Source organism: Diabrotica undecimpunctata, chromosome 2 (assembly GCF_040954645.1).
Source record: "Diabrotica undecimpunctata isolate CICGRU chromosome 2, icDiaUnde3, whole genome shotgun sequence".
In the NCBI taxonomy this organism is placed as follows: Eukaryota; Metazoa; Arthropoda; class Insecta; order Coleoptera; family Chrysomelidae; genus Diabrotica; species Diabrotica undecimpunctata.
The window spans coordinates 132206925-132461957 of NC_092804.1; the positions used below are offsets into that span (position 1 = coordinate 132206925).

General features: G+C 33.0%; 6 protein-coding genes across 12 annotated transcripts in view; 3 read left to right on the forward strand and 3 right to left on the reverse strand.

The window, feature by feature from the left end:
- Positions 1-22262: 22262 nt before the first annotated feature.
- On the reverse strand, positions 22263-28391 carry RpL10 (ribosomal protein L10). Its single transcript, XM_072523510.1, has 4 exons — positions 28263-28391; positions 28101-28129; positions 27732-28037; positions 22263-22645 (listed from the first exon to the last, which is right to left on the reverse strand). Exons 2-4 carry the CDS (start codon positions 28121-28123, stop codon positions 22318-22320), a joined length of 657 nt encoding a protein of 218 aa, XP_072379611.1. The 5' UTR covers positions 28124-28129; positions 28263-28391; the 3' UTR covers positions 22263-22317.
- A 649-nt stretch (positions 28392-29040) lies between these two features.
- Positions 29041-65768, forward strand: pea (ATP-dependent RNA helicase pea). Its single transcript, XM_072523511.1, has 12 exons — positions 29041-29240; positions 29329-30101; positions 33190-33351; positions 33554-33734; positions 35504-35710; positions 37636-37905; positions 38698-39057; positions 41527-41937; positions 49736-49977; positions 51787-52080; positions 57017-57522; positions 65440-65768. The coding sequence occupies exons 1-12, from the start codon at positions 29147-29149 to the stop codon at positions 65660-65662; spliced, it is 3723 nt and encodes a 1240-aa protein (XP_072379612.1). The 5' UTR covers positions 29041-29146; the 3' UTR covers positions 65663-65768.
- Positions 65769-70710: 4942 nt separating this feature from the next.
- LOC140434898 (acylamino-acid-releasing enzyme-like) lies at positions 70711-160844 on the reverse strand. Of its 2 annotated transcripts, none has more exons than XM_072523512.1 (12): positions 160750-160844; positions 107912-108148; positions 105579-105730; positions 97842-97993; positions 97357-97624; positions 97131-97276; positions 87870-88044; positions 84796-85044; positions 82033-82170; positions 78756-79056; positions 74769-74978; positions 70711-70902 (listed from the first exon to the last, which is right to left on the reverse strand). In XM_072523512.1, exons 2-12 carry the CDS (start codon positions 108124-108126, stop codon positions 70794-70796), a joined length of 2115 nt encoding a protein of 704 aa, XP_072379613.1. In that variant the 5' UTR covers positions 108127-108148; positions 160750-160844; the 3' UTR covers positions 70711-70793. The 2 variants fall into 2 exon arrangements, with proteins under 2 accessions (XP_072379613.1, XP_072379614.1); XM_072523513.1 differs by lacking the exon at positions 160750-160844 and adding an exon at positions 138976-138992.
- On the forward strand, positions 108884-243315 carry LOC140434899 (leucine-rich repeat flightless-interacting protein 2). 6 transcript variants are annotated; one of them, XM_072523518.1, is made up of 8 exons: positions 108884-109218; positions 133756-133871; positions 200357-200596; positions 203371-203480; positions 207121-207410; positions 212944-213105; positions 221325-221509; positions 233882-243315. In XM_072523518.1, exons 2-8 carry the CDS (start codon positions 133773-133775, stop codon positions 233990-233992), a joined length of 1197 nt encoding a protein of 398 aa, XP_072379619.1. In that variant the 5' UTR covers positions 108884-109218; positions 133756-133772; the 3' UTR covers positions 233993-243315. The 6 variants fall into 6 exon arrangements, with proteins under 6 accessions (XP_072379619.1, XP_072379620.1, XP_072379616.1 ...); XM_072523515.1 differs by lacking the exons at positions 108884-109218; positions 133756-133871 and adding exons at positions 168274-168458; positions 177856-178203; XM_072523516.1 differs by lacking the exons at positions 108884-109218; positions 133756-133871 and adding exons at positions 168274-168458; positions 177888-178203.
- Positions 243316-250105: 6790 nt separating this feature from the next.
- On the reverse strand, positions 250106-251766 carry Prp31 (pre-mRNA processing factor 31). Its single transcript, XM_072521456.1, has one exon. It carries the CDS (start codon positions 251672-251674, stop codon positions 250184-250186), a length of 1491 nt encoding a protein of 496 aa, XP_072377557.1. The 5' UTR covers positions 251675-251766; the 3' UTR covers positions 250106-250183.
- Positions 251767-252020: 254 nt separating this feature from the next.
- The window catches only part of GTPBP1 (GTP-binding protein 1), a 43798-nt gene continuing 40785 nt past the window's right edge, over positions 252021-255033 (forward strand). The window contains 3 exon segments of the mRNA XM_072523520.1: positions 252021-252128; positions 253236-253514; positions 253517-253539. Of these exon segments, the coding sequence (XP_072379621.1) occupies positions 253364-253514; positions 253517-253539 (174 nt within the window). The 5' untranslated portion in view covers positions 252021-252128; positions 253236-253363.

Below are 255033 nucleotides of genomic sequence, written 5' to 3' on the forward strand. Positions count from 1 at the left end.
TCAACATGAGATCAAAGATGACCGGCGACCAAGCTTTAATGAATTTATGTCAAATTTCGCAAAGAGAAAGAGTGCTAGATTCGGCGTGACCACAGAAGTTCAGCAAGATCTTTTTAGTGTTCCGCATAACGTCTCTCTAGCCCACTGTGTTGCCCAAGATCTTGAGATGACTAAAGGAATCCCATCCGTATTTTATAAGAAATTCGGTCGTTTGGACGAGTTAAAAAACCAGCAGCTTAAAGTTGGAAGAGTACTGAGATTAGAAGATGGTTCTCGATCTTTGCTGTATATGGTGACCAGGAAGTCGTATACAGACAGGGCAAGCTACGAGGATATATGGCGTGCTCTAACTAATTTGAAGAAAATTGTGTGCAATTACGACAATTTACGACAAGAATTTGGCCTTACCCAAGATAGGCCATGCACTAGATAATCTGGACTGGAAGATTGTCAGAAGCATGCTTGAAGTGATCTTCCGAGACACCGGCGTACGAATTACTGTGTGTTGCATTAACCCGATGAGATCTTATCCTTCAAAGTCAGTAGACTGTTGTTTCTTTCTAAAGGGTTCATGCAGAGCTGGAGAGTCCTGTAGATTTCGCCATCCTGTGCCTACCTATAGAGTTGCTGATCGGGACGATCAGATTTAAGAGGGGAGCTGTGTTATGAACATACTTTTGGCATGGCCCAGGTAACGGTTGCATTGCATCTCTAATACTCTTCGAGAACATCCGCGATGTATCGAGTGCGAGAGAGAATAACCGGTCACGTAGGCGAATTAGAGGTGGGACAACGCCAGAATATTCTAGAACATAGTAACTTTGTTATATATATGTAACGTTTTTAGGAGTGAGTTTAGTTGATAAGAGAGTACCGAACTGTAAACTATAAATAAATATACTTATATAAATTCGAACCACTCGTTTTATTTAATCTCGCTACAATATACTGGTTAGTAGAAAATGGAATAAAAAGCTAACTACTAATGACAACTATATTTATAAATTTTTGTTAAACACAGTTTAAATAATTTACCTACATCTAAAAGAAAAGCTGAAATAACAGTAGTGGTGGGAGTGTAAAGGTAAGATAGGGCCTAATAGCCACGAACAAATAAAAATACCACCACTACTATGCCAAGTAACAAGAGTATTAGTAAAAACAATAATCTAAAGTCCGGGAGAAAAGCGAAATAACTTAACACTAAAGGTTAGTATTAGAATACAAAGTAAACCTAGACTTCTTCTTTATGTGCCGTCTTTTACCGAAGGTTGGCGACCATCAAACAATAGGTTTCTCTGTTTTGTGCCACATGTATTATGTTCGCAGCTTCTGGTATTTGAAACCATTCTCTCAAGTTTCTCAGCCAGGATTTCTTTTTTCTGCCCAAACCTCTTCTACCTTCAATGTTGCCTTCCACGATAAGCTGTAGCAAACTATACTTATCATTACGGAACACATGGCCCAGGTATGACGCTTTCCTCCTTTTAACAGTTGTTAACAATTCCACCTCTTTACCCATTCGTCTTAATACCTCTGTGTTGGTCACTCTGTCTGTCCAAAGTATTCTCAGTATGCGTCGATACAGCCACATTTCTAGAGCCGCTAACTTCTTTATAGTTGCTGCTGTTAACGTCCACCCTCAACTCCGTAAAGTAGCATAGAGAATACCTAGCATTTCGTGGCGCGCTATCGGAGGTTAAAGCTTAGGTGGCGGTTGCTCAAGAGCTTTCTCATTTTGATGAATTTGGATCTTGCTATTTCAATTCGGATCTTAATCTCTACGTCTGGGTCCCACTTATCATTTACTGTATATACCAGATATTTAAATCGGTGTACTCTTTCAATACGTTCGGCTTCAATATTCAGGTCGATATGTTGAATGTTCTTTTTACTGATCACCATAAATTTAGTTTTCTTTCTATTGATCTTCAGTCCAAATTGGTTGCCAGTTGTATTTACTCTATTTAGCATCATGTGTAAATCTTCGATGTTATCGGCCAGTATAACAGTATCATCTGCATATCGAAAATTACTTATTGGTACGCCATTAATCTTGATGCCCTCGTTGTACTCTTTCAATGCCTCTAGAAATATTTGTTCCGTGTACAGGTTGAAAAGCAGTGGCGAAAGAATACAGCCATGTCTAACCCCTCTCGAAATGGTTACGTTTTCACTCACCATATTTCCATTCTTCATGTGGGCTATTTGATTCCAATATAGATTTGTTATAAAAAAAATAGACTAGATAAGGTATTAAAGGTAAGAAAAGAATAACCATGGTTACAATAAGTGAATACATTACCTAGCAGACACAAAGGGGTGAGGTACTCACCGATAGGACTAATATGTGTCCGAATAGCAACTAAATACCAATTAATATAATCAAGATATTTATATAAAATATGTAATAGAATGAGTCGGGTCAGAGACTCTTTATAAAAACCTGTTTAAAAAAAACCGCATTAAATTTTCCCCTCCCTTATTGAACACCCCATATAAACTTTAATTATCCCTTCCCTATTTATAAAAAAACTAGTAAGTATACTTGATTACATGCATATAAGCAGTTTACACTGATTGTAAATCAAAACAAATATCAATAATTTAGAGATATAAAACGATTTACAGGTATTTATATGCAAAAGCTTATCTGTTCCAACAACTGGTTCCACAGAAAACTGGGCCATATAGGGTTTGACTCTCTCGGCTCTACAAAAACCAACGACGATGGAAGGCTGATTGGAATAAGCCAAGCTGATTTCTCCAAGTGTTGCTCTTCAAATAATGTGCAACTATATGGGTATATGGCTATATGGGTGGATGGGTGGCGAATCTACAAAATAACATCAAGAAAATTCCAATTGTTTCTAAGAATGGTTATAACAGTACATATTTCACATCGGATCGTTCGATAAATGGTCTACGCAGCTAGGACTTTTTACCGTATTGGAAAAAACGAAAAAGAAAAACTAATGAGGAACGATACATGTTACAATAAAAATGAAGGCCATATGAAATTAGGACATAAAAACGTTGATTCTATTTTGTTTCTTAAAAAATGAACAACGATATATATGGACATTAAAGAACTGATTTTATAAAATTAATAATTGAGATTGCTTACCTGAGACTAGTGCGCAGCTTTAGGACTTTAGAGCGATTGTCATTATGGCGTGGTTTGATATCTAATTTATTATTATTTAAGTTTTTTGCTTAAGTTGAGTTGCTTTAATATTTATTGATAGTATTAACTAAAATTTCGACAAATGTAAAAGACGCTCACTTCTCAAATCGGTCTTAAATTCGCCACCAGAGATGTGCAAAGCTGTTAAGCACTATCGAGTCTTAACCCCAACTGACAACCAAAACCAAGATTTCGCTTTTAGCTTAGCCACAGTTGACACCACAGCGACCTCTTAAGGAGATTTTTAAGGGAGCAGCGTGGTAACTGCTACAGAGTGTCCTATCGACAAAATTCAAAATGCGTTTTAAAGGTGAATAGTGCAACTTTCGTACTCAATTTTTGTATTTTGCCGCAAATGCAGTCAGTTTCTATAAATCTGTTTAATAAATAAACTTTGCGCGATTTTTGCCATTTTTTATGATTCTCGTGAAATCAATATAATTTATTACTTTCATTGACCAGTCGTAGTGAAATTTCCATTGCTCGAGACCAGTTTTCAAAACCTATAACATGGAAATTCGATTTGAATTTTTGGTTTGTAATGTGAAAGTTTAAATTCAGCGTTTTTAAGCATATTTCAAATGCCTCACATTTGTTGCCAAAACTCAAAACTAAAATTTCATGCTATAGGTTTTGAAACTAGCTAGTTATGGAAACTCGATAGTGGCCGGTCGATGAAAGGGATACATTGTATTGATCTCATGAGAATCATAAAAAATGATAATAATCGCGTCACGTTTATTTATTTAACACCTTAGCTACATTTTTTATTTGAAACATTTTTTTCTATGGCGTACAGATTCTTGATAAATCAATTTTTTTTCCGTTTTACCGTAGAAAGCCTGGGGGTAAAAGTGGTAAACTTTTTTGCATCCTTTTTGGGGTCCCAAAATTAATGTTCTCGGCAAAATTCAGCTTGTTCATACGAGTTTTAGAGGTTCAGTGGCATTTTCGTCTCTGACGACTGAAGTACTTCGTCTGTACCTTTTTTGACATATTTTTCCGCCTTAATGTTACTTTTCCAATCGTATCAGTTTTTTAATGTTAGTTCTCGGGCTAGTTTACAGCCCTCCTTATTTTCTCATATCTGCGGACTTTCTAGCGCTCTCAATAACCGCTTTTCCTCCATTCCGACTAAGTGTCCGTAAATTTTAGGCATTGTGTTTTTACTTCGTTTATAATTCTTTTCGTCTTTTCGGGCCAGATAATGTTTTATTTGTTAGTCTCTAAATTTGTGTCGTTTGTATATTCTACATTTTATTCGCTATGCGTTCATTTTCATAGGGTTCAATTTTTTTTGTCGTTTTTTATTCATTTCAAAGTTTTAGCTTTAGAAGAAGGGCAGCTATACCATTTGACCACGTGCGCTCCCAATAAAATGTCTTGAAAAAAAAGCATACAATAAAATTAAGGTAAGATGGGGCAAGTGCATTATCGGGGCAAGTGCAGAACATTATCATAAAAACCTATCACTTTTGAAATATGGGCTGCCATCTATTATTTGGTATCTTTAATACCCGTGACAACAGTCTTTAACAACAGCGAGCTGCTTTATTACGTTTCACTGATGTTATAGGTACGGTAGTGTCACTTGTGTTTTGCAACTTCTCGAGCAAGGTCACTGATAAAAATTAATCCATTTATATCTACCGAATCTGTGAACATCTTTATATTATTTTTGGTAGGTAAGTATCTTAGGCACAATAGTTTATGATAAACATAATATATTTTTTAAATATTTACTTTTTGACAGTTTTTATTGTTGTACCGCTCTTGCCCCACGTATTTTTAAAGTCGGGGCTAGTGCGGATAAAATTGTGGGGTAAGAGCGGCACATATTACGCACTTGCCCCAAATCTAACACAGTTTTTCTTTATGCTTTTAGTTCCACCATGGTGAGAAATTACATTCGCAGAAGTAGCAGGGGCAAAGGATATACGAAAGAGAGTTTAAAAATTGCACTGTCGGCAATTAAATCTGAGCAAATGACTTTATACCGAGCTACTAAAGTGTACACAATTCCAAGAAGTACTCTCCATGATCACCTTAAAGGTAGGAGAGGACAAAAAAGTTCCAGCTATGGAAGAACTCAGGACATTCCTCAACAGGAAGAAGAAAAACTAGCAAATGGCCTTCGTACTATGGAAAAATGGGGTTTTGGCCTTTCTAGAAAAGAAGTGTTGCAGGTTGTAGCTGACTTCGTCAAAGAGAATAACATTAAGACACAGTTTAAAGATGGTAAATCAGGAGAAGATTGGTTTCTTAATTTCAAGCGTAGACATAACCTCTCTATTAAAAAACCCCAGAGTGTTGAATTTGCTAGAAAAAAAAAACCTTGACCCATTCCTGATCTACAACTATTTTGATTTACTTGAAAACGTTATAGAAGAACTTGGTTTACAAGAACGCCCGTCGCAAATTTGGAACTTGGATGAAAGCAGTTTTTGCACAGATCCGTCAAAAACAAAAATTGTCGGACAAAGAGGAGCTCCATCCACAAGAACTATTAGTGGGCCTGGCAAACAAAATACAACTGTTCTTATGTGCTGCAGCGCAAGTGGCAAAAAAGCACCTTCGCTTATTGTCTTCAAAGGTAAACATGTTTGGGACCAGTGGACTGCTCCGCGTGGCACGGAGTTTTTAGATACTACCTACGCTGCCACTCCTAAAGGGTGGATGGAGACAACTGTATTGTTACGATAAAAATCCTGGCCTAAAAATAACCGTATTATATTATGACTAATGCTGTTCTGTTTTAGAATATACGAGACCTTTCGAATAGCTGGCATAAACTCCAAGTAATAAAAAAACTGGTTCCATTCGAATCTTCCGGAATTAGGCCTGTCCATTCGAGGCGAAACCAGGTCAATTGAGGTCAAAATCCATGGGATTCTAGAGCAGCTGTTTTCGTATAAATATGGAGGAACTTTTATTTTAAAAAACAGTTAGTTAATACTCAAGACTCGCGCTCGCGAATTTGTAACGTACGGATATATATAAATTTGTCAGATAAGTTAATATAAATAAAGAAATAAATTAAATCCGTAAGTGTTATAAATATTGAACCTTTTAATAAATTCACAACAAATGGTGTCAGAAGTGGGATCGAACATAAATTAGACTTATAATAATAATACAAGTGAATATAAAATAAATTGTGAAAATGGCTACGATTTATGAGCTGACAGTGACTAATTTAAGAAGACATCTTGAAGACAGAGAATTATCTTCCACCGGAAAAAAGGCTGAGTTAGTCCAACGACTAAAGAACGCTTTGCTAGAAGAAGGACTAGACCCAGAGACTTATATATTTGAAGACAAACATGATGCTGTCATCTCGTCGATTTCGAAATTGGAGAACAAAGTATCCGGCGACATCGCTTCTTTAGAAAGCAAAGTTTCTAACGAGATTTCTTCTCTGGAAAGCAAAGTCTCTGCTAACATCTCTTCGGAAATCTCTAAAGTCACTTCTGAGATGTCTGCCCTGGACGATAGAATATCTTCGTTAAAAAACCAAGTTGCTGCCGATATGTTGGCCTTCGAAGAAAAGATATGGAAAGAGATGGAAAAGAAGATGGAGGAAACCGGGACAGCAGAGAGAGGAAACAATCCAATTACAGTGGAGATAAAAGAAGACGAGACGAAATGTAAGTTGGAGACACGGCCGAAATTTGAAGGAAGTGGAGGTTCTATTCATGTTAAAGTCCCAACTTTCGACGGAAAATCATCATGGAACAACTACATGAAACAGTTCGAATCAGCCGCAAGAGCAAATGGATGGTCTGAAAAAGAAAAGGCTGTAAACCTGACTATCGCTCTTCGAGGAGATGCCTTAGATGTGCTTCAGACCATAGCCGTAGAGGAGACCGATGATTTCGAACAACTGAAGAAGAGGTTAAATATGCGATATGGCCACGAACATTTGGAGCATGTATATCAGTCACAGCTTAAAAATCGTAGACAGAAGAAAGATGAGGCTCTTCAAGAATATGAGGTAGATATTGCCAGATTAGTACGATATGCTTATCCAACAGCTCCCGAAGACATGATGGAAAAATTGGCCGTTCAAACGTTTATTGATGGTCTTCGTGATCATGAAATGCAGAGAACACTGCGATTAGCTCGTCACAAGACGCTGGTTGATGTCCTATCCGCCGCCCTCGAATATGAGTCAGCTACGCAGGCCTCTGGCGGTTACAGTAAAGTTAGGACTGTAAAAGAGGAAGGAGATGAAGATAAACTTGACCAGCTCGTTAATATGATGAAAATTATTACATGCAAGAAAACGAAGACCATAAAATCAAGAAACTCACGATCAGGAAAACCAGAACGAGTTGGCTTTAGGGGAGCAGCTTCGACCCGGAACTTTTCCAAAGACCCTCTTATACTAATAGCTTCTTTGAAATGTCGTGAAGATAGTGTATATGTAGATGGAGAAATAAATGGTAAAAGACATACGTTGTTGGTGGATACCGGAGCGACCAGAACCATTATACGTCCAACAGTTATAAACAGCCGAAAGAAACTGTTACCAACGAGGTTGCGACTTCGGACCGCTACAGGTGAAAATGCCAACATTCATGGAGAAATCCAGGTACAATTGGGAATTGGAGCAGAAAAGTTTGTCCATACTGTTATAGTTGCTGACATCGAAGAGGATGTTATATTAGGAATGGACGTAATGAATATGCATGGATTCCAATTGGATTTTAAGAATAAGGTAATCAAAGTTGGCAACGAGGAGGTATTTCTCCATCCACATAATGACAACACTGTGCAAGCAGCCATTAAAGAAGATACAGTCGTGCCTGCGAGAAGCGAAACGATCATAGTAGCGCGGCTACAGGGAATTGTGGACGAAGGGAGACCTGTTATGATGGAGCCTTGGAACCACGACGATGAGGTTGGCCGTGGAATCATAATTGGAAAGGAATTGGTGACTTCGGCTAAAGAAATTCCTGTGAGACTTATCAATGTCAACGACTACCCAGTGACCATCAAGAAAGAGACAAAGGTAGGAACTTGTGTACCTGTGACATCCATAATCCGTCAGGCGACAACATCTGATAATTCCAACGACAAATTCGACCAAATGGTTGCAGTTGCAGGACAGTCTCTAAATCAGATGGAGAAAAGGAAATTAAGGGAATTTCTTCGGCAGTATCGTGATATTTTCGTACCGAAAGGAGGAAAGACGGGAAGAACTACCGTTGTTAAGCATAAAATTGATACTGGTAATGCTAAGCCAATTCGTCAAACAGCTCGACGATTACCACAGGCGAAGAGAGCGGAAGCTGAAACGATTGTTCAGGAAATGAAGAAAGACGGGGTGATAGAACCTTCTACGAGTCCATGGGTCTCTCCGGTGGTCCTGGTTAAGAAGAAAGACGGAACGACGAGGTTCTGTGTGGATTACCGTTTGCTGAACAACGTTACCAAGAAAGATAGTTATCCTCTGCCTCGGATCGATGACACATTGGACACATTGGCTGGAAGTAAATTGTTTTCTACTTTAGATTTAAAGTCTGGATACTGGCAGGTAGAAATGGACCCAGTCGATAAAGAAAAGACAGCCTTCACCACAGGATCTGGATTGTGGCAATTCAACGTTATGCCATTTGGACTTTGTAATGCTCCTGCGACATTTGAGAGGCTTATGGAAAATGTGTTGAGAGGGTTATCTTGGAAAACATGCCTGGTTTATTTAGATGACATAATCGTCTTGGGGGAGACATTCGAAGATCATTTGAGGAATTTAGAAAACGTTTTTAATCGACTTAAAGCTGCCCAATTGATGCTAAACCCCAAGAAGTGCCAGCTATTTCAAGGTAAAGTCAATTATCTGGGTCATATAGTCAGTAAAGAAGGAGTGGCCGTGGATAAGGGAAAAATCGATTCCATTAAGGAATGGCCAAAACCAACTGACAAACATCAAGTGAGAAGTTTTCTTGGACTATGTACTTACTACCGGAGGTTTATTAAGAAGTTTGCAGATATCGCTAAGCCATTAACGCGACTTACAGAGGAAGCAAGAGAATACCGCTGGGATATAGACTGCCAAAATGCCTTTGAGACCTTGAAAAAGCATTTAATAACAGCACCAATTTTAGGGTATCCACTGCCAGAAGGAGAGTTCATCTTAGATACAGATGCAAGTAATGTGGGAATTGGAGGAGTGCTGTCTCAGATTCAAGGAGGACAGGAACGAGTCCTCGGATATTTTAGTAAAGTTCTTTCAAAACCTGAGCGGAATTATTGCGTCACGAGAAGAGAACTTCTGGCAGTAGTGAAATCAGTAGAGCACTTCTATCAATACCTCTATGGAAGAAAGTTTCTAATCCGAACCGACCATGCCGCCCTTAAGTGGTTGATGCAGTTTAAGAATCCAGAGGGTCAGATAGCCAGGTGGATCGAACGACTCCAAGAATACGATTTTAAGATTGAGCACCGGGCCGGAGTTAGCCACAGAAACGCTGATTCTCTTTCCAGAAGGCCATGCTCAGCAGAGTGTTCCCACTGCAACAAAACGGAATCCAAGGAAGCAGCAGTGCTAAGAACGACGATTGTCAACGACGACTGGACGCCTACTAAGATCAGGGAAGAACAAGAGAGAGATCCAGTTATACAGAAAATCCGAAAATGGAAAGAGGAAAACCGTCGACCACCTTGGCAGGAAATATCAAACCTATGCTCAGTAGTTAAGACGTATTGGGCCCAGTGGGACTCATTTATCATCGAAGATGGCTTGCTTAAACGAGTCCTGGAAAATGATGACGGTTCAGAGAAGAGAAGACAGTTGGTGATCCCAAAGAGCGGAATAGCCGAAGTACTTCGTCAGTTACACGACAGTCCATCGGGAGGGCATTTTGGTGTAAGGAAAACCCTTCAGCGAATTCGGGAACGGTTTTATTGGATGAACAGTTCCGACGACGTAAAAGACTGGTGTAAGAAATGTACTATTTGTGCTACGAGTAACGGGCCTCACCGGAAAAGGAGAGCTCCTATGAGACAATATAATGTTGGAAGCCCGTTTGAAAGAATAGCTTTGGACATCGCTGGGCCATTTCCAGAAAGTGAAAATGGAGGCAAGTACATGTTGGTAGTAATGGATTACTTTACTAAGTGGGTCGAGATTTACGCACTTCCAGACCAGAAGGCCGCCACCGTTGCAGATAAGTTGATCCAAGAATATATCAGCCGATTTGGAGTGCCTTTGGAGATCCATAGTGACCAAGGCAGGAACTTCGAAAGCGATCTATTCCAAGGAATATGTGATAGACTAGGCATGAAGAAAACAAGAACTACCGCGTATCATCCGCAATCGGATGGTATGGTAGAACGAATGAATAGGACAGTTGGCAAGTATTTGACAAAGATGGTGTCCGATCATCAGCGAGACTGGGACCAATACCTTCCGTTCTTCACAATGGCCTACAGATCTGCTGTTAACGAATCAACAGGCCAGACACCAGCGAAAGTCCTATTCGGACGCGAAATGCGACTACCTTGTGATCTAGAGTTTGGGTGTCGACCTGGAGAAGATGTAGCAGGTGAAGATTATGTGATCGAATTACGAAGAAGAATGGACGATGTACATGAGTTGGTCCGTTCCCACCTTCAGATCGCTAGCGACCGAATGAAGAAACGGTACGATACACAAGCCGAAAAGGGTTGCTTTAAGAAGAACGACAAAGTATGGCTGTATAATCCCAAGAAGCGAAAAGGTTGTTCTCCCAAATTGCAGCAGTTTTGGGAAGGTCCATACCTCATTATGGAGAAGATCAACGATGTCATCTACCGAATAAGCAAGATTCCGAAGGGAAAGCCGATGATAGTACACCATAACCGGCTGGCGTCTTTCGAAGGTGACCACGACGTAGATGAAGAAGTGGAAGTAAACCAAGTCCACGATGTGTCTGACCTCACGTTTGAGGAATTCATGGGTGCCTATGGAGGTACCGGTAAAGCGAGACATGGTGTTACCACTGAAGAAAAGCAAGATCTACTAGCGCTCCCCGATGACTACTCGCTGGCCCTCACCATCCCGGCCAGTATCAAAGACGCACCAGGGTTGGCATCCGTCTTTCGAAGGAAGTTTGGTCGAGTTGCAGAACTTCAATGCCAGGTGCCAGCTCCCGGTAAAACCTTGAAACTCCAAGATGCATCACGTTACCTTTTCTACCTGGTAACAAAAGACACTGCCCGTGACCAACCTACCTACCGAGATGTATGGGAAGCCTTACTTCAATTGAGAGAGCACGTACTAGAGTCCGACGTGCAAAAGTTAGCCATGCCAAAGTTGGAGTGCCGCCAATTAGATTGGAGGGTTATCCGAAATATGGTGGAGGAGATCTTCAAAGACACCGAAGTCCAGGTGTTAGTCTGTTGCAATCCGCATAGTTACTGGTGCGGAGAGAAAACCGTCCCTTGTCATTTTTATACAACTGGAAGTTGTAAAAGAGGGTCCAGTTGCCGATACCAGCATACAGTTCCGGTTCCAGTCCCGACAAGGTTCCAGGAGGAACCATCTTTTAAGAGGGGGGCAATGTTACGATAAAAATCCTGGCCTAAAAATAACCGTATTATATTATGACTAATGCTGTTCTGTTTTAGAATATACGAGACCTTTCGAATAGCTGGCATAAACTCCAAGTAATAAAAAAACTGGTTCCATTCGAATCTTCCGGAATTAGGCCTGTCCATTCGAGGCGAAACCAGGTCAATTGAGGTCAAAATCCATGGGATTCTAGAGCAGCTGTTTTCGTATAAATATGGAGGAACTTTTATTTTAAAAAACAGTTAGTTAATACTCAAGACTCGCGCTCGCGAATTTGTAACGTACGGATATATATAAATTTGTCAGATAAGTTAATATAAATAAAGAAATAAATTAAATCCGTAAGTGTTATAAATATTGAACCTTTTAATAAATTCACAACAGTATTTAGAAACTATTTTGAAAACAGTTTTTTAAAGTTTATTGGTTTAGAACGACCGGTATTAGTAATTTACGACGGACACGCGAGTCATCTTGGAGCAGATGTCATAAATATAGCTGTTGAAAACCATATTACGATACTTAAGCTCCCTCCTCACACCAGTCATGTACTCCAGCCCTTAGATTTGTGTGTATTTAAATCACTGAAGACCCGTTGGGATGCTAAACTTGTTGAATGGCAGAGAAGAAATGTGGGGGCCGCTGTAACAAAAAGTATGTTTTCCAAGATGATAGGAGAAATATGGCAGGAAACCAGGCCCGAAATATTAGTGAGTGGTTTCATTAAAGCAGGAATAGTTCCGCTGAATAGGAATATTATTCAGCAAGATTTATTTGACCCAGTGGCTCTCCAACGTTGGCAAAAAACCCGTAACGTGGCTAGGTTTGATGGTCCTGACTTAACTTTGCCTAGTACATCAGCAAAAAATAATGAAAATCCAATCACAGTCGAAGCACAGTTAACTTCTAGCTCGACAGATATACAAACATTTCAAGAAACTGAGAAGATTCTGGATGTTTCATTCGAAGAGTTGTTATTGAGGTCAACCAAACGTGAAAACAATTTTAATTCGAAGAAAAGAAAACGCGTGTGCTTGGGTGCAGAGGTGATAACAAGAGCCGATGTTGAAAAAATTTTAAGTTCAAATACAACAAAAAAATATAAACCAGAAAAAAAAATTAAAAAGATTTACAAAAAAAAATTGCTGAAAGCAGTTCCGAAAATGATAATAGTTCTTGGTACAGTGATTCAAGCGAAAACAGAATTGTTGAATTTGACGAGCTAAGCAAAAGTGATTTGGAAGAGTTTGATGAAAAAAACCCTACTGACAAACTTACATTTACCAAAATACAAATTGGGGATTTTGTATTAGTAAATTTTCCTGGAAAAAAGAAAATGTTCAAATATGTTTGTTTGGTGAAACAACTGATCAATGGTGATGAAGCCGAAGTAACAGGCTTGAAAAGGCTCACAAATAAGTGCCATTTTATTTTAAAACCCAACGATGTCTGCACTATTCTACTGTGGGACATAGAAACAAAACTACCTGTTCCAAAAATATCAATAACTGCTGATTACGAAAAGTATATTTTTGAGACTGCACCTGAAGTGTTTGAAGCATAGCATAAGTATTTTTTCCAATTATTATTATTTTTTGTTACTGTTAACAGGATTTATTCATTCTGGTACGTTTAGTTTATGTTTTTATTTTAAATAAATATTTTTCAGTCAAAATATCTGAAATTGTTTTGACTCTCTCCTAAAAAATATTTCGTAGCATTTTTTTCTTAATATTTTATTAAAGTTAAGCATAAAGAATAAAAATTACATATATGTAGGATTTCTGCACTAGCCCCGTATGGAACACTTATTATTATTAGCAAAAATAATGGCACATTCTGCTCTTACCCCGGATCAGTGGGGCAAGTGCGTAACATGTACTTGCGAAAAAAAAATGTATAGGCAAATTTGGTAGGTAATCTATTTTTGTTATCTAAATAGTTTTAATTGGTCGGTTAATAATCACAATTATACGACAGAAGTTTAAAAAAATCTTAATGTGAAAGAGGCAATTTTTGTAGTTAAATGAATATTAACTATGAATTTTTTAGTTCGCACTTGCCCCATCTTACCTTATGTTTAACTTTTAAATCTCTAACATTTTACAAACCATTTTTGAAGTTATACTTCTATACGCGCGCTCCACGTTGGAAATTTGTATGGGAGTGAATCTGTGAAATCATTACATATGTAAGATAATGAGTAAGAGAGAGACAGAAGATATATTTTCTCTCTTTTCCTCTCTCGAATATAAAATTGTTCCTTTTGTATATATAATTTAATATTATATATATTGTATAAAGATATATATATACATATAATATTATATATATAATAAAATATTTATTAATATTATTATTTATGTGATATGTTTTGTATTATTTATTAAATGGTCATAATTATATTAGTCTTTTGTATTTCAAAATAATAATCTCAATAAATCACTGTATGATCCAGAACTGTCAATTTTGAAATACATTTGTGTCATGTCCTCGGTAGTATAGTAGTCAGTATCCCCGCCTGTCACGCGGGAGACCGGGGTTCGATTCCCAGTCGGGGAGGACTTTTTTATTAATATTATTACATGGTAAATGTATAATGGTAAAACATATATGCGTCAGTAGAAAAGTTATGTATATTATTGTCATTTTTAAATACTTATGAATATTGCATTTTAATTTGTATTATATTATTATATTAATAACAAAATAAACAATGAATTTTACTGTAGATTATGTGTAAAAAAATTTTTGCATTCAACTCCTTTCATACATGTATGAAAATAAAAATATACATTTTCATCAAAATATTGATTCAATCCTTCATTTACTTATTACAGGTCAAAAGTTGTTTATTAATTGTTAGTAAGTTGTTATTAATTCTGTTTCTTTTTCTGCTATGTCTTACCAATAGCTTTACATATGTAATGATTGTGCAGATTGACTCCCAAATACATTTGTAACGGCGAATGCGTGTATAGAAGTGTAACTTCCACCGGCAGTCCCACTGGACTGCCACACCCGTTTTTTTTATAATAATTAAACTTATCCATGAAAATTTTGTAATAAATCAGTAAAATCAGTCAATTTGACTTCTGTATAAAACGTTCAAAGCTCATTGCAACATGGTATCTTGCAATTCATTGAAGTCCATCAAATACATTTACCAATATGTACTATAGTATATTTGAAAAATAAGCTGGAATTAATTCTCAGAATACTCATCTTCGAACCTCGAAATACATAGGCGTGCACATCTAACTAAAACGTAATCTTAAAAGAAAAGTTTGCGTTAAATTTATTAGGATATTTAGAACAAAGAAATTAATCCAATCCAATACTGATTTAAAATAAAAAGATACACATAAAAAGAATAAAAATTCTATTAATTGTGAAACATACAGTTAATATAAAATAATAAAATAAGTACAATAAATTATACTGAAACGTAAAATACATACACAAAAACTGTAAGTTTTTATACACTCCTATTAATAATTAATAATATTCTTAATACTAATAATATTGGAAATAAGAATGAAAATTGTATTAACAATAAAAAAATAAATAAATAAAAAATAACCAATGAAGTTGACGGTAATTAGTTCAAATGTAAAATAAACTTCTGAGCTACAGCTTAAAGTTAAGCTTAATCCTAGTATTATTGGAGTTTGTCGTTTTATAGTAAATTTTTAATTATATTCTGTGATTATTAAAATATAATGGACGAACAACCAAGTTGTTCCAAGAGAAGACAGCAAAATGTTAACGTCAGAAGAGAAGGTAGTGATACGATATGAAGGAATTGAATTGCATATTGCAGAAAAATGGCATCAAATATTAGCCAAGCGGTCGATATTTGTAGCAGTTTAACAAAAGTATCCATTAGCTGTATTTATTATGTGCCTAAAAATACATCGGAAAATAAAAAGCAAGTAAAACGTAAAACTAGAAGTAGAAAAAACATTGTTTTGGATGACGAGACAAGACATTTTATTTTCGGAGTAAAATTCCAACACTGAAAAAATTTCTCAATGTCTCGAAAACAATTACTTTTTACCCAAGATATCTCATAGAGTATTAATCAGAACTATGCGCGAAATGAGCTTTCGATAGTATGTAAAAACAGAAAAAGTGATTTATTAGAAGAAAAAAAGAAATTATTGTGTGGAGACGAAAATATTTTAAAGAAATACGCACACTTCGCAGCATTGAACGGAAAACATATTATTTTGATGAAACCTGGATTAACGAAGGTCATACAGTTGGAAAAGATTGGCAAGATTTAAATGTCAAAGGTAAACGCGAAGCATTTGTATAAGGCTGCTTTACAGGATTAAAAGCTCCATCAGGAAAGGGACGACGTTTAATCATTATCCATATAGGAAGTGATACAGGGTTCCTTGATGATGGTTTGCTTCAATATGAGTCAAGAAAAACAGGAGATTATCATGAAGAAATGACTTCCGAAGTATTTGAGCGCTGCTTTAAGAGAATCTTAACAAAATTAGAACCTGGTTAGGTCACGTCATTAGACGTTTTACCGTAACTTCCGCGATAGCCGGGTAGCATCAATAAGCTTTCTGCAAATTTATTTGTTTTTTTATAGCTTTTTGTAACAATAAAACACTGAAAACTTTGTTTTCGAAACTTCCACAAAATTTATTATAAAATCTTATCACTACAGCTGTTTCGGCAGGGTACCTTTCTCAAGTGATCTATTTTTGGTATGCATTTACACATTATAGTCTTTAACGAAATAGTTTGAGGAGGGGAGAACTGTTTGTCTCAAGTTGGTTAAAGACTATAAAGTGGTTTCGTTAAAGACTATAAAGTGTAAATGCATACCAAAAATAGATCACTTGAGTGAGAAAGGCACTCTACCGAAACAGCTGTAGTGATAAGATATAATAAATTTTGTGGAAGTTTTCCTAACAGAAGTATTCAGTGTTTTTATTGTTATATAAAATGAATTTCCATCAAGTAACGATCGAATTCATCAATTATAGCTTTTTGCTTATGGCATTCTGTATTTTTAGGAGAATGTAGGGAATAAGCCACAAAATATATTCAAATGTTTAATTTACTGACATTTCGATCTCTATAAAGAGACCGTTTTCAAATATATAAATGATAGATATATTTATTTTTTATAGCTTTTTGCTTGTGGAATTCTGTATTTTTAGGGAGAATTTTGAAAATAAGCCACAGTATATCTATTTACATGGTTAATTTACTGACGTTTCGATCTCTATTCCAGAGACCGTTTTTAAAGTTAGAAAAAAAAAAGAAAATAAATAATATAAGATTATATAAATACCTAATATTATATAAATATATAATAATAAACAAATAAAATAAATGTAACTATCGTGTATATCTTTGAAAACGGTATTTGGATATAGAGATCGAAACGTCAGCAAAAACCTGTAAATAAATTTATATTCTGGCCTATATCGAACAAATAATATTTAAAAAATATAATATAATTAACGTTGAAATAAAAGTGAGTGTAGGCCACTGGATTTTCATACGTCTTTCCCCACTTCTCTGCTTTCAAACGATGAAATCACTCTTCCAAATAGTGGAATTATAGTATAATTCAATCGGATTTAGCTCGCAATGATACTATAGTTTTGTCTTTCCAAACTCTCTCTACGGTATGCCCTTCATTAACCCACGTTTCGTCTAAATAATAAATGTTCTTATTTTCTGTCCTCATTTTTTTTTTATTTTTCTGAGGTAGTCTCGTCTCTAACACACAATTTCTTCGGAATCGATAAGCATTGACTGTCTGCAAACTTTTTCATACTTAAAGTTTAACTCATGCAAAACTTTTCAAAGTTTGTCCCTACTTATTGTGGGTAAATCGGGATCATCGGTAATGGCTTGTAAAACTTTATCTAAAGTTGGTATTTGTTTGTTAAAAAAAATGAGTGGACCATTCTACGAATTGCATTTTTGAAAAATTCATCCACATTCAATTTCGACAATTTTGATCTTCCTGTTTTCGGTTTGGGTGGGGTTATACCAGCTGATTTTTTCTCTTTTAAAATGTTATATACAGTTGATTTTGAATATCCCATTACTTTAGACGAAATTTCAACTATACTATCAACAGTATTGGAAGGATTGTGTTGCTTAAAATAATTGTAGACATTGAGGATAACACTCTTTTCATTAAGTGATATAAATGATTCAACTTTAATTTTTTAACTGGTGTATAATCACACGTCAATTCCATATTCTACAAACTCACTATTCACTCTTGCAAAAAACAACTGTGTCAGATCTCTTCACTCGCTTATAATCAACTGAACAAAAATATTTTGATATTAATGAATGACTATTTAAAGACAATTAACCATTTTATTAATCATTGGTTTTCCAAACAAAATCGAAATTTATACTATTTAAAATAGCGTCCACATTTATCGGAAACCATCTTTCGCTAATCGACTTTTTCTATCTAAACTATCAAAATACCATTAACTAAATACCTATTTATTTTAAGAGTCTCTTTATTTCTTGTTATTTAATGGGTCATTATCATATCGACAAAAATATCCATAAATAAGGTTACTAAAATAAACAGATTTATTTAAATATAATATGCTTTGAAAATGGTTTAAATATCTAATAAACCGAAACAAATAATGTAATTCCCTTGAAGTACGTCTATGACCAGCTGAATAATCCCTAGCCTACTGTTCTAACAATAGCAGGTAACTAAATTTTACGATAGTCCATGTGACGTGGAAAAATTTCTAAATAGTCAAACCCAACGTAAAATAAGCTAAAATATTGACGTTGTACGAAAAGTACACGTACTACAATATGCTTAACAATTTAGTTTTTTTTCTGAGAATTTACTCCAGCTTATTTTTCAAATATGCTATAGTAACAAAATGCAGCGATATGAAGTAGGTACTATCAAGTTAGCCGATATGTGTCATCCCACTGTTGTACATTTGGAGAACGATCAAAGCGTTGATTTCACTCTCAAATGTTGCTCAACGTGCTGAAATACCCCCAGAGACAACATTAACTAGTTTCTCTTCCATTTGTTAATCAAGTCATTTGTACGAACGTTTCTGTCTTTTTTTGGTCTCTACTCTGAGATGCCTGATTATTACACTTGAAATGCTTCTTCGAATAAATTTCAACGCAAAAAGTTAGACAAAGTGGTTCCTGATCATAAAGATTTGCATTCTACTGATGCTATTTTATAGTCGCATTTATACAGGTCATCCGAGGAGTGACGAATTCTTCTACTTGCGGTTAGTGAGTATTAATGGGCCATCAGTAGTGTGCCATCATTTCGTGCTATATCTCAACATCTCAATTTGTTTTAAAACGATGATCATTGATATCAGATACGCACATTATTTTCGATCATTATTTCGGCATATTGTTCTGAAGCTATTTTCTTGTGGCAGCTTAAAGTAATTATTATTTTAATGGGAATAAGCCACAATTGAAGTTTAAAATAAGTTTATTGACGTTTCAATTTCCACTTCGGAAATCGTTCTCAAAATACAAAATTAAACAAATTTTGGTCATAAGGTCATATTGAGAATACATCATTTTCATATCCGCACCGTACCTACTGTGGGTTTTAAATTTGGTTTAGAAATAATCTTTCTTTCAAAATCTTCCATAAATATATTGGCGAATAATGGAGATAAACTAGAGCCCAAAATTTTGTTTATAGAATTCATTAATTAGTTGAAAATATGTATTATCAAACATAATGTCAATAACTCCATTATAACTAATAGGTATTTATGTAGTCTTGCTCTAGTTGCCAATGTATCATCATTGTCTAATTTTGTTTTGATTGTATAAGTCTTATCTAATGGCACATTTGTAAATAAACTATTTATGTCAAAATCTACTAAAATATTAGTTGAATTATAAATTCAATATACCTGTTCGATAATTTATTTAAAAAATGTTGTTTCTTATAAATGTATCATTTTTAATTGCAAGTGGTTGTACATTTAATAAAAATTTTGACAGTTCACTATAAGGAGAATCCATGGTACTATAAATACTTAGGTTCGAGTGGTGTACTCGCTTTAAATTTTAGTTCGCGGATAAGCCACATTAAGATAACAGGAATATAGCGACAATGCGCTGTCCTGAGTTTTGAATTCGGTTAGGAAACCATGTTGGGGTTCTATTACCCAGGATCCCCACATGAAGAGCATTTGGCTGATAGTTGTGCCCCTATCGCGCATCAGAGTGCTATAGGGGGAAAGGGATGGTCTGGAGCATTGGAGCGCGGTAGAGTGACTCCTGTTTTACTCGAGTTAATACACCTCGCTCCAATGAATTGTTACACCCGAACGTAATTCTTACAGGTGAACATGTCTCACAGACTGGGTTTAATTAAATTGCTTGTTTGCTTGCTTGTACTCTTACGCTTGCTTTATGAACTTTCGGTACTCAATAAAAATGAGGTGTAATTAACCTTCTTTGATAATTTGTTAAATAATCTTTAAACTTGAATTAAATTCTATATATTCTGTTTTCCAAAGGCTTCGTTGGATCCTTTTTACTTTTGTATAAGGTCTGTTTGTTATTGGGTCTTTAAAAGTCAATAACATGTCGAGGATACATCATTTATGTTTTTAAATAACATACATATAAAATCAGAGTCTGATGGTTATTGAGAGTAAACTAAATGTAAGACCAAATATTTACCAAGGTCGGGATAGTCTTGAGGTTTTTTTCTTCGTGATTTACTATGAAATCACTATCAGGGGAATTTTACTGTCATCGTTACATCTTTTTAAATACGAAAATCACACACTATGATTTTTCCTGACGGATATTCTCTAGTTAAAGTTGATTTCATGTAATCGAATGAACTATCTTACAATAAAGTCGCCCCAGGAACGCAAATCAGCACTATTGGCAATATCATTTTAAACTCGTTTACTGTTATGTCTGAATTTTCAATATAACTGAGTCAGATAAATTTGTTTGATTCATTTTGTTTTGTATTTTGAGAACGATTTCTGAAGTAAAAATCGAAACTTCAAGAATAAACTTATTTTAAATTTAAGTTTTAGTAATTGCATTAAGATGCCACAAGAAAATAGTTTCAGAACAGATTAACAGTTGTAATTTTCAATAATTTCTTCTCATGGACGTATAAATAAGGATGTCTTTATTTATACGTCAATGTTTCTTCTGCACTTGAATCACTAGTCATCAATATGATCTAAATCAGTCATATTTTTCACAAACTCATTACCGCTTAAGAACCTACTTTGTTGGCCTTTTTGTACCATAAAATGGCGAAAATTATATCAATCGATTTAAGTGGGATAAAAAACGGGATGTGGCACTCGGTGAGTGCCAGATTAAATTTATTTTATTAAGAAACACGTATGGGACTGCATTTACTACTCCGCAGTGTATGGTCTGCGATCTTTCGTTATACTTTTATTTTTTTTTTCACACCTCTGTACGATCCATTGGACTGATCAATCCATTCCGTCCGTAGCCCACGATAAGAAAGCTATGCTTCCAAAAACCGTAACAAATTTTACTTACATAACCAGCTACGCTGCTGTATGGAATACGGCATTTGAACAACTCTCATTTCAACACCTAATATCCAACTAACACAACACTTAAGAGACAATGTGACCAAAGCTTTTAGCATTTCTATGATAGATGCCCAAGTATATCTAACTGGACAGTGGCAAGTACGAAAGAATATTAGTAAAACTTCAAAATGTGGTATAGTAACAGTATGTTCATAAATAGCTACATATGGCACAAAAACATGTATCATGACAGAAAAAATAAACCTTCGAAAGAAAGTAATTGTTACTCTTCAACAACAATGGTGTGTGGAGAATAAGGTTCAACCATGATCAATATTACAAAGAACCTACTATAGATACAAGATTGCACTGGGCAGGTTATCTTATGGAAACAACACTTATTGTTAGAGAGATGTTACGGGGAGATAACTGGAGGAGAGTAGCTGAAGAGACATGCTTGGAAGAGGCTTAATTTGGGCTGTATCCAACAAAAACATCTTAATTAAAATTACCTTTCAATGGATCTTTGCAGTTTTTTTTGTTTCCCAGACATTAGTTCAAAGCAAATAAACCAAAAAGTAAGATGTCCTTTTCAGTAATAATATAGAACACTAAATAAACTATGAACACCAATGACCTTGCAGAGTGTATGGGAGCACAGCCCACAGCACAATCTTGTGTTGCAACTGTTTGTGATTTGCTGACTGAGCATTGTCTAAGTGTCCTGTTAAATCAACAAATCTGCTAATGATGACATTAACAGCTGCTGCTACATTCTCAGTTGATATATGGTGTTTATTTGGTTGTACTTTATTGACACACTATTACTGTGATGTGCATGTCAGGATTAAGAACTTCCCCTCCACTTTACTTATTTACATAATTAATTTATCACTTCCCAGAAACATTACGGCACATTTAGAAAATTTGTAGGAATAAAAATGTAAACAAAAACTAAAAGATAAATTGATAAATTTATTTCAAATAAATTTATATATGAAAAAATAAACTTAAGCATAGATGTCGTCTTGAACCTTCTTCCATGCTGCTAAAGGTCCATGCTCTGGCCTGTATTGAACATTGCAACCATCAGGAGCTAATCTACCTTGTTGTTTTAAATTTTCATATTGTTCACGTTCATACTTGGTGAATCCCCATTTCTTTGATACATAGATCTTTTGACGACCTGGGAACTTGAACTTGGCACGACGGAGAGCTTCAATAACTGCAGCCTTGAAACGATCACTAGAGCGTACACTCATAATAGGTTGACCAATACGCACACGAGCAACTGTACCCTGGGGCTTGCCAAAAGCTCCTCTCATTCCAGTCTGGAGTCTAAAAGGAAAAATATTTTTAATTCTTAACAACTTTTAAGTAACAATTTAAATTTAGAAAGTATTTATGTAAAAGTATATTTACATGTGCCAATAAATATTCTATTCTTATTAGTAAAATTTATTATTATATCTGCAATGTTAACATGAATTAAACTGTGTGTCATTAAATCCATTGTGTCTTTTATCATGTACTTGTTCATAGTAACAAATTCATTGTAAACAAAATTTGGAAACTGATACAGGAAAAGTTTACCTTTAATTGTAAAGGTTTAAAAAAATTGTTTGATATTATCAAAATCATGTTCATCTTTTAATGTATAAATTATTACAGATACAGCTACATATATAGATGACACAGCAATACAGTATGCATACTTAACTACATTAATGATATGAATTATTTTTGCACATCATCTGAAACTTGCCATGTCATTGCTGTGAGTATTTACTTCTATTGAATTTCTGGTACTCAAGAATTCATAACTGAAACAATCTTAATGCTTCCAACAAGGAAGCCTAAAAATTTGAATTTATACTTTTTGGTAATTAAATTTCATGTGTGAAATTTTTGACTAGTATAAATTTAACTTAAAATCAAAAGTTAATTGAGATTTAAACAAGAGTAGCACATACAATTTATACTATAACAGAATACTAACACTAATGGCATTAAAAACATTTTAGGCATTTTGCATCGAGTAGAAAGTACATTTTGATGCACAGGAAGTTTTTACTATGTAATAAACTACAAAACTTAATATTGAAAATTCATTATAGAAAAACTTTTATCTGAACTGTTAAAAATGTATGATTATAAAAAAGCTTAAATAATAATAAAACAGTGGTTAAATTGATTTTTGGGGCAATGAACATAACCTTGTGTCACAGTGTTGCCATATTTTTTTGTATAAAGTATAGGAGTTTTTAAAATTAAAGATCCTTATATTAAATATAAGAAATTATAATGTTTTGTTATGAGAAGCCACAATTTTTGAATTCATATTAAAAAGCATTCATAAAATAGTATTTTTTACTTTAAATGTAGCTAAATATTGTAAATTATTCTGTAATTTAATATATTTGTCAATTATTTTGTAAACTGATATATTTGGCAATGAAGCCAGAAATCTCAAAACAGGAATTGCTAGATTGCTACAGATGCTTAAACTTCACTTTATTCTGTAGTTTCTAAACTATTAATTTTTACCTTAGGCATAATTTTAATGGTTTTTATTATACAGTAGTCTCTATAACGATTCACTATATAACGATTCCCTATATAACGATAATTCCTCTACAACAATGAAAATAATTAACTCATAAGAACAATCTATTAATTCTTTCTCTATACCGATATCGTTCTCTCTTTATAGTGATAACTTTTTAGCGTTCAATAGTTGATGGCAAATGTGTTATTGTGTTTAAACTTCAGACTACCTGAGTTACGAGTGGCAAGGTCATTGTCCAGCGGTTGTTTTGTGCTTAAGGAATGCAGCCACCCATGTTCGGGCGGCGTACCTAACTGTTATCACACAAATGTTGTCATCTATTGACGACTTTTCATTTCCAGTTTGAGTTGTGTCTTAGTGTGTCAACAGTCAACATGTTTTCGAAAAAGCGTAAAGTGCTCTCGGTGGAGGAAAAGTTATCGATAACTCGAGCAATAGAGAAAGGTGAAAAGCAATCGGATGTCGTTCGCCGGACGGGGCTGTCTCAGTCAACTGTGGCTACGATATGGAAGGACAGAAAAAGTAGCTTAAAGTGGAGATGGAGGGCGGTAGCAGGAAGAAGTTGCGGAGACCTCAGCACCAAGATTTAGATCGCGCTATGCTTCAGTGGTTTAAGCAGCAGCATATGAACCATATTGAACTTTCTGGACCTGTGGTCAGGACAAAAGCTGAGTTTTTTCTTTCAGGACAAACTGAACTTGGAATTGAGAATTTCAAGGCCGCATTGCGCATCAAGAATTGAGAGTTGGCCGAGCAAGTGGAAGCTGCGGCACAAGATCAACTACGGACAAATCATCGGAGAGGCTCGCGATGTTAACAAAAACGTACCGGATGATTGGCTGGAAAACGTGTGGCCTGAGCTGAAGGCATGATATGCGTCAGACGACATTTTCAATGCGGATGAGACTGGATTGTTTTTTAAAATGATACCAAACAACTTTAAAATTTAAATTGAAAAATTATGTTGCTGGAAAGCTCTCTAAGGAACGCATTACAGTTTTAGTGGCCGCTAACATGACAGGTTAGGTGAAGCAAAAATTGTTAGTGATAGGGAAGTCGAAAAACCCGCGTTGCTTTAAAAACAGAAAAAATCTACCAGTGACCTATAAAGCAAACAAGAGTGCGTGGATGACCTCGGAAATTTTTGAAGAAGGAATAAGAAAGTGTGATACCGAGCTTAAAGGGAAAAAAATTCTTTTGCTGGTAGACAATTGTCCTGCTCATCCTGTATTGCGCAACCTTCAAAACATTGAACTCCTAATTATTAGTAAATCCTGGGACAAGGTGACGAGCAATACAATAAAACATTCCTTCAAACACACAGGATGGCTGGAAGATCAAGGATTGACTGATGATTAAGATGACCTGCCATTAGATGTTTGTGCCAGACAGTTTGAACTTACTATCACCTAAGGACCGGAAGAGCTAACAGATTTTGAAGAAGTTGATGAAAATGTAGCTACAACATCTGGACTTTCTGACAAGAACATCCTGCAAGCAGTTTGTGTAGAAGAAGAAAACAGTGACTCAGAAGTGGAAGCAGAGCCAGAACCAGCTCTGACCCCTCAGCAGGCATTGGATGCAGCAAAAGTACTGCATCATTTCTTCATCCACCAGAAAGACGATATGAGTGCTGTGGAAAGGGAAAAGAAAACAGACCAAGGTGACAGATTTTTTTGGTAATGTAGGCTAAATATATTTTACAGTAGCATATTATTTTTTTTATTGTACAGTACACCTGTTTTAATTGTACAGTCATTTTTTATACTGTATTGCTTATATTATTCGTTAATAAATCTATGTGGAATACAATGTTAATTCATTTATATTCGTTTTGATAATTTTTTTAAATTAAAATAGGTTATTTAGTACAGTATTATTAATATTACAGTAGTGAATTTTGTCTCTATCTGTATAACGATCGATCTCTCCTTATAACGATGAAACTTCCTGGTCCCTTGCATATCGTTATAAGGATATGCAAGAGGACTGTATAAGTATTTTTTAAATGTAAGATATAATTTTATTTTATAATATTTTTAGGTATAACTTTATGCTTTTAATTGTATAATGTATTTTTCACATTTTTGTTTGTTTTAAATTTTCATTTCATATAATTATATTAAGTGCTCTTGCCCATAAATTTATATGTGAGAGTATGAAATAATTGAGTATGTGGCAACACTGACGTATGTTAACCCTTTCGATACTGTTGCCGTAAAAGTACGATTTTCATTTGCAGCTTTGATGAGCGAGCGCCGTACTATTACGCAAATTAATCTCCATCGTTCAGGTTCTGTCACCATACATTTTTAAGTATTTACATCTTTGGAGAGCTATAATCGTAATAGTACATTCTACATTGTCCATCTTGCTTACTAGTATCGTCCATGTACGTTACGATCCGCAAATATACCATACTGATGCCGTATATACACGGCAGCACATCACTCACCCTAGTGCCGTATTTTCTGAATACCGTTTTTTTGAAGTTTTACGAAAAACAATTCCACTACTTCGATAAAACGAATATAAACAAACTGCCAACAAACTAAAAACGATTCAACCACTTCAATATAAAGAATATAAACTACTGAGTGACTGTCTCGGTCTCGAAGTGCAAAATTTTCCCGGCGACGTATATGAGCAACGCACAACTGATACTTGGCGCATAGCGAAAGGGTTAAGCTTACATTTAGTGTCAAATATATCTATAGGTTATGTTCATTTCCAGAAAAACCAATTTAACCAAAACAGTTTTAATTATAAATTATAATAAAACATTTGCTGCGGAAGCTGCCATATGGTGTCTTTCTTATCTCTCAGTATGTGCTCATATTGTTTATGCTATCAAAAATTCATATTGCATAGAACACGGTTATGAAATAAAGTTCTGCAGCGAGAGTGTTAAATATAGGTATCTAGCATTTTTATCTATTAAATATCATTTTTAATTTTGGTCTCAACAAAGTAATCAACTTCAATATAATAAAGATTGGCTCGTCTGTTGACTAGCTAGTCTAGGTAAAAGTTAGTTGTAACCATAGCTGGTTCTATGTATTAAATTGCAGAATGGAACATACCCTACTCTACCTATCACATACATATGTCTTGGTTGAACATGGAGATCAATTTTATGAAGTTCTGGGGTATTTATTCTTGGGAGTAGAAATGTTATGAAATACTACCTAATTTATTGGTTTTAAAAGAAAATTAAAGAATTATGGGCTATACTACTTCACCTTTATCTTAAAAAAATTGTGTTGAAACATTGATGAGGTTAAAGATGTTACATTTATCTTAATGGTGAGACCAAATAAGGACCCATACTATAGATATGAACAGAAATGAAAGTTATATAAAATTCAAATTAGAGAAATACTATGACAATGCCTTGAACATACTTGAATAAAGCAAATATTTTGAAGTATGATGATACTACACCGGTAAAATTCGGAAAGAAAGTTAACAGACTTGAGTGACAGTCCAATGTCACACTTAGATATCTGATTAAAAATATTTAAACTTTTAAATAAATTAAAACTATTGAAATTATTATTATTTCTAAAAATGCACACTCATGATGATGATTCATATACTGGTATCTAAGTTATCAAAAATAAATATTCAAGGTAAACACAGAATTAAAAACAAAGTATTCAATACAATATGACCAAATGACTATTTTGACAATATGCTTTCCACACTTCGTAAAATTTCTTAAACTGAAATTTACTACTATATAAAATTACCAATCAAATGATAAACCCTTTCATAATATAATGCTTTTACTTTCTTCCATAAAAATAATTTTCTAATTCCATAACACAACGCAATGATAGAAAAAGAACTTACCTATCAGCTCCAGCACATGACAACATCTTATTGATTCTGATAACATGGAAAGGATGGAGTCTCATACGAATGTGGAATTGATCTTTACCACAGTTCTTTACCAAATATTTGTTACAACAGATACGTCCTGCTTCTAATGCTTCAGAACTTAGCTGTTCATATTCATCGGAAACTAAATGTACGCATAGAGGAAAATCTTCTACGGAAGCCTTCTTCTTACCCAAATCGAAAATACGAATTTTTGGATCTGGGACACCTCTACAGAAACGAGATTTGGGGTAGGGTTTGTTTTTACAATAACGGTAGCTGAAAAGAAATCATGTATGAAAACATTTAATATACTTACATTAGAAACCTTATTGTACTTACCACCTCGCAGGTCGTCTACCCATTTTGGCCTGAAAATAGAAAATAAATATGTAGATTAACAAACTAACATATATATGTTATGATTTATTCACTATTTGTTTTATATTAATGTATCACCACAACTAAAAATGTAAGATTATTAAAATATATTAAGAAACAAACCTTTACGTATTTTACACGGCCTACAAAGGATTGTGAAGAACAGTTTCACCAACTTTTAAAATAAATATAACAATGACAAATGACACAATGACAGTCACATTTCTTCTTAAAAATGGGTCATATATTTATAATTGTTAAGCCACCTTTCAATACAATCTCTACAATCAAAATCGTAAATAGAAATTGATTTCGACGGAATATAAAATGAAAATTTAATGAAATTTTAATTGAGGCTTGAGAATTAAGAGGTAGAGGCACAGGATAAATAACAATCAGAATGCCCACTCTCAGTATGGTCAGCACGCGATCGCCATATTTTAAACGGAAACATAGACTCGGATTTATAAATTTGTGACAAGCTACGACAGCACTGTAAATTTAAATTTTTAGAGATTAATAATTTAGTAAATTTAAAATAATTTATTATATTCTTTAACTAAAAGTACGAATAAAATAGTGCATATTATTATGTCTATGGTTGCCGTAAATAAATTAAACCGGGGTAATTTTTCTATGCACACAAAATAAAATTTCACTGAACAGCACTCGTTCCGGTTAAAACATGGCTGATTGCGCGAACAAGATGCGTGTACTTATCACTTATCTCTCGACTTATCTTGACATTCTTGACAAGCAAGAGTGGGCATTTGGATTGTTTATTTATTCTTTACTCATACCAATGACGTAATACGTCATCGGCTCACACCATACAGCCACATACAGCTTGTGCTATGAAAGCTGTGATCCATCGAGTTATGCTGTGATCTTAATTTGACATCATTTTGACATTATTTTGACATTATATTACAGCTACATTCACCTGATTCACAATTTTATAATAATAAATTATAAATATTTTAATTTAATATAAAATATCACAAAAAATGGATGAACTACAGAAATTGGAATATCTTTCCTTGGTTTCGAAGGTTTGTACTGAGTTAGAAAACCATCTCGGTATGAATGATAAAGATTTGGGTAAGGTTTTTAATAGGTTATATTGATTGTATATAGTATTTTGATTTTTAAAAAAGTTATATATACTGTATTGTTTTATTTATTTCAGCTGAATTTATTATTCATCTTTCCGAGAAGAATGGTACATTTGAATCTTTCAAAAAGGCACTCATAGAAAATGGAGCTGAGTTCTCAGATTCTTTCATCTCAAATTTGCTACGAATTATTCAACATATGAAACCAAAGAAAAATAAAACGAAAGTTGAAGCTGATGTATATCAAAAAGAAACTCTGGCTACCAAATTTCCTGGTTTAGCTTTACCAAATGAAAAACAAAAACCTTTGTTTATAGATGAAGAAGCACCTGTTGGAGAAAATGAAGATGATGACATTGTAGCTGACCTAATGAAACAGTTTGAAGCGGATGCTCCCTCAAACAATCAAAAGCAAACAACAACTAAATCTGGAAGTGCAAGTCCTATAGAAAGAAAACGATCAGATAGGTCAAGAAGTAGGTCTGGATCTAGACCAAGAAAAAGACGGAAATCTAAATCAAGGGACAGGGACTCTAGAAAGGACAAAAGGCGAAGTAGATCCAGAGACCAGAAGAAAAACAGAAGAGATAGAAGTGGTTCTAGAAGCAAAAGAAATAAGGAAAGAAGTAGGTCTAGGAATCGGAGAAGCAGATCAAGAGATAGAAGAAGTAGATCGAGAGACAGGAGAAACAGATCTAAGGATAGAAAATACAAAAACTATTCTAGAGATAAAGATAGAAGAGAAAGAAGCAATTCACGAGGCATAAAACGGGAAAGAAGTACTGAAAAGAAGTTCAAAAGTGAAAAAGATAATCCTGAATTTGAAGAGGATCCTACCCCAGGAAAGGTAAGTGCACAAATTAAAAAAAAATTAACATATTCTTAATTTATTCAATCTGTTTAGTGTAGGAAACAAACCTAAAACATGTACAGGATAAGAGACTCTAGGTTATATATTTACAATGTAAAACAATCCTTAGAATTGTGACTTACAACCATTAGGTTGTTCAATTTCTGCTCTCAATATTTTAATATAAAACATAAACAGTTGTCTTGATGGGGTCTTAATTTCACTGTCAGTCAAGCTTGGTATAGGAGTAACCTTGCCTAGCAAGTACATTTCTCCTAATAGTTAGAGAAGAACATATGTCTGATGACAAAAATAATATCAAAAAAGGAAAAAATTGAATTGTTAATTAAAAGTCAAATTCAATATGTTATTTATTTATTTAATACACAGGATAACCCCGTTAACAGTTTAAATTACAATATACAATATCACAGTTAGGATTCAAAACTTGAAATTACTTATACATAATATAAAATAAATATTAAAAAGTTTAAAAAAAATGAGACTAAAAATCTTACATACTAAAAAAAAAACAGTATAACAAGAACAAAATTCAACAATCTCAATATACATATCACAAAGCAAGAGATCTTTTTAACTGAGTGAAAGTTATATTGAAAATATAAAAATTGCTATCATTTAGTAGCCCGATGTATCTATCCAATGGGTTGTGAATACCATAGGTTGTTCTGTGGAAAGGAATATTGAAAACATTGTGGTACCTTAGAGCTTGATGGGGAACATTAAAGTTAATCTGGCTTAACAGGTTTGGACAATCAATAAATCCATGTATGATCTTATATATAAATATAGCTCCTGACATGTCACGACGGTTCTTAAATGAGGGTAAAGATAATTGTTGTTCGATACAGAAATAATCATGATTTTCAATAGTAGTGTGGATGTGGTAACCACATTATCTCAAAAATTTATGCTGGACTCTTTTTATGGTATCAATATTGTTCTGAAAATAGGGTGACCAAATAACTGAACAGTATTCCAAAATAGTTCTAACTAAGCAACAGTACACTAATCTTGTTGAATTAATGTGGAGAAATACTTGCAATTCCTAGTAACGAAACCAAGAAGTTTAGATGCCTTTATTGAAATAGAGTTTATGTGGTCACAGAAAGTAAGCTTCTCATCAAAAATAACACCCAAATCCCGAATAGAAGAGACATAATTCAGTGACTGATTATTAATAGTATAGCCATAGCCTGTTCCAATTCTATTGACTTTACGAGAGAAACTTATAAAACAACATTTTTTTACATTTAAGTGGAGTTTGTTCTAATTGCACCAATTTTGTAGTCTGTCTAAGTCATCTTGTAGCAAGGCTTGATCTTTTAAACTGTCTATAACTTTCCAAAAGTTCAAGTCATCTGCCAACATTAGACATTTGCTATTTACGAAACACGAAGCGATGTCGTTAACGAAGATATTAAAAAGAAGTGGAGAAGTGTGGCCTCCTTGAGGAACTCCAGATGTTACTGTGATACTGTCAGATAGATGACAACCTATCTTGACTCTTTGACTTCTCCCAGATATAGAGTTTTTAATCCATTGAACAAACCTGCCATGAAAGCCTACATTAATTAATTTGCCCAAAAGTATTTGGTTATCTTCACGATCAAATGCTTTGGAAAAATCTGTGTATATTGCATCTACCTGTTTACGGCCTTCCATATGAGATAATATATCAGATTGATAGCAAACCAAATTTGTTGCAGTGGATTTTTTGCTATGAAGACCATGTTGTGATTGAGATACTAAGCCTTTACATAACCAAGAAAGTTGCTTTGCTATAAGACTGTCGAAGAGCTTAGGGATTGCAGATTGAATACAAAAGCTACGATAATTTTCAATATTGTCTTTCTGACCATTTTTAAATATAGGAACAACATAACTTTCTTTCCATGAAGAAGGAAACAGAGAGGTTTCCAGAGATCTATTAAACAATATAACAAATGGTATTACAAGGGTACAGACACACTTTTTTAATAAAAAATTAGGTACACCATCTGGACCAGCAGTAAGCTTATTGGGCAGCTCGTTTATGCCATTAAAAATATCAGTGATGGTAATCTTAGAAGGACAAATATTTGTACTAAAGTTGCTATTTAATGGATGGATAGGTATGTAAAGGTTGTTGTTATTTGGTGAATACACAGTTTGGAAGAAGTTCATAAATAAATTAGCTGATGTCTTGACCATTTGTTGCAGATTGGAGTTGATAAAATAAGGAGTTAGGTAGGTTATGACTAGACCGCTTATCATTGATGTACTTCCAAAATGATTTTGGATCATTTCTTAGGCCAGTATCTATACCTTTAATATAGTTGCTGAAGCAAATTTCAGACAGTTGTTTACATTCAGATCTTAGGTGGGATAATCGAATATAGTTATCATCAGTATGATTATTAACATAAATATAGTGAGCATATTTTTTCTCCAGAGTCAGTCTTCTAATATCAGCAAAGAACCACTTGGGAAAAGTTGAAGTTCTATATTTCTTCAATGGCACAAAGTAAGCAATTCCTATAGAGAGTAGTTCATAGAATAATTTTGTAGCAACTTTAACATCATTAACCATACATACCTGCCAATCTATGGAAGCAAGGAAGTTGTTAAGCACAATGTAATCACCATTCCGAAAATCATAAAACAACTCATCATAAACCAACTTATTTCTATTTGTTTCTTTAACATTGAGGTTTAAGCAACATTCATAACCCACATGATGGATGCTAGGATCTACAAGGGGATCACTTGCTTCTAAGATATTTAGCTCCCTAACATTAGAAAAAACTAAATCCAAAAATACATTTACAATTATTGGGAATATTATTATGTTGATGACATGATTCTTATATATGATTTTGACCAGCAAAAACTTGTGTATTTTTGTTAGGCAAAACAAAAATCTCTGTGGTCAGGAAGATAATCTCTGTGCTGTTTTCATAATTGAAGATCTGTCATTCAGGCAAACATTTAAAAAAATTCATAAAAAACAAGCCTGTTTTTTAACAATTTTATTTCTTTTTAACTTGTAATGATCCATATACTGTTTTTTTTATTTTAACAGATATATAATGGAAAAGTATCAAATATTGTACCTTTTGGATGCTTTGTCCAGCTGGAGGGACTTAAAAGAAGGTGGGAAGGCTTGGTTCATATTTCACAGCTTAGAGCAGAAGGCAGAGTTACTAATGTATCTGAAGTAACATCTAGAGGAGCTAGAGTAAAGGTAATTGATTTAACACATTTAACCAACACAATGTGTTGGTTAACAACAAATTATAACACATTTATAAATTATGTAAAGACTCAAAACAATTAGGTATTTACAATATATATACCATATCACATTCAATGTGTTAATTAATTATTGGTTTAATTCATATTTTTAAATATTTGGATATTTCAAATAGTACTTTTTATATTTTCAGGTCAAAGTATTGACAGTAACAGGCCAGAAGGTATCATTATCTATGAAAGATGTCTGTCAAATTACTGGTAAAGACCTTAACCCACATTCCCATGCTCCAACTGAAAGAGAAGATAGGGATAGAAATCCTGACAGGCCTGTAAACAGCAGTACATCTGTGTTAAGACTTCCAGTAAACATAGGTAAATATATCTTCATTTTCTTTTATAGTAATAACTCTTACTACTACAGCATTGTCTTCAAAGAATATTGTTACATTGTAGGAGATATTTTGAACATCATTATATTATTGTGCTTCAAATTTTTGTAAATGCCACCTTCTAATATACATTTTGTGGAACAATTCCCACAGTTTTTTTTATTTTTCTAATTTTAATGCATCTTGTTCTAACTTTTTATTATTTTTATCCAATGTGTTTGTATATTTTTTTTTCACCTAGATTATTTTTGAGCTTGTATTAACAGACAAAAATTGAAAAGAATACTAATCCATAAACTATTTAGGTTTATCTTAGTAAGAATATCCATAGATACACAAATCTAAACTTAGGTAGATTAGGTTAGACACTTATTTCTTGGTAAACTTAAATTAATATAGTCATCATTTATGCTCACGATATCACTGGGTTATATATCTTCACATATCTTTATAATTGAGGGCAGTTGTGTCATTCCAAGTAAAATACTCTATATGTATGTGAATAATCATTTAGCTGTGGGCTCCATTTTATGAACTAAAAATACTAATTAAATTTGAGTTTAAGTATTCACTAAAATACTTAATATAATTATTTTGGACTAAAGGTTTGAAATATATATATATATATATATATATATATATATATATATATATATATATATATATATATATATATATATATATATATATATATATATATATATATATATATATATATATATATCGACTGTTGACAGGTGCTATATCGTTGAAGTAGTATACCATGTAAGTGTACCACATATTTATCTGGTCCCCCTTTGTACGATCACATATTTTACATATCTATCATCCAATTTGTACAATGAAGTGTTCACAACAGTTTTTAGCTTATTACACATTTTCCATTTATTCATGATACCCATTCTAGAATTCTGGATTCCTATACCACCTTGTACAAGCTCAGTCTAAAAAGTGTTTGCCATTTGCACTATAATACCTCATAGTGATGCAAATTGTGGTCAACTGTTTCAGGTTTTATGCTGCAGATTAAGTCTACATGAATTAGCCCCATTGGTATGCAGGTGTCACTTGACTGGCGCCTATCCAATAAGGAAGCCTGTTATAATTCTGAGCTGATTCCTTCTTATTTTTCGAAGTGCTTCAGCATTATTGGTCCATAACTCTGTTACTTACACGCTGTTATGCCCAGTATTAGCTTACGCCAGAGCTTTATTTACTGGCATAAAGGTTATCTGTTCAGGGACCTTTCTACATCCAAGCCACATAATCTGTTTTCGCCACATCACCACTGAGGTGCAGTTGATGTTTGTGCAGTGACAAAATGTGTAAAGAACATTATTTTTAAAGTTGTAGTAATATTTTGACATGCCCTTTTCCGTGATAATAATACTTGTTTCATAAAAATTACAATAGTGTTAGGGATATATAGCATCCCTAATTCTGAACTGCGTTGGTTGCAAATTCATTAGGAATTATTTAAATTAACGTGGCACTAGAATTAATTGGTTGCCAGTAAGACTTTCTATAGTTTATTTTGAGATAATTTGCCATTGGCTTTCTTTTGAGATTCAATGGACTTAGTGTTATTTGTTCTCTGAGGTGACAAGATAACCATTAATTGATTGTCCCTCTTTAAAATCAGCATATACTTTAGTTTCTGTATTGATTTATTCATATTAAAATATTGGTCATTAGTTATAGAGGTAGTTTTTTTTCGTTCAATATTCTAATCCTCTTTTATTTTGTTAATAGATGAAGGAGAAGAAGACTCCCGGAAAAGAGTAACAAGAATTTCAAGTCCCGAGAGATGGGAAATAAAACAGATGATTTCATCAGGATGTATTGCTAAGAGTGAGTTGCCTGACTTTGATGAAGAAACTGGATTGTTACCCAAGGATGAAGATGGAGAGGCCGATATTGAAATTGAATTGGTTGAAGATGAAGCTCCATTTTTGCAAGGTATGCTATATAATAATTTACAACTTGTACATCTATGACCTTTTTATACAATTGCTGAAGGAAACTTACATTTAAGAAATATTAATCATGTCAAATATTTATTATGCACAAGTAAACTGACAGTATGGAGTATTGAAGTAACCAACAGAGAATTAAGCTCGAACCAACTTGTTTTAGTTTGCAGAATACTAGAAATTTATACCTCTGTGCAGTTTGAGTAATTCGTAACAATAAAGCAACCATCTAGATCGTTAGGTACCAATTGTATAAGTCACCTCAGTCGTGTGACTATAAAATTACACTTAAGATGCCAATTTTATTGTTAGGGGTTCGACTAGCTCTCCCTCAGGTGTAGATATGTCTTATCTTAACGCAAATTGTACAATGAGAAATTTTTAAGGGTCAAATAAAAAAAATAAATATTAACTAATAATATTTATTAAATATAAAAAAAGCAAATCTTGTGTAAGTTAAAACAATAAAATAAATGTAAAAATATACTTAAGGCTAATACAGAGATACTGTCACTTCTGGAGGAGAGCTGGTTATAGCTTCACATGGAAATAAATGTAGCAGCAGCATTGGTGTTGACTAAAGTGGTAGTAGCATTGATGTTGGCATGCAGTTGGGGTGAACACCACATGGGTAGTCCCACCAAAAAGGAAAACAAGACAAAGACCAATAATAAATAAAAATACAACAAAAAATCTTGTGTTAGTTAAAAGCCTAAAGTTAAATGTCTTATCTTGCCATGAGGTTCTAAAAATTAATAATTATAAAAAAATAGCAATGAAAAGGACAATATCATTTACACAAATATATATGAATTTAATTATTAAAACAAATTTAAAGTAGAAAAATGAATTAACCGAAAGATTCTATCTACATATACTTTTATTAAAACAATTGAAAAATTCGATTTTTTTAAAAATTGTTTGGAGGAACCTGACCTTAAGAAAAAACAATTTATTAAGAAATATTAAAATAAAACTACAGGAAAGAACATACAAAAAAATTAAAAACTTAATTTTTCATTATAACAGAATATTTAGCTGATAGAAAAGTTGAGCGAAAACTATTTCTGGAAGAAACATAGTAAAACAAACAAATGAATAAAATCAAAAGAAATTGGAATAAAATAATTATTATTTTATTGTATTGCAAGAAAAATATCAAAAATGTGATGGTTATAACGTTACAAAATTTACACTAAGATTATGGTATATACCAAGTTTCAAGACTATGTTCGCTCTTTTGTTGGCCACCTTTGACATGTTGACTCAAATTCAATAGGGATCTTACTTGGTCCAAGAGGGCTAAGTTTCAAAACTCTAGGAGCCTTCCTTCAACAGTTTTCGCAAAGATAGACAGACATCCAACGACACTGTCGGGTCCTTAATAAACTGTTACAAATAAACCATAAAACAATTTGAAATATATGTATAAATAAAGGGAAGGTTTCGACATCATAAATAAAACAGTGGTTGATCAGGTCTCGTCTCTACTAGGTGTATTAAAATCAACCGGATCTCAATCAACAATCTGAGATATGCCAATGATACAGTTGTAATAGCAGCAACACTTATGCAACACAGCAGATATGTAAGCTTTTTAACACTTTAGTAAAAGTGAAGTGCATGAACTGTCACTGGTAGGGTAATGCATATTTTTATAGGCCTGAATAAATAAAATGAATTAAAAATGGTCCAAATATATTTACCGAAATTAAACTTAATATTCTGGACAGTTGAGTGTATAATTGAAACTATTAAAGTTAAAATTTTCTCCAACTTTTTATATTATATTTGGTTTTTATATCTAATATAATATTTTTATTTGTATTTTTTTAATGTTTTCTTTTAGAATGTTTGAATTACTGATATGAACAGTGTCATATATTTAATACAATTTATTATTTTTCATAGGTCACGGTAGAGCCTTACATGATCTTAGTCCTGTAAGAATAGTCAAAAATCCAGACGGGTCATTAGCCCAAGCTGCCATGATGCAATCCGCTTTGGCTAAAGAAAGACGGGAACAGAAAATGATTCAGCGGGAACAGGAGGTCGATTCCCAGCCTTCCGGTAAGAATAAGAGTTGGATAGATCCTCTTCCAGAGGACGAATCAAGAATGATGGGCAGAGGAATAGGCTTACAAGTTCAAGATTTACCAGAATGGAAAAAACATGTAATAGGTATATTATTTAAAATTTTATTTTCATTGTTCTAAATGTCAAAATTGTCTGCGGTATTAATTAGACAAAAACAACGTAAACAAAATAATTGAGTTTACTAGTAACGGTTGTTTAGTTTATTATATTTTACAAATAAATAATCAATTACGAAGTAAATCTTTTTCGTCTTCAATCTCTTTGTCCGTTCTATTAAGTAAGATAAGCTATATCTTCTTTAAGTGTTCATATTTTTATATGACAAAACTTGTCAAATTATTGGTATCCTTTTATTGTCCATTATTATCAGATGTATTAACCATTTCAGTCTTATTATTTCCGTTCACTCTATTACTGTTTCTTTAGACGTAAATGTCTAAAGTTCGTTTTTTTTTTAAATGCAGATTTTGTTTAAATTTTAAACATCTACTGCTAGAATTATTCATTATGAATTGTAAAATACAAACACAAATTTTATGTGACTCAAAACAAATATTTTTGTTGCAGCATAAATCCTAGTCTTTTAGTTCGTTCTATCATGTACGATATAAATAATATTGTAGATTGTAGAGAATATGTTCGACTAAATGGATATGCGATCTTTTTCATTGGTTTATTCTATTGTAAGTTTCTGTAGTGTCTTCGATGTGGTAGAAGAATCTCATGAAAAATAATGACAAAATGATACTCTTTATATATATATATATATATATATATATATATATATATATATATATATATATATATATATATATATATATATATATATATATAACGTTTATAACATCTAAATGTAAACACTTAATTTTGTTTAAGGTGGCAAAAAATCATCATTCGGTAAAAAGACCAACTTAACAATAATAGAGCAACGTCAATCCTTACCAATATATAAGCTCAAAGAGGAATTACGAAAAGCCGTAACCGACAATCAAATTCTTATAGTTATTGGTGAAACTGGTTCAGGAAAAACAACACAAATAACACAGTACTTAGCTGAAGCTGGATTTACATCGAGAGGAAAGATTGGTTGTACTCAACCAAGAAGAGTGGCAGCCATGTCTGTAGCTAAAAGAGTTGCTGAAGAATTCGGATGTCGTTTGGGACAAGAGGTTGGTTACACCATTCGTTTCGAAGATTGTACTAGTCCCGAAACTATGATAAAATACATGACAGATGGTAAGTTTGTGTTCTTACATTCTTATGCCCTTTTAGATGTTAATTTAGGTTTTCAAATTTGATTTTTTCACAAGCTGTAGCGAATTTGTTACAATTATTACGGTATTAGGTAAACAAAGGATTTTAAAGGATATATTAATTTAGAATTATATACTAATAATATCCAAACAATCGAAAAACTCCTTTTCCCTAGCTAGAGAAAGTATTGTTGTGAATTTATTAATTGTTATGTCTTTATTTAATTTATAATTTATTATTTTGTTCTTATTTTAATTTATTAAAAAGCACGATAATTTATATCAACAATTTATTTGATTAATAATTACATAATTTATGTATCCGAACACTACAATTGAATCGCGACCGCGAATCTTCAAAACTAACTGTCCCTTCCAAATAAAATGTCCTGTTATATACGCCAGTACCGTTAAGCTAGAAACATCGACAGCCCTCTCGACTAGCGGCGAAATTATAACGGCAAACTGGTTTTTTCATCGACTCGTCTTCAGAAGTTTCGAACTGTTGTTTTTATAACAAAGGGTGTTGTCAGGTAGGCATTACCTAGAAAATAATCAATGAATAAGCATATTAGTGATAAACATGTTTACCGTTCTGAGTCATACGACACGTCACCATCTACCGTAGCAGTATGCATTAGAGCGTTATCGATCCACTAGACCCGTACAAACTGAGTTGTTACAGGACTTCAGAATTCTGGACTGGGTATGATGAATAAATGGAAGATGTTTAATAAGCCAGCTAGCTGAAGTACGACCGGTTTACAACAGACGGCTATTGACAGCAAAAAAAAACTGTTGACATCTTTTGTTTATCCAATGTTCTTTTTTGCCTTTCGTTTAGTCTGCCTAATTGTTTTTTCATCAATTCTAATATTTTTAATGTTACAGATTCTTTAATTGTAAAAAGAAGAATATTCATGTATAATGGAATTGTATATTCATTAATTTTCGTTGAAACTTTCCATTTATAAAAACTTCTAGCCAAAGTCAAAATTTGACTTTTTTAAACTGCCTTCTCCTGAATGGAAAATTTGATCAACATAACACATAAATAATTTGATATAAGGTTGAATGCTCGAATAAATGAACTTTGAAAAATAAAGGCAGCTATCGAGCACAGTTTTATTAAATAATGTCCAAGTACTTTCGCTCCCTAGAGCATCTTCAAGATGCCGACCAGAATGTAGATTCGACCATTTAAATTATTTTAAACTGTTTGTCCTTGTTTAGTGTAGTGTTATGTTCAACTTTATGTTTAGTTTTATGTGTATGACATTCTGCAATTATTGGATAGCCCAAAATTGACGAAATGCCCCTGAAGATGCTCTAGGGAGCGAAAGTATTTGGGCAAGATCTAATTAATAAAACTGTGCTCGATATCTGCCTTTATTTTTCAAAGTACATAAATAATTACTAAAATTACTAGACATTTAGGACTGAGTTATATTGAACATGAGTATATAAGAAGTAGTTTTCGAAATTTTGTTCATTGTTGTTGTTTATATGTGTCAAATGTCTGAAACTTTACTATTAATATTTTTCGAGATTTTATATATATTCAGGGATTCTACAGTATTGACTGACTTCCCTCGCTCAACCGTTTCCATCTCTCTCTGTTGTTCCATTCTCCATCATTTAGGCCTCTCTTACTCAATGCGTCGTCTACTTCGTTCCTCCAGGATTTTCGGGGTCGTCCTCTTTTCCTCCTTCCTATGAGGCTCCATTCGGCTATTCTCTTTATACATCTGCTGTCGCTAGTTCTTCGTACATGTCCATACCACTTTAGTCTTTTTTGTTCTATATCTGTTAGTATATCTGTTTCTATTGATGTTCTTTGCTTTATTTCGTCATTACTTCTCCTATCCATTCTTGTTACTCTGCAGCATCTTCGCAGGCATTCCATCTCTGTTGCTACTATCTTACTGCTGTTTTTCTTGTTTATGATCCAATTTTCAGCCCCATATGTCATAGTACTTCGCACTAATGTTTTATAAATCTGTGTTTTTATCTTCATATTTAGGTGTCTATCCCACCATACTGAGTTAAGTTGTCGATTGCTGTTCTTGTTTGTCCTAATCTTTGTGTAATTTCTTCCTCTGTTGTTGCCTTTTTCGTGATTATAAACCCCGAGTATTTGAATTTATCCTTTCCTTTGATTGTTACGTTGTCATCAATCTGTAGATCTTCTATGTCTTCTTCACTTGTAGATAGGTACTCTGTTTTCGCGAGGTTAATATCTAGGCCAGCCTTGGTATATTCTTCTTGTAGTTTCTTCATCGTGTAGCTGAGGTCGTCTGCAAAGCTTAACGTATATAGGTATTTGTTCCGTACCGGTGCTCCCATGCCTTCGCATTTTCTTTTCCATGTAGTCAAGGCTTTCTCTAAGTATATTTTGAATTTCGAGAAGTTTAAAATGTTTAATTTTGATTTAATGTGATTTTATTTTTAGGTATGTTATTAAGGGAATGTCTCATGGATCTGGACCTCAAACAATACTCAGTAATAATGTTGGATGAAGCTCATGAACGAACTATCCATACAGATGTTCTCTTTGGATTATTAAAACAAGCAGTCATGAAACGAGAAGAACTGAAACTGATAGTAACCTCAGCTACTTTAGATGCTGTTAAATTTTCACAGTATTTCTTTAAAGCACCCATATTTACTATTCCCGGTAGGACTTTCCCCGTTGAGGTTTTATATACAAAAGAGCCAGAAACTGATTATTTAGATGCTAGTTTGATAACGGTGATGCAAATACATTTGAGAGAACCTCCAGGAGATATTTTACTTTTTTTGACTGGTCAGGAGGAAATTGACACTGCTTGTGAAATTTTGTATGAGAGAATGAAATCTTTAGGTAAGTATGTTATTAATAATGGTAAATTTTTTATTATTATTAAATGTATATCAATGTTTATTTTATCACCAATAATATTCTTTCGAGAGGCATCGAGCGGATTAATTTTAACCTCACACCAGACTTTGGTCTGCTGACTCTTTCAAAGTATCACTTTTTTTAACTTTACCCAAGTTATACCAAACTTCTAAGATCTTTGTAGTCTACAATCAACGAAACGTTGGGGCGGCCGTAGCTCAGCGGCCAACATACTAACTAGTCTTCTAAGCCAAAGCGCACGAGTTCGATTCTCGGCACAAACAACGGCATTTTCATTTCTAAAAATAACGAGCCGTCCCCGTGCTTCGGCCATACGATATTATCCAGATTTAGCCATACGGCTCACACTTCCTCTAAGGGGAAAATTCACTCATCCCAGATACCTAGGGTATCAAGAGAATTGTGCTCTGGTGGGACTCTTCCCGTGTTATCGAGCCCTAGGGACTTGGTATGTTAGAGTATCTCTCAAAAATTTTCGTACACATCTGGACGTCGCGAGGAGTACAGCTTATTACGATATTATTATTATTATTAACGAAAACTTAATGTATAAGCTGCAATAAACGTTAGCCGTCAATGTTTAACGTACAACCAACGTTTCCGTTTTTTTACGCTCTTTTCATGAATATTGAGTTCGTCTTACATGTTATATGCTTCTGTTTTATCATGTATAATTTTGGCATATAAATCGGATATATACAACAGGAAACTTATTCCTGTACGCGTAATTCTTTTTTCTAATACCGCCATTGTTGGGTGGAGTTTTGTCATCCCTTTTAACTAAAATACCTAAACTCCTTTCTGTTTATCATGATTAGAGAATGGAATGTATGCAAAGTGCATCATCATCATTCTGAGCATATTCTATGGATTATGGTGCAGCCTCCCTTATATATTCTTTTTCATTTCTTTCCACGATTTTCTAATATTCGCTTTTCTGCGCCATGTACTGGCTTGTTTCCTTATGTCATAGTTACATCTTAAATTTGGACGTCTTCTTGGTCTCTTGACGCCTCTTGGAGACCACAGTGCAATTCCAGTGGACCATCTATTGTCAGTTCTTTTCGCTAAATGTCCCGCCCACTGCAATTTTAAAGATTCAATTATGTGGATTACATCAGTGACTTTGATTTTCTGTCTGATCCATTCTATTCTTTTTCGATCTCTCGTTGTCGTACCATCGCTCCATTGACCTTTGAGTGACTTTGAGTTTCGCTATTAGCTTTTTTTATAGTAGCAAAATTTCGCAGCCATATGTCATGATTGGTAGTATTCACAAATATGCTGATCTAATGCTTTTTTCTTCAGGTGAAGTGGCATCCTAGATGTGAATATAATTGCATTTTTACCAAAAGATGCCCATGCCAGTTTCATTCTTCTGTTGATTTCTGGGAGTAAGGAGCCAGATTTATGTATTAATTACCCCAGGTATACATACTCGTCTACTGCCTCAAGTGCAGTGTTGTTTATTATTACATCTTGGACATCCACTAGCTCGTTGTACGTGGTTTTCTTTTTGTCAAGTTCATTTTTAGGCCAACTTCATTACTAGCTGCATTTAAGTAGGTTTCTAAGTTCTTGCAGTTCTGCAGGATTATTAGCAATCAGAACGATGTCGTCTGCAAATCTTAGATGGCTGAGATATATTTTCTAGAGTTGCAGTGAAGAGCTTTGGTGATATTGCGTCTCCTTGTCGGACGCGTCTGGTAGTGGGAGTGTTCTCATAAATTTTTACCTTAATTTTTTGTTTGTCAATGCCTTGGTTGGTCAAAGCTTCTATTACTGCATTGGGATATATAGAATCGAAAGCCTTCTCGAAATCTATGAAGGTTGATGCTAGCGGTATTTCATATTCTTTAGCTCTACTCATTAGTTCTCGAAGCGTATGGATATGATCCAGGGCACTGAAAGCACTTCTGAAGCCGGCTTGCTCTCTTGGCTCTGCAGCATCTAATGCATTTGTTAATCACTTTTTGATGATCTTTGTAAATATCTTGTTACTAGACTGGTAGCAGACTTATAGGTCTGAAGTTTTTGATATCGTCTTTGCTACCTTCCTTATGAGTGAGAATTTTGTTAACTGTATTCCAGTGGTCAGATTTTCCAGGTTTTTTTGCCAGCGTATTTAAGCAGTTCCACTGTGATGCCATATATTGCAGCTGCTTTACCGCTTTTCATTTTTGTAATTGTCGATTCCACTTCTTCCGGAAGGACTTGTTATGATATATATTTTTGGTTACTGATTGCTCCTTTAAGTGTTTCATTTGCTTTGTATAGTTCACTGTAGAATTTAGTCACGAGTTGTATTATTTCATTTCCGTCTTTAATTCTGGTGTTTTCTTTGTTAGGGCAACGATTTGCTTCTTCCCAAGGATTAATACTTTTCTTGTTTTATTATAGTTTTTTCTGTTTTCGATTGCATTTTCTATTAATCTTTCATTGTATTTTCTTATGTCTGCCTCAATACTTTTCCTTATTGTCTTAAAAAGTTATGTGTATTGTATTCTCTGTATGTTGCTAACGTCAAAATCGTTTATAACGAACTTCATGGGACTGGTGGTTTTTGTACGTTGTAGCCAGTGTTCTCTGTAAGCGGTTCTATCAGTTATAATGAACAGGTTGATATAAACGATATTACACTGGTAGGAACAGTTAGTTCGTTGTACCTAAGTTTATGACGCAAAAATGTGTTACTTTATCTATACTTATAATATGTTATAATAACATATACATATCATTTAACATATGTGTTTATTGTACTTACGTAAATCTAAATATTTACATACATATATGTATAATATGTATTGAAATAAGTATAAGTAGTCAATAAAGTACATATACTCATAATATAACGGTTTCTCAAAGTCTTTGTATTATAAAATTGTAGACATACATATACTATTTATTTTTAAAAAGACAAAGAAAAATACATACATTTATGTATTAAAAAATATGTAAATACATTTTACCTGAATATTTAATGAAAAAAGTCTGTAATTTTTATTTGTCGCCTTCCTTGAACTTCTGAAAAAAACATTTTTTCAATTGATGTGGAAACAATTGATAATGATTCTTTCACACTCTGGGAAGTTTCAGCAGTCTGAATAAATGCTCTTATGGTGGAACAAGCAGCATACGCTCCAGCAACAGTAGGAATTTTTCCGAAATCTTCCAATTCTTCATCAGCCTCATCAGTACTTTGTTTGTCACTAGTTTGGTGACTCAGTACGATGTCAATATCTGACAGTTCTTCGCTCGTACTTATTTCGTCATCCACTCGTACATAGTCATCTGCAGAGCAGTCAGAACTGGGAAGGGAATCGGCATCTTGCAAATGCGTTTGTGCAATATCGTTGTATGCGATTCCTGATGGTTTTAAGTCGTTAGTTAGGCCGGAAAAAGGAAAACAGTTGATGATCGTTTCCTTCCGCACAGATTCCCATGTCTTTGATATCATTAGTATAGCGTCAAGAATACTGACTTTCGTATCGTCGTTATTCTCTCTCTTTTCGATGATTTTGTACACCAATTCTTTCCGAAAGCATGCTTTAAGACTTCTTATAACTCCTTGGTCCAAGGGCTGCAGTGCGGACGTACAATTTGGAGGCAGAAAAACGAGTTTAATTTGTTTTAACCTGTCAACTAGGGGGTGGAACGGGCAGTTGTCGAAAATTAAAATTATGTGTTTCTTTTGTTGTAAAAGTTCACTGTCCCATTTTATTAAAGTCTTTTCAAAAATAGCCGACGTCATCCAGGCTTTTTTTATTGAAATCGTAATCAATAGGGAGAGTTTTCACGTTTTTAAAACAGCGCGGCATTTTACTTTTTCCTATCACCAAAAGCTTCCTTTTTATGGAACCGGACATATTAGCTGCAACAAGAAGTGTAACTCGCTCTTTTGAGAGTTTACCACTGGAACATTTCTCCCCTTTAAACTTTAACGTGTGATCAGGTGTCAGTCTAAAAAATAACCCCATCTCGTCAGCATTAAAAATTTCATCATCGCTATAGCCGGACCTGAGTGTAGGCCGCACATTTTCAACCCAGTCATTTGTATTTGATCTGTCAACAACTGCTGACTCACCTGAAATTTTTCTATGGTCAATATTGTGGCAAGCTCGGAAACGTTGAACCCAGGAAGCATTACAAAATTCTTCTTCAAAATCACAGCGAACGCGTCAGCCTTTACCTGAAGCATCGGCCCACTCACGGGTACATTGTTTGCGCGTTGTTGTTTGAACCAATCGAGCAAAGCACTTTCAATATCACTGTGATTTGATGACCGAACGCGTTTTCCTTTTTCACACTTATTAAATTGCACAATAATTTTCTCCCGCCGTTTCATCATTCCAGCAATTGTTGAGCGTGACGTTTTAAATTCCCGGACAATCGAACTCGCGGAATCACCGGAATCGACTCGGCAAATTATTCCAAACTGATCCTCAATAGTAAATTGTTTCCGTGACATGTTTTCTATGAAGGCTAGACACAACTGAATTCAAATTCAGAAACTTTTGGCTTGGGCCAAATGGTGTAATATAAACAAAATTTTGTAATACAATGGACCCGTTTTGGAGGTCTAAATGTCTAAAGGACAAATAATCAAGTGTAGATGCAGAAATACAACACTACAATGTCCATTTTTATAACTTTACAGCATAGCACCTTTAAACTTATTCATTAAGATGTGGAAACAATATTATATTGAACATTATATCTACTGTCATTTACATCATGCGTTGGTTATAATTATTTATTATTTATTTATTATACAGTGTGTAAAAATGTCATAATTGAAAAAAATGGATGTTGTATCATCTGAGGTACAGATATGTACTTGAAATTGTACGCTGTAACCAATATTTTAACTGCTAGTGTTCCAAGAAATACGTTTGCTCTAACCGATTTGTTCATTATAAGCAATATAAATGCGTTTTTTGTATGTCATTTTATGGGACTTACTATTTTGTTTGTTATATCCGATTGTACGTTATAGCCGGTGTCGTTGTAAACGATTTTGACTATACTTACTTTCATTTCCTTTCTTTGTGTTAGGATTATTTTGGTTTTATCAGACAGTTTACTATGTTCATTTTGTTCTTGCGTGCCTCCGATTTCTTTGAGACTATCAAGGATGATTTACAATAATTGAGAACTGTCGATTTGGCCATTTAATCTTACATTAATTGTCTTCTGGTAGTGATCTGAGTTTTCTTTTAGATTGCTAATATTTATACCTTACTGTTGGTTTTGTTCTTTCTAGTTTCACAAATTTATTTATGTTCGTATTTTGAGAATGGTTTCCGAAGTGGAAATTGAAACGTCAATAAACTTATTTTAAACTTCAGTTGTGGCTTATACCCATTAAAATAGTAATTATTCTAGTTTCAGATCTAAGTCGCTGTATGTTTGAAATTTATTTATTACACTGACATCTTTTATTGTAGCAATCTTGTTGGTTAGAATAAAGCCAATTTCGTTGTTAGTGATTCCATTTGGTTTCCAAGTCCATTTTCGGTTCGATTTTTTTTAAAGAATCTATTTGCAATAGGCATGTTTTGGTAATGCTTAAGTGATAAGATAATAAGTGCATATAGATGCGTATATTGCATATTTTTGCTTATTTCAAACAATATTGCATATTTAAACAAAGTTTAAAATTTTTCTCTCTTTGTTGGAATTTTATAACTTGGATATGAACGAGTTCATTATCTATCGCTTATTATCTATCTGGACATTACTACCTGAATGCAATAATATAGGTTTTCCAAAAAAAATATTTTATTAGCATAGTAAGTCGTTGGTAGTTACCTGCTTTTAAGGATCTAATTATTTTGTCAGTTTCCGGTAAACATTTGTTTAAAGTCAACGTTGTATCGTGTTTAGAGTTTTTGAAGTGTTTGGTATATATTAAATTTACATATGTCTATCGTTGAAAAAAGTGCTTGGGTAAACTGTTTTTCCTAGTTAAAGCTAAGTGGAGACAAAGTATTTTACAAGGCTTGTTCCAAAATCGTAAGTTACATCTATTTTTACATTTCATTTCCTTAATGAGGAACTGTTAAACAAAAGCGTCGTGTCCCACAAAAGAATTTTTCAGAAACGTGTTTTTATTGGAAAAATTCATTTTTATTTATATAAAGACTGACATCAAGCATCAAAATACAAAAATTCATCAAATTGTAGGGAATTTCTTTTTACCGTTTTAACATTTTTTTCTTCTACATATTCTCTGTGAGAAGTTTTAAGTCACTAACATTTAAACACTGCGATTCATAAGTTAAAGCTAAACAAGATTGCATTAGGACCCGTTCAGCAGTGGATTCATAGACCCCTTCAAAATGTTCAAGATCAATATGAATCAAAAAAAGAAAAATGTAACTTCGTTATTCCTAACGAGGCAACACTAAGAAAGGGCAATGTGAATGTATTGTATGCCGGAGTAATTGAGAAGTTTCTTTAATCGATAACCACTTTTACGTAATTTTATTGTCGATGAAAGTACAGATTCGTGTGGTCCATATTTGGTGCATCTTATAATTGGCGCCTTAAAAGAGGATAAACGAGGAAAACCTTAGTTAATAGCTGCAAAACAACCGGACAAAACGAATAATATGACTGTAGGCCGTTTCATTCGGCAAACACTCCTCTGCTTTAATATTGTATCCAAGCATGGTATACGTCACTTGTCTTCTACCTGACATAAACAAAGTAGCAGAAGTTCTTAGAAGCGAATTTGATTAGTCAATAAATTAATTTCACACTTTAGAAAAGTATTTTTGAAAGCACCTTTACGTGTGAAAATCTATATAGAAAAATTACCAGGTGTGAGCTTGCATGCAGAGCCCGTAATTACAAGATGGAGAACATGGATTAAAGCAGCAATTTTCTACGCAAATCATTTTAATGCCATAAAAGATATTTTGTTAGATACTCATAATGACTCACAGTGTGACTGAAAGTCAAGAACTTTTAAGTAACGTACAAATTGCTAAAGAACTTAGGTTCATAAAAGTTAATTTTGGTTTTTTTTATAAATTAGGGATTCGGTTAATCTTGTCAACACTTTTTCTGCTCATTGCCAAAAAAATTACGGATATACAGGAATTCAAATTAGCAAATGTATTAGAAAAAAAATGAGGGTTTCGATTGTTTGAGGAAAGTTGTACGTTTTAACGGCAACTTTTCTGAAGATCTTACGACTTGGCAAATTAGTTTACTTTCTAAATTAAAATATATATCGTCTATATATCTCTATAACGTCAGTAGATGTAGAACGAACTTTTTCTGTTAAACATATTTTTAGTAATAGAAGGCAAAAGATTTTAGTTGAAGATTTTGAAAAATATTTAATTATAAATTCATACTGGACAAATATAATATGTTTTAGATTTTTAATTATAATATCAGTTTTTGTGTCATTTCATTTGTTTTTATGTGAAAAATATATATGTATTAAACATAAATGTTTGTATTTAACATTAATTACTATTTAAATGGGAATAAGCCACAATTAAAGGTAAAAATACGTTTATTGACGTTTCAATTTCCACTTCGGAAATCGTTCTCAAAATACAAACATTAGTAAATTAAACAAATTTTGTTTTATTTTTGAGTATTTTTAATATGCATTTTCATATTTACGCAAATTTAGAGAAAATAGCGGCATATTTGTAGTAAAAGTAATGCATATAATGCGCATATTTTGGTAATGTTGTGTTACATATTATCCGCCGTCTAATCATGATTGTATTTTTAGGTCCGGATGTACCTGAACTTATAATTCTTCCTGTGTATTCCGCGTTGCCTTCAGAGATGCAGACAAGAATCTTCGAACCAGCGCCACCTGGGAGCAGAAAAGTTGTGATCGCTACAAATATAGCAGAAACCTCGTTGACGATAGATGGTATCTACTACGTAGTCGATCCAGGCTTCGTAAAACAAAAAGTCTACAACTCCAAAACTGGAATGGATTCGTTGGTAGTTACGCCGATTTCACAGGTAATTTTAAATCAGATTTGGTTATACTTTTTTGATAGGATAGGATTTAGACTTTATAGATCCTTTTAAGCGTGTAACTAAATCTTCGCTACACTTACATTGATCGTTCAGAAAGTAAAGAACGTGTTGGAATAAATATTAAAAACAAAAGATATCAACACAAAATTTTATTTGCAAGGTCACAGTACCTTAGGCTATTTCTCAGTGTAGTTGCCTTCGTTGTCAAGGCATGTATTATATCTTGGGAATCAGTTTTTCGATGCCGGTGTTGTAGTCCTCTTCGAGCTCTTCGTTGTTTCCAAACTCCTTTCTACCCAAGAATTACTTCGGTTTCGGGAGCAGGTGATAATCGAAAGGCGCCAGGTCTGGGCTGAAGAGAAGGCGCTCGAAGCTTTCCCGTTGTAGACGTTGAAGTTCTTGCTGAGTTCTTGCCGATGTATGGGGCCGAACATTGTCGTGAATTAGAAACACCTTCGTCGACATGCCACGTCGTTTATTCTATATTGCACGTTTCAGTCGTTGAAGGCTTTAGCTATAGACTTCTGAATTTATTGTTTCTCCCCTAGGCATAAACTCTACACGAAATAAACCCTTACATTTAAAAACCGAATCACGCTGCGTACATTTGGCGGGATTTTTAGTGGGCGCCGCCATTTCAAAATGTTTTATAATAAAGACGACAAGACCTGGCACAATAAAACGAAACGACTACTAGAAACAACAGAGATGGAAAAACTCTGACGAATATCAGGGAAAAGTCTGTTGGATAGGGAGAGAAGCGAAAACATAAGAAGAGCATGCAATATAGAAGACATAAATGGATGGGTGACAAAACGGAAACAGGAGTGGAACGCATTAGTAGAATGGCAGAGGATATGATAGTACGAAAAGCATGAGATAAGTCATCAAATGGACGAAGAAGTATTGACAGACCAAGAAAAAGATGGTGCGATAATTTAAACAATCTAGGAGGCTAATATTGAAGAAGAAACAGACGTTAAAGCCTACATACAAGAAGGAAGAAGGAGAGGAAGAGAATACACATGTAAAATTTCATAAAAATCGGCATAGCCATTTAGAAAAAATGTGTAGAGTGACCACCCTTACCCCTTAGGGTTATGAAAAATAGATAACCTATTGGACAGCCATTTCGGAGAAGGAAGGTTTCACATGGCAACAACATGCGGTGTTCCCAAGCAGTTACCTATCCAAGTTGTAACCGCAAACGACACTGCTTGACTTCGGTGATCGAACGATAACCGGTATATTCAGTGTGATATGGCTACAATACTAATCTAATAATCTATCTTAAATTTGATTTAAAGTGAGAGAAAAACTGTTTTTGAAGTCTTTCCGCGCATTTTGTCTTTTACACAAACCTTCTCCTGATAATAACAAACACAACAAAAAAGGAATTGTCTAATTTGGTGCAGTCGTTCTGAAGTGATGTCTGAACAAAAAATTCGGCGATTCATTTTTATTAATGTAGATATTCCAACCGAAATAGTATTGACTTATGTCGAATATATTAATGGTAACATAAGAGAAACAAAAGGGAAATAGTACATAAAGAAAAAAGTTTCTTATAGAGGTAGTATTTTTTGAAGAGGCTTTTTTTTCAATTGTTGAAACTTTTGTGTTTAAAAAACAAGTTAGTATATAATCGGATCTTCAATAAGGACACCTATACAAAGAGAGTTTTTGTAGTTGCATTTTATTTCTCGTGATTATGTTGTTATAATGTTGTGTTGAATATCAAAATAGTGTATATTATTTATAATATACAATTTATGTTGCTTTAAATTATAGGCTCAAGCAAAACAACGGGCAGGTCGTGCTGGTAGAACTGGGCCTGGTAAATGTTACAGACTATATACAGAGAGAGCATACAGGGATGAAATGCTTCCGACACCTGTACCTGAAATTCAACGAACCAACCTTGCAACAACAGTGCTACAGCTTAAAACGATGGGTATCAACGACCTGCTTCATTTCGATTTCATGGACGCTCCACCGGTTGAGTCGTTAATTATGGCTTTGGAACAGTTACATTCTTTGTCAGCGCTTGATGATGAAGGATTACTAACACGGTTAGGAAGAAGGGTAAGTACTAATCTTCTTCTTTATGTGCATTGTCCGGTCTCCCTGACGTTGACACTGCGTATATATGTTCAGTTTCGATTGTTTTTCAGCATGATCATTGTTTTCTATCAACTTCCCTTCGCCCTTCTATCTTATCCTTTATTAGTTGTAAGATTCGATACTGCTTACCCTCGATTAATGTTACCTAGTTATGAAATAGATAAATTTTATGGTTTTTAAGATTTCCTGAATAACGTTACTCCTTTGTAAGTTTTCTTCGTTAGATGTGTATACCTGATATTGATCATTTTTATGTTTATGTCATAAGCAAAAAGCTTTTTTAAAGGGTTGCATGGGTTTAGAGGTTGCATGTCTTCATCACTATCTTTACTCTATCAATAGCTGCTCTGAAGTGTTCAATTGAACTGCATATAAACCTGTCCCTTAAATTTTTTAACCATGACACTCTACTTTTTCCGATACTCCTTCTTCCCCTTCCTCCTATTTTTCCATGTATTATCAATATATCGCTGTCCCTTCATTACGTGTCCCAGATATTGTATTTTTCTTATTTTTATTGTATTTATTATTTTGTATTCTTTGCCCATTTTTCGCAATCTTTTCGTGTTCGTTTTCTTCTGTGTCCATGCTATTCTAAGCATCCTTCTGTAACACCACATTTCAAATAACTGTAGCTTATTTCTGTGTCCTTGGTTCAGTGTCTAGCTTTTAAGTCCACATTGTAATATCAAAAACACGTAACATTTCAGAGCTCTTACTCTTAGTCCTAATCTAATGTATTTATTGCAGAGAACTGTTTTCAATTTTACAATCGCATTTCTTGCTATTTCTATCCTGGCCTTTATTTCTGTTGAATATTATTGATCATTATTTTCTAAAATCATCCAGGTTCTCAGGTATTTGTATTTTTCAACCCTTTCTATCGATATATCTTCGTTGTACATCCGATATGTTTGTTTGTATATTTGTGTTCTTTGTTATTATCATGTATTTAGTATTTTTTTTATCCATTTTTATCCACTTTCAGATAATAATGCTTCTTACAAAATGGATTCACTACATACATTGAATAGTAATGGAGACATAATACATTCCTACCTAACTCCTCTCCTGATTCCAATTTCTTAACTGGGTTCGTAATCTATTACAATTTGTGCTCTTTGATAGCAGTAATGGTTTGTTATTATTCTTAAGTCCTTTTTGTCTATGTTTTTGTCTTTCAAATTTGGTCCATTTTTTATGTTTTACTTTGTCAAATTCTTGTTCAAAATCAACGTAATAAACTTGCACATCCACATTCATATCCATGCATCTTTGAGATATCACATTAAAAGCAAATAACGCCTCTCTGGTTCCTAGTTCGTTTTTGAATCCAAACTAACTGTCATCTATTCCTTCTTCCAGTTTTTTATTTATACGATCATGTATTATTTTGAAAAATAATTTGAGAACATGGCTTATTAGGGATTAAATTTCCTTAAAGCAATTTCTAACACTATTGACATTTTCTTTCTTAAGCGCCTTCAATAGTAAGGCGTTTAAGATTATAAATAATGTTCTTTCTTCTGAAATATAGATGTGTCTATCCTGTGGCTTTTCTTTTTTCTATTTATATGGGAATAAGCCACAATTAAAGGTTAAAGTACTTTTATTGACGTTTCAATTTCCACTTCGGAAATCGTTCTCAAAATACAAACATTAGTAAATTAAACTATTTTTGTTTTTTTGTTACTTAGTGAAAAATTCTTCTAATAATTTAATTTTATCTGACTCATCTACATTATACATTTTAAAGTAGACGACTTTAAAATGATATTGCCACTATTGTTGAGTTGCGCTCCTGGGACGACTTTACTTATAAGATATTTTATTCGATTATATGAAATCAACTTTAACTTGAGAATATCCGTCAGAAAAGATCATAGCATGTAATTCGTCTTTAAAAAGACAAATACATGCCATGATGACAGTAAAATTTTCCTGTTAGTGATTCCATAGTAAATTATGAGGGAAAAACCAGGAAAAAAAACCTCATAATACTATCCCGACATGGTAAGTATTTGGTCGTGCATTTTTTCCCCGAATCCATCAATTTGGATCTCATCCACAAGAGGGTTTAGGAAGGATTCTTTTAAACACTTAAGAGTTTCTAAATCGCTTGTTGACTAATATGTAGTCAATCTGGTTTATCGGGTTTGTGCTTTTGTCTTCCGGTGCTCTTCACCTATATAGCCTTCTCGTTGGCAATTTATACCAGGTATTAGTTACAACCATGTCGCATTCCAAAACAGAAATCAAAACGTATTTCTCCGCGATCATTTTTTTCTTCAAGGCCAGCTCTCCCACCAAACCTTGTCTCTTTCCTTTTTCTATTTTCGCGTGGAAGTCTTCTAAAATAAATGTTTAATTTTTCTGAACATCATTTATTAGCGGTGCTCCGAATAGATGGAGAATATACAGATCAGGTCAAAATCATAAGGGGAGTGAGACAGGTGTGCATAATTTCACCACTGATATTCAATCTGTACTCGGAGCACATTTTTGAAGAGGCTCTAAAAAATATTGATGAAGGCATCTCAATAAATGGGGTGAAGGTCAATTACCTGAGGTATGCATATGATACAATAGTGTTTTCCACTACCATAGAAGGGCTGCAATACTTAATGAACAAAATAAAGGAAACAAGTAGAATAAATGGACTGGATATAAACACCAGCAAAACCAAGCTAATGATCATCAGCAAGGAAAACATAACTGAAGCAAATCTGTATGTGAACCAAATGAGAATTGAACGTGTTTCACTGTACAACTACTTAGGAACTATAATCAATGAGTCGTGACACAATACCCAAGAGATTAAATGTCGTATCGGAAAGGCAAAAAGTGCATTCTTGACTATGAGCTCTGTGTTCAAGAGCCATGACCTCACCCTAGAAACAAAAATAAGGCTCCTTAAATGTTACGTGTACTCAATGCTTCTGTACGGAGTAGAAACGTGGACATTGAAGGCGGAAACTCTATCAAAACTTCAGGCTTTTGAGCTATGGATATACAGAAGGATCCTGAAGATACCATTGACAGACAAAGTCACCAATGAAGAAGTACTGCGGAGGATGAACACAACCGCGGATTTGGTCAACATCGTGAAGGACCGTAAGCTGCAGTACTTGGGACATATGAGAAATCAAGACAGATACGAGCTACTCCAATGCATTTTGCAAGGTAAAATTGAAGGAAAAAGGGCTTCAGGACGAAGAGGAGTATCCTGGCTTGCTAACCTGAGAGCATGGTATAGAAAAACCTCTACACAGCTATTCCGTATAGCAACCAACAAAGTCATCATAGCCAGAATGATCGCCAACGTTCGGAACGGACAGGCACCCTAAGAAGAAGAAGTCATTTATTATGTTAGTTAGCTGTCCATAAAATACCTCTACTTCCTTGTCTTCCTTTTTTGCAAGATATTATATTTGTGGGCTGCATTTAATTTGGAGAAGTAGAAATATGTTGGAAATAGGAACAAAGTTTGAAACATACATGGTTATGAATATTCCAAGTCCATTTCTGTGGTTGTTGTCATTACGATCACTGCCAGAATAACATAGTGTTCCACTATTTCAATCACATATTCTTGATCCGGGTCATCTCAATTTATTAATGCCCACGAGTCTATTTTCAGCCCTTCAGTTTTCTTTTCCACGTTATCGAGTTTACCTGCGGCAAAAAGGCTCTTAGCGTTTCAGGTACCAATGTTAATATATAATTTCAAAACTATTCTGAGTCAGAAGATTGTTAACAGTCCTTGTCTATCGAAGAGCTGACAGTGACTAGGAACTTATTTTTGTTCGTTACTCGTCAGTGATATTTTTGGGAAGTGTTAAGTGCTGTTTTCCGTTGCCTTCGGTATCGCAGTATAACAGCCAGTTAAATAAGTATGTGACTCCCACCTGTGACTTTCTGGAAACAAACATTTTATACATGTAGTATAAAATCTTCCAGAGCCGTCACCCAATATTGTCCTATGGATCATATGTCTTCTTGCTTCTTATCCGCCTTCATCATCGCTGTGTATTCTTTTTAAAATTCTTTATGTTGTATCTATGGTTTTCTTCTTAGTATGTAGCCTATAATCTGCGTTGTATGAATTTTAAATTGCATTAAATTAAATTTTGGTGTGCAATTTTTATTCTTGTGCAACCTAAATGGCGAATGGGAAGGTCATGTGGTCGATAAACCCGGTCCATTTGTATTACATGTCTATGGTTTAGAGCAATGAACATAACCTATAATGTGTATTTGACACTCCATGTAAGCTTAATATATTGACAGTGTTGCCATTTCGACAATTTTTTCTTACTCTTACATCTAAAATTCAAAATCGGGCAAGAGCCCATAACATATGAATTAAAAATCGAAAATAAACAACATATCAGTTTAGGCACATCACCGTAAAAATTGCATAAATTTGCATTTAAAGAGATACATATATAATAAAAAGCATTAAAATTATATAAAAATTGAATAGTTTAGAAACACCAAAAAAGGAAACAGTTTTAAAAAGTAAACAGTAAAATATCAGTATAAATATAATGGATAAAAGTTTCATAAAATTGTTAAAAAAAAAGAAGTTAAATTTTTTTATCATTATCTATATGAGAATAAGCCATAATCCCTAACAATATTATTTAGTTTAACGTTTAGTTAATGTAAAAAAAAAATAATAATTTATGAATGCTGTTTTATATAAAGGCAAAAATTGCAGCTTCCCATAACAAAAAGCATTGAAAGCTTAATTTCGTTAAATTCTATATTTAAATCTTAAACATACGTATACATTATCCAAAAAAATATGGCAACACTGTTACGGTAGGTTATGTTCATTGCCTTAAACTAATTGTTAACTCAAAGATAATAGTTTTTAATATTTATCTTGCAGATGGCAGAATTTCCCTTGGAACCAAATCTTTCAAAGATGTTGATAATGTCAGTTGCCCTACAATGCTCAGACGAAATTCTTACAATAGTCAGTATGTTATCGGTCCAAAATGTATTTTACCGGCCAAAGGATAAACAAGCATTGGCAGACCAGAAAAAAGCAAAATTCAATCAACCCGAAGGTGACCACTTGACGCTTTTGGCAGTATATAATAGTTGGAAAAACAATAAATTTTCTAATGCTTGGTGTTACGAGAACTTTGTACAAATCCGGACATTAAAGAGGGCGCAAGATGTGAGAAAACAACTGTTAGGAATCATGGACAGGCATAAATTGGACGTAGTATCCGCTGAAAGGAACACTGTTAGAGTACAGAAGGCCATTTGCTCTGGATTTTTCAGGAACGCTGGAAAAAAGGATCCTCAGGAAGGTTATAGAGCTCTAGTAGACAGTCAGGTTGTTTACATACATCCTTCAAGTGCCTTATTTAATAGGCAACCAGAATGGTAAGAAAAAAAAATCGATTATTTAATTTACTTATAGAAAGCTGTAATTAATACTTAATAATGGTAATTTGTTTCCGCAGTTTATAAGCCGTGGTATAGAATTGTTTATTCCTGATCTTTCGTCTGCAATTGCGCAGACATTATTAAAGGCGATGCATCAGAGGACGAACCTCCTGTCGCGTATTGGTAATCTTTCTCAGTTGTCTTATTTATAACATTTTTCCCCGGGAAAACCCTGCTGGTTCGTCAAAATAGTCTTCTGTCACACTTTTGACGAATATTTACGCTACGGTTTGTCGTACTCTTTTTAAAGAATAGAATAGCAAATGAAGAAATACCAGAAGTTCTTCTGTGGAATCAGAAGTATGCAATAATTATTGAAAGCATATTAAGAAGAAAGTTAATAGCATTATAGCGAACCAGACACAGGTCTGGTTAAGTAAAGATACACGTATAGCGTGTGAAAGTACGGTATGCAAAAAATCTGATAAGAACTACCTGCCCCAAGGAGGGTAAATATAATATTAAATATAACACTGGCTTTGGTAAGACAATGCAAAATAAAACACACTAGAAATTTGTATGTTCTATAAAGAAGAAAATGTAACGTACAGTGTATAAATTACTGGACACGAAATAGAAAAAAAGAATGGAATAACCACATAAGCAGAATCGGGGAGACCAGTGTCGTCGAAATAGCAAGAGATAAGTCACCATTCGGCAGAAGAAGTATCAGATGGCCGCACAAAAGATGGAGTGACAACCTTCCATAGAGATATCAATTCGCCAATGAACGAGCAGAATTGCTTATAAAGATAAAAAAAAAGATGTCTCTTATTTTTTTTTTTTGTTCTGTCTAGTAAAAAATTTCGCACACCATGTTCAGATTTTAGGATCATATATTCGTTAACAATGCACCTTAACTTAATGCTAAAGCTGACCACTTGAGATTTTCGCAATTGCCTTTTTATTCTCTTTAAGGTACGTCACAATGTTAAAATTTATCGTCACTATTTCAAAACAAATCTTCAACTCATGATTATGTACTGTAAACTTTCTATTTTAATATCTAGTTAAAATTTCCATAGAAAGCAGTAACATTTTTCGCAACTGTACTTAAATGAATCCATGTCATAGTCGTCGGTTAATTTTTGTTATTAATTATTAATTAATGTCTCTGTTCAGAGAATTAAATTTCGGGAAAATTAAAAATATTAGAATATGCTGTACGTGCTGCCATCTACTCAAAGAATAAACGTTAGTTTATTTGAATGTCACTCATTTTAACTGCGGCGTGAACATACCCCCATAAACATGAGAACGATGATTTCCCGGTCGTAGGAATACTCAAAATTTAATTACACAATTTAGACAACTCTGGGAAAACCGAAGAAATTTATGAATGGTGACTTCAGAACTATTTAAATTAATAACGTCCAAAAGTTCGTAATATATTTTTCAGTGGAATATAATGGATTTATTATAATCACTGAGTATGTATTTAATAAAAAGTAATCATATTAATCAAATTAAAAATAACAGTAGTTTTCTTAAACTGAAAAAAATACATGGTGTCATAAAGATATACACTTTTGTATAATTTGTAAATATGTAATTGTACTATGTAAATATGTAGTAATTTGTAAATATTAAAATGAAACAATTTTCACTAAAACAACTTAAACGGCTGTAGAAATCATACAGTGCTTGTCTAGGCATTTGAAGGCTTTTGTCGAGCTCTTGAACTATATTAAAAAAGTCTGAATTATACCTAATAATTTGATAGTCTTCAGATTGTATGGAATAAGCTCGAACAGGTTAATTTATTTTTCCACTTTCCTCTTAAAAATATTATTAGAAACAAGAAAGAGTTATTCTTTCATTGGGAATCAGTTTAAAAAGAATTCCTGAATTCAATAATCTTTATTATAAAACATCACGAGAGAATCGAAGAAAAATCTAGGAACATACTGAATGACACAAGAACTTTCAAATGACACATCACGTGCCATATATTGTTATCTAACAGATGTCAATACAAACAAATGGGAACGATCAGAGAGAAGACTCCAGAGGCGGATTCTGTCTCCGCGCCAAATTCTCATCCAGAAGTTGTTCCGAGAGGAACAGATTCTGAGCCAGGTATCAAACAACACCTACCTGAAACTTAACAAAAGAGGATAAATGGAGCGTTAAAATGACCGCTGGGACATGGTCCACAGCAAAGCCACATAAATCCAAACGAGTCGCTAAAAAACCAAGGAACTTCATCAGTTGGCGCTACAGCCCTTCGTGAGCCTTGGCCTGCTTCAAAACATTCTTCCATCCTTCCCTATCGGGTGTCTGTCTTCTCCAGCCCCTCACTCCAATCTCCCTCAGATCTTCCTGTACATCGTCCAGATATCTGAGTTTAGGTCGCCCCCTTCTTCTTCTTCCGACCGGCCTGTTTAGCATAGTTATTTTAGTGGGATCACTCTCATCCATCCGCATAACGTGGCCCACCCACCTTAGGCGGTTTATTCTGATGGTCTTTACAATATCTGCACCACCAAAAAGTCTATAGAGTTCAAAGTTATATCGCCTTCTCCACAGACCCTGTTCGTTTACTCCGCCATATATGGTCCTCAATACTTTTCTTTCAAAGACTCGCAGTAACTCTTCATCTCGGGTCGTCATTGCCCATGTTTCCGATCCGTATGTGAGCACTGGGCGTATTATTGTTTTATAAAGTTTGCACTTTGTTGCTATTGACATACTTCTCGCTCTTAGTTGAGGGCCCAGGCCAAAATAACAGCGGTTAGCCACGCATATTCTTTTTTTTATCTCGTTGGATGTGTTATTTTTGTAGTCTACCAGTGATCCTAAGTAGCAGAATTCTTCTACCATTTCTATCGTTTCGTGTTGCACCTCTAAGTTATTTTGTTGAATTCTTGATATGGCCGGCATATATTTAGTTTTCTGGATGTTAATCAGAAGTCCGATGTTTTCTGCGGCATTTTTGATACGTGTGAAAGCCTCCACTGCTTCATTTTGGGTTCTTCCAATTATGACGATATCATCAGCGTATGCCATTATTTGTATACTACGGGTATATATCGTACCTTTTAAGTTTATTCCCGAATCTCTCATAACTTTTTCTAACGCTAGGTTGAACAGCGTGCATGATAGCGCATCTCCCTGGCGCAGTCCTCTGTTGGTTTTAAATGGTTTTGAAACATCCCCTTGTACGCGCACTTTACATTCGACTTTCATCATTGTCATTTTAATTAATTCTACCAATCCTTTTGGTATTCCTAATTCGTATGGTATCGTACGCTGCCTTAAAGTCTACGAAGATGTAATGGCGGTCTATGTCGTACTCCGTCGTTTTTTCTAATATTTGTCTGATGGATGACATGTGATCAATGGTAGATTTATTTTTCAAGAAGCCTCTTTGGTAGGATCCTATTATATTGTCAGTATACCGTGCCAGTCGTTCGTTAAGTATCAGGGACACAATTTTATATGCTGTATTAAGAAGGGAAATCCCTCTAAAGTTGGAACATTCAAGAACGTTTCCTTTTTTGTGTATGGGGCATATAATTCCAGTATTCCAATCTTCTGGTAACGCGCGTTCTTGCCATACCTGTATTAGTAGTTTGTGAAGGAGGGTTATAAATGTTTGACCGCCACATTTAAATATTTCTGCGGGTAGGTTGTCTGCTCTGGGTGACTTGTTTCTGGCTAGAGACTGAATTGCTTTGTTTATTTCTTCCAAAGTTGGTAGTTCAGTATCCTCCTGTTCTATTTCTATATCATATCTACCTTCAGCTCTACTTTCTCCATTAAGTAGCGTACTAAAATGTTCCTGCCATCTTTCTAGTACTTCCACTCTCTCGTTTAAAAAAATTCCGTTAAGGGCCTTGACTTGGTTCGCTTGTGGCTTGAAAACTTTTCTTTTTGTGTTAACCTGTTTGTAAAATTTTCTGTATTCGTGTTCTCTATTAAGGTTTTCCATTTCTTCGAACTCTTTATTGATTTGTTGTCGCTTTTTCTGTTTGTGTTTTTGTTTTTCCTCTCGTCTCTTTACTCGATATTCTTCAACATTGCTCCTAGTCCTTCTGTTGATCATTTTCAGATACGCGTCGTTTTTCTCTTTCGTTACTCGTTGGCATTCCTCATCAAACCAGTTGTTTCGCTGTCCCTTGGGTACTTCACCCAGCACTTCTTATGCGGTCTCTTTGAGCGTGGTTTTCATAAACTCCCAATTTGTGTTAAGTTCAGTGGGATATACCTCACTTCTGGGATGTTCTGATATTTTACGATCTAAGCATATTTGGAAGTTTCTTTCGACTTCAGTACACTTTAATTTATCAACATTATATTTGATTATTTTTGGTTTAGTTTTATCGTTCCTGGCGTTTGATATACGTGCTCTGATACGTCCAGCTATGAGATAGTGATCGGAGTCAATATTTGCACCTCTATAATTTCTGCAGTCTAGTATATCTGATCCATGTCTTAAATCAATCAGTACGTGGTCTATCTGATTTTGGGTCTGATGATCTGGCGATGTCCACGTCACTTTATGTATACGTTTATGTTGAAAGTATGTACTACTGATCGTCATGTTCAGAGATGCTGCGAGATTTACAAGTCTCGTCCCATTATCATTACATTCTTTGTGTATGCTGTAAGGTCCTATGGTTGGTCTGTACATCTCCTCTTGTCCTACCTTGGCATTCATGTCTCCGATAATCAACTTAGCGTCATTATTGGGACACTGTCTATATGTTTGTTCTAGTTTCTCATAGAATTCTTCTTTTTCTGTGTCTGTTTTATCCTCAGTGAGGGCATGTGCGTTTATAAGACTGTAGTTAAAGAATGTTCCACGTATTCTTAGAACACATATTCTATGATCTATAGCGTCAAAACCTATTATTAGGTTATTAACTCTTTTGCTAACTACAAAGCCTACCCCAAAGATATGTTGAGTTTGATGGCAGCTATAATATATGGTATTCAGATTCTTCTGGAGAGTACCGGTCCCTTTCCATCGCATCTCCTGTATAGCTGTTATGTTCATATTATATTTGTTAAGAGTGTCTAAGAGACATCTCATCGCTCCTGTAGAGTACAATGTTCTCACGTTCCATGATCCAAATCGAATATCCTTTTTTCGTTTGCGAGATTGTCTACATAAGGTCCGTCCGGTTTTTGTTTTTTCAGCTTTCGTAACAATTCTTTTTTTTCCAGGGTATGGTTGTTAGCCCTACGCCCAACCCCCAGACTTGGAGGACCAGAGACTCTTCTGTTAGGGTTACCATACCTTAGTCTGTTTTGGTTCGCGGGTGGTATTTTATTTCCCACCTACCCGCCGATCCTGGGACCGGTTAGGGCATTCCCCTATCCACCACCTGGGGACGCGTCCGATGGGAGACAGATACTCCACACGGAACCAAGGAACTTAACGAGCTCATATAGCAATATTACAAAAGTATTTAGAATGGCGATGACACACAGACACCATTCTGATACTCAACTAGATCAGGCTCAAGCAGACTTGAACATCAACAAACTGGAATAAGCAGTGGATGAGGCTCCTATCGAAAGTCAGAATCAACTTCTGCATTTCCATAAAACATCAGGGCAGGGACCCTGTGGATTAAAACTGTCCTAGAGTATACAAAAAAAAATGGACTAGTGTGGTGGTGAGGATTACGGTAGGCCTGTGGGAGGGAGCAGACTTAAATGTAATCGATCCCATTGATATGCTCAAGCGCCCCATGGTCCTCACCGTCCTCCACCACGCTGATCCAAAGGAATTATCAGGACCCGTCTAAGAAAACAAAATAAAGACCTGAACACGAAAGACTGGTTGTTGAAAAATAGGAAAATCGGAGAGGGTGCACAAATTCTAGTTCGCACGATCGAAAAGATCTCTTACAAAGCTTGGGGCTGCTCATTTCAAGGTGTACTACAGACTTGGAAAGGTATCCTTCAAAACCATCAGAGGCTTCGATGGCTCCAAAGTGCTGCAGGCAAACCTCCTGCATAGTAAGGCAGCATCGACAGAAGATACTGCTGCTGTGAAGGTTCGATGTATCTTTGCGAATCTTTGTTCCAACATACCTCCCATATGATGATCCCGAACAACCACCATCAGGTGAGTTGGAACAGTTAGTGAAGATTGTAATACTGCGCACCATCTCACCTGGAGCAGTGCAAACACTAATGAAAGAAGTAAGTCATTAATACAGTTTGTTATGAAACACGATTACGACATACTAAAGGTAGAAAACAAACCAACTTTCGTAATATAACAACGAAAGGAGGTCATTGATAAACAGTGGCCACGACATATGGGACTAGAATTGTTAAAAATGGCACGTGTCATATTATGCTGTCTTGTTCAGACCATTGACACATCTCTTTTTAAATAATAGTTAATGAGCATATCAAGTAAACTTATTGCAACCCTCGTAAAACCAACTGCGAAGCATATCAAGTAGACCTGTAATATTGTTTAGGCAGCTTAATGGATTTCCTTCGAAACAGATCTTATTGCATAGCAGGCTGAGGCTAGTTTCTTACTTAACAAATCGATATGAAGGGACCATTTAAGGTCTATAAAAATACCAAAAAATTTTACAGAATCAACTATACTGATCTGGCTGTTATTAAGGAGCAAGGGTGAAGAGCTCCTTTATAGGATAATGCTAGTGTCTTATACACGTTAAAAGAGAGTAAATTAGAGTTGGACCAGGTTTTTATTTTAAGTAGATCAGAAGTTATAATTGCATGAAGAGTTGCAATATTAGAGTTCCTCCAGGTAATACTGGTATCATCAGCAAAAAGAAAAATTTTTCCATCGATTTTTAAGTTGATGTCATTTATAAAAATAAGGAAAAGTAGAGAGAGGAGTCAGTACTGAACCTTGTGGTACTCCAAATTCAATGCTTTTGTGACTAGAGCCAATATCATTTGCTCTAACTAGTTGGTTCGTATTCCTCAGGTAAGATTGGAACCTATTCAAAGAAATACCTCAAATTCCGTAGAAATTTAGTTTTTTTTATCAAGCATATCAAGTAAACTTATTGCAACTCTCGTAAAACCAACTGCGAAGCATATCAAGTAGACCTGGAATATAGTTTAGGCAGAGTTAAGGCATACACTGGACCTACTAGGCACGGCCACTGAATAACTTCAAGAGGCACTTTAAACGCCACTGCACTATCTCGTACAGAGGATGGAGTACGTTCTGGAAAACCAAGAGGTGATGTTGGATACATTTCTCGATATAGAGTCAAATGAGGAAACGGAGTCGCACAATATTCTGCGGACGTAGTGACTGATAAAAGATCGTTTAAATACGATATTAGTTTCCATTTAACCCCAATTACAATGATTGTACAAAATGGCGGCCGTCTGCCATTTTAAACTAGTTACTAAAACATAAAATCAATATACAGGTACCTTAGTTTAGATATTCAAAATTTTATTATTTTAAGTGTATTGGTTCAAAAAATAGGGGGAGGACTTTAGACTCGCACTGTGTGAGCCTTTGAGCAGCTAAGAAAAAATTATACAATTATACAACAATAAGATATTATGTTTATATGGATTAAGCGACAATTGATTGTTACTGTTCGACGTTTCGATTTTCGCTACGGAAAACCTTTCAAAAAGATTATTTCAAAAAATAGTGAGGTGCGTTTTTTATAACCGAAAGTTGTTTAGGGTTAACATTCGGTTATATTTTTTTTAATAATCTTTTTTAAAACGATTTCTGGAGTTTCCAAACGTCAAACGGCAGTTAAAAATGTAATTTTCATTACAATCAATTGTGGCTGAATCCCATGTAAATAATATTAAACTAGACACGCCACAAAAAAAAAATCTCACAAACTTTTTATGCAATAATTATTTTATTTTTAGGGTAATTTACCACGAATTGGTCCAAACAACTAAAGAGTACATGAGAGAAGTTACAACTATAGATCCAAAATGGTTGGTCGAGTTTGCTCCTGCCTTCTTTAAATTCTCCGATCCTACAAAACTTAGTAAATTCAAGAAGAACCAGAGGTTAGAACCATTGTATAATAAATATGAAGAGCCGAATGCTTGGAGGATATCGCGAGTAAGAAGGAGAAGAAATTAAATATAGGTCATTGTTTTTTTTATCGTGTAAATATATAATTATATTTAATTTGTACAGAAAAAATCTTTAACTTTGTATATATAAAATATAGGGGTTTAAAGTAAAAGCATGTTTTTCTTCTATGCTGTGTAATTGTGGATCCGTCGAATTAATAATTTGAAACGGAATAATTTCGGTGTTTATATTATTAAAGTAAGTAATATTTTAAAATTGTTTACAAAATCAGATGTATAAGTGCTTGTACTTCTAATTTTATATTGTTAACCGAATTTTCAATATTTTGCCAAAATTAAAATTTTATAAAATATAGTAATTTACTTATACATATTCATATATGTAAATATTAAAATGTATAAGAACTTTTTTAGAAGTAGTGGTCTAGGATCGTGACAGACTTGTAGCAAAATATGCATCTTTATTTCAATTAAAAACATCAAAACACTGAAAATATCCCTAAATGCCTAAATATATATCCCGAAAATGTGTTGTTAAAAATCATCAGTTCGAAATATCAGTTAACTACTTCAGAATACCGATTATTAGAATATATATGTGGACTTTGTTCTTAAACTCCCTATTCTGTTTAAATTGCTATCTCTTAGCACCTATTCTAGACGCATATTAAGCATGGTTGTATAAAGATGGTCTCCTTGCTTTAAATCTTGTTTGGTTTCGAAACTACCTGGCAGTTTTCCGTTGTATTTGATCATTATGATTACATTACTGACTGTCATTTTAACTAGGTTAATTATTTTGCTTGACATTTTTAACTTTTTTAATAAATTCAGTAATTTTTGTCGATTTACTGAGTCATATGCTCTTTTGAAATCTAAGAAGACAGCGTGAATAGGAATATTATACTCATAGCACATTCTCTCGGTTTCCCTCAATGTAAAAATATCTGTGACTGATACCTGACAGGTACTTTAGTTGCTTGTACCTAAACGTACTGTAATTTCTTAGTTATTCGTTAAGAAACTCTTCCATTGAATAATATGGTCTTTCAGATAGATAGGCTTTTTTCAATTTACGGAACTTAGGAAAGAAGTTGTAGATTTAAGTTGCAAAGGGAGATAGTTGTATAATTTTTCTGCCGAATATAATATAGATTTCTTTACTAACTCAGTGGACGGGATCGGTAAATACACATTAAAGCTTGACTTTCTGGTGGAGTAGTCATGATTAGGTCTTGCTGGAAAAACATGTAGGTGTTTACGAATTAAGCAAACAGTTTCTAGAATATATAAAGAGGGAAGAGTTAAAATCCGGTGATTTTTGAAGTAGCTTCTGCAATGTGTTATTCTACTGAGGCCAAAAAGGTACCGTTGCTCTTTTTTGTAATTTAAAAATAACATCAGATTGGGGAGCTGTACTAGAACCCCAAAAAGAAAGGAAATATCGAAGATGAGGCTCGAATAAAGAAAAATATGTTATTTTGGAAGATGCTAAATTGATTTCCTTCGAAACAGATCTTATTGCATATCAGGCTAAGGCTAGTTTCTTACTTAACAAATTTTACAGAATCAACGATACTGATCTGGCTGTTATTAAGAAGCAAGAGTTGAAGAGCTCCTTTATAGGATAATGCTAGTGTCTTATCCACGTTAAAAGAGAGTAAATTGGAGTCGGACCAGATTTTTATTTTAAGTAGATCAGAAGTTATAATTGCATGAAGAGTTGCAATATTAGAGTTCCTCCAGGTATTACTGGTATCATCAGCAAAAAGAAAAATGTTTCCATCGATTTTTAAGTTAGTGATGTCATTTATAAAGATAAGGAAAAGTAGAGGACCCAATACTGAACCTTGTGGTATTCCACCTACAATGCTTTTGTGACTAGAGTCATTATCATTTTCTCTAAGTAGTTGTTTCCTATTCAAAGAAATCCCTCGAATTCTGTAGAAACTTAGTTTTTTTATCAAAATGTCGTGATTTAAACAATCAAAAGCTTTGGCATAGTCACAAAAACAGTGGCAGTATAAAGATTATTGTTTAGTGCTTGATAGACCTCATGTAGTACAGAAAATATAGCATCGCTGGTACATTTATTAGATAAGAAGCCGAACTAACTTTGTGATAAAATGCTGTTTTCAACGAGAAAGGACATAAGTCTCTCAATAATTTTGGATAGGACCGGTAGTAAGGCAATAGGTCTATAGTTGCAGATATTAGATTTTCCACCACCCTTATGAAGAGGAACAATAATGGCCGTCTTTATGCACTCTGGAAATATACCTTTTTCAAAGGAATCGTTAATTAGTGAGACCAGGACTTCCAACACATTTTTTGGGAGATTTACGAAAATTTTTATGGATAGTCCATCGGTACTACAGGAAGATTTGCCTTTAATACTACTGATTATTTGGATCAGTCCAGATTTATCAACTGGTCTTACAAAGAATGAATTCGAGATCTTTTTTTGAATTGGGAAATAGGATCTTGTTGTGGCAAAATAGTTGATGTTATATTTTTACTCACATTAACGAAGTATTCATTTAGATTTTCAGGATTTAGAAGAGAAAATGTTTGAGCAGTGTTAGTTTTATTTCGAAGATCGTTTATTATGGACCAATATCTTTTGCAACATTTTTATAGCGTTTGTTTCTTTATTCCTGTATTTTCCATCAACTGCCCTTTAATGAAAATTGCATTTGTTGTTGATCTGCCATGTATACAGCTAAACTGATTATCAAATATTTCGGTTTCTTCCCGTATTCGTCTATCAACTATTCTCTCCCATATTTTCATGGTGTGACTAAGTAGTTTCATGGCCCTGTAGTTTATAGATTATTGTACCTATCCCTTGCTTTTCTAAAGAGGTACTAATTTACTGCTTCTCCATTCGCCAGGTATTTGTTCAACTTTCATAATTCTATTAAATAAACCTGTTAACCAACTTGTTCTCGTCTCTCCTACTGTTCTCCACACTTCCCCATGATCTGGTCCAACTGCTTTTCCTTTCTTTATTTTCTGAAGTGCTTGAACTACTTTCTCGTTTGTTATTTTGATCACCATTGCTGTTATTGTCTCCGTTAACTCAACTGGTTGTTTGTCAAATTCTTCATTTAAGAAACTGTCATAGTACTTTTTCCATCTCTTTTTGGAAGGAGCATACACACACAACATTCAATACTTCTTTATCAAGTACACATTTTACTGACATTATCCTATCACCCGTTTTTAAAACTTCGACTACGTTATTTTAATATCCATTATCAGCAATTATACCAACTCCATTTCTAGTGTTACTTTTCCATACATACCTTTGTCCTTTTCACCTAGTCTCTTGAATGCAAGGAATTTGTACTCTCCTTGTTTTAAGCACGTCCACTAATTCCACAATCTTATCTGTAAGACTTCCAAGATCCGTCCGGAAATCCGAACTGAAGCTCATCATTTAAGTATAATTTTTATTCTTTCTTTTCAACCTGTGTATGCATAACTATATAAAAAGTTGATAAATTAGATTTTGAAAATTATAGATCCATTAGCTTACTAAACCATCTTTACAAACTTTGTATTCCAATACAGGCAAATATATTCGAAACAAAACTCGATTTCTACGTCGTATTTCGATCAGGCCACAGAAAAAATATCCATCTGCAGTGTCTCTAGTCTAATAGTTGATCGAATCTAATAGAATTCTGGTCCTTATATTTTTCTTGACTTCTTAAAAGCATTTGGTATAGTGAAAATAGTCGCTATCTTAAAAGCACCAGCAGAATAGAACACAAGTATGTAAATATTATTCGGAGAATACAAAAAAATGCAATAACAACGGTAAACGTTTATTACACGACTGAAAAGATAAAAATTGGCAAATGTATGCGGCAGGGAAATTCTTTTTTGTCAAAACTATTTATAAATTAATCACCTGAATGTATTAAATCATCTATTTCCGCGTTTAATGTCTTTAATATTATCATTAGTGCCACTGTTTCTCTGTCCATTCCAACACAGTCTGCTACATCGATATTATAAGTTAATTATTATCCTTCTTATAATTCGTTTGCTCAGCTTTTGAATATTTTGACAGATTCATTGTCGGAAACATACAACATAAAAATTCCTACCTCTCACTAATAATAGCTAAAATAAACTTGAACATGAATAATGGGGGTGTATATTCATTAATTTTGAGAAATATTGTGAAAATAAACATTTAAACTTGTAATTGATGCAATTTTATTTTCTTAATAAACTGCATGTGAATCAATCTGTCTTTTTTAGTTACAATTAATATTGGCTATGAACACATGTGCTTGGTATAGCAGCCACTATACTGGTTTCAGCCACTTCTAGTTAGTTAAAATTGAACCAACGTAGTAAAAAATAATTACTAAATTTGCTAGACAGTTCGGACTACTATCAGTGAACCGTGCATATCTGATATCTCCTATTATCTTTGTATCTTTTTTTTTGTCTCCGTCACGATGCCTTTTTTAATGTAAAGTGGATAAGAGAGTGTATTATTTTGAACATGACTTATTTTACAACCTGTTATCAGGTATGTTGGTAGTACAGCCGTTCCCTTCTAATTACAAATAGTGACCAGGTGTGATGAATTACACATTAATTACACATGAAACAATCTGTTTACACATCATTGGAAATAAACCAATCAACTATTCGTATTTTATGTTTGAACAATTCACATGTTTTCATACAATATGTAGCTCTTCGGGATGTTGGTTATAGTGACTCGAGTACTTTATGTACCCGCTTGAACGTTAAACCACTCCATCAAGACCCTTATGCAGCTTATCGTTCGGGCAGTCAAGAACTCTCGGATTCTTCGGCTGGTAGTGATTTGGTGTTACCGCGCGCCGAGTCTCTGTTAGAACGTTCTAGCGGACAGTGAAGTGCAGACTTGTATTTAACGTATTCCTCTATATTCGAATAAGAAGTAATATTCCTCTATATTCGAGGAATGCCTTCTAATTTCTATCGCTTCATAAATTTTTGTAGAATAGAAATAGGGATTTTTTTGGAGGGCAAATACAAGACAATTTCTGATTCTAGGTTTCCTAAATAATCAACACAATAAAGGACAATTTTATGCATAAAATTTATTCTTAAAATAGTAAAACACACTTTTAGAAAAAAATCAAATATATGAAATTGATATAGTCTTAATCCTCAATGCCCAAATGCTTTTCAATCCAAATCATGGAATTTATTAGGTTATCAAATTCATTTGGGACACTTCCCAGTGGATGATTGTCTTCGTATAAATTCATTCTGTAAAAAACACATTACATAAGAAGCAGCTTAGTAATCAAAATAAGTAAGTATGCATGAAGTAAGATTTATAAGAAAACAATATATAATTAAAAAAAGAAAAACGTAAAACCAGTATTGTACACTGGATATATCAATGTAAAAAACAGGATACTGAAACCATCCAAAGACAAAAACTGCCGATACCTATTGAGATTTTATGTTAACATTTTTTAAAACCAATAAATTTTTATTCCATTTTGCATAGTGAAATGTAGTAGAGTAATTAAACTCAGATAAGTTTAAAAATAAATTTTGGCTTTTCCTTTTTATTTTAATTTTCTTTTTTCATATGTTTTCCATCTCATCTGTTACACCATAGTAAACACTTTTTCTCTTTTAAATTTCTAGGTTTTAGATGAGAAAAAACATTTTATTAAAAACATATTTGTATATATTCGCGTTCCTTTTGTTTAGTTACTTATATTCTTCGAAAAACAAAAAAAATATGACCTACTAGTGACTTCGGCAGTGTAGAATAATATGTTTAGGAGCGCAGGAAGAGTTAACAGAAAATGTTAAGGAGCACATAACAAGAACGACCTATGCAGTTTCTTTTGATAGGAACCATAACCCTCTAGGGTATGGTGAGACTGTTGCTATAACGATGCAGCTTTCTATTTCACCCCATGTTGTGCTACATTGATGCTATTTTCGATTAAACTAGCTGGCCTACCAATTTAATAGATTTTCTTTTATTATAAGTTTTATCTTGGTATTACTGTGTACTGCGATGTTCCTGGAGAATATTGCAAATGCGTAGTATTTTTACCAAATATGCTGCGTATTTTAAAGAAGAAGTAACGGTATGTCTTGTTTGTCCATATTTCCATTCACCTTCTCGTGATAGAGTATGCTCGATCGTGGTCGTTAATTCTGTACGATGAGCAAGGACGAGTCAACTCAAGATATAAGATGACACCCAGGTTTCATTAACCTTCTGAAGATAAAGCTCAGCAAAATCTGAATAAGATCCAGCGAGCAGCAAGTAAAAATTTAAATACCTGACCAAGTAAGGCCTCGACTGAAAAGAGCTTGACAGCAAGTGCTAAAACCTATGCCAAAGGCATCCAAAACAACAAACATAGATGTTGTTATATTTCCCTCTGCACATGGGCGGTCAAACCACCTCCTCAGGTCCGTTAACCATGAATTATGACGTCATCCTACTGACATTTACCCTCTATTATGAGTCAAAGTAGATCGTATTTTTCACCTCTTAAGACATGATCCAAGTACTGCATTTTTCTTTATTGGATGGTGTTTATTAGTTCTTTTTGTTTACTTAAGTGCTGGAAAACCTCGTCGTTGGTGATCTTTTGTATTCATACACACTGGCAGCTTCACCACTCATTTTTCCGCCGACAATACCGTGTTTTCAGTTACTGTTTTGTGTTCAGTTGGGTTTGTTTTGTGCTTTCGCATCTCATGAATGATTTCTTACATTATAAATTCTTTTTTTCTGTCATTTTTCGTGAATGCGATGTCTTCTTTTGAATTTTGGTTATTTTTGTTTTTAAAGCTTTTCACCTTTTTTCAATATCTTAATTTATTACTAGGTTTGCTATCGTTTTTATTACTTTCTCGACTTATCTGTTTCTATTGGATTTTTAGTTAAGCAATAACTATTTTTCTGAGAATTTTTGACTTTTCAGAAACTTGTTAGAGTCTAAAATCCATTACGATTGGATTGTGGTCACTAGAAATGTCTGCACCAGGATAGGTTTTTATTGATTTTATATATTTCTTAAAATGCAGGTCGAGTAACTGAAGTCAGTTTGATTCTAACGGAAAATTCCAGCAGGGTATACCCAACAGATCTTTCAGGATACAGTGTGAAAGATGGGGGCCAAACAACTCCTTTATGTACAATTTACAATGTCCATATTTTGTTACGATTAATTCGCTTTCTTCCGCATTTTACAATGTTCGGGTCTAGATTGCATTTTTTATGTATTGCATTGATTGCATTTACAAGAAATATGTAGCATTTTATTCAATTTTGTTGATTTTATTGTCTGTAATTACAACGTAGCGAGGGTAGCAGGTGGATACTTCTCTGCAATCCCGGCAGAGGATAGATCTACTTCAGAAATAGTACACCTGCCCATGCGAGCTCATGGATTTCCCCAGCTTCCCGTCCCCGAGGAAATCATGTCTAAATCCAAAGCATTCCCATCTCCAACCTTTCCTCCTTCCACATACAAACCAACTCGCCAACACGCACTAACCAAGCGTAGCGTTTAGATGGCTTAAAACCCCAAAAGTTATTTTTCATGAAAGCTGAAACTACTGAACGGTCCTCAGCCTAAAGCGGCTCCAACACCCCCAACCAAAATCGCGGTTGGAGCAGAGCGTGCTAAGAATCCCGGACTTGACCAAAATTTTTGCCGAATGCATCTACCAAGGAAAACCCCTTTCTCAATGGAGCAATGCAGTAATTATTTTATTACACAAGAAAGGAGACATAACAGATCTAAAAAACCATCGTTCTATCAGTTTTCTATCACACATATATAAACTTTTCACAAAAATTATCAAAAAAGACTGGAAGATTTTCTATCAGCCTAGAGAACAAACTGAATTTAGATCAAGATACAGCACTAACGACCACTTACTAGTGATAAAGAAGCTAATAGAGAAGTCTACAGAATACAACAAACCATTGGCACTGATATTCGTGCCTCCATTGAATACGAAACCAATAAACTATTCCAGACTAGTAGCTGATGATAATTTTTTAAACATGGTGGTAAATGAAACAAATTTGTATGCTGTACAACCTTTTTTGTCTGAAGGTGGTGGTAAGGAAAATTCTAAAATTTCTAGGTGGAAACCGCTTTCTTTACAAGAATTTTTGGTGTTTTTAGGTTTAGTTTTTTATACATTAACTGTCCGTATTTCAAAATTGGTGGATTACTGGAAAAAAGATCTATTGTTTAATATAAAATGTTTCTCGCAGTACATGAACAAAAATCGATTTCTTCTGATTTCGAGGTGCCTACAGTTCGCCCCTAATCCCGTGAGACCTAATAAAGTTCCTACAGGTCGGTTATATAAAAAAACGTCATAAATTTGGAATCAAGCTGTATATGATCACTGAACGTACGAGTATTGTTCAAGGTGTACTGGTATATGCAGAGGCTTCAGATACAATCATAGGAGGGAAAGGTCATGCTACCAAGGTAGTTCTCGAAATTGCCAATAGATTCTTGGATTCAGGGCATGCTCTCTATATGGACAACTTTTACAACAGTTATTTATTGGCAGAACATCTTTTAAGAAGGCATACTTTTGCACAGGTACCTTATGCGCAGGTAGATCAGGAAATCCCCTAGATGTTATCGATGCTCAATTAAGAAAAGGGGAAACTAAAGCACAGTATTGCAATGGAATAATAATTGATAAATGGCATGACAAAGACATGTCTTGTATATATCTAGTAAGTTTCCAAATAATCTGATCAGATATAATAGCCTCATATCCGAGTCACTTAGCACACGTGGTAAAAATATAACTAATGTGCTTATGAATCGGATCCGAGTCATTTTTAAAATGAATTAAATTAAATTATATAAATCATTTTTAATATAATCCTTTTTTAATCAATATTTCATTTCCGAATCAATATTTTCAAAACATCTTGGTTAGCATAGGGCCGCATTTCATGAAAACGCGTTGCGCAGTCAAAGAGCATACAAAAATTTTAAAGCAAATATATTAACAGAACTTATGGCGGGTCAGAAATTAGCAGAGGAAAAATTGATATAGCTTTAACTAATTAATAGATTACGATCATTTTACTAATACTAATGCTTAATACTTACTTTGCAATAACACCATTCGCCTTAAGTCGCAAATAGTACTCTAGACCTTGTTGCGGTGGTACTCTCAAATCTTTTGAACCAATTTGAAGTAAAGTGGGAGCTTTTACTTTGTGAGTATGAACGATAGGAGAAACTTGACGCATAAAAGTAAGTGCATCGTTATCAATCTCTCCCTTTTGAGTATACTCCTTTCCTGCTTCAACGAAACACCTAAAAATAAAGAAAAATTATCGTATATATTTAACTTTTTGCAATGGTAAGTACGAAAAGCTACTAGAAATCTAAAAATATTGAGAACATCTAAATATTAAAAATATCAATGTGATGATTGATAGTTGATTGATATTAATTGTAGTAGTATCAATCAATAGTATTGATAGATTTCTAGATGTTATCTCCGGCGCTGGAACTCGATCCCCGGCCTTCTGTGCGGTAGTCACACACTCTAACGCCTGAGCTATCCGACCCTTGCTATTAAATTTATACTCTGAATATATTTTTCGTGAAGCATTGGAAGATGAGTCAGCTGAATAGCGATAAATGGAGTTCTTGTAAACAACAGAAAATTGGCTTACTTCGGCCACATCATACGTAATAATAAATATCGACTTCTACAGTTGATTCTAAAAGGCAAGATTGAGGGTAAGAGAAGCCCCAGACGTAGACGTATTTCCTGGCTGGCCAATCTTAGGAAGTGGACTGGTTTACGTCAACTAATCTATTTAGAGCTGCTGTGAATAGAGTAAGTGTCAATGTGGTCGCCAACATCTCTAGAAGATAGGTACATTTAGAAGAAGTAAACAACATCAGAGATGCTAAAGTATTTATAGTTAGTATGACGCACGGTTTACATATCAATATCAGGAAAACCAAAATGATGGTCGTTTCATAAAAAGTTGACAACGATTGTGGACAATTAGAGTTTAATAGACAGGTCATTGTGAGGGTTTCTCGGTACAAATAACGTGGAACTATTGTCAAGGAGACTAACCCACATTCAAAAGAAATTTGTTCACGCATTGAATAAGCTCGAACTGTGTTTTTCAAAATGAAAAAAAAAACTGTTGACAGCACCGTATCTTTCTATGACTCTACGAATCGGAATGGTTAGGTGTTATGTGTTTCCCATACTCCTATACGGTGTGGAAAGTAGAAAAGATAAGTAACTCCTTAAAAAGATAGAGGCCTTTGAAATATAGGTCTACAGACCATTCTCAGAGTGTCCTGATAGAGCCCATGCAGTGCTGGAAAGACTAAATATTGAACCTGAAATTATATTTACTATAAAGATCTAGATTAGAAAAAGAACTAAATGAGATGGAAAGAAAGTTTTACCCTAATATTTTGGTGGCTCAGGCATGTTAACCTGCTTTTAACCTGATGATGGAATTATCATTCCGAAAACGTTTGTTATTTTAATGTATCCCTTCTAAGGGTTTTTTAAATATACGTACTTACAAAGAATTAAACCTCTTTTTTGTGATACATGGTATACAGCCAGCTGCAGGAATTTATTTTCCTTGTGGATTTAGAAAAAAGAATAGCGGTTGGTACCGAAGTACATCTAGCGTTCATCGACCTAGAAATAGGCGTATGATATAGTTCCAATACTTAAATTGTGGCAAGCTTTACAACAACTCGGTATTAGTCCATACCTTTTAGGAATAATCACAGAAGTATACAGAGATAACACTACTTACCTAAAAATCGGAAATAGACTATCAGAGCCAATAAAAGTAACTAAAGGACTAAGACAAGGATTCAGTATGTCACCCTTACTATTTAATTTATATATTGAGACAGCCCTCCAAAATTGGAAAAAACCACCGCCAGGGAATGGGAAATGACGTACTGTTCTCCCTGAACTTTGCGGATGACCAAGTCGTCCTAGCTCAACATTCTTATGATCTAGAATTTATGATAAAGCGTCTATACATAGAATATGTAAAATATTATCATTCCGAAAACGTTTGTTATTTTAATGTATCCCTTCTAAGGGTTTTTTAAATATACGTACTTACAAAGAATTAAACCTCTTTTTTGTGATACATGGTATACAGCCAGCTGCAGGAATTTATTTTCCTTGTGGATTTAGAAAAAAGAATAGCGGTTGGTACCGAAGTACATCTAGCGTTCATCGACCTAGAAATAGGCGTATGATATAGTTCCAATACTTAAATTGTGGCAAGCTTTACAACAACTCGGTATTAGTCCATACCTTTTAGGAATAATCACAGAAGTATACAGAGATAACACTACTTACCTAAAAATCGGAAATAGACTATCAGAGCCAATAAAAGTAACTAAAGGACTAAGACAAGGATTCAGTATGTCACCCTTACTATTTAATTTATATATTGAGACAGCCCTCCAAAATTGGAAAAAACCACTGCCAGGGAATGGGAAATGACGTACTGTTCTCCCTGAACTTTGCGGATGACCAAGTCGTCCTAGCTCAACATTCTTATGATCTAGAATTTATGATAAAGCGTCTATACATAGAATATGTAAAATAGGGGTTACAAGTCAGCATGAAGAAAACAGAATATTTAGTTATCAATTCAGATGCAAGGTTTGAAGTGTTGATAGACGAGAACGAGGAAATCAAACAAGTGGAAAAATTTCAATATTTAGGTGCATTCATTGATAAGAACGGCTTGGGAGAAACCGAAATTAAACACCGAATTAATCAGGGACGTAAAATTGTAAAATGTCTGAACTCCTTATGGTGGGATCGCAACATTTCCAAAAGGAACAAAAAAAGAATAGGGCAAACCATGGTTGAATCAGTTCTTTGTTATGGCTCTGAAGTATGAACAATTAATGCAGACCTGAAGAAAAGATTTTTGGCAGTTGAAATGGATTATTTGAGAAGTGCTAGAACATCAAGGCTGGAAAGGAAGACCAACAAATCTATAAGAAATAACATGAATGCTACAGAAACGGTCATTGACAAAATAGAAAGAAGATGTTTAAAATGGTTTGGACACCTATTGAGAATGCCTGACGAACGTTGGCCCCAAAAACTTCACAGGTGGAAGCCCCTTGTAAGAAGAAAAAGAGGTAGACCTCAACGCTCATGGAATGAAGGAATTGGAAGAGCGATGTAATTGAGAGGTTTGGAGTAGGAGCATGCCTTGGACCTCGAGGATTGGCGGAGGAGAACGGGAATACGGCGATAGCCGACTCCAAAATGTATTGTATTTACAAGTTGGATCCTGTAATATATATATATATATATATATATATATATATATATATATATATATACAACAAAAGAAAACTTCAGTTCCTTCGCCACGTCTCTAGAGGCACAAAATATGAGTTCCTACAGCTCATAATGATGTAGTCGAAATCCAAGATTTGGACTACAAAATCTGCAAATACCTGCCTCTTTGTAAACAGTTCTTTTCGGCATTCCCACGCTAGCATAGAGACTACTTGTCTTAGGGGTCTCCAGAGAGCCCCTATATCCTATTTATTAACTTAATGACATCTATAAGCAATTACAAAAATAAGCCAATAGACTAATATGCGCAGGACATGTGATACGCAGTAATGACAATCGCCTTGAGAATCGCCATGTATTTGGGAAAGACCAGACGGAAGAAGATTTGTAGCACGGCCTAGTAAAAGGTGGAAAGATATAGTCCAAGAAGATCTGGAGAAAATGGTAATAAGACAATGGGAAATAGTTGCACAGGACCGACAAACATGGAAGCTAATAGTAAACGCGGCAAAAACTCATGAAGAGTTGTAACGCCATTGATGATGAATTAAAAAAATTATCGGAAAATTTGCATGATTATTAGCAGAAATTATATATAGCGATCCTGTAGGAGACTTAAGTAAAATAAACAAAACTGCTGTACAGTACTTTGATTCCGCAAACACAAAAATGTCAATATATTATTGACAGCTGATCAATTGATTAAAAAGTTTATGCTGCTTGCATTTTGTTTTAATCACCAAAATATGTCTATTTACCAGTCAGGTATGTCTGAAGTAATACTCATAGCAGCAACATCTATCACCGGATTTCTTGCAACAACAACCTTATATTTATCAGGATACTGTCCACTAAGGTGGGCAACTAAAAATCCACCGTGCGAACCACCAGCCAATGCTAACTGTTTAGGATTCAACCAAGGGTATCGGGCTAGTGCTTCGTCGGTGGCTTGGATACAGTCTTTAACGTCGGCTGTTCCAACTTTACCTGGTAGAAAATCAACACTTTTTTGTCCAGAACCCAACGAACCTCTGAAATTGATTAACAGCACTGCAAAACCTGAAATTAAAAAAAGTTTTACATAAACTATGGAATAATATTATATAACATATACATCTCGTTTCAAATTACGAAATTAATGTGTTTGTGATAACCCGTGTCTATTTGGCGGTATATTACTACAAAATGAATATATATATATATATATATATATATATATATATATATATATATATATATATATATATATATATATATATATATATATATATTTAAAAAAAAAACACTGAAAACTTTTTTTTTCAACACTTCCACACAATTTATTTTTAATTATTATCACTACAGCTGTTTCTAAAGTGATCTATTTTTGATATGTTTACACTTTATAGTCTTTAATTAAATAAGTTGAGAAGGGGAGAACTGTTTGCCTTAGGTTATTCATTCAGAATTATGTCTGTATTTTTTAATTTGTTGATTTCCATAGATTCTAATAAAGATAGCTTAAGGCCTTTATTTTGAATGTGAAGAATTTGAAATTCGTCATTAAAAGAATGATTATGGTCTAGAAGGTGAAGTGCGTACATAGAGTCTGTTTTTCTACTATTGAAAGCCCTTTTATGTTCTGCTATACATTTAATAAAAGTTCTAGCAGTTTGACCAATGTTAGTTTTTAGGCAGTCGCCACATTTAAGTTTGTATACACCATTTGAGCTATGTTTTAACTATTGTCATTTGAAGCAAATCGATGCATATAAAAAAAATTCAGAAGTTTTTTACTATTTTTACCGTCATATCCTGGACTATAATCTATGATTCAGTATCATTAAAAGTCTTATTTTCGGCAGCCATAACTCTTTTTATGTAATGTTTTTATGTTTTTTGTACATTGAACAATCTCTTGATATTGTGGCATGAATTAAGTAGTATTACATTGAGCAAAAGAATGATTTTGCGAACAACTAGATTTGCCTTTGCATTGAGATATATTGTAACCGTAACGTACACATTTTGTACGTTGTACAACTGGATGGATGTATGGTTCTACAATTCTAATGGGGTAAAGACCACCGAGGTTTTTATCGGTATGTTCTAAAAATACTTGATATGGACCTTAATCGGTTGATAGATATTTATTTTCAAAATCATATTTATTTTTATTAGAGGATATTGTATCCATTTAACTAGAATTCATCTGATTATCATTAATATTACTATAAATCGAAGGCGTTCCATGGATACCTGCTATGGTTTATCAAAAAACCGGTCTTTAATAGAAAACTTTTCCCATCAACCAGTACAAATGAGTAAGTAACTGTCGGTACGCACTACACTAGGGACACGCTAGCTGCGTCGCTCTCGAGTGCAGAAACAAAACACAGTATCTACCAAAAAAAACCGCCAAAAATTAATATTCAAAAGAGATTCAAAAAAACTAAAACAACTTTAACAGTTATTTTAACGTTTTTGATATTTTTCTAAAGCTATTTTCTTGTGGCATGTTAAAGTAATTACTATTCAAATGGGAATAAGCCACAATTAAAGGTTAAAGTAAGTTTATTGACGTTTCAATTTCCACTTCGGAAATCGTTCTCAAAATACAAAAAAAAAATGTTTGTATTTTGAGAACGATTTCCGAAGTGGAAATTGAAATGTCAATAAACTTACTTTAACCTTTAATTGTGGCTTATTCCCATTTAAATAGTTTTTGATATTTATATTATACGTAAAAAAACACTAATTGCTGGAACCAAAAACTGAGAGTTATTGAAAGAACTGTTAAAAATAGAGGTCGGGACGAATTATTTGAATAATTGCCAAATCCTAACAATTAAAATAGTGCATAGGGTCTTGTTAATAATACTCCAGTCGTCAGAGACGAAAACGAAAAATTTACCACGAATCTGTACACCGTAGAAAAAATGTTTTAAATAAAAAATGTAGCTGAAATAATTTTGAACAAAGGTGCATAAAATCTGAGTTTATTTGCGGCAAAATACAAAAACTGCATACGAAAGCTGAACTCTTTACCTTTAAAACGCATTTTGATTTTTGTCAATAGATTACTTAAATCAAGAGATATCGAATTTTTACCGTCGAGCTGATACAAATTTCTACTTACATCGATTTCGCGCAAGTATAAACGGTTCGCTATTCCCAGTCCGAACTGTCTAGTGAATTTAGTAATTATTTTTTTGGGAAGTTAGTTACTTTTTGATAGACTAGAAGTGGCTGGAAATTACTATTCAACCAAGCACACGTACTCATAGCCAATATTAATAGTAAACAAACTAAACAGTAAATAAAACAGAACTTTACGAATTACCGACAATCAATATTCATTTATTTGCACCATATAATAAATAGTTATGTTAAATTATAACAACTGAAATATATTTTTTAAATATATACTACTCAAAATTTTATGGGTTTAGTATACACTACCACTATTTATAATAATTCTTCTTTTTTCAATGAAAGAAGTCTGTAAAGTTTATTTAAGCTGTTAATACTGTGAGCTAGGAACTTTTGTGTTGTAGGTTTCCAGCTATGAATCTGTCAAAATATGCCAGCATTGAGCGAATGGACATTAACTGACATGCAAAATCGACGGTCGCTTCAAGCGTTGTGTCGAAGAGAACGGTTCATTCTACACAAAAAATGCTTATAAACATTTTTGTAAAACATTATCTCAGCTACACTTTTTATTTAAAACATTTTTTCTACGGTGAACAGATTCTTGATAAATCTTTATTTGAAATCAAAAAATTGATTTTTTTTGTTTTTGCCCCCTGCCGGGGGGGGGGGGGGGTTTAGGGGGAAGCCCGAGAGTAAAAGTGGTAAACTTTTTTGCATCTTTTTGGGGTACCAAAATTAATATTCTCTGCAAAATTCAGCTTGTTCGTATGAATTTTAGGGGTCAACTCTCTGACTACTGGACTAGTATTGTGAGTAAAATCACAAAGTACATAACGAGTAAAGTAGTGTCATATTTTATATTTTCTATGATTGTTGATATTACACAATCAAAATACTTACCGTGTAGCAAGTACATAGTTTCTTCCAAAAACAAGTAGTTTCCAAAGACAGAATGAGGACCTCCGTGAGGCCAAACTATCAGGGGGACAGAATGATTGCTACCACTTTTGGGGCCGATATAAATAGCATTGAAATCTTCTGGAAAGTAAAATATCTGTTAATATTATAGAGTTACCGTAATATATATATATATATATATATATATATATATATATATATATATATATATACATATGTCCATATATACATATGTGTACAAAATCATAATTTAGGTGTAGATTTTACACCTAAATGCCGATCATTTGCATTTGAGCTATTTTGCAAATTGATAAACAAATTGATTTGAAAAAATGATAAACAAATAAGTTTGGTTATGTATATGGTATTATTATATGTACAAATATATCCCAACAACTACGAAGAGGGCAGAGACTGGAGTCACTGGAGACAAAAAGAAGAACCAACTGGTGGAAGAAGAGGCACCGCGTTTAAAAACTTGTAAGTTGCAAATGAAATAAACAATGAAAAGAAAAGGTAGAGAGAGATAAAGAAATTTACACCTTTGCATGTAAAACATACTTCTCTACAGAGAATACTTTGCATACTTCTCTACAGAGGAGCTGATGGAGAGGGGGAAATTGTAAAGATGATCATAGGGGAAAAGCACCATCTTCGAAAGACAAGATCTTCGAAATACTTATAATAAAGACGAGACTAGAGAAAGAAGTTACATAGAAGAGGGGCTTTTTTGAATGCCAACATGGGTTTAGGAAACGGAAATCAATAGAAGCAGTCAGTAGGATCACGGAAATAACTGCCACATGTAAGAGCAGATGGTTGGTGATATTCTTTATAGACATAAAAATGCCTTCAACTGCGCGAACTGGGGAATAATAACTGGAATATTGGAGAAAATGGAAGTATCCTCATACCTATGAAACATAGTGAAAGAATACTTCGCCAGTAGACAGATTAACATAGTGAAGAGAGATATTGCGGAGACATCGGCAGGGGTACCATGGGACTCGATCCTAGGATCGTTGGTCTGAAATATCCTCTACAATGATATACTACAGGAAAATTTAGAAGAAGGGGCACAAGCTATATGTAGATGACCTGGTCGTTCTAGTAGAGCACGATAAAAATATACTTATAATGAACACAGCCAATGCTACACTGGAAAGGGTGAAAACGTGGCTGGAAAACCGAGAGCTGACACTCGCTAAGCAAAAAACGGAAGCTCTGGTACTGAAAGAACCTAGAGACAGAGATCACATCTCCTTCACCCTCGAGGGAGAAAGAATAATGTCGGCTAAAAAAGTTAAATATTTAGGAGGAGAAAACAAGGCCAAACAGAGAGCAATAATATGGGCAATAATTATGTGAAATATAGGAGAACCAGGTAAGTGAAAAATAAGGACTCTGATAAAAGTGGTATCCTCCACAATTCTATATGTGAGACCGGTGTGGCATAAAGTAACGAACAAACAACTTTTAGAGAAATAAAAGCCCTATTAAGGATCGTATGCACCTACAAAGACGTGAACGACTTCGACTGTAGTCTTACAAGTTGTAGCTGGAGTATCACCAATACACCTGTAGGTAAAAGAGAGAGTCAAAACATACGGGAAGAGTAATCAAGAGAAGACTAAAGAAAGAACAGAAACCATCACAAAATAGCAGGAAGGGTGGGTAACCGAGCGGAGGGCTGCATGGACAAGGACTCTGATCCCGGTCATGGAGGAGTAGGTGGAATGCAAATATAAAAGTACAAACTACTTCTTTAAGCAATTCTTTACGGAACACGGGTGATTTAGAGCATATCTTGAGAGGATAGGCAAGGCAATAGATGGTAGCTTTGTGAACTGAGGAATAAGCGACACAGTAAAACACTGTGTGTTCGAATGCAATAAGTTAAATGACGAAAGAGCGGAGCTATATGCAAGAGTAGGTATCTTAGGAGCACACAATTTTATGACCGTACTGAGAAGTAGGGAAAATGAGTTTAAGGAAATGCTGCGTAAAAAGAGAAGAGATTTTAGAAAGAGATAAACAACAAGGCTAAACATAAGTAACATAAGCAACAGAGAGAAAAGAAAAGAGAAGCGAAAGGGTGGCAGAATGGTCTGGAAAGACGTGCTACGCGAGTAAGCCGAGAGTGGTTTTAGTTGAAAGGTAGGGTACCATGGATGCACCGGGGGCCAGATACCCAAAAAAAAATTGCAAGTGGCTAAAATCCCAAACCGCGATTTTTTTATTCTATAATCTTAATCATGTTTTTTTTTATGGCTCTATAGTCTATACAAATAAGAAAAAAAATTAAACAGGTATATATTATTACGCACTAGTCTTAATTACGACATTCACTTGTGTCCGTAGCTCATGCCCGAAATTTTCTATATTTTGTGTAATATGACCTTACACAAAATACATTCTCTTTTACGTACATTCGTATATAATATGCAACTTTATTATTATATTAATAGTCTAATAGAGCCTACTCTGTTACTAGGTTTATATTTAAAAAATAAATTTCGTTATAAACCTCATATAAATAAAAGGTAAACTCAATATTATATTAAATGTGCAAGAAACTCAAAATTATTTATGTATAACATAAATATTTATTAAAACATTATTGCTAGATAAAAAGACCAATATGTATTTAAAAAGACGTGAACGAGATGTTGGCATTACATAAAAACTGTCATTATATAAACATTACTAACAGAGTATATTTAGCATAAAAAGTTGAATACTTACTAAAATCACCTTCTGGAGCTTTAAGATCCAAATATTCATACTTCGAGTTTTCTAGACCGGGTATGGTTTCGCTAGTTGTGAGTTCCTCCCAGACAATACCAGCGTCTTGGTTTGGTCCAGGCAATTTACCCAGTACGATTTTATCGGGCTTTAGAAAATGTCTGCAGACAGCAAGAACTGTATCTTCATGAACGTCCAGAACTCTTAAACTGCCATCATTATATTCCAGTTGTGTTAATGAGCCAGTATCTATAACAAAAAAAATTAACATAAATTTAAATCTTGAATATGCGAGTCCATTTCAATTTAGGTAAAGAGAAAGAAAATTTTCAAAAATATATCTCCGCAATAAATATACAACTTTTAATAATACAGCATCACACTTATTTTTCAACAAACAATTACATAAATAATTCTATTTTTATCCTGGTTGTTAATATTACTCTTCCCCTCAGGAACTTTCCCAATAGTTGTCAATTAGTGCAGTAAAGCCGATGATCACTAGTCTACAGCCGACCATAACGGAACTTTAACTATGTTTTCTCAAACATTTAATAATAATCCTTGTATTGGCAAGTAAAATTTCTTTAATTAAAATGATACCATTAAAACAACTGCACACATATAATATTGGCATAATTTCTATATATTTTGTACCAGACAGCACCCTAATACGGGTTATTGTAATAATAAATAAATTTTGTCATACAGTAATACCTCGACTTACGCTACCCCGACTTACGCGAATTAAGAGTTACACGATTTTTTACATCATTATACATGTTTTGACTTTTCGCACGAAATCAGCACATTTATTTTGTATTTAAACGTCGTCTACACTCTCGATCGAAGTTCTTCGAACGAAGTGTCGAAGTGAAGTTAATCGAGGCGAGGTGACTCTACATACTCGTTGAATTGTCGAAAAAACTCAGTCGGTGTCGGTAGGCAGGCTTTATTGCACTAGTAATGATATCGAGTAAAGTGAAGTCGAGTAATGTAGTATGACACTTCGTATTCGAACTTCGGGCCCTTTGACTCGAACGCGAAGAACCGGCACAGAACGGAAGTAAAACGAGGCGAAGCGAATTCGCATGAAGTACCTGTCTACACTAGTATTCGCTGAATTTCGATGAACTTCGCCAGTAGTATAGTGGCCGCTTTAGGTATTTCTTATCTACAGTTTTGTCTACGGAGTGGGTGTTTGTTACTTTTATAGCGAGATTTTTATTTTATATCTACTGAAGACTTGAAAGAGCAATGATGTCATCCAAACGAAGTAAAACTGATCCTTCTGTAGCAAATAAGAAAAGAAAAACGTTATCTTTGGAATGTAAACTTAACGTAATTACAGATTTTGAATCAAAAATGAAATTCTGTGAACTATCAAAGAAGTTTGATCTATCGTAATCAACGGTCAGAACAATTATAAAGGGCAAGGAAAAAATTCTCGAAGCTGTGAAAAGTGCACAATCTTTAAATTCCACCATCGTACCTATTTGTCCTACTGATCAGAATACAGTGTGCCTCCCAAGCTAAGCTAATTTTTGAGAGATTGAAAGAGGATGCTGGAGAAATCGTTAAGGATGAACAGTTTAAAGCTAGTAACTGTTGGTTCAGCCGATTCAAAAGTCGCTGTAATTGGCAAAGCATTGCAGAAGGCGGAGAAGCGGCAAGTGCTGATAAAGAGGCCGCGTCTTGTTATCCACAGAAATTAAAAGCCATAATAGATGAATGTGGCTACACCAAACAAACCATATTCAATGTAGATGAGACTGGCCTGTTTTGGAAGAAGATGCCTCAGAGAACTTTCATCGCACGTGAAGAGAAAACCTTTCCAGGTTTTAAGGCTGCCAAAGATCGATTGACAGTGATGGCGGGATCAAATGCAGCTGGTGATTGCAATTAAAACCACTCTTAGTTTATCGCTCAGAAAATCCAAGAGCACTAAAAAATAAATCTAAATCTGGCTTACCTGTAATTTGGACGTCTAATCGTAAAGCTTGGGCGAAGCTTCCCTTTTTGAGAATTGGTTTGGTCATCGTTTCATACCCGAAGTCGAACGTTATTGTCAATCTGCAGGTCATCCTCCTACAACTTTAACTAGTTTTGACCCACGTGTGAAAGTTGAATTTTTGCCACATAATACAACCAGTTTACTTCAGCCGATGGATCAAGGAGCCATTACAATATTCAAGGCTTATTACACCAGACGATCATTTGCACATCTCCATGAAGTTATAAGAAAAAACCAAAAGCTCTCTGTTAAAGACTTTTGGAAACAATTCAACGTGTAAGATACAGTGACAATCATTGGACAATCTTGGAATGAAGTTTCACAAAAAACGTTGAATGGCGTCTGGAAAAAACTGTGTACTTTTTTTTCATCACTGAGACTGAAATGGAATTGATGCCAGAGCATGATGAAGTTAGTAATGTTATTAAAGAAGTTGTTGATATCGCACAGCAAATAAATTTAGAAGTTGATAGTGATGACGTTGAAGAACTGTTGAATTCCCACAATCAGGAGCTGACAATAGATGACCTCATAGAAATGCACGAGGAAGAACAAGACATTGAAGAGCTTGAGTGTTTGGATCCAGTTCAATCTGAGGATCAAATGACGATTGGAAAGTTTACTGAAGGCCTCAGTTTAATTGAAAAGGGATTAAAAATTTTAGAAAATATAGACCACAACGAATAGCGCATTTCTTTTACCAAGCAAGGGATTGGCCTAAGATTAAAATTATTAGCCTGCTATGAAGAAATTTTGCGGGAGAAAAAAAATCTTCGTCAAACTACTTTGTTAGATTTTATAAAGCCTTCTATATCAAAATAAATTGAATTTCCAATTTTATATTTGTATATCCTAAGATTTTAATATTATATAATAATTTTTTATGTAAATTGCTATTTTTTCTAATCTTCCGGTCCCAATTAAAATAATTTATATAAATACATATACGAAATTATTATACCCCGAATTAAGCGAATTCGACTTATCGCTCGGTCCCACCTATCGCGTAAGTTGGGGGGTATTACTGTATTTGCATTAGATAAAATAAGCGTATACTTACTAATATTTACAACATAGGAATTGATTGTATACTTTTGGTTAGTATTAACTATTAGTCGGTCATTACTCGCCCATGGTCTTCTAAAAAATCCTGTGTTGTATAAACCGTAAAACGATTTACCACCTTCTATCTTTTTTTCGGTGTCCACAATATCAATTACGACCTTACTGACTGTCTAAAAAATATTTAATACGTTAAAAAATAATTATAAAAAAATTTTTCTTTATGTACACTATTATATATTCAATTATGTCATACAATAATACCATAATTAGGGCTAAACGTAGACCATAAGTGTAGCTTCGATAAAGCCCCACTCCATTTGTACTGGAGAATTCGAATATTTTTGATCTATAAGTACTAAGGCACTATGTCGAGATGATTTTTAGAAGGACTTCGCCAAAGTTAAAGAGTTAGTACTAGACTAGTTGATACCTAGGACCCATAGAGAGGCCTTGTCTCAGGGTCAGCAACCCTTGGAAGTCCTGCGTTACCATGCAGTAAATCTGTTTAAAACTTCAACATCATTTGAATCTATCAACAAATATGTAATAATTAACAGATTTAATATCATTTAAAGCAGGGATCCTCACTAGGATTTCTTTGAGAGCCTAATAGTTTGAATGAAATTTTCCTCAGGGCCGCAAGTACAAGTGGTGGTATGAAATAACTTTAAAACTATATGACTATAACATAAGTTTATTACAAGTTACGTAAAAACAACATAATTATAAATTTTATGGACTGTTTTGCATGTAAAAAGTAGGAAAATGTCTTTTACTTGACTCCAGGAATGTCACGTCTTGAATTTGTTAATTCTTTAAAGTCGACGGGCGAAATCTTTCACAGCTCTCTAGAATGGCATCTATGTTAGCAGGTTGGGAAGAAACGGAAATGCTCAAAATGTTTTCAACGTTCTCACTAGTTAGCCTAGATCTGTACTTGTTTTTTATGAACTTCAGCTTACTGAATGCAGATTCACAGACATACAAAAATATACAAAATTTTCTGAGCACAGTCAATTAAGTTAGGAAATTTGTCATTTTCAACTACTTCCCAAAACTTATAGTGAGCTTTTTCCTTCTTTTTTTCTTCAAACTATCATTCTGAAGATCAATTAACTTATTTTGCATTTGCTGTTGTTATTGCCCATGGATTTTCCACCAAGCGAAATGGTTCTTGGAACTTCCTGAAGTCATTAAACCTCACAGACATTTCATCCTTTAGGTCTGCTAACAGCTTCAGTAGCTCAGAAATCTATTGACTTTCATCTTGATTTTCATCAAACAGTGCTTTAACGGAAGGACTGCTGGAATAATCTTCATTTGACAATTCTTCAATATACATATTCAGCTTCTGCTCCAGTGAAAACACAATACTTATCATTTTCGTTACAATGTGATTGTAGTCTCCTTGCAATTGGGTCAATGTTTCATTCATAATACTCATTGTATCAGTGAGAAACGATACTTTAAGCCACCAACTAAAATTATGAATATCAGGAAACTCTTTATTCTTTGTAGCCAAAAACAGAGTAACCTCATGTCGAATGATGAAGAAACGTTCCAAAACTTTACCCTTACTCAGCCATCTCACTTCTGTGTGGTAAAGAATGTCCCCATATTGCGACATAAGTTCTTTCAAAAATTCTTGAAACTCTCTGTGGTTTAGTTCATTTGATCTTATGACATTCACAATCTTTATAAGTGTTTTCATAAAACATCTGAAATTTTCACCAAATTTAGCAGTTCAGCTTTCTTGATGAATGATACAATGGAAACTCAATAAATTATCATTTCCCAAGTATTTTTTCAACAGTTGAACAAACCCTATATTTCGCCCCAACATTGATGGGCAACCAACAGTACACACAGAAAAAACCTTTTTCAAATCAATGCTATGCTCGTTAAAAAAATTTACTATTGTGCTCAAATAATCAATATCTCGAGTTTGTCCAGTCATAGGAATCATGCCCAAAAAATCTTCTTTAAGAACACAATCCTTCGATACATACTTTACGAACAATAACAGTTGAGAAATTGCCGTTATGTCAGTGGATGAGTCGAGCGCAAGACTAAAATTATTATTACTAATACTAAAATCTGTGACCGTCTCATGCACGTTGAATCAGACAGCTGAAGTTTTGAAAGTTCATCTAATATTTGAGGGGTATAGTTTCAAAGTGTACAATCTCCATGTTTCCTAAATTTTCAGTAATCTTTTAAAACGGATAACCTATTTCATATGAACAATTAAACTAATTTTTCTTTTCTATTACATTTATATGACAACTACGAGTTAATATACAAATGTTTTCTTTAAACTATTCAAAAATAACTAAGTAATTCTAGAAAAATATTTGGACATTGTACATTATGAAAATAACTAATGGAGTTTGTCCACATTGAAAATAACTTACGAACATCATTTATTAAACTTATTTATTTTATTGAGATAATACACATTTAATTATTCAAAAATAGTTAATTAAATGGAAAATCCATCATCTTCTTCGACGTTCTCACACAACGTTTCATCGTCGACAGTTCCATTTTCTGGTGCTGCATTGTCTTCTCGATTGTCTTCGATGATGATGAATTTGTAAAAACTTAAACGGGAATCACTTTTCCAGTCTTCTCCAAAATGACAACATAATAAATTATTAACATCAACCTTTTTGTTGTTATTGACCACGACATTATGTTTCGGAATTTTGGCAGGTTTCATTCTTTCAATGTTCTTAGTTTTTTTTTGTTATTGATTTTCCCACACCAACATCCGTCTTATAAGCTAACTCACCGCGGACTAACACTGTGCCTTGAGAGCTTTTAGTTAAAATAATCCATTTCATTTTTGAGAAAGCAAAATGCCATTGTCCTGGGGCCTTAATGTGCTTGCTTGTTTCATTTTTCCAGTCATATATTTCGACTAATTCTCCAACCCAACCAACAGTACTATACTTTGAAAATATCTCCAGATATTCGTGTGGTTTTAAAACTATCTCCTTTTTTTAATATCCTTTTCGATATTCCCAAAAACCCGGTCTGGAGGCATGAAAGAATGTCCTCTCACTGGGAATATTACTTCAATTTTTCTTATTTTATCTTGTCTAGAAAACCAAAAACAACACATAGATATGAGTGTCGTGTTTTTGTTTTGGCCTCCGCATCCATCACACATGAGCCTGATAGTATGAATATCGTCTCCAAAATTAGCCGATCCAAGAATATAATAAATGCAGGAGGCAACCTCGTTCGAACCCTTCTTGTACTCGTTTTCGGTCCAACAGAAAGAAGTGACATTAGATGGATTTAAATTACTTTTGGAAGTTCCTCTGACAACGGTAAAATTGTGCATATAAAATTGACGTAAATAATACGCCTGTTGATCCGGAATCTTAGGCAAAACTTGATTTTTCTGACAGTCAAAAGAAAACGTTTCTACACCCTCATCCCGTTCTTTTAAAAGGGTATAAAATGCTTTGGACTTCAACGTATGTACCCTTTTTTGGATGATTAAGTTGGCTTTCATGTCGTTATCATGGCACGCTTTAATTTTCTCAGTCAATTGTAAGCATGTCGAACATGCATCGGTTCTAGGAGAACCAAAACCAAGGTTATATTGTGTATTAAAAATTTTCCTGAAATAGCTTTCTTTTACTGGAAGGTTTTCATTTTCTTTTAAGTACATTTTCCACATCGACTTTATATTCAAAGAAGAATCCAGATATAACCGTTGGCTTTGTCCCCGGCAATAATGAGATTCAATTACGTGGAATTTGTTAATAAAATCCATAACAGCACTTTTTTTCAACATGTACTTTTCCAGCTTTCTATCGCCACCTCGATTTTCCATTGCAGGAAGGGAAGTTCTATAGAAATTTTTTGTAACTGTATCAATTCGTCTCCTTGTTATACCCAAAACTTCCATGAAAGCTTTCTTACACATAGCCAACATTTTGTTTTCGTTAGTCAGAATATAAAATCGTGTTTGAAATGTTTTTGCAACATGTTGCGAATTTTTTGGGCGTTTACGCTGTATTGGAACTGTTTTGCAATATTTCAACAGAAAATTATCTTGAAATGTTTTCTCCTTAGTCGCATAAAATTTAGAGTGGAAACGTATTATTTCGTTCATTTGTAGTAACGTACATTGAAAAGCACCACTTTTGTGTCCACATTTCGGATAAATTGGGAGCGAATGTGAACTATACCTAAAATAAAAGCCATGTTTATACAAAGATATACAAAATCCTTTGATGCAACTTACCTCAATTTTTTTTTGCTGAATTCTTTTCCATGATGTGGTAATACGTTGTCTTTTTCGTGCTTTATTACTAGCTACAGGAGTAACATTTACCTCCATTACACGATTTATTATTTTAAGAATTCGAAAAAATATGATACTACTTTAATAAACAAACTGTGCTGCTTCACAAATCACATGCAACTAACACTAACATAAACATATAATGTAAAAACACAACGTTTTTAGCGCGAGATTTGTTGATAAGTCCGAACAGGATATTGCACGCTTTGAAATATTCGCCACTATAAACAAGAAAAACCCATTGGAGATTGTACTTTTTGATTTTAAATATTGGATAGGAGATTGTACGGTTCGAAAATTAAATGTCACTGGAGATTGTACGTTTTGAATTAAAGTCTAATTTTCTTCCCTCAAAATTTATTGGAGAATGACTATTTTGAAAAGAGTTTTTTTATTTTTTCGATTCAGGACTAGAAACTCAACGTAATGCGACATCTAACTCATTTTTTTCTGAAATATGGAGATTGTACACTTTGAAACTATACCCCTCATTTGTTCATTATTAGCAAATTGTGAGAACAAAGTTTTGCAAACTGTGATAACACATTCTATTACAATTTCTGCATCAGAAAACGACTTCATCTTTTTTGTTAACATTTCCGGCCAGTGCCACTGTGGTGGGGTAAAGATGACTAATAAGAAATGCGGTACAATGCATAGCGCCGCTCTACACTACACCGTAATATGATTAAATACATAAATAGAAACATAATTTTGTTTTACTGCCTAGCAGTCTGAGGGCCGCGAATAATCGCTCCAAGGGCCGCATGCGGCCCACGGACCGCGTAGTGAGTATGGCTGATTTAAAGGGTTTTTACCCACATATTTAGTGGCTTCACTCATGTATACCTGGCAACTGCACTAGTCCGAAAACAAGATGTAGCCGAAAGGGTCTTTTTAGAATATATTGTCATGGTAAGTAAAATTTAATTTTAAAATACAATATCTAAATTGATGAACTTACACATAACTTTGTTTATCTCAGAACTTACTTCCGTGGCTCAGTATCAATTATGTTGTATTTGTAAGTATGAGGACAAAAAGGAATAAAAATATACACAAACAATACCATATGTACCTTTTATCAATATATTATATCATGGAAATTCAAATATACCAGCTGTATAAAAAATAGATTTACAAAAAAAAACAAGATCATATCAGATAATTATCAGTATAAATAACAACAGATCATATGATCCTAATGTTCTCTCCGGTCCTATAAATTTGTATAAAAAAACTGTCTATTCAATTCTATATCCAAAAACAAAACTTCGCTCCGAATCTCTGGGCCTATCTTTTGTTTTCAATTAAACAAACTAAACTTTATGCTGTTTCTCCACACCTCCTGATTTCGTTTACTCTCGTAAGAAACACATATGCGGCCTCACCTCAAATAATTCTTACATTAAAAGAAAGACTTACAAATTGTGGTTTTGAAGATCTCTTCTTACACTGTCACGGCTTTCTGCTGCCACAAACAACTTCACAAACCTTCTTTTCTGATTCACCACTTTATCTCGCAACGTCCACACCTTTTTTCTTATCACAGGAAACAGCTTTTCCTCTTGCAGTTCTATCGTAGACTCCTCGTTTTTCCTTTGAACAAAAAAAAACTAACTTCCCTTTCCTCTTACTTCTCCAATCCCTCTCTCGATCTCTCGAACCAATTAAATCACTCAAAACAAAAATATGTTTACATCTCCTCTCTTTCTCTCGTCAAACTTTCCTTGACTTACCATACTGTCTTTTATTAGAATCCACTATCAAATTCCTTTGTCAACAAAACCCTAACGACCGTTAATTGTTTTTTGAATTGAGTACATAGCTTTCATTTCTACACAATTTACATTACCTGGTAAAAACCGAAGTTCATTTTATATTATACAAATCCTTACTTTCTAAATCTTAGTTACATAACGAAATATACAAATAGTTCTTGGTAACCGAATATTGGGGAAACGAAAACGACCTTTCATTGTCCCGTTTGTTTGCACAAGTTTTTATACACTTTTAAACTTTTCATTGTTTGATAACGCACTTTACCTACATTAATTACATATTCTTAATCTAAAGAAACAGATGCCTGCATATTCCAATTTCTTTAAGATATGAGATTCATAATAATATATACCTTTTATAAAGGTTTTTAAAGAAATGTATATATATATATATATATATATATATATATATATATATACATATATATATATATATATATATATATATATATATATATATATATATATATATATATATATAGGAATTTCATAATTATTAAAATAGTTTAAACTGTGACCAACAGTTGGTCTGTGTGGTTTTAACTGACAAGAACCACGTGTTCAAGTCGAGCAAATAAACATGTTGCTCTTTAAGTATTAAAATCTTTATCCATTATCGACCTAGGGTCGCATTAGAATTAAAATCTAAATATGTAAAACCATATATTGATGTCTCCGATACAATTTTAGTGTTAGCTTCAAGTACCAAAAGAAGGCAGTGAGGATGATCTGAGCTAGATCGAAAACGTTATGCATCTGTAAATTTTGGACGACACTTTTAACAAGTTTTATATTAAATGTTTTTGTACCAAGATACAAATTTGAAGTTTTTTGCTTCTGTGTAAGTTTAAAAAAAATACTTACAGAAATTTCCTGGGCAATACACACAACAAGGTTCTTAAACTATTTGAATTGGACGTCGTTTAAAAGAATCCTCTTGCTGGATAGAAAGAAAGGCTTTTCTTTCTTAAAAAATATGAAAGAGTAAAAATCTTTTTAAAGGAAATAATTCTACAACTCCTGGTTTAGAGAGAAACATTACATATTTATTATTACTTCACATAAACGGTTATTACAAATAATATTAACAAAAAGTATCAACAAACCTTACATTGGGGCTATTTGTAACGATTTACAACAAGCTCCAGACGTTGGGGACACTTATAGGAATTTAAATTATTATTAAAAATGAAAACTATCTAAATTTTCAACAGACCTTGATTGAGGTTAACCTTCAAACAAAACAAATTTCAAAATTATCGTTATGTACCAAATGTTAGAAAAGGATAATACTGTCGGTCATATGTCGAAATGAAATATCAAACCTTTTTAAAATATTAAATATTAAAATTAGTTGTATTTAAAAGAAGACTAATATGACAATTAGCTAATCCATAAAACTTATAATTTTATTTATTTATATTTTTTGTCATAGTTATTGTAATTTCTGTTATAGTTTGTCATGAAAGCAAATTTTTTATTAATGAAAAATTGTTTATTTTTACTTTGAATAATTTTAATAAAAAGTTTTGGGATTGGAATTGAATCAAAACACTTCAAATAAACAATTGTGTCCCACACAAACTGGAATTGGTCTGGAGTGACCATGGAACACAAATGGATAATTCTTGAGAAGTTGGACACTGATTCGTACTTCGGATTACCCTGGATGACAACAAACTGCAATCTTCAAAACTCGGCCACTCAATTTCTTCTTTAAACCATGTGGACCTCTCAAATGGTTGGAAACGCCGTCTTACAAATCTCCCACATAGGGCACAACACAATCAATCACAGCTATCTCTTCACAAATCCAAATCTCTCTCCTCACTGGTTTTTCACTGACTGCTCACTAATTTCCGATAACAAAAAACCAATAACGGATAACGAATTTGAAGAAAATCCGGACTAAACAACGAAACCAACTGCCTTGGCAGCGGGCTCATCGTAGAGTGACATCACTCGCCCATTCCGGTATAAAAAAAAAGCATAAACGGAAAGATTCCTGTTTATTTGACGCGCATCACAATATCAGTATCCTAAAGCGGCATCACGATCAAAAGAAATACCCATCTGTGTTATATAAACAAACTAGAAATATTTATATTATCAATCTCAGCGACGCAAAAAGATTGAGAATATTTTTCGGTTTTTCATACATACGAGGCGAAATAGAAATCCTACAATGTTGATACTTTCCTGGCGCCTAAACATTATTTAGAGCAATTCCCTTATTTCATTACACTCCGTCACATCAATTTATCTGTTTTCTATCTTCTTTCCACATTTATTCTCTTTTTACTGTCTTTGAAGGGCATGCAAATTGATGATCAAATCCTTCCTTGTCAATTGGTGATTATCCGGCATATTCGGCTAGCCAATATCATATTTTGTTACTTTCACACAATCTTGTTACACTCTTCTTCTTATTTTTATGTAGGCATAACTCTGTCTGTTTTTCAATGTGCCTCCAGTAAGTTAACATTCCATCATTTTCGTGGTCTTTCTACTGATCGTCTTCCTATGGGGAACACCTTGCATCTACGACGTATATCTGTATTTCTAGCTCTACTGCATAGTGTCTTACCATCAATTTCTCACCTCTGCTGTTTCTAACATCCTTTTTGTCCTCTCTGTATCAGGTCGTGTTTCTGCCGCATATGTCATTATTGGTCTGATGACTGTTTTGTAAATTCTGCCTTTCATTTCTTTCTCGATATTTTTATTTCTCCATATTGTTTTATTTAGGCAGCCTGCGGCTCTGTTTGCTGATCTTCCACTTCAGTTTCGAGCTTTCTCTGACCTTCCATCTCCAACTTACATCTTAGTAAATTTGCTGTTATAACCATGCATTTTGTCTTTACATTGTGGTCTGTTACATTAGTGCATCAAAGTACTTTTAATATTTGCTATATTGGAGCACCGGCCCATTCCAATTCAATTCTATTTCATTCTGTTACAGCCTCCATAACATACTTGTTTAGTTATTTTTATTTCACAATGATTCGTTGTTTGCGAGTGAGTACAGGAAAAAATAAAACTGGCATATTGTAGTACACGTATTTACATCATTAGTGCATCAGCGGAATATAGGATAGAATATAGATGAACAGAAATACATAATAATTACAAATACAACTTGTAAACTTACATTTTCACTCAAAGGAACGCTAGCCTTAACTAATTCCATCGCACTGGCGTGAGCTCCACCCGAGTTTCGTTGAAGCCATAAAACATAGTCGCCCTTTGGAGAAAATATTGGAGATTTCACAGCTTTTCCGGGGAGGTTTAAACTAACTAAAATAAAATATCATATATTTATATATTTATAAAGTACACGCTGGATATTACATTTATCAAATAACAAATTCACTCACCGAAATTACCATTAAAATCCAAAGAGAAGATGGTACTAGGCCTATTAGCGCAGAACATAATTCCTAATTTCCTTGGCTCTAACTGATACGCAACTCCAATAATATAAGATCCATCTGGAGAGTACTTTGGTTGACCAACAAAAAGGTCGTTCGGAATACCGTTTAGTATCTCTACCGAATCATTTTCCACATCATACTCCGCAATTATGGACACCTTTTTACCTACTAGTTGTTCTCCCCAATCTTGGATAAATAGATTTTCTTCGCCCTTGCAAATAAAAATAAATCAGTATATTATACATAATACAAGTTGCTGATAATGTGCTTCCAGAAATGTACATTCTAAATACAGGCTCGGAAATCAAAAAAAATTTACATGTGGATTTGTGACCAAAATTTTACACGAGTTAATCTGCAAGACGAAATTGTTAAATAAGTAACTTCTTTTTACCCTTAAACTATACATATAACATTATCTAACTTACTTTTGGCTTTTCCTCCCCACTTCCATTGCCTGATTCATTGTTAGTTGTAGCTCCTTTTCGTTTATAAAATGGTTCAGATTTAACTTTCTTTTTTTCGGCAACATATAAAACCTTTTTTTCATCAGGTGACCACTCAAACGACGCAAATTCTCCTAAAAATATAATATTAAATGCAATTGTTATTTCATTTTAAAGGGTTCAAATCAAATTAAAGTTCAAGGCAAGGGATATGGTGGTGGCCGACGTAGCTCAGTGGCTATAGTACTGGCTTACCCAACGGGATGGCCTGGATTCGGTCCCCTTCTTCTTCTTGTGGTGCCTCTACCCGTTACGGATGTTGGCTACTAGCATGGCAATTCTAACTTTATTGACCGCAGCTCGAAATAGTCCTGAAGTGGTGGACTTCGGTCCCCGGCATCAGAAATTTTCCAATTTCTAATTTAACTGATTCGCTGTCTGATACATTTCTAATTTAACTGATATATTGTCGGAGCTTGGAGCTTTTGTGTTCTTCACTTTGTTAATTGTTATTCTTTAATACTGTTCAATCTCATGCTTTGTCTGAAACTTCTAATCTGTTTGTTAAACACTTTTTATCACTTATCACTATACCAAAACAGTAATATAACTCTACCACCTCATTTTTTTTGTAATGATCAAATAAATTTGTCTAATTATAATACGATATTTTCAAAGTTTATGAATATTTGACCAATTCAAACTCAGAAAAATGCCTAAATCCTAACGTTAGTCCTCTCATCTTATTCAAAACATTTTAAAATTTTGTGCTAGCGAGCCCATTGTATTATATATTCGAGGAATCTTCATCAGTCATCAGGAGAATTTTCAAATTATTTGAAACCATTTTTTAAAACTAGTTATAAACATTGATGTAAAGAACTATCGACGTACATCAATTTTAAGCACAATTCCTATATCATTCGAAAGGATATTAACTGAATGCCTTTCTTGGGTTCTTGGAACTTCGGCAGATCAGATATACATAAGATGATACCAATGCCCGATTGACCTCTTATTTGGACCTTGTAAACTCAGGGCTCTTGTATCAAAGCTACATCGAACTTTCTCATTGCAATAGAAAGTTCTGTCGAAGCTGCCTTAATACGCTAGTAGAACTCTGAATGAGCAGGCATCAATGCTTTGTAAGAGACCTCGTCGGTGGAGAAGAAAGACTATAATATATATAGGACTAAATCAGTTTTCCATCTTGAGGCCTTGATTTTGTTTTCTTAGACGGTCCTGATAATAACTTTATCAGTTTCTTTCTTGAAAAAGCGAGTGACGACCATAGTGCTCTTTGGCATGTTATTGGGATTGACTAAATTTAAGTCTGCTTCCTCCGACAGGCCCTCCATAGTCATCACCAACTCAGTTGTCCATTTTTTTTTGTATACTAGTTAGCAAGTTTATCCACAGTTGCAGAAGTTGATTCTGACTTGCGATAACAACCTCATCTACTGCTTGTTTCAGTTTGTTGATGATCAGGTCTACTTGAGTTTGATCTAGTTGAATATCAGGATGGTGCCAGACAACAAACTTCCAGAAAACAGATGTAAAATTACAGTAAGTTTATAGAAAAAACCAATGGAAAATTACAAGTTTCTACAAAGGGCGATGAGAAATTCAACGAAATTATGCAATGAACAAATTAAGTGTGGCGAGATATTAATAAAAATATCTACATTATTTTGTATGGGATTTTATATTTCAATTAAATATATTTTAAGAAGTAATTGTACAACAACAAAAAATTGTAAATAAATAGTATATATAAAATGAACCGAGCATTTTATTTAAAACCATTACCAAAAAAGGTAAAGCCTAAATGTCATAAGTAATAGCTCAGAGAAATAAGTTTTTTTAGTGACACTGATCCGGCCAGGCAAACGACCGTTGTGTTGAGTATTATGGACCTCTATAACAAGAACCTATATGTTTCCTGCAGTCGATTTTTTGGAATTAATTAGTTATTAACAATTAAGGTCAAAAATGGAAAATTTTCGCTTTTTTCGTCTATCAGCAAAAAGTGAAGCATTTGAAACAAATTTGAGAGTAAGATACTTATGACGAAGCTTTGAAAACCTTCAAAATGGCGTTTTTTAAATGTTCGTATCCTTTTTTGTGGGTTTGGAAGTTGCAAAATAATTAAGGTTTTTTATAAATGTTAATAACTTTTTAAAAAATAAACTTATAACCTTCATATTACATGGAATATTGAGTCTTGTAGTGCTTAAGTATGATCAAAATTTCAAATCGATCGGTCAAATAGTTTAAAGGCTATTTAATTTGTTTATCCCAAATTAATTTTTTTATATATTATTATATTTATATTATATTATATTTTATATATTATTATTTAATATAAGAAAAATAATTTTAAATAGGTATCACAAAATAATTTTTCAAAATCATGCCGATTTTTTGCTTATAAACAATTAGAATAACTTTTAAATCCTTGCCTGCAAGAAAATTATATATTTTTTAGAAATTTAAAATAAAAAAAGTTGTCCTTGGATAATTTGGTACGAAATTAGTCCCTTTTTTTAATTGATAGCAGCTTTGTTTATAACATTTAAGAGATCTTATTCGACATCGTCATTTTAAAGAACATACTTTAAAGTTTTAATGTGCAAAATTCGGAAAATATTGTCTTTTAATGGAATCTTTCACAAAGCTGCAAAATCAGCCAACAAGGAGTTGTTTACTGCGTCTCTGGTTTTTGTTTATGGATTTCGACTTTTTTTGCATTTTATTTTGGCGTACATTACGAATATGTATTATTTAAATAATTAAATTGAAAAAATATATCATCTAATTTGTTTAAACACTTTTTTTAGTTTTTTATTTTATTTTAGTAATATTTAAGTTAAGAGTATAATATTATAATTTTTATTGTAAAACATGTTAATAACTTTTTAAAAAATAAACTTATAACCTTCATATTACATGGAATGTTGAGTCTTGTAGTGCTTAAGTATGATCAAAATTTCAAATCGATCGGTCAAATAGTTTAAAGGCTATTTAATTTGTTTATCCCAAATTAATTTTTTTTGCAACAATATAAGAAAAATAATTTTAAATAGGTATCACAAAATAATTTTTCAAAATCATGCCGATTTTTTGCTTATAAACAATTAGAATAACTTTTAAATCCTTGCCTGCAAGAAAATTATATATTTTTTAGAAATTTAAAATAAAAAAAGTTGTCCTTGGATAATTTGGTACGAAATTAGTCCCTTTTTTTAATTGATAGCAGCTTTGTTTATAACATTTAAGAGATCTTATTCGACATCGTCATTTTAAAGAACATACTTTAAAGTTTTAATGTGCAAAATTCGGAAAATATTGCCTTTTAATGGAATCTTTCACAAAGCTGCAAAATCAGCCAACAAGGAGTTGTTTACTGCGTCTCTGGTTTTTGTTTATGGATTTCGACTTTTTTTGCATTTTATTTTGGCGTACATTACGAATATGTATTATTTAAATAATTAAATTGAAAAAATATATCATCTAATTTGTTTAAACACTTTTTTTAGTTTTTTATTTTATTTTAGTAATATTTAAGTTAAGAGTATAATATTATAATTTTTATTGTAAAACATAAACATTTATAATAAATACATACTTGTTCAATAAACGACGTAAATAATTTATTTATAATAGATTTTATGAAAAAATCAAATTATCCTATTCAATTATTTCTACGTATTGCTTAAAAATAAAAAATCAAATAAAAATTTGAGTTTTTTCATGGAAACCTATTTATTTATTTACAATTTTTAAACAAATTATAGAAAAATGTTTTTTTGTTTCAAAATTACTTTTTTTAATAGTAATTTGAGCTATTCTAAGACGAAAGTTATTCTTGTGTTTTTTTTTTGTAAAATACACGTAAAATGAAAATAAAAAATAAAAAATGCCGAAAAAAGCCGATTTTGTCATTTTTCGAGGCCATTTTTCAATAGGTTGAACATTGCAAGCTTAAGTCCATTAGTTTCAAAATGCGCAAGTCGATTTTGATTTTATATGACATATATCAGTTTAAAATGTCCTTAAATGAATGGATATACCGTTGCGGTTCGGGATATATAGACTTGACGAACGTCTAAACTTTAACGTTCGAAACACATTGTTTATTTTTTACCCACAAGCTGAATTTTATTTGAATTGAAAGAATACGTTGTTACAACATTACAGAAAAAAGTTCACCCAAAGTTTACCACGGGAAGCTGTTTATTTATAACAATTTTTCAACAAATAAAAAATTTCATTTTTATTTGAAACCAATTGATTCTTTTAAAATATAGTATCTACACTTATTAAAAAATATAAAACAATAATATATAACATAAAACATGACAACAAAACAACTATCTAACTATTGGTGCTTTTAATACGGTCCATTAATTTGCTTTTAAACATTTGTATAGATGAACAACTTTTAACTGTTTGAGGAAGCTTATTAAAAAGATCAAAACCCTTAAACAACAAAGAGTTTCTTGAAGCCGTCCTTTTTGTTTTCACAATGTGTAAATTGCACTTACCTCGAGTAGGGTAATTGTGAATATCACAATTCCGTATAATAAACTCACAAAAGTAAGCAGGGGCCAAATTATTTAGAATTTTATAAATGAACAACATTGTAAGGTAAAAGATCCTTTGTTGAAATAAAACCCACTGCAGCATGCTAAGCATTGTTGCTATAGATCTGTTTCCACCAATAATGATTCTCATTCCACGATTTTGTAATTTTTGCAACTGGGCCGATTGATTTAAATTGAAGAGAAAAATAACTGACGAGCAAAAATCGAAGTGAGCAAAAATTGAATAATCGCATTAAAAACTGTAATTTTAGTTGCAGTTGACAAATTTTTAGATATTCTTGAAAAAAAGTATAATTTTTTAGAAATCTTTTTTAATAGGTAATTAAAATGGTCATTAAAAGACAATAAATTATCCAATTTAAAACCAAGGTACTTATTGTTGTAATGATTTCTATTTTGCCATTGTCAATTTGAAGATTAATAGTATTAATATCAATATTTGAGTATTTGTATTTCGTTGTTATTATCATAGCCTTTGTCTTTAACACATTTAACTTTAGTTTGTTGATCTTTAAATATTTATTAACAGACTGCAATGCTGAGTTCATTTTAGATACAGCATTTTCTAAGTTTGAATCAAAACATGCAAGTAGGGTGTCATCTGCATACAAATTAAAGAAATCACATTTAACAAACAAGTTTATCATTTAAATACAATATAAATAAAAGGGGTCCTAAGACACTACCTTGAGGTACCCCAATATTAACACTAATTTCAGAAGAAGTAATATCATCAATCCTCACTTGTTGCTTTCTATTCAATAAGTAATCTTTAAACCATTCAAGAACATTTCCTCCAATACCATAATTCTAATTTAGTGAGAAGTATATTACGATCAATAGTTTCAAACGCTCTTTTTAAATCAAGGAATACTACTACTACATAATTATTATTGTCCAATTCAGACCTGAATTTACAAAGTGAAAGTTGCAGTGCAGTTTCACATGAATACTTTTTACGAAAACCTGACTGAGTATTCATTAAGATTTAATTTTTATCAATGTGATCCATGACTTGATCATATACTACCAATTCTAATAATTTCTCAATGGGCGGAAGTATATTTATACGTCTAAATTCATCCGCCTTAATAGTATTATTAACTTTTGGTATTGGAACAACTGTACTGATTTTTAATAAATCTGGAATTTTTGATGATCTAAGAGAAGTATTTATAAAATTTAAGATAACGTGACCACAAGTTACAAAAAACTCTTTTACTATTTTGGAGTTTAGTATTTCATTAATGTTACTTCTATTATCTAACGACTTAACCATGACTGACAAGTCGCTCAGTCACAGTAACCGAAATTCATGTATACTAGGATACAAATTCTGATTATCATAACTCCATAGTTCTTCAGAGTCGATAGTTTAATAGATTTAGATAATAAATTAAGTATCTACAAAGTTTATTAAAGAAGTATATATTAATCATAAGTATTTATGTTTTACAATAAAAAAGACCTCAAATATTACTAAACAAAATCAAAAACTGAAAAAAATTGTTTAAACAAATTAGATGGTTTATTTAACAATTTAATGATTTAAATAATACATATTCGTAATGTACACAAAAAGTACATACAAATTAAAAAAAAAATCAACGTCGATATCCATAAACAAGAACCAGAGATACAGTTAACAGCTCCTTCCCCCACCCCCGCTCACCCGAGTTTCAAAGCAGACCGATTTTGAGGACTTCATTTTGAAGCTAAGTGGACAATCTTTTTCGAATTTTGCACATTTAAACTTTAAGTACGTTCTTTCAAATGACGTTAATACGATCTCTTAATTGTTATAAAAAAAAGCTGCTGTCATTAAAAAAAAAAAGGAATAACTTTGTCCCTAATTGTCCTAAACCCTATTCATTCTACAAAGTCCCAATCGTCAATAGAACCACGTGTAAGCCAAACAGGGTCGTACTGATGTACGACCTATGTATCATATAATTTTTAAAAATATTTACTTTTGAAACTGTTAGTGTAAGAATTTCTTGAAATTTAATCATTATATCACAATTAAACTAAACTCTAAAAATAACACGACCAGTAAATAACTTAACAATAACTATAACATAAATATAACACAATATATTAACTTAAAAATCAACACCATACAATTTGAATTTAAACTGATGGAAAGTTAGGATCTGTAACATGAGAATCTGTCTCGCTTACGGTAATAAATTATATTTTATAGCCTCTTGACGAATGAGACGGCGAATATCAACACGTGCCCATGTTTACTGATGGGAATTTGGTAAACGAATAAACTTTAGGACAACTTTTTCTTTTTTTAACTTTGTAGAAAAATGCAGGCTTTCCAAGTATGAAAAATAATTTTTCCTTCAGGTAATAGTTAAAAAGTTATTGTAATTGTTTCTAAGCAAAAAATTGATGTTATTGCAATATTTAAAATCCTTTTTCCTCATTTTTTTTTAAATAATGTTGATAGAATAATCCTTCTTCTCTGATAAAATATTCTTAGAATTACTATAACTATCATTTTCTGACTTATATTGTTGCAAAAAAATTTAATTTGGGATAAACAAATAAAATAACTTTTTAACACTTTGACCAATCGCTTTGAAATTTTGGTCATATTTTAAGCATTACAAGACGCAACATTCCATGTAATATGAAGATTGTAAGTTTATTTTTAAAACAGTTAGTAACATTTATAAAAAACCGATATTTCTGACTTATTTTGCAACTTTCTATGCAAAAAATATGGATAAAAACATTTAAAACATGCCATTTTGAAGATTTGTATATAACTTATAAGTTTATTAGTCTCAAATTTGTTTCAAATGCTTCACTTTTTGCTAATGGCAAAAAAAGTGAAAGTTTGCCGTTTTTGACCTTAATTGGTTAATAACTAATCTAAAATCCAAAAAATCGACTGCAGTAAACATATAGGTTTTTGTTACAGAGGTCTATATTACTCCACACAACTGTTGTTTGCCTGGCCAGTTAAGTGTCACAAACAGGGTACTTTTTTTTGCTTATTTCCCTGGCCTATAATTAATGATTTCTACTAAAATATGCGAATCTAAGAGGGATATAATCATAGAATGTGCCTAAGACTTTAATATATGTAATACTATACCGTCAGCATATACGGATCCATGAGCATCCAAAGTATTTAAATCTACAGATCTAATCAGGTTGTGTCCTTGCCATATTTCTAAAAATTGCTTGCTATCATAGTCTCGAAGAACAGCCCTAAATTTTTCAGATTTTGATAGTCTTGAAATGATTCTGAAATATAAAAGTAATTTTATTCAAACTTATTTATTAAAATTCATTTTTTACTTACGACTATTGAATGAGAACTATACCAAAAAAATATATGACCAGAAAAAAATTTTGTTTTGTCAATACAGTATTTTGTCAATACAGTAAAACCCTCTGGATGCCGGAATTCTTATTTGAGAAAGTTTTATACTTAATAAACAGATACCAAAGATAGAGAAACAGAATTGTAGAGAAATATCCAGCAATATAAATATTTATAAAGGAATCGCACAGGACTAATATATGTTATTTAATTTGTACTTGGGACCACTATTCAAAAATGCTCTAGAAGGAAACAGTGACAGCATGAAAGTAGTTGGTGTCCAGATATTCATTATCAGCTATGCTGACGATAGTCTACTTATTCTATGTGTTCAGTGGTCTTATTACTACTACTTATTACTCATACAGTGGTCTAAAAACATTTTTAATTAATTTTGAAAAACCTGTAAATTCTGAATGAAAATAAATGTAAAGAAGACCAAAATTATGCACAAAGAAAACCAACAATACCATTATAATAATAAATAACATAAACTTGCTCTAATACATTTTTTATAAATAAAGATAATTATAACAATGTATGCATGTTATGTTAAAATCTTACAACTTAATATGTTTACAACTGCCGGAACGAACCATGGAAGGTGGGAGAAATCCTGTTTGTGTAAAGTTTAGGTGGGTTTACAACACACAAAGTATTCAAAAAAAAAGAAATAGAAACTTTTGCTTGCAGTTTTGCATAGGATGGATTAAGGGGTCAACAATATACCTATGGGTATTAAAATGCCGTTTGGGTTGTTGTAGATATATTAAAATCAGTTTATGAAGAGGCAAATTCAAATAATTGTAATATTCCAAGAACAAACAGTGATTACATTTTGCTGTGAACATCAAACAAATTTTATTTAAATGGGGTTCTTGTAACTAGGAGCAAAAGTGGATAACAAAATACATTCTGAGAAAAAAAGAGATAAAATTTTATTGCAAATAATAAATTAATATTAAAATAATTTTTGATAATAGACCAATAAATTAATAATAATTTTATAAACTAAATTAATTATTTTATTTGAACTTAGAAAAAACAAATAATAATTTAGCGTTAATGCAAGATCTCAAAATAAACATAACTACACCCATCTATGAAATTAGTCAGAATCAAAATCAGTCTTTTTTTTTCAGTTTCAGAACTAGAATCTTCACCTAAATTTATAATAAGATTTTCGGTTACTTCTTCAATGAAAGGTTCTGCTTTCAAGAATTTTTTCTCCCACTTTTTTGCAACACAGCGTTTTTGCCAATCTGTTGTGCTAAATGAATCAAAAAGAGTTCACATAATTGTTGAACATTCTCAATATAAAAAGACAAATTTCTTTGTCCCATGTATTGCCTCAGTGATGCCCAAACTAATTTGATGGGATTCAAATCTGGATGGTATGGAGGTAATCATAAGATACTGTGGCCATGTTGAGTCAAAATTACATCTATCTCAAATGTTTTAAATTTTGGCTCATTTAGTATAAATAATGTACAAATCAGGTTTTAACATATTACTGTCAAAATCAATATTCTTAGACCTAACCATTCTATCATAATTGGTTTTCTACTGTAGAATTCAGTGATTTATCTTTTTGAATATTGTGATAAGACACATTGTCAATAACCACAACCAACTGTGGAGGTAGCTTAGAAATTAATTTTTGTTCCAACCATTTTTCGTAAATCATAAATTTCATTTTGTGATGGTACTCTCCAGTATTTGAATTTGATTTAAAAATCAATTGAGCGTTGGAAATGAGGTCCTTCTAGCTAGTACTTCATCGGAATTGTCGTTCCAACAAGTAGCAAAGATGAAAATCTTTTTTAGTTCCTATCCGTATATCATGAGAAAGAGCTAATATCTGTCATTACAGATGTATTACCATTCTCACTGATTGTGTCAATTGTTAAACATTTACAGGTTAACATAATAATTTCTTAATTTAAGAACTTTTGAAAACAATTTCCGGATTAGCAATCGATCGTCAAAACAAATGTAAAATTTAATTATCATTACAATCAATTGTGGTTTGACCTTAATCCCATATAAATACAATATTTAACTTAAATATGCCACAACAAAACAGTTTCACAAATACTTACTCTGTTCCAACATCAATTGGCATAGATTCAGCAGTCTTTTTGAAATTCGTAGTAAAGAATTCTTTTGTGAATTCAGTGCTTTTACCTTTCTCCAGATTTCTTTGGCTCCACTGAGTACTTATTATTCCATTTGATCTGATTGTACCTCCAACAACTGCGGGAATTCGTGATATCGACTTATAGGTCTTTACGAACTTATCTATTTTCAAAGACATTTTAAACAATTGTTAAATATACCTACAAAATAAACAAAAAACGAATATATTTCTATTTTTTTATATAAGTGAGGTTAAGTAAATATCAACAATAATGACATTTCACTTCTTTTTCAAGAAGAAGCCCCCCACTACTTATAGATAAAAAAAAGGAAAATTAATTTCGCACCACAATAACATAAGGATTTGATGTTTCATAAACCCAGTAACGAAAGCCCATTTAAAATAAAGACGGCCAGGGATGTTTAAATTACAAAAATATTATTATATTAGAATAAAAAGTAATAGTTTCATTTCTGTGAAATGTGTGTCTGGATATATAAAGGATTTTAAAAACATTTGTTAGCAGCATACATGTACAATAGAAATTAAAAACCGAATTAAAAAAAAATTAACTACTTTAATTTGCTTGGCTAACGTAGAAAACATTTTTAAATATATTCTTTGGGAACATTTTATTTTATTTTTGAAGGTATATTTAAGTCACCTAATTAAGAATTCAAAAAATCATCGAAAGACTATTATTCTTAGAATTAAAAAAATAAGTTATTAAATCCACCAAATTCGCAAAATCATTCATTAAATTAAATGAAGTGGCTAATATTTTTCAAATATGACGTCATGCGCATGAAAGACGTCAGGTATTTTTATCACACATCACACTTGTATCACACTGTATATTTTATTGTGCTGTTCATGAAGCTGAATTCTGACATTCTTCCTGTCAGTTCAACTTAGGGATTTTCGCAATATTGGCAGTTCTGATTTCTAATTCGCGAACTAAAAAAGTAGTGTCGTCATGATGTTACACATGTCGATATTTTTGCATATTATTGTAGTTTTTTCAATAGAAAGTTTAACTAAGAAGCATTTAATAAAGTAAATTTAAATAATAAAGTGTCAAAACTACGTGATTATTCATCTTAACAGAGAATTAGTGGCCATATATAAACTTTGTTACACCCCTGAGTCTACAGAGATCCTGTAACAACGATTGATTTAGTTGACTCGTAAATAAATAGCCCTGTTTTGGATATAAGTAGATAATGCAAAGCAGAACAGAGGATATCAGATGAAAATTGTAAAATTAAAGTGAGTACAAAGTGGTTTTTAGTTGGCTAGAAGCCAAAGGAATATCACACCCACTTATTCTTTTACACACCTGCTAATATATTCGGTTACCAATTTGTTTACTAAATTTTAATACTCCTTATGTAAATACACTTAAACTATGACCTCAGTCTAGTAACATTTCAATTACTGCAATAAATTAACTCATCCAATGCCAATTTTATCCATTGACTATTTTTTTTACTTCCTGATTATCAAGTAGGTACCGTTTTTATTAGATAATACCCATAATTGATGTTCAATTAAAGTTTTGAAAGTAAATTTGAAATTGTTTTTCACCTTATTTGCCAATTGCAGCTTTTTGTTGCATAATATTTGTATTAAAAGATATATACAATATTAATTAATATAAGATTAAGGAGGTTTGTAAGCTACATTTCCTCAGTTTTGTATTTACCAACTTAGTTATGAGTTTTACAATTTTACAATATAATTTGTTGAGAGAAGATCAAATGGAAATACAAAATCCTGATTTACAAAATGTCTTACAAGATTTTAAGGTTTTATTATTGTCCAAATAAATAAAGTCTGTTATAAAGCTACTTGCTGTCTAGTTCTGTATACTTTTGAGGTTTATGTTATTTCTATACAAAGAAGTTGAAATCTAGATCTATTACAATTATTATAAATCGGTATAATAATGGAACTTATAATTCAGTAATGACCCAAATGAATGTTAGCAAAAATTACCCTGTGAATTGGATTATATGACCATAAAGTTCAAATATCAAGTATAGTGACAACATAAACACCACAAAAATATCCTTGCATGTTAGGAACAATGGGAGAACTATAATTAGAAAAGTCAATAGACATATAAAAGATGATAAAAGTGGAACAGACTACTATTCTGGACTTTTGAGATTGTTTGAATTTTTTTTTGAAAAAAATTCTCATAGTATACCACCTATGAAGAGGGGATTTAATAGAACCCAGTATTTTATTTGACATTTAGAAACCTCAGATCAAGAGCATAAAAAATATGTTAGCTTATAAAGCCTTTTTTGATATAATTTAAAAGAAATGGCATTGATAACTAGTTTGAGGTATTATTGTAGTAATGATTACATGGATCAAGATTCCTATTATTTAGTAATACTTAAAATCATGCTTTTATTTTAATGAAACTTTATTTTGGTACAAGATAGAGCAATAATAAAAAGGAACAATATCTTTAACTGTTTAAATGGAACATTGGTACTAGTGTAGTAAGACAGAACAATATATACAGAGATGAAATTTATATCAATGAATTCTGCTTCACTTACTGCTGTTATGGAATACTATGCGTTTATTTCTTCTCCGGACTAACTCTTTGTTTTGGAATTAAACAGAATATATTGACATGTATAAATTTATTATATTAGAGGATGAAAATTACACTCTGCTTGTTATTTCTTAAAACTATGAATATATAAGTTCTGTTATCTACAATTATTTAACGATGTTTCTGGATGGATTTGAGTACAAGAGATTGGACTCAAATATTAATATTAAAATAGCAAATACGGATAGCTTATCGAACAAAGAAATAAGAGAAATAAATTATTATTATTCCATAGATACGAAGTATTAGGTGAATAAACTAGCGAAACTTATTTATTCTAAATAGGAAAATATTTATGAAGAGTATTGATTCTGATTTCTAACAGCAAATAATTATTAGTGATTATACATGAGAACTTTTCATAATTGTAAATAACATATACCAGGTGACTAAAAACTATATAGAAATACATAGATACTTTAATTATCTTACATGTGAGTAGGTAGGTACATTACACCTCCTTTTGTAAGAATGAAAATAATTGTAAAATGAATTTTCATTTAAATGGTATAAAACATTTGTATACATTATTATTTTATTTTAACACATTTAAATAGTTTCTTTTAGTCTCGATAGTCTTTCACTTCGTCTTATCGGTGTAGTCTCTGTGAAACTAGTCTCTTCACACTTTTTGGATTCACTATAATTATTGTCTTTATTATGTTTACAATCTATACTTAAATCTGTCTCATGTACATGTTTTCGTTTACTTTGACATATATTTAGTGTTAAACAATTTGTAATTTGTTGACAACTATGTGACGGATTTCTACGAAATCGTCGGTAAAAATATTTAATTATCCTGTATAAAATATAAAGTAACATACATTTTATCAAAAATAAGATTGCATAAGTGAAATAAGAACTATTTTTTATTGTGTCTGAAAAATTAATATTTGTTTCTGAGGTCATTTTCTCTAAATTATCTAGTTTATGGCTTGCTAAATTTAATGCATCTCGATCGAGATTATTTAATTGTAAGGGAACAAGGTGTAATTTGGATTCATTATTTATCTTAATATCATCACAACAGACTTCTGGAAGGGATAAATCTGGAATGATAGACTGAAAATTACTTTCTTTTGGATTTGAGACAGATATCAAAATAGTTGATCCGGTGTAAGTTTTGCAATTATTCGAAGTAGAAAAAATACCTGTGTTTGAAAGAACAATAGATATTGGCGTACTAGTCTGACAGCTTAAAGTTAAATCTGTTGGTTTGGGTAAAACATATATCCAAGAATTTGGTTTGTTTAATTTATGCCAAATTTCATATTCTGTTTGAATTATACGAGTATCGCAACTAGATGGTATGTTTGTTATTGAAGTTAACAATTCAGTTTCACAAATTGGATTAGTGTGTGTAAATCGGAAAGTATCAGGATTTTTGCAAATAAGTTTTTCTTCATCTAATGAATAACAGTCTTCTAATGTATCAATAGTAACATAAATGTTTCTATTTTCTGAAAGAACAAGATATTTGACAGATGGAAGAATAAAGGTAAGTCTCTTTAATGTTGGATGAATTATAGGAAGAGATATTAGTTTAAAAAGAGAATAAGGAGTATTACTAACCAAAGGTATACTAACCGTAATTAAAATCTTGTTATCAAAATATATATATTTAAGTAAAATGATATCGAAATATTTATGAGCATAATCGATAGTCAATGGAAATGGATAAGTCGATGTACTAGGTAAATGCGTTACCGTTTTAGATAATTCTTGAATTAGTTGCTCAGGTGTTATAACAGAAGGATGAAGGTTATTATTTCTTGCAAATAGAATAACGTTTATTAAAGTAGAATATTCTTGTTGTAATTCTGTTATAAAGAAAGTTAGTAAGGTAAAATGTTCTTCAATTTTTTGTTTTAAATCTAAATTAAAATATTTATTATTCATTTTATCTGTGTAATTGGTAATTGATTCAAAATTTTTATCAAAAATCACTTTGTTTCGGTCTAGATTTGTAATAGAGTTATTAAAATTTGCAATCGTGGCTTTTACTACATGAATTTGTTGTTTTAGTAAATCAAGAAGATGATTTTCGTTACTTTCAGCTTTGTTAATAGCATTATTGAAATTTTCAGCATCATCACTGTCTAAGGTACCGAATAAGGTCCTGAAAACAGATCCAATTGCATTAAATAGAGCGCGTTTTGGTCTAAAATGTTCATGCAGAATTATGTTTTTTAAAGTTTGTTCATCTTGAAAGAGTCTAGGTATGATTTGTCCTAAGAGTTTTAGTGAAGTATCGCATAATCGTAATTCAATAAGAACTGGTTTGTTTTGACACAGTCTTAATGTTTTTTGATAGGTGAGATCTACAAAATTTAATTTGTCTGTAAAAGGTTGTAAAGGAATATGACTTAATATGTTCCAATGAGTTTCAATAAATTGAACATTTTTTATGTGTTCGTAATAGATTCCAGGTGATTTGTTGATAGGAGTATTGGTATATTTCTTGTGAATTTGTTCACTATTTGTCAGCCATATTATTGCATACCTGAAACAAAAGCATGTTTCAATCTATTCATGTGAACTTTTATTGGTTTTTTATTTACTAAAATTGTGCAATTGACAGGAGAATTTATCTCTAGAATTTTATAAGGTCCATTATAATTTTGTGTAAGTTTTTTGGTTTGACCCTTCTTTGTTTGCTCATTTTGGAGATATACTAATTGTCCTTCTAAGAAAACGGTGTCATTAATCTTTTGGTCATAATATTTTTTACTGACTACTTTAGATTCTAATAGATTCGTTTTTGCTAACTCATGAGATTTTCTAAGCTTAAGTGTTAAATTATCTAAATAATCTTCATATGTATATTTGAGTTCTACTGGTCGTATTATACTGCTAGGTAGATTAGGTGTATATCCAAATATTAGTTCATATGGTGTGAATTTGGTTGAAGTATGATTAGTTGTATTATATGAAAACATAGCAAAATCTAGCCATTCGTCCCAATCGGATTGATCAGCTTTAATATAATGTTTAAGGTAGTCTGCTAAAGTAGCGTGACTCCTTTCTAATGCAGCATTTGATTCTGGATGATAAGCAGTACAATTTATATGTCTGATTTTAAAAAGCTTGGCGATTTGAGAAAATAATTTGGAAGTAAAATCTCGGCCTTGATCAGTAACTATTATATCGGGTTTTCCAAACTTGCAAATAAATCCACGAACCAGATTTTCAGCGATAGTCTTGGTTTCATGATTCGGAATTGCATAAGCTTGAGAAAATTTTGTTAAGTCATCTTGTAATGTTAATATGAACTTATTACCTGACTCGGTTAAAGGTAAAGGACCTACTATATCTAAAAATATTTTTTCTAATGGATTTGAGCTTGTTGTTGTTATCTCCATGGGCTTTACGAATTTTTTTCTAACGAGTTTATTTTTCTGACAAGATTCACAGGTTTTTATAAAGTTTTTAATATCATTTTTCATATTATTCCATTTGAAATGTTTTTTTATACGATTGTATGTCCGATGAAAACCAGAGTGTCCAGCCGTAGGACTAGTGTGATTCTCTTGTAATATTGTAGTTATTTCCTCAGGTTCAGGATTTGTTAGTATATCATGATAAATGATAATAGATATATCAGTTTTTCTAAAAATAAATCTAATCATAGATCTAATTTTTCCCCAACTTAATTTATCGTAGCTAAAAGTTATTCTGGGTAGGCAAATTTTTAATATTTTATCGTTTAATAACCAGTCTCTTAATTTTATTAGGGAATTAAATATATCTTCATAAGAGGTATTGTCCCAATAATTATTTTTTATAAATATGTAATAAAAGTTTTTATTTTGATCAGAAATATATATAATGTCATTTAGTCTTGGATTTTTGGCTTTCAATTTTTCTATATGACTGAATTGTTTATTTATTTGTTTCTGAACGATCTCATTAAAATTTAAATCTACGGAAACAAACAATGCTAAATTTTGTGAAAATGATGTAATCTTTTCATTTGTTTCTTTTATATTATCATTTGTTATTAATATAGTTTCGGATTTAGATAAGAACTGTGAATAAGTGTCATTATTTTCTTTACTCATTTTGTTTATTTGTAAGGTGATTGTTGCCGGGTTTTTGTTTTCTTCGCAAATATTTGTTTCAGATATGGTTAAAGGAGGACGACTTAAACAATCAGCATTTTGATTTAATTTACCTGGTTTATAAATAATTTCATAGCTATATTCTTCTAATGCTAATCTCCACCTAACGAGTCTTGATCCGGGATCTTTTACATTAAATAGCCATGTGAGTGGTTTATGATCCGTATAAATGAAAAATTTATTTCCGTACAAATATGGTCTAAAGTGTTTAACACTCCATACAATTGCAAGTAATTCTTTTTCTGTTGTGCTATAGTTTGATTCCGCTTTGTTCAAGGTACGACTAGCATAAGCAATAGGTAAATCATCTGGTACTTTACCTTGAGAAAGTATGGACCCTATTGCATAATTACTAGCATCCGTTGTTAAGACAAAGGGTTTGGTAAAATCTGGATACTGAAGTATTGGTTCTGAACAAAGTATTGATTTCAGGTTCTCAAATGACTGTTGTTGAATGCTTGTCCAATTAAATTCAACATTTTTCCTCAGCAGTTTTGTTAAAGGTTGTGTTAAAGCACTGAAATTTTTTATAAAGCGTCTATAATAACCAGTGAGACCCAAAAAGCTCTTAATATCTTTTTGTGTTCTGGGTATAGGAAAATCTGTAACAGCACATACCTTTTTTTCGTCCGGTTTGACACCAAATTCAGTTATTAAATGTCCTAAATACATTACTTCGCGACGAAAAAATTCGCACTTATCTGGTTGTATTTTTAAGTTGAATGTAGACAATTTTTCGAATACTTCTTTTAATCTTTTATTATGATTTTCTAATGTATCGGCATGAATGACTATATCGTCGAGATAGACAAAACATCTGTAATTTTGTATTCCTGAGAGGACAGTATTCATTAGCCTTTGAAAAATACTGGGAGCATTTTTTAATCCAAATGGCATTCGTGAATATTGATAATGTCCAGACGGAGTTGAGAAAGCAGTCTTTGGAGAATCCTCAGGATCCATTTTGATCTGGTGAAATCCTGATGTTAAATCTATTGTTGAAAAATATTTTGAATGACCCAATTGGTCTAATATATCGACTATATTCGGAAGTGGAAATGAATCTCCTATAGTAATATCATTTAGTCGTCGATAGTCTATAACAATTCGCCATTTCTTCTTTGCTGAAGCATCGGCCTTTTTTGGCACAACCCAAAGGGGCGAATTCCATGGCGAAGTTGATTCTTCGATAATACCTTGATCTAGCATACCTTTTATTTGAGTTTCGACTTCATGTTTGTGTACTTCAGGATACCTGTATGATTTAGTGCTAATAGGTACATTAGAATTTAAAGGAATTTTGCAAGTTATGGCATTTGTACTGGTAAGTTGATCTCCTTCCAGATAAAAGATATGATTGTACTCCTTGCAAATAGAAATTAAAGATGATTTTTCTTCACTATTTAAATGATCTGTTCTCAAGGCATTTTTTAATTTAGCAATTCTGTTAGAATTCGTATTATCTTTATAAGAAGACATTTTTCGTATATTTGCATTGTTTTGTAAATTTGGAATTTTTTCTATTGCTACTTGAATATCGTTTAATTCAACATCCGTTTCAGTAGTGTTTACGATTGAGGTTAAAAAGAAATCATTTTTTACTTTAACAACACTAGGACATAAAAATACACCTTTAAAGATTTCGCGTTCGGGACATAATCCTTCGCTTAATTCATTATTTATTACTTTAATTTGAACAATTGTTTCAGTTCTTGCGGATAGAATAGTTTTATTACTTCTTGAGTTAGAATTAGAGTTTTGATTTAGTATAAGATCGTCTGAACAGGATTTTTCTTCTGAACAGGATTTTGATTTATGATTTCGTGAAGAGTTACAAGTTTTATTTGTGCATATCTCAGTGGATTTTACACATTTTGGACTTGAATTTTCTTTGGATTTAGAGTTAGATTTAGATTGAATTGGATTGGATAGTAGTTCTTCACTACTTAAGGTTATTTGGATATCATTGGTTTCTAAATAAGAATGATCCTCTATGGATTTAGCATCATAAGGAAATATTTCATCGATATTAGAACTTGTCTCGATATTTTGATCTCTCAGAAATTCGTCATTGTCATTGTTTAATGGAGATTTTATATATTCGATTGAAATAGAACAATTTTTAAAGTTTAATTTATTTTCTTTATAATCAATTTGGCATTTATTTATTTCAAAAAAATCGCTACCTAATATACCGTCGAAATGAAGAGGAAAATCGTCTTCTACGACATAGAAAACATGAGTTTGGACAAAATCTTTTATCTTGAAATTTACGTTACAACTACATATAGTTTTATTTGGATTTAAGACATTTTTATCAATGCCTCGTAGAGTAATAGACTTAGAATAAATTTTTGGAATGTTTAGTATTTTTGAATATTTAATTAAAGAAATATCTGCGCCTGTATCGATTAGAAACTTGCAAGAGGATGGATTAGAATTATTTACTAAGGGTAAATCTACATAGGAAGTGACTGAGAAGTTGATGGTTGTGATACGGCCTGAACTGAACGAACTCCTCGAGAATCGACCGTTGGTTGTCGAGGATTCTGGAAGTTTAAAGAATTTGTTGGATTTTTGTTTTTATTGTTAAATTCGCGTTTTCTACATTCTTCTATAACGTGACCTGGTTTTTTGCAGTATCTGCAAAAACGTTGGGAAGTGTTGGTATTTTCTTTTCTTAAGTTTGGAGGAAAATCAGAATTGGAATTTGAATTTGAAGGTTTATAATTTTGATTTTGAGAATTTGACCTTTGAAGATTTGAATTAGGATATTTTGGGTTTTGAAAACTAGAATTTTGAAGATGTCTAACATTTCTATCTGAATTGTTTTTATATCGACAGTTATTTGAGGAATGGTTATTTCGTTTGCAAATATTACAGAATGGTCTGAAAATTTCTTGTCTTGATAACTGTTCTTGTTCTTCGGCAATTGCTATAGCAACAGCTCTTTCTAAGGAATCTGGATTTCGGGCTTTGATTAAAATAGAGAGGTCTTTGTTTAATCCTCTAATAAAGACATTTAGTGCTTGAGTTTTTAAGAGTTTAGTACATGCATTTCTTGCATCTGGAGATAAGTCTGGATCAAGTGTATTTATTAATTTTATATAGCAATTTTCAACTTTATTTGCAAATGACATTACATTTTCACTGGGCATCTGACGTAAGGAATGTAATTCCAATTGCCACTGACCTTCAGTTCGGCGTTCAGAATAAGCATCTAATAAGAAGTCTTTTAAATCTTTCCATTCGTCAAATGTTCTGTTTCTAGTTATGGCCCTAGCTTTATCGGTTAATTTAGTTTCTATAATGGCTAATAAGATGGGTTTGGATTGCGGATTTACTAAATTGTATGCTTTATCACAATTGTCTATGAATTCGTATAATTTTGATTTTGTACCATCAAATCGAATGAGAAGTTTTTCAGCTATTTCAATTGATACTGACATTTTATTTGAATTAGAAGTAGAAGAATTTGAAAGAGAATTTGAGTCGGGAGAAGGTATTTGTTCGTCAAATAAGTTACTTATATCAGGATATAAAGTAGACATACGTTTACAAGATTTTTAAAATATGAGACAGAATTTAAGATAGAATGTACTTACAAGTAGAATATTGTTGTTGGTCGCATAGTCTATTATTCCACGGGTTCACCTCTACTTCCGATGGAACTACAATTGGGTTATGACTGGAACTGGATTTCGAACTGGATGTACTGGACCCCAATGTAATTAGTTGTAGTGGCGATTTTTCCACACTGACAGTTTTTTTTTGAATGATTCCTCGAAGGAAACAAGTCAATTCAAAAATTCCTCAGCTCTCCTTCTATCAGCAATCAGAGGAACTCTGCTACTAATATCCCACGTTCTGACACCAAATTTTGTTATGGAATACTATGCGTTTATTTCTTCTCCGGACTAACTCTTTGTTTTGGAATTAAACAGAATATATTGACATGTATAAATTTATTATATTAGAGGATGAAAATTACACTCTGCTTGTTATTTCTTAAAACTATGAATATATAAGTTCTGTTATCTACAATTATTTAACGATGTTTCTGGATGGATTTGAGTACAAGAGATTGGACTCAAATATTAATATTAAAATAGCAAATACGGATAGCTTATCGAACAAAGAAATAAGAGAAATAAATTATTATTATTCCATAGATACGAAGTATTAGGTGAATAAACTAGCGAAACTTATTTATTCTAAATAGGAAAATATTTATGAAGAGTATTGATTCTGATTTCTAACAGCAAATAATTATTAGTGATTATACATGAGAACTTTTCATAATTGTAAATAACATATACCAGGTGACTAAAAACTATATAGAAATACATAGATACTTTAATTATCTTACATGTGAGTAGGTAGGTACATTACACTGCTAATATAAAAAATATAAACTCGTAAACTACAATCAGAAACATACATAGATTAGTAAATCAGAAATAAAGAAAGCACTTACAGAAATGACGAAAAATAAATCACTGTAAAAAGATGTCAGTTGAAATTATTAAAAATGGGACTTTACAAATTAAAAATCATTTGATTAGATCATATTATGTATATACATAATTTTGAATTTATTTGAAATATATATTGTTATGCAACCACAAGGGCTTACCTATAAAAAGGGATGTTTGACAAGAGATATACTTTTGTCCAAACTAAGTACTGTAAGATATTTTGAAGGTAACACAGTTAACCCCTTAACGTACACATTAATTTTGAAGTTATGGTCAAAAAATGATCGAATTTTTTTTTTAGTAAAAATGTTTTGTTTTGGTTATAATTGAATAAAAAAATATTTTCAATGGCGTAAAACCTTTATTTTTCGTGGGGGGAGGGGGGGGATGGGAATCCGTTGAAATTTAAAAATTTTGTTCAGACGAAATACTTTGAATAGGTAAATAGTAGTATGATTTATATGAACAATACAAATATTCCAACACATTTTATTGACACACACAATATTGTATTTTAGATGAATTATAATGAAATTTAGTAAAACAAAAAATATACACATTACTCTAACCTACCGAATGTTATATGCAAAATTTACTTACCAAACAATATAATAATATGTTGAAAATAAGGCACAAATTAGTTCAAATGCAAAAAACAATAAATATCGACTTCAGACGACTTTACACCGGCAAGACAGAAGGCTTGTATCAAAACAAAAGTTCGACAATAATATTGGTTATAAATGATGACTATTGCAAATTGCAAGTTATGAGATAATAAATATATTTTAAAGTAACTCAATACTGACTGAGTCATCTATTTTATAATAGAAAAATAATTTAGATATAGTTATGTCTATTTATACAAATATCCGTTTGCAAGGCTTGAAAAATTTTATGGATAAAATTTAACCGGCGCCCGTGTCCTAGACGAGCGCATACAAAATTACCAGTAAGGCGCGCCCGTGTGTGAGACGGGCACGTACGTTAAGGGGTTAAGTTGAATTCACTAATATTTACAGATAATACTTAAACTACCTAAGATATGCAAATTTAACATAAGAATATCAAACATGAAGAAGAAGAGCTAATATGGACATAATTAAGAAAATTCAAACAGCAATAGAAAGACAATGATCTACATAATATTTTCAGATAGAAGGAAGAATATCTGGATAAAAACATTACAAAAGTTACAGATTCTAATAGCTAAATAGCAAAATTAAAGTGGAAATTCTCCAGCAATACTGTTAGACAATTAGAGGAAATATAGAATAAAATTACTGTAGATTGGAGGTTATGCACATATAAGTGAAAAGAGGGTGACCCCAGGAGAAGGGTACCTAATAATGTCGTAAGAGTGGTTGAGATGGCTAAGAATGGTTTAAGATGGATGCACATGGCTCTAGATAGAGAAAAATGATGGAGCATCAGGGAGGCTCATGTCCAATTTTGGATGTCAAAAGTTTAATAGATTAAAATAGGTGTGAGTAGGTTTTAAAAAATATGGTAAAATGTTTTGTGGCTTTGATCTTGACCTAGATAGGCTGATGATATAAAATAGAAAGAATTAGGCGGGTATACATAGAATACATACATATATATATATATATATATATATATATATATATATATATATATATATATATATATATATATATATATATATATATATATATATATATATATATATATATATATATATATATATATATATATATATATATATATATATATATATATATATATATATAGTACATACATACAGTATAGAAGTACATAGAGTAGAAATATATGGAGAAAAGTAAAAGTGTTATGTTGATGATGGTCATTTGGAGAACAAGAAAAAGTAATAATTTAAGTGGAAAAAAGAATCAGGTCAGGCTAAATCCTTTTTTGATTATATAATCAAAGACATAAAAAATTAAGCATTTAGAAATAGGAAACCGAAATATAAATTCATAAATGAATTTAAACAAATAATTAATTAGTAGTGAATAGGAAAAATTAAAGACAAACATTAAATCCAAGGTTGAGCTAGTGAGTATGTATAAAGCTAGTACCACATAAAATTATTTAAACAAAGAACTAATCTGTGAATATGACAATAACCTGGCAATTAGATATATATTGCAGAAATAGGCTTTAAAATGATAAGGAAAATTAGCTCTATATTTTTTCAATACTAAATATTATCAACAGAATAGTATCCAGGTTGTAGTAAGAGGAACATCACAGAGTAGATAGAAATAGAAAATAGAACATACTTAAATATATTTGAAAATTCTAATCACATACAGAAATATTGTTCAGAAGTTATTTTTTTTGTAGCATTTTAATGTTATCTATTATCTTCAATGGAAATTGGCCACAATTTCAGTTTAAAATAGTTTTTTGATGACTCAATTTCCACTTACACACTTCCACAAATTATTTTGTTTTGTTAATTGGTAATACAAACAAATTCTTACTAATAATTTTATTTTATCTGTCCCATTCAAACTGACAACTCACATATATTATACACTTTAAAGTAAATAACTTTAAAATAATATTGTTAATATTTTGAGGTGCTTCCTAAGACAATTTTATTGGAGAATATTTCATTTGATTACATAAAATTAACTTTTAATGACGGTTTTACATACTCTCTGAAACATGGTGGTGGCTTAGTTAAATTATAAATTGAAACATTTGTCAGCACTGGGAATCGAAACCAGACTATCCAGATTGTTAAGCCAGTAACATGGCCACAGAGCTATGGCCACAACTAAATATTAAGTCAACTACTACTTATTTTTTTAACATTTCATTGCATTTTTATTTTAATAAGAAACTTATATTTATTATCTTTTTGGCTCAATTGTCTCAATTTCTCACCTCTGTCCCAGCCAAAATGTATGGCGTTGCAAAAATTAATCTATATACCAATTTGAAACTTTGATTATGAATGCTGTACTGTGTTAAATTACGAAAAATGGGGAAAAATTTTTCTGAAAATAAATAATTTTTGCTGCTCCTGGTACCAACATTTTTGTACAGCATTAGGTTGCAGGTCATTATTTTTGTATTACCTACCTAAGTTATAAATGTCCTACAAAAATATTTGGCCAAAAAAAACTTAAGTGGTAAGTTTATCTTACCTGTGACTCAAATGTACTGATAAGAATGGACGGGTTTTTACATATTGTAGTAATGTTTTATATGTGATTCATGCCAGGTCTCATTCAACTATAAGTTTAAGTATGATATTTTCGTCTATAAAATTTGATTGAGTTAGTTACAGAAACATTCGCTTCTAGTAATTTTATTTAAAATATACAAACCACAACAGGAAATTGATCTTAAAGTAATTGTGAAAAACTAATTGCTTTAATTCAAATTTAAGTCTTAATAATTGACCAAGAACAGGCCATTTCAGTATATGCTTTTTTGCACATCTGAAGTTTGCAAAGATCATAATTTAAGGTGTTGGTCAATATATAATCAGAGCAAGTAGCTAGTAGGTGGTAATTATAATAGGAACAGCTTTATTCAGTATCCTAAAACCATTGGAAGTTGTTTATTGATTTTTATTGATTACTTGTTTAAATATTCAATGAATTTTAAATTTATGAACTATATTTCTTAAAGCCCTTCTCTCTATTCGGATTGCTGAATATAGCCCTCTCCTAATTCTCGCCATTCATCTCTGTTGTCTTTCTATATACCTAAGAATATTAACATATACGGCGGAGACAAGACCTGACATATCTAAAACGAGACGACTACTAGAAACAACAGAGATGAAAATACTCAAAATGAAAAGTCTGTTGGATAGGGAGAGAAGCGAAAACATAAGAAGAGCATGCAATATAGAAAACATAAATGGATGGGTGAAAAAAACGGAAACAGGAATGGAACAAACACATTAGTAGAATGGCAGAGGATACAATAGTACAAATAGCATGAGATAAGTCACCAAATGGATGAAGAAGTATTGGCAGACCAAGAAAAAGATGGTGCGATAATTGAAACAATTTAGGAGGCTAATATTGAAGAAGAAATAGGCTTTAAAGCCTACATACAAGAAGGAAGAAGAAGAAGAAGATACCTAAATACTTAAGTTGTCTTCTTCCGATAACGAGGCATCATCATCATCATGAGTTTCTTCATTTCCCACAGAAATAATAATTGGTTCTATTGTTTTCTCTATTAACATATCGAGTTTTCAGAATGTTTCTTTCTCTACTATGACACATGTTATAGCTTTTTCGCAATTGTCAGATGAAATTTTTGATATGGAGTCAGATAATAGTTAGGGTTAAGTTCTCAATGATTAGGTGGTAAACGCAACACTTTGACTCCATGTTCTTTTGCTATTTCATCTACACTATACTTCTTAAATTCTGGTGAATATTGTTTGCATAGCTGCAATAACTCTTTTTTGAGTAAACCTGCTGGTAATACTATTTCTTTGGCTAATATCCAATCCAAGATTTCTTGCTTTCCCCATTTAGTGTTAGGTAACTAATGACTTTAATCTTGAACAGTAACTGGCATTGTCCATGACTATTACAGAATTGGTCGGTAATTAATCTAACATTTGACTGAAATATTCCTCAAAAAAATCAGTAATTAGTTTCTTCATGGTAGTCGTTCGTAGAATTTGAAATAAAATCTAGCAAGCCTCCATCAACAAATCCTTTATCTCCTCCAATATGAGTAATAATTAAACGGCGACCTTTACCATTTGGAAATTTTAAGCCCTTAGACAAACCTTTTATAAATGCATGATGAGCATTTGTAACCAGTTTATCTTGCCAACTTTTTTACATGCCCTTCATTTATACCTGTTTCATCTAAATAAAAAATATTTTTGAATTTTCTCCTCAATTTTCGAATTTCTCTTAAATATTGCCTCCTCCAACAAATAATTTCTTCATTCTTTAGGAGCGCAGATTTTCTATTCTTATGAATCCTAATTCACGTAAAGTTTTCCAAAATTTATTTTCGTTTAATGTTTGACAAAGATTCGTCTTCATTAATGTTTACTAAAAGTTTATCCAAAGTAGGAATCTTTGTTTGTAAATAAAATGAATGAACTTTTCTTTGAATCGATTGTTCACAGTATCGTCTATATGAATGGGTTTTATCCTTGTTGACGTTTTAGGTTCTTCTGTAATACTTCCTCTCTTTCATTCTTTGCTTCTCCAGCTCCGTTCATAATATGTCAGATATTATCTGAACAGTTAGAAACTATACTCTGAACAGTACTGATAAAATGTGTATGTACAAGAACATTATGTACATTTAACACTAAAGTTTTTATTGGCACGGTTAAATGACACTTTAATTTCACAGGAGTAAAATTAGACGCTTGTGACATTTTTACTACACAAGTTCACTTATTAATATCGGTTTTTATTATAGAACTAACAATTCTGCGTGTTATAATCACAGGACTTTACAAACACAACCTGTTAATCTTAACTAAAATGATTCACATTCTACAAAACACGTTCTGCCGCTTGGAAATTTTAATCCTTTCTAAGAAAGTTGAGGGCTTATAAATTGACCCTCTCCCTTTTGGAAATTGTAAATATTTTGTACCTGTAGAGATTAAGTACTTATATCATTTGTTGATTAAAATGACTACACAATTTAAGACAAGAATTGAAATAAATTGCTGCTTTAAATTTTTACGTAAAACCCAAACATTTTCAGAACAATGCTAAATATTTTATTTTAGAAAATCTTCGTCACTGTTTTATTATGTCATATTGGGTTTTATTTCACTTGAAATAAAATTTGTGCTATCAATCATTTTCAAATGTACTGTAAGTACGTAGACTTGGATTAAATAATCTTTAGTCGCAAGAATTTTTTAAGTCGAAGTGGTAATAATAATGCTCGATGAATTTAAAGGCACTTAATTTTACGCTGCGCTGTTACAAAAGTTATTTTTTACAAATGTATTTAATAGTGTTGCCCAAAATCGGTCTTGGTCTTGCAGTTTTGGTCTTGTTCTTGCGTTTTTGCAAGACCAAGACCGTCTAATTTTAGCAAGACCAAGACTGACCGTGCAAGATTTAAGCAAGAACAAGACTAAGCCTGCGAGACTCTTGCGTCTTGCCGAATCAAAATATTCATTAAAAAACATATTTGACACGTGCTCAGAGGTCATAATTACAATGTAAAAATAAAATATTTTGTACATTCTTTTCCAGCAGACGACTTCTTTGCTCTGAAATTAATTGTCCATATTTTGAGAATAGCCGCCCTCTAATCATAAAAATAATCTTCTTGCATTGCGACGCCTATAGTAATATCGTATCGATATTTTTTAAAATATGTCACCCTAGCAAGCTAATAAAAAATATAATTGTTACGGACACCCACTTAATAATTCAATTTTTTTCACATTATAATTTAGTCAGGAGGAATCTAAATAAACAAATCCTATCGGCCTAAGACTATAAATTGTTTCTGCTGAGTGTGCGATGTGGTCATTCGGTTAAACAAAATTTGCTGAAAGAGTGCGGTTAATATTCAAAAGTAACGAGACAAATTAATAACAGATAATGTCGCCTACCGTGTAAACAAAATACCGAAGTATTTAGAATAACGAAGTAACGATATATAATTGTCGGTTTGTTATTAGATACTTAGGGTATTGGATAGTAACGAACATAAAGTAACTAGTAGTATAGTATTTACTTTTTCGACATCACTTAACTTCATTCCCAATTGAGCTTTCCTTTGAGTCTAATGTAATAATTGTTTTTCATCTAATCCTTGTTGTTCCCGGAGTGACAAGTTTACAATTTGACATGAGGGACAAAGATTTAAATAGTTCTAGTCGGAGTAGTGAGCGTTGGAGTTATAGATCTAAAAGACCTAAAAGCAAATTTAATGAGTTTTTCGAAATAATTTATGCATCCCAAATTGCTTTGCCTACATAGAAAGGTTGAAATGAGAATGATCAACAGAAACACGTCAGATTTAAGGAAGCATCTAATATCTTTTCACAAAAAGGAATTACAAATATTTCTTCCTGAAAAACCAAAATTCGGTGGAGATATCACAAGATTTTTAATAACCGCTAGAAAAAGTGGACATGTAAAAAAATATACTTATTACCAATTACATATATTATGTACCTACTACTTTATTTTGGTAAATTAATGTATTTATTAAGTAGGAGGATCCCCTTAATTTAAAATAACTTCTTTTGATTATCATTGCTTTTTTAACTATTCTTTATTTTTTCAATTTAGTTTTTTATATAAAAGTACAGATAAGATTGGTAAAAACATTTATTTTGCTTTAATAGATTGATTATAGTTTGTTGTCTTATCAGCTAAAACATCTGTGCCCTTGATACATGTATGTGTTTTTTTTTGTTTTAACCATGTTTTAGCACATGTAAGCTTAGTAAAAGCAAACATTTATTAAAAAACAGATTGATTTCCGTCGGGCCTGGTAGATAGCTGAGTTAGTTAGAGCATAGGCACGGATCGCTTAGATCGTGGCTTCAAACACCAGTGTCAGTTGTTTAGACATTTATTAATTTGGTTAGTCTTTATTATGGCTATATTAATTCAAGCTTAAAATGTACTTACTCTGTTACGTTGTTCTAAGATCTAAAGTAACGCTTAATAAATATCAATAGGCTAATGGGTAACTACAAGACTTGCAAGACTCTTGCTGCAAGACCAAGACCGGGAGTGTAATACCAAGACCAAGACCAGGTGTATTAGCGCAAGATCAAGACCAAGACTGTCTAAGTCTCGTCTTGTTCTTGCATTTGGCAACACTAGTATTTAACAAAACGGAAACTCTTTATTTTTCTGCTATATGCGAATGAACATTTATGTAGAACGAGTGTATTTGCGAAGTGAATTAAAATTATGCTTTTAATTAGCGAGATAAGTGGTCAAGATGCTATGCAGTTACACAATGTTGCCGGGAAGAACTGTTCCGCAGGAGAACCGATAACGGAGTCTCTTGTGGGGCCGGGATGTACCTACTGTCCGGCACGTGAACCGAGAACAGAGTGTGAATGCCGCTTCAATGCAACATTTTATAGGAAAGAGCGACCCGATAATTTCCAACCGACTTTAATGAATTTTAAACGTTCAAAACGGTGGGTTATAATAAGATACATTTACGAAGAAACTGCATAATAATAAAACAAAAAAGCTAAAATATTTATTGCCCCTTTACGAGTTCCGAAAGCAAATAATCATTACTGACCTAATTATTGGTAGACAAAAAACTCGTTTTTTGTAAGGAGTTAGCGAAGCGGTTGGTACAAAAAAGAAACATTCATGACAAGTTGTTGTCGTAAAAGTGATAACTTTTATATTGAGAAGAGGAGAATTGGCGGTAACATAAAAGCAAGTTTACACGTATCCAGTAACTGGCACCAGTCGCATTGGCACAACAGCGCTGGCATATTAATGGCATTTTTCATGCCAGTGGCCCTCGTCCTCCTCCTCTCTAATCCTGCCCCAGCGGTTTTAGACGCGTGTATACACATCATTCCAGTCGCTGGCGTACTTGTAAAGAGTACAATAAACGACTGACTTCACAAAGTAGGAACTGGCATGCCAGTGAGTCTTGCGCCAGCTACTGGATACATGTAAACGTGCGTTACTATCGAAGCGTGTTTAAATACTGAAAAGAAACATAAAGTGGGTCAAATAAAAACCTGTTCGAGCAGGCGTATCAACGGAAAAACGGACGAGACAAAAATCTCGTTTTATTTGAGCCGATATATGTATATCGAAAATTAATAAAATATATTTTCGTGTTTTATTAATAATTGTAACAAAAATAATGATGGATTATTGGTGATAAGTTAAGTTTTTACTCTGAAATAAAAATTGAAATTCAATTCGATCTCGTATATTTTTAAATAATTACAAAACATTTAGTCTTCTATTCTACCACCAACAGTAACAGCAAATGTTTCTAAAACATTGGGGTTTTTGAACCAAATTAAAATAGACTTGCTATTTTTGTAACACCTTGTTTAATGATATTTTTTGCTTTAATTATCCTAACAATTGGTTTCTCTGACATATTTTAGTTTGTATTGTAGATCTCACTGGCGTGTTGATGTTTAAATATATTTTAGTTGCATGTTTGTTTTATTTGAATCAGAAATTATTGCTTCAGCTTCTGCGCCAGTTTACAGGTATTTTATTGGCTAGTTTTTATGTATGTCCATTATTTGTGTTGTGTTGTGTTTGTGTCACATTTATTAATATTTTTATTATTACACTATTTTTAAACGTTAACTGAAAATGATCAATTAAAATTAAATATATATATATATATATATATATATATATATATATATATATATATATATATATATATATATATATATATATATATATATATATATATATATATATATATATATATATATATATATATATATATATATAGGCAGAGGAACATAGGGCTTCCACCTGTCCACGTTTCAATATGTTATGCATTAAGCATATTATAGGCATTACGAGCCTTACTAATTCTTTCCTGCACATCACTCTATCTTTACAGTCAATTATGCTGTCCAAATATACAAATTCCACTTCTGTCTCAATTTCCTGGTTGTTGATTACAATAGGTTGGTTATTTCTGGTGCCAAGTAGCATTTCTTTGATTTTATTGATGTTTATTTATAGACCAACGTTCTTTGATTCTTCTCGTAATCTTTTTACTTCGAGTTGTATCATCTGCGTAATCTAGATCTTTCGTTTTGTTTGTTAATCCCCAGTAAATTCCTCTATTAGAGTTTAGCTTTGTTAATACGGAGTAGAGTACAATGTTCAATAGTAGGGGGATAAAACACTGCCCATTTTACTCCGTAGTACAGCTATTGGGTCAGATGTATGCCGTTGTGTAGGACTTCTATAGCTTTCAGTATCACTGTAGAGTTCTTTGATGAGATTTATTATTTTTTCTGGTATTCCTATTTCCTGTAGTGCTTTTCCTATGGCCCTATGTATGAGCGTATCGAAGGCTCTCTTGAAGTCCACAAAGCGTGTGAAGAGTGGAGAGTTGAATTCCTGCGACTGTCCTGTGATTCTTCTAAGTATATTAATTTGGTCTATGCGTGATCGGTTTGGACTGAAACCAGCGTATTCCGTCCTTAACATTGGTTCCACACTGTCTGTCAATCGGTTGTTTATAATTATATGTGTTAATTTATTTATGGTATTCAGAAGTATGATTCCTTTTCAGTTTTCGCCATTTTTTCTCACCCTTTTTGGTATCTTTACTTTAAGTTGAGTTTTCTACTCTTTGGAGAACTTTTCCTCTCTTCAGGCCCTTCGCAAGAGTGGTTTGATTTTTGTTATGCATGGGCACCCTTTTAACAATTGTGGTGGAATATTATCAGGACCGGCTGCTTTATACGCTTTCAGTTTTTCTATGGTAATTTCCTAAGTATGTTGCTGTTAGTTATTAAGATTGTAGTTCATTATTTTCTTGGATAATTTATGACCATTCGTTTTACAAATAATGAGTTTTGTCAATCTTATAGTTCTAACTTTTATTTAGAATTGGTTCCTCATATAATAGTTATTAGTTCTTGTATTTTCGTAATTTGTAAGTTTTTACTTGCCATAAAAGGGTTTTATACTGTTTAATGAAAAAAAAAATATTCGTCTTTTACTGTATACTGTATATATTAATCCCTCTCCTTCAAGATCTATTGTTGCTTGAATGATCGCTCTAAAGTCTCCATTAATCCCTTGTGTGTTATTAACATTATCGGCAGGTATATGTATGATCCAGTTTTCCAGCGTCTTAACTACTTAGTAATGATACGGGATCAATGAATGAGCATCACCGATCAGCTAGACCCTAAGTCTCATTCTCCCATTGGAATTTTCATCCATTTTCGCTCTAATCCTCTAGTTACGCTCTTATCATCCATTTAAGCTCTTATCGAAAAATTCTTCTGACATCAACTTGTTGTCTCTGGTTTCATTTCATTCAATGTCCCACAAATGTAAGTTATATCAGAAATGTTAACATTTTCCAGAATTGTAAAATATCTGGCTATCCTAATAATTTCAAACACTTGGTGTGTGTATGAGCCCTTGATACATCTCATGACACCATGTCCAAGTGGTTGAACTAACATAGTTTTGATAAGCGGCATAAATACCACCTGAAAGATTTCATTCTCGGTGCAGAGAACCTAAGGATTGCCTAGTGTATTGTATATTAATAATAAAACTCGAAACGGTAGCCTTTCCTTCTTTTAATACTTCTCAATAGGCGCGGTAGTAAAGCAGTAAAAAGCCCAAAACCTATCATCAACAAGGACAATGCATTTTCCAAAGTGCATTTTGAAGGGATGAAAAATGATAAATTTGTAATTCGGAAATAATTGACGGGAATGAGTTCAATATTACTACTCGGGAGATTTTTGGGGTCGCTGAACAGGCCTACATGATACTAGTGTTCAGCGACTGCAAAAAAATCCTGAGTACCCGTTTGCACTGATTTGTATCAAATTTCCACAAAACTCTAGGATACGAGCTCAGTCCTGGGCAGCAGGTGCCTCGCACACCGTCGGCGTCGCCGCGGTGATATTAGTGTTCAGCGACCCCTAAAACCCCCTGAGTAATAAGTTTACATTGATTTTGTATCGAGAGTTTCCACAAAACTCTAGGAGACGATGAACGTCCTCAGCACCACGTGCATCGCATACCATCGCCGACATGATATTAGTGTTCAGCGACCGCAAAAACCCATGTGTAACGAGTTTGCACTGAGTTGTATGGAATTTTCACAAAACTTCAGGAGACGAGGCCCAGGTGCCTCGGTGACCATCGCCGTCATAATATTCGTGTTCAGTGACCCCAAAAACCCCCGAGTTTGAATTTTGAACTCATTTCCGTCAATTATTTCCGAATTACAAATTTATCAATATTCCTCTCTTCGAAATGCACTTTGAATAATGCAATTTTCATTTCCACATCATCACATTTACGAATCGAATGCAACAAATATTGCTTCATTGCCTCCCCTATATCTTCAGGAATGAAACGTTGCGAAACCATTCAATGTCCAGTAAACAGTACTTTCGTCATCCATACCTACAGCTAGATAACAGAAAGAATTTATTATTTGTATTTTTTAGGTATCATAAATAACACCAGTCGATCCAGTTGCTCTACCGTCTATTAACAGAACTATTCAGAAGTTTATTTTGCCTTTTTCTGAATATAATCCTGTAAATGACATTTTCTTTCGAAAAACATTTGCCTGCTTTGTTACAGTCGATAACTTGCTTACAACATATTCCTATCTTCAAAAATTGTAGTAAACTAAGCGGGAATCAAAGTTGCAGCTTCCTCTTCGGCTGATGCAGCTTCTACAACTTTAATGGATTTTAAGTTTTATCTCTTCCGTACCACGTTCCTCGGCCCGTAGTAAAAAGATTTGTCTTCTCTTCTTGCTTGTTCTTTATTTTATGGAACATCTTCACATAGATCATTTCCATTAATAGGCATCATATTCTTATTCATATTTTTCACCCAGATATTCAAGACCTTTTCCAATTTTACTAGTATTTGATCACGCGCTGTAGAGCTTGCAAATTTTATCATTGGTTTTCAAACAATTTCGAAAAATTTTTAACTACGCTTTCGTGATATAATGCGCATAAATGAAACCGCGTATACAGGGGCACTGTTGTATATTATTTTTTTGCAATAACTTGTAAGCTCTGATTAAAGATGTAGATCTTTTGTGAGGGTAGGTACTGTATCCTCATGCTGAAACATTTTATTTAATTAATAAAACAATTATCATATGTCAGTAGCATTAAATTATTATTTCCTGGCCTAAGAACTTTTGATTTTTTTGTATTTTATTGTTTTTTGGCAACACCTTGGTTTGTAAGAGAACATACTATATATTTACAAACACTATTTAAGTGTAGGAGATAAATCTCTATGTCTTATCAGGATTTAACAGATCGACATATAGATAAAATTCGTATTGCCATAGCGTTGCTATAATTTCACGTATTTGTTCTCATGTAATCAATATACAAAGTTGTGTCAGGCGGGTATATTTAAATAATATTTGTTTGGTATCCCAACTCATTATCGTTATTATTTAGTTACCATTACCTAATACATATAGTTTCAAAAGTTATGTATTACACAAAATGTTTGCTATTAATAACTATTTTCAGAAACTACTATTATAGATCATTCATAAAAAAATATAACGTTGACAGATATTTTTTGTTTTAAAAGAAATACTGTTTTTTTTTTAATAAATAAAAAATTAAAAACTAGAAAATTTCTTTTAATTATAATGTATTTAACTATTTTAATATCGTGTATCCACCACGGGCATGTAAGCCTCGATTCGAGCTGTAATACTGCTAACCAGTCAATCAATCATTTTCTTTTGCAGATTCTCTCATTCTTCTCTCCAGGCAATTGTAAGTTCATGATGGGTTCTAGGAGGATTCCTTAGGGCATGATCAGCTCTGGAGAGCACATGCCATGCATGTTCAATGGGGCTCATGACTGGATACATCACAGGTCACTCTAAACGGCGAATACCTTCTGTCTCAAGGTAGTCATTAACCGCTTGAGTCCTTTGTGGGCGGGCGTTATCATCCATAAATACAAAAATTTTCACCCACAGCTCCTCGCCATAATCTCATATGAGGTTCTAAAATTCGTGTGATATACCTTTGTCCTGTTAGAGCCCCGTCAATAAAAACCAATTCCGTGCGTCTACCTGCCATAATACCTGCCCAAATCATAACACTGCCACCAGTGAAAGGAAGTATGTATTTAAACAGATTCTGGTCTAGGTTAAGGGAGCTGTAGGTGTTTTTAAGACCACTGGAGACGATGCAAAACATGTCTATGTGATCGCTGAGGAACTCTTATTGGTCAAAGACTCATGTAGCATACCTGAAGTCTCCGAATTGGGAGAAGAATTTCTCCGAATGGAAATTCTGATATATCTATTCTGTTGCTCATTGGTTACTCGGGGTCTACCAGAGCGAGCTCTATTCTGTATTGAATTTATCTCCAGAAACCTATTCCATATCCGTGAGACATCACTCTGAGAAATACCTACTCTTTCCGCTACGAACCGTTGTGAATGGCCTTCTTCAACTGATCAGCGATCATTCTTGCACGGTCCAACTCAGAAATTGAATTAAGATTCATTATAAATCATGTTTTCACAGAAAATCACAAATTTTACCAGAATAAATTTGGCAAATGTTTACACCTTGGAAGAACCAGATCAATTAAGTGGGTATTTAAATAAAACAAAAAAAATCCAAAAAGTGTCTTTTATATGAAAAAGGCCTATTAAATAGATACGGATTTATAAAAGTGCAAAAATCTTGAATACGAGGGGTGATGCATAACTTTCGAAACGATGTGTATTTTGCTAAAAATTTCACAATTAGCATGAAATTAATATAGTTAGGCTGCAAATAAAAAAAATCGAAATTCATTTAAATATGTATGTGTAACCATTTGTCTTTTGTTTTTATGTGTGTTGTCTTATTTGTCAGGTGTGGTGTATTTTTTTATGGTGCATACCCAAGCTATGGATGGTGTAGGGGGGCGAAGACGTCTTGCAACTAAATCTGCTGCTGAAGACCAGGCGCTTGACCAGATAGCAAAAGAGGTATGTGTATTTTTTACTTTGGTTATATTAAAATGTTCCAGAATATTCATCAACCATCGTATGCAATATATCAACTTTATTTATTAATATTTTTTGTTGTGGCCTGTTAGTGTCTTTCGTTACAGTTTGAATAAATGTCAGTTTTCATTTTTTGAAACTTTTACAATGTTTTTTTTTTATGGTAGGACGTCAATTACGGTTAGTGGATAGCTAATATTTAAAAGTAAAAGTTTGTTTAGCTGAAAATGGTTGACTTCAATTAGTGCGGTCGTAAATATTATTAAATTTATCTGACTTGGTCCATTGTTAAGACCTTGTACCTCAGATAAACCATTGTTACCTGAAACCGGGCCTTTTATACTATTATCGGTTAACCTAGGATGTTTATAGTAGATACTAATTGAAGTCCAACCAATTACTGCTAAACAAACTTTACCTTTAAATTAATTAAAAGACAAAAAATTGCATTAATCGCTATGCACTTGCAATGATTATATTCATTCAAATTGCGGCAGTTTTGCTTATTGGCGTAGCAATTCAATCAAAAATGAATTTCATCGTTGAACAACAATTTTCTTATGAAAATCGGGATCAGCACCGATTTCGTTTTAGTCCCATTAACTTAACCTTGAAATCTGGCACGAGTTAAATGTTGTGAGAGCGCAAAACAAGATCTTTATCCAAAATCGGAAAAAAAGTGGATGGACATAGAATCATTTGTTGTGCACGATGACAGTTGGACTAGTTCAGATTTTCTTGATGTTACTCTCTATAGCAGCAATAGTTTCTTCGCTACACTTCGGTGTTATCATTTAGGTGGTGCAAAAAGGTCGACAATAAAATGGGCGTAGTGCGTGATGTGTTTGAGACCATCTTTGGTTAAGCTTATTATGGTAATTATTAAAATACATTGGTAAACATGGTTATGTTATGTTCTTAGATCAACACTTCTTTGTATATTAAGTACACAGAAAATATGTGTCAGTTTGTAACTGTCAAATAAAACAAATATTACTAACTGTGTTTAAATATAAAGTTTCTAATTATGATCAAATGGCCAGAATCTCATAGAAACAGTAATTTTTGGTAAAACTAGCCTTTATCTTCCCCTTGTAAATCATAAGAACCGAAAATGGTTTGGAGTCTGTTTATAATTAGCCAGGAGCTGCTTACGACATGAAATATTAAGGTACTTTTAGTTCGTTTTGTCTCTGTTCAGCCTATAGAGATTTTAAAATAAAAGCCGAGTTCGCACATCGGCCATTTACGCATGGAATAAATAAAAGTTCACTTTAGGAGATTTCCACGGATCCTCGTGAGAGAATGAATTTTTACAACGCGTCACTTTCCTTTGGGCGTAGGGATTCGTAAATCACCGACATTTAGTACCTTACGTGTAAAAAGTAATACAAACATTTAAGTACACAGCTTAGTATTCTCATTTAACAAGATGCAATTTAGTAGCTATGCCGAAATGAAATTAAGTGTTTAAAGGGAGTGCCATACCGATAAGATAAAAAATAAGCTTTTTTAACTTAATTTAAAACCTGACAAAACACTTGGAAAATGAATGCTGAATATTTTCTAATGGTGAACGAAGGAGATATAACTGGTTTTATTTTTATTTTTTGTTCTATATGTATTTAGTGCAGTACAGTGCTACGTTTTTTGTATAGGGTGCCCCACAATTTTTTTTTTGTATTTCAGAATAACCTTTGTTTTTTGTGTACAACCCGAAGGTTTGTATGTTCAGTATTCTAGTAATCAAAGGATAATTACTATACTTTTTGTTCAGCTATATTTGTAGGTATATTTTATTAGATAGTAAGTAAGATAGTAAGATCATACGTACATAAATGATATGCTATTAATTGAGGTAATGTCATAAAATTTTATATAAGAATAAGGATTATTTACAAAGATAGGTACGTGAAATACTCTTATTTACCTGTAGAGATCTTATGAGTCAATTTTACCTATAAGTGTTTGTTAATAAAACCTATGCAATAGTCACAAAGTCGCTAAAATCATTTTGGTGTCAAAACTAACAAATATATAAAGGTCTAATAATCGATAAACCGATATGTGCGTTTTGATATAGCCCATGCGGCCTTCATAAAGTATCGCGTGGAAATTGTGCGCCTCTGAAAAGTGCATAGTCGACGAGTTTTGTCCATTCCCTTATATTCTTTAGCCAAGAATAATTTTTTCTTCTGATGCCTCTTTTTTCTTCAATCTTCCCCATCATATACAATTTTAAAAATTGGTAGGTACTTGGAATTTTTAAATATGTGACCCAGGTAGGCTCCTTTCCTTCTGGGACAAGGTCCTCAGTTATCCAGCTTCCGAGATATCTGAACTTGGAGATTTGACTAATATTATTACCGTTCACATTTATACTCAAATGTATATTCAGTGTTTGGCTAACCACCAATACTTTCGTTTTATCTGTGTTAATTTTTAAACGAAATTGTTCTTCTGACAAAACAAAACACTGTTTTACGCCTTTCTGTCTTCGGAAGTTCTTTGTAGTTTAATTTTTTACTTTTACAGATGCTGTTTAATTTCTTAGCAGTTTCTTAATGAATCTTAAGTCATTCTAGTCTCTACATTGTAGCGGTCTTATTAACTCTGTATGAGGCGAACGCTTTATGGTAATCAGTGAGGCAGAGAAAAACGTCTTTGCGCTAGTGTCTGCGTTTTTGAAGTCATACGATCAAATTAAAGAGTGCTTTACGTGTGTGAAAGCCTTGCCTGAATCCAAACTGGGTGGGATCAATGTCTATCCCACATTTATTATAATTTCTTGCATGTATTATCTTCAAGAGCAGTTTTAATCCCTGTCTTAATAGGCTGATCATTCGTAACTGCTCTCATCTGTTTGCGTTAGGTTTCCTCTCAATATATACAAAGGTAGACTGGAGCCAGTCCTTCCTTATTTCGTCCGTCTCATAGATGTTATTGAATACTTCTACTCCTACATCTTTACTTGCTTTTTTTTTATTGTCTGTACCAGAGTGCAAGAGATTATTTGCAATAACTGAGATTTAACTAATCAATATAATATATATATATATATATATATATATATATATATATATATATATATATATATATATAAAATTTGCTTATTCTGTCTGTCTCTATCCGTAACGAAAACCCCAGCGTCACCTATCCACATAAACTACTTTTATCTGTGTAGCAGGTGACGATCTCTGCAACGTGTTGGGATTTATACGTAGCTTTTTCTAGGACTAGACAGAGATGTTTAAAATATAAATTTTAGTATTGCACAACCCGTTTTGTTATGTATGTTTGTATCATATTAACTTTAATTCTGTTGTCTACAACGTTTTATAAATAGTACACGGTTTATTCTTGATGCGTTAAAATCGGGCCACATTCTAGTATCAAATAAATGAATTAGGTTCACTTGATAAAGGTCCATTGACACCGAAACTCTATCTGGAGATAATAAATTTTGTGAAAATTTGGAATATAGTAAGTTCAACGTTCCGTTTTCAAATCAAATTTGGCTAATTTGATCCTCTTTGTATTAAAATACGTTGATCCGGAAAGGAAATAAAACATGTTTTAATGCTTAATTTTACGCATGCATTAAAAACAAAAACCATAAGTTGGAACCAAAACGTATGTAGTACAGCAAAACAAGTCAGTAGACAAAAATAAAATACAGCGATAAGTATAAGTGTAAAAGCAGTTATGGTGACTGGACCTAAGCAGGAGTGGATTCGTAATTTTTTGACTAGTTTTTGATATAATGAACTTGACTAATACTCTATTTCATATTTTTAAGCTAACCCTCTCTTTAATGAGATAGTTCTTTGATAAATTATTATACCTGCTAGTTATCCATTGATCGACCATCTCCTCCTCACTTCGTTATCCTACGTAAGGATATGGTGACGTCATGTTCGATTGACTGAATTTTTTGTTTCATTGAATTTTTTAATTTGATTAGACCACCGTGAAGGAGATCTACCTCTTGATCTTCTGCCTTCGACTCTACCTTCTACTATCAATCTTTCCATGTCCTCTTTCCTTCTAGTGATATGACCAAAGTATCTTAAAACATTTCTGTTTATTTTTGTAATGAACCTGATATTAATATTTAGTTCTTAAAGTACATACTCATTTATACGATGTGCTGTCCATGGAACTCGTAATTTCCTCATGTATACCCGCATGTCAAAAACCAAAGGCGTTGATTCAAAGGCTTCCTTGGTAGTCCACGTTACAGAGGCATATGTTGCAATAGGGAATATCACTGCACATAAGGCGAAGTTTCGTGGCTTTAGTTAAGTGGGTGTCTTTCCTGATTTTCGTCAGTTTTGCTGTAGCTGACCTAGTCATTGTTAGTCCTCGTCTTATTTCTTCTTCATACCGCATTATTATTTATTATTATCGATTCGAGGTAGTTGAACTTTCCCACCTTATGCTTCTGCTTGATTTTTTCTAGATCGATCAATTATCATTTTTTTTTGTTTGCATTGATTATTAGTTCGTGTTGTTGACTTACATTTTTGAGTTTTTCTGTATTACGGGGTCTAGTTCTTTCTGAGATGCAGCTAATATCAGGGTGTCGTCTGCGACACCCTGACACCCTTATTAATTTTAAACCCTCCCACCGCCATTCATCCATTCCAGTTATTGAAAATTTCACCTAATAGACCATTATGTATGTATATACACATTTGGAATTACTTTTACGGAACATAGGTTTTTTAATACAATAACTCAGATTCCCCAGTTAACCAGTGTAAATTTGAATATAACGTCGCTATGTTTTATAATTAATATGTTTGTTCCACTGCGTTGCTGCTCTTGCTCGATTTGTAGCAGCGTATTTGGCACGCGTACACCGACAGTGTTCCGTCTACACCGATGTTTTCCTGAAATTCTGTTTGGAATATGCGTAATTCTGTATTTTTGTGCAGATAATAATGTTTTATTAACAATTTTATTTGTGTTCATTAGGTATTATTTGAATTGGTTAATTTATACTTTAATACATTTATTATTCCAAATATTGTTTATAATTTAAAATTTTAAAGGGTTTATATTATGATATATTGAAATTTACCGATTTTTGCCAAAGGTATCTACCGATTTGGCTGGCAACAGTCCCAAGGAACATCACTGGTCGAGCAAATCAAATACCTTTGCTTCTAATTATAATACCATAAGCTGAAATTAAAGTAGTGTTACCATGTATACAAACGAAGAAAAAGTACACATTTTAAAATGATATTTTGGGGGCAACTCGTACCGTGACATTATAAATTTATTTACTTGTGCATATGAAGATAGGCCGATACCGATAGAATCAACTATTAGTCGTATTATTAAAAAAATTGAATCGTTTGGTTGTGTACAAAACTGTCGAAAATGTACGGATCTACCACGAGAGAAAATAATCAACGAAGTTCGGCAAAATAGGGAAATTGATGAAACTAGTGATCCTTGTTCAAGCAAAATTATTGCTGAAGAAGTTGACATGAATGATAGGACTGTCAGGAATATTTTGAAACGAAACAGTTACCGTTGTTTTAAAGTTTCAACTACTCCAAACACATGGAATTTTGTGAACTCATGATGAATAAACAAAATGAAAATGAACATTTTTTAAAAAACATTTTGTTTACCGACGAATCGATATTCTCGTTACATCGGAAACATAATCCGTCTATAGTACGATATTGGTCTCGGCATAATAAACACTTAAAGTATTCCAGTTCGAACACAATATCCCCAAAAACTTAATGTTTGGACAGGTATTTTGGGGGACTATATCGTCGGTCCATTTTTTATTGATGGAAATTTAACGGGCAATAAATATTTAGAACTGTTGCAAAATCAAATTATTCCAGCAGTTCAATTACTTTCTGTCAAAATTATTTCGAAACCATTTTCGGAAATAAATTAATTTCTTCTCGTGGTACGATCAAGTGGTCTCCCAGATCACCAGACTTATCCCCAAATGATTTTTTTCTTTGGGGATATTTTAAAACAAGTGTTTATCGACATGGTTTTAAAAGAGCCCGAAATTTAGCGGAATTGAGGGATTCCAAAAAAAACATTTTTGGAATTCGTTTTTATTTTTAGAAATCTACTTTTTTTTCAAGCCATTTTGGCAATAAAATAACAATTTTTTTTAGTTAAACAATATTTTTAATTCCATATCTACGTAAAATTGTACGTTTTTGACGAATTGACATGCACTCTACCTGTGTTCCGTTTTTACACTGGCGGCTAAATTTAATTATACGATGATCGTTTACGTTTGCCTAAAATATAATCTTTTGTAGTTTACAATAAGTAAAATCTGCGAAATACTGAGTATTTCGCAGATTTTATGCCAATTTACGCAGTCGAATGCTTTAGAATAGTCTACGAAGCGTTAAGTTTAGTTTCCACATCGAATTCGCGTGTTTTCTCGACAATTTGACGGACATTTAAAATTTGTTTACGGGGTCCTCTTCTTGGGACAAACCGAGATTGTTCAAACCCGAAATTTGGGGTAGCATAAACATCTTTAGCCTTTCATTGATTATATTAAAGAGAACTTTACTTGCATATGTTAATTCCGTTATCCATCATGCCTTATATTGTTTCAGTTGTTTCCTAGTTTTAGTCTTTTTATCGCAGCTACTACTTCGATTTTGAGAATATTTGGTTCTTTCTCTCAATCTGCAATTTCTTCAATTTCGTCCATATGGTTGTTATTCTATTATAGATGTCCACAGAAGTTTTTCCATGTTTTCGCCATTCCTTTCAGATTGGTTATGATGTTCTGTATTTTATGCATATAGGCATAAAACACAGTTAGATATATATGCTCTGTGATAGATTATCTGTATTTGTGCCTTGAATTCTCTAGATAGATACTTTACTTGAACAGATTTCTGAAGATCCGCATGTTAGAATCTTCTGTGACTTTTGGCGTTCTTCTTTTTTAGAAACCCGTTCTTCCAATCAAACAGAAATCAAACTTTAAATGGTTGAACACTTAAAAATATACAAAAACATTTTCTATGAGCCATGATTTGAGCCAAGCGGCTCTCATTCCATCTCAGAGGAACAATCATTTATTCCAGATACCATTATTATCATTACTGGAAATCGCTATTTGGTTAGGAAATATTCTTGTTGTTCTTCGCAGAACATATAGGTTTCGAGAACCTTAGGCCGTGTATATCATTTAGGATAACATGTAGGGTAAATTGTAATATTCTATAAAAGTAAAATATTTTTAATCCGCCTCTGACGGAACGTCGATCTGGCAGAGTAATGCATCGCGACATCGACATCGCGTCGACGGCGTCTAGTCGGAGTTCCCAAATCTAAAAATAGAGTCACATATTCACGCATCCCTAGTTTATTCTTGTATTTCTCATTAGACCGGGATATGTAAAACAGATATTCATAAACTGCATATTACTTTGCGAAATTGAAATATGATAGTGTTCTAACATTACAATTTTTTTAAGAGTCCGATACAAATCCTTAAAAAATATAAGCCAGTTAAGGGAAGATAACACTGAGCGATGATTTTAAGCAAAATACAAGTTTCAAATCATTTAGGTATAACTTAAAGATTTTCTCTAGACATTTTATTACGTTGATCAAAAGATTACGTCAATCGATCGTCATCCGATTCAATCAGCCCATCAATCTATATCAATCGATCCATCAACGGGTTAGTATACTCGTGCTTCAAATGCGTTTCAGTGTGGAAAATAGGTGGCGAGTGTTACGCTTCTGTGGGGCACGTGAATGAGTGAAATATTGATCAAATTTCTACCAGACTGGTCTCTTCAATCGTTTACATATAAGGAACAAAAGTATATCTATTTACTAGACAACGGAATATTGAACTTGAATGCATACCTTGAACTACAGAATTTTAAAATAAAAATATCGTTAAATTTCTAGTACCATATTTAGATAGAAATCTATAATGGAAGTATAATGAGTCTCCAAGACACATTTGGATAAAGTAGAAAATTTTCTTCTTCTACTTCTTTTTATGTAGACATGACTCTGTCTGTTTTTCAATGTGCCTCCAGTAAGTTGTCGTTCCATCGTTTACGTGGTCTTCCTACTGATCGTCTTTCTATTGGGGAACCGTCTCTTGCCATCTCTACTACTTTATTTGTTGTCATTCGGCTTATATGATCGTTCCATTCCACTCTTCTATTTCTTAACCAGATCTCTACCTTGCATCTACGTCGAATATCTGTACTTCTAACTCTGTCCCATAGTGTCTTACCATCAATTTTTCTAAGTGTTTTCATCTCTGCTGTTTCTATCATCGTTTTTGTCCTCTCTATCAGGTCGTGTTTCTGCCGCGTATGTCATTTTTGGTCTGATGACTGTTTTGTAAATTCTGTCTTTCATTTTTTTCCCGATATTTTTATTTCTCCCTATTGTTTCATTCAGGCAGCCTGCGGCTCTGTTTGCTCTATTCACTTGATCTTCCACTTTAGTTTCGAGCTTTTCGTAGCTAGATAATGTGATGCCTAGATATTTAAACTCCATTACTTGTTCTATTATCTGACCTTCCAGCTCCAATTTACATCTTAGTAAATTTGCTGTTGTAACCATGCATTTTGTCTTTTTTGGGGAAATTAACATTGTACCCTCTTTAATGACAGGGTAGAGGTTACACAAAGAACGGTACTAGGCTCGGGCTTCAGTCTGGTAGAGGTCTCTTGGTCGGGGCTCTTATGACAGCTCAAATATAAAGAATCAGAGAAGTACTGAAGATACAGGGACCAGAAGTTAGAAGATAAAAAGAAGAGAAGTTAGAAGATACAGAGAAGAGAGGTTAGAAGATAAGAGAAGGGAAAGATTTGGGCACCACCCTATTTTTAGAGGAACAGCAAAACCTTAAGACATATAGAATAAGGTAACAAGAAAGGTAAGGTACAGTTAAGATAATCGCGCGAGAATAATAGGTAGAGAGAAAAGGTATTATGGTTGTGCGGTACACACTTAATATTTCGACACATATACACTGTTTATATGATAAATCAAATAGTAATATAAATCAATAACAATGCCTGAAAGAGATACACAAAAATATAAATAAATTTATATCATAACAAAAAAACCTGCGTATTTACAAATACGCACGGACAAATTTGGATTTACAAACGTGCAACGGTTTGTAAATTAGATGGACTGTATATAGACATATTGGGCGTGAAAGTAATTTTCTAAGGGAATAATTTAAAGAAATTTTAACCATGCTTCAACATGTTTTTCTGGCGGTTATATTAAATTGGTGCAGCATACGTTGTAAATCGTCTTCACTTTGAGAGAGTAGTATTGCGTTATCTGCATAGCAGATTATTTTAAGTTGTTTTTGTCCTATTTGATATCTTTTTTTAGTTCTTATTTTTTTTACTATTTCATCCATAATCAGGTTGAAAAATAGATGACTCAGGGAATCTCCCTGTCTTATCCCATTGCCAGCTTCAATAGGGTCGGTTAGTCCTTCTTCCACTTTTACTTTTATTGTGTTTTTTTGGTAAATATTTTCGATCGTTTTGACTATTCCTAGAGGTATCTCTCTTACGTACAATAAGTGGATAACGTCCTTTGATTTGACCCGGTCAAATGCCTTCTTAAGGTCCACAAAACATAGATATGTAAAGTAAAAATTAAATAAATTAATTATAGTAGAAATTAAGAATACAACTGGGATATTACCGATTAACTCTTATTAATACCATGAGGGCAGAAACTATAAAACCTTAAATACAATTGAGACAACTAATTTCTAACAAGTTTAGCCGAAAGAGATTTCAAATTGGCAAGTTATATTTTACAAATTCGTGATATTTCAGTGCTAGCGCGCTTTATAGCATGCTATTTTCCTAGTTTTGAAAATTTTGGTGAGCACTGTACATATAATTATTCGTAGACTGTTTTTATTACGTTCCTATGCTAATATTTTTGTCTGGTTGTGATTACGTTAGGAGTGTGTAACTTTTCTCACGAAACAAGCTGCAGAAACATAAAAAGTGAACGCAGCTGTATATTATTTCCCCGAAGAACCTAATAAAAACGTCTATATTGCCACTCAATTCTAATTAGTCTGGGATAGGTTATAAAAACTATGACTCTAATCAAGACTACGGCTTCTAAATTGAGAGTAGCTCAGAGACGCATGGAACGGTCTATGCTGGGAGTGACGTAGCGGGACCGAATAAGAAACGAAGATCTGCGAAGAAGTACGAGTATTGCTGGTGTTGTGGAACGCATAGCAGAACTGAAATGAAACTTGGCAGGCCATGTAGCGAGGATGCACGACTCACGATGGACGAGCAAAATTACAAATTGGAGGCCAAGAGCAGATAAACGTAGTAGAGGAAGACCACCTACACGTTGGGCTGACGAAAATAGGCATATCACCAAAAATTGGCAACAAAGAGCACAAAATCGTAAAGAATGGAGGAGTCTAAGGGAGGCCTTTGTGCAGCAGTGGACGTGACAAATGACGGCTGGATGATGGTGATGATGAGGTTATAAAAGAGCTAAACATGATTTAACATTGACCTAAAATTTCGAGAATTAAGCGTTTAAATATTTTATTTACACAATTTTTTTGCAGCAATATTTTGATTAGTAAGAAGTAACGCAATTTTTTAGTAATTACTTTTATTAATTAATTAATCTTTATGGCGTTATGAATATTCTTTTTTATAATATATTATAAGATGAACAAACAAAAAGCTTTTTCATTTCTTAAAAGATTGCAGTCTTAAGTATTTTATATATCATTTTTTTAAGTAGTAATTAATTTGAGTTTTAAGTAATTATTTTTTTTTTTTCGATCTTTTAAAGACTGCAATAAGTTTATTGACGATAATACGTGCCCTTGACTATGCGCATAATATATCGATTTTATTGTTCGTCAATTTTACATTCTTGATTTTTTATTATTGAAACGATTTCCTGTTCTATGTGGGAAAGCATTTAGAAAGAACTTTTCTTTAGTTGTTAAAAATGTTTAAAGGCAGAACAGTACTTTAAAATACCGTGGCAAATTTAGTGTCTTCATATTTTATCAGATTTGTATGGTGTTATAACTCAGTTGCCATTCACGTGTTATTTATTTTATTAGCATTACCCATATGTAAATGTTTAAGTTTAACATGTGCATATATACAATGCTAAGTATGAAACGGAAACAAATAATGAGTTTTATACCATATTGGATTTAATTAAGATCCTATTGCCACCGTTATATGATTCATCACTGTATTAATCTTTTATATTTATTTCAAACGAAATTACAACGGAAATACATCAAATATCATCTTATCTAATCACGTTATTCGAAGTTTGTTCGTTAGGGAGACGGCTGATTATGGTATGCATGGCATTCGATAACTGATATAAGCATTTAAATGCGTCTGCTTCATTCGAAGTATTTCGTAAATTAGACCAGGGCATTTAGGAAAAAATAAATCAATTTTTAAATATAGCACCCATCGGTGCTGCACCTATTCTGTTCGGGATGACGTCAGGAAAAACGTCTACAATAGAAAAATGGGGTGAAATGCATAATTGCATTTACAGTGCCTAAAATGCATCCAAAAGTGCATGCAATTTTTGTAGCTATATCGAATTTTATGAAAACATGTCAAAATCAGTATATTAAGAGCCAGATTTTGTTATTTGGAGGTTTTTGGGGTCACTGAACATGAATACGCCATCAGAAACGACCCTCAGAGCACCTGGTGTCCATGGTTAGTGCTGAGGCACGACATCTGGAGTTTCGAAGGTTTTCAGCACTAACTTGATGCAAACAGATTACACAGGGTTTCTTCTGATTGCTTAACACGAATATGTCATAAGACATCAGAACCTACCCTCGGAGCACCTATGTCCAGGGTGACTGCTATCCACGTCATCTGGAATTTCTAGGGTTTCCGACACTAAATTGATGCCAACAGAGTACTCATAGCTTTTCGGTGTTGCTGAGTACAATTATGACATAAGTGAAGGCCTCTGGAGTTTCTGGTATCTAGGAGGGATACAAATAAAATGAATATAACAGTAGTTAATATCGTTTGTTGTTAAAAACCAACACTTTATTTTTTTACAATTAAGAATTTCAACATTTTAGAGGACATTTTACAGTTAAAATTAATTGACACATTTATGATTTATCACATTAATTTTCATCTTCGTCGATGAATTTCTCTTCGTCTTATAATTCTATGGATATTGATTGAACGATCAGCTGGTTACACTGGCTTTCGCATCTGTTTCTCACCCAACACATTCTCACTGAATCAATGATTTCCCTGGTATAATTATAATAGTAGTAGCAGGATAGCGATCTTCAAAGCAATTAAAATTGTGAGCGAGAGTTCAAATTGAAAAAAAAATGTTTTTTTATGATTTGTTGAAATTTTTTAAAACAGTTATTTTACTAACTTAATTTTAAAAATTTATTAACTTAATTTTTTTAATTGTTTATATAAATATAAACTCATTTAATAACTGACAATTATTTTTCTTTATTTCAAGATCGATTTACTATATTCCAATTTGAGCATGTTTATTATTAGGCATTGTCGTTGTTATTCGTTACCCTGTACACCAGATACTTCAGAGGTCTTCAACTACGCCATAATCGTGGTCAGCAACCCCAAAATCCCCGAGTAATCTGTTTGCATCAATTTAGTGGGGAATCCTCGAAATTCTAGAAGATGACGTGCATAGTAGTCAACCTGAGCACTAGGTGCTCCGAGGGTCGGTTCTGATGCCATATTCGTGTTCAGCAACCTCAAAAACCCCCGAGTAATCTGCTTGCATCAAGTTAGTGCCGAAAACCCTCGAAACTCCAGAAGATAACTTGCCTTAGCAGTAACACTGGGCACCAGGTGCTCCCGGGGGTCAGTTCTGATGACGTATTTCTAATCAGTGATACCAAAAACCCCCGAGTAACAAAATCTGACCCTTAATATACTGATTTTGAAATGTTTTCCTAAAACTCAATATATGTCCAAAAATTGTTTGCACCTTCGGATACATTTTATGCATTGTAAATGCAAGTACGCATTTTCGCCCATTTTTCTGTTGTAGACTTTTTTCCTGACGTCATCCTGAGCAGAATGCATTTCTGTGTTGATTATTTTAAATGCCCTGGTCTATATTGCAAAATTTCTTTATTCTTACACTAAAATATTGAACTAATTCATGGTTTATATTGCAAAATTTCTTTATTGTTACACTAAAATATTATACTAATCCATTAGATATTGTTAAAGTAACGATGATTCAGACAGAACCCCAGGAAAACCCCACAGGAAACAAAAATCTATTATCCAATTAGTTTGTTTTGTGTCAAACATTGAGCACTCTTGGTCAAAATTATTATTTAACACTTGCCAATAAAATTTAGAAAAAAAAAATGGTTCCAAAGTAACCATAAAAAAGTGCTCTATTTTATATATCTTTTTTCTTATGCATTACGTGTAGATCTCTATACACTTCTGCTTTTGCTTTTTTTATACCTAGCTTCTTTCTTTTACTTTTTGCGATTATATAATTTTGAAGATTTGTCATTACTATTGTCTTGTCACTCTACATATTTTCCCTTCTATTTTATTGAAGCTAAACTTCTATACTGGCCTTGTATTACTTTTTTCTCTATGGTAAAATCCTGACACGAGCGTCACAAAACTAGCGCCACGAAAAGGCCTCACGGTATAGTCTGCTATTCCGACTACTTTATCATTTTTCTTTTCTTAGATTTGGTTTGACCCCTACCAAGTCTCGTTATTCCCAAACCTCTTTCCTGAAGTTTTTTTAAGTACATATTTCAATAGCAATGTCTGCCTCTCATGTTTCATCTCATTTTTTTACTTGCCCTAAATAGTCCCTCTGTTTTCCCATCTTTATAACATCTCCTATTTAATTTTTTTTGTTCTTTGATATTTTTGTTTCAGTTCACGTCTTACTTCAAATTCCAGCACAAGCAACATGTTATTGGTTGATTGTCTCACTAACTTTTCGGTTCGGTAAAAGTTCGGTTCGATAACCCCTCAAATACCAAACTTTCTTCTCGATAATCAATAAAGTTCAATGTCTCGGTCTCTATTTCCAGTGACAGGAACCTTCGCATATCCTCAGGAAATAGACTGTATCCATTTCCCAACCCTCGAAGTCTTTAAACGTTATTGTAGTGACACCTTTAATGCGGAAGTCGAGGAAAAGTGGATCGTCTAGCACCTACCAAAATAGAAAGATAGGGGAAAAATATGGGAATTGTCGGGGCTTTCCTGCGGATGTATGCGTGCGTGGATATTTTTATATTTTTTTACGATAAGAATTCCTGTCGACCTTTTAAGTAGACTGTTCGAAATATTCCACTAATAAATATTCCGCTTGTCGTAAGGAAGTACATAGAGAATAGATCATTTAAATTATCGTACAACTTGTTATTAACTTTTGCTTACATGATTATCATCTTAAAAGTGGTACTGTTTATCCCATAAGTAAATTCGTTATAACATTAACTATTATGTAACAAATTATCAAAGATTAAGATGTTTTATTAACGACTAATTTTAACATTTGATCGTTTTATTAACGACTAATTTTAATATTTTTATCAAGTCAGTGTTGGTTACTCGTTACTCTTTATTGATAGATCTTGAAATAAATTTTGCGTCGGTGTTACCAGGTAACTCGGTTTTGTCACTGTGTTAAAGGCCGTGTGTTAAATAAATAAATAAATAAATATTTTTGATGTTTGGTGTTCAAATGACCCTTTTAATACATTCATATCTGATTAAATTTGATAATCCAATTCCCTTCTACTCATTGGGTGCACTGATGAAATGCACTGTGGTTTCAACTGTGCACGAATCTCGTCCAGATCTTCCTAATTTGTGCCATGACCTTTGTTTTTCTCCATACAACTCCTTTTTTATTAAGTTGTTTTGCTATTACAGCGTTCCAACTCTCCCTAGCTCTTTACATATCTTCTTTTTCTCTTTTGTTTTAGTTTCCCATATCTTTTTAACCGGTATTTCATTTTTTAGTCGCTGCACATGGCTCCATCAGTTTAACTGCTTTTTTTCAACATACTCTGCCATTGATTCAATTTTTAATTTATCTTTTATAACATTGTTTCTTACCCGATCTCTGTCGTCTGTATACTTAGTACCCAGGAGTCACATCCATACGGAAGTGGTCTATATAGCCTTAAAAATATTTGTTTTAGTTTGTTTCGTTATTTTTTCATCGTTATTTTTGGGCATAATAGGAGCTTGCTTCTCTGTCCTTATTTGTTTTATTTTAATAATGATAAATAATATAAACAGTTTTTATCAGTCGTAGGCGTTAATTATATAACATTTACACCAATGTTAACAAGCATAGGAAATTATCTTACGATTTTTCTCAATAAAATAAGTAATAGTAATAAAAGAATGTGTAATAATTCTACAAACAGTTTGTCCATTACGTCAGACAAGTGAACCGATAGATGTGGTTAACCACGCATAGAAACTTTTCCATTCTATTTTTAAAAGTTTATATAATCTCACATATATTCCTAAAATACATGTCTTTGCAAAATAGTTTTAATATTATTTTATATTTTTGTTTCTTACGATTGAATTATTTAATTTGTATTTTATAAAATAGCAACATTATCGCCAAAATGACGCCGTTATTTTTTTGTGAATTTAGTTTCCTGTCTTTTTTTCCAAACAAACCAAATAGCCTATGCTATATTCATTATAGGTCATTTTAAACTCTTTTGTGGAATAGTCCATGGCAATAAAGAGTTTTTCGTAAGGTCATTTTACAAAAGAAAAATCAGTTTTCGAAAGAAAAGTCAACGTTTTGCTGAGTTTCACTTAATAATCAATTCTGAGGACTGAGGGCTTTAAGTCATAGCTTTGTTCTCCTATGTGCAGAGAAAATGTATGGTTTAGGAGATAGGGGGGTTGACTATTCACTTTTATGTTCCCTCGGTACCTTGACAGTCGGTGAAAGTTAATCGCACGTATGAAAGCTCAGTTATACTTGGAAAAACCCCATCGACTGCCTATTTTTTATAATTTTTTATAACTCCGGTTTTAACAATCGGATCAAAGTTTACCAAACTTTGATTTGTTCATTTTTTTTTTCAAAAGGATCAATTTTCATTTTGGTAAAATTAAATATATCTAATAGTTTAGGAAATGCAATCATTTAAACAATTAAATTTTTAATAACAAATTATCTGGCGGGTTTTCAGCCTGGTGTCCTCGAAAAATCGAATCTACGCTCCAAAAAACGTAAAAAAACATGAAGGTATCGAGTGAACATAAAAGTGCATACTTAACCCCTCGGCTCCTAGACTAGTAGGTGTAAATTGGTTAATTTTTAATCCTAAACGGAGCATGCTGAGTTACAGATTCGGAATTTGCATTTTTTGTCTTTGGACATAAGTTCGGCCACCTACATTTATTCATACAGAGCAGGTTTTAACCCAGTGTGGCTTTTTCAGTTAACGTAAAAGTAATTTAAAAGTGAATAAACCGATACTGCGAAGTATCGAAGGACCCAAGAATTCTTGCACGTAATAAAAGGCTTATCCGAACGACTGAAGTAGAGCAATTTGGTTAGGAACGTCCCCATTTAACAATAATTTCGGATCGTTAAATAATTACAATATAGTATAGAACTAACAATATTTTCATTTGTTAACGTTTCACTATACAAAACTGACTAAACAAAACAGTACTTTCTACCGAAACTTGACACACCGTGTATTTATATCCCAAAGGAACAATGTTTCATCAAGACTCTTGTCTATTCAGAGTTATCCGTAACTTTGGTGATCTTTGACCTATTGATCCCAAATTCACAGCGCGTCTGTAGGACCACTCGGCCCACTTGTAACCACTCTAGGACCACTCGGCATAAACATACAATTTAAACTATATTAATGAGAAGTCGCCCGTCCCAGATAGTTCCACTAAGACGTCTCGTCTGACAAGGCTTTCATGAAATACACAATTATTCTAATTCATGGTTTCCAGTTTCTGAATGGAATGGAAAAGTCATTCTCAAGAATGACTGAAAATGAAAATAAATTTTATGGAAGTTTTGAAAACAAAGTTTTCAGTGTTTTATTGCTACATAAAATGAATTTCCATCAGGTAACGGTCGAATCCATCAATTAAATAAGAATGATTATCATAATATATCAAAATAGTGTTGAAGCCTTCTAATAACAATTTTTGGATTGCAGCATTTTTTTGGGAAATTGCGAATTTTGAAACCGTTAAACTTGTCTTAAATATGTCTTAAAGGAAAAATATATGAAAAAAAAAAAATAGTACATGCCAGTACATGGTGTCAGCTTTAAATTCACTTATTTCTTTTTTGAATATACAATGTACTTCCAGTACTGTTGGTGGAATATTTGGGACAGTTATGTTAAGTATTTTGGTGAAAGGTTAAAATGGTAGTCTTTCTTGAGTCTTGAAAGGTATGCACCAACATTTTTCAGAAAATTTTTTGTTAACTTGTCAATAGATATCTAAATATTTCTTATTTTCTTTTGGGGATTACTGTAATTGTTTACGTTTTATGGATATATGGAGGGGAGGGAGCAGTATTGACGCAATTTTTATAAGAACCTGCAGAACTAGTACTCACTGTGATATTTCCACTCTTGTTAAGTGGGAAATTTCCTACCTACGTTTTCTAGTGTATAATATGCCGCCTTTCTATAAAATAAATTACTAAATTACAGAAATTTGTTTCCGGAAGATAAGGTTTTTCAATAACCAGAATTAACTTGTGAGAAACTCAAATTGAAAGAAACGATCCGTCTACCTTATTATTATATAACAGTAAGCCAGTCCACACATTCTCGGGGATTTGTAGCAGACTAGTACCATTCTGACGATGAAAGTGGCTATTCAAATAAAGTGTAGCATCATCACTAAAACGAACACGCTTCAAATAATCCGAATTTTGTTCAATCCCGATTTGGTGATAATTTCACAATATTCCGTTCGTTTATCTGGATCATTTTCCGTTCGTCTGTCTGGCATCTTCAGTTAGTGCGTGAATTATTTGTAGTTTATAAGGATGCCATTTTTGGTTAAATACTTTCCAAACTGTGTTTAACAAACATCGTAATCAAGAGCTACACTTTTGTTTCATACTCGATGTACAACAATTTGTAACAAAAAATTTTTCTGTGTGTCTTTTGTGGTGGCTTTTCTCCCAAACCGCTTCTTGTTTTTACACTGCCAGTTTCAGAAAATTTAGAAACAATGGATCTAAAATAATGTAATTGATTAAAAATGCTTACGGCTTCGTGGTAGTTATGGCCTGCTTCTCCAAAAATAAGTGCTTCACACTTTTCTACTAAATTTCGAACGTGAGTCATTTTTAAAACCAAACCTTTAATGCAGTAAACCATAATACAAGAAATATTTTTTAATAATATGCCAAGTACATAAAGTCTAAAATAGTACAGGTAAAAATGGTATATGTTTTTAAAGATTGATTATCCTTAATAATACCAATGATATATTCGATCAAATAAAGACCTCTAAAGCATTAGATCAGGGTCAGGTATTGTCAACGCCTATATAATTTACCAAAAAGTAACCAACAGTAAAATGTCCTTCACATCTTTCAAGAAAGAGTTGGGTTGTCAACTGGTAGATTTCTCGACACTAACTATTCCAGAGTAGTAGATAGTAGTGAAGGTCACAATCTAGAAGAAACGAAAAGTTCGACCAGAAGATGTGTCACATGTTAAGCAGCAAATTCTGCAGAGAACAGTAGAAAGTTTACACAGACTAAAACTCCCTTTTTTCGTTTCAGGTGCAGTCAGTGCAATAAATTATATTGTATTTTTACGAGGTTTATGCATGCAATCTATGGATATTTGTTATATTCTTGAATGTTATACTCTTTCATTCATTTCTTAATTATTTAAATAATTTTAAATTATTTTAAGGGACATTTACTGATTTTTGCTATAAAGAATAAACAATTGCTTATGTTATATATAAATAAAACTTACTTTTAACCCACCGAATAATATATTGTTTTATTAAAGTACAAAAGGTTAAAGTATAAAAGAGTTGACCAGGCCACCGAGAAAACATATTACACAATAAATGAATGGGTATTTTGAAGCACAGTTGTATCATGCAGCCTAAAATACACCAAAGTATGAGATGAAACAGTGCTTCTTGTGGCAGTTATGTGTTAAGTGTACACGTATGAGTGGACTTACAGTTCAATGTCGATTCAGAATGACTAACCACTATATAGGAGCTGTACTGGTAAATTACTTAAAGTGATTTTGCCATTTGCCTTCCCAGGATCATCTTAGAATACTTTTGGTTTTGTAGTGGGAATCGAATCCACATCGTTAGATACTAGAGGCGTATATAACTCGCCTCTGAGCTGCCTAGGCCGCACTACAAACATATCGTCAAATAAATTATTATTACAGATGGATATTTTGAATTGGCTAACTAAACTGGATTCGGAAATAAACAATAGCACAGTTTTATGACACAAGATTATAACGGTGTTTCTACAGGACTATTCAAAGCAGAACAATTGTAAATATCGATACTTTCTTGTTTCAATTTTTTGCAAGAAGTTATAAAAATAATTTGACCAGTCCGATAAACTTCGAATACCATGTAACATCAAATTTTCTATAACTTATTTAGTTTTGTCAATATTCTTCTTCTTAAGGTATCATTTTCATTGGTGATCATCATGACGATTTGTACTCTGTTTACAGCTGCTCTAAAAAGTTGATTTGAAGAACCCATTTTCTGAGATTATGGAGCCACGATATTCGCTAAGTTTTTCTCTAATCTTTCCCTGAATGATAACTCGCAGGAGCTGGTATTTTGTCCCTCTCATCACATAGCCTAAATATGTGGGCCATTTTTTTGTTCAATTCTATTTCTTTCGAGAGTCATCGCAAAACCTCTTCATTGGCAACTCTGTCTAAGTAAGATATTTTTATTATTCTTCTGTAAAGCCACATCTCAAAAACTTGTTTCATCAAGCGTGGCTGCTTATATGCCATATAAAAAGAAACTAAATATGTATCTACTATCTCGACCTGCGCCTTTTTATCTTATTACCTACAGTTTTGTTATGTTCAATTCCAATTCGCGTTCTTAATTCTATCGAGAAATCGTTTTTGCAAACGTTCGATATTTTGGTTAGCAATATTGGCATTATTATTTGGCCTCTTGGTAAATATGATAAACTTTGTTTGTCCAGGTCCATGTTTAAGCCATAGTTTAGACAACCCCTATATAATTTTTGGACTATTCTTTGAAGATGATCAATATTATCTAAGTGGAAGAGAAAGAATGACAAGTAATGTGAGTAGAAACAATAGAAAAATTACTCATCTACACCAGTTAGAAGGCCAGAGAAATGTCTGTATATATTGTTACGTAAAAATATGAGTCATAGTTTTAACCTGTAACATGTTTTTATTCTAATATGTTGTAGAGTTTACGAGAGGCCTCGATTTACCTGAGCGACCTTCCAGAACCGATGCGAGGGAAATCCAGTTTGCCTTTACCGTTTCGCCATCGAAGGTTTTAGATTTTTCGAGATAACGGCACTGGTATATAATAACGGAACTTTATTTGGAAGGAACAGTTAATTCTCAAGACCCGCGCTCGCGAATTTGTTACGTACGGATATAATAAATTATTGTCAGATAAGTTAATATAAATAAAGAAATAAATTAAATCCGTAAGTGTTATAAATATTGAACCTTTTAATAAATTCACAACAAATGGTGGCAGAAGTGGGATCGAACATAAATTAGACTTATAATAATAATACAAGTGAATATAAAATAAATTGTGAAAATGACGACGATTTATGAGCTGACAGTGACTAATTTAAGAAGACATCTCGAAGACAGAGAATTAGCTTCTACCGGAAAAAAGGCTGAGTTAGTCCAACGACTAAAGAACGCTTTGCTAGAAGAAGGACTAGATCCAGAGACTTATATATTTGAAGATGCTGTTATCTCGTCGATTTCGAAATTAGAGAACAAAGTTTCTGACGATATTTCGAAGGTATCTTCTGATGTAGCCAAAGTTTCTGGTGACATCGCATCATTAGAGAACAAAGTTTCTGACGATATTTCGAAAGTTTCTTCTGATGTAGCCAAAGTTTCTGGTGACATCGCGTCATTAGAAAACAAAGTTTCTAACGAGATTTCGTCCCTGGAAAGCAAAGTTTCTGCTAACATCTCTTCGGAAATCTCTAAAGTCACTTCTGAGATGTCTGCCCTCGACGATAGAATATCTTCGTTAAAAAACCAAGTTGGTGCCGATATGTCGGCCTTCGAAGAAAAGATGAAAGAGATGGAAAAGAAGCTGGAGGAAACAGGGACAGCAGAGAGAGGAAACAATCCAATTACAGCAGAGACAAAAGATGACGAGACGAAATGTAAGTTGGAGACACGGCCGAAATTTGAAGGAAGTGGAGGTTCTATTCATGTTAAAGTCCCAACTTTCGACGGAAAATCATCATGGAACAACTACATGAAACAGTTCGAATCAGCCGCAAGAGCGAATGGATGGTCTGAAAAAGAAAAGGCTGTAAACCTGACTATCGCTCTTCGATGAGATGCCTTAGATGTGCTTCAGACCATAGCCGTAGAGGAGACCGATGATTTCGAACAACTGAAGAAGAGGTTAAATATGCGATATGGCCACGAACATTTGGAGCATGTATATCAGTCGCAGCTTAAAAATCGTAGACAGAAGAAAGATGAGGCTCTTCAAGAATATGAGGTAGATATTGCCAGATTAGTACGATATGCTTATCCAACAGCTCCCGAAGACATGATGGAAAAATTGGCCGTTCAAACGTTTATTGATGGTCTTCGTGATCATGAAATGCAGAGAACACTACGATTAGCTCGTCACAAGACGCTGGTTGATGTCTTATCCGCCGCTCTCGAATACGAGTCAGCTACGCAGGCCTCTGGCGGGTACAGTAAAGTTAGGACTGTAAAAGAGGAAGGAGATGAAGATAAACTTGACCAGCTCTTTAATTTGATAAAAAGCATGACATGCAAGAAAACGAAGACCATAAAATCAAGAAACTCACCATCGGAAAAACCAGAACGAGTCGGCTTTAGGGGAGCAGCTTCGACCCGGAACTTTTCCAAAGACCCTCTCATACTAATAGCTTCTTTGAAATGTCGTGAAGATAGTGTATATGTAGATGGAGACATAAATGGTAAAAAGCATACGTTGTTGGTGGATACCGGAGCGACCAGAACCATTATACGCCCGACAGTTATAAACAGCCGAAAGAAACTGTTACCAACGAGGTTACGACTTCGGACCGCTACAGGTGAAAATGCCAACATTCATGGAGAAATCCAGGTACAATTGGGAATTGGGGCAGAAAAGTTTGTCCATACTGTTATAGTTGCTGACATCGAAGAGGATGTTATATTAGGAATGGACGTAATGAATATGCATGGATTCCAATTGGATTTTAAGAATAAGGTAATCAAAGTTGGCAACGAGGAGGTATTTCTCCATCCACATAATGACAACACTGTGCAAGCAGCCATTACAGAAGATACAGTCGTGCCTGCGAGAAGCGAAACGATCATAGTAGCGCGACTACAGGGAATTGTAGACGAAGGGAGACCTGTTATGATGGAGCCTTGGAACCACGACGATGAGGTTGGCCGTGGAATCATAATTGGAAAGGAATTGGTGACTTCGGCTAAAGAAATTCCTGTGAGACTTATCAATGTCAACGACTACCCAGTGACCATAAAGAAAGAGACAAAAGTAGGAACTTGTGTACCTGTGACATCCATAATTCGTCAGGCGACAACATCTGATAATTCCAACGACAAATTCGACCAAATGGTTGCAGTTGCAGGACAGTCTCTAAACCAGATGGAGAAAAGGAAATTAAGGGAATTTCTTCGGCAGTATCGTGATATTTTCGTACCGAAAGGAGGAAAAACGGGAAGAACTACCGTTGTTAAGCATAAAATTGATACTGGTAATGCTAAGCCAATTCGTCAAATAGCTCGACGATTACCACAGGCAAAAAGAGAGGAAGCTGAAACGATTGTTCAGGAAATGAAGAAAGACGGGGTGATAGAACCTTCTACGAGCCCATGGGTCTCTCCGGTGGTCCTGGTTAAGAAGAAAGACGGAACGACGAGGTTCTGTGTGGATTACCGTTTGCTGAACAACGTTACCAAGAAGGATAGTTATCCTCTGCCTCGGATCGATGACACATTGGACACATTGGTTGGAAGTAAATTGTTTTCTACTTTGGATTTGAAGTCTGGATACTGGCAGGTAGAAATGGACCCAGTAGATAAAGAAAAGACAGCCTTCACCACAGGATCTGGATTGTGGCAATTCAACGTTATGCCATTTGGACTTTGTAATGCTCCTGCGACATTTGAGAGGCTTATGGAAAATGTGTTGAGAGGGTTATCTTGGAAAACATGCCTGGTTTATTTAGATGACATAATCGTCTTGGGGGAGACATTCGAAGATCATTTGAGGAATTTAGAAAACGTTTTTAATCGACTTAAAGCTGCCCAATTGATGCTAAACCCCAAGAAGTGCCAGCTATTTCAAGGTAAAGTCAATTATCTGGGTCATATAGTCAGTAAAGAAGGAGTGGCCGTGGATAAGGGAAAAATCGATTCCATTAAGGAATGGCCAAAACCAACTGACAAACATCAAGTGAGAAGTTTTCTTGGACTATGTACTTACTACCGGAGGTTTATTAAGAAGTTTGCAGATATCGCTAAGCCATTAACGCGACTTACAGAGGAAGCAAGAGAATACCGCTGGGATATAGACTGCCAAAATGCCTTTGAAACGTTGAAAAAGCATTTAATAACAGCACCAATTTTAGGGTATCCACTGCCAGAAGGAGAGTTCATCTTAGATACGGACGCAAGTAATGTGGGAATTGGAGGAGTGCTGTCTCAGATTCAAGGAGGACAGGAACGAGTTCTCGGATATTTTAGTAAAGTTCTTTCAAAACCTGAACGGAATTATTGCGTCACGAGAAGAGAACTTCTGGCAGTAGTGAAATCAGTAGAGCACTTCTATCAATACCTCTATGGCAGAAAGTTTCTAATCCGAACCGACCATGCCGCCCTTAAGTGGTTGATGCAGTTTAAGAATCCAGAGGGTCAGATAGCCAGGTGGATCGAACGACTCCAAGAATACGATTTTAAGATTGAGCACCGGGCCGGAGTTAGCCACAGAAACGCTGATTCTCTTTCCAGAAGGCCATGCTCAGCAGAGTGTTCCCACTGCAACAAAACGGAATCCAAGGAAGCAGCAGTGCTAAGAACGACGATTGTCAACAACGACTGGACGCCTACTAAGATCAGGGAAGAACAAGAGAGAGATCCAGTTATACAAAAAAATCCGAAAATGGAAAGAGGAAAACCGTCGACCACCTTGGCAGGAAATATCAAACCTATGCTCAGTAGTTAAGACGTATTGGGCCCAGTGGGACTCATTTATCATCGAAGATGGCTTGCTTAAACGAGTCCTGGAAAATGATGACGGTTCAGAGAAGAGAAGACAGTTGGTGATCCCAAAGAGCAGAATAGCCGAAGTACTTCGTCAGTTACACGACAGTCCATCGGGAGGGCATTTTGGTGTAAGGAAAACCCTTCAGCGAATTCGGGAACGGTTTTATTGGATGAACAGTTCCGACGACGTAAAAGACTGGTGTAAGAAATGTACTATTTGTGCTACGAGTAACGGGCCTCACCGAAAAAGGAGAGCTCCTATGAGACAATATAATGTTGGAAGCCCGTTTGAAAGAATAGCTTTGGACATCGCTGGGCCATTTCCAGAAAGTGAAAATGGAGGCAAGTACATGCTGGTAGTAATGGATTACTTTACTAAGTGGGTCGAGATTTACGCACTTCCAGACCAGAAGGCCGCCACCGTTGCAGATAAGTTGATCCAAGAATATATCAGCCGATTTGGAGTGCCTTTGGAGATCCATAGTGACCAAGGCAGGAACTTCGAAAGCGATCTATTCCAAGGAATATGTGATAGACTAGGCATGAAGAGAACAAGAACTACCGCGTATCATCCGCAATCGGATGGTATGGTAGAACGAATGAATAGGACAGTTGGCAAGTATTTGACAAAGATGGTGTCCGATCATCAGCGAGACTGGGACCAATACCTTCCGTTCTTCACAATGGCCTACAGATCTGCTTTTAACGAATCAACAGGCCAGACACCAGCCAAAGTCCTATTCGGACGCGAAATGCGACTACCTTGTGATCTCGAGTTTGGATGTAAACCTGGAGAAGATGTAGCAGGTGAAGATTATGTGATCGAATTACGAAGAAGAATGGACGATGTACATGAGTTGGTCCGTTCCCACCTTCAGATCGCTAGCGACAGAATGAAGAAACGGTACGATACACAAGCCGAAAAGGGTTGCTTTAAGAAGAACGACAAAGTATGGCTGTATAATCCCAAGAAGCGAAAAGGTTGTTCTCCCAAATTGCAGCAGTTTTGGGAAGGTCCATACCTCATTATGGAGAAGATCAACGATGTCATCTACCGAATAAGCAAGATTCCGAGGGGAAAGCCGATGATAGTACACCATAACCGGTTGGCGTCTTTCGAAGGTGACCACAACGTAGATGAAGAAGTGGAAGTAAACCAAATCCACGATGTGTCTGACCTCACGTTTGAGGAATTCATGGGTGCCTATGGAGGTACCGGTAAAGCGAGACATGGTGTTACCACTGAAGAAAAGCAAGATCTACTCGCGCTCCCCGATGACTACTCGCTGGCCCTTACCATCCCGGCCAGTATCAAAGACGCACCAGGGTTGGCATCCGTCTTTCGCAGGAAGTTTGGTCGAGTTGCAGAACTTCAATGCCAAGTGCCAGCTCCCGGTAAAACCTTGAAACTCCAAGATGCATCACGTTACCTTTTCTACCTGGTAACAAAAGACACTGCCCGTGACCAACCTACCTACCGAGATGTATGGGAAGCCTTACTTCAATTGAGAGAGCACGTACTAGAGTCCGACGTGCAAAAGTTAGCCATGTCAAAGTTGGAGTGCCGCCAATTAGATTGGAGGGTTATCCGAAATATGGTGGAGGAGATCTTTAAAGACACCGAAGTCCAGGTGTTAGTCTGTTGCAATCCGCATAGTTACTGGTGCGGAGAGAAAACCGTCCCTTGTCATTTTTATACAACTGGAAGTTGTAAAAGAGGGTCCAGTTGCCGATACCAGCATACCGTTCCAGTTCTAGCACCGACAAGGTTCCAGGAGGAACCATCTTTTGAGAGGGGGGCAATGTTACGTAAAAATATGAGTCATAGTTTTAACCTGTAACATGTTTTTATTCTAATATGTTGTAGAGTTTACGAGAGGCCTCGATATACCTGAGCGACCTTCCAGAACCGATGCGAGGGAAATCCAGTTTGCCTTTACCGTTTCGCCATCGAAGGTTTTAGATTTTTCGAGATAACGGCACTGGTATATAATAACGGAACTTTATTTGGAAGGAACAGTTAATTCTCAAGACCCGCGCTCGCGAATTTGTTACGTACGGATATAATAAATTATTGTCAGATAAGTTAATATAAATAAAGAAATAAATTAAATCCGTAAGTGTTATAAATATTGAACCTTTTAATAAATTCACAACAATATATTCAACATCGCGATTCCAGAGTCTGGTCACCAATCATGGCATTTATAAAGGTAGGAAACATGACTACTTATTAAATAATGTATAATCATGAATACTTACAGTAGTATAAATAGAAAAATTCACTTATTCGAAATTGTGACTTATATACAGTCAAAGCGCATTGAAAGAACTAAATTACTTTAATTACATTAAATGATATGCTGCCTATTATGTATTAAAATGTTTAAATAAGAAGATAACATTGTCATTATTATTAAAAAATCTTTTATAAAAGCATATAATACAATAATTCAATATCTCGTATACAGATAAGATAAAAAACGTTTATATTTCAATGGTTTGCTTAAACAAAGTATCCTTTCTCTCTGTTTATATTCTGGATATGCTTTCGGATTTCTATCGGTTCAAGGATTTCTTTGTAATGTTTTCCCACTGCGGAATGGGAGAAAAGAACAGATCTAGGTAATACAACTTTGATGCTCTTGGATTTGGACCTAACAGTTTCTCTGTGTATGTAGCTGTGGCTACATGAATAGTAATAGGCAAATTACATTGTGCAGTCTCGTATTAATTTGCGAACGTATTCAATTGGTTTGAAACACACTTAATTTTGAATGCCAAAACTGTTCAAACGTCATTTAGAACTTTACAATCTTCCTAGTGTTGATGGTTGGGTACTTTTAGATCATATCTCTTGTTCACAGATAGAAAAAACGTTTCTGCTCAGCAACGAGACACATCAAAAGAAATTACAATAATTTGTTTCTAAGAGAAAACCATCTACCAATTCTTCATCTCATCGTTCGGTCGTTACTACAACCGTCAATATAGTCACTTACCAATTGACACATACAGAAAATAATCTTCTCTGCAAAGTCCCTAAATTTTAAATCACTCTTTAAATATTTCTAACTGAAGAAATTCTTTATGACGTGAAAACCGCACTGCAAACAATTCCTGAATTCTCGGTTGATTGCATTGGTTTTAATATAGCTACATAATAGCGCCAAATTTTCTATTTCTAATATTTCTAGTGACGAGTTAATAGCTCTAAAATATCTTCGTTCCTTTTTTTGAGGTGTTCGTAGTTCCAAAAAAATGGCCTACTTGGTTTTCTTTTAGATCAATTTTTTCAGACAAGTAGCTGATACCCAATGGCTCATCCTCTTTCCCTTGTCGATGTTGATATATTCATGAAGGCCTTTTGAGTTCTTAGTTCTGAAATCATATCGACTTAACCGAAAGTATGGCTCCAGTACCTTGATGATACATTCATCAGTTGAGCCCAAGATCAAAATACTCTTCCTCCTCTTCTGGAACTCGATGAGTTGGTCATTCGTACGCAGAATGGTCGATTAAGTTATTTGGTTTGCAGAAAACCGACCCATATAAAACGATATTTACACGTTTCATCGCATGCCATCCGGTCCTTGCGAATTCTATTATCGATTAGGATATTTCTATTTGTGATATGATCTAAAAGTAAACAATTATTAACACTAGAAAGATTGGAAAGTTCTAAATGATGTTTTGAATAGTGGAGGTTTGAAAATTAAGTGTTTTTGAGACAAATTGAATACATTCGCAAATGAATGCGAGACTACACACAATGAATATGCCACAAAAAATCTGATATTTTATTATAAGGAAACTGAGGATCAAATGATCACGATATCTAGAGCATAAGGTGGCAGATGAAAGAAGAGGTTAATCTTTTGAACGAAAATTGGGAAATATGGAAGTTTTACGGAATACTACCACCCCAAAGGGGTCTGTTAAACAAAATCATTTATCATTAACAAGAAAGCTTAGGGCTAATAAAATTACTATCCTCCTGAAAATGTCAATTGCTAATTTCTGGATTCGAATCATGTCAGCTATCAGAGCGAACAAGACGACATACTTATGCTAACACATGAGAAGTATATAAAGTGGATAATAAAAATTACTCAGAGAATGAATATCTTTTAATTCAACTAATTTCGAGTGGATAGAGAACAGATACGTTTTTCTGAGGTCAGACAATAAATCTGAATTTCAACTATTCGGTTTTAATACATATCCGTTTTTTTATTATAATAATATTTCTGCTTTTTTCTGCATTTCTGCTTTTCTAATACTGAGTCGTCTAGTCCATGCAGTCTTTCCGCTATATTTGTGAGTTTAAGATTTTCAAAAATATTTTTAACCTCTGACTCATTTTGTAATGGTTTCCTTTGGAATGATATTAAAAGTTGAAGTCGTTGCTCCCAAATTTCTCGTGTACTGTTAGAATTAATAGTATTTTGGCAGAATTGTCATCTATAGTTCATTTTAAGGTGCTTGGTAATTTAGATTTGAGTACACATATACAAATTTATGGAATCACTCAGTATTTTTGGGAAACAATTATTTATTGGAACAAAAATTATTAAAAAATAAAAGTTTAGTATTACTGAAAATATTTTATTAAAAAACATATTTGCAAAGTTTTTGTTTAATTAATAATCAATATTGCAACCTCTAGCCTCGATACACAAACGAATCTGATGATGTCTGCTTAAAATTAAGTTATTAATTTCTTCCTGGGACATATTTTCCCATTCATGTATACTGCTTGAATCAGTTATTCTCTAGTTCCTGGAGGATGTTGCCGAGCTCTAATTTTCTTGTGAATATGTTTCATAAATGCCCTATGGGATTAAGTTTTAGTGATCAAGAGAATCATAGTAAAAATGTCACTCCTTCAATTAAAAAAATATTGGCAACTCTGCTCATATGTAAAGGTGGTTGCTCTGCTCCTATTTTGGTGCCCAAACAACAATTTCTGCGTTCGATTTTATATTGTTTGAATGGAACCTTTTATGGTCTTCTGCTAAATAATTTTTGAGCGCAAAGTCTTTGCGCGATTAGTTTTTTTGCGTCTTAGTTTCGATTGAAACACTAACACTTTCAGAAGTTTCGTTTGGAGCGTGTAAAAAATTCAGGAAAGGTACCCTGGTTGGGCGCCAACTAGGGTGCCAACTGAGGTGACCACTAGAAAACTCAAGAATGAAATCGGCCAGTCTTCATGTATGTAAAACATAGTGGAATATTGAACAAGAAATAGATCCAACAAATTTAAAGAAGTAAAACTAATAAAGTGTGAAGAATCTTTACGGGAAGTAATGATTTGGGCGTCAAAAAAGTGTAAAGAATAGACTTCGCTAAGTTGTGACGTATATTATTGAAAAGAAATACTCTGGGTTCCTATAACAGAATAAAGAGGATACTAAATAAAATAATGTTACATATGTAACCTCTTTTAATAATAATAACAATAATATATGGAAAACACTATTTACAATAATAAAAATAAATTAATCCTTCTTTTTTTAAAATCTCTCCACCTTTTCAAAAATTGGTTGACAATTCTCGTCTAGTTCATGAGATAGATACCAATGAAAATAGGGCAGTATCGTATAAATAATATATAAAGAGATACTTCCTAAGATGGGTTGTTTATAATTCATCTATTAAAACGGGGAACTTCCTGAATGTTACTTATTCAATACTAGCACTGATAAATGAAATACAACTTACAAAAGGAAAAAAGAGACCTTAAAAGGGTTCAAAATAGTATGTGAGTTAAAAAAATAAAAATTAATTACCGTAAATCGAATAATGTGCACATAACCGTTTACTGCATAGGACCAATATGCCCAATAAACAATAATAGTACTTAATATAAGTAACAAATATAAGAACAATGTTAATAACCAGAAAGACAAAACATCGGCGATGCAGGAGGATCTTCATGGACTCCAGATTTCTGGTTGGAATGGTTGAGAAACCCCAAAATGGTCCACCTCAATTTTTTTTACCACTGGATGATTATTTTACGGAACAGATGTTGAACCTGTCTCCAAAATAAAATTGAATCCTTAAGGGAGAAATTCCCAAACGAGAAATTACAACCAACAGGTAACTTAACTAAAATTCTTCCCCAAATTTTGATCCCAGTATCTGGTGGATCGGCTAAAAACACAACTCTTATTTACGCGATATTCTTTCCTCGCTTGGAAAAAGGTTTTGATGTGGTATTGAAATAAAATTTTAAATAAAAAGTTTGTTCAAAAAAATTTCATTTTTGCTATAAAAGTTACATTTTTTTACCCGATGGTCCACTTTGCTAAACTTTTAATTCACAGTGAAATTTGATTTTTTAATTAAAAATTAAGTAATCATGTGAGAAAAAAATAAAGTGTAACATTTGAACAAAATATGACACATCGAACTTACCGTTCAAAAGTTATGACTAATAGAAATTTCAATCAAAAATTAACAACTCACCCTGCATATTATTAAACAATAGGAGCAGACAGTTTTTAACGGTTTTTGTTATTCCCCATAGGGACCTCCATACGAGTTAGGAGTATGTACAGTTCCTCATAACTCATTCTATATATACCTAGCACCAGAGATTTGCTTATGCTGACTAACCAACCAATCTAAGAGTTAAAAATTCCATTATAAAAAAATCCTAGAGTTTTAAGGTGAATACTCAGTTGCTTCAGATAAACGAAATACTTTTCGAGGCTTCAACTTGTATAGATCAAGAAATGAAAAGATTAACATTAGAAATGAAAAACACTGAGAATATGAACATTATGTGAGGCAAAATCAAATATTCTGTTATAGAACGAAACTCTGCAAAAGAAATAAGAAAGTCGAAAACCTTGGATGACTGAAGAAATACTGAAAATCATAGTACAAATAAGAAAATATAGAAGACGATATAGCGATACCAGTAAAAATTAAAAAAAAATATATGTGTTGTAAAAAGTGGTACACATCAGGGAGGTGATGATGAAATACCTGGAGTTAACAGATACAGAGTTTTCACAAGAAAATTATTTAATAGCAAAGGGTGCTAAAGGAAAAACACAAATTCGAAGAAATAAAGAGATTTGAATACCTTGAAACAACCAGAAAACAAAAAAACAGCAGCAGTGAATAAATTCACAAATTAATAATGATTAGAAATATATCCTAGCTTTTAATAGGTGGATAAAATCCAAAATTTTGTGAAAGGATGCAAAAGTAAGGGTTGGCATATTAAAACATGATCGAAAAAAAAATATTAAGGAAGACATTTTAGAGGTAAACTGCAGAATGACTCTATGGATGAGAATAAGGACTGTGGATGAAAAGGGCAAATAAGGGCTTGTAAGTGTTATATTAAGGAGCTACTATAATGGACGTAATATAATTTTAAAAATGGGGGGTTTGAGTCATACTCAAAGAATGCCAAATGGATGGTTACAAAAAAAAAAACGTATAACTAGCTCAATATGAGGAACGCAAAAATGAGGCTGCAAAGGGATAAGGTAGAAAGCTGAGACATTAATATTTAACCCTTTCGAATCGGATTTTTTTTCAGGATCGGTATGGAATTTAGATCTTTTTGTGTAAAACGTATAATTATGCAAAAATAAAAGTGATTGGGATTAATTTTATCCTTGAGAACCGCCATTTTGTCCGGGACATATATGTCCCAGTCAGACTTTTTTGGAACATATATGTGGGACTATAATAATCCATCAGACACCACATTATCACTTTCTTTTAATAAAGTCGGAAATATAAATCAAATCTGATATTTTGACAACAAGAGGACTAAAACTAGGATCAATATTTAATGAAAATGAAAAGGTGTGAAACAGGTTTTTTTGTGTGTCAGTGTTTTTCTGAGAAGAACATCGTTGACATCTTCTACGGGTCTTTCCTTCGACAGGTTAATGATCTCCCACGTTGAACATTTTTTTTGTTTCTTTGCTGGAGGACGTCCAAGTGAAGTCGAGGCTTTTCTTTTAACAACAGCATGGCTTCTTCCCAATAAAATAAGTCCCTCAGCTACACTAATTAGAAAAGGTTAAAATTGTGTTTTTTGTGAAAAAATACTGTTCTCCACCATTTGGGAGACTTCTGATCAAAGTCATACAAGCCCAAAATATGATCCAGGTCCACGCCGCCCATTTTCTTTATTATACATGTCGAGAAGTTCAGGACATCGCACATTCATTTTAGAGCCATTCTTCATTTTTTGTTTCACTTCTACTTGCTTATCTCCAAAATAATTGCTTACTGCTAACAAGTCTTTAGTATCTTGCCATCTGCAAACTATGGTGCCATGACACCGAAAAACGTAGTAAAAAGTTCCATCTTTATGAAAGCAAATACCTGGTTTCTACGTACCTTCGCCTTTTTCATCATTTTCGTCACTACTGCTTTCTTCTTCACTTTCGTCACTTATCATCTGATTCTCTTTATCCATTTTATTGCCCTTAGAACCTGAATCTATTTTGTGACGCTCTCGTTCTACTTCTCCTTCGCATCCTGATGGATTGTAATCTTCATCATCGGAGCCACCAGTGTCAAATGAATCGACTTCTGATTCTGTATCGCTGACAAAAATGGCTGCTGTCTCCTCCTCTAGCTCTTTCTGCGTCAATATCTTTCTACTCATCTAGAACAAAACAAGACTGTTGGGACACATATAACCCACCATAAATGTTTTTTGGGACATATTTCACCCACAAAACAAAATACTAGTTTTATTGAATATATTTACCTTTTTTTGTAGGTAGCTCCTCTCACAAAAACAAATTTACAACGAAAGTAACAGCGCACAACTTTCCCTGTGGTAATAATCAACAAAACTACATAAACACATTCCGCAGATCAACATCACGGGAAAATACAGTTCGAAATCGGTTCGCAATGTTGCCTCTTACACAAATTATTCTTTTAAAATTGTTGTTAAGTTCTTAAAAAGTCGGTTACGATAAAAATTCATGTAAAATGGTTTAGATTTAGTCCAACAGACCTGATGATTTCATAACTGGGATACATACGTCCCGTCGGACTCGAAAGGGTTAAAGAGATTAAGTATTATAATCTGGGAAAAGAAGGTAGCATACAAGAACGAATGCAGTTAGATCGTTTGACAGAAAACAAAAATATACATTAATATCTATATGCATTAATGTCTATAGCAAAGTAACGATCTTATTGTTCAGAGAGTTACAGAAGAATTTATTACTTCTAAACTTCAAGCACTTTATCGTCAGTATAAAAAATCAAGGCATGGGTCGACATGGCCTGTAGAGCTAATTTACATACATACAATTTACCATTACATATTTCCATCTTTCATTTTCGTATTATATTGTTTATTCGTTTATACATTTATTTATTGTTTCTTCTTTTGGTAACTATTCTATCGATCCGATGGTATCTTCACCATTCCTTCTTTTATTCTGGTAATTGTATACGTAAATACTTTAAATGCTGTCCATTTAGTTTGTCCTCATTTTCTCTAAAATATTCAAGTTGAATATATACGTAGATTGCAGTAAAATCAACAATCATTTTAAAAATCAGCTGACCGATTACCTCCAGGTGTAACAAATCCTAATATGTATTGAGGAATGCTGGCCTATCATTTACTTTACTCACAAATAGGTGTATCTCTGTATCTTACGTGTATTTTGGGCAATGAACTCGTCTCAACACTCGTAGAATATTGAGGGTTAGCCCGAAGGTATTTATGTTCATATGAATAGTTTTCTTTAGCCAGTCTGCATACAGCGGACGGTCTTTACGTGCCGTTCGTTCTTCGGAGACGGATGTGAATGTATACCCGGATGAGTGTCTCGGCGGCTTTTTTTAAATAGTCGCGTGTTACGTGCGAGATTTTCTGTGTAAAAAGTTGTTTTCCGGAATCAATATTGTGTTTTTTCCTGTAACAGTATTATTATCTGCACATAAAGTAGCGTATTAACGAGGTAACTTCATAATGTTGAAAGTAAAATATTACGAAATTCCGAACAAATTAAATTTATACAGGTCAAGTAGCTTTTTTGTATTCATTTTAAGATTTAAATGAATATAACATGTAGGGCATCAATTTTGAGGAATAACAATAAAAAATTTAATAAAATCTTAGTACTATTGCTTAATTTAACATATTTTGACTACACAAAACAAATCTGCTAAACAATTATTGTTCGGGCTTCATCTTCATTTTTATAAACTTTTATAAACTAATACGGTACTGAAAGAAAAATATATCACTACTGTAATGATAATGAACCTATATGGAATTTCCAATGTTTTATCCTTGTTGAACTTCTGACTCGGCTCACTATTATCTAGGATGTTAAGTGCAAGATCGTTTGGTTGGTTTTCCAATTTTGTTAAATATGTGTTACGTGTTATACTTAGTTACTTGAAGATATTCGCAGATTGCACTTTTTCTTGGTAAACTTGAAGTGTCCAAGTTAATCTTTTGTCCACGTGCAGCACCAGATACTTCACGCTAACAGATTGGGACAGATTGTTACCATTTAGTGTAATACATGGGACTCTTCCATCTGCATTTGGAAGTTAACCTGCACTGATATTATATCATTGAACTCAATTCTTCATTTTCGTGTCCAATTCTGTATTTGTGTCAGATGTTGGATTAGTCTTGTTGCTGCTATTGGGTCTTTGTGTTTGACTATAATTGTTTTATAATTTGCAATGGTATAAGGAAATGGTGATTATTAGGTTTCTTGTTAGAAGGTCAACTGTATAAAAGGCCAACTGTATTAATAAAATAAAGAAGTGAATCAAGAATGCCATCCTGGAACAATCTTGCTTTTATCAATATGATTTCTGTTGTTATCTGCTCGATTATGCTTTGCTTCTTATAAAGCCGAATTGGTGTTCAGGAATCAAATGGTTTTCATTCTTTAACCCTTTCGCTCATAATTTTTTAAACTCACCCGAAAAATTTGAAATTTTGAATATTGGTCATTTAAATTTATTTAAGATTTATGTTAAGGGTTTGTTTTAAGTCGAAAAGTTTTTCCATTTTTGAAAAATTGCATGTCAACACATGTGGACACTGAGGTAACGCGGTAAAAAGATTGTGGGTTAGAGAAAAAATGAATACTGAAAACAATGATAATATTTATTCAATGACACATTATACATAATTTATGTACTGTGGTACTCCACAAAACAATAATTGTTAATTTAGGTCAAACATAAATGAACTTTGCATTTGAGACAAGATATACGAGGTTTTCCCTTCCGGATTTCTTGCAACGCGAAGTATCACACACTGTCCAATCTTACTTACCTTCAATGGTCGTACTTCAATGTTTTTTCTTTTAAGTGTTTTTGGTTCAGCATTATCGAAAACGGTCGTCCTCTTTTTTTTCAATTGTTTTTTCCATAGCTAAAAGAACTTCAACAATTTCTGCGCGAAAGTGCACCAAATCTAAGATTCTTTTCTCTTCTTTTCTTTCTTTTCTTTGGTATTTGCAAATTTGTTGCTTGCCTTCTATATTCTAACCAGTGATTCGTACGGGATAAATCTATATGTCAAGATTCGCAACTTCCATTTGCGTGACCTAATAAAGTTCCTGTACAGATCCCGACTTAGGGATACTAGAGATCAGAAGGTGGCAACACGTTGTCAGAAACCGAACAGAATGGCGACTAATAATAGAGCAGGCCAGGATCCACAGAGGATTGTCGAGCCAAAGATAATGATGATGATGATCATAAAAGTTCTGTACAATGTTAGTAAGAAATTGAATTTGTTAACACCTCCCATTGACAAATTGTAATCCTTTGTTACCTGTGGCCTATTTATTTCTATAAAGGTCGTGTTTGTTTTGTCCCATCGTTTACACTTGTCGATAGACCCAATTCCTATATAATTTGATGCCATTATTACAGATTTGTTATTGAACCACTTTGTCACGATTGCCCCATTGTTGCTGATTATTTCTTCTGCAGTACCACGTCCATGGCTTTTCATTCATTTATCAGCAGAGAAGCTAGGGCTACTGCATCTATTTTGCCGTGCAGTACAAATGACAAAGATATTTTTTTGACACAGAATTTGTAACAACCAATAACTAGAGAAGTAATTATCAAAATAGACTTTGCAATTATCCTTATCCATAGCTTTAAAACGACAGCTGCGCCTTGTCCAAAAACTGTCATTTGTGTTTATTAATCAGCGTTTATTGTTCCTTGTTGCATTGGTGTTTATTTTCTGTTTTAATATGGATTCTCTTTTTGGACGCAATTTTTTATTTCGTTCCAGCATTCTTCGACTTTATAATTGCATGTTAATGTTTTCCAATTTACTGGTCAGCCTGCTCTGGTATAATTTTGTATTTTTCGACGTCAGTAGGTCTATATTGTATTTCTCGATGTATGTAGGAGGTGTTTTACATAAAACCAGGTTTTGATCTGTTCCAGTGTTATCTGAGATTAGGGCTCTGAAATCGAGTAGATGTGATGGTGTGACAGCTCTGTTAGTGATAGTATATCATTGATTTTTGGCCTCTACTCTTGTAGAACGTATTGGTCTCTGTGTGGAAAGTACGTGTTGTAAATCCTCATCTCGTTTCTAACCGAGAGGTCAATCAGGAACTCTTCGTTCTCATCGATGGTATATTCGTTGAATTTTTGTTTCACTCCTGGCAGTGTGCCATTACCTATCCTAGCATTAAGGTCTACGAAAATGACTAGTTTTTAGTACTCATTAATTTTGTCGATGCTTTCTTGTGTCTTGTAGAATGTTTCCGTCTCTTCGAGTAGTTTAAAGATGTTTGCCTCTTGAGGAGTTTAAACACGCCAAGACTCTTTTTGTCTTGAGCTATTCTGAACAATTGTTCGACTCTCCATATCCCGGTCCTTTCTCTGACATTCTTCAATTACGAGGCTTGTTTTCTACCAATTCACCTGCGGCAAATTGGTTTGATTAAGTTTTAGTGATACCTGTAGAATTGTGTCGTTTACGTATTCTATTTGTTCAATACTGTTTATGTATTTCTCGTGTAACACCCACGCCTGAGTGTGCTTTAAACCAAAACTCTTTCGTGTTTGGGTTTACCATTATATTAGAATATATTGTGCGTAGCTAGTTGTTCCTTGGCCTTTCTTTTTGGTCTTTGATAAGTCACATATCTGTTCTATGTTTTCTCATTTCAATAACTATTTTCTGGTCTCTTCCATTCCAAGATATTATGTTCCAGTAGGTAAGTCTTGTTATGTTTAGTCTTTGTTTCTATTTTCGTTTGTCCTTGAATTATTCGTCATCAATTCAATCCGTCATGGTTCCGAGGCGGCATTAGCAGTGTGTAATTATTAAAATTTAAGCTTGATTTCAATGTATTGTTAACTTTTGTTTGTATTGTTTTCCTGTCAAATTTCGTTGTATTTTTTGTCTATCATTTGATCGTCTTAGCATATGAAGAGCACATTGCAAGAAGGGGGAATGTCAATCAAGTACAATTGGGAGAAAACTGGTTTTAAAGGTTTAAAGCACCACATTTTAATAAACTGTTTCTTTTGGCAACTCTCATGTATATTTTTTTGATTGTTAGATTGTTTTTAAAAGATTACATATAATTTTTATTTATTTTTGGCATTATTTATTTCTTAGCGAGCATTTTTGAAGTAGTGTAAAATTAAAAACTGATGTTATTGCAGTATTTATTCGTAAATAACTACTACTAAAACTATGTAACTAGTTAGACTATGCTTTTTTTTTTTTTTTTTGATTAGCGCCTTCTGGGACTGGTAAGTTTTAAAAATATTTCTTTGTTTTTGGTCTACAAAATGTTTTTAAATGCTGCAGATCTTTAAAATTAGCATCCGATATGGGTAAAAGTGCTAAAAGAAACATTTTTAATAATACTAGTAATGATACACTTATCGTTGTATAATTTTTGTGGCGACTCAAATTGGACTTTTGGACATACTTCAGTTAGGTGTTTGATTGGTTCACGAATCACAGAAGATTCCCAATGCCTATTGTACCTTGATCTATGTGCTACTATTTGGGGATGAGCCTCAGAAATTTTAAACTCTCTAATAGGTCTTAATGGACATTTTTTTTTTGTAATAACAACCCAGTCCCTAAACATTGGCTTGGTCCATATTCTAAAGATATTTTGAGTGACTTAATTTCTGTCAAGAATTTGTCACACTCGCTGCATGTATCACTGCATACATACCCGAAGGAAATGTTGAATTTTCTATTAAATATCCCTCTATAAAATTCTAATGAAACAATGGGATTTTGAAGAGCTTTGTACATTTCATACATTTTTTTAATATTCAGTTCTTTAGACAAGTATAATTCAATGCTTTTGTTTCTGCTGTAATGGCTTTCCCTACCCTTGAAAGATTTAATACGAGTAATCACACAATCAACTACTTCCTTCGGTTTTTGTTGAGCTTTTGGTTAATCCACGTTTGTCGTTTGGAGCAATCCCAAACATTTTCAAACTGGATTGAATAGTTTGTAGTTAGAGTCTTTTCCGTGATACCGTGAAGAGAGGGAAATACTAAATAACACACAACGGTTTCTTTTACATTCTTATCGGCAGTATTATCTAATTTTATATGAGTAAGATGCATCATTTAATTTAGCGACTTCTTCTGGTTTCCTGCATATTCTTTGAGCAACTGGTCGCACAGAAATAAGACCACCCAACCAGATAATAATTTTGCTCATTATAATTTTGTGAATTAAAATGATTGATTATAAAACGTCTATTCTCTTTTGTGCGTTCCTTATGTTTTTATCTAATGTGTACTCGTATACGTAGTCTATCGGATGTCTACCATTACTGTTTATTAAAATGCACTAGTGGGCCCATGGTCTAGAAGAGTGTAATCCCTGTCAAAAATTCTTTTTATAACATTAGTTCCTGGCTGTGTAAAAAAATGAAATCTTGGTATTAGTTACATTTTTTTTAGTTCTCTAGTTAGTTTATCCTCGTGTGGGATGCAGTAAAATTTCTTTTATTTCCTCAAACATTCATCATCCGTTAGTTAAAGACAACGTGTTGTATCCGGGTTGTACAAAGAATATATTTGACACAAAACTTGTTTTTAGCGCAATAATTTTATGTTTTTATGGTAATAACGGTTTTTCTAAAAACTAGTATTTGTTTATATTCCATTTTACAAGTCGTCATTAGCAAAGGTAATAAACCCACATGAATATCTCAGTAATTTTATAGAAATAAATTCTGTAGAAATATGAATATTACCAGTGTCCTACTGAATGTCTTAATGTTTATTGATTTTTGAAGAAGACAATTGTGTTGCTTTCAAAGACAGGAGCTTTCCTTTTTATTAATACACTTATCCAAGAAATTAACTCACCACTTCAATAAATCAATTTTATTTGTAAACAGGCAAAGAATAAGTAATAAAACTTCACCAGATTTATTCTACATTTTATTAGTAATTACAACAATTTGTCTTATCATCAGAAAATGTTGAAGTACAGGAGAAAAAAAAAAATAAAACGGAAAATTCTAAAAAAATAATAATATAAGAAAAGTAAACTAAAATATGAAAAAAGTCTTAATAACGAGTGTTTCCACTTCTACTACGTATAACAGCCTTACATCGTTGGCCCATACTTAAAATTAATTGCCGTATTTCACATTGGTCTAGTTCTCTCCAAATCTGGATCAGTCTTTCTCCCACTTCCTGTAAGTTGTTTGGTTGGATCGGTGTCGCTCTCAATCGCCTACCAAGGATATCCCAGAGATTTTGAATCGGATTTAAATCCGGACTATGTGCTGGCCATTCCATGGTGTTAATTTCTACCTCTTCTAGATAATTTCTGACGATCTGTGCAGCGTGAGGTCTGGCATTATGTTGCATTAGTAAGAAATTTTCACCGATATAAGGAGCGAATGGTACTACATGTTGCTCCAGGATCTCCATATGTACCTTTCAGCTGTAACAGTTCCATTTTGTATGACCACTAGGTCCGTACGTGCGGTCAAAGAAATACCATCCCACACCATAACGGATCACACACCAAAAAATGTGGTGTATGAGAAGTTACACTGAGCATATCGTTCGTTGGGTCGTCGCAACGCACGAACACGTCTGTCGTTATTGTACAAACAAAATCGGGATTCATTAGTAAATAGCACTCGTTCCCAGTCAGCCTCTAACCAATTAACGTGTTCTCTGGCAAAATGTAGTCTCCCCTTCGATACTCTGCAGTTAATAGAGGACCTCGGGCGGCAATCCTAGGTGTTAAGTTGTATTCCCTAAGTCGCTGGCGAACAGTTTCAGTACTAATTTGTATAGCATGCACGTTTCGAAGCTGAATTTGTAGACTTCGATGTGTTACAAAACGTTGTCGAAGAGCAGAAATTCTTAAAAATCTGTTTAACACCCGTAAGACGGATGTGTAAGACACATTAAACCGACGACCAATTCTTCGGTAACTCCAACCTTTTTCTGAAGTATCACTGCTTGGGCACATTCATCTCGGGTTAAATTACGTGATTGACGCTCCATAATAAACACAATTAACAATAATCAACAATTAAACAGTAGCCGAATAAAATTCGTGAACACTTGGAAATTAGTATATTTATAGAATTAGTACATTTTTTGCTTCTTTTTGTTTTGTTGCAAAAAAAACTGTAGCGATAAAACACAGTCAATAAATATAGAGTGTGCGAATATCATATACAAGGGGCTTGCAAAATATAACATTACAATGGAAATTTTTATTGACGCTAATAAATATTTTAATATTTCAAAGTGGTGCGTTAATTTTTTGGAGAAGTGTAGATTTATTAATGTATATTATTGAAGTACATAGGTACTTCTGTCTTTTAATATTAATTTTTTTAAATTTATTTCTGACAGTCTCATAGAAATGTAACTTATGGCCCGCGCTCCCAAAAAAACGTAATTTTTTTAATATCCATGGTTCATTGTAACCTTGTAGTTATTGCATAAATCTGTCATCGTGACATACTTCATTATCACATTGTTCTTTTTTTAATAGGACTGTTATGTATGGATCTGTTATGTTTAACCTTCTTCTGAGTTTCGTAGGTTCGCATTCATTTGCACTTTTTAAGATAATACCTACACGTTTCATTATCGCTTTAATAATTCTTTTGTATTTATAGCTCATGTTATTTTGCTTAAAAATTCCTGATTTTCACTTAACCCCACCTTAGCAAAAGCTCAAGTAAGATCAACGAAACATGTAAACATATATATTTCTTCATCTATTATCTACTAAAAAGTGAGCCGAATAGTTTTATATTCCTGAAGTGACTGAAGTCTCCTTTTCGCTCTGTTTTGTGTTTTATATATATTATAGGGGTACAGCTACTCTTCATTTATATAGTATGGCTCCAGAAATTTTAACGCATTCTTCCGATTTTTCAGTTTTTATCCTATCTCTTGGGCTTCCACTATTGTTATTTTAAGTTCGTTGTTATTGTCATTTGGCAGAACCTCAGTATTTAATGTTCTGTCTTCGGGAACATTGCAAACATTTTTTAAAGTAATTATTGATCAATTACTTCTTCATTGATGAACCACGGTTTTCTATTTCTATTGCCAATTAGTATCTAATGTTCTTAGCCTCTTGTGTTATGATGTATTTTGTATCATATTTCCTTCAATTTACTTCTATAAAGGTGTTGCTGACTTTTATCTAACTTCCTCATTTCTTAGCCTATTTATCAAGCTTATTTCAAGCATTATTCCGCTAATGTTTTTGTGAGGGTTATGGTTTCTGCCCCGTATCTGAGAACACATTCCTTTTTGAGTGGATTTGGACATTTGTTTTAAACACGTCTCTTATTTTTTCGAATGCAGCCCAATTTAAACTTACTCTCCTGAGTAGCTCACATATTTGGTTGTTTTGCGTTAATTTTATTTCGTGGCCTAAACACACATATCTTTACATAACTTCTATGGATTTCTCGATTTCTATTAACTCATTGAGGACTATCGTCAATTGGAGGATTGTCGTCGTCAATTTTTGTTTTCCCATAGTTTATCTTGCTTTAGTTGTTGTAGCACAACTCTGGCTTCTCCTAAGTCGTCTGTTATGAGAACAATGCTCTCGGCATATCGGAGATGATTTAGTTTATGCCCATCAATGTTAATACCCTTTGAGTCCCATTCTAATCGTTTAAATGCTTACTCAATTACTGTTAAAAATAATTTTGACGACAAAGTATCTCCCTGCCGCATCCCTCTGCCAATTTTTATCTTCTCAGTCATGCAGTGAATGTTGTTGATGGCAGTTGTTGTTGCATGCTCGTATATATTTCGAATAATATTCGTAAACCTTTTGATCTTTTTTCCATTTTGATAGTGCTTTTAAGATAGCTACTGTTTCCACTGTTTCAAATAATGCTTTGCGGAAATGAACAACAATAGAGTTTTAAATCACTGCAGATGGTCATTTGTTCCGTGAACTGACTGAAACCCTTTTCTTCTGTCTGGTATAAGTCGAGTTTTATTTCAATCTGTTTGCCACTATTCGAGTAAAGAGCTTGTATAGGCGATTTGGTAAGCTTATGATCCTCTAGTTTTGAAGATCTAATTTATCTCCTTTTTTATGAAGGAGTATTGTAACCGACTTTTTCCATTTACATATTTGGAATGTTTTCGTTATGTATGTTATATTATTAAAAAGTGTTTGGATTCATGATAGCAAAAGTGGACCTTCTAGTTTAAGTGTCTCAATGACTACACCATCTTTCCCAGGAGCTCTTTTATTTTTCAAATTTTTGAGAGCATGTTGAATTCAAACCTGAAATATGCTTAATACTGTGACTGCGCTTAATTAGTGAGGTTTCTGTAGTCCCGTAACGTAAACTGCAGCAACTAATGCAATGGGGTGCGGGGCGTCAAATCCCGAATTGTCGTAATTGTCGCCCCTCTTTTGAATTGGATAATTAGAATGATTCAAAGAAAAACAAGATATAAGCAACAATTTTTGAATATTTTATTTTATAAATAAATGATATACCAAAAGACCTGCGATTTAAAAAATAAAACATTGAACGCTGTACAATTTTGTAAAATCGAAAATTTTAAAAATAATTTTTAGCAAAATAATTTTTTTGTGTGGTTTATGTGTTTGTGTTGAGCAAATATCTTATTACTAAGTAGATTTATTGTTCTTACAAAGGGTAGCTTATTATAACCCAACGACCTGTGTACGGACGAGTGAGATTTTTTTTAAATAAAAATTTCTATCTCTAGTAGCTGGATTCGAACTCAAGACTTCTCGAGTTTTTATACTCTTTAAAACGTTTTAGTTTGTCGTATTAAATTTACTATTTTTAAAACTTCTTTTAATAATAATTATAGAACCGTTTTTAAAAAACACAGCACCTTTACAGAATTATAAACGTTTATTGTACAATATCTACCTCATAACAGTGATGTGCCAAGAGTTTAATAATTCCACGTGATACAATTTAAATATTTACCCAGAAAATCTCGCAGTCGCTAATGGTTTTCGTCGGTGTAAGTACTTGCCTACCTACGGACGAAATTTTGTTGGAGAAAATGGTGGCTGTGCAAAAAGTACCATCGAGTTTAAAGTTCGGGCAACTGTCAGAAATCATTCGAACTCCCTCGATTAGTGATTGCCTTTACGAAAAACCCAAAGATAATGTTTTATTTGTAACAACTGTTTCGCTGTCAAAGAAAAATGTAAGTATTTATTTTAAGTGTAATTGAGTCTTAATCACTTTGATTTTTGATTTGTAAATGGTTTGACATAAATTTTAATTTTTTTTATACAAATTTATTTACTTATATACTTAATAATTATTTATTTGTTCTATATTATTTTTATATATGAGATCTCATTTTAGCGAGAACTTAATTTGCATTATCACTACCACTCATTCTCTAAACTAATTATTGAAACAGGTTCTGTATTTTAAATGTCTTTTTGACAGTTAAATTACATCGGAGCTGTGTTGCGTTTCATCATCGGTGGAAAGAGAACACATCTCTCAATATTCGTTGATAATTTGTACAACGTTGATGATGTCTTCAGGATTTGTTTGAACAATTGGTACTTTATTCTGTTCTATCTGAATATCTAAAATTTATTTAAAAAAACATGATACTTCACTTTACTCAATAAGTTACGGACCTAGTTAATAAAAAAAATTTAAACAAAATTTGATCTTGTCTATCAAATAGTCCCCTTCTAGTGTCTTCTTACAACTAATTACAACGCTTCTTCCTAACAATTCGATGCTTGTTTTTGGCTTCATGGCGAGGAAACTCTCAGTTTCCTCGTCTCAATAACCTTCTTACCTTATCCAAATTGATTTCCTGGACTAAATCTGAAAAATACGGTGGGCGTGTAAGCAAATCGAAATGCAATTAATGTTCTTTTGTTATCGTTACAATAGACTTGGTGAAAAAGTATTCTTTCATTTATGGTAGCTTTTCCCAAATTTTTTCTTCAAACGCACCAATAAAGTTACATAATATGGCTATTTATTGGTAGGTCTTTGTTTTTCGAAGTAATTGATAAACATAATAAAAATATCTAGAAGAAGTACCTGATATACTAAATTTAAAAGTCATCAGAACAATTAAAAATAATAAAACATAAAAAGCCAGTGGTGCAGATGAAGTACATACAGAGATATTTAGATTAGTGAACGAAGAAGAAAACATCCCTATGTTAACGATAGTGTTCAATGAAATCTATAATTGGGATAGGATTTTTGGTTGAAATCCCAAAAAAACAGCAACGCTAACAATTGCGAACATTTTAGGTCAACCAGATTAATGAGCCATGTTCTCAAAATCATGCTTAAAATAATAATTCATTAAAGAATATATCGAAAATGTGAAATGGACTTATAGTCAAGGCGGGATCTGTTTTGAATTAGACATGTTCCATAGGAGTCTATTTTTTTCTGGAATCACTTCAGAATGTACCTTGTTTTAATAATCACGATATGCACCAGTCGCAAATCTTGTACTTAATTTTTTTGCTTCTTGCGCCCATATTTTCCACTTTAACTCGAGAAATATTGCTCGACTTTAATGTTTAATAAAAAATTTATTTAAAATCCTTTATAAAAGGTATATAATTAATATTTTAATTATAATTTATTTTAATTTATAAAGGATTTTAAATAATTTTTTTGTGATACATGGTATCCAGGAACTTAATTTCCTTGTGGATTTTAAAGTTTAAAAATAGCAATAATTGGGAAAAAAAGTGTAAAAAATAGAGTTTTTCCTTTAAAATTTTCGACTCCTTAAACATAACTTACATCCTTTATATTCCGCCCAGACAAACTTTATAATATGACTGAAACGTCTGTTAAATTTTGTTAGGATCGGTTTAATAGTTTTTGCAATCCAGGGTCCGAAAAAAATTGCATAAAGTTTTTTCCAATTATTTCATTTTCAAATAAAAATAAGATTTTCAAATTTAATAAATTAATAATTATTATAAATAAATAAATGCTAAATAAGTTAATTTAATATGTAAATTATTTTACAAAGTTAGAATTTTTCCCCGCATACTCTTTTCAAACAATTCTTAAATAATCTTTTTTGAAAACGATTTCCGGAGTGGAAATGAAAACGTTCAAATATTATTTAAAAATGTAATTTTCAATTACAATTCAAATTACAATTAATTGCGACTTAATCACATATAAACACAATATTTAATATAATTTATATTTGAATCACTTATTTGAGAAACCTCAAGTCACAAAACTAAAACTTTCGGAAAACAAGAAAAAACTGTGTGAGGAAAACACGAAGATTTCTACATGTTAAAAACTAACCTAATTCCATTTATACACTGTTTCTTGACTTTTTCGCTCCAATATTTTTTGAAAAAAAGACTGAGAATAAGCTCTATATCAATATCAACTCCATAAGTCAATCAAGCTCAAACTTGATTGACTTATGGGGAAACTAAACTTTAAAAGGAATTAAAATGAAACAAAATACACATTGTACTGTAATTTATATTAAAAAGTACAAAAAATATTATTACAACTCAAAAAAAAAAACGAAAAGTGTGATCTTTTTTCATCTTCTGCAAGTATATCGTTGTGGGCCAGTTGAACAATTCATTATAATAATCCTGGATATTTTCTAAATCAGGTATACATATAACTTTTTAAGTAATATTAGTGTATTTTTTTACTATTGTTAAGCCTGAAGGCGTGATTGGCTAATCCGTTAACTTAGGGTGTGCTACAACCATGTTTGAGTTTTCGTTAGGAGTGATGAAAATGCATGAATTTACTTATTTTTAGTTGAACCTTCTGATTCCTTGGAATACTTTTGTCACTTGATTCCGCGGATAACATGGTTTTTTTGTAGTACTCTGGCCCCCAACTTTTGTAATCAATGGACAGCGGGAGTGATGACGTAGATTTTGTTGACATCTGTCAGTTTCACTTTCCAAACAAACCTTGTTTAGTGTGGATAATTTGTATTTTTCGTTATTTTTTCATTTTTTTACAGAATCTTTCCGCTTTTTGCAATATCTAAGTATTGTAATAGTTACTACAACAATTTTACAAGGTTGTGTAAATAATAAAGCATGTTGTTTTATAAAAATAGCAATAAAATGCATGTATCAATAACGTAAGGTTAGAATGTCTTTAATTTAAACTTTTAAACTATATTTCATAGAAATAGAACACTGAATTATGATGGTATTATCGTAAAAATACTATACTTAAAAGAAAAAGCAGTAGAGGAAGCACAATGTTAACTTTATAGAAATTAAAAAGTCTTGAGATTGGGCATTTCAACTTTTGTTTGGAAAGTAATTGACAGTTGTGACGTCACACTCCTCCTGTCCATTACGTCTTCAGCGTTGACCAATACCACATTAAAGCGGTTATTTCTACATGAAGTTTTTATCAGCTGTCCATATTCTTCCATGGTGTATATACGGTCTATTTTTCTAATTTTTCTTTTAATCATCGCAAAATCCCTATCACAGGGTAGGAAGGAATTACCCCTAATAGGAAAATAATGATCACTAGTCTTAAAGTTTTCGAGCGAAATCAAAGCGGAAAAAACCTTAATACAGTGTGGTTTTTATTTTGCGCTCCACAACTGTGAGAGAAAACATGAAGATATTTCACTAACGGCATGTTCTCTCTAAAATACCTCATTAGAAATGAGCAAACTTCATTCGGTCTCTTCGTACCGTTACCCTCGTGATACAGGAAAAACGTTGCTATTCCTGTTTTATTATTGTTAAAACAAAAAACGTTCACTGTTACCTGGCGAAGATAGTGTAGTAAATAATCCGGTAAGGCACATTACTTGTTTATTTTTAAATAATCGGCACTGATGGCCAAGATAAAGTCGGAATTCTTATCTTTTTTTGTCACACCACCATGTTCTGTACTTCACCAGCTCTCCTCAAGTAACCTTCTCCCGGAAAACACGTCCTCCGCTTCTTTTCTGTCAATCAACCTCGTCTTCTTTTTCGTTATCATTGTCAGAAGGTTACGAATACACTAATTACTAGGTATGCAACCAGTTTAACAATTTTCAGAATATAATTATTTTCTATCTTAGGTTGGGGACTGAAAATTGCTACAATAGAAAACCTCTTGTACCGGAATTTGTGAAAGTTGAAGGTTCTGCATAAAATCTTTAGAAATAACCCCAACTTCCTCGTTGTACTCGGCAATTTCTTTAACAAATTTCAAATCATTTTCTAGGCGGCTGCAACTCTTTTTGCATTATCGTTCAAATGCGTACTATTTATTTTCATTGCAAGCTCCTCACACACACAACATGTGTCTACCTGAGGTCTTCCAAATGATAATTCAAAATCATTTTTTGTAGTCAGGTCCCTAAATCGTTCGAATATCTCATTTTTTTATTAAATTATCAAATTATCAACTTACTTGCAATCTTTGGAGGATGGAGAAGGAACTGCATGAACATTCTTTCTCTTCAAATTGATGTATCCGTTTCCTTTGACTCTAGCTCGTTTTATTATTTCATTTCTATATTCGTAGGGTTTTTTTTATTCTTTTCTCTTTCTGATTAGGTAAATTATTATCGTTATGATCACTGTTGCTTTCTCTCATTTTAAAATATTTTTGTCAAGATACTTGCATTCACAACACAAGATTGAACTTGACTGAAAATTATTGAAACTGACTGACTGACCGACTTATTGAGACTGAAACGCCTTTAGTCATGGACTAATGGTGTTTCTATCACCAAATCATACCGTTAGATGCTGTAGATAGGATACGAATGTACTGACTGAAGGTGTTTCTTTACAAAACTGTATTTACAGTCCATTTTAGTGAAAAAACGATTTTGGTAAGATTATGACTTGTAGGGTTTCTCAAATAAGGGATTCATTTCTCTTTCTGTTCTCTGTAGCACCTGTTGGTTTAACTCGGTCAACCCAGGACATTTGTAAAATTGTTTCTATACACCCATACATGAAAAATATAGTTTTTTAAGCATAGCTTTCTTATCGCGGGCTACGGACAGGTATGCAAAAAAATAAAAGCGACTGAAACGATAAAATGTAACGATCGCGCGTCCATACACTACATGGAGTAGTAAACGCAGTCCCATGAATGTTTCTTAATAAAATAGAACAAAATTAAATTAAATAAAATTAAAATTAAATAAAACTGAATCGAATCTAATCGAATTGAATAAAATAAAATAAATAGACGATAAGAAAGCTACGCCCCCCCTCCTCGGTCCGCCCAGAGTGTCACATCCTGTTGTTTGCTTAATTTTCAATGTAACAGTTTTTTTCCTTTTTATGAAAAACTTATCTCTCGTGTTCTATACGAAACATGATCTTTTGCTTGTGTTGAACATTATCGTTCATTAGGACGCCAAAATTACTTTATATAGCCTCTGAAGCAAGCATAAATATCTTGGTTCACATGCTGGCACAATATTATTTCACTTAGCTTTTATGTGTAATTTAGGAGATTACAACTAAATTGAGAATTTGGGTAAAAAACAGAACAAGGTAGATAAGAAAAGCCGATAAAATGTTAGTACATTTGTATCAAAATTACAATGCACAATTAATTTGAATAATACAGGCACTGCCGATATAAAAACTGAATTATGATAAATTAAAAAAATAATGAACAAAATAACACAAAATTAAAAATTAAATTAAAAAAAAATAAATTAAAAAACAACCACCAATGTAGTTCGAGAAATGATTATTGAAATAAGTACTTTCAATAGTGTAAAGTTTGTTCAACTGTATAACCAATAACCATGTATGTTATTAATTTATAGATATTAAATATATTTCGTAGAATCTTACTAATGAAGAAATTATTAAACTTAATTGCTTTTAATCATGCCAGTTATATATCGTAAAGGTATGCGACCATAAAATTTTTAATAAGCAGTTAGTCAGTGTTTACGGTTAATTTCAAGCTATTTGAAAATTGATATAAGCTGTATAATTTGACTTTGATAAATGGGTTTAAGGGCAAATGTCAAGTAAAATTTTGTTTTATTTATCCAAAGATAGAAAAAAAATAACAGTCTCTTATTTTTCTATGTAGAACAGTAGAATACTTAGTATGTAACAATAATTACACGATAAGACTAAGTTAAAACATTATAATGTAAAATTAACTTGCAAATGAATGACTACAGAAGGAAAACAATTATTTTATTATTAATACCCCGATTTAGCCATACGGCTCACACTCCCTCTAAGGGGAAAATTCACTCATCCCAGATATCTACGGTATCAAAAGGATTGAGCTCTAGTGGGACTCTTTCCGTTATCGAGCCCTAGGTGACTTGTTGCTTTTTTATGTTTTCTAGGAGGTTCTTCGAAATGACTCCAGTAGTAGAGAGAATAATAGGTATTGTCTGGGTACTTTCCATTCTCCACTGTCTTCATATTTCAATTTCCAGATCCCTGTATTTGGCGATTTTTTCGTTCTGTTTAACACGAAGATTATTGTTGTTGGGTATCGCCACATCAATTAATGTTGTTTGTCTCTTTAGTTTATTAACTAGTATGAGATCTGGTCTATTATGAGTCTATCCGGTCCCAGTATAGCTTGTAGTTGTCATTCTCAAGTATACTCTCAGGAACTATTGATAATATGGAAGATGGTTTGTTTGAAGAAGTCCCAGTTTGATAGCTATCTCTTGATGAAGGATCTTTCCTACTGAGTCGAGCCGTTCGCGTTCCTTATATTCAGTTGCAGCAAATGATGACAGCCCCCGGTAAGATGTTGAATGGTTTCCTGGGCTTGACATCTATATCGGCATTTGTCATTTTGGATCTGAGGGTCTTTGACAATATATTTCAGGTAATTTTTGGTTGGTACAACCTGATCCTGAATGGCCAATAGTGAACCTTCTGTTTCAGGGAACATCTTTCCTGATGTCAGCCAATAGTTCGACGCTGTATTGTCGACATGGTCTTGACTGACCTCATTGGGATTTCGCCCTTAGTAAGATGGTTTATGCGCATTTCTGGTTCCCTCAGTTTTATCGGTGTTGTATTATCTACTACACAAATCGCGCGATGTAGAGTAGATGTCTCAAGCTGCACCTAAAAATAAATTCTTAAATTAGTAATGGGTTTTTCTAGTTGCTCACTTATATCCATAAGTCCTCGTCCTCGTCCTCCTAAATACCGCAATAATGTCGTTCTTTCTACTACTACTACATTTTTTTTTCTCTATCCAATTTCTTGAACAAGCTGTTATGGTTAAGTAACTTTTTGAATCAGATGTTCTTTTATTGGTACCACAAAATGGTTACGATACTTTCATAGTAATCGTTTTCAACTTATTTTTTAGTTATTCCAACCTGGTTGCATATTACTAATGAAGATAAATAAATCAGGAATACGTTACAGTTACCATCCATATCTTAGTATTTACCTCTTTTCCGAATTCTGTTAAAATAGTTGGTATTCCGTATTTTAAATAATGTTCAAGTAAAATAAGTCGTTTGGTTTGCTAATAAATTATTAATTTCTGTACACACACTCACACACACAAATTATAAGTATAATTATAGCAACGATCAATAGGAAGTAGTGGAGACACCGACCATTGAAGACGTAAAAGAAGTAATAAAAAGCACGAAAAAGGTGCTGGTGGCAGTGACATCCTGGTAGAACTAATTAAGCATGGGGGCGTACATATAACACATATATTCAGAACGCTGGTCAAAATCTAGTAACGAGAGAAAATGCCGAAAGCACGGAGAGAAACAATAGTTTGTCCCATCTATAAAAAGAGAAATAAAGCAAAATGCTGAAACTATAGGGGTATTACTCTATACTAGCTACAAAGTAATCTCCCCGATCATAAGAAACAGACCGGACAGGTATTTAAATGAGCATGTTGGTGAATATCGGCGAGGATTTTAAAAAAGGTAGATCTATCATTGACCAATTTTTTGTGCTAAAAATGATCCAGAACAGTACGTACGAACAAGAATTAAACCTAAATCTCCTTTTTGTCGACTTACTCGACAAACTTACGATTCAGTGATAAGATGTCTGTACCGAGTTCTAAGAGTACTTTCAATTCAAGAAAAAATGATTAGGTTAGTAAAAATGACACTATTGAAAACTGACAATAAAGTAAGGTAGAAGGAAGTCTAACAGCAAATTTTCAAGCCAAAAAAGGATTAAAGCAAGGGAACCCATTGTCTACAGTACTTTTCAATCTTGTGCTGGAAGCAATAATGAGAGAAAGCGGAATACGTATGAAATTAATGATATGTGAACAGAAACCAGGTTCTGGCGTTTTCCGATGATTTAGTCCTCATAGAAAGAACAAAAATGGGATTACTGACACTGACATTATTCAAATTATTTGAGGAAAATTCGAAACATTATGGTAGTTATTAACGATCAGAAAACAAAGTAAATGCAAATGGGCAGAACGCTAACGAGGACACACAACTGAAGATTGTCACAAATACTGAGGATAATGAGTATAATTTCAAAAAAGTGCAGGAGTTTGAATAACTAGGGGTTACCCTGACAAATAAAGGGGAAGAAAACCAAGAAAAGGGAAGAACTGGCGGAGCGCTGCACAAATTATTAAAAGCAAAAAACATCTCAAAGGCGGCGAAGAGACTATAACGTATCAGTGATCCAACCCACAGTCCTTTATGGCAGCGACATCTTTGTTATGAACAAAAATCAGGAAAATATGCTTAATCTCTGGGAGAAGAGTGTTTTAAGAAAGGAAAATTTTCGGGGGAGTTAGAGATGGACAACACATTTGGAGGCGAACAAATGCGGAAATAAGAAGTTGTAACGGTGACCAGAAATTAACCGGATTGTTAGATCAAAAAGGCTTTGATGGTTGGGCAACGTGGCAAGAATGCAAGGTGGAACATGGGCAACGGACTCCATGCTACGATATGAAAAAAGAAAAGAGAGGACGGTCACCAAAGATCTGCGTCGAAGCGTGTAAGGAAGATAACATGCAACATTTTTTTGATGTTAACATGCGTCTCCTATTCTATTAAGCTGAGTGTGTATTTCTCTTCCTAGATATATGTAGCTGTGAATATTTTGGATGTTAATATCGTCGATAACTATGTTTGCGTTGTTTTGCATGTAGGTTCCACGGTAAAACTAGAGTTTTGGTTTTTGAGGAGTTTATCTCTAGTCCCATTCCGGCACTCCATTCCGACAAGACATTCATTAGATTCAGAGATTCATTAATAATATATTACACCTAGACGTTAAGGAGAATCTGAGACAGGAGGCATCCCTGAAGTACTCTTCGTAACAAAATTAAGTATTGTTCCTTTTATTACATCAAGGTAGGGAGCATGTTAGGAATATTTCCTAGTCATTTATTCTTGAACATTATCTTTGTAATCCACTTCATTTGAGGTGAATCTATTCTGCAGAATATGTAAGGGTGATTTCATTATTTTTAATTCAGTTACTATCAGGATTTTCTACTCGTCTACATGACGCCTCTCATGTTGACCCTGTTACTAGCCGACACTGGGAATTTACTATACTCACTTGAGATTGGACTAAGTTTTTGTTTTGGATTTTTAAAACCAGAATTTAAATTAATTTATATATTTAAATTTATACCGGTATAACTTATTGAATTTGAATTAAGCCTTATAAAATTATGTCTGAACATTCAATAAATATTGAGTAAATATTACTGCTTGCTATCTAGGAAAACAGAGTGACATTTGTCTCGCAAAAAATCAACATCTTAGCTTCGCATTACGTTATTATCATTTAAATATATAATCTTTCTGATAGAGGTACTTATATCTATTAACGTAACGGTTACTTTTACTATTTAATTAAATTTATAATGTTTAATATAATTAATAGGTCATTAACAACATGAATAGAAAATATGGGGAGGAATGTATAATTATAACCAATCTGACCTCGTAGGGATTTTATCAGATTGGGGTTCTGATATTCATGCATATCTGTCACCATGATTCCTGCTTTGACAAATCCTCAAGGCGTATGTAACATCTCAGCAAACGTTCAAAAGCTCTAGTAATCTATAAAACTCGATTATTCGGAAAGATCCCAAATAGATCCAAATATAGTTTAGTAAAAATATACCTTTAATATTATAGTATGAGCCTATAATTCAAGAAAGGGACCATTCCTTAAACGAATAGGCGTAGAAATTAGAGTGAGGGATAAGAAAATCAGCTACAGATAATGTTTAATAATATAATTAATATGTCATTAACTACATGAATGGAAAATATGGGGAAGAATGTATAATTATAACCAATCTGACCTCGTAGGGATTTTATCAGATTGGGATTCTGATATTCATGCATATCTGTCACCATGATTCCTGCTTTGACAAATCCTCAAGGCGTATGTAACATCTCAGCAAACGTTCAAAAGCTCTAGTAATCTATAAAACTCGATTATTCGGAAAGATCCCAAATAGATCCAAATATAGTTTAGTAAAAATATACCTTTAATATTATAGTATGAGCCTATAATTCAAGAAAGGGACCATTCCTTAAACGAATAGGCGTAGAAATTAGAGTGAGGGATAAGAAAATCAGCTACAGATTTTGCAAAAAAGTTAGGATAAAATACGAAAAAGGCAAAAATACAAAAATAAAAAATATACCAAAAGGACGAAACAGAACTTTGCAGTGTATTCAAAGAAAAAAAATGAGTGAATAATAATTAATTGTTTTACGTATCGAGCTATTCTCTGTGGATCTTTAAACCTCTTCGATGGAATTGCTTTCGATGGCGTGGATTCGATGGAAAACGGAATTTCAACAGTTATAATACTACTTTATTGAGGAATATATATGTGTACAGAACTTACGTCTTACGGTATTTTTTTATATGAAATACAGTTTGTCAAAATTAGAAATGAATTTTTGAACCTTCATTTATGTTGTCCTTTGAACTCGTTCGTAGACACTTCCTCTAGATGACTAATACGGATTAAGAATTTTGGTAGGGCAAACGTAGTGGTTAAGGTAATCAGCAGCATTCATTATATGAGACAAACATCCTTATGCATATGTTTTATGTATTTTTTTTAATTCCAAGAAAAGTTGGAAGAGTTTTGGAGGCAGACGGAGAAAAAAATGCTTAGGGTGCTGTTTCTATTACTATTCCACAAGTCAGGAAGACATTAATTAACACTTCCACAAATCTGCATACATTTTATATGTATTTTTTTACTAATTAGCTAAAACACAGTAAAGTTGAAGTGTTTTGAAAATATAAATGAAATGTATATCAATTTTATTAGAAAATTCTTAAATACAGTCGAAATTTTAAAAGGGAAAAAGGGAAAACGTATAAATATATTATTAAAAGAAGAAACAAATACTGTTTATTTAAATAACTTTGAAACAGCGGATATAATTGATTTGTGGTTAAGGATCACTTAAATAAATTTAAGGAAGATAGAAAACAGTTGATTGGAATGTGAATTTCCAAAAACGGCAATAAACAAGGACAAACTAGAAGAAACACTTTGAAATATTAAGATAGAAATAGCATATGAAATAACTCGGATTGAACCTGAAATGAGGAAATTCTTACACTCTGAGAGAAAGGGTTTTTGGAAATACAAGGAGAATCATGGAGAACTGAGAAACAAGAACAAGTTTTTGTTCAAAATTATCTCAGCTATATTTTTTATTTGAAACATTTTTTTGTGCGGCGTAAAGATTCTTGGTAAATCGTTTTTTTCCGTTTTTCAGCATCTACGAGGGAGGGTTTTAGAAGCAAGCCTTGGGATAAAAAACTTATTTGCATCTTTTTTCAATTCCCTAAATTGACATTTTCAGAAAAATTGTTCGTATGATTTTTAGAAGTCAAATCTTTGACAACTGGACTATATAATTTTATACGTTTATACTTTAATAAATACTTTATACGTATTACGTATACAGTGAGCACGTAAAAGTTGAAATAAATTCGTTAAACGCTTTATTTGGCCATTAGGTAAAAAAAGCTCAGACACTTCGATTTTATTTTTAGTCTCAACTCATATTTTTGATGACGTCATAACTGTTCGATTTATGACGTCATTATCTTTTTTTAATAGTAATACCTTATTTTAAGACTATTATCGAAAGGAACACATCTTTTTGTATAAAATTTTCCAGAAATTAACTTTTTATCTGTTTAAATCTTTTAGTAAATAAGAACATGTCTCATTAAGGCTAAACTGTACTAATTCGACTTCAAAATAATATTTAGCTATCAAATAATAACTGTGTTTTAAAAAAGTTATGGACATTATGACCCTTCAAACGAAACGCAACGCACAGAGATTTTAATGATAATATCTTATGGAGATAGGACCCATACACAAGCTGAGGTTTGTAGGTTATTTAACAATAAATATGTCGATAGACCTATTACACAATCGACGGTAAGCAAAGTCAAAGCAAAATTTAGAAAGTTTGGCCATATAGATAATAAATATACGAAAGGCCGTCCAAGCCTTACGCCAAATCGACAATTGGATGTAACATTATTAGTGCAAGAAAATCCTTCCAATGAAGAAGAATTTTGTGAATTAATGATGGATTGATGTAATGATGATCCGCAATTCGTACGGAAAAGTGTTTTCTTAGATGAGGCCACCTTCTCGTTAACAGGGACAATAAAAAGCAAAACTGTAGGTACTGGGCGCAAGAGAACCCTCACTGGGTGGTAGAAGCGCACACTCAGTATCCAAAGACAGTCAACGTGTGGGCGGGAATAGTAGGTAATAAAATTGTAAGACCATTTTTGACAAGTGGTAAGTATTTAGATTTACTTCAACAACAGCGAATAATTCCCGCACTTGCGACTCTATATCCAAATCATCAAAATCCTCAGCTACCGGACAATTCAAAGCGTTTAACGAATTTATTCCAAACTTTACGAGCTCACTGTATATAAATTTATACGTTTCCCCCATATATTGAATGAAATAAATCCGTTCTGAGAATTTACTCTACCTTACTTTTAAAATACTTATAGCTGCTACAACATCTGCTAGTGAATCATGAGTTCTACAGAAAAAAAATTAAATTAAATTAACATCAGTAGAGATGAAATTTATTGAGAGATATTACAGACAAAACATTGTGGGACATACATAAAAATGAAGATAATTAATTAATAATAACTGAGCAAGAGATATAACAAGAAATAAAACAACTTACATGGTTTGGATATATCGTAAGAATGAATGAAAATAAGTTACTGAAAAAAATCAACACGTTAGTTTTGTAATAATTGTTTCTCAAACAGATAACATACAATTTGTTTATCAGAAGCTTGCGGCTTAATTGTCATAGCAACATCGATACAAACAGTACTGATAACATGTAATAACCATAATATCAAAATTTTATGTGATCGGAGGACGGAATTTTAAATTGGTTACTTGAGTAACGACCACTCGGTAACGAACCGTTACATCTAAACACCTCTATACATCGTTAACGATTTAAAAAACACGATGTCTACAGTCGTACATATTGCTAAATAAAATTCTTATCAGTACCTTTATAAATATCGCTTACGAAGTATATTGACAATCAGCATTTTTTAAACACATTTAAGTACTTAATTCAGAGTAGGTACTACGCGAGGAACTTCACAAAGGTGTGGTGTAGTGAAATCCATAATGCCATGTACTAATTGCTATTGGTGTTGTAAAAGGTGATTAAGTATCGGTATTAAGTTTTGTGGTTTCTGTGATAGTACTAAAATTAAACATGAGTGAGGAAGTGACCGTTTCGTCGACAACTAGTGATAATGAAGAACAAAATAACAACCTGATATCGGTAAAAGGTGTTACAGTTACCGAATCATCGGATTATATAGAAGAAAACGGTGAAAATAGTGAATCGGATAACAAAAGTGAAAATGATAGATACGACGATGACCACAGCGTGATAGATTCTTTTATGCAATGTACAAACGAAGAGGTATGAGTCAGTATTTGATCTTATTTACTTATTGTGATAGATTAGGATTCAGATAAACAAGAGTGATCTTTTTATGATTTCATGATCTTATCTGACATTGAATCGAGTCGATAAGGCTGCAAAACATCTTAAATAAATAGTTAGTTGACTTAAAAATAACCTATTAATTTTAAATTTTCTAGAAATTATTCCCATTAAAAAGTACTTACGAGCAGCATTCTATTAACATTTTATTTTTTTCTTGTCATTTCTTGGTACTGAACCATTTTGAACCTAACCTAAAATATCAATAGGAATTAAATTTTTTCATATATTTACGTATATTCAAATAATTTAAAACGGAAAATACAGGCTAAGTAATGTCGCAAGTCATTAATAATAATGAAAACTTACATTAAAAGTCGTGAGGATCAATTCCTGTTTAGGATTTTGGTAAGGTTAGATTAGGTTAATTTTATCGAATAATTTTTAGATTCCCTATGTTTATCACAGCTTCGAACAATTGTGTACTCCAGTCGTCAGAGACGAAAATGACAGTGAACACCTAAAAATCATACGAACAAGCTGAATTTTGATGAGAATGTCAATTTTGGGACCCCGAAAAGATGCAAAAAAATTTTCTACTCCTACCTCTCCAAAACCTAAAAATCATTTTTTTAATAGAAGTTGTATGAACTCTGGGGTATGAGAGTGTCCTATCGATAAAAATCAAAATGCGTGCTAAAGGTGAAGAGTGCAGCTTTCGTAGGAAATTTTTGCGCCTTTTTTTAAAACTGCTTCTTTTCGATTACCCAATTACGATTTTTCGAAACTACTTCAGCTACAAATTCCACTCAATGCCGTCTTCGTGGAAGTATTTCTCATGGCGTGCAATTGTTTATAGTATAAAAGTTTAGATTCAGCGTTTCGTAGACATATTTCAAATGCCTCATTATTGTTGCCAAAACTAAAAATCGAAATTTCATGTTGTAAGTTTTGATCATTAGACTGTAATAATGAAAATTCCACAGCCACCGGTCAATGGTAATAATTGTGGTAGAAGTGATAATTTTATTATCACGATGAAAATGCAAGAAATTGCATACAAAAGCTTCACTCTTCACATTTAAAAAACATTTTGATTTTTGTCGATAGGACAGTCTGATCAAAAGATAGCGAATTTTTACTGTCGAGTTGATATAAATTGTATTTAAAAAATTGATTTCGCGCGCGTAACTGACAATAAAATCACCGGTCGCTTCAAGCGTTGTTTCTGCGAGAACGGTTCATTCTACACAAAAAGTGTTAAAAAATATTTTTGTTCAAAATTATCTCAGCTACATTTGTTGTTTGAAACATTTTTTTTACCGTGTACAGATTATTGATAAATTGATGTTTTCCAATCCACCCCCTGTGAGTGGGGTGTTAGGGGAAGTCGCAGCTAGCAGTGGCAATCTTTTTTTCCTTTTTGCATATTCTTGATCTTCTGATTTCTTTTTCTCTTGAATTGAGTAATAATTCTGTTTTTACAATGTTTCTATTGAAAACCATTCATCTCATCCTGATCCTGATCTTGTTGTATATTAAAAAGTGTTGCAAATATAAGAGATGGAATTCCAGATTCAACGTTATCTCGATAATACAGTTACTTATATTTGTATTAAATGTTGTTAATAAAGGTAAATCAATAAAGATTTGTGCTTCCTTACTAATAACTTGATTGCGCTATTTAGAATAGACAGTGTTTTTGTTCTACTTTTAACTGCATTTTCAAAGTAATATCCGTGTTAATATTGAGTTGAATCGAAAGGATCATAATTTATTTTTCGTTGGGATTTTACGTACCTTTTAGTGAAAGGGTAGTACCCTCAGAGTTAGGCAAAATGCTCTCACTAATAGGATTCGATTTTTTCATTTTTTTACGTTCTGTGTGATCAAAGGTTTAGCGCAATTTTAACCCTTCACCGCCGTCCCCCCACCCTCTACCCCCCAAACACGTCATTTTTTCGTTTTTATTTTTTTTTTTTGGTAGGTTTCAATAAATTTAAAAGTTTCCAAAAATTCACAGGCATAATTGAGGTTTTTACAAAATTGGTCTATTTTTTATAGACCCATGTGTTGAGTGTACAAACCCTAAAAATGCATTTTCTTTTTTCGGAAAAAGCGTATCTACTTATAACTTTTTTTGGAGATATCTGTAGATCTAATTTTTTTCTATTTTGTGTATTTAATCACTTTCATAGCACCTTTAAACCACCCAAAAAACACGTTTTTCAGGATTTTTAAGGGGTTTTGGGAGTTTTTGCTGTGTTAATCATATTTTTGAGATTGATACAACGTGAATCAATGCGTCTCCAATTCATATTCAAAAAATAAATGAAAAAGAAAATTATGCGAAAAACTAGATTTTTAAGCGTTATTCGGGGGGTTTTTATCGGACTTACCTGATGTTTGAATGGCCTAAAGAACTCAGTTGCTTTAAATTATATATAACCTATAAAAAACCTTGATTTGATCGATTTTTAAGTATTTATGTAAAATGGGAAAAATTCACAAAACACCCAAAAAACAGTTTTTCGGTTTTTTGAAGGTGGCGCAACTGACGGAATAATCTGCAAAAAATCAGAAATATATTTGTCACTAAATAAAAAAAAAAATTAGACCTGCAGCAATCCAAAAAAAATTATACGCCTTTTAAAAAAATGCATTTTTAGCAAATTTGTAATTTGATTGTAACTCACCGAAAAAATTAATAAAATCGAAAAATGACGTTTTTGGGGGAAGGGGGAGGCAATTGCAGCCTAAAATTGCCCTTGTCTTTTTTATTCACATAAAACGAAAAAAATTAAAAAATTAATTGAGTTTGTATCAATCTCAAAAATATGATTAACCCCGCAAAAACTTACAAAAACCCTTAAAAACCGCGCAAAACGTGTTCTAAAAGATCCAGTTACTTCAAATTATATATAACCTAGATAAAAATCCTGTATTGATCTAATTTGAAATATATAAAATGGAAAAAACCTCTAAAAAACAGTTTTTTGGGTTTTTGAAGCTGGCGCACCCGACGGAAAAATCAGGAAACTAGACCTGCAGCAGCCATTTCTAAAAAAAGTTTTGAGTTTTTTGGAAAAAAAAATGCAAGCCACCAAAAAAAATAAAAACGAATAAATTACGTTTTTAGGAGTAGATTGGGGAAGGGGAATAGCAGCTTTAAATTGCGTTAAGTCTTATTTTTTTATTCACATAAAGAAAGTGGTACAGTAGGCGGTACTGTAGACTAGTGCGAATTTCATACTATGTTTCTGTACTTTTAAATTAAAAAGAAAACATGAAACATTTCAAAAATCAAAATAACAAATTAGTGATTATGGCCAGATTTGAAATTTTGTATACCTAACGGCCACCCCCTCGTTACACATAAATAGACTGTTCGTATGTGACTTTATAAATATGAAAATGTTTTACTAAGCCGATATTGTAGACTAGCGCGAAGCTTCATACCATGTTTCTGAATTTTTTTAAATATAAATAATATATTTAAAATTAAATAAAGTAATTTTATTGTTTATTCATTTTTTATATTTTAAACAAATTCAATAAATTATTATGTTTAATACTAACGCCACCTGTTAACGTATTACGTTGTTAACTTATGACAAACCTGTCAAATTGAGACCAAATAATAATAAAATATAAATAAACACCATTTGATAGAAAATTTGATCATTATATTAACTAAATAATATGTTTAAAAATAATAATTGTATTTATATGAAATTATTTTAAAACGACAATTATTATAAAAATTTATTGTAATAATTGTATTTATATGAAATTAATGTCTATATTTTGTTAGTTATTTTTCATGTAGTTTTTAATTTAAATATGTTTAGAGTACCTAAATATATGATGACTAGAAACGAATTGATTGAGAGTAGAGAATCGATGTCAAGAACCGCTATTATATGACGCCACCCGTGACGACTCAATCTTTTGGCGCTGGTTTCGTGACGCTCGCCTTAGCATTTTACTGTAGGGAAAAGAAAGTAATACAACGCCAGTATAGAAGCTTCGCTTCAAAATGAAAAAAAAAATGAATTCTGTGAGTGAGGGTATTTTGCCTATGCACTTCTTTATGCTTTTAAATTTATTTATTATAATATCTCGAAGGTTTATTGATCTGTTATTATGTTTGTAACATAAGGTAGGGCTGTCAAATAGGTTATTAAAATTATTACAAATATTTTGAACTTAATATAAGTGAACACAAAAAGCAAATATCAATATTTTGGATAAATCTGCGTTTAATCACTAGCGATCCCAAGCCAGATTTATTCAATACTGTAACACACTATACGTTTTTTACTTGTATATTTTTCAGTAGTATCTTTATTCCTTGTCAGTTCTCATAATGTCACAATTAGAAAGTATACATTGATTTTCAAAACCATTATACGTTTAGTTTTGTTGGTATTTCAATTCAATTACATCCTAATGTCAAAATCCCTAATAGTCAAAAGTTCTTTAGTCTCCAAAAAAATTTCCGATTTTTCAGTTTTGTCATTCTTTTTACGTCAACGTCAAACCAATAATTAAACTTATTTATTTATTCTATTATTAATTTGATTCAAATTAAAAATGCTTTTAAAAGTTACGTAGAATCAACACGCATTTTAAAAACGAATTAAGTAAAACACACACACACAAATTCTTGGAAGGTCACATCATGGAAGTTAATGATTTCGATAGAAATATGAGTATTCTTCGACAAAAAATATGTTAGTTTTATTTAAACAATGAGATTTCTAAGTAATAAACATTATTAAAGATGAAAACTTTTTCTTTGGCAGAAATGAGCTATAGAAAGTACTTAAAAAAATCTAATGTACTATGAGCAGCTAAGTATAAAATTATACTTAGAATCGAATGATGCATAATAATTATTAGCTGAAGACAATATTTTGCAAGTATGATGCTTAAGAACTTTTAAATATATAAACAATAAATGTGTTATGTCTATACATGTATGTGTACGTGTATGTGTCAAAAGCCATACGATAAATAAATGTTTTATGTTTGCCCCTGATCGGTGCGATTTAAATCAAATTGTCAGTATGGACTTCAGTAACAGAAGCGCCAAAACAATATACGTCTTTTAAATTAAAAAATGTCCGAAAACTTTTGTTAAATGAACAAAACGGAAAAATCGGGAACCAAGACTTAGGAAACAAAAAGAAACAGGAAAAATTAAAATATCGAATTGTAGATTTTCTCCAAGATGATATCATACATGTTATCGATAGACAAAGAAGACCCGATGAAAAGATTATTGTTCTGTTTTGGTTTGAAATATGTAACTTTGTATCAATAATATTTTTTAACATGAATAGGTAATATATACTTTTACGCAACGACAAACCATGTGTATTTGCATATTTTAAACTGAATAGTTTTAAATAGAAATAATAAACCTACAAGATATTGCGTAATATAGTTGAAATTCTACACTTCTGAAACCATGTTTATTTTTTGCTATTACACAACAGATACCTAACATGATAAATACAGGTATATAATTCTCAAATTTTTAAATATTTCCACAGACACAAAAAGATATTGTATTTATTATTTATAGCAATTATTACAAATTGTATGACTTAGCTTCTTTGAAAAGTGTTTTTAATTTTTAAAAGTATATCTACTGATCAGTAACTTTTTAAGTACAAAAATAATAATGTAACATTACTGGAAACTGCCTTGCAAGATACGTTTTTAATCTCCGTGGCAGAGGTTGGCAATCATCTTGGTTTTTCTAATCTTAGATGCGGCTGCACTGAAAAGTTCGATAGATGAGCATCTATGCCATTCCCGCAAGTTGCGCAGCCATGAGATTCTTCTCCTTCCCTGGATTTTTCCTTGCATAACTAATTGAAGCATGTAGTATATTGAAGTCTCTGGTTTTGATGGTTTATATTATTTCCGTACTCGTATACATTATTATGCCTTCACTGTTTGTTTGTTACATGATAACTTCATGATATTTTCAGAATTCTCCTGTCTACCCACAATTCAAATGTTTCCAGTTTCTTAATTGTCGCCGCTTTCAGGATCCCCGCCTCCAGTAGTGTCGAGAAAATATAACACCTTGCCAATTTAACTCTTAAATCCAGGTTCTGATCCCTTGTACAAAGCACTTTCTTCAGTTTGTTCAAATTTGTACATGCTTTTTCTATGCGCACTCTATTATAGTAATCATTCATGTGATTGATTATGGTGCTAAGATAGTAGTAATTCCCTACTTGTTCAAGAGTTTTCCCGTTAACTGTTAAGCTTTCATAATTCCTTTATGATGATTTTGAAATCTTCATAAATTTTGTTTTCTTGCTATTTATTAAAAGGTCATATTCTCTTGCATGATCAACAATCTTGCTCATACTCTCCGCAAATCTTCGAGATTTTCTGCCAAAACAACAGTATCATCCGCATACCTAATGTTATTAATTGGTATTCTATTGATTCTTATTCCAGCAGTTTTTCCCTCAAGATTTCTTGTCAAAATTCCTTCAGAGCCTGCATTGAATAGAAGTGGTGGCAGCACGCATCCTGGTCTCACCCCTCCTTTAATTTAGATTTCTTCTGATGAATAATTAATAATGCGTTCTATTGCTCATTGTTTATAATATAGTTTTTTATGCTCTGAAGGGCATTATATATTTGTTTTGCTCTCAAGACTTCCATAAGCTGTTTGTGATGGGCTATATCAAACGCCTCATCAGTTAACATCCAAGCATCTCTGGATTGAACAGATTTGACTTATCGCGTAGAAACTTTAGTGACACCCACTAAAAAATCTGTGGATCAGAGTAACTCATGGAGCCATGGACGATCGATATTGGAGTTATAATTAAAAGGTATAGTGCCAAATGTAATTGTAAGAGTCATAATTTTTAACGGATTTTAGAAAAATGGAAAAAGAGCAGTATCAGTCGGTGATTCGATTCTTGTTTTTGTAATGGAAACCGCACAGCGAAATCAAAGAGCGCTTCGATGCTGTGTACAGTTTTTTTTTTGATGAACCACGTTCAGGTGCCCCGAAATCGGCTACCACGGAGGATAACGGGTCAAAATTCACGATTTCATATTGACAGATTGCCGACGGAAGGTGCGCCAGATTACTGACATAGTAGGCATCTCAAAAGACCGCGTATGTCATATCCTGCTTGAAATTTTGGGTATGAGAAAGTTGTCGGCGCTATGGGTGTCGCGTTTGCTCACTGCGGACAATAAGCGCAAGCGTGAGACCAATTCAGAGCAGTGTTTGACTCTATTTAAGCGGAATCCGATGGAGTTTCTACGTCTTTTTGTAACCGTCGACGAAACATGGATCCACTGGGATACACCAGAGACCAAGTTACAGTCGAAACAGTGGACGGCACCCGGCGAACGTGCTTCTAAGAAGACGAAAACTGCTCTGTAGACCGGAAAGGTGATGTTCACCATTTTCTGGGATTCACAAGGGGTTATCTACATTGAGTATCTGAAGAAGGGCAAAACGGTCACAGGGCTCTACTATTCCGAATTATTGATCCGATTTAACGCCGAATTATAGAAAAAACGACCCCATTGGCGAAGAAAAAAGTACTCTTCCACCATGACAACGCACCGGTTGATATCTCCGCCGTCCCCTTCGCGAAATTTGTCGAATGGGCTACGAACTGCAGCCCCATTGCGAACCAGAAAGCGTTTCGTTGGCTCGCGATGAATGGCTGCGCAATTTCAGAGTGGTTTAATTGCTCGACTAACCAGCTTTTTTTAGAGCAGCAGTGATCGCCAACCTTAGAAATAAAACGGCACATTACGATGAAGGATCTTTATACTGAAAAAACGATTAATTCATTTGTTTTTCAAATATTTTTCTCTCACACTTAATGTAGGAAATAGAATAAACATGATATAAACTGTGCGAATAAAATATTGAATATAATCTACACATTTTGCCAGTAAGATGTTTTAAATAAAAATGATCAAGAAATTATGACGATTTGTAAAATAGTTTTACCAAAACTAACTTGTGCATACGAAGAATTGTGTGAGTAGGTCCATGTAGTTTAGATAATTTTAGACGTTTCTTAAACTTTTGTTATCACTGGTTGTAATGTTTTAATTTTATTAAGGGAGATAATATACTTGTAATCATATTAAAACCGTGTCACTTTTAACTCCTTGACCATCCATCTGACCTCAGAACTTCTGTAATAAAGATGCAATAGACGGAAGAAATATTGTGTCAGACAAACAGTTAATTTAATAGCAAAGTTAGTGAAGTTCTTAATATTAAGACTAAATTTTTAAATTGTTCACGTTTTTGTAATTTATTCTTAATTCTTTCCAGGCGGAAGCGCGATTATGGGCAAAAAGGCAAGCCAGAGCCGAAGCGAGGGAAATACGAATGAGGGAACTAGAACGACAACAAAAAGAGCAAGAAGAAAATGCAGACAGGCAATTCGACATGCTATCGTCAGAGCCGACCTCATTGGTAAGGACCCCGAGAAGTGCTGGAAATCGATACTTGTCCAGCCGAAGAAGCTCAGAAGATTCTTTGGAAGATGGAGGAAGTTTAAGAGAATTAAGGGTAAGAAATTTACATCAAATATTTTTTCTTGGAGTTATACAGAAGATTGATCTATTTACAAAATTACATAAGTGTATATGATGTGATTTACGAATTACTTTTCGAAGTGTAGAAATATTTGGCTATCCTGGCAGGTTTTCAGAATAGTCCGGTTAACCATGTTGACCAAATGCTGAACCATTTTCTCAGGTTTTGTAACCAAGAAATTATTCTCCTCCTTGGTCCCCTTTTTCCATACAACTTGCCCTGAAACACAAGTTGTAACAAGCCATATATGGCTCATTTCTCATAATATGGCCCAGATTTCCTAAATAGTGCTCCTTCCCATAATAATTAGTATGAAGGAGTGCTTCCTTCCAAATTCTACGTAGCGACCGTGTTGATTGATTGTTGATTAAGCAATGGTTCATGCTTACTGTTTACGGCAGTAATCATAAAAAAATAGTACATTAGCTTCATTCACCCAATATTTGGACATACTTCTTCATGTGCCATCTCTAAGAAGGTAGGCAATGATTACGACAACAATGTTTACACTTTTGATACCGCTGCTCTAAAACGATCAGCAGAAGTGCAGTTAAACTTGGCTCTAAAATTGTCTAACCAGGAGATGCGTCTTCTGCACCTTGTATTCTTCCTTGTATTATCAATTGTAGCAAGTTATAATGCTCGCCATTCATGACATCTCACAAATATCACAATTATTCAATTGGAATATTACAGGAGGGGCCTGTTTAACCAAAATGAAGGGGGGGGAGGTAGTTCTTTCGGATAACTAATTTTTCGGTAATTCGTGGCTTTTTAAAAATGGTCTACGTAAGAGAAACGTTAAGAAAATAAATATCAATAAAAAGCGATTTCTGTAGTTTTTTTTTAATTGGAAAGTATATTTTAAAACGATATTTACATTAGTTTAACATATTAAACTCACACTTACGTAGAGTTATCAGTTTCAAAAACGTCAGCAGATGTTGATTCTTTGCATTGTTTAACAAATTTTAGGGCAGCCTAAAATATAAAATCTAATATAGTTTCTGACTGCTATTAAAAAATATAATTCTGTTTAAAATTAGTGCGGCGCAAAATAACAACTGAGCAGAGTTAGTGCTTAATTTAGGCCTACTTCTAATGTATTAGATCCATCGTCAGCAGTCACCACTGTTATCCACTTAGTCTGTATTAGAGTTTTCTGTTACGTTATTAACTTTCTGCAAAACTGCTTCTATAATGTCTTGGTTTGTGAATTCGTGGGAGTCATCGCCAACGATCCTTTCGTTCATGTCATTTTCATTCAAGTGTTTGTATCCAGGAATTGTATCTCTGTCAAGTTTTCAAAACTTTCTGTTCCTTCTTCCAGTCTGTCGTACAGTTTTCTCCAGCACCTTTGCAGTGTTTTATTTTTAACTTTTTCCCAAGCTTGCCCACACTAGTATACTACGTGCTTCATGTTCACTGCCTTTATCGCTTCATTCATGTTACGTGTTTCGCAATCCTGCAGAATGGTTCACAACAACAACCCTGGATAGTGCCGCTTAAATATTTCTATAACGCCCAATTAATGGTTTTTTTTTTGGGCAAACCTTTTCCAGCTAAAAACTTCTCAACTTTCGGCACAAACTGATCAAAAAACCATTTTTAAAATAGTTCAGAAGAAATCCACGCACTGTTTTGGGCTCTTTAAAAAAACCTGGTAAAGCATTGGGCATTGGGCGCAATATCTTTTAATGCACGTGGTTGTTTTGACTTGCCGACACACATTGGTGGCAGTCTGTGACTGCCTGAGGCATTTGCAGCAAAAGCACTGTTATCAGCTCTTTTTTATTTTGTGACGGGGCAGCCGTTTCAGTTGCTGAAGCAAGTGATTTTTTAAGGGAACATCTTAAAATTTACCCCTGTTTCGTCTGCAGTATAAGTCTGGTCCTTGGGTGAAATCCCGATTGCCGTTCTTAGCATTTTCAGAAATGGAAAAATTCCCCGCGATTTCAAAAGTTAATCTTTCAACAGAATATCATAAGTAGTGTCGCCTCGAGGAGGCAAAAATAAGGGTTAAAACACCTTAAAATACTGGAACACTGTTCTCCATTGTTTCTTTTCTTTTATCTGTCTCTAGTTTCCATCTTGTTTTTAGTATTAGATGTACTACATTTCTTGCAGTTTCACACCATGTTGAAAATAATAAAATTAGCATATGATTCTATTGTTTGTGCCAGATTAATTTTGAGAGCGAATGTAAAAATTGTAAGTTGCGTTCTTATGGTACGACTTTCTAAGTATATGTAACATTAACTTAAAACTTTACATTGCTGGTATCTAATATGACGTTTCTACGCCGAAATTGCATGTATAAAAACTTATGTATCTGTCGCCGTATTAAAATCTATTATTGTCTGTGTTCTAACATTCATTGTATATATACTCATAGGAGGACATATAATACTAATATTTGCACAATAATATTACTATTATAAGGACTAAAAGACCTATTGTCTAGTTAAATTGTATTTTTAAATAAAACGGTCAATGGTTCCCATACATTTATTAATATCTACGCACTTTCTCTCGCATCATTTTTAATTTCCTGCCTGGATGACCTAAAATCGGCGTTGTTTTAAATAGCTCAACTGCATTGTTGATATTGATCCAAATACCACCCCATATTGTGTCACTAGTGCAATAGTCTTTCGTTTTTCACCGAAACAATTTCTATTACGTTTGCAACCTTTACAAACATCACTATGCAGAACAATGTCATTCTAACTCAGTTGAATTTTCAGCACGAATTGAAAGAAGTCGAGGATAAATTTCGAAAAGCGATGATAGCCAATGCACAGTTGGATAACGACAAAACTGCGCAGACGTATCAACTAGAACTGTTGAAAGATAGGTGAGTACATTTAAAGAGAAAAATTAATAATAAGGTTCCTACAATATAACGTTAAGTTTGCTTGTTTTTCCTTTGTTATTATTTTATTGAGAGCATTTTCTTAACGGACGTTCGGAGTGGGAGCCTATATAGGGCAAATTTAAACATCAAGAAAGTTTGTAACAAAGTTATTCCCTATTAGGACTGTCATATGGTACTTCCATTCAGTGCAACTAATGTATATGTGTGGATACTATATGCACTATAGTACATATTACTTATATGAAGCAACAAGAAGTCAGGAGACTTCTCTTAGATGGCGAATTAAGTGAACTGCGAATCCCAGCTTGCTGGAAACTATTGAACGATTTGGATATAACCTTTTATTCCGACAATATATCTACAGTTTACCTTTGCTATATCTTGCACTCTTTATGTAGAGAAAAGACGTTAAAATGAAAGTAGACGATTGCATTTCTTTTCAATTCAAGCTCCACCATTCTTCTACACTTCTTTTGAAGTTCCACCTCTTATCAGGAAGACGTGTGACCGCAATTGAAATGAAATTCTATTTATCTGTATGGCCTGAGTAACATAACATGTCTGAGTACACCAGTAGTGACTATATGAAGCAACAAGAAGTGAGGATACTTGTCTTCGATGGCGAATCAGGTGAACTGCTAATCTAAGCTTGTTGGAAGCTATTAGACGATGTTAGAAATAACCTTTTATTCCTACAATACATCTACAATTTATCCTTGCAAAACACCATTTTTTGCACTCTTTAAGCAGAGAAAAGACGTTAAAATCAAAGTAGACGATAGCATTTCATTTCAATTCGAGCCCCATGATTCTTCACTCTTCACGTGTTTCGAGGTTTCACCTCTCATCAGGAAGAGTTGTGGTAGCTCGAATTGAAATGCAATGCTGTTTACAAGAAAAACTACAAAAAATGTTAATAAAGCTAAATGAAAAATCTAAAAGAAATCGCACTAAGCGTGTGTTAAACCATAATTAGTAATGCACATTTTGTAATGTGTGATCATCAACTTGATTTATGAACGAATTTAATATCTCATTTCATATTGCATATCAGGGTGTCTATCATAAATATTTCACAACAAGATTTATGATATTGACTATTATTAGCCGTAAATTATTCTTACCTTAGATTACACAGGCCGATAAAATTTGACTAAGATTCGGACCCAGAGATCAGAATATACTTTTCAGAAGGTTGTGATGCGCTGAATCCGAATCTGAGCTCCAAGTTGGCTCTGGTTTCTAAGATAACCTAACCAAAAGTGCAAAAATTGGTTGGAAAGGTTTGTTTTAAAAAGGTTGATTTGGTTTAATGTTATAAGATGTAGAGTTGTTTGATTTGGATTCTATTATAAAACTTATTTTACATTAGATAAAATCATTATTAAAAATGTTGGGTCAGGTTTTAATTTGCTTAAATCCAGTTCAATATTTGTTCAAATCAAATCGATTTTATACTTTCGAGGCCAATTTCGAGAATAAAAAAATAATTTTAAGGTTAAAATTATAGTAAAAAAATCACAAATCCTTAAACACCAAATTCGTAAACCTAGAGCCTGTAGAGCCTGTAGTCTATAAACTTTAAGCCGGTACATTGTAAGTTCAAACCCCAAACATAAAGTCTGCAATTTTGCGCCTATAAGCTCATACACAAGACCAGAGCTCCCACGCCCCAAGCCCTTAAACACCAAGCTCCCTCACCTCAAGCCTGTGATTGCATATTGCAAGTCCATACACCCCTAGTTGACAATCGTTAAGTGTACTAACCCAAGCTACCGCAACTCAAATCCATTAATCTGGGGGTTTCAATGTTTACATATTGAAAGTCAACAGACATCATGCTCACTAACCTTAAGCCCTTAAACTACGAGGATAACACTAAGGTTATAATTTATAAGTTTGAAATTGTAGGCTCTTTTATGGTCTTGGAGTATGTATGTTTGTGAGGACTTACAATGTATTGTAAGATTGGTATTTATACGCTTACGATGTATGGACAAGGTGTGGAAGCTCGGATTTCGAGGGCTTGTGATATGAAAGATTGGATGGAGTTCATAGTAGTAACATTGCCTGCTTGAGGTTTATGAACTTAAGCTGTGGGAGCTTGGGGTTTGAAAACTTGTGCAAACATGGAATTTATAGGCTAAAATTTCAGGCTTGAGGTTAATAGCTTGGGGTGTGGGAACTTAAATTTAAATGAGTTAGCCTGCTTGTGGTTTGGTGGGGGTCATATTTTCGGGGTGGTTTCTAGGGGTAAGGTGGTTTAGAGTGTAGGTAGAAATGTCGGTCGGCTCGCGTGTTGTAAGGAATAAATTGTTTTATGAAAATAAGTGAGTTACTTCGCTGTTTTCACGGATGTATGCCTTAGCCCGCTTGTGACTTGGTATGGGTGGCATTTAGGTGTTAAGAGGCTTTGGGTGAGTGGTTAGCTTGTTTAGCTTGACTGTGGTCTGGTACTTAATTGTTTTTATATATAATTTTCCTATTTCTTTATTAAAAAAACTCATCAATTGATCACGTCTGTTATTTCAATTGATTTTCATGTATACAAATCTTCACAAAAATGAAAACTAAGTAAAAATGCAATATCTCAGCGAAAAAAAAAGATATATAAGAAAACTCAAGCGCATTTGAAAGAAAAAGACGTATACCATAAAGTGTTTTGCGTCATATTTTAGGATAGAAAAAATTAACTGGTCTACATAACCTCAAAAATGGGAAAAATCGCTACTTTTGCACTTTTAGGTTAGGATATCTCAGAAACCAGAGCCAATTCGGCAATTTGAAGGTCAGATTCGTATTCAGAGCATCAACCTTAGGAAAATTATACTCTATTTTCTGGGTCTCAGGCTTTTCGGTTTGTGTAATTTTTTATCCAGTGCTCTGTGTATCTCTGAAAATCCTCTGAAAACTTAACTAGGAACATAATTTGTCCATGTGTTTTTAATTGTCACACTGTTTTACAACTAACTGTTTACTTTTATATTTATATAGAAATAATATTGGTAATTAATTGCTGTGTTTACCATTTCTTTTTCAAACCATAAGTTCACGTCATTAAGCACAGTGACTGGGCCGTAAATTTATGATTATATGGCCTATCTCTATATTTAGACGTAGGTAGTTATATTTCAAAGATGAGTTTTCGTTCTTTTATTTTTCTTTAGTAATGTTTTGATTATATTTATTACTGTTTTAATGGGAATAAGCCATAATTAAAGTTTAAAATAAGTTTATTGACGTTTCAATTTCCACTTCGGAAATCGTTCTCAAAATACAAACATTAGTAAATTAAACAAATTTTGTTTTTTTTAGCTTCAGAACAATATTGATTATATTATTATAATAGTGGTAGATCAAAGATGAACGAACCCCAATGGCAGAAAGACAGAAATCTCAGTCATGTTTATGTTTTTCTTTATCCTTTCCATCTTGTAAATATTGTAGGAAAACAACTAAATATACGTAGACCATGGCTTTATTTTATAAATGCAATAACTTGTGAATATTGTGTACTTTAGAGACTAAGCACAACTATTATTTTTGCTGGATATATTATTTAATTCAAGTAGACACTATTAAAAATTTTAAAATTGTTATAAATATATTATTTTTACAGACTGGAAGAATTAGAAGAGGAACATTCTCAACTTAAAAGGGAGCACCGAGAGAAATGTCGAGAACACCAAACTTTAAAAAGTATATGTGCTAAATTAAAAGAAGATTTAGCAGTGACGAGGTACGAACTCGAAGAACGAGATCGACTAATCGCTGAAAAGGGGCTAGTGATAGTGGGTGATGATGCATCGCCTGATGATGAAGATGAAGAAGTACAACATCCACCGAAGAAGGCTTTAGTTAGTGTGGAAAATGCTCATTTGTTAGAAACTGCAGGAGATGGAAGTTTAGGTAATATTTTTTTTATATTTTAACCTTTAAAATCTCACGCTAAAAAAAAGAGTGGTTAACGTTTTATAAGTAAATCAACGTAAACACCCAAATGAGGTCCTATAGGGATCCTATACGTTTTTTAATTTTTACGTGTAACTTTCAAGTTCTGATAAGATAGTTTTTTTTATTCTAAATCATAGTTATTAAACTAAAAGTGAAATATGTGATTTCAAAGAAATATATAAAATATTAAAGTTTAATAACAGTATTCCTACTAGTAGGAAGTAGAAGAACCTCGATTATATTGCTCGACAAAAATGAAAAGATTATATTGGAGACAGAACAGAAACTACGACGATGGAAAGAGTACATCGAGGAATTATTTCATGACCAGAGAGAAGCTAGTACATCTGTAGATAGCCAAACGGGAGATGTAGGCCCAGAAATAACCAAATCAGAGGTTAGTCAGGCATTAAACTCAATGAAAACCAATAAATCTGCTGGTCCAGATGAATTACCAAGCGAGCTATTAAAGTTGGTGAGCGAGAAAAACCTAGACATAATAGTAGAACTGTTCAACGCTATCTATACTACGGGAATCATCCCTAGAGAAATGTTGACATCAGCATTTGTGTGTTTGTCAAAGAAAGTGAATGTCAAAGAGTGCAGTGACTATCGAACCATAAGCTTAATGTCACATACCTTGAAAATTCTGTTGAAAATTATCCACGCCAGAATTCACACTAAACTGGAGCTGGATATTAGTGACACACAATATGGGTTCCGCAATGGTATGGGTACCAGAGAGGCACTATTCTCCTTCAATGTGTTGACGCAGAGGATGTTAACTGTCCTCTTTACGTCTGTTTTATAGACTACAATAAAGCGTTTGATAAAGTAAAACATGATCGACTCATGGAAATTCTAAAAAATAAAAACCTAGATGAAAGAGATTTAAGGCTAATAACAAACCTTTATTACAATCAGCGAGCAATAGTACGAATTGAAAAAGAGACATCTGAAGAAATGGAAATAAAGAGAGGAGTCAGGCAAGGCTGCATACTATCACCTCTATTATTTAACGCTTATTCTGAAGAGGTCATTCGAGAAACTCTGGAAGATGAAACAGTCGGCATAAGAGTAAATAGTCTTAGTTAACATCAGATATGCAGATGATACAGTAATAATAGCCGATAGTTTACAAGACCTGGAAAGACTCATAAGTAAAATAGTAATGTGTAGTAGGGAGTACGGACTCTCGCTCAATATTAAAAAGACGAAGTTTATGAAAATTTGGAAAAACAACCATAATACTAACGAAATCTTGACAGTAGAAGGCCAGCAAATCGAAAGAGTAAAAAAGTACACTTAGCTAGGAACACTTATAACAGAAAATAATGACTACACTGCAGAAATCAAAGTCAGAATCGAAAAAGCACGTTCTAATTTTATGAAAATGAAAAAGGTCCTATGTGGCAAAGATTTAACATTAGCTATTAAAGTACGCCTAACAAAATGTTACGTATACAGTGTACTATACTATGGAGTGGAATCATGGACGTTAAATCTACACAATGAGACGACTTAACGCCTTTGAAATGTGGACCTATAGAAGAATTATGAGGGTTTCCTGGGTAGATAGAGTTACGAACAATGAAGTACTGAGAAGAATAGGTAAAGAGAAGGAAGTTGAACTAAAAATTAAAGCAAGAAAGCTACAGTATCTCGGACATGTGATGCGGGGCGAGAAGTATGGCATCCTGCGACTCATAATGCAAGGAAAGATAGATGGCAGAAGAAGCATCAGAAGAAGACGAATTTCATGGCTCAAGAACCTGAGAGAATGGTTTGGATGCAGCTCAAAACAACTTTTTAGAGCTATATATATATATATATATATATATATATATATATATATATATATATATATATATATATATATATATATATATATATATATATATATATATATATAGATATATATATATATATATATATATATATACCCGGTATTTAGGCGGCACACGCCCTTCCGGTAGGGATCTATGGAGGAGTATCACCAAGCCGCAAGCCCTTATCTCTTGCCGTACTGCTCCACCATAGGCCGATCAGATACCAGCATATTCTAGACTAAGCCGCAGATTCATTTAGAATTTTAAACTGCTGCGTTAGCCTTTTTGTTTTCTGTACACCGAGCTGGGGATTGAACTGACATCTCTCGCAGTGAAGCGAAGGAGAAGCCAGCCGCCCAGCCCGCTTGGCTATCCGATCGACTAGAGCTACTGCCTCAAAAATTAAAATAGCTATGATGATTGCCAACCTCCGTACCGAAGATGGTACCTGAAGAAGAAGATTCCTACTAGTCTAGGATCACTACGTTACATACATTTAAAATTAAGAGAATACATGGACAATAGGTTGCCAGTCAAAAAGTGCCCTCAAATATATTTAATTCAATTGTATACATTAGTATACATCGATAGATATGTAATATACATATTATCACTTGCCAAACCAATGTTATTGCGCGCTAAGTCCAGAATGAATCAGTCAAAAAAGCGCAATATTTATGGGTTTAACCGAGAAGCCTGTATTGTTCTACAAATGTCATCAACAAAGTTATTAATTTTATATCCATTCAGGTTTTTTCTAGTGAAGAACAGAATCGAATTCTTTTAAGAATCGAGAACTCGGTACACGAGAATTGAGAACCGGTATTTATTTTAACGGTACATAATTTCACTACCTATTAATATTTTTTTAATACGCTAAACGAGACATCTCAAGAACTTTCAGGAATCGAATACGAGTCGATTCTTGGTATTCGAGAACACCATCATTAGTTTTCTACTATTAATAGCTTGTCAACTAGAGCTGCCGTGAATATTTTCGTCTATATTAATGTTTTTAGTGTATTTCCTGAAGTTTGGTGTTCATATATATTCTCTATGATACTGACAACCTCATGTCTTTTCAAGAGTACCTACCGTATTTTTATACAGAGTGGGGCAACTACAATTCCACTCTGATACTGAACAATATTCATAAGATTTTTATTTCAAATTAACTCCTCCGTTTCAGTTCTCTAACCCCTACATTTTAAACATAGAATATACCCTGTATAGCACATCGTTAGAGAGATACTTCAGCGGAGTATTCAAGCGTCCATAATTTTTCTTTCCATAATAACTCCAGTTCTGTGAAAAGTATTAATTTATCGATAGTGTTACATCTCCTAAATATTTAAATTATCACATCAAAAAATTACATTAAAATGAATTGTGTTACATTCATTATGTATTCAAAATAGTGTAAAGTCTCTTTCCATTTTTAAAAAAATTTGGAAAAAATTTTGTGTTAAAAAAATACATATCGAATTAATACCACTGTTACACGCTGCCAAAGATCCAATTGATCACGTTCAGATCATTTTACATAATAACGAAACATGGTTAAGTATATTTAATTTTCAAGAGGTGTAAAGCTCAATAATTATTTTTCACAAGAATGGATTAAAATTAAGAGAAAAATCATGTATGACTCAATACTTCATCGAAATGCCTCTCTAATGATATGCCATACATGATATATTTAATATTTAAATATATGACAAATGACAGATGTCTGGATCGTTAAAATATATCTTCTTTTAAACCCAAATCTAGCTCTTTCAGCATTTTCACAATCTCTGGAGAATATTTCCAAATATCAGGCTGAACTCGGCACTCTGGCTACACTTGCCCACTCTGTATTATGTCATATCAAACGCCTATTTGAACTCTATAACCACTATTAACATGACTTTTTGTTATTTGTGGGCTAGTACTTGTTGCTAAAAAGTTTTCAAGATTTTAAAACCAAAAGGAAATAAATATTGTAACGAAATATATTTGCCTACCTTAGGGTAAGATCATGGGGGTAGAAAATTGGGGACTGAAACTATGGGGGCGGATATAGGGCAAGCAAAACAATCGTTATATGTGCGAACGGCACTCAGGGGTTAGCTGGAGAGCTGGGGTCGTGGATAAGTGAACGAAAAGGGTGTCAGATTGGGGGTAACTACCAGAATATGAAACAAAGGGATACTTACATAAATCTCCTGGACAAATGGGCAAATAAAGACAAGAAGAAATACCTCTAGCTATATAAATGGGACGCCGCTTCGAGAAAACTTCCTGCTGAGTTTCTTCCTTCCTAAAATAAAGAAACACAAACAGGTTAGGAGATTTTTCTAAAATAAATAAAAAAATGGATCAGAGAAACAAATCAAACGTTTATTTTTGTCTCAAACAAACAGTTATCAAAATACAGATTGTACAAAAAATATACTATATAAATAGTTGCAAAATAAAGAATAAAAAAACTTACATGTATCCGTTTACAATGGGAGATTGCTACAAAAATCTTCGAAATGGTTCCTAGGTTATTTATTAATATGGCCAAATTAGATTATTAAAAATTAAGGATATCCTTGTTTATGAAAATATTTTAAAATTTAACTTTATATATGGAATATCTTTTCTATATCATAATCAAATTAAAATTGTTTTTCAACAACAGCAGATTTCTAACACAATATAAAACTTCAAATATTACAAATTCTTTTAATGAAAGCAATTATCAATAATTATCAAAAATAATGTCTATTTAATTTGGAAAAATTAAAATGTTAATTGTTACCTTAATTCATAAACTTTGCCACTTAACTTCAAAAAAAACTTGCTACTATCTCTGGGATTGGAGCTGCAAGGACAAAACTCTCAAGAGGAACAAGGAAACCATTTCCATACTTCAGGAACGACGATCTAAGAGGTAAATGGGGTTGGATCAAGCAGGCAAATGACAACAAAGCTGGTGGGACATCCTATATAATCATTTTCCAAAATTTCTTTAGTTCCGGTGTACTGCACAAATCTTATGATGATTACTCTGTTCTAAACTGCCATTATGCAAAGAGTATTATCATCTTAACCGGTCTTAAGACATCCACACCAAGAAAATTGAATCAACTCCTGATTCCTAATAACCCAAACATCTTTCTACTCTGAAATCTCTTGCTTGACTCTTTATGCGTTAGATTTTACAAATTCAACCAAAATAAATTCCCCTCGCGTCTCACAGCTAGTTTTTGTGGTCTATGAACCTAAACAAACAAAATACCCCTCGACACTCGTTCGTAACAACCTTGAAATATTCCCAGCTTTTTACGTTTTTACTACGAGATAAACAACACACAATTGATTGACAAATAGAAATTTTTAACATATAAATATTTCGTAGTTAAAAAAATTTAAAACGCTACAATATTACAGACAATCTTCTGACAGTTTTACACAATAACGAAGCATGTGCGTTAAATTTAATTTTCAAGAGGTGTAACGCTCGATTATTAATTATTTTTCACAAGAATGGATTGATATGAAGAGAAAAATCATGGATGCCTGAATATTTCATTGAAGTATATTATATGTGGCTAAATAATTTGGCAGTTCAACTAAAATATACTATTTTCATTTATTGTGTTCTTAAACTATTTGTTTTTTATTTTCAGATGTACGGTTATCTCGGTTCCTTAAAGAGAAAAACGAACTTCAAGATCAAATTAGCCATTTAAAACTAGAATTAGAAGAAGAAAAAAATAAGAGGAGGAAAATAAGTTCGGGTGGCATCTTGAATGGGCCCTCTTCTGACTATGATTATGACGACATTCAAAGTAAGTAATAGGGTTATTTAGTATTGCTGAACGTTACACTGCTCGATCAAATTTAATTGGAGAATACAAGTACTTAATATCTTAAGCACATAAACTATTATCTAATAAAAATGAAACAAAATAAAAAGGTCAAGTATATACAAATGACCATAAATGGACAAAATATATCGTACATAAAAGAACAATTATATAATTATATAATTATATAATATATGTATCAGAAGATGTGTTTGAGAAATTCTATAAATGTTTCCCACATAGACAAAGTTAAAAAATGTCTACACATAAATAACATTTACCAAATAAAAACATTAAAATCGCGTCAATCTTCCAAAAGTTGTTCAGAATTTATCTTGATACATCTAAGTCATAATTTCATAATTGTAGGCATTAAATTCTCAGAAATGATGATGACGTTTCAGCATTATTTTAGAGCTTTCAATACCATATGAAAAATTTCATGAGCTTAAGTAAAAGTTACTCGTACTTCGACTTCGAATGTTTTATTGCGAATATTAAAAGAAATGAATATTAAATATGCGAAATATGAACTCTTTTTTTATAAAATGACAAGAAGTTATCTTGTCTTATAAACTATACTTATAAAAAATCCGCAAGGGAATCAAATTTTACCATTTACCTAAATGAAACTTGACCTGTTCCTTTTTAAATCCAAAAAAAAACAACCGTACTCTTTTGTTCTTACGAACAGTATGCCATACCACAATCACAATTGGTGCCGTCGCCAATAACTGTCTCGTGAAAAGACAATTACTAAACCTATCGAGTATATTACCAAAATTCATGAAACTTGGTGTTTTTCTCGAGTCATGATTGGCTCGAGAAAGGAACATAATTATACACTGCCTCACTTCTTATCGCTATGAGTTGACACCTATCGGACTTATATTGGCTCAAATAAAAAAAGGGCTAGAGAAAACATTGACGACTTAAAATTGATAATAATAATAATAATAATAATTTATTCATCCTGAAAGATCATTTACATGATATAGGATAAGTCGTGTAAAAAATATAAATATTTATAAAACATCACAATTTCAGAATTAAAAGATAAGACAAGAGAGACATCATACTTGTGTCGCAGATTTTTCCAATAAATAGTAATGAAATTAGATCATAATTTCCTTTGTCTTTATCCGCATGCTTTACCAGCTTCTCAAATTACATTGATCCATGAGTTTACATCATGGGCCACTTCAACATCAACATCTTTCACAGACTTATCGTACCTGAGAGTCTCCCATCAGGTCTTCTTTAGTCTTAATTTTCTACTCCTTCCAGAAAATTATAACTCAACACTTATGCTCTCAACTATGCTCTCTTCTATGTTTTTTTTTTAATTTTCCTTTTAGTTTCATTGAAATCTTTTTGTCACAACATGCTACTCGTCCCCTTCCATTTCATCCATTCCACCTTAACGGCATTGGATGCATATCCATATATTGTCCCATTACTCTGTAATACCGATCGTAGGTATTTAAAATTATACTTTTTACAATCACTTCATTATCCAAAGTTATCATCATCTTATTTGTAGTAGTAACTGCATCTTTAAAAAAATTATTGCTTGTTACCTTTATTCCATTCTCCTATCTGGCCAATATATTAAATTTCAACATACTTAAATATTTCGAAGTAGAACTGTCAAATTCAGTCAGCTTTCATTCGTCGTGGTAGTTAGACGTGCGTAAGAAAGAAGCTTGTTTTTAAAACCGGTGTTTATAAATTAGCTATATAATTAAATATTTCGTGAACTTTAAAAGTAAATTAATTACACCAAATAAAAAAGCGAAATTCGGAAAGACATTAAAAACTTATGAGTGCAGTTAGCGGAGGCGATGCCTCCGATAACAATGTTTTAGAAACCCAAATGGATACAGAACATGCATCATCTTCAAACGAGGAGCTGTTAGGATTTCAAAATCTGGTTCCGGTTATACAGATAAGTACCACAAAACTTGTTAATAATAAACCCATTATCGATAATGACTTTGCTAATGTACACACTTCAATAACAAATACCATAAACAAAGAAGTAGGAACAAAAAGGGAGGAATTTCTTTACCGACAAAACGACTTGGGACCTTATTACGTGTATTTGGAAAATAATTCACCCGATTTTAAAGGCAGGTTAAACGCTTTAAGGATAGGTGACATTATTATCACAAATTTTAAAGAAATTGATGAAAAAATTGTGAGCATTGACGCAGTAGGGAGAAATAAAATACGTATAAAATTTAAAGATTATAAATCGGCCAACTATATCATATCTAAAAAAAATGAAGCAATATTTACAAAAAATAATTTAGACATATACATTCCTAAGTTTCTTGTAGTTAGACAGGGCGTAATAAGAGATATTTCCACAGAATTTTCAGTAGAGTATGTTAAAGACAGAATCAAAATGTACGATTTACACTGTAAATTTGAAGTCATTCAAGTCAAAAGATTAAATAGGAGGCAAGTAGATGAAAAAGGTACCCAATATATTCCAACAAAAACATGTGTAGTTAGTTTTAGGTCACAGGTACTACCAAAATATGTAACAATCAACAAGGTACTAAAAGAAGTCGAGCCATATAAACAGAAGGTGCTATTATGCTTTAATTGTCTAAGATTTGGACATACAGGGGGACAATGTAAGAGCAGGGCTAGGTGCGAAAAATGTCAGGAATCACACAACACAAAAGAGTGTAAAACGACCGATATAACTCCAAAATGTTTTAGTTGTTCGGGGAATCATTTTACTACAAATTTGAGCGCGTGTCAGGAATTTCAACGTCAAAAACTTGTAAAAGACGCTATGTCTTCCAGTAATATTAGTTATCAAGACGCCAACAGACAGTTTCCCAGGAACTCCTATGCAAAAGCAACAACCATTAATACGGAACAAACTACAAACATTTCCTGCCTCAAAACTTTCCCTCCATTAAATCCCAATAATTATACACCCACCCAGCTCCCATCAAATTCAATTAACCAAATGTCAACAAATAACATATTTTACAATAATTCAAATAATACAAATTCTAGAACATTTAAAAGACAGAGACCAAATAGTCCAGATCCAACATTAATTTTGCATAATGAAATTATAGCTTCCCCTAGATCTCAATTACCTAAGGGAGGCATATTAGACAGTATTAACTATAAAGGAAATATTAATAATAATTCAGTTGCATCTCCTTCAGACCTGAGCATGATAAATTCAATATTAGAATTAGTTATAGAAATTGTCACAAAAGTTTTAGTAACAAAAAGTATAAATATAAATAAGGAAGAACTCGAAAACTTAGTCAAATTAACTATAAATGGAAACACGTCATCACATTCTCAGACCTCAACCATTCAATAAATATTCTTCAATGGAACTGCCGTTCAGCAGTTTCTAATAAAACTAACCTAGAATATCTACTAGATAGGGGCAACTACTCCGTTGCACTTCTATCGGAAACATGGTTTAAAGCAGGAAAATATTATAATTTTAAAGGCCTCAACAATATTCGCTGTGACCGGGACGACGGGTACGGCGGCTCAGCCATTTTATTAAAATCAGACTTAATATACCAAGAAGTCTCAATTCCAACTACAATAAACTTTGAGCATACTTGTATCTCGGTTAATTTTCCATTTATACAAAAAAAATTTACTTCGTTTCAGTATACTTTAAACCGAGAACTAGAATATCATTACAACAGTGGATCAACTTTTTGGAACAAATTCCAAAACCATTCATAATTGGGGGCGACTTTAACGCACATAGTTTGGCTTGGAATGATGGATATGACGATATCTATGGCAAGACTCTTTTGGAAGCTATCGAACAATGCAACCTAGTAATTTTGAACGACGGATCACCTACATTAGCAAACAATAAGAAGTCAGCTGTAGACTTGACCCTCTGTACACAGGATCTGACGCACCTAATTACGTGGTCTACTTTAGAAGAACCTTATGGCTCTAACCACTTACCAATACACATACAATTTGGAAGGAATAGCCCGCTTGCGCAAATTAAACAGACAAAACATAACATATGGAGACTCAAGGCTGCTAATTGGGATGTATACACCGCTACACTTGAAGCTACAGAACCAAAATCATCACTAATGGGCATTATCGACAATATTAACAAAGCTGCCAACAAAGCAATTCCCTTACAAAAATCAAACACACAAAATAGAAATCATTGTTCGAAGGACTGGTGGAATGAAACCTGTAACATAGCTGCTAAAGCAAGAAAACAAGCTTACTTAACCTACACACATGCTCCAAATCTTAATAATCTAACAGAATATAAAAGACTTGATGCAGTAGCTAAAAAAACTTTCAAAGAAACTAAGAAAAAAAGCTGGATTAATTATTGCCAAAATCTAAATCAAAATACACCAATTAAAGAAGTGTGGAACAAAGTAAACCGATATAAAAACCGAAAACAAGTAAATAAACCCCCAATAAACCCCAAAGAAGACTGGATAAATGAATTCCACACAAAAATCTCACCCCCATGGGTTGAAAACAACATTACTCAACAAATAGCTACTGTAAATAGAAACACTTCTTTTCTACAATCACTATTTCAATTATGGGAACTCGAACAATGCATTAAATCAACAAATAATAAATCTCCCGGGGCGGATAACATTTCATACAATATGTTGCATAAAATGCCCTTAGGCCATAAGAAAGCCCTGTTAGAATTGTTCAATTCGATTTGGATAAAAAAGATTCCTTTTCCACCAATGTGGAAAGAATACATCGTAGTACCTATCAAAAAACCTGGAAAACAGAACGGAAATGCAGATTCATATAGACCCATAGCTTTATCATCGTGTATATTTAAAACCATGGAAAGAATGATAAAGAACAGGCTTGAATATTGGCTAGAAAATGAAAAAATATTACCTGACTCACAATATGCTTTTAGAAAGGGAAGATCTCCCTTAGAACCCCTAACGATACTAGTAAATGACATCTATCTAGGATTCACACACAAATACAACACTTTGGCTACATTTTTGGATATCACTTCAGCATATGATAATGTTCAAATAAATATACTAGAAGAGAAACTTATCAATATTGGTCTACCAACCTCCTTTGCCAACTTCATAAAATCAGCTTACTCTAGTCGATCAGTTTCCTTAAAGATAAATAAAGAAGTTTCGGAATCAAGAATATGTAGATCTGGATTACCACAAGGTAGTATCCTGAGCCCAATCCTCTACAGCCTGTACACAATGGACATAGAAAATGTTATATCACGTAAGTCCAAAATTATTCAATACGCCGATGATGTTGTTATTTACACCAGTAACAAATCAGAGGACAAATGTATAGAAAATATCAACACTGAATTTATAGAAATCCAAAAATGCCTAGACAACATGGGACTTTCCATATCCGAGTCCAAAACCAATATATGTATTTTCTCTAGAAATAGAAACAACTATCAAAGACCATTAACAATAGGAAAATATAAACTCCGTATTAGCAACTCTGTAAAATATCTTGGCCTACATCTAGATAGAAAACTATTATGGAAGGACTGTATCCACCAAATCATCAAAAAAACAAGTAATTCTATAAATATTTTAAGAGCGTTTTGTAGGGCAAAGTGGGGAGCAGATCCAAATACGGCTTTACTTTTCTACAAAACAATGGTACGATCAATAATGGATTATGGAAGTCAACTCTATGGAACAGCAGCAGATACACATCTAAATAAAATCGAGATACAACAAAATAAATGCTTAAGAGTTTGCCTGGGATATCTTAAGTCAACACCCATAAATATTATGCAAGCTGAAGCTGTGGAACCTCCTCTTAAACTAAGAAGACAACTATTGAGCAGAAAATTTGTGATAAAAACCATTTCCAAAAAAACTTCTTACCTCAATAGTATACAATCACTAACAGTTCAAGTTTTGACCCATAGATACTGGCACTTCAAGAAAACCCCCCTCATAGTAGAAACTTTCTCAGAAATACTTGACATTACAGATATACTTTATTCCAACCAACTCCCCCCGGTTCTAATTTACTCGCCAGAACAAATTTTTTCACGGGAAATTAGAACCTACTATTTTGAAAGTCAAGAAGTAGCAAGTTTCAATCAATCAAAGTTTAACGAAACAAAAAACAAATACTGGCCAAACTATGATTCTATATTCACTGATGGATCAAAGTCAAAAGAATATACCAGCTGTGCCTTTTACCATGTGGAAGAAAATACTGACAAAAAATTTATTCTACCAAAGGAAGCTTCCATATACACTGCAGAATTAACAGCAATTGTGCAAGCTATGAAATACATACTCGGCTCTAACCACGACAAATTCATAATATGTACGGACAGCAAAAGTGCAGTAGATAAACTTAAAAAAGTAAACATAAATAGATCAGTTAATCATATTGAAGCAAATATCCTGTATTTACATAATGAGATACACATCAAGAATAAAGTCGTCATATATCTATGGGTAAAGGGACACGCAGGTATAACAGGTAATGAAATAGTAGATACCTTAGCAAAAACAGCCCCAACATCAGGAGAAGAACTAAATCTTAAACTACCCCCGTCCGACCTATTCTTAAACCAAAGAAACAAAATAAATGAGATGTGGCAAAACCTACACAACGCTTCAACAACCGGAACAAACTTTTGTAAACACCAGCAAAGAATTCCCAGAAAACCATGGTTTCACAAAATACCAAACAGAAACTTTGTTGCCACAATAAATCGAGTACGTGCTAATCATGCACTAACACCTTATTATAAGCACAAAATGAAAATTACAGACGATCCACTGTGTAGTTGTGGTAAAATGGGTACATTAGTACATGTTTTACTTGAATGTCCAATAAATAATGTAAACATTAATCAACTATACAAAAACTTAATTCACTACAAGATAAACCTTCCAATAGATCTAAATTGTATTATTTTTTCAGGAAATAATGATATCCTTTATGTACTTCATCAACACATCATAAACTGTAAACTAAAACTGTAAAATTACTAACCAATTTTGTATACAATTCTGCGAAAGAAACTAAACGTAAAGCACACAAAGAGGGCTGAAACCTCCGAGGGGATGAACCGGGTTGACGCCCTAGCGCGGAAAAAAAAAAAAAAAAAAAAAAAAAAAAAAAAAATAAAAATAAATAAAAATAAAATAAAAAAAAAATAAAAATAAAAAAAAAAAATTAAAAAAAAAAAATATATATATATATATAAACACCTTACACATTTTATATATTACTAACAAAACAAATGAATACATCATGCTCAGGTCTGATACTATGAAACATTTTACACAAATTAATGATTCAATCTAACATAGTCTGGCTAATTGGTTCTCGCCAAAGCCATAAATTCCACAAAAAAAAAAAAAAAAAAAAAACTGTCAAATTTGTTTATACCCAGAATTTTTAAAATCTAACTTATTAAATCTAAACTGATTATGACGAGGCGGAATTCATCATCATCATAATTGGCTCAACAATCCTCTGTGGATCGCAGAGAAGTCGCCACTCCCGTCGATTCCTATACCTATCCTTCCATCTTCTGTCTCTCAGAATCTTAAGACCTTCTTCTACATCACCAATCTCTTAGTGTACTCATCTCCTCACTTCCTAGCAATGTGTCCAGCCCCTTAAACTCTGTAGTTTAATAAATTTCACAATATCCGATCGCTGATATAATTCAAAGTTAGTCGACGCTATAGTCCATTTTCATTTCGGCTCCAAAAATATTTCTTCCAAAGATACCAAGTAGTTTCTCCTCGGTTGTGTTTCATGTTTCAGCCGCATATATCAATACCGGTCTTATTAATGTCTTAGAAATGTTGGGCTTTACTGCATGCTTTAGGTTTTTATTTCTCAGATGCTTCTGAAGACCATGGAGAGTTCTTTACTATTGTTATACGTCTTTTTCCTTTGTCGCTTGTCGTGTTTGTTGTGTTTACTAGCGATCCAAGATATGTGAATTCTTTGACTTGCTCAAAGGTATAGTTGTTAATTTGGCTTCTCTGTTGAACATAAGAGGCGGATGTACTGTCTGCAAAAAAGTGATTTTTATGTGCGGTGGTATTCTAGCTAGTTCTTATATTTCCAAAATAGTTCTTATTGATTTCTACACAAACCAATAGGATTTAGTAAAATTAAATAATATATTTCAATTTCTGCTGTAGGAGAAGCGAGAAATCAATTGTCGGATTGGAAATTTAGAGCTCAGAAAGCAGAACAAGATGTTGCAACACTTCAAGCGACAGTGGCACGATTAGAAAGCCAAGTTATTAGGTACAAAACTGCCGCTGAAACCTCGGAACAGTCTGAAGAAGTTCTTAAGGCAGAAAAGAGGAAATTGCAGCGGGAGGTAAGTTACTACTATCGGTTTTATTTGATTAAACTTTTAAGTAGACTAGATGAGTTTTTAGAGTAGTGCTTTTTAATAATGCACTTTGATATTTTATCGTTTACACTTTCACTTACTACCATACTGTGAGCTTTTATTCTTGAAATATATATGTAACAAATAAATTTGCATTAAAAGAAACTTATTTGCCAATATAATTCATGGCTTTTATCTATATCAGATGACGCAAAGGCTTGTTCTAGAAAGATTGTACAAATATGATGATACTATTATAATGGGATACTGAAGCCTTTGTAGTTTACATCATTTATTGATCTAAACTATTTTTATTTAGATAATTAGTTGTAAGTTATATTAATTTACATATTACCTGGGGTGGGTACAGAATGAAAAAACCTTTTGTTAGTTCAATATAAGATATTGTATACTACTTAGTGTGCAGTACAAAATAATAAAAAATGCGTACAGGTGCTGATATGATCTTTGCATTTATATTTATGACATAATATAAGATATACAGTCCAGTCCATTCGCTACTGCCCTCTGTACTTTAAAAATTTTTGATTGTCGCTCACTGATAATTCTTAGATATATCTATCTAATGATTGTTAAAATGGGGCGATGAGTTGGAACCTTTTATCTCGATTTCGAAATATCCACATTTGGGCTAAGTTTTGAATATTGGGAAACTAACGTTTTTGTGAATGTTTATTAACTTCTTCAGATCTGAAAGAAAAAAAATATCAACTAGTCATAATATATATTACGTAAAGCATACGTCTTTTAGTTGGTAAGGAAAAAACCAACACAACACTGTCTCTAAGAATGTATGGCTTGGTCCTAATCAGATCAAGTCTAACTCAAAGAACCATATTTACACAGTAATATATGTTATATTTTGTATTAAAGGTGTTTTTAAAGTCTTAACATACGCGCGATAATGGCGTGTCCTCCAACCTTGCTGGTCCCGTGCCGATCTTCAGGTTCTCACGTCTAGCAAATTTTACACGTCCGCTGCCACTTCATACTTCCACCTTTTCTGTGTTCTTCCTTTTGGTTTTGCTCCCTGCATTTTGCTATCTAGGGCCCTTTTTGACAATCTTTAGGTGTCCATTCGAACTATATGACCAACCCATTGATAATTAAAATACGAGAACATGATTCTGTTTAATTTCTATATATCTTGTCTCAAATAAAACCAGTTTAAAAATGCCGTTTTTTCAACTAGACACCTTGCTCGTAAAATTGTTGTCTGGTGTCTGGTGACTTACCGAGCTATGCAATAGAGGAATTTTTTGCCCCATCAAAAAACTTTTAATTATTTTAGCTGAATGGCAAGGTGCTCCATTCTGTATAAAGACGTTGCGACCATTACCAAAACATTCGTTCATTTGTGGAACCATCTGTGGAATCTTGTCTGCAAAACTTTTTCTTACTGGTTCTGTCGCTTGGTTCATTCTACCACATATAAACGTTCCACTATTTTACCACTCATTACAGACCAGATCATTACTGTGAAAGTTTGCTTCATCGCTAAAGAAAACCTGCATATATGAATAAAGTATAAAAACAAAATGATTTGTATTAACTTACAGTTATAACCTTATATCTCTACGGGTGTCTTTTCTGTGTTTTATAGCCAAATTCTTTAAAATTCATGAGTGTTAGTGAAATAAGTCTTCTACTCACAATCCATAGTTTGAGGGCTTGTCCTTAGTTTCTTGCGGGCCCGAAAATGCTGTAAAAGTTTGTAGCCCATTCTTTTTTCAACTTTAATAAAATCTATTACGGATTGTGAGTAGAAGAGTTATTTTCCTAACATTCATGAATATGTCCTCACACCAGCAAGGCATCCTGCCACACAGACCCTTCCGAACCGACGTAAAAGGACGTTTTTGTTTAAGGTTTTTGACTCAACCTTCGAACGAAGATTGGAATACACTACATTTTTTTGTTATTTGTGTAAAAAACTGAAGTTAAAAAATGTCGACTTACTGCACACTTTTAGCACATTATATTGGCATCTGTCAAATTTTAGATATTCAATCAAAAAGTTCCACGATATCATATCATATGGTAGATCTTTTATGACAAGAGCTGCTATTTATTTTACATTAAAAATATATAAAAGTTACATTGCACTATATCAGACAAAAAAGACGGTTTTTCTTTGATAAAATTGTCTTAATAAAGCAATGCATTTTAACCACATCTCAAATAATTTTACCAGCAGTGATTCCATGAAAATGAACTTTTTTGCGTTAGTTTTGTTTTTTTAATAGCCCATTCGATTTCTTAAATATTTCTTGGTTGATTATAAAAATAAAATAGGCTTTCTATCTGATTTTCAAGAATGATTGCTCAAAATGCACACGTAGTTACTAGAATTGCATAACTGCACACAAGTAGTACTAGATATATTACCATAGATGCTTGTTTTATTTATTTTATATTTTATTACTTTTTATTTGCAGGATTCAAATTCTTTAACTGATTTATCAACTGATGTTTCTGAAAGCATTTAAGATGTTTTTGGTAAATACTAACATGCTTTATAGAAGGGTATATTTGTTACCAATAGACAACTATTAAACAAAAACATATTCAGATGATTATTTAAAAACAGTAAGTTATAGTTTCAAACACCGTTACATAAAAATAAAAAATAGAATTCTAAAATAAATTAGATTTAACATATCTTGTCATGACCTTCCGCCAAGACTTTTGTATTATCTGGCATAATTAACCGAAAATAACTCAGTTGGGACTACTTTTTTCTACATTTCTTTATTTCACAACAAAACAGTGTCATTTTTAAATAATCCTTTGTTGTGTTCTATTTATGTACATATGTGCTACATATACTAAGTAACTTAAAAAAATGAAAACCTAGTAATACTGCATTTATTAAAACCGTTTTTTATACATGTAACTTAGAGTTAGGTAAGTAATTGATCAAAATTTCAGAAAAATTCAAAAAATTAATAATACGTTGATCTCCACGATCTCCTATGTACACAAAATACGTCTGAGTATACCTCTAATGAGATGATCGCTTTCCTCTTGAGTTATCTCGAGTATAATCTCGGTGTGTCGCCGTTCTTCTGACACGCCAGCTACTTTTAGCACTTCTAGGCATAATGAACAGATTAAAACAATTTTTCATAACGTATTGTACGATGATCAAATGCCAATTGTAGCTACAAAATACAACTATCTCTTACTTACTTTTTTTGTAAGAACAGATGATATCACTTCTTCTTCTTCTTAACGTGCCCTATCAAGTCCCCTTGACGTTGGCGATTAACATGGCGAAACTGTCTTTGTCTTGAGCTATTCTAAAGAGTTGCTCAGCTTTCCTCATTCCTGTCCACTCCCTGATATTATTCAACCAAGAGGCCTGCTTTCTACCAATTCCTCTGCGTCCTTCGATTTTACCCATCATAATAAGTTGAAGAATATTATATCGGTCTCCCCTTACTACGTGTCCAAAATAGGCCATCTTTCTACATTTGATGTTATCAAGCAGCTTGCGAGCAGCATTTGCTCTCTCAAGGACTGCCACATTTGTCAGCATAGCCGTCCATGGAATTTTTAGTATACGTCTGTGCAGCCACATTTCAAAGGCCTCCAGACGATTAATGGTGGATATTTTTAATGTCCATGATATCACTATAACCACTTTTTCGATATAGTTAAAAAACTGATCGTTTTCTGTCCTAACTTAAACATATTCCTATAAATTATAATATTCCTATAAGTTATAATAAATTCAGTATTACTAGGTGTTTTTTTCTATGTCGCTTAGTATATCAAGGTTAGAAACAGTTATCAGGGTAAGCATTTATGTATAATAATACGAATTATTTATTTGGCCCACTGGATAACTGTGAATACCGAGTTAAATTTTGTCATTTTTCTTGATCTTCTTCAGTAAGGCTGACTACAACTATACTACTTATAAAATTAAATAAATCATCACGTAATATTGATTAATTTTGTTTAATAGTTATTTTTGTTTTCTTCAAAAAGGGCAATGTGTATCAACTGTAATATAATAAAATTGAAAAATGTTGGTTGATATAAACATTTACATATAGATATTTTACAATACAAACAAGACTATATCATAATTTATTTCCTACTTCCTACAATAGGCAAGTCGTTTATTTGTAAGCTTTATGTGAGAAAATACCCAGTGACAGCTTACCCTACCTTGATTCTCTTCCGATCTTAAGGGTGTAAAGGTATTTGTAATTACAGTCACCTATCCATCTTTTAAAAATTCTTTTTGGTGGTCTGTTTATTTTAATAGTGAATAATATACATTAGTAGGCAATATTCTGAATGTTACAGATATCTCTTATTTCTTTACATGATATTCTGTCTCCGTGTTTTCCCAGTGTATATATTACTAATAAGTATAATTCATTATACTTTAGACCCTAGAAGACAATGGTTTCCAAGGCTTTTAGGTCTACAACTATGTTTTAGTCCAAGTTTCTAAGAAAGCTTATCTGTTTCGAAGCTACTTGTTACTTAAGCAGGTTTTAAAGAATCTGTTTCAGATATTTATGGCGTTGGAGAACAATTAGCCCGCATTTGAAGACAATTCTTCAGCCGTTTCGTCTGTAGTTTCTCAAAATCTGCATGTTGCTGGGCGAGCTTTGATCATTTTACAGAGGCGATATATTATGAGAGAGCAGCGTCCACTATGAACACCTGTTACTCTAACTACAGTTTTCTGCAGCTCTAGTTTAGCTTGGAATATTTTCACAGTGGTCTGCCTGAAAAGTTCCTTTTTTCTTAGGCACTTATTTAAGGGATTGTTTGCAGTTCTAACTCACTCTTATTTATACTTACAAAGATATATTGCTAGTAATTCCCATTGAAATACTGTCGATTGCTTTCGAGGAACGTTGATAGTCGGGTATTAGGACCAATAACTCCATTCTTAATCCTTCAGGGGTTTTTGACTTACAGTGTAATAAATGAGTGCGACTCTTTTAATTTAAGTTATTTCGTTTTGTATAACTCACACTCCTCTATGATGAAATTTCGTGAGAATTCGAAATTTTGTTTTGCAGTCACAATGTCTTAGTGTATTCCACTATTAATTATATCAAATTAGCCAAATTGATTGTTTCAGTTGAATTATCAAATCAGAATTTCAAATATATCACTGACAAACTTTATAAACCAAATGTTAGAATGCTAAAGGGTTTGATTTAAAATATTAACAAATAATTTAAAATGGTTTACTGTCTAAACTTCAGATTCTTAATTATACGAGTATATTGTTTTAGGGGGATAATTTACTGGTTTCTCTAACCAACTATTCATCGTTTATTGAAAAAGGTTGTAAAAAATTCCACAAAAAGTAATTGGATATTGTTTGTTTTAAATGTAAAGTTTCATGTATCATTTTATCAAAACATTACTTCACTACCTCGTAAAATTTAGGTTTTAGCAGTTAACACAAAATAAAAATGCAGATATCGCTTCCTTTTTCTTATTTCATCATATTCACTGCCACAAAGCGCTGGAGTTTGGATTGCGGGGCAGTGTAGTCTTAATTTTGTCGCCCTCTAGATAATATTAAGATTATTGAACAAATATTACTATACTCTGTTTTTTAACCAGGAGGAGTAAACTAAAAAGACAGATTCACACCCAAGAAAGTTACTAGAAAAGTTACCAAATACATCTTCTTTTTTTGTTGATTATCTCGGCCTTGCGGTAATCCAGTAATCAGTATCGGACACCTTCACACGTTGATTCTTTGTTTTTGTCATTTCTTTGTCATAACTTTGTTTGAATAATAATTTTTCGAATTAACTTCCAATATATATTATTTAGTATTTCTAATTACAATAAAAAAATGTTGGACTGTTATGAAGAAGTTGAAGAATTTTTAGAGTTTATTTATCACATTGTGGAAGAAAATCGTCCGAAACGTATACGAAAGCGATATATTCGTGATAAAATGATATCTAAAATCCAATGGAATTTTACAATATTACTGTTCCAGTCTGCTTATATTCTAATACAAGCTAAAGTAATGTGCTAATAAAATTAGCACATTACTTTAGTAAGTCTTGATTTTAACAATAACTATTCTGCAAAACTAACCTGTTGCCTGTTTTATTTTTGCTACCGTGGCTGTTATTTTCATTCCAGAATTATCAATTTTGATTTGTTTATACATGGTTATAATCCATTGTTTCTCATTTGAAGATAAATGACTCAAATCTACACGGCGTTTTTTAAGTGGAGAGGAATAATTACCACTAGTACTTGGCATCGAATCCATGTTGTTATCTTAATAACACTAATATATCGCTAAATAGTTCTTTTTATATAAATACAAACGAAATATCTAAAAATGTAAGGAATAACGCAGAGAACACAAAAAATCGTCGATATAAATTTTGAATTTTAAAATTTCACAAATGTCATTAGTGTCAAAATGTTATAATTTAGTGGAGTAAACTTGCCTGCGGTTGGACCAATTACAAACAAGCATTACGGCGCGGAAAATTTGAATTACTCCTCCTGGTTAAAAACAGACCATAGACTAGAAAATCACTAGTGATACTTATACATCTACATCTACATACTATTGATATATTCCGCATGTCTATATATGTCAATCTATACTAGACCTCTCACCCCTCCCCTGCCGAAGGCAACGGCTGAGCTGTTTTGTGAGATATCAACAAGTTGTTAGAAATAACTTTTAATGTAAAAAAACTTTTAAACCAACTGGAGTTGGCTTTTGACTACTGTCAGACCCACAAGTGGGTATGTTTCGAGTAAGGGCCGATATGTTTCCTTTTAGTTAAATCCATTATCATTGACATTGTGTCGCATTATTTTTAAATTTTTCAATCTTTAAAAGGTAAATTTAACAATTGTACTTGTTTTTTGATTAGTTATTAAGCAAGTACTCAAGTTTTCACTGATGGTGTTCTAAAAGAACAGAAACGTTTTGAACGATTGTTACCTATTTGGATTTTTCGTTTTTAATTTTTTTTTAAACAAATATTCCAATTACTTTGAAACTTTTTTACTTCATTGTAAACGTTTTCTAATTATGGTATACAGCCAACCACTGTGAACTCTCCCATTTTGAGCAAAAAATTATAGTGATTTACCAATAAGTAAACAAGTATGTATTTATATGTAATAAATAAATTATCGTTACAATAATTAAGACACGTTATTCTTGAAACTTGTCAGTTATCAGTATTGAATAAAACAGCTTGATACACATTGCTTTTTTATCGTTCCTGTGTCTTCTGTGTATACTGTAGTATGTGCTGTGGTTGTCAGGTGCAGAACACAAATCAACAACTGATGCTGACCGAAGCCTCTAATGCTGCTCTAAGACAAGCTCATAAGAGGTTGACATGTCACCATTAAAAGAAAAGTGTACGGAAAACGCCCTTTGCACTGTAATGTAGTTGGAATTTCATCATCTTGACTAACATAACTTATTTTAAGCATGATATGTACGAAAAATAACTAGTTTTACTCATATTGTAATTTTAATAATGATAATATGTATGAATATAATTTTAACATTATAAACACAGAATTACAGTCCATGGCGCTTTTGTAGTTTACTTTTTTAATAAAGGTAAAATGGGGAAACACCCTATGCTACTCTGATATGATCTCGTTGATCTGCGTCTAATTGTCAGGCGACAAGACAGTGTAAGTGCTTGAGATTCGGATTTTTATCAGAATATAAAATAAATTTAATCTTGTTACGGCGCATTCGTCGATCACCATAAGAAACATGAAACCTGTATTAGGACTTAAATATGGTATTCGATCACGAGAAGAGCAAGTATGGAAAGTCTTCATGAGAAATTGACTTCGATTAACAACCCCCTTCAAGTAAGTTTGTGATTATTACGCAAAACTAGATCTGTTGTGTATTTGCACATCCTCATCATTCAATTTATACGAATTAAAGCACATTTATGTCAAACGTATGTATGACATCTACGTAATAATTAGGAAATGGACTAATACTAATTTATATCTATAAAGGGAGACTTTTTTCCTTGGTCTTATTGTTGTTTCCTACACCCAGTCTAGAATTTTTGTACCTTTGTACTACACGTTTGTACAGGTTTTTTGCGTTTGTTCTAAACATGGTTGCTCATGAAGTTTTTGTCTTTTTCAGTACAGCGCGTCGCAATCGCATAATACATGTTTTACAGTTTTTTTTATTCAGGAATTTTTCATAAACCTCAGCTAGGAAACGGTGCAATTCCTCCCCAAGACAAAGCTTTAGCTAATTCTTGGGTTTTTGAAGTATATTCTTGTCCCCACACCCTCTCCAGTCTTGGATCCGTCTTTATACCAGGTCTTACCCTGTTTATTGTGGTACTCCTTATTTCTCCATACATCCTGTCTGGAATAGACACTCTGTATAAATTTTTAAAATTATAGCTTTTCAGCTTAAGTTTCAGTGATTGTTTTATTCTGTAGGCTCCCAATCTTGTCTCTCCTTGTCTTATCAAATGCGAGCAGGCCCGAGCCGCTTTTAGAGACCTAAAGTTGGCATTGCGGACCCGCCTACTTCGCTGCTACGTGTTTCCTTCTTACTTTATGGTGTCGAGTCTTGGACTGTGAATAAAAGTGATCTAAATCGCCTTGAGGCTTTCGAATAGAAGAATTTTAAAAGTTTTTTGGGTGGAGAAGATTCGAAACTCCACAATACTAGAACGTCTCAGCAAGACTACTAAGATTATAAAAAGCATCAAGAAGAGAAAACTGGACTACTTCGGACATGTAATGAGAGGTCCCAAATATAGATTGCAACAAAGTATTATGCAAGGGAAAATAGCAGGAAAACGCAGTCCAGGACGAAGAAAGACTTCATGATTGAAGAACTTTTGAGATTGGTATGGAATTAATATAACCATGCTATTTAGGGTGGCAGTGAATAAAATTAAGATAGCTATGTTGGTAACCAATGTTTTGAAAGGACATGGGAGATGAGGAGGAAGAAGAGAGGGATGCCTAGTAGAGTCTCCATAGCTGCTATTGAAGTGGGCACGCAAGTCTTTGCACCTTGCTGAGTTTTCTTTTGCAGCTGTTTGAAGTGTCAGTCCACCATGTGGTCGATGTATAGGTAATTGACGGTTTTATCACCATGAAGTACACCCATTTGTGCCACATCTGGTTTTAATCTCCATTTCTTCCCATACATGCGAATAGACAATCAACAGTTGTCACTTATTATTCTATGCTATTGTCTAAGTAATTGAACCTCGTCCTCATCATTTCTGTATTGTTATTAAACTATAGCTTTTTAGAATTTAAATGGGACGTTGTGGGTATCCATTCTTTTAATGGATTTTTGTTTAGGTATAAGTGTATTAAGAAGAACATATAAGCAAACGCCAGAATAGAATAGCATACACGATGTGTAATTTGCTATTTCTTACATCTCGAGTTGTGGAAAATGTCAAGTTGATTACATTATGAATATATAAAACTTACTAATTTTTTTCTACATATTACGCTTAATTACTAAAACTGTACAGATCTTAATCTTGATTTCAGAATTTTTGTCTTGTACAGTTTTGTTTTTGTAGTACCATCTAACATTTCGTTTAATCTACTAATATATATATATATATATATATATATATATATATATATATATATATATATATATATATATATATATATATATATATATATATATATTTTTTACATTTTTTGACATCTTCATGAAATATATTGTTATTTTGTTTTCAGTTTCTTAACAGCAGTAATTTTTTACTCTGTATATATTTTTGTTTTTTTATTGTTATAAAGACTTATTTTAATTACTGTTTTACGTACCCACTTTATGCCTAAACAATGTCTAGCTAATTTAATTGTGTTAATGTGGTATTTTGTGTTAATTATTATATGGTATAAAAAATGTTACAGTATTTAAAGTTAAAACTGTCTTTAATGTATACAAAAAGTTTCAAATTCAACGTATCGTAAAAAACTCCGTATAACAGTGATCTCTCTTCCGTTTTTTTGGTTATTGTCGTAGTATCAGGCATGTCGCACCATGTTATGTTTCTCAACCATTTCTCAACCTCACATTGGTCGCTTGCGACCAATGTGAGGTTACATGGTTTGGCAGGATCGATATGCAAGGTAAGGGGATGGCAGATAAGACTATTTTCAATGTTAAGTAGCTAGGGAAAATAAATGAATACAGCTTTTCTTTAGGGAGACCCAGTTCAAATATCAAAATGTCTTCTTGCAATCACATACGAGCTGCTTATTCAACACCTCTGCCTCAAAAATTAGCACATTTCATAGTTACAAAAATAATGATACAATTACTTACTTGATATTATACAATCTTTGGACATGTTATGTTATGAGAACAGACAGAAATTTTCTGTGTTCAACATGGAAAGACTTATTATTCAAGGAAAGGTAGAAGGCCGATGATCACAAGGAAGATCCTCAACAAGATGAATCGATCACATTACAGAAATATGCAAAAGACCTATGCATGAGGTTAAAAGAAATGACCAGTGACAGAGATCTTAGGAGACGGACAATACAAGACATCACGATGACCTCTGCACTCCTCCGGGGGTAAGGATTCAAGAGAGGGACACAATCTTGACCAATAATCTTCACCAAGTTCAATAGTAAATAATATTTGATATTATTTAAATTTTGCACTTTGTTGCTATTGACTTACTTTCCTCTCTTAGTTGAGGGCTTAGGCCAAAATAACAGCGGTTGGTCACGCATATTATTTTTCTTATTTCTTTATGTATACTATGGGAATATATCGCCCAATTTAAGTTTATTCCCGAGTATCTTATAACTTTTTCTAACGCTAGGTTGAACAGCATGCATGATAGCGCATCTCTTTGGCGCAGTCCTCTTTTAGTTTTAACTGGTTCTGAAACATACCCTTGTCTTTACATTCGACTTTTCTAATTTTCATCTTAGTTAATTCTACTTATTCTTTTGGTACTCCAAATTCGATAATAGACGAATATAATTGGGGTCCGTCAACAGTATCGTACGCTGCCTTAAAGTCTACGAAGATGTAATGACACTCTATGTCGTACTTGTCGTTTTTTCGAATATTTGTCTGATGGATATGTGATCAATGGTAGATCTATTTTTTAAAGTCTTTTAGGTAGGATCCTATTATATTTTCAGTATACTGTGCCAGTCGTTCGTTAAGTATCGGGGACAAAATTGTGTTACTTAACGAACATATAATTCCAGTTTTTCTATCTTCTGGTAAAGTGCGTTCTTGCCATACGTGTTTTAATAGTTTGTGAAAGAGTGTTATAAATGTTTGACCGCAATATTTAAATATTTCTGCGGGTAGGTTGTGTCCTCTAGTTAACCTGTTTTTGGCTAGAGACTGAATTGTTTTATTTTGATAGTCCATTTTTCTCGTGTTCTAGTTCTATATTATCTCTACCTTCAGCTCTACTTTATCCATAAGTGGCGTAGTAAAGTGTCCCTGTCACCTTTTCAGAACTTCTAGTCTCTCGATCAAGAGTTCCTTTAAGTGCCTTGACTTTGTTCACTTGTGGCTTAAAAACTTTTCTTTTTGTGTTAACTTGTTTGTAAATTTTTATTTGTGTTCGTGTTCCCCATTTCTTCAAACTCTGTATTGATTTTTTGCTGCTTTTTCTATTTGTGCTTTTGTTTTTCCTGCCTCCTCTTTACTCGATATTTTTCAACATTGCTCCTAGTCCTTCTGTTGATCATTTTCAGATACGCATCATTCTTCTCTTTGGTTACCCGTTTGCATTCCTCATCAAGCCAGTTATTTCTTGCTATAGATAGAGTTAAGTAAATAAACTTGTTAGTCACCTGGATAATTTAAATTCCTTAATATAGTGTTTTTACTTATTTCCCTGAGCTATACAGTTTCTTGGTTCCATTACATTTCTTTTTTCTAATTATGAATAATTCTTTATGCATCTAAAATATGACCAAATACTATAAGCTTCTAGACTTCCAGAATTACCCTAGCAGACTTGAAACGTATTTATATTGATAAACTAGTGATCAGGATTCAGGAACATATGTTCTCTGTCACTTTTTGTAGGCGGATTAGGTTGTCTAATTACTTCTGTTGTCATTTAAAAGTTGGTCACTTTTAAAACTGTATCTCGTCACTGTACTCTTGGTCTTTTCAAGAACTCTGTAAATCTCCATAATTGGCGACGTAATATAAAAGGTATAGGTAAATAATAAATGACAAATACAGTATATTCTTTTGTGATCTATTTAGTTTAAAAATACTGTAACATTTTTTACTGTTTTTATTATATAATTAACATTTTCTTTCTTTTTTAGGCAAGAGACGCGCTTAGTCGAGCTGAAGAACTTGAAACTGCAAATTCGCATTTGATTAAGCGATTAGATAAATTAAAAAATGCCAAATCGGCCTTACTGAAAGAACTGTAGTTCAGTGTACTACTTAACTAGGCACTCTATTTAAATTTAAGATTAAAAACCTTCTAGGGTTTTTACTTCTCCAAAAATTCGTACGTAATCAATTATTTTGAAATTAAACGATTTTATCAACTATCGACTATGCAGAATGTTTCAAATATTTTTAACAGAGTTGAAGTTTTATATTTTATGTTAGGAAAATTGTTATAAAATATATAAATTTGAAGTTCTTTTTATTTGTAAGTACACATTTACATAAACTGTCACACTGCGACTAGTATTAATTTCATCGACTTTATGCTTATTATTGTCATTTTTATTAAATGTATTTAACTAGTGAATATTCGAGTAAGTTTCGGATTATCAGTTGAAATAGAGATATAGTTAGTCGGTATTTTTGGCATTAGTTTTGTCATTGATAACTTAAAAAATAGTCGATTTCTTTTATTAGCTGGTGTTTTACGATGTCAAATACAGACTGCCAACGCGTTGTTCTCCTGCGCGTGTATATAGTGGATGAATCTATATGTAATCTAGGATGTAAAATTACTCTTCAGTGCTACCTGGAGGCGAGCTACCACAAAAAAGATAACGCTAAAACACGCTTGGTACCAATGTTCACGGTTGTCGTTTGAACAATTAAATTAATTTATAATAATAATATAGCCTAATGAGAACATACAAAGTTAGCTCTACAACGATTAACAACGCTCTACCTAAATCTACCGAATAAGTGATTCGATAATGTTTTATTAAGAGACATAAAGATGATCACAACAGACACTTGGAACGGAATGCCTTTTTATAGCAGATGAAAATCTATGTTTCAAGGTTAATTGTTTATTATTGTCCTCTAAAAATTAGTACGTTTTATAAAATCTTTTCGAAGAATAACTAAGCAGTGTCTTATTCCCTGCAGCTCAGTAAAGAATAATTAAAAACTTTAAATGACTAACGACAAAGGTCGGAATAAAAGGCATAAATATTAACGTCTTAATTTATCTAAATGTGCCAAAGTCTATATATCAGATTATTTATAAAACCAGCACTTACAAGGAAAAGGTCTTATATCTCCTGATAACTGCCAGTGTCTGACAACATCGCACTTACTTACAGCGATCTCGCACAACTTAACTTTTACTACAAATAAAATAATTGCGTTTGCGAACTAAAAATGTTTTTTAGGGTAGACAGATAATAATTATACCCTTCCAAGAGCGTTCCTAAAACAGTTGCTAGTTCGAGCGAAGATACTAAGGTTAGCAAACAGGACCGGACGTGGCCAATTTGACTAGTCATACATCCGCGCCCCTTGCTACTGTTATTGCAAGCCACTACTTTGTAAAATCCGTGAGTTTGTACTATGAATAAAAACTAGTTCCGAATATTTCCAGGGAGAGTGTTACTTTCAAAACTGATAAATATTATTAGATCAAAAACATATTTTGACAATTGGTACAAACAGCAGGATAAAGCTAAAGTTCAAACCAAACCCTTCTTTCAGTGCGTTAATTTTGACGTCATATAGGATTTTAAAAATGTCGCGAATCATTGCATGACATTTTAAATCTGACAGTTGCCAGAATCGTAATCAGCCAGATATGAAAAGGTTAGTGCTTTTAACACTTATTGCAATTTTGAATAAAAACAAATCAATAGTGTTTATTGTATTTATAAAAAATAGTTCTTTGATTTGTATAGTCGTATAGATTGAAAGTCTCTGGAACATCGAGCAAAAAGACAAAACAGGAATCTAATCGTTATGAAAAGGAGACCAAAATTCATAAAAATGGCATTTTAATATGGCGGATATATCTGGAAATGCAAAGGCGCCAAATTTAAATTTTAATACACTTCACAATAATCATACAGTGGTGTAGGCGTTCTAATTTATCTAATGGAATTAGTATAAAGTTTGAAAATTTTAATATAATGATTGTTTTAATTAGGAAAATATTTCATGTTTTTTTATAAGGTCATAAAACAGTAGCTATAAAATATTTTTCAGAATGTGTCTTAGACAAGAAAGTTTTAATTAAATAATAACGATAATAGTCTAAACATATCACGAAAGACTATTTGTTTCACAATGTGCAATATATTTGGTGAATTCACAATATCAGAAAATGAATCTCAGGAACAATTATTTCAAGCATGCAATAAGCTGTCATTAATAGAATTTTGCACAGCAAATGTTCCTGGAAGGCAGTCAAACCTGTATTGTTACCAAAAATATAAACTTATATAAACTGAACTAAGTGCTTTTCTTCAAAATCAAATTAATATTTTAATACAAACATTCTATATACACGAGTTCTGATATGTTCATATTTATTGGTTAATGTAGGTCCAAGATTAGCACATACTGAATCACTCGTCACAGAATAGCTAGCATCTGTTTGAATACCTTCATTTGATAATCTTCGTAACGTTGGTAACGACACTACTAACGCCTAGGCAACACACATATACATATCTTGGCATATTTAAAACATTTTAATGAAAAAATAAATAAATATAAATTACAATTTTCAGAAAATACCAACTTGGATGACAAATGTCAATTTACCCGTTGACATTGTAAAGTACTTTCACGATCGAGTACTTTTACGTCAAATTATCGTTATTCGCATCATGGGTTATCGATTTAGCGTATTCTAAAAGTCAACCAATTATACATCCGTAAGTAGAACTCGCTTTAATATGCAACTACGTATATTAATTAAATTCTATGTATAATAATCACGGACGTTCTGTAACGCAGTGAAAGAGGGGTTTGATTTTAATTATACGTCAAGTTCCTGGAACAAGCCAAAAGGCCAAAAAAAGAAAAGGTGAGATCACAGAATACACTACTCAACAAGAAGGGAAAGCTTTGTCGGTACTTTTTATGTTCGTAGAACAGAAATTTCGGAGAGAGAATGACAGTTACACTACTTAGTACACTAAGAAAAGTAATGAGAAAGTCGTTCAAGACAGTAGTAAAGTTATCGTTACACTGAGAAACAAAGTAATTATTAAAACTAATGTTTTTTAAGTAGATCTGTTTTGTATGAATTGTATTTTGTTTTTGTAAAATTTAATATAACCCATATATCGATTCTGTACTGATAGGTAAAAAGGTCTTAAGTCAAAAATATCGATTTGTTTTTTTTTAACAAACAAATTAACGTACTAAAAGTATTTTAGTACGTTAAAAAACCGATAAAAAGCGATTGAATTTGAGAGTTAATTTCAAAATAGAGTTAATATTGATATGATTCAAGATATAAATATATAGAGAGATGGAATTAAAGAAACCGACTCCACAAAGAGATAAAGGCAAAGAGAATGATGAACGTTAATAAAGATAGCCGATACTTAATTGAAATTATTTTTGTTTTTTTTTTTTTTTTATTTAAGAATACATTAAAATATGTTGAGTATTTGGAATACTTTGTATGTCGATCGTTTTAACACATTTAACCTGCTATTACAAAATGAAATTGTTTACTTCCATTGTTTTGTAAAAAATAGGTTTCAAGTTATTTATTTGAAATTTAAATATTGTCAATACGTCTGTATTTATTTGTTAGTTAGGAATATATGTTGGAAAAAGGTGTAAAATATCTGTAACAAACCATTAACCTTATGAAATATAAAATCGAACCAAAATAAAATAAGTTATATCAACATAGTTTTTTAAATACTGCTCACCCATTTAAATAATCATAAAAGTACCTACTGAATAAAATAAACGTACAATATACTTTTTCATAAATAAGAAATAGAATAAAATAATATCTACTTTCGTCTTGTTATAAAAATTTCACTGTTTAATAATGGTTAACTAATTAACTTGTTAGTTTTAATAACATGGTTAAATTAAACGCATGGATTTTGAGTACAAAAAGTCAATAAATCCAACATTGCCGAACGAGTTAAAGAAATCGCTTAGCTAGTTAAGAGTAATACGTGTGAAATTGAAGTTAAAGCCAATTATTATTAAACATTTCAAGCGGCTTGAAAAAAGTAAAACTTATCCCCAATAAATGAACGAATACTGGCGAAATATTTACCTTCTTGATTGGCCATGATCCCATGAGTAAACAATTGTTCTAAATCTAAATCTAAATCTAAATCTGTCTGTTCTAAATTTGCTAGGTGTTAGTTACCCGCTAAGTATTAGTTATAAGCAAAATGGAAGGTAGTACAACCATAATGAAAAATAAATGGAGATTAGTTGGGCATGCAGCACTGATGGACAATATAGAAATAATCACAAAGGAAGCTACAGAAAGAGAAAAAATAAAACGAGACTGACAGTGGTCAGATGGTACGACAACATCAGGAAGACAGCTGGTAAAAAAACTAATAAGCACGGCACAAAACTGAAATATATGGAACATATGGAATGGGTGTATCTCCAAAAATAGGCGGACGAAAATAGTGGATAAAAAAGAAATATTAGTCAGTTATTATTTCAAATCAAGTTAAAATTTGCATTGATTCCTAAAATAGTAATTCTTAAATAATAATTTTGTGTACATAGAAATAAACACATACATATTTGCAAGTAGCTCTCATTCCATATTTTTGTTAATTTTGACATGCAAAACGAATAGTAATAGGAATAGAATTATTTAAACAAATATTTTTGTATATGAAATACAATTTAAACGATACAACGGCATTCGTGTACATACCAACTGAGAGTTTCATAATCAGCAATTTTCTCATATCATCATAACCCAGACATTTCTTCATATTTTGATACTATTTGTTGATAAGTATGAGAATTTTAGTTTGAGGAAAAACTTATATCCAAATAAAAAATAGAATTTTAAGTTTTGATAAGAAAATACTTCGAAAAGTGATAGGTATATATATTTCGAATGGAATAATAATAAAATTATATTACTTTTATTATTTTAAAATCTTCAAAAAGTCTGAAACTATTTTCTTTTGGCATGTCTAAATTAGATATTTATATGGGATTAAGCCACAATTGATTCTAATGAAAATTACATTTTATAATTGTTATTTAACGTTGCGATCTCCACTCCGGAAATCCGGTGACTTACTTGGCCTCGACCTTGTAGATAAATAGCCATACTTTGAGTTGAAAATTCTGAGGGTAGTGTTTGCTTAGGATGATATCAAATTCTGATTGTTTTCGATGTTTATTTATGTTTATGTATTATATGTTTTATTTTGTGTTGTATATGTATTATGTATAATTGTAGATGTCTCTGACATTCCGTTAAATTCTCTAATAATGGCATATTTTTATTGCTGACTTCTTTAGTAATGGCAACCAGAGCCTGCTACATTCTGCTGATGGGTTTGCTATGTCTGTTTCTTTTATGACTATTGATGCATCTATCCATTGTACTTTGTTCCCATTGTCCCAGGCATGTTTGCGTATCTGTCATTTGTCAGTCTCTATTTGTGATTTATGTTTTATGGTCGTTTATCCTGGCACTTAGTGGTCTTGCAGTTTCTCCCACATAGAAATTGTTGTATTCACAGAATATTTTATAGATGCATTTCTGTGATACCTTGTGTGTGTTGGTAGGTTTCGTTTTAGACAGAATAGATCTCAGTGTATTGGTTGTTTTAAATGTTGTTGTTGTGATGATTAGATTTTATAATAATTTTAATGTAAAAGTTAATCAGTTTTAATATAAATATTTTAAAAAAATGTACTGAGTAAAATAAACGTGTATTATTATTCAACTGTTATTATCTTTGTCTTGAATTGCATCAATGGCAAGTGAACAAGTCAGTAATAAGTATTGTCCAAGAATAATTGCATTGCCGCAGTGTAAAGTTGCTGCTATTCAGACAGACTTGCGCTCGACACCGTTTCATTGCCACGCCTTACTTATCCAGTGCTGCTAAGATGTTTAATTTTTAACCTGTGGGACTAAATTAAACCATAATAATTAGCGTTTGCCGGTCGAACAACTTTTTATTATATGTCCGTGCTAGAACTATTACATGATTTTGCCTGGTATTAATCGATGGTTATACATTTCAAGATATGTGGTGTTTGTCTAAAATAAACTAATGCCCCATATTCTTCGTATTACGATTTCGTTTCTGGGAATATACCACAATATTATTGGATTGTTCTGTATCGTAAACTTTCTGTCTTCGTTCGCATGAAATGAACACGTAATGTGATGTACTCTATTTTATGTTGTAAATTTAATAGAGTCATACTTTTGGCATGTTTACATATGCCCTAGATGTGTTTTTATCTGCAATATTCATCACATATGGATGCAATATTCTCTTATCACGTCACATATGAAATATACGTTATTTTTTGTCCACCCATGTATACATACATACATTCTCAGCGCTACAACTCGTGGTTGATTTTGACTTTTTCAATCGCTTTTGATGGTCTTCTCTTTGACTCTTCTGTTATACCGTACATAATAGTTCTCTGGGGACATTCTTTCCACATTTCCAAGATACGCTAGTCTTCTCGGTTTTACACACCTAACTATGTCCTCTTGTCTATCAACTCTTAAAGATTAAAATTTCTTTCAATGCTCTACGAAAGCCATAGATCCTTCGAAGCATGTTTCTTTAAAAAATTGGAAGAGAGAACTCTTCTGTCTTTGTCGTGCACCAGGTTTCAGAAGTGAAAATAACTGGTCTTATCAAAGTCTTCTACAACTTAATTTTAGTTTATCTGGAGAGTAATGTTGACTTTGTTTAGTAGCTTTACGTTAGCGAAGTACGTACTGTTTGCCGTCAGTATTCTTTTTAAGTAAAATCCTTCAATATTAAAATCTTTCAAAGTTAATGTTCTGAGGGTTTCTTGTAGCTTGATCAGCAGATATTATCAAATATTTGATTTTCTCTCCATTTATTTTCAAGCTCACCATTTTCTTTGATCTTAAACAGCGTTTAAGATATTTTTAAACTAGCAATACAGGTACTGGGACAACTAGTACAATGTCGGATGCTTTTTTTCACTTTTGATGCTTCTATTTACCCTCCTTCTCATGACTGCCACGTGAAGAGCCATATTAAGAAGGTCACCAGACGGAAAATACCCTTGCCGTATTCCCATATTTAACAAAAAAAGTATTTTTTATAAATTACTCAGATTCACTGTGGATCAGTAAACGACATAAAATTCCGTTGTCGCATCGGCTTTGATAATGTCTGTCCCAATTGCAGACGAAACATCAGGTAGAAATAATTTCAGACTGCGGACTATAATTTACAATTTCATGCTAGTACCTCGAATCATACGTCCTATTGTAGTTAGGTATTGTTGCCGTGTTTTGCACTACATTGCGAAAAAGGTAAATTTAAACTCAGAGGTGTCTGAGTATAAATTTTAGAAAGGTACTTTGAAATTATGAGCAAAAAATTACAAAAATGCAATATATTCTAAATTATTGTTTACATTTATAATAAAAATGACATAACTGTGCCTTTTACGGTATGTATTCCATTTATGCAGATATTTTACACCTATAGCGCATTTTTATTATTTTTTGTAAATACTTGTAATTTTATCACGCCTCAGGATTTAAAGTGTCCATACAATTTTTGATACATATTTTGTGTTACCCTAGCTGCTTAATTTGGACTGATGTTTGGGCTTTTTAAAGTTTGACACAAAATGTCGACAAATGCAAAAGAATATTTTTGAGATCTACTATTTTTAATTCTAACTAGGTTTTTACCCCAGCTCTGGTAACAACATTAGTTGGTAATTATGCTTGGAATCTAAACGTTGAAGATTATAGCACTATTTACGCGTATTTTTTTTTTGAAAAACCTGACAAACTCACAATGTTGGACCTAATGGTATTTCGTCAATCCATATGTCGTGAGAATGATATTAAAACCAAACAGTAGAACAGCTTAATAGAGGTGAAATACTTTATATCGATCTCAATTTTATCAAAATTAAAGTTGAATATAACATTTCTTGTCTGTATACAGAGTCAGTAGTTTTATATCAATTTTATTAAACGTTTTGTGTAGTTATCGATGTGGTTTGCAGTATGTAATACATAGTGTATTTAACGGTATTGTATATCAAAGGAAAAATTACAAGAAAAAAGTGGAGAATGTGGACACATCTAATAATTATTAACGAATGACAAGACACTTTCATATATTATTTGCTGAAATACAAAGAACCGACAAAAAAAATTTAACTTACCTAGTATATCCCAGTATTTCCGTCTTATAACGCTATTAATTTTTCCTCATAGCCATTGTTACACTCAACAACACATGTTTATAGACCTGATATCCTGCTATCAACTACCTACCGACTCTGTTTTAAAACCGCTACAAAAAACGAGACACTAGGGACCGCTGTGTGTTTTACACTATTCCATGACATCGATCCATTTAATGATTCGGTTAAAACCGCCGTGTCTGTACCCTAAGCGAAGCGCCACAGAAGTGTAATCATTATTCGTGCGGGATCCCGCAGTTCCGCACACATTTCATATGTCTATCTTAGCTATTGCGCCTGATATTTACAACATTAATCAGGGAGCGAATCCTTCCTTACAAATACGTAGACCAGTTTATTTCTAAGAAACATACAAATTTTAGTCTATAATTTTTGCCGCGCTAGATTGATGATTATCATTAATTCTGGATGGACATACCAAGTAGACATATTTGGAGCTCTAATCTTACAATTACCTTGACTGTTAGAATTACTTTAACTAAAAACCAAATTAGTGTAACATAAATTAATATTATATGTTTAAATATGTAAAGTTATACCTAAAACTAGTTTTTGACCAAGTAAATAGTGATTTACCTACTAAATTTGAATTATCAAATAGATAAAATATTCTTTGTGCAACTTGCTTCTTTTTATTAAGTGAAAGCTCAATGAATGGTGAGTAGGCTCAAAAAACTGGTAGGTCAAGGTGTCAAAATTATACTTGGAATTATTTTTTTTAATAAATAAGACTTACAGCAATTCCTAAGTTAGGAATGTTTGTTTTAAAGTTTTTTCAACTGTGCTCAAAATTTACTCAATATTAACTTAGATAAAATACTTGTTTCCTAAATGTTTTGTGACCTATCGGTTAAAAGTACTACAAGCACTTTGGTCAGCTTGTGGTTTATTAATTTACTAAATAAAAAAAAATGAAAAATTTATTATTAGAGCCTTCATTAAAAAAAGTTTGTACTATTTTTATTTTTAATCAATTTCCTAACAGCAAAATGCAAGTAACGCTTAAATAAATATATGTACATATGAAATATGTGATTTTTGTGTATACATCTATAATCTTTTTGGTAAAAGGTAATTTTAAAAAATATATAAATAAACTAATTTATAGAAATTTTGTTTTATTTAGTTTTATATTTTTATGAATGAAATCTCTTGGGTATAAGGTAAGTATACTAAATCCTACTCACGCTGGTTCCTAATTGTCTGACATGTGTGATCTTTGATCTTTGTACCAAACAACCACCAATTTTCTTTTGAACATTTTAACGAGATCCCTGGCTAGACAGACCCTACAGGTTCCAATTTTAGCATCTGGTATAGCCATAGTTGGGATTCAGACCAATATTAAGAAGCCGTTGTTAACTCCCGTCCTCTACAATTTAGTCTACTAATGTTTTCGTGATGTTCCGCTTATTGTCCATGTGACGTGCCTCAGTCTTTATATATTCCCCTTTGGTCTCAGACATGTGGAAGTAGTTGTCTCAGACCTTCATGGGCGGCTGATTCGGAGCCCAAGATTATCCAGCGCTCTAGCCTATTTCTGCTCTATTTTGTTTGAAAAAGTAGAACATAAATGTCATTATCAACATTTATAAAAATGCCAAGTTCTTTTAATAACAAATCTCAAACCTATCGTCACATTATAAATTAGAAGATATTTATAAAGGAAAAAATACACGTCTAATATACTTTATGGCAAAGGTAACTATCATGCATAAAAGTGGATCTTATATAACTAAAAAATAAAGGCTTATAGCAATATGGTATAAGACTATAACCAAAAGTCTACCAGAATGCTAAGAGATCTGTCAGACCGAAGTCTAAAAAGTCACAAGGAAGATACAGAAATAAAATCAATATAAGGTCTGTCCCAAAAGTACCTGACAACCTTCTTGCATAACTTTAGGCTAAGACGTTCTAACTGCGTGTATGGGATATGGGCGTAATCAGTGTTACATTTGGAAAGTATCACAGTTACCTACTGCGAAAGATCCCTGGTTCGAATAAAATAGAAAATAAATTTCAATTACTTTCATACTAAAATACACAAGTGGCTTAAACAGTTTTATTTCTATATGGTTTGGTGGTATAAACTCGCAAAACTATAACTATGCTATCCTAATATCACATTATTATACTTCCCACATCAAAAAGTCATAACTGAGCAAGGGACGACCGCCAGACAGCCAAGTCGTAAAATTTTTTGGCGTTTGTCGAAACTGATTACAAAGAATGCCATGACTCAGTAGGAAAGATTCTTCACCAAGAACTCGATAGCAAACTGAGACTTCTTCAAACCGACCATCTCTCTTATTATCAATATGTCCCTGACAGAATGCTTACAAACGACAACTATAAACTTTACTGGGACCTCACTGTACTCACAGACCAACCAGTGGTACATAATAGACCGGATTTCATACTAGTTAATAAACTTACTATACAGAAAACACTAATAGATGTGGCGCTACCTAACAATAGTAATACGCGTGTTAAATACAACGAAAAAATCGCCAGTAAAAGTACAGAAATCTGGAGATACAAATAAGGAGACAATGGAGAATGGAAAGTACTCACACGATACCTATTATTCTCTCTACTACTGGAGTTATTCAGAAGAACCTCTCGGAGAACATAAAACAGATGGGCCATAATGAATATCTCTATAAGATCATGCAAAAAGCAGTACTGCTCTCAACATCAAGATGTGTAAGAAAATTTTTTGAGATACTCCGACGTACCAAGTCTCCGCTGGGCTGGATAACACGGAAAGAGTCCCACGAGAGCTCAATCCTTTTGATACCGTAGGTATCTGGGATGAGTGAATTTTTCCCTTAGAGGAAGTGTGAATCGTATGTTTAAATTTGGATATCACGAAATTATTTAACTCTATTTTCACAGTTCGCTTTGTTCTATGGGTGTGAAAACCTGGACAACAAAAATAAAAAATCTTATAAAATAGAAGCGTATGAGTTGTGGTGTTACCGTCGCATGCTCAGAATCCCATGGACATCACACATCTAACGAACGTGGGGTAGAGAACATATAAAAGAGCGAAAATTGACCAACATACATCGTCATAATGAGAAAGGTCCAATACTTTGGATATATATATATATATATATAATCAATGCAAAATCTTGAAATCTTTGATATACCGAAAACTAGTTCAGCATTAAATTTATTGGTGTCAATCGGCCCATTCTTAATATTATACGCCTACCACGATTTTGTAATTTCTGAAGTTTCCCCATTTTATTTAGGTTGAACATAATATAAGACTGATGCATAATAATCAAAATGAGGTTGGATTATTGAATTACAGTACCTAAGCCTAGTTTCTAATGGTTAATTTTTTGCTACCCTTGTAAAAAAGTATAATTTCTTCCTGATTTATACGTGTATATAAACAAAATGATCTTCCAATGAAATAGGGTTCTCAAGTTGAAATCCTAAGTATTTAACAGTTGTTATTTCAATCTTTTCACCATTATGGATAAATTAATGTTGATGTAATTTGTCGACTTATACCCTTGTACTCTTTCTTGCCTGGTAGCTTTATCGTCGAAACGAATATGTTTCAACAAAAACTGAAATCGTATCCGGGACATAGTAAGTCTGAGTATGTCCATAGGCATTCCGTCTGTCCTAAATAAATATTCAGCGTTTCTCGGGTTATTTTTACTAGCATCAAAAATATATAAAAGTCCTAATAATGCTTTTATTTCTAATACACGAGTTGGTCTAAAAGAACGATTTTGCGAAATGTCATAGACTTACATTTCTATAAATTTGTTGGTGTAAGTAACAATTTTTTCAAATATATTTGGAGAGAAGAAGCATTCCCAAATTTCTGAAGCCTTATATCTCCCTTAGGTCCAGATAAATGGGTGTAAATATTTTCAGCGTGTGTTCGAACATTCCGTGCTGATGCAGAACATTTTCACCACCTTGTAGTTCCATCTTTACCGATAAGACAGGGTATTCTTGCAGCTTGTTCGACTAACATTTCTTCAAGAATAGGCAAGTTTTGTCCGTTTTCAAACTCCTCTTCCGAGTCTATATCCTTAATATTTTCTATAATATGGTCGTCGATCAAACTCACATCATCATCATCTGGTTCTACCTCTGAATCAGTTAAAACGTCCCCATGAAGCCGCAACAGCCATTCTTGTTCCCTCTCGTAATTCATTTTAAGCGTATGCCCTAAAATATAATTCAGTATTGTAAACAAAAATCAAACAAATCAGTCTTACCTCAAAATGTAACGGCAACTATAACGTCGGTTTGTGGGACCGAATCGTATATAATATTCAAAATTCCTAGTAAACGATACACACCTGACTACTTGCTAAATTATGACTGAATAGACACAGGCACGTTCGAAAGGTACTGTGAAGTGCAGATTGAAATAGAAATCAGCGGAGCTTAAACTGCGAAAATTTGAATCAGTTGGTGCTAGAGACATAACCACATATCATTTAAGTAGAGTATAAAAAATAATGATCCTAGTACCAAAGAATATAGACGCTTATAGTACACTGTCCTGAGGTACACCTATATCAATGTTAAGTTCACCTGACATCAAGTTATTGAATTTAACCTCCACCCCTAATGCAATACTGCCACAATTTTTTTATTTAATCAAATATACCCGCATCAACCACTAAGGGTTATTAGCAGGGAGACATACACAAACAGTAAGATACATATTGTTACTAAGGGCACACGCGATTCTTCTGTTCTGATACACTGGACACTCGATAATTATATGTTTCACTGACAACTGAGTGTTGCACTTGGTACACATCGGATCAGCCTCCTGGTTGAAGATATGCTTGTGGGTAAGGAAAGTATGTCCTATTCGGAGTCGGTTGATGCTGACTTGGTCTTTTCTATTATTTGGTAAGATGAGTTTGGTTCCTACTTGACTTAGACATTCCTTGAGTTTGTTGGTAGTGCGATCCCAAGTAGTTTGCCACGCTCTGTACATGTGGGCTTTGATATTTACTTTGTGATCAGTCCAAGGCATTTGATTTATGATAGCAATACTTTGGTCGGTTGTTGCATTGCTTACCAGAGAGTCCACTTCCTCATTACCACATATTCTCATATGGGAAGGTACCCAGATGAAGGAAATATCTTTTTATTGTCTGTAGATAAGATAACTCTTCTTTGATCTTGAGAAGTATGGCGTGAGTTGTATATAGCTGTTTTATTCCAAGTAATGTGCTCATTGAATCGGTGATGATAACAAATTTGCTTTCATTGATAGAACCACATTTTTTCATGGCCTGTTGAATTGCCGTAAGTTCTCCGGTATATATACAACAATTTGTTGGGATTCGTATGGTAGACTTGACGTTTTCGTAGATGTAGGCTGCAGTATGTCCTTCATCACATTTGGAAGCATCAGTGAAGATTTGATGGGTTGTTGGGTATTTGGATATTATATTTTTAAAAGCTTGCTGTATGAGGAAAGGATGTGTGGAATGTTTCGGGAGTTCTTTTAGCGACGTGTCTATTTTTGGAGGTTTAATCATCCAAGGAGAAAAATTTACGTGAATAAGCATAGTAAGACTGAACTGTTCTAAATTAAGACCAATTTTTTTATTGCTATGTTTCTGTAAAGATCGGACGATATATTTGTTCTGCAAAGTATTGTTGAGTAGGTTACGTTGCTGTTGTTTGCTGAAATTCTGACAACGTAATTTAGTGATAGGAGTTGCCTTCGTTGGCTTAAGGGCAGTTCATCAGCCAGAGCTTGTAAGCTACTTACTGGACTAGTTCTTGTGGCACCTAAAACTAATCTCAAGCACATATTTTGAATGTAGTCAAGTTTTTTTAAAGATGTTTTGTTAGCAGTATAGTAGCAGAAACAGCCGTAGTCTAGTTTACTTCGTATTAGTGATCTGTATAGAGTAAGTAAGGTTGCCACAATTTTGTCAAAGGCTCTCTTAAGATCTAAGAATACAGATACTACATATTTCTTTTGATCCCATTCAGTTTTAAATTTACTAATTGTTAATTGAAGTGCCGAATCACAAGAGTGTTGCTTTCTAAAACTAAATTGATTACTTATCACAATAGCATTTTTTTTTCCAACATGTTCAATAATTTGATCATAGACAACAATTTCAATCATTTTTTCAATTGGTGGTAATATATTAATGGGTCTGAATTCTTCAGTTTTCACTGTATTATTGACTTTTTGAATCAGTACAATTGTACTAACTTAAGTTGATTCAGAATTTTACCAGTAGACAGAGAAGTGTTGATTAAATTTAATTTAATATGCCCAATTGTTTCAGAAATATCTTTGAGCATTTTAGTGTTTATTATATCATGAACTAAGCATTTACTGTCTAATTTATTAACAGACATACGTAATTCATTTTAAGATACTAATTTAAATTTATTTATCTGTAGGTATAAGTTACTATTTTTATTACACCAGATTTTACTTGAATTTAAAGCTTCAACAATATTGTTGATACAACAAAGTAACTATTGCACTGGTTAGCAATTCCTTTGCTATCTTGACATGTTGAATACATAGGTGCCTGCTTCAAACTGAACATATTAAGGTGAAACTTTGGTTAATGTTTACTAAATGCTTTAATGTTCTCTAATAAAGATTTTTTTTAGCTTTTAACTTACTAACTACTTGATTAGAATACCCTTTAAAATTACTCCACAACTCCTGTTTAAATGGTTTAAGTGACATTTTAAAAGTTAATACTTCATTATCAAACCATGGTAGCTTTAAGTTAAACTGGCAAATCTGAATAGGTGCAGTTTTATTGATTTCAATCTCACAATTTTGAAAATAGCTCATTAAAAATTGATTCAACATCAACAAAATTTAAATTCCAGTTATAATACATTAAATTAGTTTTAAATTTTCTAAATATTACTCTGACTTAAATTTCTAAATTTTTTAACATTATAATGCTCTGTACTTTTTGTATTTCTCAGATTAACTGAAATAATGGAGTAGTCAGTTAATTTTGGCAGTGTTCAATTTTTAGTCTACCAGTGTTTTAGATAAATTCGTCACTCTAGTAGGTTCTTTAACTAATTGGCAAGTACCATAGCTCAACATGACATCATTTATTTTTCTGACTTAAAAAGTACTTAACAATTGATCTAAAATCTAAATATGCTCCTATGTATATAATTATCTGAAAGATTTAGACACCCAAAGTCCTGAGTTTAAGATAATATCATTCTTCTGTATCATTTGCTACACTATTTTGTCAAGGGATCTAAAACCATAGAGGAAGTAAATCTTACCTATTTGCTTCCTAGACACACCTACATGTCAGTCGATTCTATGCATTCCATAATAGAATCAAACTACAAAAAGAAAATTGTGTGCACCCCCATGGAATAACCAACAATTATTACAAATAGTAGAAAAAATCCAAGGCCCCATGAAGTGACTACTCATACCTACAAAGATTTTCAAACTTGGAAATCAGTGCAAGGAGAAAGTATTAGAGAAGCCTGTCAGATTCGTAGTGTATGAATGGTGATTATAAAGAAAAACGTCTTCCAAATTTTACTGCACAATAGCTATGACAACACTTAAACTTCTCTAAGTGGCACAAAAAAAGGTTTAGCCACGTTATGGAAACCCTTTGTACATCTAAACGCTAATTTATCTCTAAATTAACGTAAAAAAATTAATAGGTTAATTACTTAAATATAACGTTTTTTCTACTTTCTGAAAAAAGTTGTTTAGTGGGTTACAATGTCTTACCTTTCAACCATAGATATGCTTTTCAGTATGGGGGTGTAAAGTTGAAAATATTGTACAATTTGGTACATGTTTTAATCAATATTACAAATCTTTTAAGCAACTTATAAATGTTTTTAATGAAGGTATAAAATAAGAATATGTTTTGTAATTATTTTTATTTTGAAGAGTTTAATTCCATATAAATACATAAAATCAAGTAGAAATACAATATTTTCTACTTTTTGTCTAATTTAACAAAACCGGAAGTATTAGAAAAGTATTTAGCATTTGCTTCATTCACTTTAACTTCTGCAGCTTGAGGATTTACTATTTCCAACCCTTGCAAAGGTGTGAAAGCTACACTGGAAGCTGTACCAGAAATTTGTTTTTTGACTGTAGTACTACCACCCCAAATTTGTTGCTTTTGTAGATTCTTTTGTAAAGTCTTTGATATTCTTACTTTTGTTTTTTCATCTACTTGAGGCAACCTAATCCTTCCAGTTCCAGATTTTCCTATTGTTCCTCTAGTATAACCCAAATCTTCCTGGTAAGCATCATCTTCTATATCAGCAAAATTCATTCTATTAGCATGTTTCCTAAATTCTGTTAGTGCATATCTTTCTTTCATTTTACGAACCCTTTTACCTCCCCTCTTCTTTTTTGATTGGTCAATTGGCTTTGGCAAAGGTTTAATAAATTTTACAGGAGGAGGTTCTTGTAATTTATCCAATTTTCTCTCAATTTCATCTCTTAATTGTCTACCTATACGACCATCAGTACTTTCATGGCACGCATCAACTCTAGCTGCCAAAGTACATTTTGTAGACACCAATCTTGCAGCTTTTCTTCTTAAATCTGGAGGTGTATTTTGAACTATGTCTGAATAATAAACAAATCCTGTATGAGGTAACATTGTGGACTGTGAAAATCCAGAGAGGGATTTTTTCTGTTGTCCTAAAAGTAGCACATTACAAGCTGGTATTTTTGAAAGTCTAGTAAGACCTCCAGCAACACCCATTATTTTAGCAGCAACAGAAGCTCCCAAAATTACTGATATATTAGGAGCAATAAAAGCCATTCTACTCTCTACATATTCATAAATTCTTAACTTAAAACTATTTAGCTCCATTGCCATATCACAAGCTTCATCAATTTGTTCTTTCTCAAATTTAGTTAACAATGTTCCTTGTGTTGTTGATGCAGTTACTGAAACAACCATAATAGTAGCCTGTGTTAAAAATTGTTGCAATATTTCATTATTTTTTGCCTGATCCAAATCATTTCCTAGCTCTTTTACAGTTCTTAAATATTCTAAAGGACTGACAACAAGAGAGTCTAACTCTGGAAACCTTTTCTGGTATTTATCTCTAACAAATTTATGTACAGCTACTATTTCGTTATCAATATCTTGGGCTACATTATTAGCTTCAACTATTAACTGATATTCCGGATCTGTTTCAACGGGGCCTATTATATCTACAGATTTCCGAATCTTTGTGCCAAAACCTTCTATCTGCTCCATTATGTTTTGTAATTTTTCAGAATCCCTAAGTTTACAAATTTCTCTGACTGAATTTATTTGTACAGTTTCTTGTTCCATTAACAAGTCTTTTAAATCTGGTTTTTCTTCTTTAATTTCCTCCTCGGGAACTTCTTCCATCAGTTCATCAAAGTCATCTTGATCATTGTCTTCAAGATCAGCAAGTAATTCATCTGCTAGAGACATTTTTTGTAAATATATCAACGATTTTAGGTAAACGTTAAATATACGGTTTTTGTGATGGTAACAAACAAATATCTTAGGTTATATTTGGAATTTTGACAGTGACGACGATCTTGTCAAACTTGAACTATCTTCTGTTTTAAAGTACGCGGTCTCTGATTCTGATCTATGCAACTATATATGCAAGAATAAAAAATTTCACCATTTTTGTAATAATGCCTTTTTAAAGGTTTATTTATTTTTATATTCAGTAGAGTTTATATAAAAGTTAAATTTATTTAATTTCCGAAACATATCTATTGTATCTAACAATTTTTTAACATTATGTAAGTCCTGTAAAAATAATATTGTAGTTGTCAACCTTTCACTTATTTTTACTTGTCATTTACATTTACATTTAACTCATCAATTGTCAATAGTTGTCAATGCAGATTTGCAATGATAATTTTTATTTTTGGTAAATATTTACATTAATTTCCCACAAAATTAGTGATACTAACTCTTTCTCTAATATATTAAGTGTTAAGTGATAAAGTGAACAATACAGAGATACATTACTGGTATATCTGATTCCACATGATCTTATGAGCTGAGTTGTTAAGATGTTACCATATGTAACCAATAATTTTTGTAAAATCCACAGAATCTGTTTAGTATGAAATAATTTTGATTAGCATTTTAAACAATGCAATGTTTTATATCTTATCAGACTTGTGATTGTTTAAAATTTAGAAAAATATGATTGGCTAATACATTTTTTCCATTAGCAAGATATGGGCATATTCATACAATAATTTTATCTAAATCCAATAACACAGGTATTTATTATAACTATAATTGCATGTATCAACAGAAAAGTGAAGTAAAATCTTTACTTGTATTCAAATCTTACAGGTTAATAATTTATATAATGAATAGTTGTTATACTTACACATTTTTGAGCATAATTACTAGGTAAAGTTCTTTAAACCTCTTATTTTTTGTTTTGTTTTATTATTTTTGGGAAGATTTTCTGTGTAGCATACTTTAAATCACATTATTCTGGTGTAACAAAATTTATACTGTAATATTAAGAAATCTTGTGACATTTTCTGAACATATTTATATTAGATATTTAATAAAATTATTTAAAATATTTACAAAATAAATACATTCCTATTTATATTATTTGAAAAAATGATTAAGGTTGTTGCACTTATTCTCTGACTTTCCAGTCTTACTCAATGATGCAATCACTCAAAATGTTGACATTTACATAATATATAAATTCCAATTATTTAAATTTTCTTTAAGTTGTAAGGAGTTTTTCACATTTGCTTATTTTTGGACCATTAAATATGAACTTTAAAATATCTCCTAAACAAATTGGAAAGGGGTGTACATTTCATTAAACATTTCACAATAATTAAACTGGTATCATAATACATTATTCTCTTTTATTGTTTACCACATATTTCACCACTTTTGAGTTCAATATAATAATACATATACAGTATCTATCCCCACTCTATTTCTTGATCAGCTATAAATATTCTTTGTATCAATATTCTGATTTTAATTGCAGGGTCCTCAGTGCTCTAGAAAGATATTTCTAAAAATATAGTATGGTATTAATACATCCTACAGGATACAGTGTTATAGAGATTTTTGTAACGTAAATCTGATAAAAAGAATATATAAAAACAAAATATTATGAGTGAAAACAGGGAATCATTGAGTTCATTTGTGGAGAAACAAGAACGTCCTCCAGAGTATGACAAAATCTTGGGAAGAAAGGTATTGGTGGCTCCTTCAGAAGAACAGTATGATCTTTTACTGAAGAGGCTTAAACAGCAGCTGGAGAAGGGAGAGGAGAAGTTATTTTGGAGGTAAGATATACTAGAGTGGAGTAATGCATGGTGTTGCTTTTGTTTAATAAGATTTGCATCATTTTGTGTATCCTCCTAATAATTCTTAATATTATATGTTATATCTGTCTCTTGTTTTTATTTACCACATATTTCACAATTATTGAATTTAATAAAATTAAAGTAATATGTGATAAATGTTAGTAATAGAGATTGAAAAGACCTCTTTTGTATAAAATAATGCTTATACATTTTTGTAAATAGTAAAATAAGTCAAATATTGTAAACTATTATTATATTTAATATTATAATGTAAATAAACAAAGCTGAACATATAAGGAACAGTACAGATAAAATTGATATGTACTACTCTGGATTGATTATACAAAGAGTTAAAAATGTAGAATTATTTAACTTTCCAGTAGGTTAACATATATGGAATATATCATTTAAAAGATAAATACCTAATACTTCTCTCTATTTTTGTCCTATTAGAACTAAAAAAAACACCTTGTATCTTTTATCTTTTGTATCAATTTACTTAACCGTGTATGTTCAAATCAAGAAAAAGAGCAAATATATGTAATTACAGATGCATTGCCAGTCAGTCAATATATCTGAAATAAGGAAAAAACTATTAGTAACATCATAACAGATGAATTTTTCTAAGAATTAAAAAATTACTCTACATGGTTTTTACCCAGGTAGAAGTAATATGTCTAATTTTGGATCTAGCAGAATGAATTTTGAATGCCTTTGTAACTGGTTCTCAAATGGAATTGCATTTACACAGACTCCTCAAACTCATTTGACAGATTCATTTACACATTATCTCTCTCCTCCATCTATAGATGTTCTCACATCTATCAAATTTTGCATGTCCATTGCTACTTCATCCTCCCACCTTTTTCTTGGCCTTCCTTTTAGTCTTGCTCCCTGCATTTTACGCTCTATGGCTTTTGGCAATCTTTTGGTCTTCATTCTAACTATATGACCAGTCCATCTAAGTCTATGAAGTTTAACGAATTCTGAGATTGGTGCGCCTTTGAACAGTTAGTAGAGTTCATAGCTGTACCTGGGTCTCCATACTCTGTGTTCTTTAATAGGTCCAAGTATCTTTCTTAGGACTTTTTATAGTTTTGTAGGCTCTGATTTATGATCTCCAGTGTGTATTTTTGGAGCGGTACACATGGGCTTCTTTGAATTTCTTCTATATTGTCTTCTAATTCAACTGTGCATCTGTTTTCCGTAGCTCTTGCCTGTGTTAGCTTTTGTGTCTTTTGAATATTTATTTCTAGTCCAGTCTCTTTTGTTCCTGTTTTTAATTGTGCATATATTTCTACCACCTCTTCTGTTCTGTGAGACACAATGCTAATGTCATCAACATAGATGGCATTCTGTATTGATTTAGTTGTTAGGAGATCTCCTCTTCCTATATTCAGCTGTCTTATCACATATTCGAGAGTCAGGTTAAATAGCGTCGGTGCCAACACATTGTTTTAATCCTTTAACTAT

Excerpts from the sequence above, each read along its gene's own strand:
- RpL10 (XM_072523510.1), bottom strand. The coding sequence starts at position 28,123 with ATGGGTAGACGACCTGCGAGGTG. Across the intron at positions 28,038-28,100 it reads GGTAGACGACCTGCGAGGTG|CTACCGTTATTGTAAAAACA; the intron begins GTAAGTACAATA and ends ATTTCTTTTCAG. Across the intron at positions 22,646-27,731 it reads TCATGTGCTGGAGCTGATAG|ACTCCAGACTGGAATGAGAG; the intron begins GTAAGTTCTTTT and ends TTTTCCTTTTAG.
- Prp31 (XM_072521456.1), bottom strand. The coding sequence starts at position 251,674 with ATGTCTCTAGCAGATGAATTACTTGCTGATCTTGAAGACAATGATCAA.
- LOC140434898 (XM_072523512.1), bottom strand. The coding sequence starts at position 108,126 with ATGTCTTTGAAAATAGATAAGTTCGTAAAGACCTATAAGTCGATATCA. Across the intron at positions 105,731-107,911 it reads CCAATTGATGTTGGAACAGA|AATCATTTCAAGACTATCAA; the intron begins GTAAGTATTTGT and ends TTTATATTTCAG. Across the intron at positions 85,045-87,869 it reads TTCCTATGTTGTAAATATTA|ATACTGGCTCATTAACACAA; the intron begins GTAAGTATACGC and ends TTTTTGTTATAG.
- pea (XM_072523511.1), top strand. The coding sequence starts at position 29,147 with ATGGATGAACTACAGAAATTGGAATATCTTTCCTTGGTTTCGAAGGTT. Across the intron at positions 30,102-33,189 it reads AGGATCCTACCCCAGGAAAG|ATATATAATGGAAAAGTATC; the intron begins GTAAGTGCACAA and ends TTATTTTAACAG. Across the intron at positions 33,735-35,503 it reads AAGACTTCCAGTAAACATAG|ATGAAGGAGAAGAAGACTCC; the intron begins GTAAATATATCT and ends TTTTGTTAATAG.
- LOC140434899 (XM_072523514.1), top strand. The coding sequence starts at position 191,770 with ATGAGTGAGGAAGTGACCGTTTCGTCGACAACTAGTGATAATGAAGAA. Across the intron at positions 191,983-200,356 it reads TGCAATGTACAAACGAAGAG|GCGGAAGCGCGATTATGGGC; the intron begins GTATGAGTCAGT and ends AATTCTTTCCAG. Across the intron at positions 221,510-233,881 it reads AGAGGAAATTGCAGCGGGAG|GCAAGAGACGCGCTTAGTCG; the intron begins GTAAGTTACTAC and ends TTTCTTTTTTAG.